This window comes from Aethalodelphis obliquidens, unplaced genomic scaffold (genome assembly GCF_003676395.1).
Source record: "Aethalodelphis obliquidens isolate GAN/ISIS:26980383/991018 unplaced genomic scaffold, ASM367639v1 scaffold1, whole genome shotgun sequence".
NCBI lineage: Eukaryota > Metazoa > Chordata > Mammalia > Artiodactyla > Delphinidae > Aethalodelphis > Aethalodelphis obliquidens.
In genome coordinates, this window is record NW_020837945.1 from 6,016,489 (window position 1) to 6,283,291 (window position 266,803).

At 41.5% G+C, this 266,803-nt stretch overlaps 4 protein-coding genes and 1 long non-coding RNA gene across 12 annotated transcripts in view; 3 read left to right on the forward strand and 2 right to left on the reverse strand.

Moving 5' to 3' along the window:
- Positions 1-10,586, reverse strand: part of GET1 (guided entry of tail-anchored proteins factor 1) — a 15,064-nt gene extending 4,478 nt beyond the window's left edge. The window contains exons 1-2 of one of the 5 annotated variants that reach the window (XM_027094865.1): positions 10,423-10,586; positions 874-1,039 (exon numbers count right to left, since the gene is read on the reverse strand). In XM_027094865.1, the coding sequence (XP_026950666.1) occupies positions 874-1,039; positions 10,423-10,524 (268 nt within the window). In that variant the 5' untranslated portion in view covers positions 10,525-10,586. The remainder of the gene's footprint in view (positions 1-873; positions 1,040-10,422) is intronic. The other 4 variants (XM_027094704.1, XM_027094619.1, XM_027094781.1 and 1 more) reach the window with 4 other exon arrangements.
- Positions 10,587-25,472: 14,886 nt separating this feature from the next.
- Positions 25,473-31,913, forward strand: HMGN1 (high mobility group nucleosome binding domain 1). Its single transcript, XM_027094982.1, has 6 exons — positions 25,473-25,623; positions 25,951-25,983; positions 26,075-26,104; positions 26,187-26,237; positions 29,286-29,414; positions 31,036-31,913. The coding sequence occupies exons 1-6, from the start codon at positions 25,609-25,611 to the stop codon at positions 31,081-31,083; spliced, it is 306 nt and encodes a 101-aa protein (XP_026950783.1). The 5' UTR covers positions 25,473-25,608; the 3' UTR covers positions 31,084-31,913.
- Positions 31,914-65,460: 33,547 nt separating this feature from the next.
- Positions 65,461-187,707, forward strand: BRWD1 (bromodomain and WD repeat domain containing 1). 2 transcript variants are annotated; one of them, XM_027095113.1, is made up of 41 exons: positions 65,461-65,616; positions 65,710-65,768; positions 65,906-65,935; positions 66,092-66,151; positions 90,937-91,087; positions 93,155-93,253; positions 93,597-93,757; positions 94,911-95,132; positions 104,893-104,993; positions 106,157-106,227; positions 107,846-107,946; positions 108,746-108,786; positions 110,011-110,109; positions 112,975-113,125; positions 113,362-113,496; positions 117,279-117,407; positions 117,585-117,810; positions 123,134-123,319; positions 127,947-128,130; positions 130,428-130,521; positions 135,089-135,220; positions 141,773-141,867; positions 144,068-144,257; positions 145,928-146,053; positions 146,148-146,255; positions 148,888-149,012; positions 149,677-149,759; positions 152,962-153,073; positions 154,110-154,171; positions 156,796-156,951; positions 157,179-157,299; positions 158,214-158,339; positions 159,816-159,888; positions 160,987-161,028; positions 162,818-162,964; positions 163,722-163,874; positions 170,247-170,413; positions 173,673-173,899; positions 175,432-175,590; positions 177,690-178,592; positions 179,960-187,707. In XM_027095113.1, exons 1-41 carry the CDS (start codon positions 65,568-65,570, stop codon positions 181,123-181,125), a joined length of 6,822 nt encoding a protein of 2,273 aa, XP_026950914.1. In that variant the 5' UTR covers positions 65,461-65,567; the 3' UTR covers positions 181,126-187,707. The 2 variants fall into 2 exon arrangements, with proteins under 2 accessions (XP_026950914.1, XP_026950984.1); XM_027095183.1 differs by lacking the exon at positions 163,722-163,874.
- A 6,880-nt stretch (positions 187,708-194,587) lies between these two features.
- On the forward strand, positions 194,588-206,602 carry PSMG1 (proteasome assembly chaperone 1). Of its 3 annotated transcripts, none has more exons than XM_027095307.1 (7): positions 194,588-194,812; positions 196,113-196,219; positions 197,181-197,332; positions 199,643-199,705; positions 202,341-202,539; positions 203,426-203,562; positions 206,394-206,602. In XM_027095307.1, the coding sequence occupies exons 1-7, from the start codon at positions 194,676-194,678 to the stop codon at positions 206,466-206,468; spliced, it is 870 nt and encodes a 289-aa protein (XP_026951108.1). In that variant the 5' UTR covers positions 194,588-194,675; the 3' UTR covers positions 206,469-206,602. The 3 variants fall into 3 exon arrangements, with proteins under 3 accessions (XP_026951108.1, XP_026951255.1, XP_026951186.1); XM_027095385.1 differs by lacking the exon at positions 194,588-194,812 and adding an exon at positions 194,851-195,097; XM_027095454.1 differs by lacking the exon at positions 196,113-196,219 and having other exon boundaries at positions 194,628-194,812.
- Positions 206,603-212,758: 6,156 nt separating this feature from the next.
- LOC113630367 (uncharacterized) lies at positions 212,759-230,907 on the reverse strand. Its single transcript, XR_003437004.1, has 4 exons — positions 230,897-230,907; positions 226,071-226,076; positions 221,694-221,699; positions 212,759-212,881 (listed from the first exon to the last, which is right to left on the reverse strand). It is a non-coding gene; the product is annotated as an uncharacterized LOC113630367 (long non-coding RNA).
- Between the last annotated feature and the right edge of the window lie 35,896 nt (positions 230,908-266,803).

A 266,803-nucleotide genomic window follows, 5' to 3' on the forward strand; every position in this document is an offset into this window, starting at 1 on the left:
TTAGAAGTCACCCACTGTGCCGTTACTTAAAACAGAATCACCCACAGATTATGAGATTTGAAGCTTTAATTTTAAAAACTCTTAAAGCTATTCATCTAAATCAGAGATTCTTTTACGAGGCACTTACCAACGGGACTACCTTTTTCTTCCTGGATTTCCCAGACCACACAGCACACTAATCCGTAAGTGGGAGTCAGGTCTGTCTCAGGCCTGGGCAGGCCCCTGTGCATGTTCTACTAGCCACGCACTCTCTCAGCACACAAGCTGACCTCCTCTCCATCAGAGGAGGCTGTTAGGAACGGTGGCAAACATAAAGCTGAGTGAGACCTGATCCCCAGCCTGAAGTCTACACTTGGATAAGGACACTGCTGGGCATTTTTTAGAGCATTCACAAAAGCTCCTGGGAATCCACCATGAGATTTTTCTAGGCTTCTCTCAGAAAAGTGTTGAATTTGAAAATGTCAACCTACAGAGAATGAAGAAAATCAAAGATGTTAGAGGTTTCTGTGTGGTTGCGTGTTTTGTTTTTTGTTCTTCCTTTTTTTTTTTTTTTTTGGCCATGACTCTTGGCTTGCGGGATCTTAGTTCCTGGACCAGGGATCGAACCCGGGACCACAGCAGTGAAAGTGCCGAGTCCTAACAACTAGACCACAAGGGAAGTCCCCAGGCTTCTGTGTTTAGAAAGCAAAGGTTCACCAGCAAATAAGGAGAAAGTAACAATTATTATTACTGGGTCTCTTCTAGACAACTCAAAAGTCTCTGTCAGCATCAGAACCTCAAAGATCAAAGCACATGTGCCGTGCCTCTTTCTATAAAGATTTCTCTGTTAATCAGCTCGTACGAAGCTTCCCACGCTACACACGAGAATAGTACCGTGAGTTTTGAGCTTATCAGTCATCTTGTTGATCTTCCTCTCCAGCCTGGCATATCTGGCAAACTCATCCATCATGCTGACGGTGGAGAGCTCCTGCTTCATGCCCTGGATCTCTGCTCGCATCTGTGACTCCTGCTTCACGTCCTTCTGCAGCACCCTGGACATCTGGTGGAGGTGGCAGCCGGGATCAGCCTTCTCCCCCACCCCCTCCCCCATCCGCTTGCTGCCTCCTGCAGCTGGGCACGCTGCCCTTTACCCCCATGGCCAGGCTCTGCTGCCCGGTCCCGGTCCTGCTGCCCCCGACCACAGAAACGAAAACTCCCCCCCCACCACACCCCGCCCCGTGAGTCTTTATTCAATTACGTTTTTCCTTCTGCAGATATGCCCACGGACTGCTACAGCACAAATGTATGTATCCCTCACTTTTACTGCAAAATTGTGATTACAGGGTGAAAACCGATTCCATCCCCAGAGCTCCATTCAGGTGACAAGGACCGTGCACGCCCCTCATTCCTGTACAATTCTGTGCTAAATTAGGTGGGCCGAGCAAGGGGGGTGCCGGCGGTCAGGGATGAAGCGGTGGCAGGTGAAGAGGGCATTCCCGCAGAGGGGCTGCCTGGCGTGAGAGTCGGGGTCCCACAGCAGGAGGGGCACACGTGACAAGAGGAGGTGGTGGTGGAGGCCGAGGGCGAGTTACAAAGGATTGCGCAAGTCACGGAGACCTACTGAGGATACTGTGAGCCAGTTTTCTCACTGTGAGAAAAGGGAGTGAGAAACATGCATCGGGAGAGAACCAGAATGAATCCCGTGGGACTGGAGGAGACCTGGAGGCACAGGTGTGACCTCGTGGTTTTCCATAGATACACAGACAGATGAAATAACAGACGTAAATGTTTGTGAAGAGGAGCCTCTGACCGCCAGGCCCCACGTGGGACACGACCGGCCCAGGAGCCCTCCTGGCCGCCTGGACAGTGGAGGGGACCCAAGTGTGACGGCACCTGCCCGCACCGTCCCCAGACGCCCCCCACAGACACACACAACGGCCAGGACACCGCCAGCGGCCCGGGTACACATGCAGTGGCTGCCAGGTAGCGCCCAACAACCCACCGGGACAGGTGAAGGTCCCAGGAGAGCGAGGGGAGAGCAAGGGGACCACACTCGCACCAGCGCGGGGAGGTCCACGGGCGACCTCGTAGGGGACTGAGAATTCCTCAGGGACTGACCCGGAGTGATGAGTGTACCTCCCCAAATCAACGCCCATGGTACCTGGTGAGATGCAAAGAGAACACAGCATCCTTTATGTGACATCCTCGCCAAACACTGGACAAAGATGTCCACAGGAGGCCATTGTGCAAAGTCACTGCCCTGCGACATTCGGAAATGTCATCCTCGCAATTCAAGGCAAGACCAAGACTCCTTCTAGACTGAAGAGACATGACAAGTATGTGCTATACATGGTGCTGACTGGGGTCCTTCTGCTACAAAGGACGTCACTGGGACAGGGAAACCCTGAACGAGACGGGAGGATTGTACCTGACAGCTGTACTGCGGCCAAGGCCACTGTTTATACACTAATGTACTGGGGAAAGAGGGCACTCGGGTTGACAACTTACTTTCAAATGGTTCACGAAACAAAACCAGTTCTTTCTAATGAACGTATAACTATTTTTGCACATTTGTGTTTGTTTCACCTTCTTAAAAATATATTAATAAAGATACATTAATAAACTATATTAATATATTTCCCTGTACTGGTACATAGCTGGTGCACAATAAATCAGTCTGCTCCTCTAGCCCCCGATCCCCCCTGCCTGGTGCACAGGAGGGTGACTCTTCAGTTCGAGCTGGCCAAGGACATACACTCTAGCCAGATCCACCCTAGAGCAGAAAACAGGAATGCACCAAATTATCTTTAAAAATCACAGAATCATCTTAAAGAGCAAGGAATTCATAGATGCTGCTTCAACTCTGTAAATCAAGAAACAGGGGCAGGGACTTCCCTGGCGATCCAGTGGTTAAGACTCTGTGCTTCCATTGCAGGGGGTGTGGGTTGGATCCCTGGTCCGGGAACTAAGATTCCCGAATGCCATGTGAAACAGTGAGGCACAGCCAAAAATTCAAATAAAGGTGTATTTTTTAAAAATTTGATTTAAAAAAAACAGGTGCAGGGTGGGGAAAGGACTTTCTGAGGTGATGGAGATATTCTCTACCTTGACTGTTTCAGTGGTTACCCTGATTAAGTGTGCCAAAACTCATCAAGCTGCCCATGTACAAGAAGAGAATTTCACTGAATGCAAATTACACATCAATAAACCTGACTTTTAAAACTAGGATTTAGGGCTTCCCTGGTGGCGCAGTGGTTGAGAGTCCGCCTGCCGATGCAGGGGACACAGGTTCGTGCCCCGGTCCGGGAAGATCCCACATGCCGCGGAGCGGCTGGGCCCATGAGCCATGGCCGCTGAGCCTGTGCGTCCAGAGCCTGTGCTCCGCAACAGAAGAGGCCACAACAGTGAGAGACCCGCGTACCGCAGGAAAAAAAAACAACTAGGATTTAAAAAGAAATAGAGGGGGGACTTCCCTGGTGGCGCAGTTAAGAATCTGCCTGCCAATGCAGGCAACACAGGTTCGAGCCCTGGTCCAGGAAGATGCCACATGCCGCACAGCAACTAAGCCCATGTGCCATAACTACTGAGCCTGCGCTCTAGAGCCCGCGAGCCACAACTACTGAGCCCGTGAACCACAACTACCAAAGCCCACGCGCCTAGAGCCCATGCTCTGCAAAAAGAGAAGCCACCACATGAGAAGCCCTCGCACAGCAACAAAGACCCAACGCAGCCAAAAATAAATTAAAAAAAAAAAAGAAATAGAGGGGCAAACACATTACGTACATAGCATTATAGAGAATACAGGCTGTGCTTCACAGATTTTTTTAATCGAAGGCTTGTAGCAACCCTGCATCAACCAAGTTTATTGGCACCATTTTTCCAACAGTATTTGCTCATTTCACGTCTCTGTGTTACATTCTGGTAGTTCTCATAATATTTCAAACTTTTTTATTATTGTTATATTTGTTATGGTATTCTTTGATTAGTGATTTTTTTTTTTTTAGGCCACACCACGGGGCTTGCGGGATCTTAGTTCCTGGACCAGGGATCGCATCCCAGCCCTCAGCGGTGAAACGGCAGAGTCCTAACCACTGGATCAGCAGGGTATTCCCTGATTAGTGATCTGTGATGTTACTACTACAACTCACTAAACGCTCAGATGATGGTTAGCATTTTTTAGCAATAAACAATTTTTTAATTAAGGCATGTACACTTTTTTTACACAATGCTATGCTACTGCACACTTAATAGACTCTAGTGTAAACGTAACTTTTTTATGCACTGGGAAGCCAGAAATTGTATGTGACTCACTTTACTTCAATATTCACTTTATTGCAGTAGCCTGGAACCAAACCCACAATATTTCCGAGGTACGCTGTACATAAAACAATTAAAAACTGGAAAGACCAAAAATGGTTACTCAGGAGTGGAAAGTGAGTGAGGACAGGAGACTAAACTTGAGGGGAACTGAAGAGATTTGTGGTTAAAATTAGGAAATGCAGCGCTTGAAGAAAAAATGAATATATTACATCTACAAGTACAAAAAAAGCAAATTTGGAAGTGTTTAAGTTTGCAAATAGGTACCAACATTAATCCAAGACCTCCTTACAAATAACTGTTAAAATATACTAGAATTATGAATTGCAATCTAAGATTTAAGGAGATTTGAATTTTTAAAATGTTCTTAATATTAACTTTTTTTAATATTTATTTATTTGGCTGCGCCAGGTCTTAGTTGCGGCATGTGGGATCCAGTTCCCCAACCAGGGATCGAACCTGGGACCCCTACACTGGGAACACGGAGCCCTAGCCACTGGACCACCAGGTGAGTCCCAATATTAATTTTTAAAACATAAACATCTGGGGCTTCCCTGGTGGCACAGTGGTTAAGAATCCACCTGCCAGTGCAGGGGACACGGGTTTGAGCCCTGGTCCGGGAAGATCCCACATGCCACGCAGCAACTAAGCCAGTGCGCCACAACTACTGAGCCTGCACTCAAGAGCCCGCGAGCCACAACTACTGAGCCAGCACACCACAACTACTGAGCCCACGCACTTAGACCCCGTGCTCCGCAACAAGAGGAGCCACCACAATGAGAAGCCCGCGCACGGCAACGAAGACCCAAAGCAGCCAAAAATAAATAAATAAAATAAATAAATTTTAAAAATATATATCTTAAGTCTTTTTTTTTTAATTTCTATCAGGTTTTTAATTTGTTTTTTTGGGCTGCGTTGGGTCTTCGTTGCTGTATGCGCACTTTCTCTAGTTGCGGCGAGCAGGGGCCACTCTTCTTGCAGGGTACGGGCTTCTCACTGCGGTGGCTTCTTCTGTTGTGGAGCACGGGCTCTAGGCGCGCAGGCTTCAGTAGTCTCTTAACCGCTGTGCCACCAGGGAAGTCCCCTGAAGTTTTTATGTACTCAAAGGTGTATTAAATCTCCCACTTGACAGAAGCTGATAAACTGTGTAGGGTATGGTTTTTCAAAGACCTGGAGATGGGTCCACAAGTAATTCTAAAGCAGAAAAGAAAATAAGTTTTTAAAGATCAGTGAGGGAATTCCCCAGCGGTCCAGTGGTTAGGGCTTGGCACTTTCACTGCCTGCTGCCCAGGATCAAATCCTGGTCAGGGAACTGAGATCCCGCAAGCCATCAATCAATAAACAAACAAACAAACAAAATTTGCTTATCATAAAAAAAAGTACGGCGGGAGAATCTGGAGAGAAAACAAGGGCAGAACCAATCCTTTGCTTCTCTTGTCTCCAGACGCTGGCCCTCTGCCTGTGTGAGATCACAGTGTCCTCCTCAGTCACCCTCTGATCCTGTCCAAGTTGGACACTCCCTCTGCCAACAAAATGCCAGGCCTTGCGGTGGCATTGGGGTTGTTCAAATCCTCACTCCCCCACTCAATGGCTGGCAACTCTCTGGACCAGTCCCACCTGAAAATCGTGCCCGACGACATTTACAGCCCAAAGGCTCCTCCCTCCCGGAACACAGCAGGCATCCCTGCGAATGGCGGCTCAGGCGTGTCCCTAACACCGCAGGGAGACCCCTCACCCCGGGAAGGGCCCAAGGCCCAGAACAACCCCACATGCCCCTCAGCCAGGACCGGCCAAGTCGGGCCCACTCCTCGCAGCCCTGGTCCCCGGCACGGGGGGTCCGCATCCGCCAGGCCGCACCTGCTCGTGCGCACTCAACCCCCCTCGCCGCCTCTGTCACCTCCTCAAACAGCACTTGGGGCTCATGCTGGTCCACAGCAAGAACTCTCTAGGCGACCGTGCTCCCTGGAAACGGGGAGGGTCTCAGCAAGGCCCGCAGCGGCAGGCCCTGCAGTGTCCACCCCTCACCTCAGTGGCCCAGGCCCCTAAAGAGAAAAGGGAAGCGGCCCCTTTTTAGAGCAGCAAGTTAAGTGATTTTGAAGTTGTCAAACACAAAAGTGGCGGCCAGTCCCACACACCAAGTCCCAGAGGACAGCCTGCGCTGCACCCATGCTCAAGGTCTGCAAAGCAGGGGGTCTGTGAGGAAGGGGCCCCTGGCGCCTGAGCACCGCACCCGGCTCTCGGGGACCCGCAGGCAGCCCTCCAGCGCGTAGGTCCTGGGGCGCCTGCGCAGGGCACGCGCCTCGCCCGGACCCTCACCCCTCCCTCCGCCACACCAGTCCTAGGGCGCCTGCGCAAGGGCACGCATCTCTCCACAACCCGCAGGCCGCCCTCCAGCGCATAGGCCCTGGCACGCCTGAGTAGGGCACATGGCTAACTAGGAGCTCCCCCCGCCCTCGGCCACGCCAGTCCCGGGGCCCGGGGCGCCTGCACAGCGCGCCTCCGGCCACGGAGGGGGGCGCTCCGCAGGGTGGTCTTTGTCCCCTCTGCCTCCGCCTTTGGTTGTGCTGGATCGCAAATGCATCCTGTGGCTGGAAAGGAAACATGAAAGAACTCGCAGGAAAATTCTAACCAAGTCAACGCCGAGGATTGGGCGTCCTTATCCAGGCACCCAGCCCCCACCCCAGTATTTGGCTGAGGTCCCATCCCAGGACCTTGCAGCACTCTGCTGGGAGAGGACTTCTTGAACTTGAGAGACTTCCTCAAGGGACTCTCCTGACTAATGGGAAGGTGCGCCCCTTCCCTGCTCTGGCTGAAGGGAAGAAGCTTCGGAAACCCTGGAAGGAAGGCTACAGTCTGAGGTGCAGGGGGCATGGCCCGTTCCCAGTCAAACTGATCCTCACTGGAGTCTTTCCCACGTGCATCCTCAGATCAGTGCCTGTGATGGGGCAGCCTGTAACGGTCGAGAAGCAGCAGCATTTTACCCTACACGGGACCAGCGCGTTCCTTACAGCTTTTCACTGACCCTCAACACAAACCATATCTCTTTATTACTTTTCCCTGTTTGAACACCAGCAACTGTATTCTGCTAGGATAATGTTATCCTTCCGAACCTGGCTAACAATTCTGACAGTGTTACAACCAAGGGAAAACGGGCCTAAGAAGGCTAACTGGTTGGAGGTTAGAGAGGTTACACAGCCGGTAGGATGCAGCAAAGGACGTGACACAGGTCCAAGGACAAACCCAGTGCTCATTCACCTGAACGACAAACAGCTACCCTGATAAGGCATAAACCTCATGCATGTGTAGACTGCAGCAGTAACTTCTTATGAGAGTGTGCTAGCTGCAGGGCACAGGTTTGGTGAAGGAGCCAGAGGTGATGACAGTTCTTATTTACAACCACTGCCATATCCCAAAGACTCTCCTCCTTCCCCCTCAGCTTATGAGAAACTAGGAACAATTCACAGAGGAATACAAAACCAACACAGCCTCTTTCAGCAATTGAGGTTAGTTTTGTATGTGTGGTTCCAATATAAGGTGAAATGAGATGGGGTACATAGGAAGAATCGAAGTGATACTGCAAGTAAGATGGGCAGGCAACCCACAGAATGGGAGAAGATGTTTGCAAATCATGTATCTGATAAGGAGCTAATATCCAGACTATATAAAGAACTCCTGGGCTTCCCTGGTGGCGCAGTGGTTGGGAGTCCGCCTGCAGATGCAGAGGACACGGGTTCGTGCCCCGGTCCGGGAGGATCGCACGTGCCGCTGAGCGGCTGGGCCTGTGAGCCATGGCCGCTGGGCCTGCGCGTCCGGAGCCTGTGCTCCACAACGGGAGAGGCCACAGCAGTGAGAGGCCCGCGTACCGCAAACAAAAAAACAAAAAAAACAAAAAAAAAAGAACTCCTAACTTAACCACAAAAACGCAGCCACTCACACTCGATGTGGGCCTCCAGAGAGTGCCCTTCCCCTAGGGAGAGCTCCTGCAGCCCCATTAGAAAAGGGGCCACAGACCTGAATAGACTGTTTTTCAAAGATATACAGATGGCCAATAAGCAAATGAAATGTTCAACATCACTAATCATTAGGAAAATGCAAATCAAAACCACAAAGAGAAGCCACTTTGCATCCATTAGGATGGCTATTATCCAAAAAGGAAAAATAATAACTAAAAATAACAAGTGTTGGAGAATGTGGAGAAACTGGAACACTTGTGCATTGCTGGTGAGAATGTACATGATGCAGCCACTGTGGAAAACAGTACAGCAGTTTCTCAAAAAGATTAAAAACAGAATTACCATATGATCCAGCAATTCCACTTCTGGGTATTTACCCAAAAGAACTGAAAGCAGAGATTTGAATAAACACTCGTACACGAACGTTCTAGCAGCATTATTCACAATGGCCAAAAGGCAGAAACAATCCAAATGTCCATCAAAAGATGAATGAACAAACAAAATGTGGTATATACATACCGTGGAATATTATTCAGCCTCATAAAGGACAGAAATCCTAACACAGGCTGCAACAGGGATGAACCCTAAGGACATGATGCTGAGTGAAGTAAGCCAGACATAAAAGGACAAATATTATACGATTTCACTTACATGAGGTGCCTAGAATAGTCAGATTCATAGAGACGGAAAGTAAAACGGTGGTTGCCAGGGACTGGGGGAAGGGGCATGCGGATAACGCCCCGTGTTTACTCGGGACAGAGTCTCAGTTTAGGAAGCTGCAGTTCTGGAGACGAAGGGTGATGAACAGTTGCACAACAATGTGAATGTACTCAATACCACTGAACTATACACCTAAAAATGGTTAAAATGGTAAATTTTATGTTATGTATATTTTACCACAATTTTTAAAAAGTAAGAAAAAAGAAAAGTGGGCTGGGGCCTACTCTTCAAGGGTCTTTTATGCAATGCTGAGTACTTCGGACACCATCTTAAAGACAAGGAAGCATCAGGAAAGATTCCCAACAGGGGATGGGATTAAGAGAGAATTGCCTCAGGACAACTTGGGTGATAAGGTCCTAGAATAGAGTTTTACACAAAACAGGCACCCGATGGATACCAGTAGAGTAGAACAAAAAGAAGTAGAAACCCTGTCTAGTCTCATATACCCCACCACCACCACCAATTTATACCAGGAGATAAAAGCAGAACTGAGTTCCCAGGACACTGGTATAGTGTGTGCACCCCATCTTTGAGTCTCGGCCTAAGTCAGACAGCCCCTCACTCCCACTGTCGGCCTACAGAGGGCGCCCTTCCGCGGAGAACAGCTCCTCACCTTCTCCACACGCACCTCCCATCAAATATGCCACCAAACCCCCTATTCACGCTCCAACAGGCAGAGGGGCAGACCTCGGAGAATCACACACCAAGGATCAAACCTCCACCCCAGCAATCACTAGCTGGATGTCTTAGGACAACTACTAGACTCTGAGTCAAACACACCTCCTCTGGGAGGTACAGGAAGATGGCATGACAGTCACGGCAACCGTGGCGACTGGACACGAGGAAATTACTCATGATGGACAAAACGCCCCGCAGAGAGTGCTCCCAAGTGCCCGTCGCTCCTCTGGGTATAGGAAACATCACAGAGCACTGGGATTCTAAGTCTACACTGTCTCCAACCCCTCCCGCCCCAAGAATGGGGGCCCCTGCATCCTGAGACCCGTCCCCAGGGACCCTGCACAGCTGCACTGCACGCGAGAAGGCGAGACTTCCCGGAGCCCCGGACGCCGTGCTGCAGGCACTGGCCCTCCCCACGCCCCCACCCCAGCAGCCTGAGGCTGCTCGACGCCCCCAGGAACCAGAGAATAATGGAAATGAGTGCGGCTGGCAGAAGGGCACTGAGAACTCCAGACCGCTGCCACGCGAAAACGTGGCCAAGCGTTATCAGGCATTTTTTTTTTCTCCCCAAGAATCCAGAAAACCGGATATGGGGGTAAAGCGTTGCGACTTGACATTAGCAACTCACTCAAAAACATCTTAAAACACAGAACGGCCCAACCAAGACGCCTCTGCAGGCCGAATCCGGCCGTCGGGCGGCCAGTTTGAGACCCGTGTCTACGGCACGCTGGGGCGGCAACCCCACCGGCCCCTGGAAGGCCAGATAGCCACTTACGAAGGAGGAGAAGGACGGGAGGAGGATCCTGAGTACATTGCACCCAAACACGAAGCTGAGCACCAGCAGCCAAGCCCAGCGGTCGGCCTCGGCCGCGCTCATCTCGGAGGCTCACGGCGGCGCCAGCTCGGCTAAATCAGCTCCACCTGGGACCAAGCCGGAGGCCGCGCGTGCGCAGTGAGCCCAGCGGCCCGCAGAGGGGCGCCGCCGCGCCTGCGCACTGCGCCGCACGCGGGGAGGCGGGGCCGTCTCTTGCTCCGCGCTCTGGTTAACGCCAGCCTTGCCCTTGGCCTTCCCGGCTTCCGTAGACTTCTCGCACCCGCCCCACCATCCCGTGGAACCTGTTTTCCAGATTCGGCCTCCACCATGTCTCTGGTTTTGTTGTATCTGCAAACCACTTGTGTGGTTATGTAATTAATACTTTCTTTAAACTGACTCACCTTTATTCCTAGATAAATGTATTTTTAAATAAACCTTTCCGTAAATAGAAGCCTACGGTAATGATAGTAGCAAGTAACCGTAAAAAGAAAAACGTTTTGTAAGTAGTTTTTAGTAAGTCGTGTTTACATTTCAAAGCTAAACATTGTAGTAAATCTAAGTAATTTACAAAACTGCATACCTGAGGTCCTGGTTACATTCAGCCTGTAATAAAGTAGCCTACATTTATGGGAAGATGAGGTTTTACAGCGAAAGAATCCTAACTCACAGTTATGTGTAGTAGGTAAAGCAAAAGATGATTAGCTGCCTCTTCTGCCCTGGTTGGAGTCTGAGAACTAATTCCCAATCAGAATGAATGGAGGAGCTGTGGTTCTACAAATTTCTGATTAAAGAAAACATGTGAAGCGAAACTATTCGATAGAGGTAGAGGGAATTATTTCCATGGAGAGGTTTCTTGGCCGGTAGGTGATGCTGAACTGACCAAAACAAAAGACAGGCTTGGAGCCTGCTTCTGCTCCATAGCCTTCCCCTCCAGCTGGACCATCCAAGGCAGCCTGGCTGCTAGCTCCTCTACCCACTAAAGGTTTGGAAGGATTGGAAGTAGAAACCACCTCGTGAAAAGTGACAGCAGATCCTCCGGCCTCCATCTCCCGGCCCCCAGTCTCTGCTTTTCAGGCGGAAGAGGAGAGCATCGCCTGCTCCCCACCCGTACCACACCCCATCCCAGTGCCACATCCCCGCAGGAGGAGGATCACCAATTCCTGGTGAGATGAGAATTTGACAGAAAACCCTGGAGAATGTCCTGGACTGTACAACAGTGGTAGGAGAGGACCAGCTGTACCTGGCCAGTGTGAACAACTCAGCTCTCTCCTATTGCTCCATCTGGGCAGCTCTTAAGAAGTGCGCTAACAAAGGCTGCCAACACCATCTGAGTACCACACTAGGCCGTCAAGTTAAAAAGAAAAAAGTATCCGTCCCATAGAAAATAAAGACTGTGATAATGTCACAAATGGATTTCAGTCCAGAGCAAGACTGGCAGAAAATACTAACACCATTGGGGGTTTTCATCAAACCATTTCTTGTTCAGAACAAACAAGTCTTGGAACCTCTACATAATACAACAATTCCTCTTCATAGGACTTCAGAGAATGTGTTTAGCAAGCCCTATATCAGTGACTTTTATGTTGATTTTAAACCAATCACGACTGAGATTGGAGAAATGAGTACTCTAATAGAGACCAACTCACCGTCAGAGACTCAGAGGAGTGTCAGCAGGGACCAGAGACGTGCCCAGAACTGAGCGATTTAGGGCCAGTGACTGAGGGTGGCCCACCTGAGGCAGAGTCTTCTCAAGACAGGCACACCCAGAAGGCAACACTGAAATGCAAAGTGAAAATGAGATTGCCTCAACTATTCCCAAAACAGGGAAAACAGAGGGGACAAAGAGAAGAAACAATTTAGCAGGAACTGAATTTACCTCTTCTTAGCTTTGCCCGCTTGGTTTTACTAAATGAAAATGATGATGATGATCACATACCAGGTTGAATCAAAGAACAGACTATCTTTCCACCGGGAACTAGGGGTACATCAATATTCAGAGTAACTTAGGTAAAAATCTGCAGTGTTTATTTCAGTAACTGGCTGTCACAAACTAAGCGCAGGCAGATACCTCATTTGCACAAATTTTATAGCCAGCATATTGCTCAGTGGCTGTCAGAGGACTGGACATGTCCATATGTTGGCAGCCAGTTTTAGGTCCAAGATAGCTAACGATGAATGAAGTATTAGGATCTCTTGGAAAACTGCATTTTAACGTAGTTGAATGTTCAAGCATTCGTGTGTGTGCGTGTGTGTGTGTGTGTGTGTGTGTGTGTGTGTGTGTGTGAGGAAGTAATCAGAGAGGAAAATATCATAGATTGTAATTCAAGCTATTTTGTTGTTTTTTAAACTTGTTAAACTTGTTTAACAAGTTTTAAAAAAGCATTTCTGCAAAATTTTTAAATGCAAATGTTAAATATCTTTAAAAGCAGCGAGGTTATTGCTAGATGGTGGTCGAACAACATTGTGAATGTACTAAATGCCACTGGACTGTATGCTTTAAAATGGTTAATTCATGTCATGTGGATTTCACCTCAATTTAAGAAAAATATTGCTACAGCCAAATAACCTTTAAAATGTTTTTATTTTTGTCTCTTTGTTATGCTAAGCCCTTCTGAATATGCAAAATTCAACAGGTTAAAAATTAATCTTCTTATTGTTATTAGTGCAATAAATTTCATTTAGACCTCAAATTTTCACAGGCTTTTACTATGTCCAGAAATTTATCCCTAAATAAAACTGTCATTAGCTTTTTCTTTTTAAAAAATTATTCTAAAATAATTTCAAACTGAGAAAAATTACAAAAAATATAAATGGTATCAAGAACACCCAGTACCCTTTTTTTATATTCACCTACTTTAACATTAACATTTTAGCCCATTTGCTTTATCTCTTTCAAAATACCACTAAGAATATTCCCTTATATAATCACAGTACATTCATCAACTTCAGTGAAGTTGACGTTGATACAATACTTTAATCTGCCATTTGTGTTCGTTCCAGTTTTGTCAGTTGACTGAATAATGTCCTTTGTAACATTTTCCCTCCATTACAAGATCTAGCCCAGGGTCAGGCATTGCATTTAATTAACATGTCTCTTTGGCCTCCTTTAATCTGGACCATTTCCATAGCCTTGCTTTGTCTCTTATTACATTAACATTTTGGAAGAATTTGAGTCCAGTTCCTCTACATTCTCACCAATACTCGCATGGTCAGTCTTTTAAATCTTAGTCATTCTAATAGGTGTGTAGTTGCATCTCACTATAGTTTTTTGCTATATTTGCATTTCCCTAGTGACTACTAATATTGAGCAGGTTTTTACATGCCTATTTGTCATTCTTATATCTTCCTTGATGAAGTATCTGTTCAAATCTTTTGCCCCCGTTTTTACTGAGTTGTTTATTTTCTTAGTATAGAGCTTTGAGTTCATTCTGGACACAAGTCCTCTCTTTCGTATATCCTTTACAAATATTTTCTCAGTCTGTGGTTTATCGTTTCATTCTTCTAGAGGTGTCCTTTGAGGAGTAGATTTTAAACTATAGTAACAGAAAATTAATCTGCCTGGGGCTGACGATGTGATCAAGATTGGCTGAGAAAGGACAGCAGGGATTTTTATCCAGGTGATTTGCATGTTCTAAAACTGGATAGTGGTGATGATTGCACAACTGTGTGGACTTACTAAGAATCATTGAATTTTACACTTAAGGCAGGTGAGTTTTATGCAGTGGGTTTTTACCACAATTAAAATTTTTTTTAATTTTAAAGATTAAAAAAATGTTTAATTTAAAGGGATTAAAGGCTTCTGTGTCTCAGACACTTTACTAACTGCAGGATATAATATTTTAAATAGAATATTGATTTATTTTTTTAAAATTAATTTATTTTTTTATTTTTGGCTGCGATGGGTCTTCATTGCTGCACGCAGGCTTTCTCTAGTTGTGGTGAGCGGGGGCTACCCTTCGGTGCGGTGCAGGGGCTTCTCATTGCGATGGCCTCTCTTGCTGTGGAGCACGGGCTCTAGACGCGTGGGCTCAGTAGTTGTGGCACACGGGCTTAGTTGCTCCACAGGCATGTGGGATCTTCGCGGACCAGGGCTTGAACCCGCGTCCCTTGCCTTATCAGGCGGATTCTTAACCACTGTGCTACCAGGGAAGCCCTGCAGGGTATAATATGTTGAGGAACCAAATGTCCTCAGTCCTTGTTCTCCTGGGGCTTAACTAAACAAATAACTGTAAGTACTGTCAGTAATTGCCAGCAGGGCTTCCCTGGTGGCGCACTGGTTGAGAGTCCGCCTGCCGATGCAGGGGACGCGGGTTCGTGCCCTGGTCCGCGAAGATCCCACGTGCCGCGGAGCGGCTGGGCCCGTGAGCCATGGCCACTGAGCCTGCGCGTCCGGAGCCTGTGCTCCGCAACGGGAGAGGCCCACGCAAAATACTGCAAAATAAAAATAAAATAAAATAATTGCAGCATACAAGTGTTTAGAAGGTGCACACAGATTCATCTAAGCAACTGCCGCTCTCCTAGTTCCCAGGCGGGATGACAGGTTTATGGGTGCTCATTAGATTGTTAGTAAATAACATAAAACAAAAGAGGGTGGGAATTCCCTGGCGGTCCAGTGGTTAGGACTCTGTCCTTTCCCTGCCGAGGGCGCAGGTTCGATCCCTGGTTGGGGAAATAGGATCCCCCAAGCCGCGCATGGCACGGCCAAAAAAATAAAAAATAAAAATAAATAAATAAAAGACCTCGAAACGGGTCTCCCTGCTTCTGCCCTTGAGCCTCTAAGACCCAGAGCAGTCAGAGTGGTCCTTTAAAAGAAATAAAATAAAATATAATAGGGTATGGATGAAATAATAACGTTATGTGCACCACTTAAAATTGTTTTTCAAAAATGTCGTACGAGGAGGGGGACTTCCCCAGTGGCGCGGTGGATAAGACTCTGCCCTCCCAACGAAGGGGGTCCCTGGTTCGATCCCTGGTCAGGGAACTAGATCCCACACACATGCCGAAACTAAGAGTTCGCATGCCACAAACTAAGGAGCCCACGTGCTGCAACTAAGGAGCCCACCAGCCACAGCTAAGGAGCCCGCCTGCCACAACTAAGACCCTGTGCAACCAAATAAATAAATATATATATATATATTTTTTTATGTAGTATGAGGAGGGAGGGATAAACTAGGAGTTTGGGATTAACATTTACACACTACTATATATAAAATAGGTAACTAACAGGACCTACTGTAGAGCACAGGGAACCGTACGCAATATTTTGTAACAACCTATAAGAGAAAAGAAGATATATATATATAAATAACTGAGTCACCTTGCTGTACACCTGAAACTAACAGAACCTTGTAAATCAACTATACTTCAACTTTAAAAATGTAGTACAGGATGCTATTAAATACAAAGGGGCCTGATCTAGTGTGCGGCTTGAGCCTGTAAGAACTAACGAAGGACTTCATATACTTCATTCTTTTCATCTCACACCCCCGGAAAAATACACTAGATTGATTAATGGGTCTCTGTTAGAAAGTTCCAAAAGAAAGAGAGAAAAATACAGCTTTCTGATGCCCTCCCACCAACCGTGAACTTACTCGCACTACACCGGAAGAGGCAATTCTCTTTTTCCTTAGGTGGGCTCAGAGATGAGAGAGGTGGAAGGTTCCACATCAAGTTTCACCATGTCTTGTATACAAGACAAGCACACAAGTGGATTCAGTGAATCTACAAGTCTGAGATCACTCATCCCACTTAGGGCTGTTAATGGCAAGAATAACTTTGCTGGTCCAGTTAACAGGACAGGTAACTTTTGGTAATAGGAAAGCTCTTTTTAGATCGAACCTAAATTTATGGTATTTCATACACAACGTGGTAGGCTGAGCTGATCACATAGGCTAGTATCACAGAAAGGAGCAAAGAGCATTGTATGACGTGCAAATATGATCAATACAAGCGACAGGAAAATTATGCCAAATGATGTGAAGTAAAGACCATAAGTCAGAGAATTAAACTGGATTACGCTTGGGCTCAAAAAGCAGGAAAAGATATCTAAGACTCATCTATTTTTGCTAATTATTCTCTGAATGGAAAGGAAAATGAGAGGTCATTCAGATGGGAATCACATTCTATATCATTTAACTGTAATGAAATGTCACATTCTGATCCCTTTCTTCCCATTTTTTCCTTAATGAAAATTACACCAAAGGGAGTTCTTCATCAATTACAATGTGTCAGTTACAAACTAAGAAAGGATTCAGAAAGAAATCTTTTTTATTATTATTATTATCTGAAAAATGTAAAAGTAGAATTAAGAAAACATTTTTTTTCTGCTTTTAATTGTTATTCTAGCCAACACTCCAAACCACAGATGTGGGGCAATATCTCACCAAATTTGGGACAGCTTCCTCCTGTAGGTTTATGAATGGGGCAACCCTCAAACCATGTCAGCTGAACACATCTACACCATTGCCTCTGCTTTTATTTTATTTAATTAATTAATTTTTTTTTTTTTTTTTTGCCTCTGTTTTTAGAGTTCACACAAGCCAGGGAAACCTTGAACACTTTCATGTGATTTCAAGAGTTGGGTAGAACAAGTGCCCCTTAATGATGGAGTAGACTCTTTCTGCTCAAGCCTCAAATATTACAAAGTGGCTGCCCATTTGAAGGGGTGATTCTTTTTTGAAGCCACAGAAGCTGAGCAATCTGGAAGAGATGCAGGGAGTGTTCCTGCTATAGACGGAATATTTGTGTTCCTCCAAAATTCAAAAGTTGAAACATAATCCTTCATGTGATGGTGTTAGGAGGTGGGGCCTTTGGGGTGATTAGGTCATGGGTGTGGAGCCTTCATGAATAGGATTAGTGCCCTTATAAAAGAGACCCCAGAGAGCTGCTTTCCCCCTCCTGCCACTTGAGGACACAGCTCAAGACAGCCATCTATGAACCAGGAAGTGGGTTCTCACCAGACAATGAATCTGCCAGCACCTTGATCTTGAGCTTTCTAGCCTCCAGAATGGTGAGAAATATATTTCTGTCTTTTATAAGCCATTCAGTCTATGGCATGTCTGTTACAGCAGCCCAAACAGATTAAGACATTTCCTTTTCATATTTGGAAAGCCAAACTCAACTAGGGAGCAGGAAAGAATAATGTGACAATTTTCCAGTTTCCAATTTTTTTCTTAGTGTTCTTTCTAAAATAACAATCGATACTGTGGACTGCTGGAAGGGAAAGCTTATAACAATAATTCCAATGATCTTATCTAATAACAAGTATTTATATAGTCATGTATCCGTAAAGTTTGCAAGCAGGCTAGAAATATATACTGCATGGTAAGTTCTATGTCTAGTAGTCATCTTTGGGCTCTTTGTTTGTGTTGGGGCATTTCTGGCCAACTCATTGAGCATAGTGGTCCTTGAGAGCTCCTGTATCAGGGCCTGTATCTTTGCTTTCATCTGCGTCCTTTGCATCTCATCTTTCTGCAGCAACTTGGATATCCAGCAGAGCAGTGAACAATAGGCATTCAAGTGCTCTGACCATCACCTCCCTTCGCACCTTTTGCTCACAGGCTCACACCTGCCCTAGTTTATCTTCCATCTTCACCACATGGACAAACTGGCCCAGAGACTGGGCTTCTTGGGATACAGTACAATTCAGCAGAGCGCAATAGGGTCTGGAACTCTTCCCACTTCTCCCTTTCTACTCTCTTTAACTTAAGTCTGGTTCCCTCCCTACCACTCACTGAAACTGCTCCATCAGGACAGTGGGTGACATCCTTAGTTGTCAGTGTAGTAGACACTTTCCAATCCCTATTTGACTATCCACATACCTGTGGTCTCAGCCCTCACAGCACATCACTTCTTTCAAGCTGTGTCCTTCCCCAGAGCTCCAGACCTGTAGATCCAACTGCCTGCTGAACACTGGATGTTCCCTAAGCACCTCAAACTCAAAGTGTCAACACCAAACCCACCTGCTTCCCCTCAAGCCCCTTGTGTCCCCAACCTGGTGAGTGGCTCCCCATCGACACAGCCTACAGGACACAGATGATGATCAGCCCATTCCCTTCTTTGTCCTTCCTCACAGGGCCTGTATTTTGTTCAGGCATCCATGCCCTCTACTCCTGGCCCTACCCCCGACTCGAGGGGTGGACTTGATTTGCTCTAAGAGTATCCCATCCCCCCTTGCATGTGACCCAGTTCTGACCAGTAAGTAAAGGCAATCAAGTGAGGGCTTGCTTTGCCTGGATGCTATAAATCTGGATGTGACATCTGGAATTGCACTTCCAGACTGAGGATGAAGCCAACTCAGAAGAAGGAGTCTATAGCAGCCAGGAGCACAGCAAAAGGCAGAAAAGAACCTGAGACTGTGATAATACACTAAGCCGCTGAATCCCCCAGTCTGGAACACTCTGTCATGGGAGGTAATCCACCTTCTTATTGTTTACGCTGATTTGGGTTTCTATTACTCCTAGCCGAAACTCTCCCTCCTCTCCCTCCCACCCAATCCACTGAAGAATCCTGCCAGTTACCTCCACCAAAACACATCCCAAATCCCTCCCTCCACTGATCTGCATCCCCACAGCCAACATCCTATTCACTCATTGCGTAGACAACATTAAAATGTCTCCTCTGGTCTCCCATGCCTCCTCCCAGCAACCAGACTTCACATCCCAACCTCTCAGCCTGACCTCTACTTGGAGTCCTGATCAGTGACATAAGTCCCCTTCATAGCTCCGCCACTGCCCTCACATCCTGGCCACTGCTTTCTTCTCTAACTACAACACGTAGTTAATTAATCTCTCCTTCCAACACGCCAAGGTCAATCCTACCTCAGGACCTTTGTAGGAGCTGTCTCCTCTGTCCAGAGGTTTCTCCCTCAGATCCCCCAGAGGCCAGGTCATCTTACCCTTCACTTCTCTCCCCAGAGACCCCTCCTGACTATCCCATCTACTAGCCCCATTCAGTGTGCCTCCAGCACATTCTATATTGTGACAGTTTTCTTCCTTCAAGGCACTGTCACCCTGTGAAGGAATCTCATTACCTTTTTTATTTGTACTCCCACTAGAATGGAAGCCCCATGAGGACAGGAAACTTGACTCTTGTGTTCACCACTATATCCCTAGGTCTAGGACAGCACCTGGCATTGGGTAGGCAAACTGTTTAACTTTGTCTATCACCACCAATTCTGCCCTACATTATGCTTGTAATTCTTTTTTCTGAAATCCCTTGGGAAAAAAAAAAAAAAGAGAGAGACTTCCCTGGTGGTCCAGTGGTTAGGACTCCACGCTTCCACTGCAGCAGGCACAGGTTCATTCCTGGTTAGGGAACTAAGATCCTGTATGCTGCACGGCGCAGCCAAAATAAATAAATGAATAAAATAAACTAAAATTCCTGCAATCACCTCCTCATCGACCAGGCTGAATCAACATGTGATTTTCCAAAGCGGGACACGTGGACCCCGGGGTGGAGTGGTGGTAAGCATACTTCTGTGAATGTATACAAAGGTCCTGAAGGTTCTTGAGGATTTCTTTTTTTTTTTTTTTTTCTGCGGTATGCAGGCCTCTCACTGTTGTGGCCTCTCCCGTTGCGGAGCACAGGCTCCGGACGCGCAGGCTCAGAGGCCATGGCTCACGGGCCCAGCCACTCCGCGGCATGTGGGATCTTCCCGGACCGGGTCACGAACCCGTGTCCCCTGCATCGGCAGGCGGACTCCCAACCACTGCGCCACCAGGGAAGCCCTCTTGGGGATTTTTTAAAAAATTTTGTGTGTTCAGGTGATCATCGACATTCAGGATCACCCATCATAGACTGCTACTTTTGACCAAGCATTGCCTATTTTTGTGCCTGTGTTGGGTGCGTGTTTAGGTTTGGCCCCAAGTGGGGCCAGCTTTCCACAGTTTTACAGGTAATTGTAAAAGCATCTATAAAATTATAGACGATTTTAATTCATAAATGGTGTTATCTATATCACACGAAACCTAAGTCACACCACAAAGGGCTGAATGAATGATCGCTTGTCAATTGTACACATAAGGTGCCAAAACAAACACCACAGAGATCATATGGGCCAAACACCATAGGCGTGCAGCAGTTTGCTTTTAGCAAAACTCATTCTTCATGTTAATGCTGTTGGTTTAAATTTTATTGGTTTTGTAGAGATTTGGGGGTTCAAAAGTTGGTTTCAGATTTATAGTTGTTTAAAACCTCTAAGCATTAAACATTCCAACCTTATCTTAAGTTTTCAAAGACGTAAGTGAACTCTATAATAGAAATAATTTAAGTCAGGACTTGCAAGAACATTTTGTTGTTTTATACAACGTGCCACGTGACGTGTACATACGTGGTTATTCACTGCAGCGTCCTTTGTGGGAACGAAAGCCTGGGCACAATTCGAAAAGTCCAGTCAATAGAGAATTGGTTTTAAAATGTTTGGCACATCTATACAGTGGACTACAATGCAGCAATAAAAAGAAGGAGGAATCTTATAAGTACTCGTAGGAAACAAACTCCATTAAGTGAAAAATGCAAGTTGTCAAACAGTGTGAAAAATGAGAAAAAGGAAGAAAAATATATATATACACACATATTTGCTTGTATGTGCATAAAATATGTCTGGAAGGATCCACAAGAAGCAGCAACATTGGCTCCTCCTTGAGAGAACCAGACATCTGGGGGGGACAGAAGTGGAATGGAGACTTCTCAGCAATCTTTTTTTTTTTTTTTTTTGCGGTACACAGGCCTCTCACTGCTGCGGCCCCTCTCATTGCGGAGCACAGGCTCCGGACGTGCCATGGCTCATGGGCCCAGCCACTCCGCGGCATGTGGGATCTTCCCGGACCACTGCGCCACCAGGGATGCCCTCAGCAATCATTTTGCACTTGGAATTTTGAGCCACATAAATATTTCTTCCAAAAATAAACAGAAATATAAAAGGTGGCATCTATAATCGTGCACGCTCACACACAGGCATCTCAAACTGCCTTTGGAGGCTCGGCAGGAGACACAGGTGAGAAAAATCAGCAGCACTGGGACCCTGGCACTCAGGAGAAAGGAAGCCTCCTTGCAAGTTATAAGGTCAATTGCAGCCTGTGGAATGCACACACAAGGGAGGCCAGGAGAAGCTGAAGAGCTCAATTTGTATGTGAAATCATCTGATTTTGACATGTTGCCGAAAAAGTCTTTAAAACTTTACTGCTGATATCTAGCCAGAAATGTATACATTAAGTGCACAGCTCGATGAATATTCACAGGGCGAACACAACAGTACAAGTAACATCCAGATCAAGAAATGGAAGATGGGGCTTCCCTGGTGGCGCAGTGGTTGAGAGTCCGCCTGCCGATGCAGGGGACATGGGTTCGTGCCCTGGTCTGTGAAGATCCCACATGCCGCGGAGCGGCTGGGCCTGTGAGCCATGGCCGCTGAGCCTGTGCGTCCGGAGCTTGTGCTCCACAACGGGAGAGGCCCGCGTACCGCAAAAAAAAAAAAAGAAAAAAAAAAGAAATGGAAGATGGCCAGCTCCCTAAAGCCCTCCGCTGCTCTGTTCCAGTCACTACCCCCACTACTATCCTGACTTCAGACAGACCAGATTCGTTGTGCCTGCCTCAGTACAGCATATGAACAGGATCACAAGTACTGTGGGCTGGCATCTTTCTCTCAACATTGTGCCTGTGAGATTCATCCACCTCTTGTGTGCAGTTGCAGACAGCTGTTTCTTATTGTTCATACTTTTCCACTTATTCATCCATTCTCCTGTTGGTGGGCATTCAAGTTGCTGCCAGTTTGGGCCTATAAAATAGCTCAGATATGAATATTCTATTTCGTGTCTTCTTGTGAACAGGCCTAAGCATTTTTGTTGGGTATGTTTCTAGGAGTGGCATTACTGAGTCATGGAGTATCTGTTTAGCTTTGAAAAGATACTAACAGTTTCCCTACTGTGTTCTCGGTTGCTCCACGTGCTTGTTTTGGCAACTTTAAAAAAATCCCGACCAAAGCAAACATCTGTAGGCCGCAAGTCTCTCACCTCTGGCCTAGTGCCTCTTCAGTTCTCATGGGAGAAAGATCTTCATGAGGTTGAGATCTCAGCACATCATCCCTTGATTAAGACCGTACGGGATTCCCTGGCGGTCCAGCGGTGAGGACTCCGAACTCTCACTGCTGAGGGCCCAGGTTCAGTCCCTGGTCAGGGAACTAAGATCCCACAAACCGCAGAGCAGAAAACAAAACAAAACAAACAAAACAAAAGAACCCAAACCTTACAATGTCTCCCACTCCTTGGATAATGGCCAAACTCCTTAGCCTGGCATCAAATGCTTTCTGCAGGCTGCACTTCTTTTTTCTGCCTCTTTTCTTTAATCTTCACTTTACACCATCGATGGGCCCATCCGTGCCATTCTGAGGGCTCTGGACGGCCGTCACATTGTTAAGTCTGCACGCCTTGAGATGTGCTGTCCCTCTTCCTCTGGCTTCCCCTTTCCCTTAGTAGGCCAGGCCAATTTGTGTACTTTATTCTCTCCACTAAACTACCACCCCAAGTCCTTGGGAACAGTGTCCTGCCTTCAGTCTCTCTACCCCAGGGCCTATCACAATGACTGGCACAGGGAAGGTGCTCACTACATGTTTGTGCCACAAACTTGGACTCTCTGATGCTATCATTTTTTAATGCAAATAGGAGAGGGGAAAAATAAAGAAAAGTAACCTATAAGGGAAAAGCATCTGAAAAAGAATATATGTATAAATGAATCACTGTGCTGTACACCTGAAACTAACACAACACTGTAAATCAACTATACTTCAATTAAAAAAAATTACTAATTCAACAAACATGTAATAGTTTCTGGGAACGAAGTGGTGTCAAGATTAACAGGGCTCCCACCCTCATGGAACTGATACTCCTGTGAGGGAGACAGGCAACAAATAACTAAACACATAAAGCAATTACAGAATGTGATCAGAGCCATAAAGGAAATATGCAAGGTGATGTGAAAGGAAGAAACAGAAAAAGGGGAGATTAGAGAGGGACAGGATTGCCAGAATGGATCTCAAGAAGAAGAAAAGAAAAAACTTAGTGTTCTCAGCAAAAAAAAAAAAAGAGAGAGAGAAAAGGATAAATTTCCATCTTACCCTACTCCCCCCAATTGTTCTTCCCAAAGGCAACCACTGGCACCACGTCCTTGTGCATCTTCCTGAAATATACAATGAACGTATAACTTTATACTCAATATAGCTATTTAGTCTCAATAGATGCTGTGCAGATAACTGGAGATGGGGAGTTGCAATCCTAAACTGAAAGGCCAAGAAAGGCCTCAATGAGATGGTGACATCTGTGCAAAGATCCAAAGGGGATGAGGAATAGAGCAGCACTGGTCTGACGCAGTGCATGAAGCATTCCAGGCAAAGGGAGCAGCAGGCGACAAGTCCTGAAGCAGGACTGCCCCGCCTACTTGAGGCTGGGAAGGTGAACCGAGGGAAGCAGTGGTGAAAACCGTTTGAAGTGGGCCAGATGGCAGAGGAGTATATGTCACTTTAAGGACTTGAGATTTTATTTTCTTTTCTTTTTGGCGGCGCAGCGCAGCATGCGGGATCGTAGACCCCCCACCAGAAACCCGCGACCCCTGCAGTGGAAGCGCAGAGTCTTAACCACTGGACCACTAGGGAAGTCCAATAATTTCTTGAATGAGAAGGGAAGGCACTAGAGTTACTGATCAGGAGTCAGAGTCTGACTAGTGGTTTTCAAAATTCACTTCTTCCGTGAAGAGCGGCCTCATTCTTTTTCGAATGACTAGAATACGTAGCTCATTAATCTACTACGTAAAGGTGAAGGTGTCATAGTTTCTCCGGGCCTTTCAAATGGTCGACATTTAGTTTCCAAATTTTCGGACTCAAAGTACTCCATGAATTTTCTCTTCTTCTTCTCCATGAATTCCAGCTGACAATTTTCCGATTAAAACCTTTTTCTGCATTAACCCAACTGAATCAGTCCTTCTAAACATAATTTTCTTATTCATTAAAGAAACTGGGTAACATGTGACCTCACAGGTTCCGGGGTTCCCAGCTTAGACCCCCCAGCCTGAAGCTCTTTCCACCTCAGAAAGGTGCTTAGGTGAGCCACGTGGTTAAAAAACAGGCAGGAGCCGGATGGGCGTGCTTCCTGTTCCACTTCTGCACAGGAGTAGATCAGCCGGCCAGGGGGTCTGAGAGTGGGTCCGCGTCCTAGGGCCGGTGGGGGCCGGGACTCAGACGCCCACTATGCTCCTGAGACAAACCGCCTGCACCCCCGGCCCCCCAAAGGACGGATGACTTAAAAGAAGCTACAGAAAGGCCGGACTGCGAGCAACCTTGTATGGTAGCCGGGCCGCAATTCCATGGCCTTCGCAAAGACCCGCGCCTGCGCACTGGAGACCCGCGCGTGCCCGCGCCGACTTTCCTTCCCACGGCCTCTCTTCCCGCTCCTGCGCACTAGGACCCATTTCCCGCAGGCCAGCAAGACGGGAGACCTATTAGATGGCCTTTCTTACTGACTGAGTTGGGAGAAATTGGTTCGTACTTGAACCTGTTGTCTCTCCCTTCCCAGTCTGTGAGATCCAATTGACCCTAGAGGGGAGAGACCCTATCCTGGGGCTTTCCGGGAGCTGACGGGCGCTCAGGTATCCAGCAGGGTGGTGAGCGGGCTCACCCGGCAACCACGTGGCGGGCCTTCGCCAATCGGCGCGCAGACCGCACTTTGCAGCTCAGCTTCAAACAAACTACCGTGAGGCGAGAGCTGCCTGTGGGGCCCCGCCCCCTCGCCTGGGTCTGGGGCCCTGCGAGACGGCGGGCGGGTAGGGGCGCCGAGAGCGGGGGCGGGGCGCAGTGGTCGAGTGACGGCCCGCCTCACCTATTCGGGGCCCGGGCCGCGGCGCGGTGGGCCCCGTAGCCAATGGGCGGGGGCGGGGGGCGGCCCGGCCGACGGGGAGGGGGAGCCCGCGGCTGGGGGACGCGGGGGGAGGAGGGGGCGGGCTCCCAATCCGGTTCCATCCGGTTCTCCCACCGCCCCCGCCGCGGGTCCCAGCAGCTCGGGCGGCGGGAGGAGCGGCAGCGGCCAGGCAGCCCAGGTTCGCGAAGGCTCTCGGCGCGCCGCGGCCCGCAGGCACCCGGCACGCGCCCGCCCTGCCGCGACGATGCCCAAGAGGAAGGTGAGCGGCGGCCGCGGCCCTCACACGCCCCCCTCCACCGCCCGGCCGGCCCCGGCGCCCCGCGAGGCCCAGGCCCGCCGCGCTCTCGGCAGCGCTGGGCCCGGGAGGCGTCCGGACCTGCGGCGGCGGGCGGGCGCACGGCGGCCCCGGGCGCGCCGTTCTGGAACGTTCGGCGGCCCGAGAAGCAGGGTGGGAGATTCGAACGCGGCGGCGGGAAGCCGCTGACGTCACGCGGCCGAGCATTGTTCTCGCGGGCGGGCGGGCGCTGGGCTCGCGGGCACTTTTGTTTGCGGGCTACGTCCATTCGTCGTCTGCCTTCTCCCGCAGGTCAGCTCCGCCGAGGGGGCGGCGAAGGAGGAGGTAAGAACCCGCTCTTCTTCTCTCCCGGGGGTGGTTTCGGTTTGCACCGCACCCCGCATTCCTTGCTCATTTTCCTTTTTTTCTCCCAAAGCCCAAGAGGAGATCGGCGAGGTTGTCAGCTGTAAGTAAAGCGAGCCCCCTGACCTCTCTTTTCCGTGGGATTGTACCCAGGGAAGAAACTCAGTGCTATCTTTGCCTTTCAGAAACCGGTTCCTGCAAAAGTGGAAACGAAGCCAAAAAAGGCGGCAGGAAAGGTAGGTTTCACACTCACCTTAAGAGATCGTGGTGTCTTCGAAATGCTGCAGTGCCACCTCACGCGCATTGCCAGCAGCTGAGATCTTGACTTTGAGAATCTCGAAATCAACTACAGTTTGATGTCATAGTCTCCTAAAAAGTCATAGTGTTACCTTATTTATCACTTTAATTCTGTGTTATAGTAACTTCAATAAACAATGCTTTTTCTGGTTTGGGTAAAATACAGTAGATGTAGTTATCATCCCGGTTTACAGGAACATAATGTATCACCTTAATGCTGCTGCAGAATTTGGGAAACTTAAGACGGCTAAAAATATTGAATAACTTTCGCTTACCAGGGAAATCCATTCTTTGTGTTGTGTATGTTTTGGTTAGGAGTCCTCTGTTGGTTGCGTGCTTGTACTTCCTCTTTTGACAATATCAGCAAGGCTAGGACTGAGGCCAGTAGATAGGGAATGTGTAAGTTTTTGCATATAAGGTGCTCGAGGCAAGGTAGGGGGACATATCTTATGTCCAGGGGTAGATCAAGAGCTGTGTTCTCTGAAAACATGATGAACAGTCTTCTAAAAGTATTTTATATACCATTATATGTGTAGGAGTTCACTAAGTTATTTTATCGTGAATAGTATCGTGGTTGCTGCTCTAGAATAGATCCATGATTGCTTTATTCACATTGCCGGTCTTTGGGTAGTTGTTGGATATATACACGTAGGTTTGAAAACTTTTAAGTTGGAAAAGCTAAATGTGTGCATGTTATTTGTAACTTTGTGTTTGGATTTAGCATTGATGCCACCCTCTGTAAAGCTCTTCCTTGTTCTTCAGGGGAAATTCATGGTGTGATTAATTTTTGTTTACTCAAAACTTAAGTGAGAGTTTGCTATTAGAAGTCTCTCCCCAAAATCCTTATCGTCATTACCCCTTTCCTAAAAGTGTAGGTGAAAGATAAACACTGCATAATCAAAGATTCCTTTCATTTCATTCTTTAAACATTGTACAGAGCTGAGTGTAAAAATCTTAACGTTTTTTCAATAGAAAGTTCTGTTTGTGATCCTTTTTAAGAGGGTTCAAGGAAGGTGTAGGCGTAGTATGTCAACTTGAAATTTCTTACACCAGAAAATAATGGGATAATTCTGTATGAGAAATAAGAGTAGGCGGGAAAAATAGTGGCTCTTGTTGCAAAAAGTCTGCTTGAACAGTGTACTGTTTTATTATTACACGTTTTATTATTTGCTTTTTTAAATAAACTGATTGGATGGAATACTATGCCTGTTTTCTCAAATTTTTCTTTTCTTTAATTTTTTTAAAAATTTATTTTTATTGGCAGTCTTGGGTCTTCGTTGCTGCGTGCAGGCTTTCTCTAGTTGTGAGTGGGGACTACTCTTCGTTGCAGCGTGCGGGCTTCTCATTGCAATGGCTTCTCTTGTTGCCGAGCACAGGCTCTAGGACCACGGGCTTCAGTAGTTGCAGCACGCGGGCTCAGTAGTTGCGACTCGCGGGCTCTAGTGCACAGGCTCAGTAGTTGTGGCATGTGGGCTTAGTTGCTCCGCGGCATGTGGGATCTTCCCGGACCGGGACTCGAACCCGTGTCCCCTGCATTGGCAGGCGGATTCTTAACCACTGTGCCACCAGGGAAGCCCAAAGTTTTCTTTCTTTATTTACCTGCGTCTGTATTTTGATTTGCCCTAAAATTTTTTTTTAATGAAAACAGTTCAAATTTTACCTCCAGTTGGGTTTGGGACATCAGTTATAATCAACAAGTAAGTTTTCACGTCAGTGTTTCTTGAGAAACAAACCTGTCAGTTCAGTTTTCCCAAAGGAAAAATGATGGGGAGAGGGGAGGAGCCTTTTTCCCCTTTTAGTTTCAATAATATATCTTTGTCTTCATAACCGAATCATTTTAAAGCCTTAAAAAGGAGGTAAAGCTTTTGATGTATTGATTACCATACTACGGACGTGTTGATTTATTTTGTTTTGTGTCACTTTCCGGCTGTTGATAGTTAAAATGGTATTATTTCAGTCCAGGCTATTGCATAGTTCTGTTTTCACATTTCAGGTTTTACATTTTTATGTTACTGTGATAATGGTTATTAAATTAATGAGAAATCTAAAGAAATCAGATTATAAAAGAATCATTTTTAAATACAGAAACGATTGTCACACTTCATGGTGGCAATGTATGTAGCAGTGTTGTCCCAAATATGTTTGTTTAGGTAATTTATTATTCTAAAGATACTGAATTACTAGTAGTTGTCATGCATTCATGTATGGAATGCCATTATAGAAGTATCGGTCACTATTGGTCTTAACTAAGTCGGCTGTTAACTACATTCTCTACTTACAGGAAATACTTAAGTGTCTCCTTCCCAGTTGATGGTGTCCAGAAATACTGTTTAATATTACTTTAAAGTGGCTTAACCTTTGAATCTCTTATCATCATACTAACACCTGTGCTTTTCAGGTTCTTCAAACACCTAAATGAAAACGATAAACTCAAAATTGATCCTTTTAGCTACTTCTTATATGATATCAAGGGACTAACTAGCAGAACTGTAGTAGAGTAGTCAGCCTGACCTTAACAACATGGTGCTTTTCTCAGGTGAAAGGTCTTAACTGTGAGGGTAACCATCTTGTCAAGACAGTGGTTTTGATTATTTTTCCTGCTTAAAGAGTTTGGGGGTAGGTAGGGTTATATTGGGGAAGCGATTCCTCCAGCATTTCTTCACTTCATTTGTTCACTCATGTGGAACTTTAGAGAATAGCGGGTAATTGAGAAAGTGGAGAAGGGTTGTAGCTGAGGCTTTAGGTTTAATTAGGTTTAATTGTTGTAAGTCTGATGACGCTTGGTGTGCAGGTGCTGTTAGGGGTCTCCTCAGTGTGCTGTGTGGTCCTCATTACTGGGGGTGGACCTTAAGGTGTGTCCTGTAACTCAAGAGTGACACACGACCACATTAACATTGCAACTGCGGTGGATGCAATCTCTCTAGCAAGTCAGAAAATGTTAGTAAGTGCAGAGTTGATACTTAAAATATATTCTTGTTCTGTCACAGGATAAATCTTCCGACAAAAAAGTGCAAACAAAAGGGAAAAGGGGAGCAAAGGGAAAGCAGGCTGAAGTGGCTAACCAAGAGACTAAAGAAGACTTACCTGCAGAAAATGGAGAAACTAAAAATGAGGAGGTCAGAAGTGTTTGTGTGTTGTTCATTTTGACTCTGAAGAGTAGATAATAAACTATTTTTATGTAGCAGATAAGGCAGTCTTTATCCTTTAGGATATTGAACAGAGTTTTGTACAGTAACTCCCAAGTGAATGGACAGATTATTTTTATGCATTAGATCCTATTTGAAAATATATGTGTAAATGGGTTTTTTTAAGTGAGTGAACAAGAAATTGTAATGTATTCAGAATTTCAAAGTCAGATTCATGATCTTTATTGTATATAGGGTTCATTAATTTAATTGCTTGTGTGAGTTTTAAAAAAGATTTAATTTACTAAATGGTATAACGTATTTTTCTTTCTTTAACATGACCTAGGGGTTTTCTTTAAACAAATATTCTAGTCTTTTTTTTTTTTCCCAAATTGCTATCTGTAGAACTGCTAATATAATCTTGTTTGGTTTTTATATTCTGGATATTGCTTTAAATTTTTTTAATTGATTCTCATTTGTCTTATTTTTCCCACTTTCTAATAAAGAAGGCTTATTTTTCTTAAAAGCCACTTGTCTAGGATTAAGTAGTAACTTAGATTAAGCAATTAAAAAGATTGATGTCGTTAATCTTTATCCTTTTAAGCTCTGAGAAAAAGAGGTTTTACCTTAAAAAAAAAAAGTGTGTTGCAAGGTTGTGGTAAATAACTTTTTAAGCCAAGCCTTTTTTTTTAACATTGGCTAAGCAGAAAATATAAATAGAATATTAATTTTTAGACTTTCATATTTATAGATCAGATTTTAACGTAATAACTACTTACTCCCCCGATTTGCAGTCACAAATTCCTAAATCTAACCCCAAGTCAAATATTATGTGATAGTAAGATGAAATTAATCCAGTTATAAGGGGAGAATGAGGCCTTCTGAGCCCTTTTATCAACTACAGTTGATTCTCGTTATTCATGATGGTTGTGTTCTATAAGGTTGCTCTGTATGCTGGACAGTTGCTCATAGTGGAAATTCTCAAAATGTTCTCATCACAACATTTCCATCAACAGATCAAACCATAACCTTATTTTATGTGTGTCTGTTTAATGTGTGTTTTGGGTAAGTTAATATTGAACTCAGGGCCAACAGAAACAGCACTATAACTCGTGCCTCAGTGAAGCTGTCTAACGTGTGTCTTCTCCACATGGCGCGTCACAACCTTCTTGCATAGCACATAGTACTGGACAGCACTATACTTGTCTAGTAAACATTGTTGACCAAAAGCACAAAAAAAATGTGAAATGTGTGGCACTAAACAGAGTGTGAAAAAGACACTTGTTTACAGTGTTACAGCTGAAACAAGGCAGAAGGGCCTCAGCTGGGAATGTCTGTGTCGGGTGACTCATATTTTTGCTGCTCTGTATCTGCACGTACATGACCATGGAACATGAAACATGAGTATTGATTTGGGGTTACAAATAAATTTTAGTGAGTCAGTAAATTTATAAATACAGAATCTACAAATAATGAGGATTGAATGTATTGTTAAGACTTAATAATAATAATGAGTAAAACTTACACTGTATTAAATGCTAAATATCTCTAACATTATAACACTGACACAGAAGTCAAATGTTCTATCACTGTTTTTCCTTTGATTTTGCAGAGCCCAGCTTCTGATGAAGCAGGAGAGAAAGAAGCCAAGTCTGATTAATATCACACACCTGGTCCTATCAGTGGTCCCTGTTTCCCTTCTTGTACAATCCAGAGGAATATTTTTATCAACTATTTTGTAAATGCAAGTTTTTTAGTAGCTCTAGAAACATTTTTAAAAAGGAAGGAATCCCACCTCATCCCATTTTTTAAGTGTAAATGCTTTTTTTTAAGAGGTGAAATCATTTGCTGGTTGTTTATTTTTTGGTACAACCAGAAAATAGTGGGATATTGAATATGGGAGGCTTTGATTGTCTTGGGTGTCAGCTTAACATTCCACAGATGGAAGGTAGCTTTTCTATCCTATAATACAAAGCACACTAAATGGCAGTTTGGAGTCAGTTGCGCATTTAATGTCTTAAACACTTTAAATTACTTCTCTTCCCACGTTGTTTTTGGTAGAATTGTTTCCTAAAGCAAACCACTCAGCCCTTGATCTTGGCTCTCCTGGGCAGAGTTTTGTGCACTCTGTAACATCTTTGGTCGTGGTAGTCCAGTTCTTCTAGTAACTGTTAATGTGCTGTGAACGATTGACAATTTGAGTGTGTAGTGTATGTGATATTAAATTGTGAATTAGTGGGAGTTACGATGTAACAGCATATCAATATTTGAAGATATTGGTACTTGATATCCTGTGAAGGAAAATTTGCCCCCAAATTTTAAGCTGGAAAGTCACTGGAATAACTGTTCAGAAAAGAATCACAACTACATGATTTTTTAGGTTTTTGGTACGTATGTTGAGAATTGTGTACAAATTGAAATGTCTGTGTACTGATCCTCAAAACAACAAATAAAATCTCAATTATGAAAGAATTTCTTGGAGCACATGGATTAAGTTGTGGTTTAAATTTCATTTTAAAGAATTTTCACATTTGTTTTTCCAAAGTCTTAATAAAATTTTGGAAGAGTGGAATACTTCATTTTTTCTGTAATACTTCAACAGTGTACTTTGAAGATGCTTTTGTGACTAAATTGGTTTAATGGGAAATCAGTCCCCTGTTAATTATTCACTCTTCCTATGAACTACGCTTATAAATACTGAATAAGCTAGCACGGGATCTTATAGGTTTGTATTTGTGTATTTTCGAGATTCGCTTTCATGCAAGTCCTTCCCTCTGTTTTGCCGTCTAAATAGTCTTTAGAGGTACTGGACACTGCTGCTTTGGCAAATGCAGAAGTGGAGCCAGAGATGGCATCTTGCCAAGGTCACCACTAAAGAGGGAGAAGCCTTGGAACGAAGTTTAGAACTCTACGTTTGATGTTATTTTGCCTGTGGACTTGATTAGTAGGAGGCAAGAATGCTTTAAAAATTAGTCCTTGGGGGGACTTCCCTGGCGGTCCAGTGGTTAAAACTGAGCTTCCAGTGCAGGGGCCGCAGGTTCAATCCCTAGTTGGGGAGCTAAGGTCCTACATGCTACGTTGCTGTGTGGCCTGGCCAAAGATTAACGACGAGTCCCGGGGGATCATAGAACTCTGCAAGGGCTGTGTGCCGCTGGAATGCCCAGTGTGAACAGAGCTCACAGTGGTGAGGTGTGGCATCGTAAAACATGAAACTACAGAAAGAAATGCAGAGGACATTGATTTGGGTTGAAATGACACCCAAAAGAGGGCTTTGGCAACTCTTGGGGAGTGGGAAAATTCTTGGTGGAGGACTTGAAACAGTGATGCAAGCAGATTTGCCTGTAGTTTCTAAGTTTTGTTAGACTGTTTGGATATGCAAATTTAAATGGAGTTGAAACATTTTCTCTTGCTGTGTGTATGGATACTTCATGCGATTTTTTGGTACCAGAATTTCTAGCAGCTACTTGTTGCAGTTAAAGGGTTATCTAAAAAAATAAGGGGAGTTCCCTGGTGGTCCAGTGATCTAAGACTCCATGTTCCCAATGCAGGGGGCCCAGGTTCGATCCCTGGTCAGGGAGCAAGATCCCATATGCCTTGACTGAGAACCCCCATGCTGCAACTAAGACCTGGTGCAGCCAAATAGATAAATATTTAAAAATTTAAAAATAAACCAATGGGGAAAAAAACTAGTGAATTTTAACCCTGTAGCCCATCTGGCAGTGTTCATTTCGTATTACCCAACCGTCCACCCCTAGGAATGTGATAAATGTTTACAGATGCAAAGATTTTCTTATTCTGAACTCATTGCTAGTAATATGTTTAAAGAGATTAATTAATTTTCTAAAAAGCACAACAGGTAAGGTTTTTTCACTTCTTGTATAGATTGATACCTAAAAGAAATTGCCTCTTTTATAGAAAATTGGAATGTAGTACTTCTAGATCCTTGCCTTAAGCATCCTTTTATGATTTTTTAATGATAAAATGAACCCTCAAGTGGGTGTTCTCTTCAGCTGTCAAAAGAAAACAATTACTTTAAAAAAAAAAACCAAAAAACACGTTGAGGCATCTTTTCTGGGATCAGTACTTAGAAAAAGTTAATTTCTTGCCCTTTCAACAACTGGTTGAATGAGAACTGAGTGATAGGAATGGTTGAGTGGAGGTCAGTTCAGATGTCCTAGAAGGACAAGGAAGATAACTGTTTAGTAATGATGCTAACAAATCAGACAATCTCGTTTGTTAACTAGAAGAGGCAGCAAGAACCCTGCATTCTCTTGGCTTGTTTGAGGTTGAATTTGACCTTTCAGATGTAGACTAATCAGGAATTAAGGCATGGAACCCGGTGCCTGATGCGGAGATGCATGATAACCACGGAGGCCCTGGGAAAGGAGTCTTGTCTGGGTGTTTGGTAAGTGTGTATACAAGTGTGAGGGCGGGGGCAGAGAGAAGTGTGTGTGTGTGTAATTTCAGTACAGGGGCAATCCGTGCTCACTGGGGGAAAAACTCAGGAAACAAACAAGCTAAAAACACCCGAAATTATAATTCACTCACTAGGCAACTATTTAAAGATGCATTTTTCTCAGATCCTTTTCTGTGTTTTTACAAGTTTACAAAATTGGTGTCATTATACATACGTGTTTTTTTTTGTTTGTTTTTTGGTTTGTTTTTTGTTATTGTTTTTTTGGCCGAGCCTCACAGCTTGCAAGTTCCCCGACCAAGGATTGAACCCATGCCCCCCTGCAGTGGCGACATGGAGTCCTAACCACTGGCCGGCCAGGGAATTCCTGCTACATCCTGGTTTGTAATCTTTCTCATACTGTGTGAACTTTCTCCTAGGTTAATGAGTATACTTACATAGCGTTTGTAAGCACTGCATACTATTTTATTTCAAGAATGTAATTTGTCAGACATTTAGACATTTTCCCCATTAAGACAAGCATTGTAAAACTAAAATATGGGTGATTTCTATTAATCCATACAGATACATCCTAAATATATGTTTGCCTATCACAGTCCACAGTTGTTCCATGAGTTTGCAGTAAAAATACATAATTGCAAGACAGTTGAGAGTTTCAAGACATTAAGCTTAAATAGGTGATGAAGAGTCTTAAATAGATAATGGGAAGCAGCTCAGTAACAAATTGATTTTCAGATCATAAATGTTTAGGGTTGTTAAAAAAACAAAAACAAAAATAAAGTAAAATCATTTAATCCCAGAAGCTGAAAGTAATTATTTTCAACGTGTTGAATTTTCTTCATATATGTTTGGGTTTTTCTTTATTTGTAAAATGTTTTAATGTTTGCTTGTTTGTTCATTGTATGGCTGTGCCATAATTTGGCCGTTACAGTTTTTCTTTTTAATTAAGGATAATTTTGCCCATACTCAGAAGCAGCACAGTATACTAAATCCCCATATTCTAGTTAACCAGTCCCCAGAGCCATCCAACCATTGCTAATCTAGACCATCCTTATTATTTTGAAGCAAATAAGGATGGATATTTTAAAAATAGTATCTATAAATAGGAACTTAAAAGTGAACAAAATGCACAGGAAGCAGATATTTACATAGGTAGTAAAAATGATTAATTTATCTTTGGTCTTTTACACATTTTGTCAGGGAGTTACATGCAGATTCAATTTAACGAGAAGCTGCTTTTTTCTTTTTGTTTTTAATCCAGTGTGGCTAGTTCCATTTTAGCATCAACATATTACCTTCGGATGCTGATTCCACATTGATTTCTTTTTTTTAAGTAAAACATTTGCTCAAGTTTATTGAGTAGCATTAGATTAGATAGGAAGCATTAAAGAATTGAATACCAGAGACCAAAATAAAAAGTCTGTGCAAAAGATGTGAGTAAAAAAAAAGTTCATCAAAGCCAAGGTATAAAAGAATACATCTAAGTATCACTCTTTAAATCCTTTTCCTGAATATTCTATGAATTTAAGTCTGGGGATCTTTGAATGTTACTAACTTTTATCTGTGACAGTGAATCTTATAAAGGAACTCTTTAAATGAAGTAGAAGAAGGACCTCGTTCCTCTCGATAGTGAGCTTTTAAACGAAGGATATCTATTATGTGAACCCTCTGTCTCTTGGAAGGCTGAAATTCCATGGGTTTCCCAGGCAGCTTTTAAAATCTTTTATGGGGGCTTCCCTGGTGGTGCAGTGGTTGAGAGTTTGCCTGCCGATGCAGGAGACACGGGTTCCTGCCCCGGTCCGGGAAGATCTCACATGCCGCGGAGTGGCTGGGCCCGTGAGCCATGGCCGCTGAGCCTGTGCTCCGCAACGGGAGAGGCCACAACAGTGAGAGGCCCTTTTTTTTTTTTTTTTGCGGTACACGGGCCTCTCACTGTTGTGGCCTCTCCCGTTGCGGAGCACAGGCTCTGGACGCCACGAGGGAAGCCCAGAAAATACTTTTGATTGAACTAACTTTAAGTTGAGCGCTGTAAATGAGAACTCTTGCTCATAAGATCTGGCTGTGGTACTTACTAGACTATGGCGTTGGTTAAGTCCCGCAATGTTTCCTTACATCTTTAACTGTGAAGATTACTGCTGTGTTTTAGGTTTAATTCATAACTGTAAATTCTGTTAATATTACATGTTATCTCTGAAAGCACTTTGTTACCTAGAGAAAATTCAAGTTGAAAAATGTACGAAAACTAATGATACATTCAGTTTATGTATGAAAAAATTTAAATACACTAATCTGTTACGCATGATTCATAGAGAGGAAAAGCTGAAAGTCTTGCATGCTTGGATGTGTCTGTATAAGAATGTGGCTGTGTATTAAAATATGCAAGATTATAATTTCCACCAATGCTGATTTGGGTTTTCACAAGAAATATATTTAAGGACAGTCTTAGCTGTTGTAGCATGATTTCTCACTTTTTGCTTCACTTCTTATTTATCTTATTTTTTTTTTAATTTTATTTTTGGCTGCGTTGTTGGGTCTTCATTGTGGTGCGCGGGCTTCTCATTGCAATGGCTTCTCTTGTTGCGGACCACGGGCTGTAGGTGCGGGGGCTTCGGTAGTTGTGGCACGTGGGCGCAGTAGTTGTGGCTCGTGGGCTCTAGAGCACAGGCTCAGTAGTTGTGGCACACGGACTTAGTTGCTCTGCGGCATGTGGGATCTTCCCGGACCAGGGCTCGAACCCGTGTCCCCTGCATTGGCAGGCAGAGTCTTAACCACTGCGCCACCAGGGAAGTCCCAGAGAAAAATGCCTGTTTTTGATGCTGGCCAAGACCCATTTTGAGTCCCGAAGTTCAGAAGAGCAATGTGCTCCTTTGCCAAGTATCCAGGCTCTGTTTATCTCAAAATCTAAAAAAAACATTTTATTCATATTAGCTCAGTTAAATTAGTTGAATTTAATATTTAGTTCATTTTGGCTTCAAAGATAAATAAGAGGGGCTTGGCGCAGTGGTTGAGAATCCGCCTGCCAGTGCAGGGAACACGGGTTCGAGCCCTGGTCCGGGAAGATCCCACATGCCGCGGAACAACTAAGCCCGTGCGCCACAACTACTGAGCCCACGTGCCACAACTACTGAAGTCCACGTGCCTAGAGCTCGCGCTCCGCAACAAGAGAAGCCACCGCAATGAGAAACCCGCACACCACAACGAAGAGTAGCCCCCGCTCGCTGCAACTAGAGAAAGCCCGCACGCAGCAACAAAGACCCAGTGCAGCCAAACATAAATAAATAAATAAATTTATTTTTTTAAATGGGCATTTTTCTTTACAAAGAAAAATATGACTTGACTGAAGGACGTGAAAGATCTGAATAGATGAGGAATACAATGTTCCTAAGAAGAGTCAATATTTAAGGGGGTCAGTTCTTTATATCTAAAAATGTAATGCAATTCCAATCAGAGTGCCAGTAGAATTTCCATCAGGAATTGGAAATCTGATTCTAAAGTTCATCAGAAAGAGAAAATTGTGAGACTAGTCAAGAAGTTCATGATAAAACAATATGAATAAGGGGTCCGTGCCCTACCAGATATCAAAATGTCCTATAAAACTACAGTAATAAAAGCAATGTGAGGGACTTCCCTGGTGGTCCAGTGGTTAAGACTCCACGCTCCCAATGCAGGGGGCCTGGGTTCGATCCCTGGTCGGGGAAACTAGGTCCCGCATGCCACAGCTAAAACAAAGATCCTGCATGCCGCAGCTAAAGATCCCACACACGGCAGCGAAGATCCCGCATGCCACAACTAAGACCTGGCGCAGCCAAATAAATAAATAAATAAATATTTTAAAAAATTAAAATAAAAGCAATGTGATTTTGGAGCAGAAATAAACAAAAAGATCAATGAAACAGAATAGGCCAAAACATTAATTTATGATAAATGTGGCATTTCAAATCACTGAGGAAGAGACCATTCAGAAAAAAGTTTCAGTCCAATTGGCCATCCATTTAGGAAACTATTAGTGAATTAGGTTCTCTACCTTGCACTACACACAAAGAAAAATTCCAATCGATTAAAAAATCTAAATATAGAAAAACTCTGAAAGTATAGAATAGTTTTATAATTATGAAATGGGGAAGGCCTACCTTTCTCCACAAAGTCATAAATCTGAAGCCATAAAGGAAAAGCTGCATATTTGATTTTGTCATATTTTAAACTTTTATTTGGTGTTATTTAAGCAAACATCTGAGAAATGTTAGAGAGGGAGAAAATATTTGCAATACGTATAACAAACTGTTAAATGTCCAAAGTAGAGAAAGAATTCCTTTGGTCAATATGAAAAAGAAAAAACTCAACAGAAATAAGAGCAAGTGATATGAAAAGACAATTCACAAAAGAAATATAAATTTTAAAAATAGTTATTTTTTAATTGGAAAATATGCATACCATAACATTACTGTTTCAACCATTTTTAAGTGTACAGTTCTCTGGCATTAAGTACATGTACATTGTTCTGCGACCATTCATCTCCAGAACTTTTTCATCTTCCCCATTGAAACTCTGTATCCATTAAACAATAATTTCCCATTCTCTCCTCCCTGCAGTCCCTGGCACCCACCATTCTACTTTCTGTCTGTATGGATTTGACTAAGTACTTCATGTAAGTGGAATCATGTAGTATTTGTCATTTTGGGCTTATTTCACTTAGCATAACTTCAAAGTTTCACCCATGTTGTGGCATGTGTCAGAATTTCCTTCCTTTTTAAGGCTGAATAATATTCCATTTTATGTATGTAACACATTTTTTTAATCCATTCTTCTGTTGATGGACACTTGGGTTGCCCCCATCTCTTGGCTACTGTAAATAACGCTGCTATAAACTTGAGTACAGATTGTCCTCGACTTACAATAGAGTTACATCCTGATAAACCCATCCTAAATTTAAAATATCATTAAGTTGAAAATGTATTTAATACACCTAACCTACCGAACATCCTAGCTTAGCTTAGCTGACCTTAAACATGCTCAAAACACTTACGTTAGCCTACAGTTGGGCAAAATTGTCTAATACAAAGACTATTTTGTAATAAAGTGTTGACTGTCTCCTGTAATTTATTGAATACTGTACTGAAAGTGGAAAACAATGGTTGTCTGGGTACAGAGTGGTTGTTGGTGTCCGGTTGTTTACTCTCGTGATTGCGGGGCTGGCTGGGACCTGTGGCTGCTGTTGCCCAGCATCACGAGAGAGTATCAGGCAGCATGTTGCTAGCTCAGGAAAAGATCTAAATTCACAATTCAAATTTGTGAACGTGTATCACTTTCACACCATTGTAAAGTCAAAAATCATAAGTAAAACATCATAAGTCAGGGACCGTCTGTATTCAAATATCTGTTTACATCTCTGCTTTCAGTTCTTTTGAGTATATTTCCAGCAGTGGAATTGCTGGATCATATGGTAATTCTAGGTTCAATTTTCTGAGAAATCATCATACGATTTTCCACAGTGGCTTCACCATTTTACATTCCCACCAGCAGTGCACCAGTGTTCCAATTTCTCCACATCCTAACAAATAACATTTGTTATTTTCTGTAAAAAATAGTTTTAACTGCACTAGAGATGAGAGCAAATAAAAACAACAGATACCATCTTCACCTATTGATTGGTTAAAAAATGAAAAAGAATGATATTTCATGTTGGTAAGGATGTGGGTTTAAGGGCATGCCTTTACACTTGCTGGGTCAAAGTATAAATTGGAATGACCTTTTTAGAGCACAGTTTGGTAATAACTTATCAAAATTTTAAATTAACATATCTTTTGTGATGGCTAATTTTATATGCCAATGTGGCTGGTCCATGATGCCCAGATAGCTGGTCAAACATTATTCTAGATGTTTCTCTGAAGGTGTTTTTGAATGAAATTTGCATTTTAAACGGTGAACTTAGAGGAAAGCAGCTTGCCTTCCATAATGTGGTGGGCCTCATCTAATCAGTTGAAGACCTGCATAGAACAGAAGACTGACTTCCCCTGAGCAAGAAGGCTTTCTGCAGCAGATGGTCTTGGGACTTGAACTGCAGACTTGGGACTTGCCAGCCTCCATAACTGCGTAAGCCAATTCCTTTAAATAAATCTCTATCTATATATTACACATTCTGTTTCTCTGAATGTGTTTAATACATCCTTTGACCTAACAATTCACTTTTGAAGAATCTACTCATATTACAATTGCACAAGGATATACATACAAGAACATTCAATGTAATAGAATTTGTAATAGTGTCCAAATATCCAACAATAGATTATAGTATATCATCATTGTTCTGTATTATGGAATAGCACTTGGCTAAAAAGAATATGATGCCATTCTCATGAATGTATTTGGATGAGCATGGAATAAGGGCACTTGTAAACAGTTAACCGTGGCTACTCCCCCCAGAGAGAGGGCTTCAAGGCAGAGGGGAGCAATGGTTAGAAAGGGAATTTAACTTTTGAATTGATTTATGTCTATATGATTTGAATTTATTGAAGCAAGTCCATAATACTTTTGTAAAAAACTTTTTGAAACCAAGGAGAGAAAAAGAAATCCAGGTCCAGATCAGTTTTTTTTAGAGGTGAGCTAGAGGGTCTCAAAAAAGGACCAAGAGGCTGGGGTTCCCACTTCAGGGTGAACTGAACAAACCCCTTGGTGGGTCTGGGGGTCCTGAACAAAGTCAGAGCTTTAGGTCTTCTCCGGGGTAATTTTAACCCCTCCCTTCCACCCCACCCCAAACTGGCCAAGAATCAGGGTCATGGAGGTTGAGGAGAGAAGGGTACCTGACTCAGAACAACTGAACGGAGTGGCAGCTAATGGGAGGTTACAGATTCCAGCAGCATCAGCAATTTATTGATAAGTTGAAGACGTTTCTGAAGAAGATCTTGCAGTCAACCCTTGGTGAGACATGCCTTGGCAGGAAAGAGGAACAGTATACTTCACAACGGTTTGCCATTAAACGGCAGTGTGCCCTCTGCATTTCACTATGGACATCTCCACCATCTGCTCTGTCACAGTTCCTTTTGGATGAAAGGCTCTGGAAAGAAATCTTCAAGTATCCATAAAAATATCGTAAAAGACGAGTAGGGGGCATTCAAGGAGAAGATGGTCACTTGAAAAGAAGCTATTCACATCTCTTATAGTCCTGTGCTCACCCTCCCTCCTTTACCCTTCCCTAAATCCCTCCAAGAAAAAAATCTCTTTCACAGAGGACTACAGTCTCCATGTAGACAGACCAAAAGCTGCGAAAGGGCTTAAGTGTCTGAGGATGAGGCAAGGCATCTGAATATCCAAAGATAAGGTTTTTTTGTTTGTTTTGGTTTGGTTTTTTTTTGCGATACGCGGGCCTCTCACCGCTGTGGCCTCTCCCGTTGCGGAGCACAGGCTCCGGACGCGCAGGCTCAGCGGCCATGGCTCACGGGCCCAGCCGCTCCGTGGCATGTGGGATCTTCCCGGACCGGGGCACGAACCCATGCAGGCATCGGCAGGCGGGCTCCCAACCACTGCGCCACCAGGGAAGCCCAAAGATAAGTTTTTTTAAAAGCCTTCAGCAGCATGATGTAGGGGAGGTTATTTGTTTGTTTGCTGCGCTGCATGGCTTCCGTTCCCAAACAGGAATCGAACCCGGGCCCCCTGCAGTGGAAGCGTGGAGTCCCAACCACTGGACTGCCAGGGAAGTCCCCTAGGGGGTATATTTTTGAATTAGGGTCCTTTTTTACTTACTTCATGACTGGTTTGGGGACTATATGCTGATTTATCCCCAGCTCTGGAAGGAAGCACTGGAAATAAAATAATCAGGGACCCGATATGCTTGACGATCTAGCTCTTTGCTCATGTTGCATGAAAAATGATTTATCAGTGGAAGGTGCACTGGTGAAACAACGGTGTGTGATCAGGAAGATAAGAGTCACGCACTCATTCAACATGTGGTTATTAGGATGGCCCCTGTGTCTGGGTAAGGTGAGAGAGACTTCAGTGAACAGGCAAGTTCCCTGCCCTGTTGGAGCTTATGTTCTGAGGAGGCCAGCAGGAGACAAATGAAAACTACATACATGTGATAATTTCAGGAAGTCAGGTTATAAAGAAAACAAAATGAGGGCAAGACTCTAGAAAATGGAGCCATGTTATTTTGCAGAGGGTGTTTAGCGAAAGCTGCCCTGGGGCAGCAGCATCTCTGAAGAGACATAGAGGAAAGGAGCCCCCCATGTGAGGGTCTGCGGAAGAGCATTCTGATCAGAAGAAACAGCAAGTGCAAAGGCCCTGAGGTTGACATGAGCTGGGTTTAGTCCGGGAATTAAAGGCAGGCTTAATCAGGGTTAGGGAGAGCAGTAGGGGCTGAGGAGAAATAGGTATGCAGGAGCCAGATCACAGAAAGAGTCTGGGTTTTGTTCCGAGTGTGATGGGAAAACACTGAAAAGGGGATCAATGTGCTCCAGTTTATACTTTTAAAAGCTAACTCTGGGGCTTCCCTTGTGGCGCAGTGGTTAAGAATCCGCTGGCCGATGCAGGGGACACGGGTTCGAGCCCTGGTCCGGGAAAATCCCACATGCCACAGAGCAACTAAGCCTGTGCGCCACAACTACTGAGCCTGCACTCTAGAGCCCATGAGTCACAACTACTGAGCCCATGAGCCACAACTACTGAGCCCACGCGCCACAACTACTGAAGCCCATTCACCTAGAGCCCGTGTTCCGCAACTAGAGAAGCCACTGCAATGAGAAGCCTGAGCACCACAACGAAGAGTAGCCCCCGCTCGCCGCAACTAGAGAAAGCCCGCGCACAGCAACAAAGACCCGACACAGCCAAAAATAAAAATAAATAAATTTATTTTTAAAAATAAAAATAAATAAAAGCTAGCTCTGGCTGCTGGAACAAATTGCCACAACATTGGTGGCTTAAAACCACACAAGTTTATCACCTTGAAGTTCTGGAGGTCAGAAATCTGAGATGCGTCTCATTGGGCTTAACACCAAGGTGTCAGCAGGACGGCGTTCATTCTGGAGATTCTAGGCGACATTCTGGTTCCTTGTCTTTTCCAGCTTCTGGAGGCCGCCTGTATTCTTTGGCTTGTGTGCCGCCCCTCAGCGATTGCATCACGTTGTCCACTGTTTCTGCCGTCACATCTTTCTCTGCCTCTGACCCTCCTGCCTCACTTCTCTTTACAAGGACGTTGGGCCCACCCAGATTATCCGGAAGAATCTCCCTGTGTCAAATCTGTAACTTCATCCCATCTGCAAAATCCATTTGCCATGTAAAGTAACAAAGTCACAGGTTCCAGGATTTGGACGTGGACACCTTTGGGGGCCATCGTTCTGCCTACTACACAGGACAAGAGTGGAAGTGAGACAGCAAAGGAGGCTGAGAGGGGAGACGGTTTGCACCTTGGAGGGCGTGTTTTTTTGTTTGTTTGTTTGTTTTCATTTTTGGCCACACCGCGTGGCATTTGGGATCTTCGTTCCCCAAACATTGGCAGGCGGATTCTCAACCACTGCGCCACCAGGGAAGCCCGAGAAAGGACTCTTGTTGGCAGCTTCAGTTCCTGCCAGGTCCCGCATCTCTTGGCAAAGAGGGTAAAGAGAATGAAATTTTGTTTCCAGGAAGTTGTAGAGCAGTAGACAGTAAAATTCTACTCTCAGACAACGGAATTGAAAATTGTCTTCACTTCACGTGTAAAGACCCTGCCCCTGAAAGTGTTCATGGGTGCCTAGTAAATTGTTCAAGTCTTCCTTTATCAGGAGAATGACATACGCAGATATTTTAATTTTATTTTGAAAAAGACAAAATGCAGGGTCTTCGCCTCTCACCAAACTTGCCCACGTGAACTCATTCTTGTTTCTAGGCCTTTCCTCAGGCTTTTTTTCCACCAGGAAAGCCCTTGATTTGCTCTGCCTGAATTCTACTCTTCTTTAAAATCACACCTCCTAGGAAGCCTCCTTAGATTTTTCTAATCCGCATCGAGGGCCATCTTCTTTGAACTCTTAGGTTATAGTCACAAAGAGGAATATAAAAGCACCCATTCATTGTTTACCCACTATGTTTTTAATATACTTTAAGTATATTACCTAATTTCATTCTCACAAAACCCTACAAAAGAAGAATCATGTCCACATAATATATGGGAAAACTGCAGCAGGCACAGATTAAGCAACTAGCTAGAAAGTTGCATGGCTAGAATTTGAGTTTTATTTCAGTTTTATATGGCTCAATTTTAACCTTCCAATAAAAGTTTAGTTTCCCCAATTTGTGGTACAGTTTTTGTCCCAACATTTTATTATGATAGTTTCAGATATACAGAAAAGTTGACAATTTTATAGAGAACACCCATGTACCCACCACCTAGATTCTACAATTGATGTTTTCACTATACTTGCTTTATTCCATATCTTTCTGTTCCTCTACCCGTTCCTCCCTGCAAACAACAATTCATCTTGTTTTCTTCATTTATTTCAAGGTCAGTTGCAGACATCAGGACACTTCCCCCTAATACTTCAGCATGCATATAATTAATTAGAGTTCAATATTTGTTTATGGTTCTATTTTTTTCTTTTGAGGTGAAATTTGCATCTGCTGAAATGTTCACATCTCAAGTGTACTGTTGATGAGACACACCTGTGTAACCCAAACCCCAGTCAAGATATAGAAAATCATCATCACCCCAGAAATCCCCTCACACCCCTTCCTGTTCCATCATTACTCCCACTCCAGTCTTACCTTATCCACCATAGATTAGCTGTGCCTATTCTAAAACTTCATGTAAATGGAATCACGTGATATGTACTCTTGTAACAGGTTTCTTTCACTCAGGAATGTTTTTGGGATTGAGATTCATCCATGTTATTGCATGTATCAGTTCATTCCTTTTTTTTTTACTGAAGTATAGTTGACTTACAATGTTGTCTTCATTTCAGGTGTAAAGCAAGGGGATTCAGTTATACATACACATATATTCTTTTTCAGATTCTTTTATGTTAATGGCAGAAATGTTTGTATTGATAGTAATGGCGGAAATTGATAGGAGCCCAGTGTCTCTCAGTAGGGGATTGGCTAAATTAACTTCATCACATCCTGCTTCATAAGCCTAAGACCTCCTTTACATTCACCACACCTTTCATGTTTGGGGGCCCCCTTAGGAAAAGAAAGGAAACATGAAAATAAGAACTTGCACTCTTAGTGGAGGAGAAAGGGATGAACAGGCAAAGTACAGAGGACTTCTAGGGCAGTGAAACTGGTCTGTGTGATACCATAATGATGGATAGCTGTCATTAGATATTTGTCTAAACCTATAGATTGTACAACACCGAGGGTGAACCCTAATGTAAACTATGGCCTTTGGATGGTAATGATTTGTCAGTGCAGCACCATCAGTTGTAACAAAAGTATCATCTGGTAGGGATGCTGACTGATATCAGGGGACGCTATTCATGTGTGGGGACACGAGGTAGAGGGAACTCTCCATAACTTGCAGTCAATTTTGCTGTGAACCTAAAACTGCTCAAAAAAAAAAAAATCTATTAAAAGAGATTTTTTTTTTGGCCGCACTTCACGGCTTGCAGGATCTTAGTTTCCTGACCAGAGATCGAACTTGTGACCCCTGCAGTGGAAGCACAGAGTTTTAGCCGCTGGGCCATCAGGTAATTCCCAAAAGAGATTTTTTTTTTTAAACCCAAACTTGTATTCTCTTCTCAGCTAAATTCTACCCAGAACTGTGTGTACCTTTCTCATAAATAAATCAAGATATCTGAAAATTTGTACATACTCTGTGTGTAAAATTTGTGGGAGAAACCTCGGCTTAACAATAATGCCAGCTAAAAAAAAAAAAAAAGGGCTTCCCTGGTGGCGCAGTGGTTGAGAGTCCGCCTGCCGATGCAGGGGACGCGGGTTCGTGCCCCGGTCCGGGAAGATCCCACATGCTGCCGAGAAGCTGGGCCCGTGAGCCATGGCCGCTGAGCCTGCGCGTCTGGAGGCTGTGCTCCGCAACGGGAGAGGCCACAACAGTGAGAGGCCCGTGTACCGCAAAAAAAAAAAAAACAATAATGCGAGCTACCTGTTCAATTTTACTACTTTAATAAACAGTTGCCCTGTGAACACACTTAATGCCACTGCATTGTACGCTGAAAATGGTTACAATGGTAAATTTTGTGTTATATGTATTTTAGCAAAATGAAAAACAGAAACTGTTGTCCTGCTAATGAATCCCCCCTGGAGTGATTGGGTCATCTCTGCTCCAGGAAAGGTTGTAAAACCCCAGGATTCTTCCCGGCTTCAACGAGACTCTTGGTTGCAGGCAAAGCCTTCCACCCACTATCCCAGAAATCTTCATAGCAGCATGCATTGTTCATAGCCATAAAACACTAGAAACAGTCCAGACGTCCGTCCACAAGAGAATGGGTTAATACATGGTGTACATCCATCCAACAGCATATTAAACAGTTCTTAAAAATGAATGGACCGCAGTCACATGCAACAAGGCTGAAACAGAAACACTACCATATGGAGTGAAAGAAAATCTCAACCAAGCATACACAGGTTTTCACTTATTTGCTTCCATCCACTTGATCTCTGTCCTCTTTTTTTTTTTGGCTGCTCTGCAAGGCCGCTCTGGTCTTGTCCTTCTTGGTTCCCACAACTTAGGCCCCAACTTGTACCTCCTTCAATACAATCTTTTCCTTTGAACCATGAGAGTGGATGTTTGTTTTGGGAAAGATCTCAGCTGATACAGCTACATATGATCTCATTTTTTCAAAGCTCAGAACCAAGGATGCTAAACAGTATGCTATGGAAGGAACCCTATATACCTAGTAAAACTATTTATAACTAAAAACCAAAGCAGTGTCTGATAAACATACAGTTCAGGCCAGTGGGTACCTCTGGGGGCCAAGCAGGGGATAAAATTGGGAGGTTAACTTCAACAATGTTGATCATGTTTTGTTTTGTCTTGGTTTTTGGCTGTGCCACTCAGCTTTGGGATCTTAGTTCCCTGACCAGGGATTGAACCTGGACCTTGGCAGTAAAAGTGAAACAGGAAGGAAGGGGGCAGGGCACAACCTTTGAAAGAATGACATAGCCTGAGGACATGACATAAAAGGATTAGAACCAAATGGGTCCAAGATGGTGGACAAATCGACTTCCACTAGACCTTGAGCCTCAGTATACATTCATTGTAACACATCAGCAAGCTAAGTGACACACCCACAGGCTCCATGACAGTTCTAAGGAGACCATAATGATCAAAAAGTGAGTGGTGGCCCAATTCCTGGAAATCCCTACCCCTTCCTAAAATAGCTGGAATACTCCCCCCACTCATTAGCCTATGAAATTACCCCCCACTATAAAAACTGACAACACCATACCCTGGTGCCTTTCTCACCTTCTGAGATGGCCCACACTCTGTCTATGGAGTGTGTTTCTCTCTAAATAAATCCACTTCTTACCTATCACTTTGTCTCTCACTGAATTCTTTCTGCGATGAGACATCAAGAATCTGAGCTTCATTAAGTCCTGAAACCAGGTGTGTGATCTCAGTCGGAAGACTGTGGGTTTGGGCCAGGTTCGAGTCCCAGACTCATGGGTTCAAGTCCCAATCTGAGATGCATGGTTTCAAAAGCACCAAGTCCTAACCACTGGACCACCAGGGAATTCCCATCATGGTCTAACTCTTTAATTGGATGGTGTGTTCAAGGGAGTTCATTTTAATACTAGCTTCATGACTTAATACATAAATTATTTTACATGAATCAACTTTGAAAGCTAAAATATGGGGGAGGGACAGATCTGCTAAAACATAAGAAAAGAAAAAATCTCATAGGAGGCTGAAGTAAATGTTATAACCTAACATTATGAAATAATCTAGTTGGTACAGCCCAGAGGCAGAAAAAAACCCTTGGACAAATCTCTAGGTTATTTACTGTTAAGTTTTAAGAGTTCTCTACATATTCTGCATAGCAATCCCTTATCAGATACATGATTTGCAAATGTTTTTCCCATCTTTCACTGGGATTTTGATTAAGAAAAATTTGGGCTAGTTGTCTTAATCCATTTGGGCTGCTATGACAAAATGCTATAGACCGGATGGCTTACACAACAAACATTTATTTAGTAGAGTTCTGGAGGCTGGAAGTCCAGATCAAAGTGCTAGCAGATTTGGTGTCTGTTGAGAGTCCACTTCCTGGTTCTTAGACAGCTATCTTTTAGCTGTTTTGTCAGGTGGTAGAAGGGGCAAGAGAGCTCTCAGGGTCTCTTTTATAAGGGCACTAATCCCATTCATGAGGGTTCCACCCTCATGACCTAATCACCCCCCAAAGCCCCACCTCCTAAGACCATCACACTTGGGGTAAAGTTTCAGTATAGGAATATTGGACAGGGGGGACTCAAATATTCAGTCTGTATGAGTAGACATCCCAGATCTTGTCAAGTGTTTAATACATCACCCTATGGAAGAGCAGGGCAGTTTAAAAAATGAAAAACACAGGGGAGCTACTAAAACAAAGATTTTCAAAATACTGTTAGAGAGAGAGAAGCAGATTAATTTAATAATTAAATTGTACTTAATCTCAAGCAAATTAATCATTGCATGATTTTATTTATGTTAAAAAAAAAAACAGGGACTTCCTGGTGGCACAGTAGATAAGAATCTGCCTGCCAATGCAGGGGACATGGCTTTGATCCCGGTCCGGGAAGATCCCACATGCCTCGGGGCAACTAAGCCTGTGCTCCACAATTACTGAAGCCCATGTGCCCAGATCCCGTGCTCCGCAACTAGAGAAGCCACCACAAGGCGAAGCCCGTGCACCACAACGAAGAGTAGCCCCCGCTCACCGCAACTAGAGAAAGCCCACGCTCAGCAACGAAGACCCAACACAGCCAAAAAAAATAAAAAATTAAATCTTAAAAAAAAAATGTAATCAAACTTGGCATCACCTCACAGTATCCAGAGTGATATTGTGCCCCTCCTAATATGAAGCAGTGAAAAATAAATGGTATCACCTATGAGACAATCTTGTCCAAAATGTTTGGCCTGAATCTAATCATGAAGAATAATTGCACAAATTCAGAATGTGAAACAGTTCAGAAGACAAATGGCCTGGACTCTTGCAAAAAAGTCAATTTCTAAACAAATGTGGGAGACAATAGATGAACAACAAGGACCTACTGTTTAGCACAGGGAGAACCTAGGGGTAAAACAGGAATAAAGACACAGACCTACTAGAGAATGGACTTGAGGATATGGGGAGGGGGAAGGGTAAGCTGGGACAAAGCGAGAGAGAAGCATGGACATATATACACTACCAAACGTAAAATAGATAGCTAGTGGGAAGCAGCCGCATAGCACAGGGAGATCAGCTCGCTGCTTTGTGACCGCCTGGAGGGGTGGGATGGGGAGGGTGGGAGGGAGGGAGAGGCAAGAAGGAAGAGATATGGGAACATATGTATATATATAACTGATTCATTTTGTTGTAAAGCAGAAACTAACACACCATTGTAAAGCAATTATACTCCAATAAAGATGTTTAAAAAATAAAAAATAAATAAAAAACTACAAAATAACAAAAAAAATCTTGTAATAACCTATGATGGAAAAGAATGGAAAAGGAATATGAATATATATAGAACTGAATCACTATGCTGTACACCTGAAACTTACCTTATATTGTAAATCAACTATACTTCAATTAAAAAAACAAAAACCACAGGTAGGGGAGAATGTTGGGGAAGGAACAATTCTAAAGGTCAAGGACCTTTTGTTCCTTCTTAAGGGCTACAGATAATATTCTGAGCCATGTCCTGTGAGCTGTCTTATAGATAATGAAACCCCTGCCAGGTGGAAGGAGTTAACCACATGATGATGAGACTGTAGCTATGACATAAACTGCCACAGTTCCAAGAATTGGCCTCAAGGAAGTGGGAACAAACCGACCCTGGAACTGAAGACAATCTCTACTTAAAACAATCAAGATGATGCTGATCAGATCACCGATGACCCATTTCAAGGTGACTGTCAGGGACTTCCCTGGTGGCGCAGTGGTTAAGAATCCGCCTACCAATGCAGGGGACACGGGTTCGAGCCCTGCTCTGGGAAGATCCCACATGCCGCACAGCAACTAAGCCCATACACCACAGCTACTGAGCCTGCGCTCTAGAGCCCTCGAGTCACAACTATTGAAGCCCGCGTGCCACAATTATTGAAGCCCGCGCACCTAGAGCCCATGCTTCTCAACAAGAGAAGCCACCGCAATGAGAAGCCCACACACCACAACAAAGAGTAGCCTCCGCTCGCCGCAACTAGAGAAAGCCTGTGTGCAGCAACGAAGACCCAATGCAACTAAAAATAAATTAAAAAAAAAGAAAAAAAAAGATGACCGTCAGAGCTACCTGTGCTGTTTCTGCATGTAGCCCCTCCCTCAGCCTATAAAAGCTCTTGCCCACTGATAGTCAGTGGGGGAAGTCGATCTTCGGACAGGCATCCGCCCTCCCCCGTCCCCCGTTGCCGGCATCCAAGATAAAGCAAGCTTTCCTTTCCACCACCTTTGCCTCTTTATTGGCTTTTGAGTGGCGAGCAGCCAGTTATAAGTACATATTCAATTATTTGAGATGAAAAGCCATGATGTATATGACTTGTTTCACATGGGTCAGGTGAAATAAATATAAGGCAGCGTGGCAAAAAGTTAACAATTGATGGACTACCTAAAGGATATACAAGGTTTCTTTAGTACCGTTCTCTCAACTTTTCTATAGGCTTGGTGAATGTCAAGATAAAAATTTGATGGGGAAGAATGCAAAAGAACAGTAAAAGAAGAGCATCACTTGGTTAATAAAACACGTGCTTTGACGTTGTTAAACTTGGCATTGCATTTCTTTGGAATCTTGAAATAAATATTTTTAAAATGTGGATATTTTTGCTGAAGCGTCTAAATTTAGATTACAGGGTAGCCATGGAGAAATATTTGCCCTTTGAATCAGATGCTGAAAAGGTAGAGTTGATTTTGGCAGGGTGTGCCCTGCCTACTGGCTAGAAGAAAACGTTCTCCCTATGCTAAGCATATTTGAATTTTACAGTACAACTATTCACAAGATACATTTACTGTTTACCATAACAGGAGTTAGGACAGAAATCGTCCCTCTTATGGAAAGGAGGAGCTAGAGGAATCTAACAGATGGGGTAACGATAAAAACTATATGGAGAGGGTGAGATGCATGCTTGGTCTTGGGAACACAGAAAGGATCTAATTCTAAGTATTTTTTTCATATGTGGAGGAGCAGAAGGCACCATGGAAACTATGTAAGTGGAGTCAAAGGAAAGGGCTTGTGAAAATAAGACAAGGGGTTTTATTAAGGGGGAACGTTGCTTCAAAAATAACACGTAAAGTTTATTGTAGATGATTTTAAAGACATAGAAAAGCACCAGGAAGAAAACAGAGCCACCAACATGCCACCACAGAGGATAGCATTTAGGTTGCTTCTAGGCTGTTTTCTACACATTAGTAAAAATGATGATGATGATGATGAGCAAATGTCTATTCTGGGAATCTAAAAAAGAAAACAAAGGAACAAACATAATACAGAAACAGACTCACAGATACAGAGAACAAACGGGTGGTTGCCACAGGGGAGGGGTTGGGGGGGGATGAGTGAAATAGGTGAGGGAGATTAAGAGGTACAAACTTCCATTTACAAAATATATGTACAACATAGGGAATATACTCAATAATATTGCAAAATCTTTGTATGGTGACAGATGGCAACTAGACTTATCATGGGACCATTTTGTAATGCATAAAAAGACCACATTGTTGTACACCTGAAACTAATATAATATTGTAAGGCAATTATACTTCAATTAAAAATGTAAAAAAACAGGGACTTCCCTGGTGGTGTAGTGGTTAAGAATCCACCTGCCTTGGGCTTCCCTGGTGGCGCAGTGGTTGAGAGTCCGCTTGTCGATGCAGGGGACATGGGTTCGGGCCCTGGTCCGGGAAGACCAGGAGCAGCTAAGACCGCGGAGCAGCTAAGCCCGTGTGCTACAACTACTGAGCCTGCGCTCTAAAGCCTGTGAGCCATAACTACTGAGCCCACGTGCCATAACTACTGAAGCCCGCGCGCCTAGAGCCTGTGCTCCACAACAAGAGAAACCACTGCAATGAGAAGCCCGTGCACCGCAAGAAGAGTAGCCCCCACTGGCTGCAACTAGAGAAAGCCCGTGTGCAGCATTGAAGACCCAACGCAGCCAAAAATAAATTAATTAATTTAGGGCTTCCCTGGTGGTGCAGTGGTTGAGAGTCCGCCTGCCGATGCAGGGGACACGGGTGAGTGCCCCGGTCTGGGAAGATCCCACATGCCGCGGAGCGGCTGGGCCCGTGAGCCATGGCTGCTGAGCCTGCGCGTCCGGAGCCTGTGCTCCGCAACGGGAGAGGCCACAAGAGTGAGAAGCCCGCGTACCGCAAAAACAAAAATAATAATAATTAATTAAAAAAATAATGTTTTCACATCATACTGCATTTGACCCCACAAAAATAGTCTTTCATTATTGAGGGGGAAAAAGAAGGGTTTTATTATACACTTTGCTACGTGCCAGGTACCCACATTTTCTAAGATAACACGACTCTGCGAAGTGAGAGCTATCCCTTTTGTCTTTCACTAACAGCACAGTCACCATGTTCATCTAACTTGCTCACGTGCCTAGTACGAGGTGGAGTCCAGAGTCAACTTCACGTCCTCTGACCTTTTTGTCCTCCAGAAATAGATAAAAGATGTATGATGTTATCACTAATCTTAAATTTGCATGTAAGAATTCTTGTACCATTTCTAAGAGCTAATTATCTTTATGAGCGACCAGAAGTACATTTAGACCAAAAGTATATTCTTTGAGCATCTAAGGATCAATGAACTCATTCAACAAAAATTTGAGTGTCTTATATTCTAGGCATGGTGCCTAGAACATATATTATTTCTTTTAAGTCTCAAGAAGATCCCTGCGAAATTATTACAGTTTCCATCTTTCAGATGAAGTGAAGGGATTTTCCCCAAGGGATGCCAGCTAGTAAGAACACAGCCACTGGTGGCTTTGTAATGAGCCGGCCGACCTGGTGAGCTGAACAGCATTTCCCAGAATTCTCCTCTCTGTGTGTTTTCATTGCGGTGGTGGGGGTGGGGCTACAAAAGACATTCTGCGTCCAATTGGGAAGGGAGGGGTGGAGCCAGAGCCCTGTGGTGGTTTACACTCAGCAGGACTATGCAAGGCACCCAGGTGCTGTTGGAGTTCACCTGCGCAGGTTACTTGCTGGCCCAGCCTCTCCGGAGCTACTCTTTTCTCGCCCCAGATGCTCCAGATGTGACTTAGCTCTTTGACAAAGAGTGCTTTACCTACTCTCGCAGGACACCACATCCTCAAATTTGGAGCCTGGCGGTGAGCTGACATCGGTTCCCCTCTGTCTCTGTGGATTTGTCTGTCCTCCTTCTACCCACTTTACGTACAGTTTTTTCTCTTTCCTACTGCCTGCCCTGTGGACGTCAGGCTCCAGCGTTAGAAAGCAAGAGGATAGCTTTACAGAGACCGTTTAACCAGCTTCCACAATTGCAGAAGGTCAGATCCTTGTTACGTACCCAGTGGTTTGCTTTCTGTGATCGAACCCCGATTATTGATAGAAGCCCAAACTTAAAAACCAAACAAACAAAGAAAAAACCAAAAAACAGAAAACAACTGTTTTCTGTGGCCAGATGGAAATAACTTGATCATTCATCTTTAAATACCTTGGAGTCACAGCTGAACCTACTTTTGAGAATTATCTAATTAAGCTGAGAGGGAAGAGAGGTATTTTTTCCAGAGTCTGGAATTTTTGAGTGATGAATTAAATAGTTTCATGTAACTTGGCAAATTATTAATTACGTTACTGGAGTTGATTATTAGGATCTTAAAAGTTGCTTCTGGCACCTATAGCTGCTGTAATAAATGATCACAAACAGTAGCTTAACACAGATTTATTATTTTATATAGTTGTGGAGGTCAGAAGTCAAAAATGAGTTTCAGGGACTTCCCTAGTGGCACAGTGGTTAAGAATCCTCCTGCCAATGCAGGGGACACGCGCCCTGGCCCGGGAAGATCCCGCATGCCGCGGAGCAATGAAGCCCGTGCACCACAACTACTGAGCCTGCTCTCTAGAGCCCACGAGCCACAACTACTGAGCCTGCGTGCTGCAACTACTGAAGCCCGTGCGCCTGGAGCCTGTGCTCCGCACCGAGAAGCCACCGCAGTGAGAAGCCCCGGGCGCCACAACTAGAGAAAGCCCGTGCACAGCAACGAAGACCCAACGCAGCCAAACATAAATAAATAAAATTTATAAGGAAAAAAAATGAGTTTCAATGGGTCAAAGCCCAGGTGCTGGGGGTAGCTGTGCTCCGTCTGGCCGCTCTGGGCGAGGGTGAGTTTCTGGGCCTTTTCCAGCCTCTAGCCGCCCACATTACTCGGCCTGCGGCTCCTGCCTCCAACTTCAAAGCACGTCTCTAACCTCTGCTTTCCTCCTCTTGGACTCTGACTCTTGCTTTCTTTGGATAAGGACCCTTGTGATTGCATCGGCCAAACTGGGTAATTGAGGATAGGCTCCCGATCTGGATCCTGGTCCTTAACTAGATCACATCTGCAAAATCCCTTTTGCTGTGTAACATAATATATTCACAAATTCTCAGGGTTAGGATGTGGGTATTTGGGGGGAGCCTTAAATCTGACTACCACAGGCACCATGGAAGTTTTTCCTTGTTTCTTTTCTTCTAATGTAAACTTTTAATCAACATGTAACATCTATTTAGAGAAGTGGATAAGTCATAAGCATACGGATGAATGAATTTTTCGCCAAGTGAATAATACATCCCAGATTAAGAAACAGAGCATACTCCAAAATCCAGAAGTGTCCTTCCCGTCACTCTCCCCACCCCCAAAGGCAACCACTGTCCTAACTTCTAATGCCACAGGCTCATTTTGCCTGGTTCTGAACTGCACATCAGTGGAATTATATAGTATGCACTCTTTTGTGTCAGATTTTTTTTTTGATGAGGACCATTTTTAAAGTCTTTATTGAATTTGTTACAATATTGCTTCTGTTTTTATGTTTTGTTTTTTTGGCCACAAGGCATGTGGGATCTTAGCTCCCCGACCAGGTATCGAGCCCATACTCCCTGCGCTGGAAGGCAAAGTCCCAACCACTGGACCGCCAGGGAATTCGCTTGTGTCCGTCTGATTTCTTTTGCTCAATCCTTATGAGTCATTTATGTTGAACATCCATTTTCACTTCTGTATAGTTTACCAGTATTATGAATAAATTTCAGTTTCTTTATCCATTCTACAGTTGTTGGGCATTTGGATGTTTTCCGGTTGGGAACTATGATAAGTAGTTCTGCCATGAACATACTTGCACGTGTCTTCTGATGAACACAAACATGCATCTCTGCTGTGTGTAATCTGAGAAATGGGACTGCCGGGTCACAGGGTTTGCATACACTCAGCTTCCCCAGGTACTTCAGAAACACAGTTCTGCTCCATCCGCATCCCTCCCATTCCTGAGGCTGCCCCTTACCCCTGTCCCTGACCTCCTTGTTATTCTGCAACCTCTGATCCCGCCTCCCAACACCCTATGCCCCAGGAACTGGTGACGGGGTAAAGTTCAGCTCTGGAATGAAGCTGAGGGATCAGATGAATGTAGGTACTTCATGCATGCGTTGGTTGATTCTTAAAATGATGCAAGTGTTAATTGTCTATTTATTTTAGGCTGTGACATAATGTCCCTTGGGTCAAATGAAGGTGCATGCCAATGGTGTGTTAAAATACATGCATTCAGAAGACGACTGGGGTGTTTTGTACTTGGTGGCAGGGCATTAAAGCTTCAAGTGTCAGGTGGGAAAGAGCATCAGAAAGGTTTTTAAAAAAAAAAAAAAAAAAAAAACAACCAGGAGAATGGCAAAAAATAAATAGCTTCTTCCACCTGATGGAATCTTTGCTGGTTCTAGGCTCTTGCGGGGAACTTAGGAAGCTCTAAAAGCTGTGCTTGGCTGGTAGCAAGCAGGTAGCTTGTGTGTCTCCTGCTTTATGTAGCTGGCAAAGTTTAGTTCTGTGTTCTTTGCCACTGGGGGAACTTTATACCTATAGGTCAATCCATCCCCATCTTAATGAGACAACCATGCAGTTAGAATCCTTGAAAGGCTGTAAGATTGTAGAGAATTCAGAGTATTGGGCTGGTCATTATTCTTTTTTTTATAAAGAAAAAAAGAGAAAGCTGAAGAACTTATATTCTAGTAATTCCAGTTACTAATTAGAAAGTGTTAGCCATGTCGGACCAAGATCTGTATCAAGGTAAACGTTTAATTTATAGTGTACCTTGTCATCATAAAATTGAGTTTTTGAATATTTTACTGCAAAGAGCAAGATGTTCTTTTGTCATATTCTGCTCTCTGCAAAGTCTTTATAATTAAATTCTGTGGGATGTGTAACCTTTGTGAGGTTAGATTTTGGCAAAGCTTGTCTAATCGGTTTGTTGTAGGAAATTCTATCTTTTAGTTGTTATTGTTATGGAAAATAAATCTACTCACAAAATTGTAATGAACATACCCACTTTGGGATAATTCTCACACTACCTATGACTGCATTAATTTTGTTTCTGTGTGAGTAGTACGAATCCATGGGCTGGTCAGTATTCTAGCCTCTGCTCTCTTAAAGGCCTGGAGAAAGAAACCAACCCCTGTCTAACCCCACACAAAGCCCAGTTCTTCTGGAGGTTAGGCTGGGTCCTATGGGGAGTAGGTTGATAAAGTCTTTCCCTCTCACGTAGCTAGAAAGATTCTGGGTTCTTAATTCAAACATTATCTTAACCTCATCATTGCCATCATTCATATCTTAAACCTTTGGTGGCTTTAATTTTTTTTTTAATTAACATTATTTTGTGTTAGACTGTGGGTTTCTTGACCTGCTCTAGGCCAGACTTGCCCGTAAGTGAAAATGAGGGACCAGGAAGTTTTCTCCAGGTTGTAAACAGGGAAGTTATTACTGCAATTAGGTGTCAAACATCATCACAGAAAACGGGAAGTCTTCCCTTAGGCACCCAGCTTACACTCCACCTGCACTACCCAGGAGGGCGGTATTCCCCAGCGAGGTGACCCGGGGTCCCTGGAGCGCTCCTTCAACCCCAGCCTCCACCCTTCGTCCTTTCCTCTTTACAGACTTCCTCCTGCCCAGGACTTCCGCTCCCTCCCAGCAGCTCCAGAGGCTCATCTGTCGGGCGGGCCCCGAAGCCAGTTTCCTTGGTCTCCTCATCTTTGCCTGAGGAAGCCCTGAGGAAACCCCAGAAGGCGGTGCCAGCTTGAGGGGAGAGGCTGGAGAATGGGGGAGGGGGGAGGGGGTGCTTTCTGTCTTGGGAAACAGGAGGGAAGGAGGCAGGGCACAACCTTTGAAAGAATGACACAGCCCGAGGACATGACGTAAACTCATTAGAAACAAATGGGTCCAAGATGGCAGACAAGTCATGTCCACTAGACCTTGAGCCTCAGTATACGCTCACATAAGCAAGCTAAATGACGCACCCACAGGCCCCATGACAGTTCCAAGACCGACCGTAAGGATCAAAAAGTGGGCAGGGGCTTCCCTGGTGGCGCAGTGGTTGGCAGTCCGCCTGCCAATGCAGGGGACACGGGTTCGTGTCCCGGTCCGGGAAGATCCCAAATGCCGCGGAGCGGCTGGGCCCGTGAGCCATGGCCGCTGAGCCTGCGCGTCCGGAGCCTGTGCTCCGCAACGGGAGAGGCCACAACAGTGAGAGGCCCGCGTACCGCAAAAAAAAAAAAGAAAAAAAAAAGTGGGCAGTGGCCCAATTCCTGGAAACCCCGCCCCTTCCTAAAATAGCTGGAATACTCCTCCCCCTCATTAGCCTATGAAATCACCCACCCCTATAAAAACTGACAACCCCCATACCCTGGTGCCTTTCTCACCTTCTGAGATGGCCCACGCTCTGTAGAGTGTGTTTCTCTCTAAATAAATCCACTTCTAACCGATCACTTTGTCTCCCGCTGAGTACTTTCTGCGATGAGCCATCAAGAACCTGAGCTTCATTAAGTCCTGAAACCAGGTATGTGACCTCAGTTGGAAGACTGTGGGTTTTGGCCGGGTTCAAGTCCAAATCTGGCTTTAGGCTGGGTTGAGTCCCGGCACGTGGGTCCAAGTCCCAATCTGAGGTGCACGGTTTCAGCTGGGGCTCAGGCCGGAGGCTGCTGGCGGTGAGCCAGCTGGTCCCGGGGGCACGGGGCGCCGTGTGGCCAGGGAAGCAGAGGCCACGCCATGCCCACGGGAAAGGCATGACAGAATGTTCCATCCCTGGAGTGCTCAGTCCTCTCCCCAAAGCAGCCTCCAATCCTGTTCCTGAAAATTCTCTTTCCACTCACCTTCATCTCTTGAAACTTTGTTTTCCTCCTGCCTTTGAGGGAAGCCAGGAGGCCCTTCCCTCACGGGGTCACTGTGGGCTGGGGCCTGGAGAGGGACAAGGCATTCCCGGCCTTCCAAGCTCTACTGGTGCTGGCCTTGTCTTCATGGCAACAGCCTGGGCTGGGGGCCAGGTCTCCAGGTATGTTATGAGCCAAGAGGACTTTGTGGGCTGTCCCCAGGTCTAACCACCACACCATCCAAAAGGTTTATGAGTGAATGTTGAGAGCATAACTATCTCATATTGAGGAACTGTCTGGTCAAAAGGAATTTTTCATTAAACATCCGACAACTATTTATTGTGTACTTACCATATGTTAGGCTTGGTTGTAGCTCTAGAGGGATTTCAGAGAGCAAGACACACAAATCTCTGCCTACTCTCATAGAGTGGGAGGAGACAGGCAATAAACAAAAGAGATGAGCAAATTTCACAGTAGGTTAGAAGGTCGAAAGTACTAAGGAAAAAAGAAAGCAGGAAGGAGAAAAGGGAAATGGGGGTGCAGAGTGAGGGTAAGTTTTACTTTTATTTAGGGTAGTCAGGGAAGGTCTCTCTGGAAAGGTAACATTTGAGCCAAGACTTAAAGGAAGAGAGGGACTGGGCCATGCAGTTTTCTAGGGGAAGAGGGTTCTGGCAGAAGGAACAGCAAGTACCAAGGCCCTGAGGCAGCAGCGTGCCTGGCACAACAAGGTGGCCGATGTAGGCAGAGCAGAGTCAAAGGAGGGGAGAACAGTGGGACAAGAGGTCAGAGAAGTACCAGGAAGGCCAGCTCCTTGGGGCCTCTGGGACTTGGGCTTCTCCTCTGAGTCAGATGGGAACCATCGGAGTGTTTTGAGAGAAGGGCAGACCTGACTGGTTTTAAGGATCCTTCAGCTGCCTGTTGAGAATGGGCGGTAACAGGATGAAGACAGAAGGAGGAAGACATTTAGGAGGTTGCTGTGCTCATCTGGGTGAGAAGTGGTTAGATTCAAGATCTCCTCTGAAGGTGGGCTCATCAGGGCTTACTGACGGATTGCACGTGTGATAGAAAAGACAGATGATTCTAAGATTTTTGAAAAGAGATTAACCAGGACCCAAATGATGTAAGAAAGGTTCTGTGAAGGAAGGAGTTTGGGGATCTAGAAGGATTCTTTCAGGCTAGAGGACAGATATATACAGACAAGGAAGAAATATGGGAGCAGAGGGGAGACCTGGAGAGCAGGTGTTCTGGACAGCCACAGGGGTTACAGTGGAGGGTAGGAATCATTTTGGAGAGAATTAGTACCTATAAGAGTTCTGGAAGAAAACAACGCATGATCTACTGGGATAGTTGAGGAGCATTAATGATGCTATTTACGAGGGTGTGGGCGGTTAAAATAAATCAGCAAAGGATGGCACAGCGCCCTGGGCTGCCTCCAATGGCCATCTGACTCAGAAGACAAGCCCAAGTCCTGGGGGGCCAGGGAAGGTAGGGGTATCAAAACCCCGAGATTGTTGCTGTGTGGAAAGAGGGCTGTCCCTCGTGAACTGTGGCCTCCAGGAGAGGAACAGTAGCCGCCACTAACCTACAGCTTGGCAGGAAGGGAGCTGGGAAAATAGAAACCCACCCCTGCCATCTCCCGCTGGGGCCTCCTACTGGATGAAGCCAGAGGGCAAGAGAGCCCTTAACTGTTAGTGCAGTCAGCTGGGGGTGCAGCAGGGGCAGTGTGGGGGAGGGTAGAGCCTGGATAGCCCCCCTTGAAAGCCCACCCAGCTTTCAAAACAAGCCAGGAGTTCAGCTTTAGGTGATAGGGACCAAGAACGGCTTGAGTAGAGAATATGCCAAGTTGTGCTTCGGGAAATGTAAAAGTTGTGATAGGATTAATTGGGCGGGGAGTCAAGGAGGAGGCTCTTTGGTGACCGAGGGAATGGAGAGAAAGATACTCATTTTTATGTGATAGCATCATGCTAAGAGAGAGGCATTGTTCAAAGAGTTTTACAGGCATCCTCTCTGGCAGAACTCCCAAACAACGCCAGCCATTGCATGAGCGTGAAAGAATACACGTCAGTGGTTTAGCACAGTGCCCAGGATATAGAAACATTCAACATGTGTTATCTGTTAGCTGTCATCCCCATTTTAAAGATGATTAAAAAACCAAAAACAAACGTTGTGCCACAGAAAAGTTGCTCAACTAGTAAGTGGTGTTCAAACACAGGGGCATTCTGATTCTGACTCCCACATTCCCAAGGTCATGTCCAACCTGTGTTTTCTGCAACGCCCTGAGAAACACTTCAAAGGAAGAACTGGTAAGTCTTGGAGACGGACACGGGCCAATGCCTGCAATGTGGGAACACTAGGGACCGAAGCCAACAACAAGGGAGAGGCAGAACTGGAGAGGCAAGAGATAAATGTGGAAACAATTTGCTGAGGGAGGCAGGGACAAGTTGCATTAAGGGGACAGCTGGCTGGGTTAGACTTAGAGGGAAGAAGAGGCCCTGAGAGAAAGGTGACACTGCCAGAAGGGGGAGGAAGGGCCTTGGGAATTAGATGCAAGGTCTGTGAGTGACTAGGGGCTGATCCCAAAGTCAGACACCTTCATTCATTTTTCCTTTTAAAATCCTCTGGAAGCCACGGAGCCACTAAGCCCATGCGCCACAACTACTGAGCCTGCGCTCTAGAGCCCGCGAGCCACAACTACTGAAGCCCGCGCGCCTAGAGCCTGTGCTCCACGAGAGAAGCCGCTGCAATGACAAGCCTGTGCACCGCAACGAAGAGTAGCCCCCGCTCGCCGCAACTTGAGAAAGCCTGCGCGCAGCAAAAAACACCCAAAACCGCCAAAAAAAAAAAAAAAAAAAAAATCCTCTGGAAGTCTCTCAAGATGTTAACTCTTCTATTTCTAGGGATTTATCTTACGGAAGCCCGGGAGCCAGTGTTTACCACATGGTGCCCGCCTTAGAGAAATTCAGTTTTTGTTGAATGAATGAAATGATGCAGGGCTTTGGGTGCACTTGAATTCACTTCCATGTACTGATTCAGTTTTGTGGTATCGTTGTTCTGTAGGTCCAACGTCATCTACTTTTTTACATCCCTCAGAACTATGCTGATACTGTGCCTGCATCATGGATGTCTGCTAGCTGAATCTAAATTCAGTTAATAATGGACATTTGCATTAACATATTGATATTAGAATCTGAATGATGTACATAATTTTCTTTGCATAATCTCCACTGCTCACAGACCGACCTCATTTTTTACTTTTAAAATTGACCCTAATCTACTCTTTAATCCTCATTTTGGACCACTCTCCTATGTGAACTGTTGGAAACAGTCTGGTTTGCTCACCATTTTCCAGATGTGCTTTTCACACTTAATACCTTTGTGACTCCTAAATGGTGACTTGGAAGGCCCCACTGAATTTTTTTTTTTATGATGATTCATCCTTAGGCAAATTCTTAAACTTTCTAAGCCTCAGTTTCCTCATTCTTAAAATGAGAATAATACAGTCTAGCTCAGACTTGCCTGTGGTGAGATAATGCACGTATTATGCATTTTCAAATTTCAGCTCTCTCATGTACTAGCTGTGTGATCTTGTCTAGGCCCCCTGGTCTTTGGGCTCTGATTTCCTCCTTTACGAAATGTGGCGAGGGCAGAAAGCATTCTGCAGTGCTTGTGCTCAGTTTAAGGTAGTACTGTCCCACCGGGCTTGCAGCTACATGTCCTTGAGCGCTTCTCAGTCTCTCTGGGCCTCAGCTTTCTCAGTTGTGAAGTTAGCGTATTAACAGCACCTGACTGTTGTGAAGATCAGTGATGTGTATCCAGGATGCTTGCCAAGGACTAAAACATCATAGTAGTTCCCTTTTAGTGGAGATGGGTGACAGCATTATAGCTGATGTCACCAGCCATTAAGATCTTCCAACCCTTGCTTACAAAGCACTTTTTTGATAATTTAGTTTTCCGTGTAGCTTTCCTGTGGTGAAATTCAAAAGCTATTTCCATTTACCCAAAAGCAAACCTTAGTGTGTGCATTTGGGATGGCTTGGATTCAATTGCGTGAGGGACCCAAACATGATTCTCGCCTTATTTGGAGACCACTTCAAATAAGGCAGGTCCCAACTATGGAGTTGCTGATGGACAGTTTTCTCCCCTTTCCTCCTCTTCATTGTCTGTAAGTGGGAGTCAAATCTGGGTTTCTGTCACTTGACAGCTGAAGGGGGAAGATATTCTGCCTCTTGTCAGAAATCCTTGCGTCTCTATTCCAAACCTAGGAACAGTGCTTGTCATGGACGTCAGGGTAAGTTGTAAAGGAACTAGTAGGGCTTGTACAAGGGAAAACTCCTGTCATCTTTTCTGACCTCTTGTAATGGTTACCATGCTGCCCACACCAAAATTGCAGTTTTGGACAATGACCAGTGCTTGGGATATAAATTCTTGTAACATGTTTTGGGGCTTTTACTTTTATGATTTTGCTACAAAATGAAATATGCAACTCCTTCGTCTATCTCTGAAAGGTTAAATTCTCTCCTCTTCATGTCTTTGTTATTTGCTAACTTTGGTAATCTTGTAGCATCAGATCATACTGTCCCACAGGAATATATGCGCTGTAACTTCAACTAATCAAGTTGTTCCAAGTAGTTATCCATCGTAACAATTTAACTAGCCTGGATGCCCTATCTCAGTTGGTGGCACAACCTTGACCTACTAAGCCCCAAACTTGAGACTTTTGTGACTTTTCCTCTCATTCCACTTCAACCTCATCTTACTGATTGAACTTCCTATTTCTGAGCTTCTTTTTAAAATTTATTTTACTTATATTTATTTTTGGCTGCATTGGGTCTTCGTTGCTGTGCACGGGTTTTCTCTAGTTGTGGCGAGCAGGGGCTACTCTTCGTTGCAGTGCACGGGCTTCTCATTGCGGTGGCTTCTTTTGTTGTGGAGCATGGGCTCTAGGCATGCGGGCTTCAGTAGTTGTGGCATGTGGGCTCAGAAGTTGTGGCTCGCGGGTTCCAGAGTGCAGGCTCAGTAGTTGTGGCACAAGGGCTTCGTTGCTCCGTGGCATGTGGGATCTTCCCAGACCAGGGTTCGAACCCGTGTCCCCTGCCTTGGCAGGTGGATTCTTAACCACTGCACCACCAGGGAAGCCCTGAACTTCCTATTTCTGAACCCGTCTCTCTCTCCATCTTTACAATGATTGCCCTAATGCATCTCATCTCTTGCCTATTTTCGGGGTCGACTAAGTGATTTTCCTGCCTCTTGGTCTTAACCCTTTCAAATCTATCCTACAATGAAAAGAATCCTTTCTGGCTTAGAACCCTTCAGTTGTTCCCAATTTTAACTCCCCCCCCCCAATTTAAACTTTGATTTAATGGGTCCCATTCATACTTCCAAAGTCACCCCAAGTAGTCATATTAAACTTGAATTCCTTAAACTTGGAATGTTATTCATGTCTTGGCCCTTTGTTGTTCATGTACCTGGAATCCCTTTCCACACACTGAAGACTCAAACTTCTACCATCTCCCCCTCCCACAGGTGAGTTAACCTTCCTTCTGGTCATTCTTTGCAACGATGTAAGCATCATTTCTCCTAAAAGACACTGAAATCTTGGATGGCAAAGCTGTAGCTCATTCCTTCATCTCAATCCCCATCAGTGTTTGCTGAACCAACAGATACAAGAAAAGACTGCTGATGCACTCGTTCAAACACGTTTGGATCGCTCCCTTACAAACATATATAAAAACTTCTGCTATGTGGTGTCTAAATAATTAAAAGCTGGCACGTACAGGGTGCTTGCTGTACGCTAAGAACACATATTAACCCATTACACCCTCACAACCCTATGAAGTAGGCACAAATATTATCTACAGTTTACAAGTGAGGAAAATTGAGGCTCACAGGTTGTGATTTGCTCAAAGTCACACACTGAACAGCCCGGCAAGGCCCAGGGTCAGTCCCACTCCAGGGTCTGCTCTAAACCACTACCTTTAACTTTTCTATGCTGTGGTTGTTATTCTACTGCGTAGGAATTGGGATTACAACGTCCCCTCCACGAGGACAGTATTTTGCTCGCTGTTGTACCTTAGGATTCCGAATAGGGCTCGTTGGCTATGCCGAGTGAATGAATCCGCAGCCTACCACGGCATTAAGGGAATTTTCTGGACCCTTGTGCACTGCTCCAGCCTCAAATCCTACTACTGTCTTCCAAGAGCATCCTAGTGACGCATGGTTTCCCGCCCGCCCCCCCGCCCCGCCCCGCCCCGGGTGTCCCTCAAGGGACTGGGCTGCTGCGTGTCTATTGCCCGCTTCCTCCCACCCGCCTTCCTATCCGGCTAAGTCATCGCCGGACTGGACTGCCTTCCCGGACTAGCGAAGTTGACATCCTCAGCGTTGTACTGCATTTTCTTTAACCCTTTCTACAAGACTGCTGGGCTCTCCTAGGACTGCGGCTCGGCCTCATGATTCTATCTTCTTCTACTGCACGCGGCAACGGGGACTCTTAGTAAACGTTTGCTGTGCTCTCCAAGCTACAGAGGCTCAGTGTCCGCGGCCCCCCGGTCCCCACCCCCATCCTGTGACTTCCCCACATTCCTCCTCCACTCTCGGGGGAAAGCTTCTCGGCCGGCTTTCTCTTTGCGGGCGACACGATTCTCAGTTGTAAGGGTGTCGCGTCCTCGAAGCAAGCGATCTTCCGTGGGGGGCAAACACACTGGCCCCAGATGACAGTCCGTGAGGTCCTTTCCGAGAACCCGAAGCTGGCGACGGCGCCGCACCCGCCGCGCGCCCTGGGACCCCCGCTTCCGCGTCGAGGGGGGTCCGCTCCGGCCTTTGAAGCGGAGACCTGTCCCTCTCCCGCCCCCGCCCCAGCACGACCCCCACCCGACCTCCGCCCCCGCCGCCCGCCCCTCAGCGCAGTCAGGCCGCCGCCTCACAATGGCCGGGCGCCTTCTCACCGCGCGCAGGGATCCCGGCCACGCGCGCTCCCCTCCCCCACGCGCCGCCTCCTCCGGGGCTCGGCCCCTGGCGCACATAGTCTCCGCCCTGCGCCCCCTGAAGCGGAGGAGAGGGAGGCGAGGCGCGCTCTTCCAGCCGCGGTCCGACCGCCGTTCGTCCGGTGGCGCCGGCGGCCCCCCACGGAGGAACTACTTTCTCTCCCTCAGGGGCACTACTTCGCGGAGGCGTCGGCGCTGGCGGCGCGCACGGCATGGCGGCGGCAGCGGCGGCGGCGGCGCGCCTGAGGTAGAGAGACGCCGGCCCGGTCAGGCCTCGGCGCGGCCTACACGCTTCGCTCACCCGCTCCCGCCCCGGCTCCGCGCCCGGCCATGGCGGAGTCCTCGCCCGCCCGACGCCCGGTGCCCCTCATCGAGTCGGGTAAGACGCGCCGGCCGCGGCGCCCCCGCCCCGGCCGCGGCCCCCTCCCCGCCGCCGCGCCTGCTCCTGACCCGACTCCCCGTCTCCCCGCAGAGCTGTACTTCCTTATCGCTCGGTACCTATCGGCCGGCCCGTGTCGGAGAGCCGCCCAGGTGAGTGCGGGCCCGCGGGCGGCGGCCGCGCTCCGGGGGTCGCGGCCCCGCCGCCGCCTGGGGTCGCGGGAGGAGGTCGCCTGGCGGACCCGGGGTGCGGCCCCCGCCCCCCTAACTGCGCGTATCTTCGGCTGCAGGTGCTGGTGCAGGAGCTGGAGCAGTACCAGGTTTGTGCTGCGCGGCGGCGCCCGGCCCGCCGCGTCCCCTGCGTCCCCTGCCGGCCCTGCCCGGGGGCCGCTCGCCCGGCTCCCCCGTCCCCCGCCCCCCCGCCCCCCGCCCGGCCCCGCGCGTTGGTCACTCGTGTGCGTCTCGGGTCTTTGCAGTTGCTGCCGAAGAGGTTGGATTGGGAGGGCAACGAGCACAACAGGAGCTACGAGGAATTGGTGAGAGTTTTGACATTTCCATCCCGGTGTTTCCGAGCGCCCGCCCCCCGCCCCCTTTTCTGGTCTCCTGCTGGAGGGGCGAAGTGACCGAGCGGCGCTCGGAGGGGGCGGGAGGGCGGCCCGGGCGTCACCGGGACGACGGGACTCCCCCCTGTAGGTAGTATTTTGCTTTGGGGTGGCCGGGTTTGTTTGGGTAGGAAACGGCTGCGGGGGGCGAGGTGGCGGGGTGGGTCCCCAGGTGCGGTGCTTCTGGTGAGAGCCGGGGGCGCGCCAGCCATTCAGCGAGCTGCTCTCATCCGTGTTTCTCCTGAACCCGACTTGTAACTCGACCTGTGATTGGTCTTCCTCCTTTTGCCCCGCCCATCTTCTCCAACCACTTGTTCCTAGGAATAGAAGCTTCGGTGTCTGAAAGGTGGAGAAATGTTCCTCTTTTTTCCCTCAGCAGAGTAATAAAAAATCTTGGCTGCTGTGAGACTGTGCCGCTCCTCCAATACTTGTGCCGCTGTAAACTGTGCTACACTTGTTGAATGCCTTAGGAAAGTTAATGTGATGAATTTTTACGTTGCTGTTTAGTGTATGTTACTTAATATAGGCTCTAAATACGCAGTTTCTTTCTGGAGCACCATTTAACATAGATTACAGTTCTCTTTCCATTGTATTTTGTCGTCTTTTTTAGTTGCTCTCACAGTATATATGATTTGGTTTGATTCATTCGTTTTGTCCTTAGTGAAATAAAACATTTTTCAGGAAAATATTTTTCCAATTTGTATATTAGGACAAAGGATTTCTTTAGTTGCCAGGTCATATTCAGCATCTTGTATGCACAAAACAACTGGGGGGGAAAAAAAAGAGTTCCTGAATGATTTTTTACCACAGTTTTAATACCTGCAAGCAGAAGTTGGTAGAATATGATCACCATTGTTGAATTATACAAAAGAACAGAAATAGGGGGATTTGTTATCTGTATGTGAACAGTTAAGTATTTTTTTAAAAACTTAATTGTAGTTGATTTACAATGTTGAGGTAATTTGTGCTATACAGCAAAGTGATTCAGTTATATATACATTCTTTTTCACGTTTCTTTCCATTATGGTTTGTCACAGGATATTGAATCTAGTTCCCTGTGCTCTACAGTAGTACTTTGTTGTGTATCCATCCTCTATATAATAGTTGGCATCTGCTGACCCCAAGCTCCCAGTCCTTCCCTCCACCACTCCCCCTCCCCCGTGGCAACCACAAGTCTGTTCTCTGTCTGTGAGTCTGTTTCTGTTTTCATAGATACTGAACACTTCAGTGTTAACAGTTAAAGTTGGTTGAATGTAACGAAAGATTCTATTTCAATTGTCAGTTTTAATATTTGCCTTCCTAGAGTTTTTTGAAGCAAACACTTAAAAGTGAATATTTTCAAGCAAGTGAGCTCTAAAGGTTCTGTATCATGGCAGTTTTTATGTTTTCTTGAGTTTGACATTTTGAGACTTAAGGAAATGTTTAAAGGAGTGCTCCGTTTTATTGTTTTACTCCTGTTGGTAGGTGAAAACAGTGTTGTCAGTGAAGCAGAAAAGCATTAATATTTTTTAAATTTATTTTTTATTGAAGTATAGTTGAATTACAATGTGTTAATTATTGCTGTACAGCAAAGTGACTCAGTTATACACATATATACATCCTTTTTCATATTTTGCATCATGGTTTATCATAGGATATTGACTGTAGTTCCTGTGCTGTACAGTAGGACCTTGTTGTTTATTCATTCTATATATACCAGTTTGCACTGCTAATTCCAAACTCCCAATCCAACCCTCTCCCACCTCCCTCCCCAGAAAAGCATCATTGACATGACAGTGCAGTCATGCTGCTGAAGAGAAAATTGCTTACATTTTGAAATAAGCATAATGCTGTAACTACTGGAAAAGTTTCTTTAAAAATAGATTTGTATATTTTTTGGCTTTTGCTGGTAGAATTGTTTAAAACTTAAAATTCTGCTTTAAATTATTCAGAATCTCTCTTTATGATATATCCCTATGATGTGGCTGCGACATATGTCTTCTCATTGTCTGGATGATTTGTCTGATGGGTATCCTCTTCCTCCTTTACCTTCCTGCCTCCTCCTCTCCCAGCACTAAATGGTAGAGGATGAGTTTCCTGTATAGAGAATTATTCTTTTGTCAAAGGTATGAGTAGCTTCTAGTTCTCCAACAAAGTCTCCTTTTTTAAAAAAAAAAAATTTTAAGAAGTGTTTAAATATACACAAATGAGAATAATGTAATGAATCTGCATATATCATAAACAAATTCATTAGCAATTTTTTTTTTTTTGTCTTTTGGCCTCACCCTGTGGCATGTGGAACTTCCCTGACCAGGAATTGAACCTGCGCCCCCTGCAGTGGAAGCACGGAGGCATCACCATTTGGACCCCTGGGGAAGTCCCCCAATTTGCTATACTTATTTATTTTTTTATATTTGGCTTGAATTGGGCTTCAGACAAGTTCCATGCATTGGGCCGAAATTAAATCTCTTTTTATCTTGCATAGTATTTTTTTCCCCGTGCTGTTGATTTACTGAAGAGACTGAGTTATTCTGTAGAGTGTTTCACATATTGGTTTTGTCTGATTGTTTCTTATAATGTTGTTTGTTTCTTTACTTTGTTTAATTTATTCCTTTTTCTCAGTAGTTCGCATTCTTGGATCAGAACCACCTGGGAGCTTTATAAAATCTGGATGCCCAGGCTATGCCCCAGACCAGTTAAATAAGAATCTTTGTGGTGGGGCTGGACATTACTATTTTTTTTTTTTTTTTTTTTTTTTTTTTGCGGTACGCGGGCCTCTCACTGTTGTGGCCTCTCCCGCCGCGGAGCACAGGCTCCGGCCGCGCAGGCTCAGCGGCCATGGCTCACGGGCCCAGCCGCTCCGCGGCATGTGGGATCTTCCCAAACTGGGGCACGAACCCGCATCCCCTGCATTGGCAGGCGGACTCTCAACCACTGCGCCACCAGGGAAGCCCCAACATTACTATTTTTTAAAGCCTTTCAGGTGATTCCCATATCACTGTTTATAAAGCTACAGTTTATCTTAGACTTGTGACCATGCTGTTATTCCAGCATGTACTTTGGAAGTAAGAATGTTTTTGATACTTCTCAGGAGAATTGAGACTGACTAATTCTCTCTCAATACCTAACCCTGCATTAGCAGTTGGGCCTGTGAATTTAATTGGAATTTTTATGATTTATAGGTGGTGAAGAAAGGGGAAGAGTGAAATAGAAGTATAGAACTGGGCATGGGAATTGGGAAGGACTAGGTTTGTAAAAGGAGGGGTGTATTTAAAAAGGGGAAAGTGATTTGATATACTTTGTGATTGAGTAACATGATAGATCAATTTTTGTAGGCAATCTCTTAACCAGAAAAAAAAAAAATCAGAAGATTCGTATAGTGTAGCCTATCATTAGGGGATTTATCGTCATTAAGTTGTCATTTATTTATTTTTGGCTGCGTCCAGTCTTCGTCGCTGTGCGTGGGCTTTCTCTGGTTGTGGCGAGCGTTGCAGTGACTTCTCTTGGTGCACAGCACGGGCTCCAGGCGCATGGGCTTCAGTAGTTGCAACACGCAGGCTCAGTAGTTGTGACTTACGGGCTCTAGAGCGCAGACTCAGTAGTGGTGGCGCACAGGCTTAGTTGCTCCACGGCATGTGGGATCTTCCCGGACCAGGGCTCGTGTCCCTTGCATTGGCAGGCAGATTTTTAACCACTGTGCCACCAGGGAAGTCCCTTGATATATATATTTTTTAAAATAATGTTTGAGTAGGCCTTTTGTGTGAGGGAAAGTCTTCAGAGTTATTTGTATTGAAATCAGTATCTGGTTTATTAGAATTGTAAGTGGTCATAGTTTTTAAACTTTTACGTTCATTTACAAATTTTAGAAGTCTAGTAACATATAGAAACAAGGATATTTGTTTTTACATTTTGATTAGTGTTTAATTTGTCACAAGAATTAAATCTTAAAATATTTAACACCAACTTAATATTGTTAATTAAATTTCCTTGGGGGTTTCCACACTATATATGCAAATAGATGATGATTTTAATCTATAGATGTCTCAAGATGGCAAACATAAGATCTAAGCATAATGTTTCTAAGAATTTAACTGTTGTAAGTATATTTTATTTATTTATTTATTTATATTTTTGCCCACTCCATGCAACACGCGGGATCTTAGTTCCCCAACCAGGGATCGCACCTGTGACCCCTGCAATGGAAGTGCAGAGTCCTAACTACTGGACCACCAGGGAATTCCCAGTATATTTTTATTTTATTTTATTTTATTTATTATAAATTCATTTTAATTTATTTATTTTTGGTTGCCTTGGGTCTTTGTTGCTGCGTGCGGGCTTTCTCTAGTTATGGCGAGCGGGGGCTACTATTCTTTGTGGTATGAGTGCTTCTCGTTGTGGTGGCTTCCCTTGTTGCGGAGCACGGACTCTAGGCATGTGGGCTTCAGTAGTTGTGGCATCTGGGCTCACTAGTTGTGAGCTTAGTTGCTCCGCGGCATGTGGGATATTCCCGGACCAGGGTTCGAACCCGTGTCCCCTGCATTGGCAGGTGGATTCTTAACCATTGTGCCGCCCGGGAAGTCCTATTTTATTTATTTTTATTTTTAAAAAAATTTATTTATTTGGCAGCATCGGGTCTTAGTTGCAGCATACGGGATCTCTCATTGTGGCGCGCGGGCTCCAGATCTTGCGGGCCCAGTAGTTGTGGTGCGTGGGCTTAGTTGGCCAGTCAGTGATCGAACCCGTGTCCCCTGCATTGGAAGGTGGATTCTTAAACACTGGACCACCAGGGAGTCCCGTAAATGTATTTTAAATTTATTGTAGCAAATTATTCTTTTTTACTCTTACAAACATTAAAAATAGTTCAGTTATTACAAAACTTATTACTATATCAGAATAACTATAACTTGCACAAGTGTATTCATACTTCTTTTCTTCATCTCTACTTGTCAACCTTCCTCGGTTTATGAATTCACTGTCCAAACCAAGGGGAGAGTGGTATTACCATCTTGAGCTCCCTACTGGATTAAGGACTCAGGTTATGATTGAAGATTATGACTCAGGTCTTGAAATTTGGGTGCACTGCCACATAGACTCTACTGTAGTCTCAAATTGAGCCTTTTTTTAAAAAATAGCAAGGCTACTTATTTACCCATTTCAAACAAAACAACTCCTGGGACTTCCCTGGTGGTCCAGTGGTTAAGAATTCCCTCTTCCACTGCAGGGGGCATGGGGTTGATCCCTGGTTGGGGAACTAAAATCCCATATGCTGTACTGCACGGCCAAAAATAAATAAATAAAACTCTGTTTTCCCTACCTGTATTGCAATTAGTCACATTACCATTTTATTTTCATTGTGGGATTCTAAAGACCCTTCATCCTGAGTGCAGCTTATTTCTTTCCTCTCTGCATTTTCTTTGTACTTGACTATAGAGATCTATCATTCTACAGGCATTTCATTGACAACACTTGGGAACACTTAATGATCATGGTAGTGTGATGATAAGTTACAGTCTAGCAATAGAGCAGTATTAAATCAGAAATTTGGGTTTTGGTGCCAGGTGGCTAGGCTGTAATCTTGACTTTTTAGCATTACTTACTAGATGTTCTAAGGCAGATTATTTAATCTCTACCTCAGTTCCTCGATCTGCAAGACAAGGGTAATGATAATTATATCAAAGTGTTGTGAACCTTATATGGAAATAAATGATTTTGCAGTGTTTATTAGTAACAATGTTGATAGGACAGTAAGTCATAATATTGTTAGACTTCCCCTTCACCTAATTTATATTTGTAGGGTCTTATGAAATAACAAAATACAGTCTTTATGAGCTCTAACACTTGTATGAATGATACCTGGTATTCACCCTTATGATGACCACAGAGTAGGAAGGGGAACGGCAGTCTCTATACCTTAGTGCTGAATAACGGTAGTGGTGTCACTATCTAAGTCACTTAGCCTTGACTCTGCTACTTTATTATTTATTTATTTATTTACTTAATTTTTTGGCTGTGTCAGGTCTTAGTTGTGGCGCACAAACTCTCTCTAGTTGTGGCGCACAGGCTCAGCAGTTCTCACGGCCTTAGTTGCCCCGTGGCTTGTGGGATCTTTGTTCCCCAACCAAGGATGGAACCCGCATCCCCTGCATTGGAAGGTGGATTCTTAACCACTGGACCACCAGGGAAGTCCCTTGACTATGCTACTTTAAAAGAGAATAGTTATTAGTTACTTTGTTTTCATAGGCTCATCTAATCATAACAGTTACTTTCCTCTAAAGCAGGGGTCTCTAACCCCTGTGCTGCAGACTGGTACCTGTCTGAGGCCGGTTAGGAACTGGGCCGCACAGCAGGAGGTGAGTGGCAGGCAAGCGAGAGAAGCTTCATCTGCTGCTCCCCATTGCTCCCCCCCATCACTTACATTATGCTTGAACCATCCCCCCCCCCCCCCCCCCCCCCCCCCCATGGTCTGTGGAAAAATTGTCTTCCACGAAACTGGTCCCTGGTGCAACAAAGGTTGGGGACCGCTGCTTTAAAGGACAAAGGTCATGTGACGTTTTTCCTTTCAAATTGTCTAAATCCTTACAGATTTTAAAAAATCTTCCTATGTGGAGTTATCTGTCTCTCTTTTTTTTTCCTTAGTTCTTTACTTTGAAGCTATGTTATCAGGTGCATACAAATTCCAAACTTATCTTCCTGTTTAGTTGATCCCCCTCCTTCTTTCAAATGGACTTAATTTTTTAGAGCAGTTTTGGGTTCATAGCAGAATTGAGTGGAAGATACAGATTTCCCATATACTCCTGCTCCCATAGTCTCCCTCATTATCAACATCTCCCACCAGAGTGGTACATTTATTGCAGTTGATGACTATTTTGACATACCATGCTCATCCAAAGTCTATAGTTTATGTTAGTGTTCTCTTACATTTACATTCAGTGCTCTTGGTATTGTACAGTCTGGGTTTGGACAAATGTACAGTGACATGTATCCACCAATAGAGTATCATAGAGTAATTTTACAGCCCTAAAAATCCTTTGTGCTCTGCCTAAATATCCCTCCCTTCCTCCCTTCTACTAATGTTTTTGCTGTGTCCATAGTTTCACCTTTTCCAGAATTTGACCCTTATTTTATTTTTATTATTTTAAAATTTATTTATTTTAAAATTTATTTATATTATTTTTATTTATTTTTGGATGCATTGGGTCTTTGTTGCTGCACACGGGTGTTCTCTAGTTGTGGTGAGTGGGGGCTACTCTTCGTTGCGGTGTGTGGGCTTCTCATTGCGGTGGCTTCTCTTGTGGAGCACAGGCTCTAGGCATGCGGGCTTCAGTAGTTATGGCTTGCGGGCTCTAGAGCGCAGGCTCAGTAGTTGTGATGCATGGGCTTAGTTGCTCCGCGGCATGTGGGATCTTCCTGGACCAGGGCTCGAATCCATGTCCCCTTCACTGGTAGGCGGATTCTTAACTGCTGCGCCACCAGGGAAGCCCTGACCCTTTTTTTAAAAATTAGGAAATACTCTCTCTTCATACTTCTTGCCTTAAAGTCTAACATTGCCTCGTGTTATTGTAGCCAGCCCAGCTTTCTTTTGGTTAGTGATGGCATGGTATATATATATTTTTTATCCTTTTACTTTTGGTATTCCTGGGGTCTCATTTTTAAAGTGTGTCTCCTGAAACAGCATGTAGTTTTATTCAGTCTTTTAGTTGGAGTGTTTAAACCATTTGTATTTAATATAATTACTTAAACATGATTGTGTTAGACCTACCAAGTATCTGTTTTATATATGTCCCATTTATTTTTCCTCTCTTACTTCCTTTTGGATTAAGCAGCTGTTATTCTATTTATTTTTTTTATTGCTTTTCCATAATATATCTTTTTATTGTTTTAGTGGTTACCCTAGAGATTATAATATGCATTACCATTTACTTTAGGTACTTTAACCACTTGTCATATAAATGGAGTTAAAACTATTAGTTGTCACCCTCTTGTCCTTTGGGCTATTAGCATATTTTACTTTTACATATGTTATAAATTTTTCCAGATGTTATTGTAGTTGTTTTATTTTATTTTATTTTTTTTGGCCACACTGCACAGCATGCAGGATCTTAATTCCCCAACCAGGGATCATACCCGCATACCCTGCATTGGGAGTGCGGAGTCTTAACCACTGGACCACCAGGGAAGTCCCTGTAGTTGTTTTAAAGTCAATTTTCATTTGCTTATCCACTTGTATATCTTTCCTGGTATTTTTAATTCCTTCCTGTCTTTCCATGCCTCTTATATGTGATTATTTTTTCTTCAGTCTCCACAACTTATTTTGATATTTCTTTTAATGAAAGTTTGTTGGCAGTGACTTCAGTTTTCCTTTTTCTTTTTTTCTTTTTTTTTTGGTTTGAAAACTTCTTTGTTTTGACTTTATTTTTAAAAAAATATTTATGTTTTTGATTTATTTATTTTCTTAATTTTTGGCCGTGTCTGGTCCTAGTTGGCGGCACGTGAGATCTTTCATTGTGACGTGCGGTCTCTTTGTTGCGGTGCTCAGGCTTCTTTGTAGTTGTGGCGTGCGGGTTTTCTCTCTCTAGTTGTGGCTCATGGGCTCCAGGGCACGTGGGCTCTATAGTTTGCGGCATTTGGCCTCTCTCATTGAGGTGCGTGAGCTCAATAGTTGCGGCGCGTGGGCTTAGTTGCCTTGCAGCGTGTGGGATCTTAGTTCCCTGACCAGGGATTGAACCCGCCTCCCCTGCATTGGAAGGCAGGTTCTTTACCACTGGACCATCAGGGAAGTCCCTTGACTTTATTTTTAAGGTATTTTTTTTAATTTTTAAATAATTTTTATTCATTATTATTAAAAAAATATTTTTAAAAAATTCTTTTCATTTATTTTTGGCTGTGTTGGGTCTTTGTTGCTGCGCGCTGGCTTTCTCTAGTTGTGGCGAGTGGGGGCCACTCTCGGTTGTGGTGTGCAGGCTTCTCATTGTGGTGGCTTCTCATTGCAGAGCATGGGCTCTAGGTGCACGGGCTTCAGTAGTTGTGCGCAGGCTCAGTAGTTGTGGTGCACGGGCTTAGTTGCTCTGCGGCATGTGGGATCCTCCTGGACCAGGGCTCGAACCTGTGTCCCCTGCATTGGCAGGCAGATTCTTAACCACTGCGCCACCATAGAAGCCCAGATTTTTTTTTTTAATTAATTAATTTGTTTGCTTTTTTTGGCTGTGTTGGTTCTTCGTTGTTGCGCGCGGGCTTTCTCTAGTTGCGGTGAGCAGGGGCTACTCTTCCTTGCAGTGTGTGGACTTCTCATTGTGGTGGCTTCTCTTGTTGCGGAGCACGGGCTCTAGGCACGCAGGCTTCAGTAGTCGTGGCATGTGGGCTCAGTCGTTGTGGTTCGTGGGCTCTAGAGCGCAGGCTCAGTAGTTGTGGTGCATGGGCTTAGTTGCTCCATGGCATGTGGGATCCTCCCGGGCCAAGGCTCGAACCGGTGTCTCCTGCATTGGCAGGCGGATTCTTAACCACTGTGCCACCAGGGAAGCCCCCCAGATTTTTTTTGTTTTTAAGCTGTGAAATTCTGGTTGGTTGGTTGGTTCTGGTGTTTTTTTTCTTTCAGCACATTAATAGTGTAAAGCCAGCAGTCTTACTATTCCTTCTTTCAAGATAATGTTTTTTCCTCTGGCTGCTTTTTAAGATTTTCATTTTGTCTTTAATTTTCAGAAGTTTTACTATGATATACTGTAGTCGTTATCGATTACTACATAAAAAATTATCCTAAACTTAGTGACTTAAGACAACACAGATTAATTAAGTAATTATTTTTACTTGGTTGCGCCACACAGCATGTGAGATCTTAGTTCCCCAACCAGGGATCGAACCCTTGCCCCCTGCACTGTAAGAGCAGAGTCTTAACCACTGGACTGCCAGGGAAGTCTCACAGGTTTATTATTGTCTCTGTTTAAGTCAGGAGTCCAGGCACAGCTGAGCTGAATCCTCTGTCTCAGTCTCTCTCAAGGCTGCAATCAAAGTGTTGGCCAGAGCTGGGGTTTCAACTGAAAGCTTGACTGTGGAAGGATCTGCTTCCAAGTTCACATCGTTTTTGGCTGGCTTCAGTTCCTGGAATGGATTGTTAGACTGAGAGCCTCAGTTCCTAGTTGGCTCTTGGCTGCACTCAGCTCCTTGCCACATTGATCTCTCCAACATAACAGCATGCCTCATGGAAAGATGAAGGCAGAGAGGGCAGTAGTCTGCAGGCAAGACAGAAGTCACAGTCTTCTGTAACCTAATAATGGATGTGTTACTCAATGTTAGTGTGTTCTGTTGGTTAGAAGTAACTTACTCAAGGGGAGGGGATTTCACAGGTCTGAGTACCAGAAGGTGGGAATGTTGGGGTCCATGTCAGAAGCTGCCTACCACATGTGCCTAGGTAGATTTCTTGGCACTTACTTTGCTTGGGGTTCTCTGAGCTTCTTGAATCTGTAGAATATCAAGTAGTTCACTGTATAATTAAAGTCTCATATGGAAAGCATAGAAGAATAGGGCAGAATAAGTATTTTGAAGAGATAATGGCTGAGCATTTTCCAGCATCTGGGCCATCTCTGGGTCTGCTGCTTTTCGCCACTCCCTCTCTTGACCCTGGGTCTCATATTTTGCTTTGTTGTATGTCTCATCATCTTTTTTTTTTTTTTTTTTTTTTGCGGTACGCGGGCCTCTCACTGTTGTGGCCTCTTCCGTTGCGGAGCACAGGCTCCGGATGCGCAGGCTCAGCGGCCATGGCTCATGGGCCCAGCTGCTCCGCAGCATGTGGGATCTTCCCGGACCGGGGCACGAACCCATGTCCCCTGCATCAGCAGGCGGACTGTCAACCACCGCGCCACCAGGGAAGCCCTGTCTCATCATCTTTTGAAGTATACTGGGCCTTTTTGCGTTAAAAGAGTAGTGTAGTTAGTCTCAGTAAAGGATGTGCTTTTTTTCCTCTCTCATAGCTGTTAGTTTGTGGGGTTGGGTCAATCTGATTTGTAGCTGATCATCTCTGGCCTTTGGTGCAGCTTTAGTTGCATTCACTTCATAGCTGGCTTCACGTGTTTTGAGGGTGGGATTGAGACTCTTGCAGCAGAGTTTGGAATTTGGGCACCAGTGAGATTCTTTTTTTTAAAATTAATTAATTATATTTACTTTGGCTGCGTTGGATCTTAGTTGATGGCATGCGGGATATTCGTTGAGGCATGTGGGATCTTTCTTTGCGGTGCACGGGCTTCTCTAGCTGTGGCATGTGGGTTTTCTCTTCTCTAGTTGTGGCACGTGGGCTCTGTAGTTGTGGTGTGCGTGCTCTCTAGTTGAGGCGCGTGAGTTCAGTAGTTGTGGTGTGTGGACTTAATTGCCCTGCGGCATGTGGGATCTTAGTTCCCTAACCAGGGATCGAACCTGTGTCCCCTGCATTGTAAGGTGGATTCTTTACCACTGGACCACCAGGGAGGTCCCACCAGTGAGATTCTTGAGAGGTCTATACTTTATAGCTGAGTTGCCTGCTTTCCAAATTTGTAAGATCTTGCGCTATTTTATAGTCCAGTTGCCTACATTTTGGTTCACGAAGTGTTCTCTTTGCTCTCCAGTTCTACCTTGTTGTCCTATCCCTAGCCAGCTGCTCTGCATCCAGTTTTTGGCCCTGTGCAGTTGGTGAAGGCCTGTGGAAGGGAATTGGCATGGGTGCAACTCACTCTGAGGAGGGTCCTTAGTGTTCTAATCAGTCGTCAGCCCACAGGTGGCTGTTTAAAAATTTGACAGATTTTTCCTTTTTCCTTATGTCTGCGTCAGTTCTTCCTGCCTGTCTGCTATGGATGAAAACAGCTGTGAGTGTTTTTTCTGTTCACAGAAGGGCTCATCAGTTCCTGGGGTACAGTTAATTTAGATTTGTTTCCTTAGCCCTGTGAAGGGGGTAGATAATCTAGCTTGTTCTCATTTTTAAGGTGAGAGCAATGGTTTTTCTTGCATTATTTCCTTTGAAATAGTTGGAATAGGTAAATGATTACTTTTGACTTTTAAAAATTATGTGGCACAGGAATTCCCTGGTGGCGCAGTGGTTAAGAATCCACCTGCCAATGCAGGGGACACAGGTTTGAGCCCTCGTCCGGGAAGATCCCACATGTTGTGGAGCAACTAAGCCCATGCACCGCAACTACTGAGCCCGCGAGCCACAACTGCTGAGCCCCCCATGCCTAGAGCCCATGCTCCGCAACAAGAGAAGCCACTGCAATGAGAAGCCCACACACCGCAACATAGAGTAGCCCCCGCTCGCCCCAATTAGAGAAAGCCCGCACGCAACGAAGACCCAACGCAGCCAAACATAATTTTTTTTTTTTAAATTTATGTGGGACATACAACCACCTGTAGTTATTTGTAGGTACAGCTAATTATATTTCTTGGCACATAGTAGGCGCTCAGTATTTATCGAAATAATTAATGTTTAATGCTTAGTATATTTTTTTACTGAGAACCAGTCATTAACAGTTTGGTTATTAAATAGTGTTTTGTCTGATCTTTGAGTTCTTAAAATTTCTCTAAGAAGTGTACTTCATTTGTAGGGCAGGTAGGGCAGTGTTTAGCACCGAATGGTCACGAGATACATGGAAGTTATACATCCCTTTTTTTTTTAAAGCTCCTTAATCCATTTCATTAGGAACCTACAAAACAGAATTTTTCAATGATTGTTTATTATCTTTCCTTTTTTATATGGAAATGGGGAAATGGCATTTTTTAAAAATTATGTATATTCAAATGATGGTGTTTTAAATCACACGGAACAACAACAACAAAATCTTGATAAAACAAGAAATGGGAGAAATAAAAACTGATTTCTGAACCAAATGTGTCCTTACACAATAGTGAATCACTGGGAAATGTAGTCATGGACTAGGTAAGCTCCATGTGAAGAAAACATATAGGAATTCAAAAGCGTTATAGCACATAACTCTTTGTTTTTTAAATAGATAGGCCTCAAAGTTTTTTTTTTATAGCACATCACATCTTTTTAAAATAAATTCTCACTTTTCTTTTTTGGCTACATTGGGTCTTTGTTGCTGCGCGCGGGCTTTCTCTCGTTGTGGCGAGTGGGGGCTACTCTTGGTTGTGGTGTGCAGGCTTCTCATTGCAGTGGTTCTCTTGTCACGGAGCATGGGCTCTAACCTTGTGGGCTTCAGTAGTTGTGGCACGTGGGCTCTAGAGTGTGTGGGCTTCAGTAGTTGTGGCTCGTGGGCTCAATAGTTGTGGTGCATGGGCTTAGCTGCTGTGGGATCTTCCCAGACTAGAGATCAAACCCATGCCCCCTGCATTGGCAGGTGGACTTAACCACTGCGTCACCAGGGAAGCACCAGGACTATTTTTTTAAGGAAGTACGTTTATTGGCGGTTAATAATTCATCTTTTCTGAACTGCCTTTTTATATCTTTTACCTGCTTTTCTCCTGCTGTCTTATTGTTTTGCAAGAATTCTCTGTATGTTAGGTTATTCTTTAGTCTGTCACATATTCTAAATTCCTTTTTCCAGTTTGCAAGTTGCTTTTTAGTTTTCTTTGGAGGTTTTGTTTTTAGAGGTTTAAGATTTTTAACTTTTTACATGTCTTAATCTTTATTTTGCTTTTATGGTTGTTCTTAAACCATACTTTCTGTACTAGAAAATTATAAAGGCAATATTATGTATTTACTCATTTATATTTTTCCTAGGTCATTTATAATTTCTTTTAAAAAATTTTTATCATTTTATTTTTTTAAAATAAATTTATTTTATTTATCTTTGGCTATGTTGGGTCTTTGTCGCTGCACGCGGGCTTTCTCTAGTTGTGGCGAGCGGGGGCTACTGTTCGTTGCAGTGCACGGGCTTCTCATTGTGGTGGCTTCTCTTGTTGCGGAGCATGGGCTCTAGGCTCATAGGCTTCAGTAGTTGTAGCTCACAGGCTCAGTACTAGTGGCTTGCAGGCTCAGTAGTTGTGGCTCGTGGGCTCTAGAGCACAGGCTCAGTAGTTGTGGTGCACGTGCTTAGTTGCTCCACGGCATGTGGGATCTTTCCGGACCAGGGCTTGAACCTGTGTCCCCTGCATTGGCAGGCGTATTCTTAACTGCTGCACTACCAGGGAAGCCCATAATTTCTTTTTAAATGTTTTTATGTAGAGTTTATTTTAGCATTTGGTTGGTATGATATATGGATCTAGCCTTTTCCAGATTGTCAGTCAGTTTGCAGGTAACATCTGAGTCATCTTCTTTCTCTGCAGAGAATGCAGTCATTATCATTTTCTAAGTTCTTTCTGACTTTCCTCTATGGACTTTTTCTGTTCTTGTGACATTCTGTACTATTTTTATGATTGAACTTTTTTTTTTTTTGACGTCATTATTGGAGTGTAATTGCTTTACAGTGATGTGTTAGTTTCTGCTTTATAACAAAGTGAATCAGCTATACATATATATATATCCCCATATCCCCTCCCTCTTGCGTGTCCCTCCTACCCTCCCTATTCCACCCCTCTAGGTGGTCACAGAGCACCGAGCTGATCTCCCTGTGCTGTGTGGCTGTTTCCCACTAGCTATCTATTTTACATTTGGTAGTGTATATATGTCCATGCCACTCTCTCACTTCGTCCCAGCTTACCCTTCCCCTTCCCTGTGTCCTCAAGTCCATTCTCTGTGTCTGCGTCTTTGTTCCTGTCCTGCCCCCACGTTCTTCAGACCAATTTTTTTTTTTTTAGATTCCATATATATGTGTTAGCATACGGTATTTGTTTTTCTCTTTCTGACTTCACTCTGTATGACAGACTCTAGGTCCATCCACCTCACTACAAATAACTCAATTTCATTTCTTTTTATGGCTGAGTAATATTCCATTGTATATATGTGCCACATCTTCTTTAAACATTCATCTGTTGATGGACACTTAGGTTGCTTCCATGTCCTGGCTATTGTAAATAGAGGTGCAAGGAACATTGTGCTACATGACTGTTTTTGAATTATGGTTTTCTTAGGGTATATGCCCAGTAGTGGGATTGCTGGGTCATATGGTGGTTCTATTTTTAGTGTTTTTTTTTTTTTTTTTTTTTTGCGGTACGCGGGCCTCTCACTGTTGTGGCCTCTCCCGTTGAGGAGCAACAGGCTCTGGCTGTGCAGGCGCAGCGGCCATGGCTCACGGGCGCAGCTGCTCCACGACATGTGGGATCTTCCCGGACCGGGGCATGAACCCGTGTCCCCTGCGTCGGCAGGCGGACTCTCAACCACTGCGCCACCAGGGAAGGCCTATTTTTAGTTTTTTAAGGAAACTCCATACTGTTCTCCATAGTGGCTGTATCAATTTATATTCCCACCAACAGTGCAAGAGGGTTCCCTTTTCTCCACACTCTCTCCAGCATTTACTGTTTGTAGATTTCGTGATGATGGCCATTCTGACTGGTGTGAGATGTTAACCTCATTGTAGTTTTGATTTGCATTTCTCTAATGATTAATGATGTTGAGCATCCTTTCATGTGTTTGTTGGTAATCTGTATATCTTCTTTGGAGAAATGTCTATTTAGGTCTTCTGTCCATTTTTGAATTGGATTGTTTGTTTTCTTGATATTGAACTGCATGAGCTGCTTGTAAATTTTGGAGATTAATCCTTTGTCAGTTGCTTCATTTGCAAATATTTTCTCCCATTCTGAGGGTTGTCTTTTTGTCTTGTTTATGTTTTTCTTTGCTGTGCAAAAGCTTTTAAGTTTCATTAGATCCCATTTGTTTATTTTTGTTTTTATTTCCATTTCTCTAGGAGGTGGGTCAAAAAGGATCTTGCCGTGATTTATGTCATAGAGTGTTCTGCCTATGTTTTCCTCTAAGAGTTTTATAGTGTCTGGTTTTACATTTAGGTCTTTAATCCATTTTGAGTTTATTTTTGTGTATGGTGTTAGGGAGTGTTCTAATTTCATTCTTTTACATGTAGCTGTCCAGTTTTCCCAGCACTACTTGTTGAAGAGGCTGTCTTTTCTCCATTGTATATTCTTGCCTCCTTTATCAAAAATAAGGTGACCATATGTGCGTGGGTTTATCTCTGGGCTTTCTATCCTGTTCCATTGACCTATATTTCTGTTTTTGTGCCAGTACCATACTGTCTTGATTACTGTAGCTTTGTAGTATGGTCTGAAGTCAGGGAGCCTGATTCCTCCAGCTCCATTTTTCTTTCTCAAGATTGCTTTGGCTGTTCGGGGTCTTTTGTGTTTCCATACAAATTGTGAAATTTTTTGTTCTAGTTCTGTGAAAAATGCCAGTGGTAGTTTGATAGGGATTGCATTGAATCTGTAGATTGCTTTGGGTAGTAGAGTCATTTTCACAGTGTTGATTCTTAAATCCAAGAACATGGTGTATCTCTCCATCTGTTTGTATCATCTTTAATTTCTTTCATCAGTTTCTTATAGTTTTCAGCATACAGGTTTTTTTGTCTCCTTAGGTAGGTTTATTCCTAGGTATTTTATTCTTTTTGTTGCAGTGGTAAATGGGAGTGTTTCCTTAATTTCTCTTTCAGATTTTTCGTCATTAGTGTATTAGGATGCAAGAGATTTCTGTGCATTAATTTTGTATCCTTCTACTTTACCAAATTCGTTGTTTAGCTCTTAGTTTTCTGGTAACATCTTTAGGATTCTCTATGTATAGTATCATGTTATCTGCAAACAGTGACAGCTTTACTTCTTCTTTCCGATTTGGATTCCTTTAATTTCTATTTCTTCTCTGATTGCTGTGGCTAAAACTTCCAAAACTATGTTGAATAATAGTGGTGAGAGTGGGCAACCTTGTCTTGTTCCTGATCTTAGAGGAAATGGTTTCAGTTTTTCACCATTGAGAACCATGTTGGCTGTGGGTTTGTCATATATAGCCTTTATTATGTTGAGGTAAGTTGATTGAACTTTTATAATATATAGTCAGCATTGTAGGTCAAAAAGAAGGTGGTCATTAAATACATTGTGTTGTGCTTTAAGGTGCTAGGGAATTAGGAAGGAATTGGTTTTGAACTATACCTTAACCAATAGCTGTGTAGCCATGTACGCTTTCTGGCCTTGTATTTGGGAAATAATATTTCTGTTCTAAATTATTTAATTGCATTTACTTAAGTATTTTAGACATTTCAGGGCTCAGCACCTGAACCTTTGACTCTCCACCAAGTACATTTATTTGATTCTTTGTAAACTCTTGATTTATGTTTGTATTGCACTTTATGAATTTGTTTTAAAGACATAGCTAAAATGAATAGATTTTATTTCTTTTGGCCATTTGGAATAGGACAGACTTCTGGGTGAAATAACTGAGTCTGGCTAGGAGATGTTTTACATTGATGTTGAAATCTATGGTCTTTACTATGTACATGTGGCTGAAATTGTTATTTGACCAAGAACATTTATTATTTCATATCTTCTGTAGGCTATACATGTGTAAAATTCATGCATTTTAAAGTGCCTATTTCGGGAATTCCCTGGCGGTCCAGTGGTTAGGACTCTGTGCTTCCACTGCAGGGGGTATAGGTTCTATCCCTGGTCAGGAAACTAAGATCCAACAAGATGCGTGGCACCAAAAAAAAAAGTGTGCCTGTCTCTTCTGTTTTAATACATCTTGTTAAACAGTATTTTTAAAAAATGAAGTTTAACTTCTTTGGGAATATTTGTGTCTTCATTAAGTTCCATATGCAGCAGTCCCCAACCTTTTGGCACCAGGGACCAGTTTCATGCAAGACAGTTTTTCCACGGGGTAGGGGGAGATGGTTCAGGCAGTAATGCGAGTGATGTGGAGCGGCAGATGAAGCTTTGGTCACTCGTCCGCTGCTCACCTCCTGCTCTGTGGCCCTCTGACGGTCCTCGGCCTGGGGTTTGGGGACCCCTGCCATATAGGATCCATACTTTAATTAGTCTTTGCACATTTTGATCATTCTGCTAAGAAAATTCTGTCATTTTGATTTGGTACAACAAAAATCTCAAGATGAATGTTTTCTTTTCAGAAGTCAGGTGATTTATGTCTAAAGTCCCTGAGAATTTTGCATTCTGTGTTTTATTCTTTTCAGGTGATCTGATGGTAGTTCAAGAAACAGCAGGAGAACTCCCTGTCAAGTGTATCAGAAACCTTATGGGAATTACCTGGTGGTCCAGTGGTTAGGACTCGGTGATTTCACTGCTGGGGCCCGGGTTTGATCCCTGGTCAGGGAACTAAGATTTCACAAGCTGCGTGTTGACCAAACAAACAAAAAAGAATATCAGAAGTTTTAGGGTTTTTTTCTCCTGAATAGTTTGTAAGTTGGAAAAGCTTATATGGTCTAGAAACAGGGGTCATTGTTTTGCTAAGGGAGGAAGAAAATATTAATAGATTGCACAGAAATGCTAACTAAGGATGTGTCCGGGCAATGAAACTGAGAAGAAATCTCCTGAGGCAGGGGACCGTTCCCGTAAAAATTCTCCTCCCTAATAAAATAGTCACAGGAAGAAAGAATCCTTCCCTTCCAGCATTTCCAGGGTATGATGGCAAGAGCTGCAAAAACCATCCAGCAACGTAAAAACTAAGAGTCTGAGGGGAAAAAAGCCAAAATGTCAAGGCTGCCGAAGCAGAAAGACACGCTCTTTAATGACACCATTAGATCACTGCATCGATTCCATCTACAGACTTGTAAGACACCATTACATATCTTTATTATTACTTAAGCCACTGCTTTGCAGCAAATGGAGTATTCAACAGCCTATTTTCATGTGCTGCGCAATCTTACAAATCATAAAAGCATGTCCACCAATCTGAATACCTGTAACAAAGTCACCCACCAACCATCTCAGTAAAGTGAGGCTTGTCTGGAAAATGCTATTAATGCTGACTTCAGTGTTGGCTAAGCAGGCAGTCACTGCTCTGGGAAGCTAAAACTGGTTAAGTTTTTTGAATTAAAATACATTGAAATGCTTTTAAATGAAGGATCTTCATGCCAGCACTAGAACATTTCTCTGCCTAGGTCCTTTTGTAAATACTGTTAAGCTCCTTTTTCCTCTTATTTATATAGGAATATTCTGCCATTGACTACTAAACTTGCACTTTTTATTTATTTATTTATTAAAATTTTTTTTATTTTTATTTTTTTTTTGGTGGTACGCGGGCCTCTCACTGTTGTGGCCTCTCCCGTTGTGGAGCACAGGCTCCGGACGCGCAGGCCCAGTGGCCATGGCTCACAGGCCCAGCCGCTCCACAGCATGTGGGATCTTCCTGGACCGGGGCACGAACCCGTGTCCCCTGCATCGGCAGGCGGACTCTCAACCACTGCGCCACCAGGGAAGTCCCTATTTATTAAAATTTTTTAAAAAATTATTTTGGCTGCGCCATGACTGAGTTGCGACACGCAGGATCTTTAGTTGGGGCATGTGGACTCTTAGTCGTGGCATGCGTGTGGGATCTAATTCCCCAACCAGGGATCGAACCTGGGCCCCCTGCCTTGGGAGCATGGAGTCTTACCCACTGGACCACCAGGGAAGTCCCTAAACTTGTACTTTTTAAATAAAGAAGAATGTCTGTTTCATCAGAAGCTGGGGGGAATTTCTTAAGCAAGGAAGACACCAAATTTTTTTTTTTTTTTATAAAAGGCAGTGCTTTCTGTCACTTATGTTTCATTGTTATACTGTACTTTTCATTGTTATAGGAATTATGATATGGTAGTTTACATGTTTTCTGTTGTAGGATTTCTAGGTGTAGCTTAAAATAATTTGAGGAAAGCTAAACATTAGACAGGTACATATTAAAGATATTAAATATTAATTCTAGATCCTGATTAGATTACAGCATCCCAAACTTTACAGAAAAAGCTACTTTTCCCCGTAACGTTCCAATTATTTATTTATTTGTTTATTTCATTTTTGAATTTTATTTATTTTTTTATACAGCAGGTTCTTATTAGCCATCCATTTTATACACATCAGTGTATACATGTCAATCCCAATTGCCCAATTCATCCCACCACTCCCACCCCCTGCCGCTTTCACCCCTTGGTGTCCATATGTTTGTTCCCTACTTCTGTGTCTTACTTTCTGCCCTGCAAACCAGTTCATCTCTACCATTTTTCTAGGTTCCACATATATGTGTTAATGTACGATATTTGTTTTTCTCTTTCTGACTTACTTCACTCTGTATGACAGTCTCTAGATTCATCCACGTCTCTACAAATGACCCAATTTCATTCCTTTTTATGGCTGAGTAATATTCTGTTGTATATATGTACCACATCTTCTTTATCCATTTGTCTGTTGATGGCCATTTAGGTTGCTTCCATGACCTGGCTATTGTAAATAGTGCTGCAGTGAACATTGGGGTACATGTGTCTTTTTGAATTATGGTTTTCTCAGGGTATATGCCCAGTAGTGGGATTGCTGGGTCATATGGTAATTCTATTTTTAGTTTTTAAGGAACCTCCGTACTGTTCTCCATAGTGGCTGTGTTAATTTACATTCCCACCAACAGTGCAAGAGGATTCCCTTTTCTCCACACCCTCTCCAGCATTTGTTGTTTGTAGATTTTCTGATGATGCCCATTCTTACTGGTGTGAGGTGATACCTCATTGTAGTTTTGATTTGCATTTCTCTAATAATTAGTGGTGTTGAGCAGCTTTTCATGTGCTTCTTGGCCATCTGTATGTCCTCTTTGGAGAAATGTCTATTTAGGTCTTCTGCCCATTTTTGAATTGGGTTGTTTGTTTTTTTGATATTGAGCTGCATGAGCTGTTCGTATATTTTGGAGATTACTCCTTTGTCTGTTGATTCATTTGCAAATATTTTCTCCCATTCTGAGAGTTGTCTTTTCGTCTTGTTTGTAGTTTTCTTTGCTTTGCAAAAGCTTTTAAGTTTCATTAGGTCCCATTTGTTTATTTTTGTTTTTATTTCCATTACTCTAGGAGGTGGATCAAAAAAGATCTTGCTGTGATTTATGTCAAAGAGTGTTCTTCCTATGTTTTCCTCTAAGAGTTTTATAGTGTCTGGTTTTACATTTAGGTATCTCATTCATTTTGAGTTTATTTTTGTGTATGGTGTTAGGGAGTGTTCTAATTTCATTCTTTTACATGTAGCTGTCCAGTTTTCCCAGCACCACTTATTGAAGAGACTGTCTTTTCTCCATTATATATCCTTTCCTCCTTTGTCATAGATTAGTTGACCATAGGTGCGTGGGTTTATCTCTGGGCTTTCTATCCTGTTCCATTGACCTATATTTCTGTTTTTGTGCCAGTACCATACTGTCTTGATTACTGTAGCTTTGTAGTATGGTCTGAAGTCAGGGAGTCTGATTCCTCCAGCCCCATTTTTTTCCCTTAAGACTGCTTTGGCTCTTTGGGGTCTTTTGTGTCTCCATACAAATTTTAAGATTTTTTGTTCTAGTTCTGTAAAGAATGCCATTAGTAATTTGATGGGTATTGCATTGAATCTGTAGATTGCTTTGAGTAGTATAGTCATTTGCACAATATTGATTCTTCCAATCCAAGGACATGGTATATCTCTCCATCTGTTTGTATCATCTTCAGTTTCCTTCAACAGTGTCTTATGGTTTGCTGCATACAGGTCTTTTGTCTCCCTAGGTAGGTTTATTCCTAGGTATTTTATTCTTTTTGTTGCAATGGTAAATGGGAGTGTTTCCTTAATTTCTCTTTCAGATTTTTCATCATTAGTGTATAGGAATGCAAGAGATTTCTGTGCATTAATTCTGTATCCTGCAACTTTACCAAATTCATTGATTAGCTCTAGTAGTTTTCTGGTGGCACCTTTAGGATTCTCTACGTATAGTATCATGTCATCTGCAAACAGTGACAGTTTTACTTCTTTTCCAATATGTATTCCTTTTATTTCTGTTTCTTCTCTGATTGTCTTGGCTAGGACTTCCAAAACTATGTTGAATAATAGTGGTGAGAGTCGGCATCCTTGTCGTGTTCCTGATCTTAGAGGAAATGCTTTCAGTTTTTCACTATTGAGAATGATGTTTGCTGTGGGTTTGTCATATATGGCCTTTATTATGTTGAGGTAGGTTCCCTCTATGCCCACTTTCTGGAGAGTTTTATCATATATGGGTGTTGAATTTTGTCCAAAGCATTTTCTGCATCTATTGAGATGATCATATGGGTTTTCTCCTTAAATTTGTTAATATGACTTTTTTTTCTTCAGTTTGTTAATTAGTCAGGTTATCTAGACCCTACTACCACTTTCTGTAACTGCTACCCAGGGCTTGAAGGGGCTTATGCTCACAGCAGTATTTGGTGATAATGATAGTAATACAGTGATTCTAGGATTGTTGCTGATAAACTTTCTGAGACTGAATATGCCTGTGAAAAACAAGATGGTAGAGAGATGGGCTGTTTGACCATTGAAGGGACTTTGTTTCTGGCTTTACTTCTGAGGACCTTGTGTAACTGTGGCTTACTCATTGAAGTTGCTGTTAGAAACTGTTACTAACGTTCATATCTAGGACTTGAAAATATTAAAGGAAAATTAGCTATTTATTATATTGATTTTTGTCTATGATATTCTTAAAAATTCAGGACCATTTTTTCTTTTTTTTTTTTTTTTTTGGTCTGTATTGGGACTAGAACCATATTAGTTTTCAGATACACCTTATTTTGTACAAAAATAGGATAACCTCCCCCCCCCCCGATCTTTGATTTGATTTTGTTAGAATCCTCAGAAAAGCAGAGAATCTGTAATTCTCTTTATGGGAGTTAATAGCTGCCGGATGGAGTCCGTGTTTCTATAGTATTTGGACTTTGTCTTTATCTACTTGCCTATGTTGAAGTCTTCTTTTTTTTTTTTTTGCGGTACGCGGGCCTCTCACTGCTGTCGCCTCTCCCGTTGCAGAGCACGGGCTCCCAGCGGCCATGGCTCACGGGCCCAGCTGCTCCGCGGCACATGGGATCCTCCCGGACTGGGGCACGAACCCATGTCCCCAGCATCGGCAGGCGGACTCTCAACCACTGTGCCACCAGGGAAGCCCTGTTTATTTTTTTGAGGTATAATTGACATAATAAACTGAACATAAAGTGTTCAAGTTGATAAATTTAGATGTGTTACGTGTACCGTGACCCAACACCTCAGTGAAGATAGTGAACATACCTATTACACCCAAAAGTTTCCTCTTCTTTTTTTTTTGCGGTACGCGGGCCTCTCACGGCCGCGGCCTCCGGACACGCAGGCTCAGCGGCCATGGCTCACAGGCCCAGCTGCTCCGTGGCATGTGGGATCCTCCTGGACCGGGGCACAAACCCGTGTCCCCTGCATCGGCAGGCGGACTCTCAACCACTGCGCCACCAGGGAAGCCCAGTTTCCTCTTCTTTATAATTCTTCCTGCTTATCTACCAGCCCCCAGTTACCTGTGACCTGCTTTCTGTAACTATATATTAATTTGCATTTTCTGGAGTTTTATATAAATGAAATCATATAGCATGCGCTCTTTTTTCTGGCTTCTTTCAGCATAATTATTCTGATATTCATCCACATCGTTGTGTGTTATTAAATTTTTTTATTGCTGAATAGTATTCCATTGTACAGACATACGGTAATGTGTGTAGGCATTCACCTGTTAATAGACATTTGGATTGTGTTCACTTTGGGGCTCTTAAAAAGTAAGCTGTTCAAGAACATTCACATACAAACCTTTATGTGGATGTGTGCTTTCACTTTTCTTGGGTAAACACCTAGGAGTATTATAGCTAGATAATATGGTAATGTATGTGTTACTATTAAAAACGCTACCCCATTGTTTTCCACAGTGATTGTTCTGTTTTACATTTTCACCAGCAGTTTCTCTGCATTCTTGCTGATCTTGGTCTGGTCAGTCTTTAATTTTAGTTATTCTCGTAGGTGTGTAGTGATAGCTTATTATGATTTTAATTTGTGTTTCATCAGTTACTGGTGATGTTGAGCATCTTTTCATGTGTCTGGTTGCCATCTATATGTCTTCTTTGGTGAAGTGTCTAGTCAAATCATTCTTAAAAATTAGGTTTTTTAAAATAGTGTTGATAGTTCTTTATATATTCTGGATACAAGTCCTTTATCAGATATATGCTTTGCCAATATTTTCTTTCAGTTTGTGGTTGTTTTTTCATTCCCTTAACAATACCTTTTGAAAAAACAGAAGTTGTTAGCTTTGCTGAAGTCCATTTTATCGATTTGTTCTTTTGTGGATTATGCTTTTGGTGTCATTTTAGAAATCTTTGCCTAATATCAGGTCATAAAGAGTTTCTCCAATGTTTTCTTTTACAAATTTTACGGTTTTAGATGATACATTTAGATCTATGATCTGTCTTGAGATAATTTTAATTTATTGTGTGGTGTATACATTAAAGTTAATATTATAATTATTTTTTGGCAAATGGGTATTCATTTGTTCTGGCACCATTTGTTGAAAAGATTATCTTTTTTTTGTACCTTTGTCAAAAATCAGTTGTTCTTATATAACAAGTCCTGAAATCAGGTATTGTTCGCCCTCAACTTTGTTCTTTTTCAAAGCTGCTTTGACTTTTCTAAGCCATTTGCATATACATTTTAGAATAAAATTGTCAATTTCTACAAAAAAAGCCTACTGGGATTTTGATTGGGATGGCTTTGAATCTGTAGATTAATTTACTGCTTATTTCATTCTTTAATTTCTCTCAGCAGTGTTTTGTAGTTTTCCTTGTACATGTTTTTCACATGTTTTATCAGACTTATCCCTAAGTATTTATATTTTTTGAAACTCTTGTAAAAAATGTTGTTTTTGAAACTTGCTCTCCAATCAGGTGTTGTCCAATAAGCATGTGGCTCCTGATCATCTGTTGCAAATCTGCCAGCGCATCGGTCCCATGTTGGATAAAGAAATTCCACCCAGTATTTCAAGAGTCACTTCTTTACTTGGTGCAGGAAGGCAGTCTTTGCTACGTACAGCAAAAGGTACCTTAATTTGAAGAAGTGTTCTGCTTTGTATTACTAGCTTAATAATTATTATAATTGTGAAGTAATGTAAGCATTGTGGAAGAAAGGTGATATGTAACTAAAAACCATGCTGTGGACTATAAAATTCTCTGCATTTAGCATAGATGTTGAATTTTATTACATCAGTGTTTAATGGGTCCTTCTGCATTTAAAAAAATGATAAAGGTATAGATGTTAAGCTTAAAAGCTTGAATTTATTCTGAGATGTGTTTGAGGTTTTATCAATGTGAGTTCTTATTTTTCCATTTTGTAGCTCACTTATAACTTCATTGAATGTAATTGTATGTGTCTAATAAACTCTTTAAATGCTAGAAGTATTTCACTTGATATTTAGATTCTGAAGCCCTTTTATAAGGGGAAGTGATTTTCTAAATTTGGTAGCAGTTTGAAAATGAGCACCAAAAATGTACAAATGCATGGTTCTTTTTCACCAGTTTAATTTTTTTGCGAAATTATGTGGTAGCAAAATGTTTGGAATTGCTGTTCTTTTTCTGTTAGCTTGGTATAAATTACTTAGACTCAGTATATGTATGTGATATGATCTATGTATACAACGTGGCTTAACTGCTAATGGGCAAGAATGTTGGCTCTTCTGATCCTGAGTATACGTCAAGTTCATCCCTCATGATTATTTTTAAGATCTGTTGCTGACGTGATGCTGCCTCTTAGATGCTCCACCAGTGTAAAGTTTGACTGAGAAAGAACAACCCTTCCTCTTGGTTCCATGCCAGACTGGTTTGTCAGCTTTAGTTGTTTCTCAGTGCTCTTATGGTCATGCCACACTGTGGCTTGAATCAGGAAACTGTTCATATTCTTCCTTTTTCTGTGTCCCTATTCACCTTGTAATTATTCTGTTTTAGGTTGTTATATAGTAGTTGCCTGGGTAGCCTGTTTTCCTGTTTTCTTTACTTGTGTCAAGCTCAATGTCGTTTTGTGATGAGCACTGCTTTAGAACTGGCAGACCTTAGAAGAAACTTCAGCAAGCTGTCCTAGGGTAGGGACCATATTTCTCTGTTTTGTACTAGTGACGCAAGAGGATGCCTTGTAACTGCTCTTTGATAATGATAGTGGTAATGAATTCATTCATGTAACACATGATATGCCTGTTAGTTTGGGGCACCCGAGGCTCAGTAGAGGGTTTATATAATGCCTTTCTTACCTTCCTCTTTCAGTTGTGAAGAAGCACATTTCTAGCACAGCATGATCTGTATTCTGCTGCTATCTCCTACAGAGGGGGTAGACAGTTTTTCTTAGTATATTTGCTAAGAGGGATAGGATTTGAGAATTGGTGTTCAGACTCAAAGATCCTACATATGCTCTTTTGTAAAGGATTATCTATGATCCTAAAACAAGAGGAAAGTCATTTAATTTTGTCAGTACTTTCTAAGGAGATTAAAATCATGGTAATATTGGCCATCATTATTTTTAAAACTCAGTAACATTTCAATAAGTTAATTAAGTCAGGATTTTCTTATAAACCAAAAAAATTGAAATTTTCCTTACAAAAATTTCTGGTTTTGGAGAGTTGGATCGGTTGTGATTAAGACCTTTATCATTAATAATTGTATGGTATAATTCTGCAATGAAAAATAAAAACCTGTTTGGCATTGAGTGGGACTTGGAGTCAAAAGATCTGGTTTTATGGTCCATCTTGACTAATCATTTACAGTGGATCTCTTTAAAGGTCCTGGAACCTTTGAGCCTCAGTTACCTCACTTGTAAATTGGCAATGATACCTACCTCACAGGGTTGTTGTGAGGATTCAATGAGATAATGTATGTGGAAAGCACTTTGTAAATTGTAAAGTGCTACACAAATGTTAGTTGTTGCTGTTGTATCTGAGATGTCTTAAATTTTTTTTTCCTTCAGAAATAGTCTAATAAACCTCTAGGGCTTTTCTGTTAAAGTATATTAGTTGGTAAACCTTTGAATAAACAGTTTATTACAATATACGTAAGTATTCTATAAAATCTTTCTTGGGGTTAACTTTCAAGATTTTATGTGTATCTAAAATTCATTTTAAAGACTGCAGGCACACAGTTTGGAAGGGCTCTGCCTTTGCTGCTCTTCATAGAGGAAGACCTCCTGAAATGCCGGTGAATTATGGTTCCCCACCAAATCTTGGTAAGTGAGGTTGACTTTTTAGAGGCCCAAAACCATTTTTAAATTTCTTGACCAACTTTGTAACTTCTATATTAAAACTTAAAAGGTAGTACTGGTAATGTTGTTTCAGATTTGTGGTTTTCCTAAAATTATTACTAAAAGTAATAAAAGTCAATGAAAACAATCTTATTTTAATAAGAAGTCTGTACTAGTGCTTATAGTAGAAGAGAATTGGGAAGAAACTTCGTCTTTAGGATTTCTCGAGCATTGATTTTTGTGACCCTCTAGAAATTGTTTTGGAGGTTTTCTTAGCTTTTTACATATTGGCTCCCCCTTAACCACTTTCATTGTTTTTATTTCCTAGTGGAGATACATCGAGGAAAACAACTCACAGGGTGTTCCACTTTTAGCACAGCATTTCCAGGAACTATGTATCAGCATATAAAAATGCACAGAAGGATTCTCGGACATCTATCTGCTGTTTACTGTGTAGCATTTGATAGGACAGGACATAGAATCTTTACAGTGAGTTAACATTTTAAACTCAATTTGGTATCATCTGGAGCACTTTAGTGTGCCTCAGAATTATCTAGAAAATCTTATAAAACATGTAGATTCTATCTTTCCTCTTTGTCAGGAATTTTGACTCAGTAGGTCTGGTGTGGGGCCCATGAATTTACATTTTTATTCAGTATCGCAAGTGATTCAGATGCAGATAATCAGGCCTTGTGTGTTTTTTGTGATACACTGATTTAGAGCAGTGGTTCTTGAGCATGATCATCAAGGATGCTTAAAAATATGCATTCCTAGTACTTCCCCTCCAGCCCATTCTAGACCTACTGAATTAGGTTATAGTATGTATTAACCAAAAACAATCCCCCCAAAACCCCTCTACATTAATCAAAAAGACCCCCTTCCCCAAATCCAAATCTCTACAGGTGATTCATATTCACATTGATTAATCATGATCTAGGGGAATTGATTAACACTGAAAGATTATTTTATAATTGTTGTAAAACTATATGTAAATATTTGGAATTTAATTTACCATTTTAATGTTTTAAGGGAAAATTAAGGTGGGTAAGAAGTTTAAATTTCATTTTTCAGTTGTTGAGACTCAGTAGATACTCAAATATTTGCTGAATGGATGGATGCTTGCTGGTACTATAAATTTGAGACTCTGTTGCTTAGTTATTTAAAATGAGTGTTCTAGTCCCATTATTTTTTGTTTTTGGAATTGCCACTTAATCAACTTGTGAAACATAGATCAGTCTTAACTAACATTTGTCAAATTATTTAGCTTGATGTGAGCTAAACGAACGTTTAACCATTGTTAATTGAAATGGGTGAGCCATGAACTTTTAGTTGGACTTATTCCATGGCAGAGAATTTGGGGAAAATAGTATTTATAATAAGTCTAAGCCATAGAAATGAAAACTTCAAGGTATCTTTATTATTTGATTTGAAGAAAAAACTATTATAAGTGTTCTTGGCTGTCAGAAAAAACTATTGTAAGTGTTGTTGGCTGTAAGATTCATAATTTGCAGAATGTTCTACAGTTGGAAAGAGAGGAGGAGTTATAGACACTTAATTTGAGTGACATGTAAATGGTATTTTTTTAAATGATAAAAAAGCCTTGCTGTATTAACATTTTATTTTTGGGTGTATTTTTTCTCAGGGTTCAGACGATTGTTTGGTGAAGATTTGGTCAACACACAATGGCCGCCTATTATCCACATTAAGAGGTCATTCTGCAGAAATTTCAGATATGGCAGTAAACTATGAGAATACAATGATTGCTGCAGGGAGCTGTGATAAAATAATTAGAGTGTGGTGCTTGAGAACTTGTGCTCCAGTTGCTGTGCTCCAAGGACACACGGGGTCAATTACATCTTTACAGGTAAACCAGCTTTAGTGTTCACATTTGTGTATTATCTCCTTTTCCTTTAAAACTCTTTTTCTTTGGAGATGAGAAATAGTAAGATGCTTAGTAGTTATATGCTCTATTTTAAATTTAGTAATGAAGAGAAATATAATTAATCATAGTTCCATGAATCTTAGAAGGGTGATGTAACAAATATGTAATGCAGTTAAGAGCTGTATATGAAGGCTTGATGGATGACTTATTGTTTCCCTAAGGTTTATAGTTGAACTGAATGAGTGTCATTACACACTCATGGTGTTAAAGGAGAAAAATCATCAATTTAAGACTTGTGGATTTTGATGAGTGGATTAAATTTGCTGAAATATATTAATTTTTTTCCTTCATGGGGGATGTTAATTTTGAACCACATACACAGTAGACAGAATAGTATGATGAACCCCTATGTGCCCATCACCTCAGGCCAATTCTTCTTCAGCCATTTCACCTTGTACCCAAAGCAAATCCTAGATTTCATATCATTTCTTCTGTAAAAAACTTCAGTATGTCTTCCTAAAAGACATACTGTGTTTTATTAGAAACATTATCATCACACTTGTTTGTTGATGTTCAAATTTCCAGTTGTTTCGTAAATAACATTATTTTGTTTAGTTTGTTTGAATTAGGAATCAGACAAAGCCTGTACCTTACAATTGCTATAGATTAAAAGAATTTTAAAACAATTGCACAGTGTTGTCCAATTTTTTTTTTATAACCACTTGCAGTTTCTTTGTTGAGGAAGTTGGGTTTATCTATAGAGTTCCCACAGTTTGGGTACCATTTGCTTCCTTGTGGAGTAGATAACATGTTTCTTTGTATTTCTTGTAAGTTGGTTGTTGGATCCAGAGCAGTAGTTTTATTTGATGTGCATGAGAATCACTTGGAGGCCTTGTTTAAAACACAGATTGCGGGGCTTTCCTGGTGGCACAGTGGTTAAGAATCCGCCTGCCAATGCAGGGGACATGGTTTGATCCCTGGTCCGGGAAGATCCCACATGCCGCGGAGCAACTAAGCCCGTGCACCACAACTACTGAGCCTGCGCTCTGGAGCCCGTGCTCTGCAACAAGAGAAGCCACGACAATGAAAAGCCACAACAATGAGAAGCCTGCGCACCGCAACGAAGAGTAGCCCCCTGCTCACGGCAACTAGAGAAAGCCCGCATGCAGCAATGAAGACCCAACGCAGCCAAAAATAAAAACAAATATAGATAAATAAATTTATATAAAAACAAAAAAGACAAAAAAACACAGATCGCTAGGCCCCAGTGCCAGAAATTTTGTTTGATTCAGAATGTTGGAGGCGGGGCCTGAGAATTTGCCTTCATAACAAGTTCTCGAGTGCTGCTTCTGCTTCTCCTTTATATATTACTATTATTTTAAAAATTTTATTTCATTGTATCTTTTATTTTATTATTTATTTATTCATTTATTTAATTTTAGCTGCGTTGGGTCTTTGTTGTTGTGTGCAGGCTTTCTCTAGTTGCGGCGAGCGGGGTCTGCTCTTTGTTGCGGTGCGTGGGCTTCTCATTGCGGTGGTTTCTCTTGTTGCAGAGCACGGGCTCTAGGTGCACGGGTTTCAGTAGTTGTGGCATGCAGGCTCTAGAGCGCAGGCTCAGTAGTTGTGGTGCACAGGCTTAGTTGCTCTGTGGCATGTGGGATCTTCCCAGGCCAGGGCTCGACCCCGTGTCCCCTGCATTGGCAGGCGGATTCTTAACCACTGCGCCACCAGGGAAGCCCTGCTCCCCCTTAGGGACTACACTTTCAGGATCATTGATCGAGAGGCTTGGTTACCTTGAGGTATGTTCTTCCAGGCATCGAACGTCTGGTGGACTCTGCAGTCGTCTTAGATCCATTAGTACTGAGAATGGTGCTACTCAGTCATTTTTTTTTTTTTGAAAATTACGTTTTGTTAGTAGATAATGATTTGTAAGGCCTTTTAAGACATGTTGGTGCTTCTGATTTGAGTTTGAGTAAGACAAGCAGAGTGGTTTCATTTTCATATGTGAATTTACCTAGGGTATATGTTAAGTGGTCTATAAGTAGATTTGGTGTGAAGTTCTGTGATAAAAGTGACTTTTCTCAACTCCTGTGGCCAATATTCTTGAAGAATAAAGACTGCAGACTTATTTTTGAAGGATGACAACTCTAATTGGGGTTGTGTTTTACTTTGAAAATGTAAGCAAAATTTTTGATTTGCCTGTTTATTTTTTGGCAAGGAGTATATTGTTCTCTAGAGGATTTCATAGGTTAAAAATTAATTCAAATCCTAGCTATGTTCTAGAGGTTAAAAAAATTTTTTTCATTTTGTTATTTGGTATGAACTTATAGGCAACATAACAGCAAATAAGAACATTTATAATACTTTTTGAGGGTGTCTGTCTTAAAACCATTAGGGAATTCTTCAGTGTGAAAGTGGAGCTCTGGACTTCACTGAAAGCCCCATTCTTTTGGTAATGGGGGCCCACATGTGTTTACTACCTACTGAATATATCAAAAAACTCTACTTGGGTGGTGATAGGTTTTTATACTTCAGAAGGCTTATCTGTGCTTGCTAGTGGTTACTCTGAAGTTCAAAGTCAAGCAAATGCATGATTTTAGTTATTAATCTTTTTCATGTTCTTTGCCTTGTTGTTACTGGCATGTATAAACCATTTTAAATTTTAGTAAAGGTTTTCTTTTTATTTATTAAAAAATGGTATGTAAGTAATATGGTTTGCAAAAAAATTAGACAGTAGTTAATAGCAAATAAAATTAAAGACTTCCATAATCTTACCATCTAGAAATAATCACTTTCAGTATTTTAGCACACACCTTTCTCATGGGTAGCAGTATACAGTGTCACTTAATATAATTTACATTCTCAAAAATGTTAATATTAGACTTAACTGGGTTAGAGGTAGAACCTTTTGTCTATCTAAGAGGATCAAGTGAACATTCTTCAGGAGTAAAAGACATAATGCCGAGCTGGCAACTATAGAAAAGCTGGATGAGGGTGACAAAAGTATCTGAAGTACTAATAGAATGAGAAATTATGGGACCAAGATACAGGAAATAAGGAAAGCCCAGGGAGAGGAACTTGAGTTTGAAGGCATATGCCAGTTTCACAGGAGGTGGCTGAGAAGCTTAGCTGAAATTTTGACAGACTTGTAGGGTTGGGGAGGATATATCTTGGAAGTATGTATGCATAATAAATTCATAATAAATATGCAAATTTCATCAGAGAACTAGAAGTTAGTAAAAAGGAAATTCTAGAATTGAAATATATAACTGAATTTAATAATTCAGTGGATGGTTTTAACAGTGTATTAGATGCAACTGAAGAAATCAAAGAGAGAATTAATGAGCTGGAAATGAGGTTAGAAGAAAATAAATAGATGGAAGCACAGAGGGAAGAGTTTGGAATGTACTGAAAGAGATTAAGAAATAGACAGGAAATGCTGAAAAGATTCCACATGTGTATACATACATATATACCATATGTGTAATTGGAATTCCTGAAGAAGAGGAGAGAATGAAGCAAAAGCTTTGTTTGTAGTGATAATAGCTGAGAATTTTGCAAAATACGCTAAAGAAATAAAGCCACAGATTGAAGAAACACTAAGGATCCTGGGCAGAATAAATATACAGACATACTAAACATTACAGTAAAAGCTTTAAAACCGAAGACAAAGTGAAATCTTAAGTAACCAGAGGGGAAAATAAAGAAGGAATAAAACTGATGGCTAGCTTCTCAGTAGAAGCAGTGGAAGTTGATAGACAAAGGAGTACTCTTCTTAAAGTGTTAATAGGAAATGACTGCCAGTCTTGAATTCTGAACCTACTGAAAATAACCATTGAACTACAATAAACACATTTTCAGACAAATGGAGAGTTTCTTAGTGATGGAACAGCACTAAAGGGAATTCGAAATAGTATCTATTAGGCAGAGAAGGAATGTGATCCCAGGCTTGGAATAAGAAAGAATGAAGAATTAAAAAAACAATGTGTGTGAGCAAATGGAAGTAAACATTGACTCCATGCAACACATGTAATGTCTTAGGGTTTTAAATTATGTATGGAATTAAACTAACAGTAGTAATAGCTTGTATATAGGGAGGAGGTAACTTTAGTATTTGTTAGATCTTTGCATTTCATAATCTCTAAAATAATTAAAAGACTAGCAAGAGAATATATAACTACTAAGCTTAATAGAGGGGGAAATATGGAATAATAAAAAAGCAAGAAAGGAAAGAAAAAGAAGTGTAGGAAAAGTACTGAGATGAAACTAGGATATCATTAAATGGCATTGTAATCATAGATTACTTGTAAATGCATTAAATGGTCCGGATAAGAGAGAAAGATTTCAGACATAATTGAAAAACAAACCTCACCTTCAATATAAGGGTATAGGGAGTCTGGATGTAAAAAAAAGTAAAGGATGGAAACAATTATCCAAAAATTAACCATAAGAAGGCTGGTATAACATACTAATATTATTAGATAAAAAGACATTAAGGCAAATACCAATTTTAGAGATAAAGAGGGACAATTTATAATGATTAAATGTTTCATTAGGCAGGAAGAAGAGTTCTGAATTTGTATGTGTTCAGTAACACAGCCTCAAAATACATTAAGCAAAAATAGAACATATGGGGAAAAATAGACCTCCATAATATTAATGGGCAATAAGCACATCTCTGGCTCTCTCAGTAGTTGGAAGAACAATCTGTGTCATTAAGAATATAGATTTGAACAGTGTAAATAATAAGCTTGATCTGTATGATACATTAGAACACTGCGTATTATATTCACATCATTTCTTTTCAGTCTTAAGTGGATTATTATATAAATATTGTCCACATTCCAACCCTTAAACTAAGTTCTCAATAAATTTGAAAATACTGAAAATAATCTTAAGTATATTCTCCAGCAGTGCTATTAAGCTGGAAATTAACTAGCAGCCAGAATTAATAGAATAATCCTCACTTTTATAAATTAAGCAATACACTTTTATGTAACCCATGCATCAAAGATGAAATCACAATAAAAATTTGAGAATATTTTGAACTGATTAATAATGAAAATATTATAACTTGTGGGATATAGAGTTTGGTAGCCAGCCACCAAGATGGTGCCCAGTGATTCTTCCCTCCTCATGCTGTTACCCATTGGTAGTCTCCTTGTTGAATAGGGTTGACCTGTGTAACCTATAGGATACTGGGAAAGTGATGTAGGGTGACTTCCATTGCTTGATTGTGAAAGGTTATAAGACAGTGGGAGGCACTGTCTTATTCTCTTGACGTGAATGGAAACATCTGTCTTATTCTCTTGACTCACTTGTCTTGAGGGATGCCTGCTGTGTCATGTCGACAGGGCACTCAGACAGCCCTATGGAAAGGTCTTCATGGTGAATAATTGGAGTCTCCTACCTTAGCCATGTGAGTTGGCCTTTCTGGAAGCATGTCCTCCATCCTCATTTAAGCCTGGGCTGACATCTTGACTTCAACCTCAGGAGACCCTGAGCCAGAACCACCCTGCTAAGCTGTTCTGAATTCTTGACCCTTAGAGACTGTGAAATAATGAATATTTACTGTTGTTTCCAGTAGCTAAGTTTTGGGATAGTTTGTTATACAACAGTAGATAATTAATACCCAGCTGAAGCAGTGCTGAAAGGGAAGTTTATAGCCCTCAGTGCATATATTAAAGAAAAGGCTGAAATTCAGTGATTAGATGTATTTCTCAGAAAGTTAGAAAAAGAACAGGAAACAATTAAGGATGGAAAAAATAATCATAACAGTAAAGAGTATCAACAAAGCCAGAAGTTCTTTGAATGAAATACTAAAAATGGTGTAAGACTGAGATTAATCTAGGATCAAAATAGAAATATCATAAATATCATATTTGAAAAAGGGAATCACTATAGACCCTTCAGACACTAAAAAGTATATTTTAAAAGTTTTATATGGAAAATTTGAAAAAGTGAATTATTCTAAGACTGGCACAGAAAGAAATAAAATCTGAATAGACCTGTAACTATAAAATGCATTGAATCTGTAGTTAAAATTCTTTCTCTACCTGTTAGTATTTCTGTCAGAAATGTTTAACCTGAATCACATGAGGAAGCAGTCAGACAAATGCAAATTAACAGTTTATGAAAGCAATCTATATCCTTCAAAAGCTTAGTTTCAAAAAGACAAAAGGTGGGAGAACTATTTTATAAGGGAAGTAAAAACTGTGACAAATATAAATATGTGATTTGGATCCTGTCTTTAAGAGAGGAAAAAAAAAAGAAAACCTATAATGGACATCTGAGAAATTGGGGGAAATTTCAATATTAATTGTATATTAAATGTCTTGAGTCTAATAAATGTATTATGTAGGAGAATATCATTGTTCTTAGGAGATACATGCTGAGGATTTTAGGGTTGAAGTGTCATGATGTCTGCAACTTAGATTCAGATGGTTCAAGTCCATCCAGTAGCCAGGGGCAGGTGTGGCAAAATATTAACGATTGGTGAATCTTGGTGACTGGTATGTGAGTGTTCATTGTACTATTCTTGCAGCTTTTATGCAGATTTGAAAGATTGCAAAGCGACATTTGGGGAAAATGAACAAACGCTATACTATCACTGCAACTGTTCAACATTAGCAAGTACTACTAAGCAAGAAAAAACAAAAATGTATAAATATTGGAAAGAAAGAGAAAAAAATTCTCATTTTCTTTTTTTTGGCCGTGCCGTGTGGCATGTGGGATCTTAATTCCCTGACCAGGGATCTAACCCCTGCCCCCTGCAGTGAAAGCATGGAGTCCTAACCCCTGGACTGCCAGGGAAGTCCCCCAAATTCTCATTTTTCAAACAGTTTGATTACCTACTTGAAAAAGCCAAGAGAATCAATGGAAAATGCCTTGACAGATTTCAGTTTAATCTTACAGTAGTTGTGGGACTAGACAGTGATAATGGCTGCAGAGTATTGTGAATGTACCAAATGCCACTTAATTATACATTTTAAAAAGGTTAAAGTGGTGAATTTAACGTTTTGTGAATTTTACCCCCTCCTCCACTCCCCCATGCTAATAGCTCTGTCTAGAATGCACATGTGAGCACACAGGAAAGATTTGCATTTTAACAGTTAGTAGGACGGCTTACTACCTTTAAATAATGCATTCTTTAATAGCAAAATAGAGGATCAACATATATTAAAGACTGCTTATTTTGTCACTGAATAAGTTGTAAAAGTAGAAGTTATTATGCTCTCAGGCACATGTTATATACTAGACAGTTACTCAGGATGTGTGATTTCAGGAAAACTGTTTTGACTTTGGAAGTAGACATGTGAGATTGCAGTACAGAATCACAAAGCCAAAAGGGACTTTGAGAAATTGCAGTTCTTACTGTTTCCTTTATTTAGAGATGCATGTTACAGTCATCGATGAGTAGCTTTGAGGTTGGTTAATAAAACATGGCTATATGTCAGCGATACTGCATTTGAGGAAATGTTGTTACTTAGAAACAGTAAAAGGAAGGCTTCAAAAGTTAAAAATGCCTGTTGGGTACTAAAAAAAAAAATCTCTTAAAATGCAAACTTAAGAGGATTTACCTGGTGAATTCTATAAAACCTATTAGAACTGCTGAGAGCTTAGTAAAACATTTAGATATAGGACCCATGTCCTAAAACCAAAACTTTCTTATAAACCATCAATAATCAGTTTGCAAATATAATGAAAAAAGTACATAATTCATAATAGCAACAAAAGCTTCACATAGGAGTAAACTTACCAGGAGACGGGGAAAGGTCTTAAAAATAATGGCAGAACCTTGGGTGGTGGGGAGGGAATAGTCTAAATAAGTGAAAATTTCTACCATGCTCCTGAATCAGGAGATTCAATGTTGTAAAGCTGTCACATCTCCACATCATGGTGTAAAGTCAGTGTATTTACATTTGAAATCCCAGTTGCTTTGTTTTAATAGAACTTGGCATGTTATCAAGTTCATTTAGAAAGAGAAAGATAAGCACAAATAGCCAACCACCCACCCAATCCCTCAAAAAAGACCCTCAACTTTTTGCGATACTAGATATTTAAAAATGCTTTAAAAGATGTTATAAACAGTATAGTGTCAACCCAGGGCTAGACAAAGACATCAGTGAGACACAATAGAGAGCAACAAACGTCTTGTGTATCTGTCATATTAAGTCACCTGTGTTCTAACTAACTTTAATTAAAATTCTTTACTCTGTGTTTGCAAGGTTACAAATTTTACCTTGTTTTAATTAACAAGAATTATCCAATTGTTAATATAATTTCAGTTATTACTTTTAATGGGATATTCTCTAAAACTCATTGTTAGTCCATATTCTGAAACATATCTACTTAGATGTAAATAATCACTTAAAAAACCCTTGATTTCATATATTCGAAGAGAAGGAGCTTAGAAGAAGCTTCACTGAAGAAGTCATAGGTTCAAATCTTATCTCTCTTACAAAATGTATATAACTTTGGGAAAAAGCATGAAACAGAGATAATAAACTATATCTCTCTGGCATGTTGTAATGATAAGTAAGTATGTAACTCATACGGAAAAACAAAACCAACCCATTTCTTCCCAACACTTCCTTTCCTCTTAATGGCAATACTGGTCTTCCTTTTGCATAAGTTCCTTTATCTTGAATGTCTCATGAGTCAGCAAGTTGTGTTGCTTCTTTCATGAAGGTAGGGGGTACTGCCATCCAGTTAAGGTTCTTGGATCAATTGGATTGATTCTTGGTTCTTTATCTTATCTGTTCCTTTTCAATCAATATTATATACTGCTGTCAGACAGATCTTTGGGTTGCCTTCAGTGTTTTACTTGAGAACTACAGTTAACCTCTTAACTTGGTGTTATTGGGTCCAGATTTTCTATCCATTTAACCCATTTCCATACCACTTCCAAAATGAACACTTAGTCTTATAGATCTTTCTGTTAACTATCACATATCACATTCCCTCTCACTTTTGTATTTTTGTTCATCTTATTCCTTTGCCTAGTGCGTTTTTCTTGTTTTCCTTATATTTTTCTGTCTTTTAAGCTGCCTTAAAAGCTGCCTTTGGTCCAGGATGTCTCTGGACCAAATTGATCTTGCTTTCTCTAGCTTGTTTGTGTAGCACAAATGTTAGACCTGTTCCAAAGTTACGATATAATTTTTGTGTTTTCTTATAATACTTTTATGGTTTTGTTATTTAAATATTTAAAATGTTGATCACTTGGAATTTATCCTGCTTTACAGTCTGAAGAATGGATCCATTTTTTCCCAGATTGTTGCACAGTTGTCCCTTTACCATTTATGCATTTACGATCCATTGTTTCCTCAACTGATTGAGATGGCTCCTTTATCTTAAGTCTTGTGTATTAGCGTCCAGTTTGGACTTCACATTTTTCCATTGGTCATTCTGTCATTGTGTACCTACTGTGCCCCATAGTTTTAATTAATTGGCTTTGTGGTCGGTTTCACATTGATAGGACTAGATCTTTACTTTCTCTTTGTAAAAGTTTTCTGACTGTTCTTGTTAGTTTTGAAAATAATCATTTATTGAGATCACATTACATTTACAAATTAGAGATAGACTTCATTTTTTACAGGTTATGAGTTTTCACTGCAATAATATTACCTATGTTTTGGATTTCTTGTGTTTTACTTAAAGTGTTAGTTGAAGTTAACTTTGAAAAACTGTTAACTTCAGTAGCAGCTCAGGAAACTGAATTGCAAATGTTATTCCTTTTTAGTTTAGCCCAATGGCCAAAGGCTCTCAAAGATACATGGTCTCTACTGGTGCTGATGGGACAGTTTGTTTTTGGCAGTGGGATTTAGAATCCCTGAAATTCAGGTAAGTGACTTTAATTGTGTAATAAGTTTTCTTTTTTAATGTTGTTACAGTTTAGTCTAGTGAAATGAAATCTGATTATAAAGAGAAATTGTGTATTGTGGTTCCCTTTTTACTTTTGAATTTAATTTTTGTTATATACAGCATATGTGCCATATTGACTACTGTTTACACTGTACGATTTAGATAGTTGGATATGTAAAAGGAGCATAGCCATGCTGTCTTAGTGGGCACATTTTTTTGAAAAAGAAAAAGTGATAGTATATATGTGAACATTTTGAAAAATGTTAGAAAAGTATAATTACATGGGCAGAAATTTAGGAAGGATCCTTTAAGTATCAGACCTGGATCATAGCCCTGCACTGCCCAGTGTGTTACCCGCTAGCCACATGTCTCTATTGAGCACTTCGGGTGTGGCTAGTGCAATTGAGGAATCGAATTATTAATTTAAATTTAACTGATACGATTCAGTTATTACAAAACTTTTAAACGTATTTCAAACAACTTGAATATGTGAATTTAGTTTTTCATCTATAAGTTTTATGAAATCTGAGTACAGATCAAGTATTTTTGATGAAAACTGTTCAAATTGAGATGTATTATTAGTGTCTAGTATGATCTGGAAGATTTAAAAGATTTAATATGAAAGAACCTAAAGTTCTCAATAAAATTTTATTAACATTGATGTGATATTTTGGATATATTGGTTTAAATGAAGTAAAACTAATTTTATCTTTTTACTTATAATGTGGCTACTAAAAAACCCTAGTTTTATCTTTATACTTAATGATGTGGCTACTAAAAATTTAAAGTTACACGTGTGGCTCGCATGCCCTTTCTGTTGGACCATGCTATCATGCTATCACCCGGTGGTTCTACATCCTACTCTGCGGCCTCGATAATGGATTCTCTCACACTGTCTGAGCTTTAGTCACCTAAGTCACAGAACGGGGGTTAGTAGACTTGCTCTTTCTGTATACTATGTTCTGTATAAGTTTGGGGATTGGACAGTTCTCTGAAATCCATCCAGCTATAACAGCATATGTGGAAATATTTGGTATACTGTGAGGTACTAGAAATAAGATTATAACATTTAAATATGCTAGATTAAAACCAATATTTTAAACCATGTTAATGTGCTAAACTAATGTATTTTTCTTTTCAAGTCCACGTCCCCTGAAGTTCACTGAAAAGCCTAGACCAGGCGTTCAAATGCTTTGTTCTTCTTTTAGTGTTGGTAAGATAACTTTAGTGTTTTTTTCTTAGTTTTATTTTAGCATTTTGAATGACCACATTATGAGAGAGAGCTGGCAGAAAGGAGGCTTAAAGTGTCCATATGAGCAGTTCTTGTGCCATGTGCCCTGTGTGTATGATAAACCAAGAATGTGGTTCTTTTAACTGAACTGCATGTTTTTGGTAGTTTAAATTTGTTTTCCACACATCTTGTGAAATTATTCTCCATTTTCTTGTACAGTGGACTTGTGTGAAACCTTTCTTTTTGGGAGAGGTCAAAGATCTTTCCCCATAGAAGTCTGAAAATTTGAACAAGTGAACTTTATATTCCAAAGCTAGGTTTAGGTGTGTAAAGCTGTTCGGAAAGCAGAGCCCCTTTTCATGCATTTTCAGAGCCGCAGCATCTTAAAGTCATTGTCACAACTAATACAGCAGAAGGAGACAGTGAACATTTCCAGTCTGAATTAACTTTTAAAAATTAAGCCTCATTTGATGTGTGCTTCCTGCCCTCCCCCCCCACCCCAGCACCACCAAACAATTCTCCGACACTAGTTAGGTGTCCTATAATTCAACTCAATTCTGACACTACCTACCTAGAGAATAGTGTGAGATCCCACAGGTTAAGGGCTCAGTCCTACAAGATGCCCCACCTACCCCCAGCCTCAGACCAGGTTGTCACCTGTGCTTCTGACTGATGGGCTATATAGAGCAGAGATTCCCACAACTTCCTCCTTGGGTTTGATTAATTTGCTAGAGCGGCTGACAAAACTCAAAACATTTTACTCACTAGATTTTCGTTTTATTATAAAAGGATATAATTCAGGAATAGCCAGATGGAAGAGATGCATAGGATAAAGTACATGGGAAGGGGCACTCTCTGGGTGTGCTATTCTTCTCTGATCTCCACCTGTCCATCAACCTGGAATCTCTCTGAACCTTGCCCTTTTTTTTGCGGTACGCGGGCCTCTCACTGTTGTGGCCTCTCCCGTCGCAGAGCACAGTCTCCGGACGTGCAGGCTCAGCGGCCATGGCTCACGGGCCCAGCCGCTCCACGGCATGTGGGATCTTCCCAGACCAGGGCACGAACCTGTGTCCCCTGCATCGGCAGGCGGACTCTCAACCACTGCGCCACCAGGGAAGCCCTGAACCTTGCCCTTTTGAGTTTTTTATGGAGGCTTCATCACATAGGCACAGTTGGTTAAAGCATTGGTCGTCACTGTTGATTTAGCTCTCTCCCAGCTCTCTTATCACATGCTTGGTTCCCCTAGCAGTTAGCTCCCATCCATAGATGCTTTCCAAAAGTCACCTCATTAACATAAACTCTGTTGTGTTTGAAATGGGTTTGATGAAATCAAGACACCAGTATCACTTCACTTAGGACATTCTAAGGGTTTGAGGAGTTCTGCCAGAAAAAGGGATGAAGACCAAATATATATTTCTTCCTAAAAGTCACAGCATTACACTGCATTAATTTTAAAAGTTCTTTATGTAATGAATTAGAAAACAGATTTATTGAGAGAAATTTAGTTTTGGCATAGAGAGCTTGCTTAATTTAATATAGAAATTTGGTTAAGATATTTGTTACAAACTGGATTTTTTAAACCTTAAAATTTTTATTTCAGGTGGTATGTTTTTAGCCACAGGTAGTACTGATCATGTAATCAGAATGTATTTTTTGGGTTTTGAAGCACCTGAAAAAATCGCAGAACTTGAAAGTCACACTGTAAGTATTCACGTTTTAAAATTCTGTAGATTGTTAATATTCCTGTTGGTACATAGCCTCATATTGCTAAGGGAAATTGTTACTGATTTTAATTTTAACTTAAATTTAGGGGGAATTGGAGGTGAAACATGATATTGACAAACTCAGCACCTTATGGTGCCAAATACTTTGCAGTGGTTATTTCAGCTTTAAGTCCAAACTCTTGATTATGATAATTAATCTGGGTGATTAGGTTTGAATTGGGTCTATTTATCTAAACCAAAGTCATGAAATTAGAATGCTGTTTTATCAATGTGTACTAAGATAGATAACTCTCAGTATTCTGGAGTGCTGGTTAGCGGTCAGGTCATCTTTTCTCCTGTAGGAAGTTCTGTGAAGTTATTTGATAAAAAAAATCACTTTAAAAGAAATTATTATTATTATTTTTTGCACATAATCATCGAAGTGAATATGCCTTGTTTTCAGCTATTTAAACCTTTTATTTTGATCACTATCTACACGTCAATTTTTATACAGATGTAATTAATTGCAAATACTGCTTTAATTTTAGAAGTAGGCTTCTTTTTACCACATGTGTCTGTCTTTGAGACAAGAGCTGTATCTTAGTCTTATTAGGTTCGTAGTTAGATTCTTTGCACTTAAACGTACAATATATGTTTGAATGGCAGGGTTAAGCAGCGTAAGTGCATATCTCTAGCTTTAAACCAAATATGCTTCTGGCTGTAAAACTGAGTGGGTTTTCTTTGTGTACAGACTATGTAGATGATTACTTTTGTGTTTGGTTTTTTCCCCTCTTTAGGATAAAGTTGATAGTATCCAATTTTGTAACAATGGTGATCGGTAAGTAAGTGTGTGTGTGTGTTTGTTTTTTTAAATTTTTTAATTTAATTTTTTTTATACAGCAGGTTCTTATTAGCCATCCATTTTATACACATCAGTGTATACATGTCAATCCCAATCTCTCAATTCATCCCACCCCACCCCCACCCCCCACCGTGTTTGTATTTGTGAGTGTGTTTTTAGGTAAGTATACTATGCTTCCTATTAGTATAACTAATATATCACTTTGTAGGTATATATCATATTGCAGGTACTTGTTAGTAAATGTAATAATTGAAGGAAAAGTGTCTGGGGCAGGGAGGAAACAATTAAATGTAAGTTTTTAGAATTGTAGTTTCTGCAGCCTCCTATGACCAAAAAGTAGTTTTTCTTTATCTCACTGCTGGCTAAATGTTTGATTTATAGGAAAATTAGGTGTAAGGATAAAGAAATTTGTTATATTTGAGTAGTTAAAAGAAAATCTTTTCTAATCAATCACTGTGATGTAGTGCAACAGAATTATCACTTAAATTATATCCTTTATGGTCCCCAGTGTCTTTTCAGGTACCTTTCCTAAACTGTGATTTTTTAACACTTAACTTTATTAAATGATTGATTTATTTTTACACATGGCTAGCATGAATTAATTTGAGTTTAGAGTTAAAATGCTTATAATGGTGCTTTTGGTCTTACTGTTTCTTCCATACATTTTTTTTGTGTGTGTGTGGTACGCGGGCCTCTCGCTGTTGTGGCCTCTCCCGTTGTGGAGCACAGGCTCCGGATTCACAGGCTCAGCGGCCATGGCTCACAGGCCTAGCCGCTCCACAGCATGTGGGATCTTCCCAGACCGGGGCACGAACCCGTGTCCCCTGCATCAGCAGGCAGACTCTCAACCACTGCGCCACCAGGGAAGCCCATCTTCCATACATCTTTAATGTCCTTTAATGTCCTTCTCCCCCCCGACCCCCCCTCCAAATACTTATTGTACATTGTCTTTTCAAAACTCAATCTATTCGAGAAGCTAGTGATTGAGTTTGAAATGTGCTTTACTTAATAGGGCTAGGCAAATCATAGCAAACCAGATTTTCTCTGTTTAGATACGCGCTAAATTCCGTGTCTTTTGGAATAAACACCTATAGATTTACCTGCAGTCAAGATAGCTACAATAAAAATTTTTTCACTTGAAATATTAACTGTAGCCCTTGGTAGCACGTATGTGAGTAGAAGATCTTCTTTTCTTTTAAGGTTTTTAAGTGGTAGCAGAGATGGAACAGCACGGATTTGGAGATTTGAGCAGTTAGAATGGAGAAGCATCTTACTGGATATGGCTACAAGAATCTCAGGGTAAGTTGAGATGGTTTGTTTCTAAGTAGGTGCATCCTAAGTACTTGGTCTCTCTCTCTCTCTCTCTCTCTCTCTCTCTCTCTCTCTCTCTGGTTGGTTGATCGCTTTGTTCAGGGGACTGGAGCCACCTCCTATTAGAAGAGCTACGATCTAAGTGAATGGCTCCCTCCTGCACATCTGACAGTTAAATACTTAAACCTCGTATATTCTTTTTTTTTTAAGAATTAATTAATTAATTTTTGGCTGCGTTGGGTCTTCGTTGCTGCGCGCGGGCTTTCTCTAGTTGCGGCGAGCAGGGGCTACTCTGTTGCGGTGCACGGGCTTCTCATTGCAGTGGCTTCTCTTGTTGTGGAGCACGGGCTCTAGGCACATGGGCTTCAGTAGTTGTGGCTCGCAGGCTCTAGAGCACAGGCTCAGTAGTTGTGGTGTATGGGCTTAGTTGCTCCGCGGCATGTGGGATCTTCCTGGACCAGGGCTCAAACTCGTGTCCCCTGTGTTGGCAGGCGGATTCTTAACCACTGTGCCACCAGGGAAATCCCCGCCTACTATTTCAAAAAATATATAAAAATAACTCAAGTATATCAAATGTGAAAATTTTCAGAAAATTCTACTTTTTGAAGGTAGGATTTTTGGAATTTTTAAGAAGACACAGCTACGTCTGGTGAAAAAAGCAAACAAACACACTTTATTTAGGTTTAAAAAAATTGGGCTCCAGTGGGAGTGAAAATTTTTCTTTTTGTATGCTGAAATTTTTGTTTGTAAAATGGCATTGAAGGCAAGTTTGTCTAACTGTCCCCCTCCCTCAACCTCCAAAGTCTCAAAAACGTATCTTTAGCATCTTTGAGATAAGTTTAGTACTTTGCAAGATAAATATTACAAATTTCAAATACATTGCTTTTTTGGTTTGTATATTTTGGGAGGCAGTACAGGTGGTAGAAAGAATATGTGTTTTGGAGTCAGACCTTTGCTCAAATACCATTTACACTGTTTATAGCTATATAATTTTGACAACATCATTTAATCTTTATTAATCTGTTTCATCATCTGGGAAGTGAGACTACCTGCCTTTAAGTATTGTTGGCAATTTTAAATCATATGAAAATTTCCAGCACTGCTTGGTCTAGAGTAGGCATATCAATATTCTTAGGAGTTTTTCTGAGAAATGTTACACATTTTAGATCTTCATGTCTGCTTTATTTTTAGTAATAGTAGGAGAAATTAACCCATTCTCTGCTGTGGCTCAAACAGTTGTATTGGATTTCAAAATAAATTTGATATTAATATTTTTGTGGAATGATCTGTGGTAGAGAATGGAAAGAATACATACTAGAAATCTGATAATCCTTGTTCACAAACAAATCTTTACAGTTATTTAAAAATGTTACATCTGGATATTTAGAAGCATCTTAGTGTGAAAGTAAATAATAATGAAAGAATGGCAGTGAAGAACATTTGAAATGGTATTCGCCCATGAATAATTATTTTATTAGGCAAAATAGGAATACCATTGTAAAAACTTGAATAAAAATTTTTAAGTGAGACTGAGAACTATTTATTTTTCTTGTTGTCACCCTCTCTTCATGGAGAGAACTTTTCTTGTATTTTCCCTCATGGTGGAAATATTCTTTTCTCATTTAAAGTTTTACTTATTTCAAATCTTGAAAGGCAGTGTTTTCTGTGTGTAAAAATTGATGGATATATTTGTTTTAGTGTTCTAATCTTGGCTAATCAACTTGATGAAATGCAACATGTCTGTTAGTAAATTCAAATGAAGTGTGGAGGGTCTTAGCCTGTATTCCATTTTGTCATTTATTTATTTTATTTATTTGGCTGCGTTGGGTCTTAGTTGTGGCATGTGGGATCTTCATTGCGGCATGCAGGCTTCTCTCTAGTGGTGGCGCACGGGCTCCGTAGTTGTGGCACATGGCCCAGTTGCCCCGTGGCATGTGGGATCCTGGTTCCCCAACGAGGGCTCAAACCCGTGTCCCCTGCATTGGAAGGTAGATTCTTAACCACTACGCCACCAGGGAAGTCCCCTTTTGTCTTTTATGTTACACTTCCTCTGACCAATCTAGTTAGATTTATTCTCTCATTTGTGTTCCATGGTGCTTACATAGATAGGTGTTACATAGCACTCATTCCATATTCTTGTAGCCGTTTTCTTTAAAATACATGTTTATTATATGCTTAATCATTTCTTAGAATGTGCTCTATGATTTCAGAAGCAGCTAGGTCCCCCCAGTCCCCCCAACCCCATACTACTGACTGCTGTATTTTATACAGAAGCTTTGCATATTGCTTTCATAAAGGCAGCAAAACACTGCAGACGTGTATCCAAGACCGTTCTTGGCAAGGACCTGTAGGAACAGTTTATAGGGAAGTAGAAAGAGATGAATGCAGCTCATTTACAGTTCAGCAAATTGAGAGTCTGTGTCAGGCACTTTGCTAGACATTGGGGTCATGAAGATGAATTACCTTCTTTCTGTCTTCCTGAAGTTTTTTGTCATCTATAGAGAGTGAAGCAGTTGAAAGTATTACTTATAGGGCTTGGGGTCAGGAGAAGGGAATAATTAGAAAAGAGGTAGAGAGAAAAAGCTTTGCTTTTATGAGCAGCGGCGGTATTCTGAAATCTGCCTGTATTCAGTCTCCGAACTGTTTGTAAATCATCCCTTACCCCTCGGGATTTTGCCCTTATCTGTTTATAGATAATCTTTTGCGGGTCAGATGTGATGAACTCTCTATCGAGTTGGTAAGGTATGGACATGAGCTGGATTACTTCAATTATTTTTGTATTGATGAGGGATTGTGTACATTGTACAGCCTCCTACACATATAGCATTGCACATTTCATATTTTTTTTCTTAGAGATTTATCTTTAGAAGAGGAAAGGTTTATGAAACCCAAAGTAACAATGATAGCTTGGAATCAGAATGATAGCATTGTTGTCACAGCTGTGAATGATCATGTCCTCAAAGTGTGGAATTCTTATACTGGACAACTGCTTCATAACTTATTGGTAGGTAGTTTTTATAACATACAACAAATCAAACATTTTTGAACTATAATTTTATTTTTAATAAACATGTTTCATTTATATTATCAAATGAATAGAAATTTATATATATACTAATGTATAAATTACTGTCATTAATACATATTTAAAAACTGTTATACACTGTGACAATATGGGCTTTTAATTTTAAACTTGTAACTTGCAAACCCTCCTTAACTGTATGACTTTGTTGAATAAAGGGACATGCTGATGAAGTATTTGTTTTGGAGACACATCCCTTTGATTCCAGAATTATGTTATCTGCAGGACATGATGGCAGCATATTTATATGGGATATTACAAAAGGCACCAAGATGAAACATTATTTTAATATGGTAAGTGGAGTGAGAGGTATCTTTATGCATGTTTGCATTTGTTCCAAGTATTTGGATAATGAAGTGCAGCCAGAAACCTATCTGCATATTTTGGCAGTTTATATTTCTAGAAATCAGGGTACTACCTAGTCTGATAAATATCTGATAGCCATATATACGTACATACATACAAATGTGAAATTAATCTGTATAATTCACATGAGGGGAAGATTTTCAAAATTTATTTATTTAGCTTTGTGTGTGTGAATTTTCCCTGTCTGTGTTTAAATTGGCAAAATTATGGTAATTCACACAACTTTTTCACTATTTAAATTTATTAAAACATTTGATAATAGGGACTTCCTGGCCATCCAGTGGTTAAGATGCAGCACTTCCAATGCAGGGGAACTAAGATCCCACATGGCACGTGGTGCAGCCAAAAAAAAAATTTGATAATAAAAAATAATACTCAGAGTCATCTAGGGAATCGAACATCATTGTTTGTTTTTCAGTGTTTCTGCTTTTTGCACATGAATATTTGAAAACCAGATTACGATCTTATTGCATGTTTTTAGAATTTCTTATACATAACTACAATACAGTTACCAAAATAGGCAAATTTAACATTGATAAAGTAGCGTTATCTAATCCACGTTTATATTCAAATTTTGTCAGTTGTCCTAATAATGCCTTTATAGTTATATTTTATCCCTTGGACCAGGATCTGATTCAGGATCATGCATTGTATTAAGTAGTTATGTATCCCTAGTTTTGTAAGATCAATAATTCTGCCTTTTTTTTCCCCTATATCTTGCCCTTTTACAGGCAAATAATGTTACAGGATATCTCTGTTTTGTCTGATACTTCTTCATGATACAATACTGTTTCACATTTTTTTGATGTAATAAAACATAAATGATAGTGTGCCGTCCATGCATTATATTAGACGGCATATGATATTTATATGTTCCACTGTTATATGGTGGTAATTATTAATATTTGGTTAAGGTGGCATCTGCCAAGTTTCCCCACTGATTTTTAAAATAGTTGTTTTTTCTTTGTAAATTTTAAACTGATTTGTTCAGAGACTATGTAAATGTCTGGTTCCTCATGAAACTTTCACAAATATCAGTATCCATCGAAGGCTTTCTAATGGCATCGTTCTTTACATATTTAGTAGTTGGCATTGTTGCACATAGTTTTGTAATCCTTTCTCATTTTATGTAAAGAATGTTTTTCAAACCCTTAAATATTTTTTAAGAATTTGCAAATGTATTTTTGACGGTAAATTCAGCCTATCTTAGAAGTATGTTACCTATATGTTTAATTTACTGTTGTCGAGTATTTAAGTGGTTTCTAAAATATGCACAGTAACAATACTTTGAATGTTTTTATACTTGGCTGTTTAGGTAGATCCCTGATTATTTCCTTGGGATAAATTCTGAGGGAAATGTGTAAAAGGGCTTGTACATTGTTAAGACTTTTGATTTATATATATATATATGATATATATATATATATATCATATATATGAGATAGGTTTTATAAAATTACTCTTCAGTTTATATTGAGATCCAATTCAAACTATAATTAATTTTTGAGGCAATATAGTAGCATCCTATAGGTGAATGATTCTTAGATATTTGATTGAAGACCATCTTAGTTCATGTGTTCCATGTTTTTGTTGGGTTTTTTTGACCTTAAAATTTTCATTTCAATGTGCTTACACTGGACAGTTTCTTCAACAAACAGTTTAAAATACAGTTTTTTATTTATTAACATTAAGTGCACTAAAACAACTCAAATAGCCTGACCCAAGTACATCATTGGGCATCTCTGAAACTTGCATCTCTGTTCAAATTACTGGAAAAAGAACTAAGCCTTCTTCAGTTTTTCTATGGCCTTAAAATTCATAGGTACATCCATCTTTTAATTAGCCTTTAAAACTCAATAGGAACATTACATATTAAATTTAATCTATTAAAACAGAAAACTACATTAATTCAGGCTTTAAACAGAATATAAGCTAAAATAACCTCTAAGCCAAAGAGTAATCTGAAAAAAGTCTCAAATGGGCAACGATGATCTTATTTCCAGTCAGACACCAAAAATTGGCCTTGTATACTGAATTCTTGTTACCTTTACTGCTCAGCTGAGAGTCTCCTAATTCTTTAATGCTAGACAAATTACGTAGGGTTGTAAACTACTAACAAAAACAGTATTTCATTAAGTAAATAGTTAACATAATGTGACACTGAAGTGTTCTCCAGGCACAGTTGAAGGTCGGATTTTGTCAGGAATCATTGTGTAGGACTCTTCAGACTGCAGGTAAAAACCGGAGTCTGTCTTGCTCTGCCTAGGTAGGTTTGCCCACTTGGGAAAACTTCCTTCTCAGCAGGTACCCTGAGCAAAGCTTTTGGTGCAGTAAGTTCCACATGTATGATAGGAGAGTAGCTGCCACCATCTTTGCTTTACCAGCCAAGGGCTCTCCCCTCCCCACCCTCCTCTGCTTTACTTGGACTGAAGGTCTCAGGCCAGAGGTGTGAAGTGGTGCCAGGGTGCAGGTTGGGCTGTGGTGGAGGTGGCTCTTCAAAGGACCCTGGGGGTGAATCTGTGTAATAGGAGGGAAAATATTTACACATTTTTTTCCTTTTTATGTTATGAGAGAATGCAAATTTGTATACATGGATTATCTTATTCAGCAAGTCCCTAAATATCCCAATACCTTAATTCCTCCCCCCCCACCCCATTTTGTTAATTGGCACTCAGTCATGTGTGGTATAGCACTAGTGAATTATTGCTTTTCCAGCAATAATTAGGTATGTATGTGAGTTTGTTTTGGCAGTTAGCTGGGTGGATGAATCCTTTTTCCAACGCTGATTTAACTTGTCCTAAAGTTTAATTATTGGAACGTTATAGGCTGAGACAACAGATAAGCATAGCTCTACACTATTGAGTTAATGAAACAACTCATTTAACTATAAATTGATAATACTAAACTACTATAATTTACAGTTAAAAAAACAAGAATAAAACAGAAAACAGTTTAAAAGTTATCTCTTTAAGGCAACATTCATGATGCACTTAGAGTATTCTTTCTGAAATTTGTGGCAGTTTGAAATAAGGTAGTTGCAGGTGCAGGCATTTACATATGCACCCTTGAGACTTTGCAGCATTACAAATTTTGCGTTGCCACTTAGTCATCTAAGTGGAAAGCTTAAACTCCATAAAAGTATTGATTTTAGTTCATGAATTCCAAACTTTATTAATCTTTAATCATTTCTCTTGTAGTTTTTTTTTTTTTGCGGTACGCGGGCCTCTCACTGTTGTGGCCTGTCCCGTTGCGGAGCGCAGGCTCAGCGGCCATGGCTCACGGGCCCAGCCGCTCTGCGGCATGTGGGATCTTCCCGGACCGGGGCACGAACCCGTGTCCCCTGCATAGGCAGGCGGACTCTCAACCACTGCGCCACCAGGGAAGCCCCTCCCTTGTAGGTTATTAATCAAAAGATTTTTGTTATATATTGAAAGAAAAGTTTGTGAAATTGTCATTCACATGTAAGAAGTAAAGAAAGCCATTTTGGATTGGTTTATGATCCTTCATTTGATCAATTTGAGAGCTAATTCTTAGAAGATCTTTTGAGATTTTTTTCTAGGCTAGTGGTATCTAAAATGAATTTTATTTTCTGAAAATATTAACATGTGCTTAACGAAAACTTTGTTTAAAAATTTGGTGTTTCAGAAGTTGATATAGCAAAAGCTCTTACACAGAAATGGTCATACATTTTTCCCTCTGTGTTTCCTAGATTGAAGGACAAGGACATGGAGCTGTATTTGACTGTAAGTTTTCACAGGATGGACAGCATTTTGCCTGTACAGATTCTCACGGTCACCTTCTGATATTTGGTTTTGGATGCAGCAAGCCATATGAAAAGGTCATTTCATATACTTTCTCACAGCATGTAAAATAGTTATAAAGGATGTTTTGAAAATAGGTTAGATGTATTGATTTATTTTTTTTGTCTTTTCAAACAAAGTTAACTGGTTAATAATTTATTTTCTTTAACATGTGTAAACCTCAAAATATCAATTTGTAAACTTGCCTTTTCTAGATTCCCGATCAGATGTTCTTCCATACTGACTATCGGCCACTGATTAGGGATTCTAATAATTATGTCTTAGATGAGCAAACTCAGCAGGCGCCTCATCTTATGCCTCCACCATTCTTGGTAGATGTAGATGGAAATCCTCATCCAACTAAGTATCAGAGATTAGTACCAGGCCGAGAAAATTCTGCAGATGAACATTTGGTTCCACAGCTAGGTTATGTGGCAACAAGTAAGTTCTAAGTCTTTTTTTTTGTTTTGTTTAATTTTTAATTTGAAAAATGTAAGTAATAATACAAAGAACTTCTGTACTTTCAGATTCACCAGTCCTTAATATTTTGTTTTATTATTGTATCGCTGGATACATATTATTGTTTTGAACCATTTGACACTTACGTTCTGGCCCTCATGTCCATTTACCCCTAAATACTTCAGTATGTATTTTCTAAGAACAAAGATATTTTCTTATGTAATCATAAACTGTTATCAAAATTAGGACATTTAACAATTATATAATACTGTTATCAAATCTGTAGTCTGTAATCAAATATTATTGTTCTAATAATGCCTGTTATAGCTTTTTTTTCCTCCCTTGATGTAGATTTTAATTTGAGACTGCACATTAAATTCAGTTGTCATTGATTAAGTTCAGGTTATGCATTTTGGAAAGAAGACAGCATAAATGGTGTTGTAGCCTTCCTGGAGTATCATGTAAGGATGCTTATGATTGTGTTTTGTGCACTTATTGGTGGCGCTGACTTTGAACACTTGGTATCCGCCAAGGTTTTCCACTATGAATTTTTTTTTCTCTTTGTAATTATTAAGTAGCTTGTGGTTTAAATAACCTGTTCTATTTCAGACCTTTAGGATCCATTGATAATATTTGCCTGAATCAGTTGTTACTCTGAACGTTGCAAAACGGTTTTCTAACTCTGTTATCATTGCATCTGCATTTTATCATTAGCTGGCCATCTACTACTCTCCCATTTATTTATTTATTTCGTTTATTAAGTTTTAGTATGGACTTCCGGGTTGTTATATAGTGGGTTACAATCTAGTACTATCATTGTTTAGTTGCTCATATTATCCTTGGATTTGGCTGGGAGAGTCCATTCAAGCTGAGTTTTGTGCATTTTCCCAAGTCCCCATCATTCCTTGAGCACTTCATTACTTTCTGGCAAAAGATGTTCCAGTCCCGTCTTGTACTTTGCCTGTCCTAGCCAAGTACAGAGTTTTTTGTTTTGTTTGCTTTTGTATTTGTTCATGGCAGTGTAATGTTTTTCCCTAATATTATTAAATGCTATTTTTTATTTATTTTTATTTTTTAAAATTTTTTGTGGTACGCGGGCCTCTCACCGTTGTGGCCTCTCCCGTTGCGGAGCACAGGCTCTGGACACGCAGGCTCAGCGGCCATGACTCACGGGCCTAGCTGCTCCGTGGCATGTGGGATCTTCCCGGACTCGGGCACGAACCTGTGTCCCCTGCATCAGCAGGTGGACTCTCAACCACTGTGCCACCAGGGAAGCCCTAATATTATTAAATGAAGAAAAAAGATGCTTCTGTTTTGTTTGGATGAGGATTAATTTACTGAAACTAAATCACCTTAAGGTTAAAGATTAATGTAAATCACTATATGTTTACTCTTTCAAATTTTTTTATTAGTTTGATTGAAGTGTACTTTATATACAACAGAATTTACCACTTTTAAGTGTACAATTCATATGAGTTGAGAAATGTTAAACAGTCATGTAAACCACCACCACAATCAAGATACAGAACATTTCCATTGCCCCCAAAAGTTCTCTTGGGCCTGTTTGGAATTAGTCCTCTCCCTTCTCCTGGCCCCTTGTAATGACTGTTTTATTTTGTCACTTTGATTTTTCCTTTTTAAGGAATTTTGTATAAATGAAATCATACAATATGTAGTCTTTTGTGTCTGGCTTCTTTAACTTAACATGGTTCTTTTGAGATTCCTGTTGCAGGTATCAGTTGTTTTTTTTCTGTTTATTGATAGTGCAGCATTGTATGGATATACCATCATTTATCTGTTCACTAGTAGCTGAAAACCATTTGTCTTTTTTCCATTTTGTAGCTGTTTTAAGGAGTGCTGAAATATCCAACTATCCTGTGAATTTGTCTTATTTTTTCCTTCAGTTCTCTCAATTTTCTCTGTATGTATTTTAAAATTCTGTTATTATATACCTACACATTTCAGATTGTGCTCCTGGTGAATTCTTTTTTTTACAATTTTATTTATTTTTGGCTGCGTTGGGTCCTCGCTGTGCATGGGCTTCCTCTAGTTCTGGTGCGCGGGCTTCTCATTGCGGTAGCTTCTCTTGTTGCGGAGCATGGGCTCTAGGTGCGCGGGCTTTAGTAGTTGTGGCACACGGGCTTCAGTAGTTGTGGCATGTGGGCTTCAGTAGTTGTGGCTCGCGGGCTCTAGAGCACAGGCTCAGTAGTTGTGGCCCGCGGGCTTAGCTGCTCTGCGGTATATGGGATCTTCGCGGACCAGGGCTCGAACCCATGTCCCCTGCATTGGCAGGTGGATTCCCAACTACTGTGCCCCCAGGGAAGCCCTGAATTAATTCTTTCATCATTATGAAATGTCCCTCTTTATCCTCAGGAGTATTTCTTGTTTTGAAGACTATTAACTTTGTTTCATATTAAAGTAAATAATCCAACTTTTTAAAATTAGTGTTATCATGTTGTATCTTTTCAATTCTTCTAACCAATATGTCTTTATATTAAAACAGATTTCTTGCAGGCAGCAATCTAGTCTGACAACCTGTCCTTTAATTGGACTGTGTAGACCATTTACATTTAATATAATTATTAGTGTAGTCAGGCTTAAAGCTCTACATAATGCTACTTGTTTTGTCTATCCTTTCTGTTCTTTGTGCCGTTTCTCCTTTTTTTCCAAACTTTTTTGAAGTTGCTTATTTTTTAGTGTTTTACCATTATTGCCACTAATGTTTTATTAGCAATACCTGTTAGTCTTACTTATTTTTAATGGTTGTTCTAGGGCCTAAATTGTCACTGTGTAGTTTGCAGACCCATGGTTTTATCCATGACCTTTTATGGGGTCTTCGAGGTTATGACTACCTTCATAATAATATGAAACTATTATTTACCTTTGACATTTGCACTGATGAAACAGAAGCAGTGGTGGGTGAAACATTTGGTACCTGAGCACAAATCAAGGCCGTGGCACCAAACTGCTAGCGGTCATTGTATTCTCCACTGATTTGAACACACATTTTAAAATATTCTGAGTGTTAAAATTGGAAATATGCTTAAAACAGTTCTTGTTTGTGTCTGAAGTCTCTGTACTGGCTAGTGGGAACGTGTACTATTGCCAGCCCTGTGAGAGTTCTGGCAATTTTTTGGCATTAAAAAATGGCTTGGCTTTTTCATGTTTTATTCCCCAGCATGGTGGAGTTTTAACCAATGTGTGCACATATTATTTAGCCAAAGAATCGATTCCTCATTGTGTACCTCTGAGCTTTCTGTGCAATCCAGTCCTCTCTGATATTCAGCCTTGCATATTTTAGTCTTTCCCCTGCTCTCAAACTCTGACCTCTGTCTCTCAACTCATTGTGACCTCTGGATGGTACTTGGGTTCCCTCTCCTTGTTCTGTAGTTTGGAGATTGCCTCCAGGCTGTTACCTGGAGCAATCAAAAGATTGGGCTCCATTGTCTTTTCTCAGGGATCACAGTCCTGTGCTGTTATCCAATATCTGAAAGCCCTTCTTTCATATATATTTTTTCCAGTGTTGTAGTAGTTTATAGTGGAAGGGCACTGTAGTACTTAAGCCTTCATGTGTAGAACCCTTCTTTAGTATTTGAATGGTGACTGCATATGCCAAGTAGAAACAGGTATCATTCTTGATATTTCCCAAGTTACGTTTAAATTCAGTGCTGCGAAAGAAAAGTTACATAGGGTTTTTTGGGGAGGGGAGAGGATTAGAAGTCTCCTTTTCTGCTGTTTTCCCTTTGGTTCTATGTTGTGATCTTAGGGATGTTATTCCTAGTCCTAATTAAAGTCTTTTTATCCTTTTACGAAATTTTAAAAAATATACATTTATTTATTTTTATTTATGTTTGGCTGTGTTGGGTCTTCGCTGCTGTGTGCAGGCTTTCTCTAGTTGTAGCAGGTGGGGGCTACTCTTTGTTGTTGTGCAAGGGCTTCTCATTGCGATGGCTTCTCTTGTTGCAGAGCATGGGCTCTAGGCACATGGGCTTCAGTAGTTCTGGCACGTGGGCTCAGGAGTTGTGGCTCGTGGGCTGTAGAGCACAGGCTCAGTAGTTGTGGTGCACAGCCTTAGTTGCTCCATGGCATGTGGGATCTTCCCAGACCAGGGCTTGACCCTGTGTCCCCTGCATTGGCAGGCGGATTCTAAACCACTGTGCCACCAGGGAAGTCCCTTGTTATCCTTTTAGATTAGGGCTCCACTTCTTGCTGTCTTAGTTCATTTTTTGACAGTGGTCAAAAAATTTCCGTGGATTTTGTTTAGCTCTTCTAAATTCTTCATTGATTTCCACAGTAAAATGGAGATGTCATCAATAAGATTTAAGGGATCTAAAAGTAGATTAGTAGAATAGAAGTATTTTTCCCCCTGAAATAGTATGTGACATTTTTCAGTTTCTGACGTGTTACTATGGATGGAAGTATATCTTTGCATTCTTTTTGCCTAATACCCTATTAATTTCAATTTGTTAAGGTTCTGCTTATAAACTGGTGGGGGGGTGGTCCATGTTATTTATTATGTTCAAAGAAGATGCGTTTTATGGTGGGAGGATATGTAACAAGTTGATTGCATGAAAATGTCAATGTTTAGGTAAATTTCAAGACCCCACAACCATCTAACACTTTTTATCCATGAACACTAACTGAACCTATTAAATATCTCTGAAAATGATTATTTGAAAAATAAAGAAGCAAAGACACTTAAAAATATCTGATTTTGTACGTGGAGGATTATGGCTATGCTTAAAGCTTATTTGAAAGAGTGACTTAAGCTTGGTGGGAGAGGCATGTGGAAACTGCCTCCCTCAACTGTGCATGCTTGGGGTGGGAGAGAGCTGGAGTTGGGAGTGGTCATTTGTTGAAGGCCTAAAAGGTGTTACTTTTTTTTATTTCATAAGACAGAGAAATGCCACTGCTTTTCTCTACATCAGAAATCGCACATTATTGGTTGTTATAGTCAGAGAGACCTTGAGAGATAAGATTTTAATGAAATACTTGTATAAATGAGGGGCATTAATGTGAAACAGAAAAACAAGACTTTCACTTTCACTCAAGTGTGTTTCCAGGTGCTCACTGCTAAGGATTTCAGAACCTCTGTTGAGGTTTTTGTGGTACTTAGTACCCTAAAGTTTGTTTTGAATTTTTTTCTGTGACTTAATTAGTTATGAATATAAAGGATATCTTTAATTGATTATTTTTGGAAAACAAGAATTCTGACAATTGCTAATGTAATTTTAATTGTAGCCTATTGAAAGTTTTTTCCTCTTCATATGTATTATGATTTCATATTCATTCATTGAATTTGCAGGTGATGGAGAGGTAATTGAACAAATTATAAGCCTACAAACCAATGACAATGGTGAACGAAGCCCAGAGTCCAGTGTTCTTGATGGAATGATAAGACAGTTGCAGCAGCAGCAAGATCAGAGAATGGGAGCAGGTCAAGATGCTGTTCCAAGTGGACTTTCAAATGGGGAAGAAACACCCCGAAGAGGTAATAAATATATGAGAGGTATTTTGCCTTAATATGGCTGGATTGAAATTGAAGAATAAATGAAGTCATTGTCCCCTACATGCAGTGTAAAAAGCCTTAAGCAATGTACGCTTACAACTTGAGTAGTAGTCTGGAGGTAGCTTTATTAGGTGTAAGGTTGATGGACTAACAAATGTACATTTGAATTTCAAGTACTATGAAAGGCTATTGAAATCTTTTTGCTCTAAAATAAGAGTATTTACAAAATTACATTAAATAAATAAGAGTAAAGAACAAAGTGTTTTCTAAAGGAAACACTAGATTTCCTTTCCTTTATAATCCTTAAAAAACTGAATTGAGTAGAGCCCTAACGTTTCTTACTGAATCAGAAAGCTTGAAGTGAGTTTTCAGGGCAAAGTACTTGATATTGGAATGTGGTAATAATTATGTTAGTGGAAATAATCTAGAAGAGATGGGCGATTGTTATGCAACTGAAAACTTACTCTAGAAAAGCTAAAACCTTGTGGAAGATAAGAGAAGATTTGAGAGGCTGTAAAATGCTATAAAATTTCCTGTCTCTTTATCGCTCAGTGCTGTGTTCTGAACAGTTTCTTCAGCTCTTTCTGCCCTTTCACTCTTTTTTTTTTTTTGCGGTACGCGGGCCTCTCACTGTTGTGGCCTCTCCCGTTGCGGAGCACAGGCTCCGGACGTGCAGGCTCAGCGGCCATGGCTCACAGGCCTAGCCGCTCCGCGGCATGTGGGATCTTCCTGGACCGGGGCACGAACCCATGTCCCCTGCATTGGCAGGCGTACTCAACCACTGCGCCACCAGTGAAGCCCTGCCCTTTCACTCTTGATCTTCCTTTCATCTAATCTGCCTCATAACTGGGCTTTAGATTTTTTTTATTATTATTTGTTTTTTATTTTGGCTGCATGGCTTCTGGGATCTTTTTTGTTTGTTTTTAATTTCTTTTTGGCTGCGTTGGGTATTCATTGCTGTGCGCAGGCTTTCTCTAGTTGCGGTGAGTGGGGGCTACTCTTTGTTGTGGTGCGCAGGCTTCTCATTGTGGTGACTTCTCTTGTGGAGCATGGGCTCTGGGCGCGTGGGCTTCAGTAGTTGTGGCACGTGGGCTCAGTAGTTGTGGCTCACGGGCTCGAGAGCGCAGGCTCAGTAGTTGTGGCACACAGGCCTAGTTGCTCTGTGGCATGTGGGATCTTCCCGGACCAGGCATTGAACCCATGTCCTCTGCATTAGCAGGTGGATTCTTAACCATTGTGCCACCAGGAAATCCCGGCTTGTGTAGTTCCCCAACCAGGGATCGAACCCAGGCCCTTGGCAATGAAAGTAGGGAGTCGTAATCACTGGTCCGCCAGGGAACTCGCAGTGCTTTAGATTTTTATTTGCAGCGACTGTTAGGTCTACAAGTTTCATTTTTTTCTTTTTAAAATATGACTTTAAAATTAGTGCCTTGTACTTTAAGTCTTACTTCTTTTATACATTTAACTGTTTTGGATTCTAGCAGCACAGAATTGGGTCTATCAAAACTTTGTTCTTCACATACTCTTTTTTTTTTTTTTTGATGTACGCGGGCCTCTCACTGTCGTGGCCTCTCCTGTTGTGGAGCACAGGCTCTGGACGCGCAGGCTCAGCGGCCATGGCTCACGGGCCCAGCCGCTCCACGGCATGTGGGATCTTCCCAGACCGGGGCACGAACCCGCGTCCCCTGCATCGGCAGGCGGACTCTCAGCCACTGCGCCACCAGGGAAGCCCATTGACATACTCTTATTTTTCATTTACACATGCTCCTCTTTTATTTGTTTTAAATCATGATAATAATCTACATCTTTTTATGTGGTCCTGTCCTGTTTCCCTATCCCAAGATAACAACTATTCTGAATCTCATGTTGATTCTTTGCCTTTTAAAAAATAGATTTGACACTCTTAAATGTATGAATAAAAAGCATTTGTTTTTAAACTTTATCCAAAGGTTTATAAAAGGTTTATAAAGCGACTTAATTTTTTTCACATAGTGCTGTATTTTTAAGATTGCTCAGTTGTCACATTGGATTAATTTTGACTATTGTGTACTCTGTTGTATATCTGATTTTATTAATTCATTCTCTTGATGGGCTTTTGGGTAGTTTTGAGATTTTGCTAATCTCAAACAGAAATGCCATTAACAGTCTTGTATGGGTCTCATATACACTTGAAAGAATTTCTCTCTCTCAGGTATGTTTTTTTCCTAAATTCTAGAGTAAGATGTGAACTTTATCCCTTAGGCTTCATTCTATATCTTCCAAGAACTGGAACATTCTTTTATATGATCATAATACAATGGTCACAGTCAACAGACTTTACAGTACTACACAATGTACAGTACTGCTCTCTGATGTACAATCTTTACATTTCCCCACTTGTCCCAAAATTGTCCTTCATGGCTTTTTAAAATTTTAGGGTTTAATCAAGCCTTGGTCCATGTGCTTAATTATTGAGTCTCTTTTAATTTAGAACAGTTCCCTCATGGCACTGGTACTTTTGAAGAGTTCAGGCCTGTTGTTTCACAGAATTTCCCTCAATTTGAATTTGTCTGATTATCTCAAAATTGGATTCAGGTTAAACATTTTAGGTAAGAATACTGCATAGTTGCTGTGTTCTTCTCAGCGCATCAGAGCAAGAGGCACAAGATATGTATGCGTTTTTCTGCACCTTGCTTTTTTCCCTTAACAGCATATTCTAGAAATCACTCTCTTTCCATTCACAGAGCTTGTCTTCATTACTTTTTATAGCTTCATAGGACTCCACTGTGTGGAATAACCAGTCTTTGTAATTAATCTGTTTATGGCCACTTAAGTTATTTTTCATGCTTGCTATTACAAGTAATGTTGTGATACATAACATATATTTTCTTCAAACTGTTGGAGAATAATACTATGACTTGGGCAGTCAAATTTAGAATTTAGGGCTTCCCTGGTGGCACAGTGGTTAAGAATCTGCCTGCCAACATAGGGGACATGGGTTCGAGCCCTGGTCCGGGAAGATCACACATGCCACAAAGCAACTAAGCCCGTGCGCCACAACTACTGAGCCTGCGCTCTATAGCCCACCAGCCACAACTACGGCGCCCACATGCCACAACTACTGAAGCCCATGTGCCTAGAGCCCGAGCTCCGCAACAAGAGAAGCCACGGCAATGTGAAGTCTGCCCACCGCAATGAAGAGTAGCCCCCACTTGCTGCAACTAGAGAAAGCCCATGCACTGCGACGAAGACCCATTGCAGACACACACACACACACAAAATTTAGAATTTATTTTTAGTTCTCAATTCAAAAAGTGTTTCTTAAACATCAATATATTTTAATACAAATTTTGGATTAATAGCAGGGGCATTTAATGTCATTTTTAATAGATGGAGTATAATATGTTGTGCAGGGCAAATTGGTTCACATTTGATTGGTGAACAGAATATTGTACATAGAAGAATACAGAGGTTTGTTCATTCATATTTGAGTTTCACCCTAAGCAAGGAGAGCTGGTGTATTTGGAGTAAAATTTAATAGCCTCCCGTAGGAAAGGATATAGCCCCCAGTTTTTTTTGTTGCCTTAGTAGCAGGATCCCCTTCACCCTGTGGTTCAAGAAAACAAGTACTTTGCCTGGGATTCCCTCCACATCCCCCCAGGGTGGTCTCCATCCTTTGTGACTTCCAGCTCTTGGGAGGTTGCCCTGCCTCCTGTGTCTACCTGATCAGCTCTGCATAGGCTTAGGGCTTGATGTGGTCTGCATTGCCCTGTTACCCACTCTTCTAGCTCCAATTCAGGTGCTGCCAGCATTTCCCCACTTTGCATTTTTGTGAATTTTTACTAATGGGCTCTGGCAACTTGCTTGCTTGAGTGGCTTAGATTATCTCTTTAGGTCACAAATAATGTTTTTTGTTAGAGCTTTTATTATAAAGCCACCACAGTTTGAGGCATCTATTTGCTGTGCTAATTTTTCCAGAAAGATGTGTTTTTAGTTTGCAGTTTTGAGGAAGGCGAGGTTTTTAGGACTGCAAATATAACATTATTATAGAAAATGCTTGTACATTAAATTTCAGAAAGTCTAATAAAAATGGAAATTGAGCTTAATAGTTATGTTAGTGTTTGTTCTGTAGTCTACATTTTTTAAAGAGATCTGTTTAAATTTATTTTGGCTGCGTTGGGTCTTCGTTGCTGTGCGCGGGCTTTCTCTAGTTGTGGTGAGCAGGGGCTACTCTTCATTGCGGTGCATGGGCCTCTCATTGCGATGGCTTCTCTTGTTGTAGAGCACAGGCTCTAGGTGTGCGGGCTTCAGTAGTTGTGGCTCATGGGCTCTAGAGCTCAGGCTCAGTCGTTGTGGCTCACGGGCTCAGTTGCTCCGCGGCATGTGGGATCTTCCCGCGCCAGGGCTTGAACCTGTGTCCCCTGCACTGGCAGGCGGATTCTTAACCGCTGCGCTACCAGGGAAGTCCCCATGTAGCCTACATTTTGATCTCAGTCACATTAAGATTCTTTTTTCCAAAGTTTTTTCAGTAGATCTTTTTTTTTTTTTGGTTTGTGTCTTAGTAGGAGGAATGTATATGCATATTAGATTGAAGTTTGTTTTGTAATCATTCTTGACAATTTTTCCCTAGGTTTTAGAAGACTAAGCTTAGACATCCAGTCCCCTCCAAATATTGGTCTGCGTCGTAGTGGTCAAGTGGAAGGTGTTCGTCAGATGCACCAGAATGCTCCACGTAGTCAGATGGCTACAGAGCGTGACCTGCAGGCCTGGAAACGAAGAGTGGTTGTACCAGAGGTACCACTAGGCATATTTAGGTTTGTTTTAGGATATCTATTAATATTGTTTATATCTGTGAAAATATATCTATATGGTTATTTACACATTTTAATCATTAGTGGTATAAATAATCATATACATATATTTTAGTAATGGGTTGGGATGTATTTTAATTGTGGTAGGAAAATGTCAAAATTGTTCTCTAACTCCATAACCAATCTTGTTTCATCTATACAGACACCCCCTGTTCTCCCTTCAGTATTATTTTGAAAGATATTCCAGACATTAATATCATTTTGTCTAAAAGTATGTCCGTATGTAATTTCTAAGGATAAGGAATTGTCTTAAAATATAACCATAATGCCATTGTCATATCTTAAAAAACAAACAATTCCTCAGTAGAACCAAATAGCCAGTGTTTAAATTTCCAGTTGTTCCAAATGTCATATTTTTAGTTTTTTGCAAGAGTATTTCGTAAGTGGTAACATTCCATCAGAAGGCACATAATATCTTTTTCTTTATTTCTTTTCTTTTTTTTGTGATGCTAGCAGGAACTGATACTCACTGCCCAGGTTCATTAATTCATTAGGGATTATAAATAGTGATATTTCAGCTCTGAAGTCTTTATTATCTTGGCTACTTCCAAATAAAAATTTACCCACATCTACTATTTGATTATCCAGTAGTAAAGTTTGTATATAATAAACAAGTTTCTGTATAAAAAACAGGATAGCTGCCTGCTCATTTTGCTTTATTTACCTTCAAAATAAAGATTTATTCCTTTATATTCTCCCGCAGTGGCCAATTTGTGTGTTTGTGTTGTTCACTGTATTAATTACACTGCTGTGATTTAGCTTATTTCTAATGTCCTTGTTAATGTTTAAATTTTTTTTATCTGTGGCCAGGAGGAGCTTCTTCAGGTTGGCTCCTGAGTCCTTTTGAAATGATGTAGTAGCCTTGTGTAGCATCTTTGCTGTCAGGCATGGCAGGGTGTTATAGGTTCTTCTTGTAAATTTCTTGACCTAGACTTAGGATTAGTCTTTTCTCTTAAGCAGCCCTATTTTCTTTTAGTGAGAAATGATATTTAATAAGTATAGTGTGGATCGTAGGGTTTTCCTTGTACTGAATTGTGATGTACTGATTTTCAAGTTATCAGAATGGAGGCAGCAAATACTGTTTTTCATTGATATCTAAAATGTTTCAGTATTCTGTCATGTTTGTGTCTCATAATAACTAATACCTTGAAGATAATTTTGTAAAAGTTTTCATGTGTTTAGCCAGAAGAGTCAGTTGATTGGTGGAGTAATATTGGATAATACTTATATTTCATACAGTGAACTTAAGGATATTTATAAGTATACGATAAACTAATGAAAAGCAAAATCTGGAATTGGGATGAGAAATACAGAAAATCACTGTCGTGTATGCAGCATTCTATAATTAAGCCTTAAAATTATGTCTGAGTTGCATGCTCATCAGAACTGAAAGTGTCATTTTAGGAGACTTTTTGTTGTCAAAATCAAGGGAAGCAAATAGGTATCAGGAGTGAAAGTCCTGAAGAATAGTTCCTTAAACGAGCATTTATTTTGTTAACATAAAGGAAGACTGGAAGTAGTTTAAGGCTAGAATCATGGTTCCCCAGCATTTTCCCCGGCAGCAAAAAGGACATTTCTAGTTAAAGGGATTTCATTTAAGCAGACTTAATGGTCCCACATGACATGTCTCCTCATAACTCATTGACCAGAATGTCCTCATATGGCCACACTTAGCTACAGAGGAGGCAAGGTAATACAGTCTCTATTTAGAGCAGCAAAGAGCCTAGATGAAAATTGAGATTTTGTTTCTAAGGAAGAAAGAAGAATGGATTTTGTGAGTCAGCTAGCCGCTGCAGTATAATTTTCCCAAAGAAGAGCATAGCTCTTTCTAGAACTCTATTCTAAAATACATTTGAGTTTTTATGAAGGAGATGCTGAGTGATACAGTAGAATCCTTTAGAGAATGGATTTGCAGTCTTGGAAAATCATAGGTACATTCTGAGTAGCTAACACGAGAGATTCTGTTTGAGTTGGTCCTCATAGGGCCAATCAAAATACAAATGAATGAATATTTCTGTGTTAAATATGAAAAATAGGACCTACTAGCTGCCTCTGAGATTTTGGTTATAAATTTCTAGAAAAGTGTAGTTTGCCTTAAGTTTTGTTATAAGTTTAGGAATTTTCTGTATTAATTAAAAAAATACTTAAGTTATGATTCCCAGAATCATAATGATTAGTTTTTTTCTCTATATATCCTTTATTTATCAGCAATTAATATAACTGGGTACTTAAATTTGTAGGAAGTTGGAAGACTTCAGAATAGAGAAAGGTGAAGAAGAAAGAAATCTTTATATAATTGGAAGAAAGAGGAAGACTCTCCATCTTTCACAAAAGGTAACCTAAATTCCATTTCCTTAGGAATAAACAAATTAGAAATTAAACTGAAATTTATAGTTTTCTTTTTGATCACTGAGAATATTAGTAATATTAGTCTTCTGTTTGGGATTTAAAGTAGTAGACGTAAAGTTGTACAGGTGTTAGGAAAAGTGGCTTGAAACTTACGGGAAGTAGCCTGATGCCTAACAGTGATGAAGGATTCTAGAAAATTATTGTTGGGATTTCCCTGGCGGTCCAGTGGTTAAGACCTTGAGCTCCCAATGCAGGTGGCACGGGTTTGATCCCTGGCCGGGGAACTAAGATCCCACATGCCTCACGGCACGGCCTAAAAACAAAATGTTATTGTCTAATAACCCCTAGAACATTGCCAGCCCATCAAAAGCATTTTGTATCCATTCCCAATCACTACTCTCTCCTTTCTCCTGCAGGTAACCAACTGTTTGACTTCTAAAGATGCTGGTTAGCTTTGTCTGTTTCTGATGTTTTCCAAATCATGCATTTATAAAAAATCTTAGATGTCACAATGGTTTGCGACAAAGCCCAACCCTACCTGAGAAAATCTTATTCCTTAGTGTTTAATTTCTTGACCATCATATGTGAAGTATTAACAAGTTAATGGAATTTATACAAAATGTATGCACGATCAGTGCTACAAAACTATGGTGAAAATGGTTGTGTTTGCAAGATATTCTCTCAATTGGTCATTCAATTTTGTAGCCATATTGTGAGAAATGGCCTGTGCATGTCTGTCTGCCACATTAACTGCCTTGATGCATGGTGTTTTTGCTTATGACTTGGGCTTTGAGAATTAAATAAAAATAGTTTCTATCTTATTTAATTTAAAAATAATTCAAATCTATTATGTCAAGTACTGAAAAGAAAAAAATGTTGACTATCTTCAGCTATAGTTAGAATATTTTCTCATGATAAAAAGCCTTCAAAGTTAAATTTACTAAAATTTTTAAGAAATTTTTTCATTTGTTTTATTTTTGCTGGAAAAATTTTGAAAAATTTTTAAACATTTGATTGCTGTTATGTATTCAGAAATTTCTAATTTGGATATGTAATTTGATACAATCTGTAATTAAATACATCAAAAGTTATTCAAGAAAGTTATAAAGTTAAATGCAGAGAGCTTTAAAAATTTCAATTTAGCTTTTGTCTTAAAAATGTTATCTATTTTAAACCCTGTATTGGATAAGAAGGCTAAGCCTTATACTTAATCTGTTGATGTACAAAGTACAGATATACTACATAAGTGTTTACATACTGTATGTATTGTCTGTGGTATTACAATTCGAGGGAGCAAATTAGGAGAAAGTCAAGTTTCCTATAGGGTAGTGGTAATGTTAAAAAAAGGGTAAGAAGGGCTTCCCTGGTGGCACAGTGGTTGGGAGTCCGCCTGCCGATGCAGGGGACACGGGTTCGTGCCCCGGTCCGGGAAGATCCCACATTGCCGCGGAGCAACTAGGCCCGTGAGCCATGGCCGCTGAGCCTGCGCGTCCGGAGCCTGTGCTCTGCAATGGGAGAGGCCACAACAGTGAGAGGCCCGCGTACCGCAAAAAAAAAAGAAAAAAAAAGAAAAAAAGGATAAGAAACACTGATCTAAATGTCGTACAGTATGTATATGTAATCTTTTGTATCTGGCTTGCATTTGCCCTTGTGAGATCTATCTTTGTTGTGAGTAGTTGAAGTTCATTTGTTTTCACTGTTGGATGGTATTCCTTAATGAGAATGTTGCTGTTTAATCTATTCTTAAAGGACATTTGGGTTGTTTTCATATTAGGAATATGAATTAGGAATAGTATGTTAGGAACAATATTGCTTTCAACATTTTGTACATATTTCTTGGTATCCGTTTGTATTTCTTTTTTTTATTACTTTTTTTTTTTTTTTTTGCGGTACGCGGGCCTCTCACTGTTGTGGCCTCTCCCATTGTGGAGCACAGGCTCCAGACGCACAGGCTCAGCGGCCATGGTTCACGGGCCCAGCCGCTCCGCGGCATGTGGGATCTTCCCGGACCAGGGCACGAACCCGTGTCCCCTGCATTGGCAGGTGGACTCTCAATCACTGCGCCACCAGGGAAGCCCCGTCTGTATTTCTTTTGAGTATATGAGTATATGTACTGGAGTGAAATTATTGGAGCATAGGATATGCGTATATTCAACTTTAGTAGTTAATGCCACATGTGGTTTCAAAACGATTGCACTCTTGCTTATAGTGAGATAAGTATTAAAGTCTCACTATGTTTGTAGATTTCTTTGTTTCTACTTTGCTTTGTGTAGTTTGAAGCTATGTTATTTGGTGTGTACAAATTTAGAATTTCCCTTTTTCCTACTGAATTGAACCTTTTACCATTATGAACTTAATCTCTAGTAATGCTTTATTCTTCAAATTCTTGTATATGAATGTAGCTATGCTAGCTTTCTTTTGGCTAGCATTTGCATAGTACATGTTTTTATACTTTACTTCCTGTCTTTCCCTTTTGCCTTTTTTTTAAAAAAAATAAATTTATTTTATTTATTTTTGGCTGCTTTGGTTCTTCGTTGCTGTGCGCTGCTTTCTGTAGTTGCGGTGAGCGGGGGCTACTCTTTGTTGCGGTGCACGGACCTCTCATTGCAATGGCTTCTCTTGTTGCGGAGCACAGGCTCTAGGTGTGCAGGCTTCAGTAGTTGTGGCACACAGGCTCAGTAGTTGTGGCTTCCGGGCTCTAGAGCACAGTCTCAGTAGTTGTGGCTCATGGGCTTAGTTGCTCCGTGGCATGTGGGATCTTCCTGGACCAGGGCTCGAAGCCGTGTCCCCTGAATTGGCAGGCAGATTCTTAACCACGGCGCCGCCAGGGAAGCCCTATTTTCTGTCTTTTTTGTTTTTAGGCTGTTTCTTGCTGTTCTGAATTTTTTTCTGACCGAATATATTCCACTCAGTTAGTTCTCTTCAGCTGTGTGTATCCTGCTAATAACCTTGTGTTCTTAGTTTTAGTTATTTTTCTATTCAGAATTTTCCAGAGTTTTTAGTTTTCTGCTGAAGTTCTCTTTATTTTAATTCCTTGAAAATCAGCCCTGGTATTTAAAAAACCCATTTCTGGTTATTTCATTATCTTGTTCCCCTGTTAATCTCTTTGCATTCTGTGTTGATTTTTTTCTCATTTTATTACAATCACATTTTCTTTGTTGCCTGTATTTTTGATTGAATGTTAGATGTTAGAGATGGTTTGAAGCCTAGGATGGCATTTCTTCTCCAGAGAAGGTTTTAATTTGCTTCTGGTAGGCTACTAAGGCCACTCTCAAGCCTGTATCACCTTCACCCAGACAAGGATGGGCTTTTAGTTCCTTGGGATTACTGTTTATCTGTAGTTTACCTATAGGTCTAGATTATAGCTCTTTGGGCTAACAGCTGAAGCTTGAGGTGTTTGCCTATACATAGGAGACTCTGAATTGTAATTTTTGTTAGCATAACTCAAGAGTTTAGTCTGTCAGTTTTTTGCTTACCTGCTAAACCTTTCAGCTTCCTCTTCCAGAGTGAAATTCTAGGGTTCTTTTTTATTGCTTGTATCCTTTTTCGTGTATTGGTCCTGTAAATCTTCATAGCCTTGTTAGGTATATAGGGCCCTCAAACCGTTTTTTAAAAAAATATATATTTTGACAGATTTTCTTGTTCTTCTTAGTGGTAGTTTTGGTCCATCTGAATTTACATATTATTAGTCATGAAATTCATTAATAGGAGTTTTTGCCCTAACAAAAAAAGTACTGACAAATTAAGGAAAGAAGAGTTGTATTAAAATCAGCCAGGATATATTGTTCAGGATATGTTGAAATGATAAAACATCTCAATGATTATCAAACAGATGGCACTAACGTGAAAATTGATTTGTGTATCAGTTCTGGGAATATGTACTTTCACTGAGTGATCTCGCATATGTGACTTTGGTGTTGGAGGAATAGCATGTGCCCTCCCCCGCCCCCCCCCCCCCGCCGTTTCAATCTAGCTATTTTATTTGGCTGATTTTAAAAGATTATTTAATTATTTTGTTTTAATTAAAAAAAAGATATTTAAAAAATTCAAGCACAACTGAAAGTACTGACAACAAATCATCCAAAAAGTTAAAACCTGGAAATAACTAGGATTGATATTTGAGGATCATTTCAGATATTTCTCTATACCTGTGTATTCACACAGTGATATATTCCTTAAGGTTGGTTACTGCATCATAATATATGAATATATATTTTCACTTCTAAGATATATATTTTAAAGTGATTTCTTTTTTGGATTATGGTTATTATTATCTAATTTATGGTAAGCCAATTAACTTACGGTTTAGTTTGGGAAAGGATGATCTAAGGTGCCTAAATTTAGCCATGTTTTCTAAATATCTTAAAAGTAACAAAAACCAATCTTGGTTAACAGTATGTGGCAAAAATACCCATTCAAGAATATTTTATTTTTTGAACTATTATTATTATTTTTGCCTTAAATCCTTTTGGGATTGGATAGAGTGCGAAATACTTTATTGAAGATTGTACTTATTTAAGAGTTGATTTTCACCTGCATGTTTGTGTTTCAGTCTGATTCCGTGGCTTTGATGTCACAGTCTAGGCAGAGGACATGTAGGCGTAAATATCCAAATTATGGTAGAAGAAATCTTGGACGGCTTGAGTTGTCTTCTGGAAATGAATCTTCAAGCTCCGTAAGACATGTGAGTTTCATAACTTTAAAATATATAAAATAATCTTGAATAATTTGTCTTAATTCTTTACTTTGAATCTACCTTGAAATTTTGTGGAAGTATAGTATCCTCTAGAGATTAAGATGAAATTTCACATTTGAATTTCTCTAACAGTTTTGAACAGCTTTGTTATACCATGTAAGTGTACAATCTGGTGGTTTTAGTATATTAACAAAATTGTACCATCACCACCACTATTTAATTTCAAAATATTTTAATCACCTAAAAAGAAACCCTGTACCCATTTGCAAGTACTTCCCATTCCCACTCCACCCAAGCCCCTGGCAACCACTAATCTTTCTATCCCCATGGATTTTTGTATTCTGGACATTTCATTTAATTGGAAGCATACAGTATGATCTTGTGACTGGCTTTTTTCACTTACTATGTAATGTTTAAGGCTGATTCCATGTATAGCATGGATGAATACTTCATTCTTTTTCATTGCCCAATATTCCATTATATGAATAGACCACAATTTGCTTACCCACTCATCAGCTGGTGGATATTTGTATTATTTCTACTTTTTGACTGTTACGGATGTTGCTCCTTATCAGCATTAATGTACAGGGTTTTGTTTGGCCATAAGTTTTCAATTCATTTGGGTTTATATCTGTGAGTCAGTTTGCTGGGTCATATGGTAACTCTGTATTTTAACCTTTTGAGGAATTGCCAGACTGTTTTCCAAAGTGGCTGTATTATTTTATGTTCCCAGTCAGTAATGTATGAAGTTTCCAGTTTCTCCACATCCTTGTCCACACTTGTTATGTTCTGTCCTTTTGATTTCAGTTGTCCTGGTGGATGTGAAATGGTATCTCACTGTGGTTTTGATACATTCCCCTAATAACTAATGATGTTGAACATGTTTTCGTGTGCTGTTTTCCACTTGTATGTCTTTGGAGAAATAGCTATGCAAATCTCTGGCCCATTTTTCAATTTGGTTGTCTTTTTTATTGCTATAAGGGTTCTTTATACATTCTGGATACAAATCCTTTATATCAGATGTATGACTTTGAAATATGTTCTCCCATTTATTGGATTGTCTTTTCACTTCTTTGCTTGTTTCCACTGAAGCACAAAAGTTGTACATTTTGATGAAGTCTAGTTTGTTTTTTCCTTAGTTGCTTGTGCTTTTGCCATCATATCTAAGAAGTCTTTGTCTTAACCCTTTTCTTGACTTACAGTAATCATATGTAAGTTACTGTTCTTTTTGATTTTTTGGGGGGAAACCAGTATTTCTGTAAAGAGTTTTTAAAGGTTAATATTAGAATGTTAGTATTCTCTAATCAGTAATGTTTTGAGGATTGAAATGTTACATAAGGATGAACAATTTGAATTCCTCTATAAAGCATTAAGGTAGTAGTCAAACATAGGGTTTGAATTTAAATCCAAATTCTTCTACTTCGACAAGTTGGTTAAACTTTTGTGCCTCTGCCTATATCTGTAAAAGTAATTAATAGTATGTCCCTCAGAGGTGTTGTGAGAATTCGTTTAGTTAACCATGTAAAGTGTTTAAAACACTGCCTAATATCCAATAATGTTAGCTACTAACCGTTCACTTAAATGATTTTGTGTTAACACCTTTCTTATTTATTTTCTTCTTCTTTATATGTATTGAGCATGTTTTAACCTTTAATGATTCAGGATAATTACGATAAATGTTCCCATCCATCCTCACTAGTTTCTGGCATATCTTTCCTGTGTTTTCTTTTCTTCTTTCCCCTATATACTCAATTAGATACATGTATATTTTTTCTCCTTTTGTACACAAAATGTCACATACCACAGATACTCTTTTGCACTTGGGTTTTTTCACTTAAAATATTCTTAAAATCACTTCATATCAGTTCATAAGTGCCTTCCTTATTTATTTATTTATTTTTAAAGAGTTGCATCATATTTAAGTTATCTGATTGTAACAGTTTATTTAACCACTCTCCTGGTTATGGGCATGTAGGATGTTTACAGCGTTTTCATTTTAAATAATGCTACAATGAATAATCTTGTAGATGTATGTATTTGTCTAATGATGGAGATGTTATTGGGGGGGGTACATTCCTTGAAATGGGATTGCTGGGCCCAAAGATAAACACGTTTGCATCTTATGAGATGCTGATAAAAATTCCTCATAAAGGAGAATTCCAACTTGCTTTCCTCCCTGTGGCGTAGGAGAGTGTCCGTTTTCTTACTGTTTACTAACAGTGTGTTACAATTTCTAATTTTTGCCAATTAATTGGCGAGAGATGGTATCTTAGTTTTATTTTTTATATGTTTTGGCTATTCTTTTATGTGATAGAATATTATATGTAACATGAAATTTACAATTAGCTGTTTTTAAGTGTACAGTTCAGTGGCATTAACTGCATTTACAGATGTATGCAACCATCACTACTCTTCATTTCTAGCACTTTTTCATCATCCCAGACAGCAGCTCTGTACTCATTAAACAAGAACTCTCCCTATTTCCTTCTCTTCCCAGCCCCTGGTAACCTCTCTTATACTTTGTCTCTATGAATTTGCCTGTTTTAGGTACCTCATGTAAGTGGAATCACAATATTTGTACTTTTGTCTTTGGTTTATTTACAGTGTAGTTTACATTTCTCTTATGTGTGAAGTTGTACATATTTTTATATATTTAGAGGCTTTTTCATCTTTGTGCATTGTGTGTCATGTCTTTTGGCCATTTTTCTATCGTGTTTTTGGCCTTTTTCCCCCTTCAAGTTTTAATTTTTTCCACCCTGCTACATTACTGTATTTTTGAGTTAATTTTATCATTGGATTCTGTGAAGTTTTCCAGGTACACTCTCATTTATACAGTATTCAGTTTTACTACTTCTCTTCTAATTTTTATACTTTTAATTGATTTTTCTTGTCTAATTGCAGTGTTTAATACTTCCAGTACATTGTTGAATACTAGTGAGATAGTGGACCATATTCCTGTTGTCAGTGGAAATGTGTCTGCTATTTTCACAATAAGTAAGATGCTTTGTTTTAGGTTTCTACAGTATACATATATATTATGCTAGGGAAATAGCAACTAATTCTTATTTTCTTAAGTGTTTCTGAAAAATCAGGAATGATTATAGATTGAGTTTTAATTTTTAGATCAGTAGTATTAATCTTACGATTTTATGTCTTAATTTGGTTTATTTGCAATTAATGGGGTACTTTTAAATTAACACAAGTATAATGTAGAATGTTAAATCCACTTGATCTTTTAAGATAAGTCATAATTTTGTGTTATGGTAGTTTACCTCCTACAGTGGTATGAATTCATTCTCCTGAGTGTTGCAGATGGGTGGAGACGGTTGTGTATATGTGTATGTTGGTTCCATTACACTTTAGTTTGGAAAGCACTGATAGTAGAAAAAGTATGGGTTTTAGAGTTGGCCTGGTTTCTGATTCCATTTCTTATACTTACTCTTCTGTGACCCCAGGCGTATTTCTTTACATTTCTTAGCCTTGGGTTTCTCTATATATGAAAAGGTAGTAGTGGGCAGGTAGTGACTTGAGATAATACAAAACTCATTGGCAAGACGGATCCAAGATTTGTGGGGTTTGAATCTTGTATAATTTTAGGGACGTTCTTTAGAAAAAGAATTCAAAGTTACAGATAGACACAGGGCCTTGGTAGGCAAGTTAAATTGAAAACCTCTGAAACTTAAGTTTCATTAGCTTTTTCTTAACCCTGCCTCTGTTTACAGAAGTATTTTGAGAGTTAATGCAGATAAAACATTTAAAACTTTTTCCCAGAATGCATGGTTTCCAGGTAGTAGATTTTAAGAGTTTATTTTATTACTGTGATTTTTTAGAAGTCTATTTTGAGCATAAAAAGCAGACTCGTGTTGAGTAGATCTAGTGTGGTTGGCCTAGGAATCTGTACTCCTTGAATAGCATTGGGCTCACATTTTGAGGAACATTTTTTAAGAATATGTTTACTTTGCATTTTGCCTACTCAAATGAAGTAAACAAAATAGCTATTTCCTTGCAGTTCCATCTTTTTAGTTTTGTTTCTCCATGGCATTTTCATCATCCGTTTATGATTCACTTAATGTAAGTAGCTGTTACAGGAAAAGGTTGTATCTCAATTTAAAAGTACCTGCTTAGTATCCAAGACCAGAATTTAAAGTAGATGGCAGCTATTAGGGTTGTGGGAATTAGCTGCTTGTTCCCCTCTCTTCCTTTAAAGACTTCCGTGTTTCAGGTTTAAAAAAAATTACACAGTAAGTACAGCGAGTTCCCATATACTGTTTCCCTAAGTGTTTCCTATTAATAACATCTTGATTTAGTGTGGTACATTTGCTACAACTGATGAACCAATTTTATACATTATCATTAACTAAATTCTGTAGTTTACATTAGGGATCACTCTGTGTTGTATGGGTTTAGACAAATGCATAATGTTATGTATCTACCATAATAGTATCATACAGAATAGTTCCACTGTCCTAAACGCCCCCCCTCTGCTGTACTTAATCATCACTCCCTCCCTCTTCCTGAGCTACGGGCAACCACTGATCTTTTTACTGTTTCCATAGTTTTGACTTCTCTAGAATGTCATATAGTTGGATCAAACAGTAGGTGGCCTTTTCACATTGACTACTTTCTAGTAATATGAGTTTAATTTTCCTCTATGATAAGTCTATATTTAGCTCTGTAAGAAACTGCCCAACTATTATCCATAGTGGTTGTGTTACATTTTGTATTCTGATGAAAAGTGAATGAGAGTTCCTGTGCTTCACATCTTTTTAAGATGATATTTCTTCCCAACTTCATCTATAGATTCGACACAGTTCCAGTCAAAATCCCAGCAAGTTTATTTTGTGGATATTGGCAAAGAGATTCTGAAGTTTATTTGGAGAAAAATATGACCCAGAATAGCTAACGATACTGAAGAACAACAAAGGTGCAGGACTGATAGATACATTAAGACTTAGTATAAATCTCCAGTTTTCAAGACAGTGTCGTACTGGTGAAAAAATAGACAAATAGATCAATGGAATAGAATAAGGAACCCAGAAGTAGACCAATACAAATATACTCAACTAGTGTTTGATGGAGGAACAAAGACAACTCAATGGACAAAGCGTTGTCTTTTCAACAAGTGGTGTGGAACAACTGGACATCCACATGCAAAAAAAAAATCTAGACACAGTCTTTTCACAAAAATTAACTCAAAATATCTCATAAACTTAATGTAAATGTAAAACACAAAATTATAAAATTTCTAAAAGATAACATATAATAAAAATCTAGGTGACCTTGGGTGTGATGATCACTTTTTAGATACAATTCCAATAGCATGATCCATGAAAGAAAAACTTGACAAATAGAAAAGCCTGAAAGATACTGTTAAGAGAATGAAAAGACAAGCCATGGACTGGGAGAAAATACATGTAAAACTCATGTCTGATAAAGGACTTGTATTCTTTTTTTTTTTATTAAAAATTTTTTTTAACATCTTTATTGGAGTATAATTGCTTTACAATGGTGTGTTAGTTTCTGCTTTACAACAAAGTGAATCAGTTATACATACACATATATTCCCATATCTCCTCTCTCTTGCGTCTTCCCCGCACCCTCCCTATCCCACCTCTCTAGGTGGTAGGACTTGTATTCTTTCTTTTTTTTAATTTTTTTGAGAAAAGGACTGGGAAGGTCTTCTTTAAAAAAAAAATAAATTTATTTATTTACTTATTTTTGGCTGTGTTGGTTCTTTGTCGCTGTGTGCGGGCTTTCTCTAGTTGCGGTGAGCAGGGGCTACTCTTCGTTGCGGTGCGCGGGCTTCTCATTGTCGTGGCTTCTCTTATTGCGGAGCACGGGCTCTAGGCTTGCAGGCTTCAGTAGTTGTGGCACATGGGCTCAGTAGTTGTGGCTTGCGGTCTCTAGAGCTCAGGCCCAGTAGTTGTGGCGCATGGGCTTAGTTGCTCTGCGGCATGTGGGATCTTCCTGGGCCAGGGCTCGAACCTGTGTCCGTTGCATTGGCAGGCAGATTCTTAACCACTGCGCCACCAGGGAAGCCCAGGACTTGTATTCTTAAAACTCAATAAGAACACAACCCAATTTAAAAATCGACAAAAGATCTAACGGGGACTTCATTAAAGAAGATATACAGATGGCAGATAAGCACATGAAAAGGTGCTCAACATCATATGTGATTAGAGAATTGAAAGTAAAATGAGATACCACTGCCCACCTATTACAGTGGCTTGAGTCCAAAACACTGAGAACATTTACATTGACTTATTAACTTTGCTCAGAGAATGGCCTCTTGTATCAGTTTCTTTTGTTAATAGTAGTAGTGTTAAGTCTCACAAATATTTTCTATTGTCTAATTTTTTGATAAGAAAAAGGATGTAGTAAAGACACTTACTTTTTGTTTTAAGTTTACCTATTTTATTACCCGGTTACCATACTTACTCCTGAGATGATTAGAATGACTGTGTGGTTTCTCTTGCCTTGTGTTATTTAATCTCAGAGATCAAGATTTTTATTTTATTTTTCTCCCCCTCACAAAATTAGGAGACTTCCTGTGATCAAAGTGAAGGTTCTTGTTCTTCTGAAGAAGAAGAATGGAAAAGTGATAGAAGAAGTGAAAGTGACAGTGAAAGTTCAAGGTACCTGTTTTTACTCGTTTTAATCTTCTAAGCATTTTAGTCATGACGTTGAATGGAATCATACTTGAATGGCATTCAAGGTGTAAGAGCTTCCAGCTGTGGAACAACTAACATTGAGTTTTTAATACAGTTAAAAGGAGAAGAAAGCTGGATTAACTGCTATTTCTATAGAAAATATTTTGGGTATTTTTTTTTGGACTATAAAACATTTGAGCCAACAGTGTAAGTGTGTGTGCTCAAAACATCAATTTAGTCTTGGGCTACATTTATAAAGAGGAGTATACAACGTCTGTTTGGTAAAATCACCGTTAAATTTATTACTAGTTACTGCATACGTTGATGTAAGTTCAATTAACTATCAAGAAGAAAAAAAAAAAGGGACTTTTATTCAAGCCAAACTGAGGATTATAACCGGGAAGCAGATTCTCAGGAAGCTCTGAGAACTGTTCCACCTGTTAGAAGCTGAAGGCACAGTCATGTACATTTTCAATGATGGTACATCAGGATGACATACTGCTATTTTATATAAAGTTCACGAAGGATACATAGTCCAGGTAAACTTTTGCAAAGTGAGCACCAAGCACTATGACCCCCTACAGAGCTGGGAAAGAATGTTATTCTTTTAAGAAGTTAAATTGCTAACATCAGAAGAAAGAAAAAATTTGATCTTTACTGTTGAGCAGGCACTCCCATCTTTGAGCAACTCTGGTTAATGTGTAATGCCGATGCCCGCTGCACATTAGGGAGGGTGGAGGCCCAAATGGACACAGAGAGAGAATTTTATGTTTAATTTTTCTTGTCCTGCCTTAAAATATAAATTTTATTTTATCATACGTATTACCTTCTGTTTAGTTTTGGTATCCAAATTTCATGGGACTAAGATGTTAACATCTGTTCCTTGTCTTGGTAAATGTCAACTTTGTCCTGGCAGATGCTTCAGCCAGAAACCTGGATATCATTCTCTTTTCATAACATTTCCATCACCAAGTCTAGAAAATTCTCCCTTCTAAATATGACTCAGATTATTTTAATTTCCATTGATACTGTGCTTTACAGAACACCATCCCATACTCCTGGCTTCCTTTCTTGTCTTCTTTTATTCCATTTTGCTTAGGAGCTGGAGTGATTTCTAGAGCACTTGTCTACCCTTATTTTTGTTTGTTAACTTAATTTTAATTGTGGTGAAATATACAGAACATAAAATTCACCATCTTAATTGTTTTTAATTGTACAGTTCAATAGTGTTAAGTACATTCACAGTGTTGTGCACCCAATCTCCAGAACTTACTTCGTCTTGCAAAACCGAGACTGTGTACCTACTAAACAGCAGTTCGCCACTCCACCCCACCCACCCCTGGCATCCACCACTGTCCTTCCTGTCTCTATATTCACTATCTTTTAATTCAATTTTTCTTGAATTTTATTGTACAAAGCAGATGCTCTTAAGATTTTTAAAACAGCTCTTTTTATAACATAAAATATAATACAAAAATAATATTTGTAATAAATAGCTTTTGGAACTGTGTGTTATCAAGCCTGAGAGGTATGTGGTTGGACAATGATGGCCCCAGTAGAGGATTTTTATCCTTTTCTGTGTTTGCTAAAGCTGGGAGTGGGCCAGGGGCTAGTTTCCTAGTTTCCTGTTTGACTCTGCTTTTGCTCCAGGGTAGGTTAGGACTAGGCCCTCTCTGGGATCTTTTCTCATATCAGGGAGAGTCCCCCTGTTGGCAAGAAGCTTTGTCCACTTAGAGCTTTCTGTTCTGTGCTTTCCTTGTGGCTCTCAGTGTAGTCACTGACAGTTTGTCATTCTACTTACAAATTCTAGTCCCATTTTGGAGCCTCCTGCGGTTTAGGGGTGTGCTGCCCTTCTGCACAGTCTCTCCTGCTTTCGTAGCTACACTTCACTTTTGGAAAGGGTATTATTAGTTGGCTCTAGATGTTGTCTTCTATGAGGTCTCATCCAAATTATACTTCAAAAAATTTCTCAGGCTTATATCCTTAATTTCCAGTGTCAGTGAAGATTTTTCTCCTTCTCATGGTCTTTGGTCATTTCAGTATGCACTGATAGGGAGGGCAGTCGAATCTTCCCAGGATCTTTTCTTTCCTCCTTGTTATCTCTCCTCTCTTAAGGTTGTAGGATGAATTTACTCTTAGGGCTTAGATTCTGGTTCTGTATGACTGAAACTGTTTTCCTCCCTAGTGGCTCTTCATCTAGATATTCTGATTGGACGGCTGACGCAGGCATCAATCTGCAGCCTCCTTTACGAACGTCATCCCGTCGACGAATTACTCGGTTTCGTAGTAGTTCAGAGGACGAAATGTCTACTGAGAATTTATCTCCTCCAAAAAGGAGACGAAAGAGAAAGAAAGAAAATAAGCCTAAAAAAGAGGTAAGAAAAGTATATCTTTAAAAATATCATGTATCTACACTTTTATAGTTTCTGTCCATATTTAGAAATAGAAATCTTTGGGAATTTGGAGGCTTTATTATTATTATTTTTTTGATCGATATACATCATCAGGAGTCAAATGTACAATGCAAACAAACTTATTTTTGGAAAATTTCCTTTGTTATTAAAACTTCTCTAATCTGCTCTGAGTTGGACTTGGCACTTATACCTTTCTGAATCTGTAACTTAGAGGGAAAGCTCTATTTTGCTCAGATCCCCACCATAACTCTTATTTTGTCCTCCAGTTCCAACACCAAAAATATACTTCAAGGCATTTTAAGATCCTTTCTTCTTGTTTTGTCTGCTGTTGTCCTGTTTCCCATTTTCATTTGACATGTTTTGTCTTCATACTTTTCTCCTAATTGTAATATTGCTATACCTTGTTCCATGTACAGTGCTACATGTGCTCCTGTCATATAGGTAGCTGTTGTTATTTAAAGATGCTATGTCTTTGTATTAGGTATCTATTGCTGTGTAACAGATCATCTTGGAACTTAGCTTAAAAACAAGAAACATGTATTATTTCATGTTTTGATGAATCAGGAATTCGGGAACTGATTAGCTGATTTTTGGCTCATGAGGTTGCAGTCATCATGTTAGCTTGGGTCACAGTTGTCTAAAGGCTTGACTGGGGGTGGATCTTTGAAGTTTGTTAATGGGACAGTTGGCTGCTGGCCTCAGTTCCTCACCATATGGGCCTCTCCATAGGGCTGCTTGAGTGTCTTCTTGACATGGTAGCTGATTGTCCCCAGAGCAAGTGATCCAAAAATTAAGCAGGGGCTAAGCCTTTTATGACCTAGTCTTAGGAGTCGCACATCGTTACTTCTGCTTTTTTCTATTTGTTAGAAGTAGTTGGAGCCCACATTGAGTGGAGGGTACTTAGGCTCCACCTCTTAGAGAGGAAAGGAGGAGTATCAAATAATTTGTGGTTGTATTTTAAAATTACCAGTCTTTTCTTTTTAATGGTTTTTCCATTATGGTTTATCACAGAATATTAAATATAGTTCCCTGTGCTATACAGTAGGACCTTGTTGTTTATCCATCCTAAATATAATAGTTTGCATTTGCTAACCCCAAACTCCCATTCCATCCCTGTACCACCTCCCTCCCCCTTGGCAACCACTAGTTGTTCTCGATGTCTGTGAGTCTGTTTCTATTTCATAAAAGTTCATTTGTATCATATTTTAGATTCCACATGTGATATCATATGTAAGATTACCAGTCTTAAAACCTCAAATCAAGAGGAGACTCCCTGAGATGATTAGTCTGTGGTGAAATTCACTGTGGAGTCTTGGCAAAGCAGCCTTAGTGTGTTGAAGAGGATCCAGCTGGAAATTAGACCCACTTCATAGGATGTAAAGTGCTATGCAGAATCTGTTAGAAATTCAGGAGATGCTAGGAAAGTGCTAGGTAGATCTACAGTGCTTGCACAGCTGATAATGTTCCTATGTATGTTAAAGAACCAAATATGTATGCTGTTTAAAAATTAATCATTAGGTGACATGCTAATAAAACAGCCATTCTGAATGGTGAAGTCTTTTGTTTTTCAATTAAACAGTGCATGCAGCCCCTTTCTATTCTACTAAACTTTGTTTTCTTCCCCTTGGCAGAATCTGCGGAGGATGACGCAGGCAGAGCTTGCAAACATGGAACGTTTATATGAATTTCATCCTCCGGTTTGGATAACTGACACCACACTTCGGAAGTCTCCTTTTGTTCCTCAAATGGGTGATGAGGTGAGAGTAATAAAGTTTAAAAATGTGAATATGGAACGTAAAATTAATATTACTCTTAGGTTTTTATTTTTAAACGTGTACTTCCCTTTTGTAGGTAATATATTTTCGACAGGGTCATGAAGCTTATATTGAGGCTGTCAGAAGAAATAACATTTATGAACTGAACCCTAACAAGGAGCCATGGAGGAAAATGGATCTTAGGGTAAGATGATGGTATTATTAAATCATTAAACATTTAGCACATACATGTATAGTTAAATTATTTATAAATCCATTAAAAATAACCTACTGGAGGCATACTTCATTACTACCTTTCTGTTAATTTCCAACTTAAAAACATTTCTGCTGTTACCTGCTAAGCATTAAGGTCTAGTCAGAAGACATGCTTGTCACTGGGCACTCTGTACATTATTGGAAGTCAGCTTGGCTGTATATATCATTAATCTTAAAATGATTGTACCCAGGACAGATTTTCAAAAGAAGTGCAAGTTTTCAAAGAAACCAATACAAATTGGAGAAAAAGGTTCGACCTCACATGTAATAAAATACAGAAAAAACTTTAGCTTCTCTGTACTTAACCAATTTTATGTATGTACATATTTTTAACACTTAAAGAAAATACCATGTTTTAACAAGTAGCAAAGGTTTAGGTTTGTTAATAGTTGTTCAACTTGGTGATAAGGGTGCATGAAACAGGTGCAGGCTCCCTACAGGGTATCTTGGCAGTTGGAATTGAAACTGAAAATATTTAGACCTTTTAAATCAGCAGTTCTACTTTTGGTAATTTAGGAAACAACCAGGAGTGCATACAAATTTAAATTCTACATCACTGTTTATAAAAACAAAAAATTAGGAAAAAATCCAAATATCCCACAGTACTGAACGAACCAAACCATGATATATTCACACATTTGGCTACTATGTAGAGCCCACCACGTAACCGAGGCTTTTAAAATGTTTGTAGAATGAATGTTACGTATTCACAGTGTGTTACTAAGAGGAAAAACGGAATGTGAAATTCTGGTTTTGGTTATGATAAAAATTTAAAGACATATGTGGTCAACCAAAATAAATACATTAAAATGTTAGTGGTGATTACATGTAGAGTAGTATTACAGGTGATTTTTAATCTTTATACTTCATATTTTTGATACTTTCATTAACTGTTAGAAGATGAAAAAACTCAATGGCTCTACTTCTTTGAATTTGGCTTTAGATACATTCAAATTTGTGTCTCTTTCACTTATTACTGTGTACCTGAGGATAGCTGATCCTCATATTTGTTTTCTGTATTTACAAATTTGCCTTTCTCACTGTTTGCTATTTGTAACACCAAAATCACTACTCAAGGTGCTTTCTAGTCATTTGCAGACATGCAGTGTGGCAAAAGATTTGAGTTGTCTGCCCAGCATGTTCTCAGCTGAGGTTGAACAAGGTGATACTTCCTTCTTTTGAGCTCTCATATTGTACATAAATGTTCTTTTTGCAGTCTGTTCAGTGCCACATTAAACATTTTTCAGATTTTTGTGCTTTTTTTTTCAGATTTTTGTGTTGGTGACTTGCTGTTTAAGATGGCCGCCTAGCGTAGTGCTAAAGTGCTGTCTTGTGTTACTATGTACAAGAAGGTGATGATGTACCTTATGGAGAAAATCTGTGTGTTAGATAAGCTTCTTTTAGGCATGAGTCATAGTGCTGTTGGTTGTGAGTTCAATGTTAATGACTCAACAACGTAGGTTAAATGACGTGTCTCGGGCTTCCCTGGTGGCGCAGTGGTTGAGAGTCCGCCTGCCGATGCAGGGGACACGGGTTCGTTCCCCAGTCCGGGAGGATCCCATATGCCGCGGAGCGGCTGGGCCCGTGAGCCATGGCTGCTGAGCCTGCACGTCCGGAGCCTGTGCTCCGCAACGGGAGAGGCCACAACAGTGAGAGGCCCGCGTACCGCAAAAAAAGAAAAAAGACGTGTCTTTACATAGAAATTCACATTACACAAGATACTGTCTTAATTAGGTGACTGAAATATTACGACTGGGGGCCTGTAGCCACCTAGCCTTGTATTCCCTCCAGGAGCAGTGGTTAAGTGTTCACTGGGAACTCACTAATTCATCATTTTGGGTGGCACTATAGAATAGTAAGAATGCTGCAGATAATGAGAACCAACTGTATTTTTAGCACTTTGTTTGGCACATTATAACAATAATATTTTGTGCAGTGAATAAATGGATGAATCATCTCATATTTTTAGTATTAAGGAAACAGGTATTGGGGGAAGGCTAATTACAGTATAATGAGTAGGAGGCTCTATCATGGTAGGAAGTTTCTCCCATTCCCTGTCTTACCCCTACTGCTTGGAATAGGTCACGGCACATAGATCTTCAACAAATATTTATTGAAATGTATTAGGTAGAAATTTATTGTCAAGTTTTTGAAGAATAATACGCCAAACGCTTACATATTTTGATTTGCATAATACAAAGTTACATAAATGAAAATGTTTCTTTAGGAAGAGAAGAAAGCCAGAAGGAAATTCTGATTGTGCACAGTGGTTATGTTTAGATACTGAGCTGATGGGTGACTTGTGTGTTCCTTCTTATACATTTGTTGTGTTTTTTTCTAAAGTTGGTATATTCTTTATGTTAAAAACAGTGTTAAATACCGGTCTTCAAAAAGATGTGAAAATTTAGCAAAAACAATTGTAATTAATGGTAAATTAAACCCCTCTTCTGGTTTGGAATCCTAAATTGTGAGCTGACTTAATTTGGCAATATGTGGAGAATTATAATCTTGAGGAATTGCTTTATTTTAACCATTTATTCTTTTAAAAATATCTGTTAAAGGATCAAGAGTTGGTCAAAATAGTTGGAATACGATATGAGGTTGGGCCCCCTACACTTTGTTGCCTCAAACTAGCATTTATAGATCCTGCGACTGGAAAACTTATGGACAAATCTTTCTCTATTAGGTATGTGTTACTTTTTAAAAAATGGAATTATTTAAATTTAGATTTTCCCTCTCGCTGATCAGCATGTCCTTTGCATTCAGCTGCAGGGTAAATAGTAGAGCACTGTGGACAGCCCAAGATGTAAGTTGAAGTTCTGATAGATGGGACCCACTGGAAGTAAAAATACTGGTACTGCAGCAGCAATTAGGCGGGAGCGTGTTTTATACATTTTTCATGCCACTTAAATGTGTAGAGAATTCTGGCCTGTAGTGGAAATTGCTTCCGCATTTGTTTTTGAGAAAATGTTAGAATAATTTGCTAAACCTGCGCTGTCCAATATGGTAGCCGTTAGCCACGTGTGGCTGCCAAGTACTTGAACTGTCGCTAATTTGAATTGAGTGTGATGTAAGTGTACACATTGGATTTGAAGGCTTGGTATGAAGGCAAAGAATGTAAAATATCTCATTGTTTTGTATTGATTATGTGGTGAAACAATATTTAGGATATATTGGGTTAAATAAAATACACTATTAAGATTAATTTCACTGGTTTCTTTTTACTTTAATAAGGCTAGTCAAAAATTAAAAATTACATATGTGGCTCCCATTGTATTTCTTTTGGACATTGCTGCTCTAGACTATAACCTGCTGTGCAGGAAATTTAACAGTCTTTTATTTTTGTTTAGATATCATGATATGCCAGATGTTATTGACTTTCTTGTATTGCGTCAATTTTACGATGAAGCAAGACAGAGGAACTGGCAGTCTTGTAAGTCTGTCCTTACTGAATTTTATATACCCTGAGAAATGAATCTCTCATTTTATTGCTTTAAATATTTTGGTTGTGGTGCTGCTTATTATGGTGGATGCAAACATGTAAATTCTGGAAAGAAATATAAGACTGCTAAGTATATTTTGCTTAGGGCTTGGTATGGTATGTGACATTTTGGAAGCATGATTTCTTACTCCTGGAATATAGGCCAGAGTAGACCTTCTATTTCCTTTCAGACTTGTCCACACTGCATTACTTCCATCTTTAATGTGACACTGGTATAATTAACAAAATTACCTGTAATGTAAAACAATAAGAAATTTGAAAAATAACACAATAATGTTCTGGTATGCCAGAATATCTTACCTTTGATAATCATATCAACCCAGACTTAAATAGGTTGACTTGAGGTAACCATTCCTTTAAAACATAAAAAATTTGTGTAAAACTTACGCTTTATAACCATGCATTGTATGGGTCGACAGAAAAAATAAAATCACCTAAAGGTGGGCACTAACTTTTGAATGTGGCTTTTTGAATGTGGTTTCAGTGTGGTTTTCATGGTGACTATTTAAGGCAGGCTGGTAGGCTCACTTGCTTAGACTTGTGTAGGTTATTAATCTCCTCAGGATATAATTGATGACTGTAATTAGGCCAGCAACTGTAATAGTTATTTCACAGGTGTATATGTATTACTTTCCAGTATGTAATGCTGTCCGGGGAGCTCATGTATTGAGTTTGACTTTAGTCACCTAGGAGAATGAAAAGTCATTCTCCTTTTATCAATTTTAGTGAAATACTGAGTTCTACCTAGGCTGTGTCAGCTGGTGTACACATTCATAAATGATGTTCAGACCTCATTAATTTTCGTAATTCCTGCAGCCTTTTTCTGCAGGCAGTAGGAACAGGTAAATAAATTCCCTGAGTTGTCCCTATTTGAAACGAAATCTTATCGGAGAGTGTGGCTGCTCTTAGTAGACTTTTTTTTTTAGTACACTATTTTTAATGGTAATGTCCACACAAGTAATCAGGGTTATTTTGGGGACTGGAGGTGTAAAGGAAAGTTTTCTTGAAGAGAAGCATTTAGCCACCAAAGACAAAACAGAACAAAATAAAAAACAAACCAGACAGCTGGAGTATGTAGAAGTTAATGTTGTACAGCCAAGTTCCAAAGAACTTTATAGTTTCCTAGCCAGTCTGGTTTTCAACCCCCATGATGTGTAAATTAGAAGCTCTCATTTTGTTCTACCAACATACCCATTCAAAAAGATTTCTTAACCTCGATTCTCTACAAGTAAATGCTAGAGATTGATTCCTGACTACCCCTTGTAATTTGGTGGGTTTTGTTTTATTTTTGAGGTTGTGAAATTATTGTATCATATCTTCTATGCTAATTAATTTGTTTTTGCTCCCCCATAAAAATCTTACCTCTTCTGCTGAAGTTTGAGCAGTTATTATAGGAAGTTGCTTGTGAGAACTTTTTACTGAGCAGATGTTTATCCTGCTTTTGACTAGCCAAAATAGGTTTATTTGAAAAATCTTAATGGAATAGAAATGCCCATTTTTACCATGAGAAAATGAATTTTTTAAGCCTCCTTTTAAGTTAAAGTTTTTAGTCTTATACCAAAGAACTATTTTTATCTCAACTGAAAGTATTCTAATGATAGATAAATAGGGAAGAAAAATATTACCTAACTAATTCTTGGTGTCAAAGACTGGCTCACTTAGTAACCATATATTTTTGTATTAGGTTTCTCAAAATGAAGCCCCTGGATTTGTTATTATTACAGTAATACTTATTGTAACAAATATTATAATTGATATTTGTTAAATTAGGTTATTTACATTATAGAATTGGACAGCAATCCTGGTGTTACATCAAAATTTTGGTATATTCCTTCTATTAAAAAGGTTTGTTGTTAAAATTTATTAAGACTTCTTTTTAAAGTTAAAGTGTTTTGGAATATCTGTATTAATGAAATACTGTCAAAAGTTGAATTTTATTAATGGTAGAAGGGTGGTGGGATGAGGGGCTTATGGGTTTCTAATGATTTTGAAGTAAAATATACTTAAAGATCATGTTTATATAAATTTGAAAATATATTAACCTCAAAACATGTAGCTCCAATAGTTGTGATATTGCTATTTTTTTCAGTTTTACAGAATTTATTGAAAGCATACTTTCTTTAGTCAAGACCATTTGTGGGGAATATTCTCTTTCTTGGGAGTGATATGTAGCTTTAATTTTGATTGATACTATTTCTGTAAAACTTTTCTTGAAGAAGGAATTGTTAATCTACCAAAGAATTATTAATGAAGGATAAGTAACTTTTTTCATATTGATTTTGTTTTGAAAATGATGGGATGGATGGGAAGGAGGAGATAGGGTTATTACAGCAGTCTGTGTTTCTTTTGTAATATATGTAAAACAAAGATCGAATACAGTTTCTTTCTCTAGAAGTTGTTAACAGTTATAGAATATATTTAGAAATGTATATGTATAATCTAAAATCACTGAAGTCAGTTGAAGTATTCTTTCCAGTTACTTTGGTTTGTATAGGGAGCTCTCCTAAGCTCTGCTTGTCTGCTTTTATATTATGCTGAGATAATGGGGTATGTGGATGTTTAAATCTTTTAAATAATAAATACGTATTTTTAAGGGTACATTTAGGCCTGATTTTTATTATGAGATCTTAAGAATTAGAACACCGTTTTATGTGGAGATATTTATATAGCAGCAACTTTAGAAGAATCATGGATTAACTTCTGATCATACGTTTATAACTTGTTTTATTCAGGAAAAGTTACATATTTCATAAGTATATTTAATATGCTTATTAAATATTTATTGATTTGTATACATCGTTGTAAAAGATTTTTGAGTTTTGTTAAATTTTGTTCTTTGTAATAGAACTTATTTTGGAGTGGGCATTTGGATCCATTAAATAATGGAACCTAGTCATAAACCGTTTTCATCAATTATATTATATGGTTTTATACCTTTGGTAAATTGCCGAGTGTAGTACTATGTCTTTTTCACGTATGTTTTATCACTAAAGATTGCAGGTAAGTGGTGAAGAATGGCTAAGTTTAAGATAAAAATATTATTTGATTTGTTTTATCTGTCATAGGTATTTTGTAAGTTAAAAATGTTAATGTTAGCAAATTGATGTCTCAGACTTGGTCGTCTCTCTTATAGGTGACAGGTTTCGTTCTATCATTGACGATGCTTGGTGGTTTGGAACGGTGCTGAGTCAAGAGCCGTATCAGCCACAGTACCCTGATAGTCATTTCCAGTGTTACATTGTTAGGTATGTATGCAGATGAAAACCAGTCATCTATAAACATTTGTTCGCTGCGGCAGGTTGTGGTATGAATGACGTGTTTCAGGTTAAAAAAAACACCATTGAGTTCGTTGTTAAGTCACGTCAGTCTCACCTTTGCAGCATCTCTCTAGAATGCCTCTGTTACTAGTACCCGCCTTGGTACAGGTTCTGCTTGCTTCCCTGGGACCTTTTTTGTAGCCTCCTAATATTTCCTCAACCCAATATTGCAGGATCATTGTTCAGGAGCACATGTTACTTCATTTCCCTTGTTCAAAAAAAGTCTTTGCTGCCTTTCCATTGGCTGTGGAAACAAAGTCCACATTCTGAAGTGTGGCATTCAAGGCCTTCACACTATCTTTCTTCACTTACCCTGGGTACAGGCCACACAGCATTTCTGGTTTTGTCCTTGAATCCACCATACATTTTTATACTTGTTTGTTATAATCTATTCGGAAAAAACCACACTATTTAAACTTACTGCTACAGTGAGGTTAATTTTTGCATTTTCTATCTTTTTGTTTACTCTTGTAGTGGGTACCTAGTTATTAGCCACAGGTTTATTTTTTATTTATTTATTTTTTTTGTGATACGCGGGCCTCTCACTGCTGTGGCCTCTCCCGTTGCGGAGCACAGGCTCCGGACGCGCAGGCCCAGCGGCCATGGCTCACAGGCCCAGCCACTCCGCGGTACGTGGGATCCTCCCGGACTGGGGCACGAACCCGCGTCCCCTGCATCGGCAGGCGGTCTCTCAACCACTGCGCCACCAGGGAAGCCCCTATTTTTTATTTTTTATTGGAGTATAGTTGCTTTACAATGTTGTGTTAGTTTCTGCTGTACAGCAAAGTGAATCAACTATACATATATCTCCTCTTTTTTGGATTTCCTTCCCATGTAGGTCACCACAGAGCATTGAGTAGAGCTCCTTGTGCTGTACACAGTGTTCTCATTAGTTATCTATTTTATACGTGCTATCAATTGTCTTTATGAAGGGCTAACCAGGCTTTTTTTTTGGTTTTAACAGGTGGGACAATACTGAAATTGAAAAACTTAGCCCATGGGACATGGAACCAATACCTGATAATGGTATGTAATTTTTAAACAATGAAAATACATTTTCAAGTTTTTATGTTACTAATGCACATAGAGCACATTTGTGGTCTTTGAGAAACATTTTTAAATTTATGGTAACTGAGCTTTACTAAAACAAGTGAACAGAATTATGTGTATCTGGCTCCTTAATTCTTATCCTGTTTCCAGCTTGTTGCTCACTGTATCTTAGTCACCAACTGTCATTTCTCATGTAATTGTGCTTTAGTCTCTTCTTGATCTCCTTCACTTAGCCTCCATTTCTCTTTCCTCATCCTTATACTTTTACCCTTGTTCTTTCTTCAGAGAAGAGCTCTAACCTGACTTCTGTCTTTTGCATTACCTCAACTTGTCTGAGAAGTAGAGTTCTTTGTTCCAAAGGCCGTATCTTCTCCAGTGCTTGCTGTCCCACTCCTTTGAACTTCTCTTGGACCTGGTATTTACACTTAGTTCATTCCCTCCAACAATTTTAGTTTCCTCCTTCCTATCTCCATTCAAGTTTGGATTTGTGTCTTATACCTTAAAACAGCTTTCATTTCATTTCCTTGAACATTTTGCTACTGAATTACTTCACTCTTGTTGAACTTTTTGAAGGGGTACCCTGTATATCTGTTGGCTCCCATCTCTCCACCATCAAGCTTTCTTTTATATTAGTGTTGATTCAGCATAAAAACATGCAAGAACTTGTGTCCTTCCACATCCACCATTTTTGACACATGAAATCTTTGCCCTGTGTTTTTTGCTTGTGTCTGCCTTAAGGGTCAAGCCCTTTTTCCTTTGTGTTTTTTTTTTTTTGGTACGCAGGCCTCTCACTGTTGTGGCCTCTCCCATTGCGGAGCACAGTCTCCGGACGCGCAGGCTCAGCGGCCATGGCTCACGGGCCCAGCCGCTCCGCGGCACGTGGGATCCTCCCGGACCGGGGCACGAACCCCTGTCCCCTGCATCGGCAGGCGGACTCTCAACCACTGCACCACCAGGGAAGCCCCCTTTGTGTTTTATTCTCTGACATATCTCCATCAACTGTTGCCTTGCTTTACTTTGGAAATGAGTTTTTCCTTTTTTTTTCCTCTTTTTGTTTTTTTTTTAACATCTTTATTGGAGTATAATTGCTTTACAATGGTGTGTTAGTTTCTGCTGTATAACAAAGTGAATCAGCTATACAGATACATATATCCCCATATCTCCTCTCTCTTGCGTCTCCCTCCCACCCTCCCTTTGCCACCCCTCTAGGTGATCACAAAGCACTGAGCTGATCTCCCTGTGCTATGCGGCTGCTTCCCACTAAGGAGTGTTTTTCAAAAAAATGTTTTCTAAATAACTACACTTAGCAATATGAAATGACATTTTGCGTTGTATAAAACATATATAGATAAGTGAAAACCAACATTTTTTTGAGGCCTTACTCTGCTGCTAAGAACTTCATATGTATCGATTCATTTAATCTTACTCTGAGGTGATGCTCTATTATTAATTTTACAGATGAAGGAACTCAGGCTCAGAGCGTTTTCAGTAACTTAGCTAAGTCACACACCTCTAAAAAGGATAGGAGTTTGGATTCTAGCCTAAGCCATCTGGCACCAACCAGTGCTTTTAACTGCTAGTTATAGCTGCCGCTTTGTAAACGATACCAAATCAATAAAAGCACTTTCATAAAGAGATTTTACGTGTTAATGAGGCCAATAAGTCTTTAGAAGAGTTGTCAAAAGACATGAACAGGCAGAAAAATAAATTTGGAGGCATATGAAGAAAAGCTCATTTGCATTATCAGTCTCGGAAAGGTATATTAAAATAATAATATTTTAAATAATTTAAAATATTAAAACATCATTTTACCTATCAGATTGTTAGATTGATACGTTTGTCTTCTTTCTGTTGACATTTTTCTTTTTTAAAAAAATAGTTTTCAAGAAACTATTCTCTGAATATTTACATTGCCTCTTTTTCTTTTTAAAAATGTGCATACTCTTCCATTATCAATTTTTACTGCACTTTTTAAACATTTCATTTTGAAATAATTTCAAACTTAAGAATATTACAAAAAGAGTACGAAGAATTTCTGAACACCCAATTTTCTCAAATGTTAACATCTTAACACAAGTATAGTGCATTTATCAAAATCAGGAAATACCATTGATACAATTCTAATCTTATAGACCTTTTTCAAATTTTGACCATGGTCCTAATGTTCTTTCACACATTGGATTTCATTGCCATGTCTTCTTCGTCTCCTTTAGTCTGGAATCCCTGAATCTTTCCATTATCTTTCATGACCATGACACTTCTGAAGAGCACTGGCCACTTTGTAGAATTTCCCTCAGTTTGTCTGATATATTTCATGATTAAGTCCAGAGTTTGCATATTTGGCAAGAGTGTCAGAGAAGTGAAGTTGTGTCTTTCTCAGTGCATCATATCAGGAGGCACGTGATAGCAGTTTGTCCTGTTACTGGGAATATTAACTTTAATCATTTAATTCAGGTGGTGTCTGCCAGGTTTTTCTGCTATAAAGTAACTTCTTTTTCCTTTGATTAGTATCTTGTATGTGAACTTGGACAACTGAATTTAAATATAGTGTATATTTAGTTTGGTTTGATTTTTTTTTTTCTTTTTTGATGGACTCATAGTTGATCCACCTGAAGAATTAGGAGCCAGTATTTCTGTCACTTCAGATGAGCTAGAGAAATTGCTCTACAAACCCCAAGATGGTGAATGGGGTCAGAAATCGAGAGATGAAGAATGTGAACGAATTATTAGTGGTATAGATCAACTTTTGAATCTTGGTAAGTTTTTTTACGGTGACAAGTTTATGTTCAAGATTTCTTTTCCACAAAAGTATTTTAAAACAGTAGCATAATTGTGGTTGTGTTCTTTATTACAATTTGTATTTATTACTTTTTGGGTAAGCCTGTAGTGCTAATTGTAGCTCTGTTTTATGAATGATTTGTAGAGAAATATCACTTAGAGGTAATGAATTTCTTGATGAAAATTCTTCCTTCTGCCATTACAGATATAGCAGCAGCTTTTGCAGGTCCAGTTGATCTGTGTACATATCCAAAGTACTGTACTGTAGTGGCCTATCCAACTGATCTGTACACAATTCGAATGAGACTTGTTAATCGATTTTACAGGTCAGTAGAAACCTACTTTAAAAAAAAATTGAAAAGATATTTGGCCAGTTAACCAGGTAGAGTTAACAGAGGTAATGGTGGCTGATAGTGACAGTGGTGGAGTGGGGGCTGATTGACATTATTTTCTGTTTCATTCTCTTCTTTTGTTATAGTCATTTCTTGGTCCTGTGTAAGACAGTGTGTTAGATGCCTGTGGGTAGGTATGGATAGAACCTGGATAAGGAGAAGTACCACGTTTCATTCCTCAGTCTTTAGTAGTCTGTTTTTCTTGCAAAAGCTGCTCCATTTAAATATAAAATTTAGTTAATAATGACTTTGGCCTTTGAAAGATTAAATCCCCAGAGTCATCAGCTTTTTATCTCTGGCTTCTAGAGCTTTGAAAACTATAAAATTTCCCATTCTCAGTGATTTTTTTTTTTTAAAGCAGGTGATGGTATTCTGTATGATTCAGCTGCTTTGAGAAATTATCTTTACAAAAAACTGACTTCTTGAGTTCACATTGTTGATGTTAATTTACCTCTGTAGTGCATTCGTTCAGAAACCAGTTTGTGAGTTTATAGTCAGATTGACTTTCTTAGGATTGATGGTATTTAACACATTTTCTTCACTGAGTCTCATTAGCTTCAAATATACCTATAGGCAGTGTGAAAAGGGAGGGTTGCCCTTTTGGTTTTCTGGATGTGATTAAGTGATCTGTTACGACTTTCAGTCCTTAAATGTATTCTCTGCAGTTCAGCTTCCAGTATAATTGCTTATGACTGTGATCAAGTTGACAGTATTAGAAAGTTATTCATTATAACTTTACACTTATGGTTTAATTAATATATCATGCTGGCTTAACATGCTGGATTTTTTTACTTGGTTTCTGTCTTTTCATTTTTTAAGCCCTAAATTGCCTGTTTTTTACTTTGAAGGAGGCTATCTGCGTTAGTTTGGGAAGTCAGATATATAGAACATAATGCCAGAACATTTAATGAACCTGAGAGTGTAATTGCAAGATCAGCTAAGAAGATAACTGACCAGCTTTTGAAATTTATCAAGTAAGTGGCCTCATATTATAGATGTTGTGGAAAAGTGCCTTTGCATATTGTGCTCTTAAAACTATCCAGTTCTTAATTTGTGCTCTCTGAATTATACCCTTTTAATGTGTTACATTAAATGACATTTCTTTACATTTCTTCTTTTGTGATTGTAATTTAGGTAAAGGAATGAGAAATTGAATAGTCCAATTTTTTCTATTTTTAAAAATTTTGAAATAATTTTATACTACAGAGAGTTGCCCTATGTATACATATACCCTTCACCTGTTTTCCCCTTAGGTTAACATTTTACACAACTGTGGTGTCCTTATGAAGTGTTAAGAAATTATCCTTGATACAGTACTATTGACTAAAGTGTAGAATTTATCTGGATTTCATCAGCTTTTACATCAATGTTTTTTTCTGTTTCAGGATCCAATCCAGAATTCCCACTGCATTCACTGTTTTGTTTTCTTAGTCTCTTTTAATCTGTTCTCTAGTCTTTCCTTTCTTTTATCACTTCATCATTTTTTAATGAGTGCTGGACACTTATTTTGTAGTGTGTAATTAATTTGGCTCGTCTGATATTTTCTCATGATTAGATTGAGTTTTAATCTGTTTTGGATTGTATCCTGTGAATATTCCACACTTTTCTTGCATTTGGAAATCGATTTGGACTAGTAGGATGAAAACTGACCTGCAGATTGAGATCCAGGTTCTAACCTAATCTGTTCTGGTGAAATTTTCTGGGTGACTTTGCACACATTACTCAGCCTCTTTCCTTTAAAATGAATGATTTTGCTATATGACCTTGTATGCCTTTCCCCCAGTTATAAAAATTCTTTGAAAGAATTATATACTGGAGAAGATAATTTATAAACTCTGACATCATTTTCAGTATCTGGCTACAAACTGGGGAATAACTGATTGCAGCTGTTTCACTCTCCTGGGCTGAATCTGTCTGATGTCTGGAGGACTCAAACTTATTGCCTCTCCTCCCAAAGTTTCTTCTTTCTACTTCAGGAAGGTCACATACCCATTTTCATCTCCGTTGTGTCTAGATACCCCTATTTTATGATTCTTTCTTCTGCTGTGTTTACAGTGAGGTTAAGATATAATTTATTTTAGTTTTTACTTCCTTTTTTGCTTCTATTCTTTTTTATCTCAAATCAACCATTTTCCTGGTACTCACTGTACAAATATTACTAGTGGTGATAACTTTGAAAAACTCATCCGTGTATTCATCCAGTTGAGGCTATACATATAGTATTTCTGTACACACTTAAATTGAAAAAAAAATTAACTTTCAGTGTTCTAGTATGGTCAGTTGTTTCCACAGAGGATAGAGTAAAAACCTGATATTCTACTGCTTGAAATTAGGTGTGCATAGGAACTGTTTGCATAGTTGGGGAACTGTTTGTATCTTAACCTGTAGTTTGAATATTTGGAGACAGGGACTACATTTGCATACTGTTAAATTAAAAAATTGTCTTTTAGGAGTCAAGACTGTACAAATATCTCAGAACTTTCTAACACTTCTGAAAATGATGAGCAAAATGCCGGGGATTTGGTATGAAGTTTGTCAATTTTATAATGATTTTTGTTAATTTCAAATGATAACTTAGAATGAAGAGTGAAGTAGAAAACGTTGGTTACCTAAATCAATTCTTGCTATATTCCAATGAACTATGAAAATAGGGCACTTGATAAAACTACATTTTAAAATTATCTAGATCATCAATGAGGTAATAGCCAATAATTGATATTAAATAAACAAGTTATGTCTAAGTGAATTAACTTAGGTGTGGAATATATTCTCTTTCCAAATTTGAGATAGAGAAAGGTGTATTATAAGAAGTACCTTGGATATGTTTTTGGTAAAATCAGCATCTGAGGGAATTCCCTGGCAGTCCAGTGGTTAGGACTCGGTGCTTTCACTGCCGTGGCCTGGGTTCAATCCCTGTTTGGAGAACTGGAATTCCACAAGCCATGTGGCACAGCCAAAAAAAAAAAAATCAGTATCTGAGAGTTGGATTTAATTGTAATTAAAAACTAATGAACTTTACCATACTGTAAGTACCCTAAAATCCTTCACTCAATATGGTGTTGAAGCGTAAGTAAAGGCAGATACCATTGATGTTGTGTAATTTCACTTCAGAGAAAATCAGGTTGTTGTATGGAGTTGCAGGAAGGATATTTTTTTAAAAACAGTATGGTGTCCGTTTCTACACAAACTATTATTGTAGTTCACTGATTTTCATTGGAATAAAAATGGGGATGCTAATATGTGATTTAGGGAATAAGAAAATGTGTAGCGTACAAAATGTAGGAATCTGTGGGAGACTCTTCTGAGTTTTATGGAAGAGGTAAAAACACAAATTTAAAGCTCCTTGGGCATGTCTTCTGTGGACATGCACAAGGCAACTTTTTATAGCTATATTTTGGATTTAGTGCATGTTTACGTTAGGGAATGTAAATGGTTATTAAGAATAAGAATAAGGGTTGGTTTCTTGGAGGGTGAGTGCCACAAAGACCATCTGATAGTCTGTATTTTGAGATTTTGTTAACAAGTTATAACCCTCGTAAACCTAATGTCTTTGATATGCTAAGATTATTGCATATCTAATGAAAATATTAACAGTTAAAATGCTCTGATTTTTATTCCTAGGATGATAGTGATCTTCCTAAAACATCTTCTGGAAGAAGGAGAGTAAGTTAATTTGTGTGATTAACCTTAGTTGTTTATTTACTCTGTGTTTTAAAATCAACATAAGATTTTAGGTGTTGTCTTTGAAAAGTTACATTGATATTGATATTGAATATTTTATAAGAGAAATGGGAGAAATCACTGTAAGGTGGATGGCTAGGTAAGGTTTAGTGGAAGGGTTGGGATTTGGACTGTGTCCTCAGAATGAGATAGAGTAAGAAGAGGACACTTGAAAAGTAAGGGTTATTATGATTCAAGCTAAAAAAGTAGGAAAGTGTGGCATGTCAGTGGGCTACTGAGAGCATTGGCCTGACTGGCGTAGGGGTTGAATTTTGGAGTGAGCAAAGTGGTTGCGTCTGGCTGTTACGTTGGGAGCAGATTATGGTGATATTGTAAACCAAAGGTTTCTTTTAAATTTACAGTAGAGAGTCAATTCCATAGCCAAAACAGATTTTGATTAAAGTTAGATTTGTATTAAAGTTAGGAGTTCATTGCAAGAATCTCAGAGAAAAGGTGCGAAACTTAGTCAAGAATAGTGCTGGCTGGGAATTCCCTTGCGGTCCAGTTAGGACTCCGCACTTTCACTGCCGAGGGCTCGGGTTCAGTCCCTGGTCAGGGAACTAAGATCCCACAAGCGCACAGTGGCGTGGCCATTAAAAAAGAAAAACAAAAGAATAGTGTTGGCCTGCAATAGAGAGGAAGGAAAGAAGATGAGACCTTTTAATGGGAAAATTAACTAGGATTTGGTGACTGAACCTTTTTTAAAAATGAGGATTTGTTGGGAGGATAGGGGAGAACAAAGTGGGAAATAAGCTTTGGATATTGGGTAGTTAAAATTGTGGTGTCATCAGCAGTTCTTGAAGCTCTTATGTAAATGTTAATTAAAAGTAAAGCTAATTAATTGGAAAATGCTTAATAGTGTTATCTTATATTTCATTCAAATGCTTAAATTTAAGCTGTTTATCACATCAATTTTCATAATATGCTGCCTCAAATAACAATGAAAAGTTAAGATTTGAATTATTACCATTTTCATATAATTTCATTTGTAAACAGACTTCTAAGTATTTAGTATCTGTTTAGTATTTGTCGTGATTGCTGTAGCAAATTATAAATCTAGTGCCTTAAGCAATAAAAATACCTTGTAGTTCTGTGGATTAGAAGTTTGGCATGGGTCTCACTGGACTAAAGTCAAGGTGTCAGCATAGCTGTGTTCCTTTCTGGAAACTCTAGGGTAGAATTCATTTCCTTCCATTTTCCAGCTTCTGGAGCCTCATGGTCCCCTTGCATCTTCAAGTCAGCAGCATAGCATCTTCCAGTCTGCCTCTGACTCTTCTGCCTCCCTTGTATGAGGACCCTTGTGATTACATTGGGCCCACCCTGATAATCCAGGACTGTCTCCCCATCTCAAGTCTGTCTACTCTTCTAGTCATATCTGCAGAATCCCTTTTGCCATAGTCACAGGTTCTTGGGACTAAGATGTACACGTGTTCGGGAGCATTATTCTGCCTACTGCATTATCCATTGTAATACTTCATGTTCTGTGAGAACATTTTCTAAACTTAGGAGATAAGTGGTGGAATGAAAATGTTTTTAGAGTAACAGATGTGACACTGGGTTTTTTAAAAAAGTGGATTTTTTCCCCAAGTAGATAGAAAATCATGTAATGACATATTATGACATAATACAGAAGACAACAGCTCAGTTGCATTCTTACCATTATACTATATCATACCATAGTGGGGCTTTTCCAAGATTGAAAAAACTTTTAATATTATGAATGTATTTTTAGGTTCATGATTGGAAAACAAGGAGCATCAAAGCAACCAATTATGTTGAAAGCAACTGGAAGAAACAGTGTAAGGAACTAGTGAACTTAATATTTCAATGTGAAGATTCTGAACCATTTAGACAACCTGTTGATTTGGTTGAATATCCAGTAAGTTGTCATTATTTGAATGTTTGGGGCTTTTCTTGTTGGTGTAGAGGAGATTGGGATAGAGGTATTCAAATTAAAAAGTAAGATGTCTAGAATTCCCTGGTGGCCTAGTGGTTAAGATTCTGGGTTTTTCACTACCGTGACCCGGCTTCAATCCCTGGTCGGGGAACTGAGATCCTGCAAGCCACGTGGCGTGGCCCAAAAAAAAAAGAAAGAAAAAACCCCCAGCAACCAAAAAGTAAGATGACTAGGCTTCCTGTTAACTTTGTCTCTGACCACTAATTCAGCTGTGGAAGAGTTGTTTTACACAGTTTTCTTGAATTAATAGACGCCCTTGTAACTTGGGTTAAGACGTAGTTAACCAGTGTTACGTAATATAATTGGAGGATTAGTAGGCCCAGCCCCAGGAAAACTATGAATTGGTTAAAAGTGTCTGTCTTTACTTTCTAATAGGGAAATGGAAAATGACCTAAAAAAAAAAGATTAGAAAGCACAAATTTACTGTAGGAAGCTTAGAAATTATAGAAGGGTATAAAGAAGGAAATAAAAACAATTTCATATCTTGCTGCCAAGTATATAATTTTGTTATATTTCTTGTCCATATGTTTGGATGTCTTCTTTAAAATTATTGTTGATTCTTAAGATCCTTGTACCCTTTTTTTCTTCTGTCATTTTGAATATTTTAGAGATTTGATGCACTTACATTTCTAAAAACAGGAATCGAATCTTTGAACTAATTATTGTTTTTAAAACCTAGGATTACCGAGATATTATAGATACTCCAATGGATTTTGGAACAGTAAGGGAAACTTTAGAAGCGGGAAATTATGACAGCCCTTTGGAATTTTGCAAAGACATCCGGTTGATATTTAGCAATGCAAAAGCATATACACCAAATAAAAGATCAAAGGTAATTTTAAAAGTGGTTTATAAAAAAGAAAAAAAGTACGTGTGACCTGTGTAGATGGTAATTTTCTAGTGTTTGGTAGAGGTGGGAGCATAAAAGATCAGTGAGTAGAGTAAGACCACTGTTAAGCATAGAGTGCCACTGCCCAGGCATTTGCTTAGGAAACATCATTTCCTTGTGACACTGTTCCGCTTTCCTCAAGTTTTATAAACAAAAGAGGATTGGTGCGAGTGAGGACACCAGTGAAAAATGAACAAATTTGTATTTGATGTATAGAGTGAGAAAAATGTGTTTTCTTACATATGGGAATCTTGAAAAGTGGATTGGGAACTTAGTGATAGAGGCTGGAAGAATATTAAAAGTAAGAAAAGGAAAATCTGAAGTGAGCGTGGACTACTGATGGCATACTAACATTTTTTATCTGAAGAAGAAACACATCGGCCATCTGATTAGTTAAGAACACAAGTAGAGTAGACATTCCTAAATTTTTGTTCAAATGTTCTATGTTGGATAACTTTTCAAAACTTGTTGAAACATAATAAATACACAAAAGGATACACGTACTCTCAGTGAATATTCATAAACCTTTGTAGCCAGTGTGCTGGGTAATTAAAAAAAAAAGCAATAATTTGAGAGTAAGACTTTAAAATAAAGCCCTGGCTTGATGTGACAGCACTTTCTCTATCATCAGTGACTATCACTGCTAATTAACCATTTTGTCTTAATTTCACTTCTCCCTCATTACGTATTATCAGACTGCCTGCATTAATTCTTCTCTTAATCTGAGAACCTTTTCATTGCATTCAGTATCCAAATTGCTTATTGGATCAGTTTAACATACAAGTCTAACATTTTTCCAAGCTTGTGTTGTCAGTATTCACCATTTGCGAGACTTTCTTTCCAGACAGAAAATAAATTTCATTCATGTCTTTTTCCCTTTTGTTTAAAATATGTTTGAGGATACATCATACAACTCATGCATTTGAAGTGCACAATTTAGTGGGCTTTAGTATATTACCAAATTTTCAAAATTGTGGTTACATATATATATAAAACAAAATTTATCATTTTAACCATTTTTAAATGTATAGTTCACTGGCATTAATTACATTCACAGTGTTGCTCAGCCATCACTGCTATTTCCAGAACTCTTTCATCATCCCAAACAGCAACTCTGTCACCAGTAAGCAAGTAATTCCACATTCTCCCTTTCCCTCAGCCCTTGGTAACCTCTAATTTACTTTGTATCCCTCTGAATTTGCCTATTGTAGATATTTCGTACAAATTGAATCACACAATATTTGGCTTTTGTGTCTGGCATATTTCACTTAAAATAGTATCTTAAAGGTTCATCCATGTTGTTGCCTGTATTGGAACTTCATTCCTTTTTTTGGCTGAATAATATTTCATTGTATGGGTATATGACATTTTGCTCATTCATCTTTTGATGGACACTTGAGTTTCTACTTTTTGGTTATTGTGATTAATGGGAATACAAGTATTTGTAAGAGTTCTTTTCCTCAGTTTTCTTGGGTATATATCTAAGAGTGGAATTTCTGGTTCATAGAGTAATTCTATGTTTAGCTTTTTCAGGAACCACCAAACTATATTCCATAATGGCTGCACCATTTTGTATTCCCACTGGCAATGTACGAGGATTCTAGTTTCTCCGCATACTTGCCAAAATTTGTTATTTTCTGTGTTTTTTAAAAAAATTATAGCCATTGTAGTAACTGTGAAGTGTTATCTCCTTGTAGTTTTGATTTGTATTTATGTTATGACTTATTAAAAATTATATCTAGAATTTATTTAAATCAGATATAGTAAGACATGCAGACATGAATTGTCACGAAGGAAGAAGTTTATACTCACAGATCCCTAGAAACAGAAATGTGTGATACAAGGTTGATGAGTAGGCAGAGGGGAGAGAAGGGAAGGGAAGAGTATGGCGCAGAGCTTAGATTGGGGTTTTCACAGGACGGCAAGGCAGGGCAGAGTAAACAGTCTGGGATTGGCTAGTTTGTAGTAATTGGAGCTTTGATCTGTAGGGGTGGTCTCTAGATGTCTGATTCCTGGCCCTGGGGTGATTTGGGTAGGGGGAATATTGGCTTGGTGTATGAGAGTTTGATAAAGAAGACTTGTTAGGTGTTTGATCTCTGGATTGATTGTTTTCTGTATCAGAGGTACACCTGCAAAAAAAAGCCACTTGCTATCTCTGGGAACTAGCCCTGGGATGGGGTAGTCTCTCCAGGATCAAGGCTCCAAATGCCAGAGCATCAATGATACAGAAAATAAGAAAATATAGTCAGTACACTAATGATGTTGAGTATCTTTTCACGTGGTTATTGACCACTTGTATATTTTCTTTGGGAAAATATCTATTCAAGTGGTTTGCCCAATTTTTAATTGGATTTTTGTCCTTTTGTTGTTGAGTTGTAAGAATTTTTAAATATATTCTGGATATTAAGTCCTAATCAGATGAATGTTTTCCAGTTATTTTGTCTGTAGGTTGTCTTTTCACTTTTGATAATGTCCTTTGATGCAGAAAAGTTTTTAATTTTGATGAAGTCCAATTAATCTATTTTTTTTCTTTGGTTTCTTGTGCTTTTGGTTTCATGTTTAAGAACCCATTGCTACTTAGCGTCACACAGCCTGTAAGATGCCCAACACTATTATGGAGCAATTTGAAAAATATGTGTCAGAAACTTAAGTGCCATTTGACCCATTAATTCTAATTTTTTTTTTTTTTTGTACGCGGGCCTCTCACTGTTGTGGCCTCTCCCATTGCACAGCACAGGCTCCGGATGCGCAGGCTTAGCGGCCATGGCTCACGGGCCCAGCCGCTCCACGGCATGTGGGATCCTCCCGGACCGGGGCATGAACCCGTGTCCCCTGCATCGACAGGCGGACTCTCAACCATTGCGCCACCAGGGAAGCCCCATTAATTCTAATTTTAATAATTATTTTTTATAGACAGTGTTAACTGTGGAAAAGACTACTTGCACAAAACATATATATTAAGGAGTAATTTATAGAGGCAAATGTTTGGAAATAGTGTTCAAAATAGTTTAAAAAAAATCCACTGCCAAATTCAGTGTCATGAAGATTCACCTCGTGTGTTCTTCTAAGAGTTTTATGGTTTAGTTTATGTAAGCTATTGATCCATTTTGAGTTAATATTTGTGTATGGTGTAAGATAGAGGTCCAGTTTATTCTTTTGCATGTAGAAATCCAGTTGTCCCAGCAACATCTGTTGAAGTGACTATTCTTTCCCTATTAAATGGCCTGGCACCCATTTTGAAAATCAGTTGGCCATAGATATATGGGTTTATTTCTGAACTCAGTTCTGTTCCATTGGTTTATACATATGAGTGTCTGTCTCTGTGTCAGTACTATAATGTTTTGTTTGCTGTAGCTTTAGTAGTAAGTTTGGCAGTAAAGGAAATTTGAGTCCTCTTACATTGTTCTCTTTCAGGATTGTTTTGGCAGTTCAGGGGGTGCAATTCATTATGAATTTGAGGATTGACTTTTTCCATGTCTGTTTTCATAGGGATTGAATTGAATGTGTAGATTGCTTTGGGCAGTATTGACATCCTGACTACTGTTTTTCTATCCTTTAACGCCAGATGTCTTTCCATTTATTTAGGTCTAATTTCTTCCAGCAATGTTTTGTAATTTTCAGTGGAGAGTCTTACAGCTCCTTGGTTAAATTTATTCCCATATATTTTATTGTTTCAGATGCTATTTGAGATGCAGTTGCTTTCTTTTTTTCTTTTTTTTTTTTTTTTTGTGGTACGCGAGCCTCTCACTGTCCACTGTGCCACCTGGGAAGCCCTGCAGTTGCTTTCTTAATTTCCTTTTTTGCTTGTTCATTGTTGGTGTATAGAAACAGAGCAGATTCTTGTGTGTTAATCTCATACTCTGTAATTTAGTTGGATTAATTTGTTAGCACTAATAGCTTTCTTGTAGAATCTTTGATTGCTTCTATATATAGGATCATTTCATCTGCAAATAGAGATAGTTCTACTTCTACCTTTCCAATTTGAATTATTTTTATTTCTTGTTTAATTACTCTGGTAGAATTTAAGGTACAGTGTTGAATAACAGTGGTGAAACCAGGCATTCTTGTATCATTCCTGATCTAAGGGGGAAAGATTTTTAGTCATTTACCATTGTGTATAATGATAACTGTGGGTTTTTCACACATGCCCTTTTTCATGTTGAGGAACCAATAATTTTAGCACTCATTTTTGTTAAACAATTTTATTTTTAATTCAAATGTATTATTGAATTTTTCAGATGAAAGTGGTGGTACTCAGGAGTATCAGAGCTTTCAAACTTAATACGATTGAGGAAAAAAAATCACTCTTGTTAAAATTGGTGACTTATGCTAGAGTTCAGGTTTGAGGGAAAAGAATAATATATATACAAAATACTGGAAATAACTGTTAAAGACTACTTCAAAGATAAAGAGGGATTACAGATTTCACATATACTTATTATATGTATGTGTATATAGGTTTCCTTCTGTATTTGAACATACCCCATTTCTAGGTGAAGAACCAGCTACCTTAGGACACATCTTGATAACAGATACACGGAATAGATCAAGATAAAGCACAGATGCTCACAGATACAGTTCAAAACTGTGGTGACCTGCCTAAACAAAATGAGTCACAAAGAGGTGTACACCAAGACACATCATAATTAAAATGGTAAAAGCTAAGCATAAAGAGAGAATTCTAAAGACAGCAAGAGAAAAACAAAGAGTCATAACGTAATAGATACCCCTTAAAGCTGTCAGCTGATTTCTCTGCCAGAACTTTGCTGACCAGAAGAAGGCTGTCGAATTACATATTCAAAGTGCCGAAAGGGAATATCTGTTGTCATTATACTTTTGTCAAAGCCCATAGAATATTCAACACCAAGAATGAACCCTAATGGTTCTGATGGACTTTGGGTGATAACGTGTCAATGCAAGCTCAGCAACCATAATAAATATATCTCTCTGGTTTGGGACGTTGCTAAAAAAACAAAAACAAACAAACAAAAAACTGAGGTGACCTGATGCTGAGATGCTGAGTGTAGTTGCTGGGGAAGGAGCTTGGCGGTGCTACTCTTGCTGTTTGGGGTACGCACTACCTCTATAACAGCTTGCTGCAAACAAATGCTGAACTCTGTTTTCACCTTTTTTCATAGAAGTGAAAATCTCCTTTGAATTTTTTTTTCAGTTAGCGAAAACAAGTACTAATAAAGTAGGTCTTTTGTAAAAGTGAAGTGGCAGAAAGTAGCGTTTTTGAAAGTGGGGATACCTGTATATGTATGTGTGTATATATGTATGTGTGTGTGTGTGTATATATATATATATATATATGAATATGGCAAATTCATACATTTTACATACTTTTTAAAGGTTCCCCAGTGTTAGTCTCTTCACCCTCCTCTACCATGCACCAGAATGATTGATATTTAGCTTTTGAATATTAGATTTTTACTTTACAGGAATGATTGTGGATGAGTAAAGAGTACTTCCTGTGAATACAGAGCTGTGCCAAAAAGTTATTTATAGTGGCACTCAACATTACATTGCTGTTCTTTTGAAGATTTGATGTTATTTAATTATAAAAGTTATTAGAACACAATCTTATATAAAGTTATAGGGCGTAATGTCTCCTTTTGGATGTAAGCAATCGTTTTTTTCCCAATAATAATCTAAGTGGCATCAGAGGCAGTCAGATTTCAAGTAGAGAGTAGTGTAGAAGTGCTTTTGTTCCCTTGCCCCAAGGAGACACTGCTTTTCTGCTGCCTAAATAGCAGCCTTAAAACCAACCAGGGGGCTTCCCTGGTGGTGCAGTGGTTGCGAGTAAGCCTGCCGATGCAGGGGACATGGGTTCGTGCCCCGGTCCGGGAAGATCCCACATGCCGCGCAGCGGCTGGGCCCGTGAGCCATGGCTGCTGAGCCTGCGCGTCTGGAGCCTGTGATCCGCAACGCGAGAGGCGACAACAGTGAGAGGCCCGCGTACCGCAAAAAAAAAACCAACCAACTTCCTATCTAAGTTTGGGAGAAGGAGGCATTTTGGGGATTTGTACAGGTGGATGTGGAAGAAACCAGTTGAGAACCATTGACATACAGACATAAATCCTAGATACAACCCTAGGGTGGGTTGATTTAAAATTACTTTCTTTTCATCGGAGAAGTGTGTATTTGATACTTCCACTGTCCTTGCAGGGAAGCGATGGGAAATGAAGTAAGGAACAGTCATTTATCTATAAGTGATATAATAGATTACAAGTAGCCTCAATGACTATAATTTTACTTGTAAAAATATTTTAAAAGATATTTTATAGTACTAGTTTTGCTTTCATGTCCTTGCAGATTTACAGTATGACGTTGAGATTGTCTGCCTTATTTGAAGAAAAAATGAAGAAAATCTCTTCTGATTTTAAGATTGGTCAAAAATTCAGTGAAAAACTTCGAAGAAGCCAGAGGTTCAAGAGACGGCAAAATTGTAACCGTGTCAATCAGTCTAACAAAAGTATCAGGTAAATTGGTTATTGCAGTCTTTGTGTGCAGTTTTTAAAAATTTCAGGTTGTGATACTTCTTTGATTTTATTAAGCTAAAAATTCTTAATCATTTTACAGTATATTCACTAAAGAATAGTCATTGTTTTTTATGGCTTGAAAGCATTCTCTGCATATAGAGCTGTTGCATTAATTTTTAATTATATACATATGTAAGCATTTAATGAAAAGCATCAACTAAATCTTACTAAGGATTATTCAAAATATTTCTTGTCTTTTGCATAAGAATTTTTGTTTTTAATGCAGAGGATAAAATGATTACTGTGTATGGCTATTGAGCATTTGATCATGTAAGGGAAAATGCCAGTTAGATGTAATGCACTCTATTTTCACTGGGGATTAGTTGTAGAGAAGAAATATAAAATGAAGGATTTATTCTCTTTATAGTAAATTAATATTAATTTATATTTTGCCATTTATGACTATGTAGCTTACATTACTATCAAATTTATAGATATTTTGACATGTAGAAATATGGAAATTGAGTTTTTCAGTGTTTAGTTTGTTTTCATGTACTTTTTTTTAAATAAATTTATTTTATTTATTTATTTTTGGCTGCATTGGGTCTTTGTTGCTGCACGTGGGCTTCCTCTAGTGTGGCGATCGGGGGCTACTCTTGGTTGTGGTGCGCAGGCTTCTCACTGTGGTGGCTTCTCTTGTTGCGGAGCACGGGCTCTAGGCGCGCGGGCTTCAGTAGTTGCAGCACACAGGCTCAGTAGTTGTGGTTCGTGGGCTCTAGAGCGCAGGCTCAGTAGTTGTGGTGCACGGGCCTAGTTGCTTCATGGTATGTGGGATCTTCCCGGACCAGCGATCAAACCCACGTCCCCTGCATTGGCAGGCAGATTCTCAACCACTGCTCCACCAGGGAAACCCATCATGTACATTTTGAATGTGCACTATACCCTTGATGGATTTCCTCATGGTTGTTCTTGGGATTACACCATGCATCTCAATTGAAAACAATCTACTTCAGGTTAATACTATTTAATTCCCATAGATATAGGAATTCTGTTCTAGTTTAGCTCCCTTCCCCTTCTTATTTGTGCTGTTACTGTCATACAGTTTATATCTTTATAGGTTGTTTTATGAAGTTGTCTTTTAAATCAGATAAGAATAAACAAATTACTTATACTGTTATTTATATTTACTTATGTAATTATCTTTCCCAGTGGTCTTTATTTCTTTTTATAGATTTGAGTTACCCTCTGGTGTCCTTTCTTTTCAACCTGAAGTCCTTTAATATTTCTTGTAAGGCAGACATGCGAGCAGTGAATTCCCTTAATCTTTGTTTATCTGGGAATGTCTTAATTTCACTTTTATTATTTAAGACTAGTTTAGTTGGCAGTGTTTTTCTTTTAGCACTTTGAATATGTCATCTTACTGCCTGCTGACCTCCAGTGTTTCTGATGAGAAGTCAGCTATTAATCTTACTGAGGTTCCCTTCCTTGTGCATATGGAGTTTTCTCTTGGTGCTTTCAAGATTTTCTTTTTGTCTTCATCTTGCAAATGACTGTAGGTGTGGATTTCTTTCCGTTTATCCTTATTGAAATTTGTCCAGCTTTGTGGATGTATAATGTTTTTCATCAGATTTGGGTGGTTTTCAGCCATTATTTCTTCAGATACTTTGTTCTGCTCCTTTTGTCTCCTTTGGGGCTCCCATATGTTGGTATGTTTAATGGTCTCCCAAAGGTCTCTGAGGCCTTCTGCATTTTTTTTCTTCATAAAGGATAGGATAAAAAGGAAAAGTTTTCACTCTTGAGCTACTATCACCTTGTCTACTGTTAAAAATCAAGTTTATGGGCTTCCCTGGTTGCGCTGTGGTTGAGAGTCCGCCTGCCAATGCAGGGGACACGGGTTCGTGCCCCGGTCTGGGAAGATCCCACATGCCGCGGAGCGGCTGGGCCTGTGGGCCATAGCCACTGAGCCTGCGCGTCCAGAGCCTATGCTCTGCAACGGGAGAGACCACAACAGTGAGAGGCCCGCGTACCGCAAAAAAAATAAATAAATAAATAAATATGTATATACTTATGATAAGTATATAAGCATATAATTATTTCTTTTTGTATTACCCTCCAGCTGATATTAATGGAAGTTAAAATTTTGACATAAAAAGTTTGAGTTTTCCTTTTTTTATTTTTATTTTTTAATAAAAGGAGGAAACCAAGATGTTACGTTTTACAGTCATTTGTCCCCCTCCCATTTGTAGCTGACAGATTGGATTTAACACATGGAAACTGAAAGACTACTTGTCTTTAAACATGGTCTGTTTACATTTGGAAACTTGAATTTTCTTGATTATGATAAACAATAACTGCTTAAAAGAACTGTGTTTTTTAAAAATTGAAGTATAGTTGATTAATTGTGGTTATCTTTAAGCTCCTAAAAGCTCCTTTGTCTTTTTGTTTTAAAGGAAAACAAAACCAAATCCTTTTGTTTTAAAGGATTATCTTTAAAAAACATGAATATTACTCAGATCTGTAATTTAAACCCAAAGATTGTCTTATCTTAAACTTCCACTGTTTTTCACCATAATCCATGGCTCAGGGGCCAATTTTGGTGAATTGGCCCTTAGATGTAAACAGATTGGTCTCAGAAAAAAACTAGCTTGTTCTCTTTTTTGCCTCTCTGTTCTTTCTCTTCAGGTTTTGTCAATTTCTCCTAATTTTATACTGTCTTTAGGAATATATAAATAGGAGCCTAGAGGGAATGTTGTCATATTGAGACTCAAATTTGTAATATGGGCAGTTCCTTGGTGGCCAAGTGGTTAGGATTCCAGGCTTTCACTTGTGTGGCCTGGGTTCAGTCCCTGGTCAGGGAACTGAGAATCCCGCAAGCCGTGGTGCAGCCAAAAATCAATCAATCAGTCAAAATCACATCACATCACAAGCTCTATTGCAGATATAACTTTAAAAAAATTTGTAATATGAATGAATGCCTGTATTACATAAATGTTGGCTCCTCTTAGCATTTAATCCAAAGAATCTAAGGTATTCAGCATGATTTTCTGTAATTCTGTTACTTGGATCATTTGTTCATTACTCAAATTTGGAATAAAATGATGTCAGGTTTAAAGAGAACAGTAATCCATGCTAGAATAAGATGTTAATAATGAATATTTTAATGTCTTGATCATAAAGTTATTCTCAGGTTAAGTAATAATACACTTTATTTAGGCATCCTCTGTTTTGTTAAATATTGTTTTATTTTTTCTTTGACCAGAAATATCAAGCAGAAGCGCTTAAAATCTCAGGCAAAAGTAATTCCTGAGTTGGTAGGTTCTCCTGTCCAGTCTACCTCAAGTAGGGCAGCTTATTCTACAAGCCACAAGACAAGTGCTAGTGTCTCTTCGGGTGTTACTTCTGGTGATTCTTCAGATTCAGCGGCATCATCAGAAAGAATGAGGAGAAATACACCTGTCACTCTAACAAATGGTTCTACATTATCTGGTGAGAAATGGAATGTTATATATTCACCTGTTGAGCACTCACGTTTGTAACATTGGTAGTTAACTGTGGGTTTAGAGGAGAGAATAAAGAAGTAAGACATGACCTTGACATTCAAGGAACTTAAATTTAACAGAAGAGATTTAAGTAATACATGGAATAATTAGATTATATTTGATAAATACTGTTTTTGCAAGTGGTGCAGCCACATTTTAAGCAAATTTGAATCATTCAGGTTTTAAATAATGTGATATAAGTACCACTGTTTGTGCAAAATTTGACATTTAAAAATTTCTTTAAATTAAAAAAAGGACTTGGTAATCATGTAAGTTTAAAGCTGATGACCTAGTAAATTCTAAACTGTTTATTTTATTACTATTTGGTGGTATAACTGTAGCTGACGCTGACCCTTTGTTAGCATTGTGCGAATGAGGCCATGGTGTGTACATACTTGCATATTGCTCTGAGTGATTTTGGTGACTTGTGATGATGGTATAATGATTACTGTTGTGATTTAAAATAGTAGGATCAAACAGGTAAAATGCAGCCAAATTTTAGAGACTGGCAAGTCTTGCAGAAAAGTTTGGATTACTTAATAGGGTCCCTTGTTGTGAAGGAATCACATGACGAATTCTGTTTCAGGAAGATTAATCAGTTTGACAGTGATATGTGGGGAAGGAGAAGAATCTGGAAACATAGTCAACATGATGGGAAGTGGGATACAGTAGGAGCAGGCAGAGTGGGCAAACTGCAGAGCAATTTCAAAGGAAGGAACACGATTTGGTGACTGATACCCCTCTAACAGCCACTCTGTTCTTTGACGTAGAGTTGGGTTGTAATATGGAGCAGAATTTTGTCTTTCAACAGTATGTTCCCACTCATTTTGATGCAATATTTATTTTGTGATAGGCATGCAAGAACTGAGCCTGGATGAAGGAGCAGGAAATTTGGTTTCCTATCTTGTGCCTACACTTGTGCATATACTCATTAAGTATTATGGTGGGGGGAAATGACCTGTACTATTTAAATTATTCATCTCACACCTTTTCTACCTTTTTTGTGTGTGTGTGTGTTGAAATGCTCTTTCTTGAGCTTGGAAGCCTGTATGGTACAACTATGCTGTTAGGAAGGGCTACTAGAAAGAGACCTGAAAGCCTACTGAAATACTGGACTTGAAATGATTGTCTTTTCTATAGGAAATACCTGTCTCATAACAGAAGGAAGAAGATAGTGGAGCTAATTAAATTTTTAATGAAAGCTTGTTTATAAAATATATAAATTGTATTTTCTGAATCCAAACCAGTATTCACATGTTACTTTCAGAAATAAGAGAACAAACTTGATTTCAGATGCTGATTATGTACCTTTTAATACCAAAATGTTATCAGCTATTCTTTGGAACGGTTTTTAAAAATATACTCTCCTCTTCAGAGTATTTTAAGAATCTGCTTTTAGTCTATTGTTACAAAATAACTGCTTGTGTGTAAAGATAGGAGAATATATGTAATGAACTGTTGATGCTTCATTTTTCTTAGAAAGTGAAGTGGAAGATTCCTTAGGTACCTCTTCATCATCTTCAGCTTCAAATAGTTCAGAGGAAAGCAAAGAGAGTTCAAGAGCTCGTGAATCCTCCTTACGTAGTGGGCTGGCCAGGAGCAGGATGACCAGAACCAGAGCCGCTAAAAGAAAAACTGGTGAGAAGAGGCTCAGTGGTACTTTGGAGAAATGTATATCAAGAGAATTCAAAAGCTAAATATTGGATGGTTTATTTATTTATTTACTTAAAAAAATTTTTTTTTTAATTTAAATTTTTATTTATTTTTTGACTGCATTGGGTCTTTGTTGCTGCACGTGGGCTTTCTCTAGTTTTGGCGAGTGGGGGCTACTCTTCGTTGCGGTGCATGGGCTTCTCATTGCGGTGGCTTCTCGTTGCAGGGAGCATGGGCTCTAGGCGTGCAGGCTTCAGTATATGCGGCGCTTGGGCTCAGCAGTTGCGGCACGCGGGCTCTAGAGCGCAGGCTTGGTAGTTGTGGCGCATGGGCTTAGTTGCTCTGCGGCATGTGGGATCTTCCTGGACCAGGGATCGAACCCGTGTCGCCTGCATTGGCCGGTGGATTCTTAACCACTGCACCACCAGGCAAGTCCTGGATGGTTTACTGACTTAACGTATCTGCACATGATTACATGTCCTTTAGGCTTTTTTTTTCTTGAGGTATAATCGACATATAACATTATATTAATTTCAGGTGTACAATGTAATGATTTGACATTTGTGTACTTTACAGAATGGTTACTTTGCGTCACCATACATAGTCACAAAATTTTCTTTTTTCTTGTGATGAGGACTTTTAAGATTTAGTCTTAGCAACTTTCAAATATGCAATACAGTATTATTAACGATACTTGCCATGCTGTACATTATATCTTCATAACTTATTTATTTTATAACTGGAAGTTTGTACCTTTTGACTCCATTCACCCATTTCACTCACTCCCTATGCACCCTACCCTCAGGCAACCACCAGTCTGTTCTCTGTATCTATGAGCTTGTTTTTTGTTTTGTTTTTGTAGATTCCACATATAAGTGAGATCATAGGGTATTTGTCTTTCTCTGTCTGACTTACTTCACTTAGCATAATACCCTCAAGGTCCATCTGTGTTGTCGCACATGGCAAGAGTCCATTCTTTTTTATGGCTGGGAAGTATTCGTGTGGGTGTGTACCTTTTTTATCCATTCATCCATTATCGAACACTTAGGTTGTTTCCGTATCTTGGCTATTGTGAATAATGCTGCAGTGAGCATGGGGGTGCACATATATTTTCACATTCATGTTTTTGTTTTCTTTGGATAAATAGCCAGAAGTGGAATTGTTGGATCATATAATATTTCTATTTGTAATTTTTTGAGGAACCTCGATACTGTTTTCTATAGTGGCTGCACCAATTTACTTTCCCACCAGCCGTGCACAGGGGCTCCCTCTCCTTCACATCCTCACCAACACTTGTTATTTCTTGTCTTTCTGATGACAGCTATTCTAAAAGGTGTGAAATGATATCTCACTGTGGTTTTGATTTGCATTTCCCTAATGATCAGTGATGTTGAGCATCTTTTCATGTGCTTGTTGGACATCTGTATGCCTCTTATGGAAAAATGCCTCTTCAGATTCTCTGCTCATTTTTAAATTGGATTGTTTGTTTTTTTGCTATTGAGTTGTATGAGTTCTGGATATTAACCCCTGATTAGGTATATGATTTGCAAATATCTTCTCCCATTCAGTATGTTGCCGTTTCATTTTGTTGATGATTTCCTTTGCTTTTTAGTTTGATGTAGTCTTGTTTATTTTTGCTTTTGTTGCTTTTGCTTTTGGAGTCAGATCTAAAAAATCATTGCCAAGAATGATGTCAAGGATTTTTCTACCCATGTTTTCTTCTAGTAGTATGATTTCAGGTCTTACATTCTTTAATCCACTTTGAGTTAATTTTTGTGTATGGTATAAGATAGTAGTCTAGTTTCATTCTTTTGCATGTGGCTGTCTAGTTTCCCAACACCATTTATTGAAAAGACTGTCCCTTACCATTTTTATATTCTTGGCTCCTTTGTCGTAAATTATCTGACCATATATGCATGGGTTTATTTCTGGACTCTCTGTTCTGTCCTTTAAACTTTTTAAATTTAGAAAGGTAAACTTGTTTTGGCATTAAAAAAATAAGGAACATCAGTACTAAAATGAAGTCATTTAAAAATGTTGAAATAAGGAAGACCTCTCTAATTTTACTGTTACTTTATTTTTAGGTCCAGTTTCTTTAGAAAATGGATGTGGTAGAAGAGCCACTAGAAAGAGAGTCTATTTAAGTGACTCTGATAACAATTTTTTGGAGACTGGTGAAAGTCTAAAAGCCAGAGCTGGAAGTAACCGAAAAGTGCTACGAAAGTGTGCTGCTGTGGCTGCCAATAAGATAAAGTTAATGAGTGACGTAGAGGAGAATTCTAGCTCTGAAAGTGTCTGTTCTGGCCGTAAGCTGCCTCACCGCAATGCTTCTGCTGTAGCTAGAAAAAAGTTATTACATAATTCTGAGGATGACCAGAGCTTAAAGTCAGAACTTGAAGAAGAGGAGCTAAAAGATCAAAATCAACCCTCACCATTGTCCAGTTCTCATGCTGCCCAGAATACTGAAAATGGAGATTCAGAGTCAGAAAGTGATTTGCGGGTAGCCCGGAAAAATTGGCATGCTAATGGTTACAAGTCCCAAACTGCAGCAACTTCTAAAACAAAATTTCTTAAGATAGAGTCTTCTGAGGAAGACTCTCAAAGTCATGATTCAGATAATGGACGTAACAGAACTGCTGGCCCATCAACATCTTCGCAGAAACCTAAGGCAGAAAGCATCTCAGAGGAAGAGGAGGAAGCAAATTCTGAACCAAGAAAATATGGTGGTAGGAGGTACAACACAGGTCGCAAGAATGCTGCTTTCCTTAAAAAAGCAAAAATCTTCAGTGATTCAGAGGACTCTGAATCTGAAGCAGAAGATGGAGAAGACGGTAGATGTCATAAAATGGAAATTAACCCGAGTTCAGGGAATGTGAAGTGTGAACCTATTGCTGGGTCCCAGTGTTTTTCAGATCATGTATCTGAAACTGATCTGGATTCAGATGATGACAAGAAAACAAAAGAAAAACCAAACAATTTTACGAAAGGTAATTCAAAACATTTAACCTTGGTTCACTGATTTTTCTCACTGTCTTTTTTTTTTTATAGCATACATGTCTTTTCCCCCCATAAAACTTTTCTTTGCCACCTGTTTAGTTTTGCTTATGTAACAGGAAGCCTTGGCCATAGCTGTTTTTTTTCTCTTTTTGTCTTTTTTTTTTTTGCGGTACGCGGGCCTCTCACTGTTGCGGCCTCTTCCGTTGCGGAGCACAGGCTCCGGACGCGCAGGCTTAGCGGCCATGGCCCACAGGCCCAGCCGCTCTGCAGCATACGGGATCTTCCCGGACCAGGGCACGAACCCATGTCCCCTGCATCAGCAGGCGGACTTTCAACCACTGCGCCACCAGGGAAGCCTCATAGCTGTTTTTAATAGAGATTTCAGTTCTTATAATGGAATGGGGATATTGTATTGGCTATGGGCTTAAGAAAAGCAGAGGCCGGCACATTTATAAGCTGTTGGTGATAATAGTTTGAGGAGAGGAAAGAAAAGGGTTGAAAGGAATGTGATAAGTAATAATAATAATAGCAGGGGCTTCCCTGGTGGCACAGTGGTTGAGAGTCTGCCTGCTGATGCGGGGGACACGGGTTTGTGCCCCGGTCTGGGAGGACCCCACATGCCGCGGAGCGGCTGGGCCCGTGAGCCCTGGCCGCTGAGCCTGCGCGTCCGGAGACTGTGCTCCACAACGGAAGAGGCCGCAACAGTGAGAGGCCGACAAAAATAATAATAGCAGCTAAGAACAGTTACCAAGTTACCAAGCTATTTCTTATCAGGAAGTTTTTCTAAGTGCTTTACATTTATTTATGAACGAGTTTAGTCTTCATATCTTTTATGAGATAAGTACTATTATTATTATTATGTCCATTATACTGATAATAACTCTGGAGCATGGAGAATTTAGATAACTTTCTGAATTAAGATTGTCCTGGTAAATGGAGATTGAAAAGTATTAAAGAGCAAGAGGCATCTAAAGCTAAGACTAACTGTAGTGTGTGATGGAACCTGTGAAGTTAAGAAGTTTCAGGGAGGCTGAGAGTGATGAGTTTGCATACTTTAGTGCAGTGATGAAGAGAGTGCAGTTTGTATTCATGTAAATAAAACACTCTAGTGTCAGGTGCTTTGTGTATATAGACAGAAAGGCATGGGATGTTATTGATGGGAGTATGTTATACTTGTGGCTGGTGCTGAGGCTGAAAAAGTCACTGTTCTAAAGTAGTAAAAGCCCAACCCATTCACCGCCACCCTCTTTCCAAGTTAGAAAGAATCTCGGACTTCAGTTGTTTAAAATGTTGAACATTTAATTCCTTTAGACTTAATCTTCTATTAAAGATTAAAAGAGTACTCTTTAATTTTTAGACTCTGCATCACAAGACCATGGACAAAGCAGAAAAGTTGCCAGGAAAAGGGTCTGTTCCAGTGACTCAGACAGCAATTCGAAGGTGGTTAAGAAAGCATCAAAAGCCAAAACGGGTCTCCTAAGAGTTCCTCGAAGATGTGCCACTACCGCTGCTACTAGGATCAAGCTAATGAGTGATGTGGAAGACGTCGGTTTAGAAAATGTGTGTACTAGAAGCAAAAAGGGAAGGAAAAAGTCCCTCCATTTTGCATGTACCACAGCTAAGAAGGTAGTGAGTGATTCTGAGGGAGATGTAAACTGTGACGTGCCAAACGAACAATATGGCTGTGAAGGGAAGCCACCTGAAGCCAACTCAGATGGTAGTACAAAGAGTATTAATCAGTCTTTAAATGAAGACTCAGACTCTGAAGGTATGTTGAATTCAAGACACAAGAACAGGCATACCAGTAGTCACAAAACAAATGTTGCACCTTCTAAAACAAAGAATTCCTTGATTGGGTCTTCGGAGGAAGATTCAAAAAGCCATATTCCAGGGAACGAGACTGGTAGAAAATGTTCTTCTGAGTCAACTCCGGTGCAAAAGGCTACTGCAGAGAATAACTTTGAAGAGGAACTGAATTATGGGCTACGCAGGTGGAATGGCAGAAGACTCAGGACCTATGGGAAGGCTCCTTTCAGTAAGACGAAAGTGATGCGGGATTCGCAGGAAGCAGCCGAGATGGCAGAAATGAAAAGGAAGAGACTGCATCCTGAATTGGAAAATGTGAAAGCTTCTGAAACAACAGGGAGCTCAAAGTGTGGACCTGACACTAGTCCCAAATCTGATTCAGATTTGGGGTCTGCCACTGAATCAGATGCTGACTTTACTGATGATACAAAAACCAAAAAGAGGAAAATGAAAGGAAAAGCAAAAGTAGTTAGAAAAGGTAAAACTTTTACAGCTAACGTATCTAAAACCGTGAGACGACAAAGACAAAGCAAACGTCCTAGGTTAAACGTGGATGATAATGACTGGGAGGATGTGGACTATGCAAAATCTAAAAGAGTTCTTCGGCGTTCAAAAATAAAGACGAGAAATCAGGGTAGGAGGACCGTGAGATACCATGATGGGGATGACGATAGAAGCTTAGAAAATGTGTTAGATTTTGATGATTGCACCTTATGACCTTGAGGGAAAACCAGTTCATTTAAAGAGGGAATGGACTGGAATTTATAGTGAAAGCTGGCTGTTGAAATTATTTTTTGTCCTACAATTCAGGGAATATATTTATATTTTTCTATGAAAAGTTATGAATGTGACTAAATCATGACTGTTATTTTTATTTGCACTTGCTTGCCTTTGTAGCAGCATTCAGCACAGGTGCCAAAATATGCTTCATTTTGGGGGCAGATCTACTTTGACAGTATTTACATATAGCAAGAGTTTGAAATACGTTAAACACTAGACATTCTGGTTATCAAAACCAATGAGCATTACTTTCATGGTAGCAATTGTCATATAGTTATTTTCAGAATTCGTCAAGAGGTGGTAGTTTCTAATCCCAGTCCTATTGTAGTATGAATTTCATGTGACCTTTGTTTACAGATTCTTCATAAATATTCTGTGCATACTGACATAACAATTGTGGGAGGGGTAACCATGATTAGTAGGCAAGGTACCTACCACTTTTTTCTTTCCCTGGCTACTTGAGTAGAATGCATTATACCAGATTGGTCATTTTCATTGAAATGGTTTCCAGTTTTTGTTTCAAAGCCCTGTTGGGTCTTTCTCTTTTTCTTTATTTTTAAGGAAAATATCATCCATTATATTTTATAAACTTGAATTTATAAAGTGCTGGTAAATTATTATTTTTTTTAACGTTTGTGCATTATAAACCTCTAAGGCCAGACCATAGTACTAGCATTTTCTTTTAAATTGTGCACTAACAAAATGCTATATAATTTGTCTTTCCAAGATCTCCTGGTTTCCATGTATGGAATTTAACCAAAATCTTGGTCTTCCATAGTCTTACTCTGTGAAATAGAGGAGTTTGTGTGCCTTAGATTTAGATAAAGTGTGTTCTTTAATAGAGTGTACAGGGCTAAAAGAGTAAATTATGTGTAATTTCCCCCCATCTCTTGAAATTGTAGAGTTGATTTTTGTTAAGAGTGCAATCACAAATCTCATTTATATAGGAAAATAGTTAAATGTCATTCTCCATCTCTTTTAGTCTACTGCTGCCATGTGCAATCCCAAGCATTCTTTGCTGGTGCAACTAAGTATCTTTATTAGTGACCTCTAGTTTAAATCTAAGAAACTGTCATGTGTTGTTGGAAAATAATTTTGAAATCCACTTAAAGCGTAACTTTTACATCATCAAATACCATAGTACACTTATTTTCGAGCCAAATATTTTTACTTGATAGGTTGTGCTACTCCAAACAGTATAGGTGGCCATTCCTAGCTTGTTTGTGCCTGAAGATGGACTTGATTCAAGTGGTTTACATATTTCGTAGCTAAAGGGGTATGTTACAGTACTCCCACCCTTTGTTATTTATTGGCCCTAACTGTGTTTGGTTTCAGACAAAATTAACCCTTTTCTCCTGTGTATCCTTAAGGTGGCAGATAAGGAAAAGCATCAGACTCTGGTATCAGTGTTAGAGTGTTCTTAAGTGTTGCTACTTTTTAGTTATCTTTTCCAGTTGACATGGTAGAAGGTACTTTCTCTTTCTACTCTGGTATAAGGGGAAGGATGTTCTTAGACATTACCAACTGAGGTAGGTGGTATACCTACCTCTCCTTTGGTTGTTGAGAGAGCTATCACCACTTCAAAACTATGATGCTTTTCTTCTCAAAGCTCGTGTTAACTGTATTGTTAACAGATTGAGTCAGGGTAATTGTCCTTGACTACTGACCTGAAAAAAATTAATGGCATGCTCTTCCTTAATTTTAAGAAATGGTGATAGATGTCGTATCCATTAATTTATTTTAACTCTTCTTAAGCTTCTCTGTTTTATATCTATTCTCAGGGTTATAACTCCATGTTTACCATCACCTGGAAAAAGGTACCAAAAAAATCCATAAATAAATATGGAATATATTCATAAATACATCAGTTCTTTTGGTAAAATGATACTTTGACCATTTAGGCTTCATCAATAGAACTAGTCTTATCTTTTGGACTGAATTAACTGAATTGATTGGCTGGTCAACCGTTCATAATTGTTCATTTTGTCCAAAATGGTTAGGCCTTTGTGTGTAGAAGCAGTATTTTGGTTTCATCTGAAAAACAAACAAACAAACCCCCCCAAAAATTGGCCTGGTGACTTTGAAAGCATGGTTGACAATGGTAGCTTCTCAAGTTCTGAAGTAAAACTAAGGGATTATAGAAAGAATCATTTTTATGGGTTTTTTTGGTCACGGTGCTATTCCTAAGGTTAACTTTGAATATGTGACACACACTGCTAAGTACCTTTAAGGAAAATTAATAAATAATTAATAGTTCAAAATGTTTACATTGAGCACTAGAACATGTTTGACTTTTTTTCTACTTTATGTGAAATGAGCAGGGATTTAATGCACAGATGTACTTTAATATGTTTGGGATCAGTTTGTATTTTTCTTGTGAAAAAAGACAAAAGGTTACAAAGTGAATGTGAACTGATCCAGAAGTAAGTGCTATAGCTTTCAGTTGCACTTGAAGTAACTTAATGATGTATATGAAAAAAAGACTACTGTGGTTGTTTATGTCCAAAGTCCTATGATTTTATTCATTTATGGTTAAAAAAAAAGGTTTGAGGTGTATTTAGATTTGATTTTTGATTCCTTTGAAAGACTAATTTTACCAAGCATATTAAGACAAAAAGATTTCAGACGTTAAAAAAAAAAGGTGAGGTTTAAAAAAGCTTTTTTTCCCCCACTCCTGCTTATTTAAAAAGGGTATACTGACAATGTGTAGTAACTTCTGAATAAAAGGAAAAGTTTATCCCATTTTCAGATAATTCCTAGGGTAATCATTCTCCCTTTATTTTAGGGATTAAACCCTTTGTCAATTTAGTAATCCTTGAAAGAATGATAAAGCATTTATTTACTCACAGCTTCTAAGTTACAACAAAAAAGTTTCTTCTAGATAGTTAAGAGTTGTACCTAAAAAATAAATTAGTTTTATAATAAGAGAATGGGGGGAAATAACTTACGTTTTAGGAAAAGGCTCTTCAAAACCTAGAAGTGCAAATGGGAAAAGGAGACGTAAACCAATAAACATGCCATCTGAAGGTAACTACTGTCCAAAAATAAGACACGTCACTGAATCCTTCACACTCCATTGCTTGATGACTTCTTAAGTAAAAATTGTTATTTAGAGTAATGTTGGGTCCATACTGTGTTCCCTGTCCCTCTTCCAGCCTTTTTTTCTTTAGAATAATCAGAACACAGAATTTATTAACTTCACTGTATGGTATTAAAAACTAAAATGAAAGGATTTTATTAATCTCTCCTGTCAGTACAAATTGAATTTGTGTTACCTGAAAAAAATGAGAGGTTTGTATATCAGTAGATTGCAAGAACACTGTTAAAGGTGCATACAATATTTTTGGTTTTCCTTTCTACTCAGTTGTACTCGTTTTTTGAGTAATATTTAAATGGCTAGAAAAGGTTTTTTTGCCTGCCTTTTTAGAGCTGAAATGCCATCTCCACTCTTTTCATTGATACTAAGTCAATATATTTACTTTATCAGGTATCTTGTGGTTGTCGTCAAATCCTTTAGTACGTACATTGTATAGAAATTATAGTTCACTTATTCTAGTATGATGGAGTTTAACAAAGCACCTTCATTGTAGAAGAACTTTCCGCCTGTTAATTATTTAAGTTATATCTCTCAACTTCTGCTGTGGGTATCAGGGAATAATAAAGCAGAAACCCTAAGAAATTTGCAACCTAACAGAATAAGACTGTCTCTTATTCTAGTATTCGGGAACACACATACCAGCTCAAATATATTTGTCAAAGCTAGGGAGAAAATGGAGCATTGTGGAAGAATCTAGTCCAACTTGATTTGTAAATGCTAATCCTACTTATAGCTCAAATTGTGAATTTAATGGAAAGAACTGAAGTGTGAAAAGTATAATGGTGAGGGCTGTGTTGTGTTTTCTCACATTTTAAGAAAAGTTTTTATAGCTGTTTCTTAAAATTATATATGTTGCCTAAGGATACATGAGAATTCTCAAAGTTAAGAGAAATTTTTACCAATCACTCATAATCTGCCAGACTGGTTCCTAATATGTTGTTAATTTGGTAGAAGAATATCAAGACTCTTACTTGGTATCTCTTCAAAGATTGCCTTTATGGATTTGATGGAGGGAGGAGGGGCGGGGGCACTCACAGCATTTGAGTCCTACAGATTTGCAGGCTCTATCTTTGGCAGCATGCAAGTCGCTACAGACTATTTGTCAAGACCGATCATTTCATTGAATTTAATTATCAGTGCTACAGCATATTGTCTGGTCACACTTTAGTTTTTACATTAATTTTAAGGTAAGTTTTATCATTTATTAAAATCTTTAATGGGAATTAGGACTGTAAAGAGAAAGAGGCATTCTGAAAATTGAAATGAGATCGCACAGACTATGTGGACTGCAGCAGCCAGCCCTACTTACTGTTGGTTCCACAGGAAAATTACATAGAAATCATTACCTTTTTCGATCAGTGGTTAAATGTTAAAGGAATCTTTAATTTTTAATAGGTTGAAGTTGATTTCCTAAGTTTTGATCCACCCTTAGTCCTTGGACTGTATGGACATATTCAGTTCATCTGTAAAATTCTACCATTTTAGTGGAGCTTGTCAGAAAGGCACATCTTTAATTTTTCACTCCCACATGAGAGCTCTACTTTAACTTTTTCTAAATTAGCTCGTTACCACGACTGAGTCAGCATTGTCACCTAGGAACCAATTTTTTAGACAACTGAAGTAGTAGAGTATAATAAATTTAAGTCATCATAATTATAAGCAAAGGCTTTTTTTTTAAACTACTACGAGCCTTCTAGCTGGTTAAGTCTGTGAGGTCTGCAACATCCAGTCAATTTCCATTGCAGCTCATCTTTACCTCTTGTCTTAAGCAACTCTCCAACCTTTATTCATTTGTGATTTCTTCTCATGCAGGCAGAATGCAGGGCTACAGTTCGTTGTGAGCCAGGGGAAACTGGAGGGAGTCAGATGTTCTTGCAAAGGGGCTGCCGTTGGACTGTGTGGCCCTGCTGCTTTTCATTCGTAACTAATAAAGTAGATGGAAAAGCCAGTATTTACTTCTGATATCTTCTTATCCTGCCTATGTTAGTCTGAAATGATGTTAAGATCTCTCTGAAAAAATTCATTAAGCAGATAAATGTGAGATCCCTGAATTCATACTTCATATAGTCTTTATCAGATTTTTAGAAAAAAAGTTGCAGTAGCCATCACAACTCTTGTGAGAATCATTATATGACTGTTACCAATTAATTGCTCCTAGAGATGAAAGAAAACTAGAGTCAGATTAGCTGTAGATGCAAAACAAAATAAGGTTCTATGTACCCATCATTGAATGAATTAAAGACTTAAGTTCATGTGTTCAACCACAGAAGTGACCAAACTAGCAGAGAACAGCTCTTGGTTACAGAATTATTTCTGACAATCCCTTGACCTGACACTGCCATACTACAGACATTGACTTCTCAGTGTTACCAACTCCCCCTAGAAAAATGTTAAACCCAGCGAGTTACAGAAAACACTATTCTGTAGCCCTTCTCTAAAGAGACTTTCAGTTTATGGGATCTTCTGGAAATTTACGCTGTAAGGAATATCAGTAGTAAATGCTATTTGCTTCCTGAGTTTTGGTCATTTCACTGCCTATCAATGAAGGAGAGAATGAAGAAAGGACATCTCATATCTGCTCTGATAAGAGGCTTGCAGGACAGAGGTTATGACTTGCAACTAAAATGTTTCCCCTTTATAGGGATTTGATTTATCCACCAATCACAGTGACCAATAATGTCTGTACTTAAAGTATATGAAATAGGCTAGCATATTTTCATTTTGATTCAGACATTCTTTTATATTTTTCCAGTATCAAATTTGTTTCTAATACTCCCAATTGAAATGCTGATAAGATTAAAATTGTTTATGCTTCTGTAGCAGTGATATGAAGTTTATTTTGGATTTAGGAATACAATTTTGTATCATGAAGTATCATAATTGGAATATGAATGATCCTTAAAATACAGAAACTAGAGATTGCTGCTCTGAATCAGAACTGTAATGTCTATATCTAGGTTTCTATTCACTACAGACTATATTAGAATACATAGTGATCTCTGAGTTATAATTTAAAGTGGTCATCTAGGTAAACTGTGATGGAGCACTATTAAAGATGTAAATTTTCACTCTACTAGTGAAGTTTTTACCATACCCAAATAGGGAATCATTTACAGAAAAGCAACAATGCCTCTAGCACTCAGTGACTGTTCCAACACCTGTGGCTGACCCAAGACCATCTAGGACAGTAGGACTTTGGGGATTATACTGATTTGTTAGTAGTAAATGACACGATCACAGATGTATTTTTAGAGCAGTATCCTCCAAAAATTTTAAGCTTGTACCCTAATACATAAATTGGACTTCTCTCTAACCCTGAATTATCCTGTATATATTTCTAAAGACTGTTTGTGATTTTCTCAAGGACAATAAAACACTTTATAATTTACTAAGTTCTCAGTAATAAAATTAACACTGACTTACATGTATCTATTATTATATTTTAAAAAGTTCACCACTGTCATTCTTCTGTCTTCCTCAGATTGTTTTTATGAAATTCCCATTTTACGGTCTAAGTCTTCAGAGATAACAGCTTTATCAAGTTGAAGTTGTTTATACAGTATAACTTATTCCTGTATTCTCTCCCCTCTGGACATAGTTCATATTTCCTTAAAGCATTTTTAAAAGGCTAATTATAGTTTCTTCTGTAGAATCTTAACTTTTCCCTTATTTTGGATTACAAATGTCTTAAGAGTTGGTATTACTAGGTTCCTAAGTTGTCAGTATAAGTACTTTCATCACTACATTAAAAAGGAATTTAAAAAAAATAAAAAGGAATTAGTTAATGCAATTTAAATCATTTTGTCCCACAGAAAATTTTAGTGTAATAGGATTTTATCTATACCATTCAACTGGATATGTTGTTGGGAATGAACCAATTGCCTTTTGTTTTTTTTTTTGGGGTACGCGAGCTGCTCACTGTTGTGGCCTCTCCCGTTGCGGAGCACAGGCTCCGGACGCACAGGCTCAGCGGCCATGGCTCCTGGGCCCAGCCGCTCCGCGGCATGTGGGATCCTCCCGGAAGGGGCACGAACCCGTGTCCCCTGCATCGGCAGGCGGACTCCCAACCACTGCGCCACTAGGGACGCCCCAATTGTCTATTTTTAATATTTTTTTCAACATGCAAATGGATGCAGTTTGTTGACTGGTAATAGCATATCCTTATCTTACCATAAAGTACAAATTTCACCTTAATTTTCCCATATATTTTTAAAAACTTCATCTGTTGTAGCACATTTATATTCTAGCATTTGCTTAACATTGATTTAATGTGCTAAAGATTCACTTTGAATCCAGGGTTGGTTTGCTGAGACAGTAGTTTATAATTTAAAAACATTGTTTGAAGTGGTAAAGATACCACTTTAAGCCAGTCCTCCTTTCACTCCCCAATTTCATGTGCAGGGGACTCCACAGAGCCCAACGAAGGGTGTGGAGCGGGGGCGGGGGCGGGGCGGGGGCGGACCTGCTGCATGGAGCCCCGCCCTGCTGAGTAGCTCAGCCTGCTAAAATGCCATTTTTGCAATGCCGTGGGACTTATACTGAGCACATCATGTCTTTAGAAATAGAGTTTCACTGGAAAAACAAATAGAAGACTGAGGCATTTGTGGGGGGTTGCTTTTAGCAGAGTAGTTCCTAATCTACTTTGGGAGAACTTTCATGGGTCTTGGAGAAAGCACAAAGCACATCTTTGAAACGAGTTTCATAGACTTAAGGTAAAATCTGAAGGGTTTTTCTTTTGAGTGTGGAAGACCTTCCTCATAATCCTTGCTCTGTTGTTAATGAACATGTCAATCCACAGAAGCCATTTTCACCTGTACTCATTTGCCCTTGGTGACAGAAAGATACACATCTCCCCTCACAAAAGGAAAAACTAAGAAGGCTGGTAATTTGTAGTTTCACCGCTACAGAGTAACCGTGTTGATAGCTGAGAAAACCCTTACTTTCTCTCCTTAGCAGTGAAGAGGATATAGTGGAAGTGAGTCCTCCAGACGTGTGGTGATTTCAGTATCTGCAGCCTTTCCTTATCAACTGCTGAATGTCTGGAAACATGAGGCAGGGTCCTACAACCTCACCCCCCAGCAAGACTTGTGAACCTTTAAGACAGTTTTAGATAGTTTGACTCAGTGGCAGCAAGACTAGATTGCCAACAGATAAGGCCCAATATTCAGGGGCTGATGAACTTCAGATGCATTTTTATCAAGAGATATTTTTGCCCCAGATACTTTTGCTCATTAATCTTGTATTTGAAACTTGAAAATACAGCATTCAGATGTTGGCAAAAATAAAAATGATATGAGCCCATCTAAGCTGGTAGATGTGCAGTGGTAGCCCAGCACCATGGGGCAGCTCAGCACAGCCCCACTAAGATCCATCTGAGCTACCATGGAGGCTGCCTCAGGCCACATGAAGGACCTGCTTCTCTAGTGTGCCTTTTGTCCTGCCTTTTGGCTGGCGGATCCCGTCACGGTTTCTAGCTCACAGCTACAATAACACTTCCTCAAAGGAAGCTTTCCTTGTCCCTTATGAAGTTAGGTTTCTAGAGTATTTCTCACAGCACCCTGTGCTTCCTTAGAGCAACTATACTTGTGTGTGTAGAGTTCATTTCTTTTAGAATATTTAGCCTGATCCTCTGTGCGCCCAGCATATACCAGCTCAGAAAGTATCTGAATAATAGTGAAACTAGGATTTAATCATTTCAGTTATATAAAATGGTGAAATAGTTTGAAAAAAAATGAATCTAGGATGAAAACCACATTTCAGTTATGTAAAACTAATATACAGTTCCTTTTTATCTACTAGTTACCCATGTAATTTTTTTTGACTGAAGGAAATATTGGTGTTGGAACTAAAACCTTAACGATCTTGAAGTAGGGCTGATGCTGTATCATCAGTCATGATGGCATTTCCTTGTTTAGGTTCTAGGAAAATTATTTCAGAAATCATATTGAGTATTTTAAAGTAATTCAACATAGAGTATTAGAAATGATACCAAAAATTTTAAACCTACAAAGTTCTATTGAAAAAATTCAGATTTTTAAAAAGTGCTTTTAGGTTAGTAGCTTTAGGTTAGTGACTGAACGTACTTAACTCCATTCTTACAAGTCTGCTACTGCTTTGAGTGACAGTTACCCTTCCAGATTGCAAAGCATGCCAGGTGCAAGGGATCGTAGCTTCTACCCAAGACTTCCTTTTGTAGATAAGGAAATGGAAGGTTGTATCAATGTCGAAAACGTATCATTGACGATGATCATTTATGTTTTTTAATTTAGCAATGTGAGTAGTTTTAACATTTATTGTTGAGGAATGTAAGTAGTAGTAAAATCTTGTGTTACAAGATTTTTCCATTTATATGAACTTTCACTCATTTTTCAGAATCTGTTCTAGAGACAGAGACCCCAATACAAAAATGAGAACATGTATGCATAATCAGAAGGATGCAGTGCAAATGCCTAGTGAAACTCTGAAAGCAAAAATGGTGCCTGAGAAAGTTCCCCACAGATGTGCCACTGTTGGTGCAAATAAAATAAAGCTAATGAGTAATCTAAAGGAAACGATTTCAGGACCAGAAAAGGGGTGGATTAGGGAGAGTAGCACAAGACTGCCCCGTCGAAATGCTGCTGCTGCAGCTAAGAAAAATTCCTGAATGTTTATAAAGAGGATGACACAACCATAAATTCTGAAAGTGAAAAGGAGCTAGAAGATATTAATAGAAAAATGCCTTTTTTAAGGCGGTTCAGGTCCTGGAAAGAAAAAGCACAGTAGTGACTATGAAAATGTAGAGTAGAATTGAAAACCAGGGGCCACAAGTAAACTGGCAGTTGCATTCTGCTCCTAGCTCTAAACGTTAATCCCTTGTTGGCACCTTCGGAGGAATTTCTAAAAGCCATAATCCAGTGGGTCAACGTGGGAGGACGGCTTCCTCCTAGTCAGCCCTCGTACAGACACACGTTACAGAGAATTCTGAAGGGGAAATAGATTGTGGAGCCTGTAGCTGGAGAGGCGGAAAGAAAAGACAAATGGCCTGTCATGAGATTATTCCTTTCCAGAAAGGGAGGGCCTTGAAGAAATCTCTTGATTCTTCAGAGGAAGAAAATAATGGGAATTGTACAGGGTTGAGATTTCAAAATCTCAACCTGATGCTAATTTTCAGCGTTCTGCATTACAGTATAAAATTTCAGACCACCATGACTATAGTGTCATTAATGAAATAAGAGGAAAAAAGGCACATTTCAAGAGGAAGTGCCATTGAGCCTATTTGACTTTTTTTTCCTTTTTTTTTTTTTGCGGTACGCGGGCCTCTCACTGTTGTGGCCTCTCCCGTTGCGGAGCACAGGCTCCGGACGCGCAGGCTCAGCGGCCACGGCTCACGGGCCCAGCCGCTCCGCGGCATGTGGGATCCTCCGGGACCGGGGCATGAACCCGCGTCTCCTGCATCGACTCTCAACTACTGCGCCACCAGGGACGCCCAAGCCTATTTGACTTTTGATTGAAGCAAATACTTTAACAAGATCCAGTCCCCATAATTCGCAGCCCCCAAAGTTATAAACAACTTAAACTATAGAAGGACCTGGGGATTCAATGATGGGGATGTTGATAAATGAGTTCTGAAGTAGAGCGTTGGAAATAGACAATTAGAGAAAATCCATTAGTATTCTTCTTTTGTTTATAATACTGGAATTCATACTGAATGGTGACCACTTGATATGACTAATTCAGGGAATATATATTTTTCTATGAAAGCTATGAATGTGACTATCACAACTTTTTCTCATTTTTACTTTCATGTAGCAGCATTTACAGAGATGGCCAAAATGTGCCTCACTATGAGGCAGATCTTAGTTTTAATGACATAGAAAATAAAAAGTGTAGATCAAAACAGTCATATTTTTAGATGATACAGTCACATCCTCTTATGTTTCTCCATAGCACCTTAAAAGAACTTTATGAACTTATTACAAATTTATTACAGTCTCATCACAATGGCAGCACGTCTGGGCTATTTCAGTCCTTCACTAGGATTGGAAAATCTGGTCTTGATACTATAAAGAACTTATTTGCAATGAGGTTTAATTTGTTAATAGTTGAAATTAAAATCACCAGATTAAATGAACGCACTGTCAAATCTTTTTAACATGGTAACATGCTATTGGAAAACTGAATTGTTAGAAGCAAGCTGTTCTCCCATTTAAAAATATCTGTGAATATTAATATAAGATTTGCATGTGTAAATCTGAGAAAGTAAAATATAGAAACTTAAGGGTTTCTATTCCTTTTTCATTAGACTAATGTAGTGCATATTTTTTGGTTATACAGATCAACTGAGTGTCTTGATTACTTGAGAAATTTGTGGTTGCATGTCTGCTTAAAAAAAGGCTTTTTGTTGTCATTTTCTTTTTCTTAGCATAAGCCAGAGTATTTCTAACCTACGGAGTCTGTGTTCTTTGCTCTGTTTATAGTATATTTTCATCTGAAATACTGATACCAGTAACTTGTACTAGTACAGGTGAGAAAGGGAAGAATTCCTAATAAACTGCTAATATTTTTAGGTGCATGAGGTTTGATTTTTGATCTTTAATGAAATGTTTAAACCCATTTTCAGTCCCATATTTACACTTAATTTCATAGAAACTTCTTATTGGGTATGCTGTGTCCTCAACAAATGCCATAAAATGAAAATGTTAAAATCTCAGTTTAAGACTATTTTATTCAAAGTTTTTTGACAGGTTCAGTGTCATGAAAATTTCATTTTGAAATTATAACTTACTGTGGTGGGGTTAATTTCTGTCAGTACTTGAGATTGTATCATCAGCCTTCTTTCATAGTGGAATCCCTTTTCTGGTTGACTTTTTAATTTGAACATATACGTGCCTTTTTTTAAGTGTTTGGCCTAAATTTATTGTAACTGCATGAAGTAAGCATTTGTTTAAAATTTAACATTCTTGTAAAACTCTCTCTCTCTGAAATGTATGCAGAATTTTAATCATGGCTAAATGTACTATCATTACCCTATTTATAATTTTAATCAGCTTTCCACAAGTGATTTTTTTCATAATGTAATTGAAATCAAATTTAGGATCTTACTGGTAAAAATGAAGCTATTTTATTGAACAGAAGGACTAAGTGATGCCCAAACTTTTATTCTGCAATTCAGTCATTCTATAAAACCAAGTAACCCAGGAGTGTTAATGCAGTTTTAAAATATTACACTGGTAATCTTGTATATTCTAGCTTGCTAGTTATACCCAAAGTTTCCTAAGCTCTAACTGGATAGCAATTTGGTCTTATTGTTTATACTTAAATGTTCAAATTTCTTCAAAACTCAATATATTATTTTGCAGTAATGTGTAAAATTGCTAAATACTGATTTTATGGAAAGGCTTGTTCCACTTCTTTAAACAAGATGTTTCTAGCAACAGATTTCTGAGATTTTTTTTTAATCTCAAGAGGCTCCCCCGACCCCAAATTAGCACTTAACTTTGTTACTATTTATTGATAGGGTTTCAGAATGTAAGCAATGCCCTCTAGTTTCAGCACAACTAAATCTAGGTGAATGGACTTTTTTTCCGTTGCAATACTGGGTATTTTCATTTACACTAAGGTCTAGTGTCCCTTTTCTCTCCTGCTTGGATTAGTGCTCCGTTAACTTTGTCTCGATTAAATTTGAAAGATGAGAACCAATTCAAAAATTACGTACTTTGCTTATTAATGAAAGGCTATTTAAAACGAAAACAAACTTTGTATTAGAAATGGCCAAGTCTTAAAAAAGAAGCAACTATTTTTGCGTTAAGTCTTTTAGATCAGCTTGACAAGCATCAGCTTTTGAAATGTGACTTCCTATTGCCAGAGTAAAGGCTCATTTTTACAACACCGCGAAGCACTGTATTTCTTCCTGCCCTCCTCTGTCCACTGTCCCTAGGACGCGCCGGGCTGGCACCTACCTGGGGCGGTCGCGGTTTGAAGCCGGGTGCTTAATAAACCAAAGCTCACCCAGTCACTCCTAACGGAGAAGAAAACAGAAACGGATTTGAAGAAGGAAAGGTAACGGGGCTGCCCTCTTCCCGGAGCGCAGCAAACTGGGGCTGGGGCGACCGAGCCCCTCCTCTGCCCGTTACCTACTGGACGGGAGGCCCCGCCCCCTGGCTCGCCTCTCGTTTCTCGCCTCTCTAGCCCGCAGTCATCCGATCTCTCGGTGGCCCCGCCGAGCTCAGGCGGCTGAAGAATAAACGCTCCGGGCTTGCGCCGCCGCAAGGACCGGGGCGCATGCGCGGGGGTGGTGCCCCCCCCCCCGGGGGGGCGGGGGCGGTGTGTGGTGGTGATCAGGGGCGCTTGCGCGGGGCGCCTGCGTCGTGCTGTGGAGCCGCAGTTCGGCCGGGAGGGTGTGAGGGCGGTTATGGCAGCCACGTTCTTCGGGGAGGTGGTGAGGGCGCCGTGCCGAGCCGGGACGGAGGACGAGGAGGAGGAGGAAGAGGAGGGGAGGAGGGAGACGCCCGAAGACGGGGAGGTCCGGCAGCAACTGGCGCGGAAGAGGTGAGGTCTTGGGCGCGACGTCGCAGACCCGGCCTGGCGGGCGCAGGAGCAGACGCGCAGGCCCGGGGTCGCGGCTGCTCCGCGCTCGGCACCGATCCTCGAGGGGCACAGGGGGTCCAGACAGCTCCGGGGGCGCCGGGTGGAGGCGGCTTGCGGGGCTTGCTGCAGGCTCCGTGCAGCCGTCAGATCCTCGCGTCTTTAAAGGCATCCTTTAGCTTTGATGCAGGTGGTTTCCTGCGGGCTTGTTAGGTTTTCCAGCGCTGCAGGGCTGTCTTCCCGCTCCAGGTTTGTCGTGTCTTTGGTTTATGGACATAAGACAGGTCTTTTAGAACTTTCTTCTCCGCCGCACACCTCAGTTAGTATTACGTATCAGTAGCAGATGGATATGTCTTTTTAAAAACTGGATTATTTCCAAACACACAGACACTGGAGAAAATAGTAAAATGACACTTTAAGCCCATCCAGTCACGTAAGTTCAACAGTTATGAAGATTTTGCCACATTTATTTTATCTCCCTCCACCCCCTAGGTGGGTCCCAGTCACCGTGGCCTTTCACCGCTACAGTTTTCCGAATGCGTCTCAACGATATAGGCATTGTCTTACGTATGCTGTCATCCTCCTTAACAATTAATAATACTTTTTGGATACTGTTTAATAGCCAGTCCGTGGTCAGATTTATGCAGTTGTCTCAGACGTGACATTTTACAGTGGGCTTCTGGAAATCAGAATCCTGGCCAGGCTCGCACCTTACATTTAGATGTTTCTTCTTTTGTGCTTCCTTTCGTTTGGAGCAGTCCCCCTCCTTTTTCACCCTGGCTGAGAGACTGATTGTCCTGCAGGCTGTCCCATGCTCTGGATTTGCCTGATTGCTTCCTCTTGGTGTCGTTTATGCAGATGTGTGTCCATCACCTGCATCTCCTGTAAAGGGAAGCTCCTTCTAAGAGGCTTGGTCAGTATTTTGCTGGCACGGATGCCTCGGAGGTGGTATTTGCAGTTTCTCACTGCACACTGTGCCCAGTTGTCCCACTTTTAGGGGTTCTAAGATGGATTGATCAGTGGGTCAGCTGGACAGCTTGATCCCTCTTGTACAGTTCTCCAGGAACTTTGCAGCAAAGGGTTTTACCTGTTAGTTATCGTCGCCTGAATCCATTGTTTCCTTAGGATTATAATTATGTTCTTTATAGAATTAAAGTTTGCATTTTACTTAATACAAAATCATACTTATAGTAGCCTTTTTGTCATAGTATAGTACTGATTACATTTAAATTGCTTTCGTTTCGTCTTTCGTTTCTTGTGTTAGGGAGGTGCGGCTCCTTCGAAGACAAACAAAAACAACTTTGGAAGTTTCTCTGCTAGAAAAATATCCTTGCTCCAAGTTTATAATTGCTATAGGAAATAACGCAGTAGGTAAGTGCAAGTGCATTAGACTACACATTTTGTTGAAAGAGCAAAAGCTGAAGTTACTTATTTATTTCCACCATAAAAGATTTCTAACGTCTGTTACTTTTTTAGAAAAAGTCGTAGCAGGGTAACTTTGTATCTGAGTGAATTCTATCCCTGCTCATGCGGCACTGTCTTTTTGATAAGCTTGAAAAATGAGATTTAGAGGAAATGTTCTTGGCTTTGGGAACTTACGAAGTCAAGGAAACACGGTTTCTAGTATACAGGTTTTCTTAGGCTTCTGGGCCTGTCGTGGCCAGACTGGGAGGGCAGCGGTGGCATGTGCAACACGGCCCCCTTGTCACAGTGGTCCTTGCATGTTTTTGAGTTAACCAGCTCCTTTAAAAACATATGGAGCACTCTAAAAATGACAATAATAATTGCTACATTTTTCAGTACTTGGTTTCTAAGATCTTCACATATGTGAATTCATTTGATAGGTTAAAGCCAGAACGGTGCAGAGTGCAGCTAGAACAACGCACACACACACGTACACAAACCTGTATCGTTTTAGGGGGTTCACAGATGTGGAGGAGCGCCTTGGGGAACCCCAGTGAAGATTCCTTGCCCTGTAAGGTACCCCTAGTGCTTGTAGAGGAGTACATGGTAAATAACTGCTGACTCATTTACATGAAGTTCTCCTGGCCTGAAATTTTCCACAAGGGTGTTACAGTGTGTGTCTGGTAAAGTCTGTCAGCAAACCTGTCTTCTCGATTCCTGGCTCCAGTACCACCTGTGCTCAGGGTGTGGCCTTTAACTTCTTGAGGCCTCAGCGTGTTTTCCTGCAAGATGATGGTGTGCATAAGGTTGATGGTCTCAATGGCTCTTTCAGCTCTAAGATTCTCAAGTAACCTGAATATCTTTTTTATTGAATAGAAAATGCAACTTGCGGATCCAAACACTAACTTATGCGAATTGTTTTTCACAGCATTTTTGTCATCATTCATCATGAATTCAGGAGTCTGGGAAGAAGTTGGTTGTGCTAAACTCTGGAATGAATGGTGTAGGACAGTGGACACTACACACCTGTCCCCCACAGAGGCTTTTTGTGTGTTTTATCACCTAAAATCGAATCCCTCGGTATGTGGGGCCTGACTTGTATGTTTAAGTGGGGTTCCTTAGGCATTATTTATGTAGTGTTCCTTTGAATTTCATGTTCCTTTATGTCTCCTTTTGGGCTGAGGACTTCTGCCTGTAGGCAGTGTTAGTAACCACTTTTTTGTCTGGTTCTTGTTTTTTTATTTTTATTTTTTAAAATTAAAAACAAATTTAAAAAAAATTTTAATTAAAAAACCTTTTTTTATTGAAGCATACTCGGTCAACAACGTCACTTTTTTGTTTATATAAATGTTACCGTGGTGTGTTGGTAAACTTCTGAGGAAATTCTGAAATAACTTTTTTAGAAACAAACCAGAAACATTAGATATTTACACTTTGCCCACATTCAAAGAATGATTTAAGCTGGCAAAGGTAAACATGGGAAAATGCGTACCCGCTGTGGAAGCAGGGAGTTCTGCTTTGTCGCTGTATACCCACCCGGTATTCAGCCAATGCTGAGCACAGCCTAGGGACTCAGTTAACATTGAGCAAATGGATGCTTCGTGCATTCTAAATACAATTCTGTTGACCTTAAGCTTTCATCCTCACCTGATTCATCCTGATTTTTTTTTTTTTTCTTTTGGCCGCTCCCCTCGGCTTTCGGAATCTTAGTTCCCCAACCAGGGAGCAAACCCGTGCACCCTGCAGTGGAAGTGCAGAGTCTTAACCACTGGACCGTCAGCGAATTCCTAATTCATCCCGATTTTTTAAGTTATGAAAGATAACTCTGTAGCTGATGCCTAGTGGTTTCATTGGAACCGTTTGTCCTAATCCTATCCTTGGGTTCATTGAGAGAAAGGAGTGTCCTGGGCGGTTTGGGAGACAGGTCAGGCAGGTGAGGTGGCCGGGCAGGTGATGTCTGTCTCGCCACCTGCTTGTCTGACAGAGTGCCGTTCCACAGCTGCTGAGTGCTTGAACAGAGGCCAGGGGCAGGGATTCAGACAATGCAAGAAGTCAGTAATTCCATAATACTTTAATGTTAGCCTTGAAAACTATAAAATTTGATTTTGTAATACTTACAGTTTGTTTTTGTAATATGTTATCCAAAGTTATTAAAGTTTACATAAGGATTTTTGTAAACATCCAGTATTTATAGGAAATAAGTAATAAGGAAACTAAGCATTTTTTTTTTAAGATTTTTTGATGTGGACCATTTTTAAAGTCTTTGTTGAATTTGTTACAACATTGCTTCTGGTTTATGTTTCTTGGTCCCGAGGCATGTGGGATCTTAGCTCCCTGACCAGGGATCGAACCTGTACTCTCTGCGTTGGAAGGCGAAGTCTTAACCACTGGACTGCCAGGGAAGTCCCAAAGCATGTTCTTTATCTGATCCTTAGTAGGAAGTTTTCACTCTAGAATACATCATGGAGGTCAAGCAGTAGAAATTTCTGTTACTGCATTTAGTTATACCATTGATTGGTTGGGTGTCTCTTGACTATCCAGAATCTTTGTGTGTAGCTAATTCCATATCTAGTCTTTCTCTTCCCCCTGTCCCTTTTCCCTCTTGTGCTGCTGCTTCATTTTTTTTTTTTTTTGGCCACACCACACTGCATGCGAGATCTTAGTTCCACCCAACCAGGGATCGAACCCGTGCCCCCGAAGTGGAAGTGCAGAGTCTTAACTGCCGGATCACCAGGGAAGTCCTTGTGTTTCATTTTTTCCCACTTGTGTCATTAAGTGTTAGTGTTTCTGGCGATATTTCAATAGAAGACAAAGTTGACTTTTATGGATGCTATCATTCCACAAGCATTAATAATCCGGAATGTCATCCTTTTACAGCATTGTGCATTGCATGTTTTCACTTCAAGCACATGGTCTGGACATGGTGTCTAGAATAATATTGCCTTCCAGGCATCAGCAGTGTCCTAGGGTGCCGCTGGGCTGAGATGCTGCTGGGCTGCTGTCCTGATAGCACTTAATGTTTTTGTAACGCTTTCTGAGTTTGATCTTCACAGTGTGCGGCACCACCCACCCCCGGATGGGCAGCAGGCCTGGTGTCGTCTCTGTTTTATAAAGAGGACTCCGGTAGTACTTACTGATAGTATCTTTAGAATCTCCTGTGCCGGCCATCACAGTTGCTCTGTCAATGTGCACTTTTCTCTGATACTAATTGCCAGTAGTGGCTTGATTCTTAAATTTTAAAAAGAAAAATAAGGAAGGCAGTAGCAGATTAAGCAAAACAAGTGTTATCCAGAGGTTATGTTGGGATTCACATGATATGTATATGATGACAGTGTGGGGTGTGTGTAACATTTATTTGACCTGACAGAAAACTCGGGGTTTGATTTTCAGGTTGTGCTCTGTCAATGTAGTTGCTACGTTGCTGAAGATCAGCAGTATCAGTGGCTGGAAAAGGTAAGAGAGATTCTGGGGTTGCTACTTCATCAAGGTTCCGTTTCTTTACACGTAAACCTATGTAGTCAGATGTTGAAGCGGGGTAAGTATTTGCTTTTTCCCTTAGAAATATAGTAGGAGTTTGTTACAGAATATAAAGAATAAAAGAACTCATTTGGCAAATGTGATCAGCAATGTGCTAAAGATCGTTGGTCATAAAAACATAAGACATAGTTGGAACAAGTTACCCCCATGAAACAGAGCAGGATTGCAGCCACGGGTGAAAATGGGCCGTGCTGACAATGCTGCCCGGAAGCACAGGGACGGGAGGTGAGAAACTGGGTTCCTGGGGTTGGTGCTCAGCTGACACTCACACCGGGGTTTCATCCATTTTTCGTCGCATTAGAATGGATCAATTGAGGCTTCATTTTGTGGGAAAATTGAGCACATGGTTATGTGTCCACCAAAACAAATTTTTCAGTGAAGAACTTAGCTAGAAATTTTAGAGAATAATCATTAATTTTGGTAGTTGCAGGTTATTATTTTTTAATTATTTGTTTACTTATTTTTGGCTGCGTTGGGTCTTTGTTGCTGTGCACACTTTCTCTAGTTGCGGCAAGCGGGGGCTACTCTTCGTTGCGGTGCGTGGGCTTCTCATTGCGGCGGCTCCTCCTGTTGCGGAACATGGGCTCTAGGCGCACGGACTTCAGTAGTTATGGCTCGTGGGCTCTAGAACGCAGGCTCAGTAGTTGTGGCACGTGGGCTTCAGTAGTTGTGGCTCACGGGCTCTAGAGCACAGGCTCAGTAGTTGTGGCGCACGGGCTTAGTTGCTCCGCGGCAGGTGGGATCTTCCTGGACCAGGGCTCAAACCTGTGCCTCCTGCACTGACAGGCGGATTCTTAACCACTGCGCCACCAGGGAAGTCCAGTTGGTAGTTGCAGGTTATTTTTAAATGAAATAGCCCTTTTATATACGTCTTTTCAACATTGCAACTTAAATCTTAGGCATATTTTTATGTAGGTATTACAATTAAGTTCATTAGAAATAAAAAATTTGATGTACACCTGCTTTAAACCAGATTGGCATACTTAGAAACATTTATTAAAAGTTATTCAATGCATTTTATTAAATGAGGAATTTTCTAATAAGATCTGTGAATCTTATGGTTGTATATATGATTTTATGCTGTGTACCTACGTGTATTTTCTAGAGAGAGGGTCCATAGCTTTCAGCAGATCTCAGAAGGGTGGGAAGCTGCCATATTGATTGTATTGTCAGTTTATGTAGGACGTTTTATTATTTTTGTACTATGGAACAGCTGTTCTCTCTCAGACTTGAAAAAATGTAGAATTATGCATTTCCAAAACAGAATTTTTTAATCAGTATTTTCCCCGCCCCGGGGATACTCTTCGGGTCCCTCTGCTGTTGGGTTCACGTCAGCTGCATAATCCTGATAATCACACACAGTCCAACAGGTGTCAAGTATTGTGGCTTCAGATGATAAGTATTTTAGGGAGGATGATAAATCAGGCCTTGTGAGTAACGTTATAGCCCTTAAATGGGACGTATCTGCTGACAAATGTATGTGGTGTTAAGTTTTGTGTTTATTTATAAAGCTACACTACAATTAAAGTCGCCTTATAAATCACTTACGGCACATAATGTAAAATCTTCAGTTCCCTTGCTATTTGAAATAGCCATTTTGCTCTCTTCATAAAATATTTTCAAACAAGGTGCAATGACCTAAAATCTACTCTTTTTTTCCTTAAAAGATAGCTGCTTTTTTTTTTTTTTCTTCCATCACCAAAGATTTTAAAAGCTGGAAGGGTCCCTGGAAATCCATGAAATACCAACTTAGGTGGACATTGAGGTCTTGAGCGATTGAAACTTAGTCTACGATTGAAATAAATTTAAAAGCGAATTTAAGAATCATTTGCACTGATAAAACACTTATGAGTGCAACTTGCAAGTGATGTTCTTAGAAACATCCTTAATACAGTGTTCTTGAACCTATTATATTAGTGAAAGGATCACTTCCTGTTGCTGATACAACACTAGTCTAAGTGGAGCGTTCTTAGAGATACCTGTGTTAGAAGAGATCTTGATCACGTCACTTTATCCAGTAAAGAATGGGTGTCATTCCCATTCACTTCTATTCAGTGTAACACTGTTCTCAACACTGATTGCAAGTAGTGATCTTAGAAACAGAACAAACTGGAACAAACCAAAAAGAATAATTTGCAGGCATCTGTGGCGGGCGGGAGAGGGCGTAAACGAACAGGTGCTCATAGTTGAGTGACTGCCTTACCTGCCATGGCATCCCTGGCTGTTAGCTGCTCTGCCTCCTTTGTTCCTGACTTCATTTAATCCAGATCACACCTCCCTCAGGTAAGTAGCCCTTAGTTCACAGGTGAGGAAGGTAACTTGGAGAAGGTTACCCAACTAGAAAGTGACAGAATTAAGATGAGACCCAGGTGAGGGCACAGCAAAGCATGGGTTTTGTTTTTCCATGGACAGTTCCACCCCTGCAAGGTGTGTGTGTGTGTATGTGTGTATATATATATGAATGGTGTAGATAAACAACTAGAGGGATGTTTCTATTCTGTCACAAAATTATATATATATATTTTTTAATTTGAAATCAATTTTGTGCTAGGTTTTTGGCTCTTGTCCAAGGAAGAATATGCAAGTAACTATTCTTACATGTCGACATGTTACTGACTATAAAACTTCAGAATCTACCAGCAGTCTTCATACTCCTTTCCTGAAAGCCCTAAAAACACAGAATTTCAGAGAGCCTCCTTGCTGTTCACTGCTAGAACAACCAAATATCGTGCATGACCTTCCTGCAGCAGGTGGTATTACAGTGCATAGCATTCACATTTTATCTTGTTATTACTTTATTCATAGTTATGAGTTGGACCAGTAGGGATCTTTTTGAGGCCGTTTGTTAATGATGATTGATGCCATTGTATTGCTGTTTCTCCTCACTAATTGCTCTAGTTGCTGGTGTATTCTGTTTGGTTTGTGTCTTGAAACTTTCCAGACACACAGTTGTATGAGAGCAGCTCAGAGTTCTTAACTGTTAGCTTCCGAGTTGCCGTTTCTTTTTGGTCTTTGATAACTCATCATGCAAGCCAGTGTTAGATGTAAGTTGTTGGTGTATGAGAAGTTGGTAAAGTACGTTTTAATTGTCAGAATAGAAGCTTCAGATATTGAATTTTGGTAGTTGCTTCAATAGTTTATTTTTTATTCCTGTTACCAATTATACCCTAACATCATATCAAATTATGATTGTCACTTTTTAGTGGCTAATATGTTATAATAGATAATTCAGTGTTATTTGTTAATAAATAAAATGTTTTTAACTTTAAATGTTAAATTTACTAGAATAAATGGCTAAATATTTTACATTGTGCATTGTATATTTATTATTTAATTTACTTTAGTGTAGTCAGCAAAATTTTAATCTTGTGTCTTAGCTAACCCAGCTGTGTCTCAGTAGTATGTTCAGAAAATGCAAAATAAACATAATTGTAAAAGCAAGAGATAACTTAGGAAAATAAATTGGCTTTGAAAGAAAATGTGCATTATAATTGGTTCAGAATGTCAGTAAATGCTTTGATTAAAAGAGGCAACAGAGATGACTTTTTAAAAGCAGCCTTTATGAGTTAGAGGTATTTAATTTCAAAATCATATAACAGAAAACTTAAGTGATTTTTTTTTCTTGTATATTCATAGTTCTGAGTTATTGTCAAGTATGGAAAATCTCTGCAATTCTGTACTTATGTTATACTGATGTGATGAAATTAGACCTAATCACAGTTGAAGCTTTTAAGCCTGTACTTTCTTCCAGAAGCTTGAAAAGTTTGGTTAAGGTAAGGTTTTATCTCATTGACTTAATAGCTGAGTTATTATAATGAACTTAGTAACAAACAGAAATGTATGGTATCAGTGTGAAACCTAAGCAGCACGTAGAGATCCTTTTTTCTCCACGTAAAGAGAAAACTGCTGGTCTGGCAGTTTGAATTTGATTGTCACATATTCTTCTACATATACTTCTGTAACTTGGAGAATATTTTGATCATGTTTTGTCAGGATAGATCAGTGCTTTAAACCCCAGATGTTTGTGTGGAAAGATGTTTTCACTGTTCAAGAAGTTTCTGTAACTAATTAATTTGGAAGGTGTAATTTTTGAGAAGGCATTTTTGAGCACAGTATGGATCAAATTATCGTCATGTTTATTCACTTAATTTTACATGGGACTAGATGAGATAAATCTGTTCCCTGTTCTCAGTCTGGATATATCTGTGGGCTCCTTTCCCAGAAAAATACATATGGGAACATGTATAGAAAAGTTTTGCCAGTAATTTCAGGTAGTTTAGGAACTCCAATCCTCTCCCTAAGAGATTAGCTGAAAGTCCGTGGACTCCTGGTTTAAGAACTTCTTCCTTAAAGGGAAGAGATTATAACAACATTGTTCCAAGTTGGAAGCCTTGTTTTATTCTAGAATGGCCATTGGTATTAGGGCAGCTTTTCTTGTAAGTTCTGTTGGCGTCATCTCATTTCATAGCTCTCATAAATTAGATTGTCAACTCCGTGGGAACGTTTTCCCTTTTGGTGTCCCCAGATCATCCTGAATATGATGTGTAGAAGGCCCTCAACCATCTGTTGAATTAGTAAGAGTGAAACTGTAGCTTAGTATAATTCAAGTATATCTTTCAGATGAGCTAGAGTCATGGATAATCTTTCAGACAAATTGAGTTATTTTGTATTTAGCATCTCCTTCCGAGGATATAGTAACTAATAGTGCTGCTTGCATCTGTAGTTAACCGATTGGCTCTTCCCACTTCGTTGAGAGCAGGGGCCATGGCCGTTGTGTCTCTTCTGGGCACTTTCACTGGAGCATCTTTGCCACAGACATTGTGGCTGCAAGCATGTTCACTGCAGAAATTTTCATCACATAACTAATTGTCTGAAAGGCAGTTTGCCATAAAAGATAAAATAACGAAAAATAAAAGAGGGACATTAAAAAGGACATAGTGAAACATGAGAAATGAATAACAAATTTAGAAAGATTTTATTGCAAAATACAAAATATTTGAATACATTTAAAATGTATGTAAATTTACGGCGGTACTGTGCAAATAACAGATTCTGTGGGTTGTACGTAAGCTCTTGTCTTCCAGGTTGTACATACATGTGAGCATACGTGTGTGTATGTGTATATACGTATACATATATGTGTGCGTGCGCATGTACGTGTGTGTGCACACACACACACACACACACACACACAGGCTTGTGGATTTGTCTCTTCTTTCAGCATTGCACCTATTCTTTTTCGCCAAAATTTCTTCCTTCCTTAAGAGAGATATCAGTTTCCAAGCCTGGGATGCATATGTGTGACCTGAGCCTCCTTATTGCCTTGTGAAACCTTTTCTGCACTGTTTGTTCTTGGCCTGTTGTCACATGTCCACTGGTGGACGTTCCACTCTGCACCTTCAGATCACCGAAGGATTTGTGAACTGGTGTGTTACCGTTTTCTGGTGTAGTACACGATCTGGCTTTATCCTCTCCTGTTTCACACTTCCCCTAAGTTTTGTCACCGTATTTTGTGTCAAGTCGATGTGCATAGTTGTCACGATCCCCTGTTTTAAGACGCCAGGTCTGCTTGTCACCCTGCGCACCATCATGAGGGCCAAGGCTTAAGTGACTTAGAGAGTCCTGTGTCAACAGAGAGACCCAGACTGTCGGCCAGTTGTTTCGTCTTCTGTAGCTGAACTGCCGTGCGGCCAGTTAGCCCCGCGGTGCGCACAGTAGAGAGGAGCTGGGGCTGCAGCAGGAGGGCCGGGTGGGTTCTGCTCGTGGTGCAGTTGGTGCTCAGGGCACAGACGCTCCAGGAGCATCTGCACTCATTCTCAGACTTGCAAATCATCTGCCATGTGGGGTTTAAGTCAACTTCCAGTGTCTAAAAATATTCTTTGGAGAGGAAATTTAATTAACTTTTTTACAGTGGCTCTTTGAACGGTGCTGTTTTCTTAATGACCAGATACAGTCATCCTGGCTTAGGTCATCTCTTCTGTCCTTCTCAAAGTGGTATTTGGTCAACAAAATGGAATTCTCTTGCACGCCTGCCGCGTGGACCCCACGGTGCTGGGTGGTCCACAGCCTGGAGGTGGCGCAGGCGGCCGCTGTGCCAGGTGCCAGCCAGGGCGGGGGGATGGGGGCGAGGCTGACCCGAGGAGAGGCCCCACGGGGAGGGTGGCCCTCCAGCTGGACTGGAAGGGTGGGTGAGTCCTAGGGGGAGGAACGTGCAGAGGGAGGCGGCGTGAGCACGAAGTTGGCAAGTTCAGGGTGCGTTTGAGGAGAGCGGTGGGGAGCGTGGTATTGGGGTGCAGACGGGCTTGAGCTCAGGTGGGCCAAGCAGAGTGTTGTGTCTGTCTGAGGGCTTTAGGCTCCCGGGAGACCTGAGGTCCCGGTAGAGCTTCGGGCCGGGGGGGGGGGGGCACGCGCAATGTGGGGTCTGCGGGGGGGGGGGGGGGGGGGGGGGGGGGGACACGCTCAATGTCGTGTCTGCCGAGCGAGGAGGTGAGGGGCAGGGCCTGTCACGTTTGGTGCCCTTCTCTGCTTCTGCCTCGAGAGTGTGCCTTGCTCCTGACTGAATGCTCAGCCTCACTATATGAACGCCTTTTTTCTCTCCTTCCAGAATATTCCCCAGAGCACAGAGATACTGAAGAAATTGATGACAACAAATGAGATTCAGAGTAACATTTACACATGATTCCAAAGATTCTTTTGTAGAGTATATTACCCATCCATTCCTAGAAGGGGAGCGGCGTGCACTGTTTTGTAGGTTACTTCTTTTTCAGGGAGGTATTTTGAGGATGTTAACAGAATAAACTTATTTTAAATTCATTGTAGTTTTTGTTCCTTTTTTATGGTGGTACTGTTCACACTTGAAATAAGTCAGACGTTTTTCTTTATCCACTAGGTGGGAGTATTGTTTTATTTGAATATTTTAAGGTAATAGAGTTAAATTGTTTAAAAGCTACAGATAACGACAGGTTTTATAATATGGAAAAATATATACTTTGGTGCAAAACTTCTGTATGAAACCTGAAAGTTGATGATCTATTGGTGATTCTTATTATTTGGAAAGGTTCTATTTTATGAGTTCTTCAGTTTTTTTTTTTTTTGTGAATAAAAATCAATTTACTCAAAGTGAAACCAAAAAATTTGTGTTTCCTCATTTTCAGTAATATCTCACAGAAGCCTCTTTACGCAGACTTTCTGGGCTCTTTGGCAGGGTTAATGTGTCGATGTCCCCAGCTCTACTGCGGTAGAGTATTACACTAGACTGTGACTAGATCGTGAGCTCCAAGGAGCCACACTGCTTCACAGACCCACAAACTAAACTGGAACCTGCATCAGTGAAGATAAATTTTAAGATGGTGGAGTGGAGAAGTGCTTCTTATGTCTTCTTCCTTTCCTCCTATTTCGTTATTGAGTCATTGATATGTTATAGATTGAGACAGCTTACCCATTTCTGTCTTCTAGATTCAGTGTGTTTGTTGCTACTGGTTGGAGGTGGGCAGGGGAGACTGTTGGCTCCCCAAGTAAGCTCGGTTTCTCTCGTAGTCAAGTGCTGTGAGGCTTGTGCGTAGCACACGTCAACGTGCCCGAGTGATAGAAACTGAAATATTTTACTTCTTGCAAGAATGTATGTATCCATCCGGCACTGCGTTTGTAGAGCCCTGAGGTAACACTGGGTTCTGGTCCCAGCTGGACCTGGAGTCTTTTCCTGCCCTGAGAGTTAGTGTGGAAAGTAAGGAAGATCCATCCTGGAGTGAACCTATATTCAGATCTCAGGGCAACCCTTACAGGCTGGTGACCTCAGGCAGATGCCTTCAAGCAGGGCAGATGCCCAGTTTCCTCATCTGTAAACTGCAGATAAAACTAGAAATCAGGGACTTCCCTGGTGGCGCAGTGGTTAGGACTCCGTGCTCCCAATGCAGGGAGCCTGGGTTCGATCCCTGGTCAGGCAACTAGATCCCACATGCATGCCGCAACTAAGAACTGGCACAACCAAATAAAAAAAAAACAAAAACAAAACTAGAAATCAAAGTTTAATGAATTAATGTAAATGTGCAGTCATTGTTACTTCCCTCGAGTCTCAGGTTTTCACCTGCCTGATGAGGATTCTCTGCTTACATTGTTGGGTGGTTGTAAGAATAAAAATATAAAAATGCTTTTGGTGAACAGTAGAGTGGTATTTACACACACACACACACACACACACACACACACACACGTGTACACACATGCCGAAGATGCCGACCTCGTGGTGCAGCCAGGAGGAGGCCATTTCCTTCTCAGCACTCCTCCCACCAATCTGAGAACCACAATTCTTGGCGATGTAGAGCGGCCAGGAGTGGAGTAGTTGGAAAAGTTTCATCAGGCGTGATCCTGGGAAAACCATAAAAACAGATACCCTGGGATGGTGGTTTCTCATTAATTCTGGTAAAGAAAGAATCACAGGCGGCCTCAGCTATCCAGGAATAAGCCTCTGCGAGAAGCAGCAGGTGGCACCTGCGGGAGATGGGTCATCCGTGCAGCAGAGGGGGCCGCAGTGAAAAGCGAGATACCAGAGACTTGGTGTAGGGTGTGCGGGTCCACAGCCCTGTGCGGGGGGCGCGGGAGGTGTCGGGGGAGACTCAGAGCTCACGGACTTGGGAGGTCGCCTTTTCCGGGTAAACGTCGGGCTTGGGTAGGGTTCCCATTCAAAGGGGAGTAGCCGAAACAACATACGTGGGCCCCACGAAGAGAACTGGTGATGTAAAGGATAGGAAATGGCCTTAAAAATACAGAAGCGCATTCTATTGAAAACTATAGAAAACGGCTATTTTTTAGAATTCAGGGACTTTGGATTTTTCTGAAAGAATGAGAATGTATGAGATGAAGCTAGATGAAAGGAAAATTTGAGAACTGCATAGAAGATTTTGAAAGAGACAAAATTTTAACTTTAGAACTAAAATCGGTATCGTATAGAAGTGAAGGGCAGAACGAGTGCAGTATGTCATCTGAAGTGTATATACTGTTACATGTAAATTACAGTATATCATACAGCGCCATTATGTTGCAGACTAAGCTGAAGTGGTGTCCTTAGTTGCCGAAGGACAGAAATGGAAAGATGACCCAAGGTGGCACAAGATAGCTTGCCTCCAACATGTAGGTAGTGTCCTGGTGAAGGGATCAGATCAAGACAGTAATGAACGACAACAGAGATTTTTCTGAAGTGAAGAAAGACTTTGAGTCTGTAAATTAAAAGAGCCCCATCAGTGGTAAGAACGAAGACATAAAAAGCTAGATGTACCGAACCTAAAGGCCAAAGTGCCAGGCACATAAGAGCAAAATGATAACTTGTCCACTAGCTATTACTGCCTAATACTCACACTTGAACTTGGAGACTAAATGCAGCCATGATCCATTTCTTGAGTCTGCAGGTTGGATGAGTGATCCTGGTCAGCTGGTCTTGGCTCCTGTATCTGTGGTCAGGCGTCTGATGTGAGTTGACGGGGTCCTGGCTGCTCTGGGATGGCCTCAGCTGGTGTGGTTTGGCTCTCTTCCATGTGTCACTCCTGTCCCCCCAGCAGACAAGCCTGGGTCAGGGCTGTCTAGGCATTTCTCATGGTGATTACAGAGCTGCAAGAGAGGGAACAGAAACTAGCAAGTGCTTCTTCAAGTTTCTGTATCAAGTTTGCTGTAATCGCCATGGTCACATCCAGACAGTATGGGGGAGGGGGGCACTACCAAAAGGTGTGGATGGGGCGGGGACGAGGGGGCCGTTAATTTTGCCTGGTCTGCCCTCTGACCACAGTTACTCATGCCCCTTGCACATGCAAAATATGTGCGTCCCAGTCCTAGGACACCCAGCGTCTCGTCCAGTATCCGGCTTGAAGTCTAGAATCTTGTAACCTAGATCAGGTCTAGGTGCATCTTCTACAGAAACCAACAAACTAAGAAGACAAGGTGTCTGTTCTCTACACACCCAGTGCACAGCGGTGAGACAGGGACAGGCCATCTGCAGGAAGTGCTTCCACTTGAAACGGCTAGGAAAGACTAGGACATAGACCGTAGGCGTTGGTCTGTACCGACTCTGAAATTCCGCTGGGCAAATAGTGCCCAGCTCCCCTCCCCTGGGAGTGAGAAGTGTTCCTTGACGAGGCCCAGTTTCTGTCCTCTGGCAGAGCCTCTTCAGTCTCATTCTCAGCCTTTATCTAAGGTGTCCTTTTTCATCTCATGCCTTGTCTACTCTCAAAGAAATGGGCTTTGTTAGCAGCTCTGTAGCTTTCTGATTCATAGAAAGATGAGTGCCCGAAATACAACACCCTTAAAACACTGTGGGTTTTCTAGGTATCTTTTTTTTTTTTGGCTGTGCTGCACAGTTTGCGGGATCTTAGTTCCCTGACCAGGGATCGAACCCATGTCCCCTGCAGTGGAAGCGTGGAGCCCTAACCACGAATTCCCTCTATGTATATAATCATAGTTTGCTCCATGCTCCAAACATCACACTGTCAACAACTGTGAAGGGTCAGGGATTTTGCTGACTTGCAAACTTACAGGGAAGCCTGCCACAATGTCCTGGATCCTGGTATAGACTTGAGACCCTGGGATAGGGACAAAGGACTGTATTACAGCATAGCATGAAGCCTGTGCTTCTTGTTTGTATCAGTTTCACCTGCCCCCGTCAAGTCCTACAAGGATGATGCAGAACCATCCAGGTGGATACTGTGATCGCAGTGGGTCTGCGTCACCACTGAGGACCCTCAGGCTTAGGGAATCCAGATCTTTTATGATGGACGGCAAGCAAACCTGTCTTTTCTCTGTAGGAAACATTATTTCACTGGACGTTAAGCAGATTTGCCCTTTGCTCCAGGAGACACCACCTCTGTCTTCCAAGACCGTCTGCTCTACAAACAGCCTTGAAAAGATAGCATCTCTGCTCTTAACAAGTGCAGATGTGTGAGACTTCTCTCCCAATCGTATTCTCCTCGCATCTACACTGCCCCTCCAGCCACTGAGCAATCTGACCAGTAGGATTTGCTAACAGCTTGGATGGATGGAGGAGCCAGGGTGAACCCCAGGTCTGTGTTCTGAGCACCTAGTAGAGTGGGATTACATCAGCCGAGGCGGGGCTGCTTGCAGGTTAAGGAGAGAAGCTCAGTGTGGTTCTGGGTATAAGTTTGAGGTGTCAGCTGGGTGTTCAGGTGGAGATGTTGAGTTGGACACCGGCTGGGGTTTGGGAGACAGGTCCCGGCTGGCGGCTAAAGATGGGAGTCATCGGCAAAGGGACCATTTAGTGCCTTGGGGCTGGGTGAGATCACCGGGCAATGTGTACAAGGGACTGAGGTTTGAGCCGCGGGGCCCTGCAGTGTCAGTGGTCAGGGAGATCCCAGGAGACCGAGAAGGGCCGCCGGTAAAGGAGGATGGAGCTGGGAGACCATGGTTTCCTGGAAGCCTGTGAAGAAGGTGCTTGAAGCAGGAAGGACTGTTACCTGGGCTTCATGCTGAAGACACATCAAGGAAACTGAGGTTGGATTTCTCTGTGTGGTGGTTGGTTGAATGAGTTACATAGTCCTTACTTTGCACGGAGATTCATAAAGGGTAACAGATCAATAATTGTTCTGAGGTTTAGGATTTGTGGATCACGAATGTGAATGGTGGTGGTTTCTGAAGAAAAGTAAACAGCAGAACGTACACAAACGATTACTTCTAATTCTGATTTCTGTCTTTTCAATGCAATGGAGACTCATTTCTGAGTTGTAAAGTTTCGCGATCTTCATTTGGGCAGAGGAGAGGGCAGAGAGAAGGGGAAGGTGTGAGAAAGATGAAAAGAGAAAGAGCGGCCTGGAATTCTGGGTGCTTAGGGAAGTGGGACGAGTGATGCAGCTTGGATTCCCCTTTGGGACTTTCCAGATAAATCAGGGCTCAAGAACAACTCAGATTCGGCTTGGTCGAGAGCCTCCAATAACAGGAGGAACTCAGTTTGCATGCCATGCCGCCCACGTCTGTGCAGCTCTGAGCTAATCATCCAACTTTAGAATGTCTCGGTGCTGGTAATCCAGTCTGTGGTCCACCCCCTCCCATTAAATACGGCCGCCACAACCATTTTGCAATATGAACACTGTCCCCAGCTCCCCATCTCATGACCTGTTTAACAAAGCACTGCCTGACGCTGCTTAAATACACTCCATTATGGCCACAAAGAGGAGCCCTGTCTCGGCATAATCTGCAAATTATATTTTATAATTTGTGAAACCCCACGGCAGTGTCGCTCTTCATTAGTGCCTCGGAAACGCAAAGAAGGGGAGCTGAAAGTCAAATCATGTTGATGACTGTTAATATGTCTGGCAAAGGCGATCCTGAGTTCCCTGCAGAGTTATCTGGGCTGTCCTGGCTTTTCCTCCAGCAGAGCCGAGACGGGGGTGGGAGGGGACGGTTTCCAACGAAGCCAGGTCAGTGTTGTTCCTTGTGGGAAATGATAACTTCCAGCCAGGAACATCAGACTTGCTTATTTAGAAAAACGATGAACAGAATGAACTAAACCCCCCTCTCCTTTCTCCATCCTCGGTGCCATTTGGAGATGCGTCTACTCCCCTTCCACCTGAATTCCCTCCTAAAAAGAAGCTACTGCGATTAACCAGAGCACAGGGGACTAATGCTTGTTAAATCCTCACACTGTATGTGACGTTGCCTAGGCAGGGTTATGTTTGCCATTTCACATCATTCTTTTTGTTGCTGTTGTTGTTTTGTATGTGTGTGTGTGTCTCTTTTTTTTTTCCCACACTGTGCGGCATGTTCCCTGACCGGGGATCGAACCTGCACCCCCTGCACTGGAAGCACAGAGTCTTAACCACTGGGCTGCCAGGGAAGTCCCTTGTTTCTTTTTTTAAAAAAATTTTATTGGACTATATTGATAGTTGATTTACAATGTTGTGTTAGTTTCAGGTGTACAGTAAAGTGATTCATATCTATATATATCTATATATCTTCTTTTTTAGATCCTTTCCATTATAGGTTATTACAAAATATTGAGTATAGTTCCCTGTGCTATACAGTAGGTCCTTGTTGGTTATCTATTTTGTATATAGTAGTGTGTATGTGTTTATCCCAACCTCCTAAGTTATCCCTCCCCTGATATCATATCACTCTTGAAACAGGCCTAGGAAGAGCCTAGTTGACAATACAAATGAGTTGAGTAGAACAGCCTTGGGCCCTGGTAAGGAGTGGATTCAATCCTGCCAACCTGCCCTGCCCGGGGCTGGGGAGGCGAAGCCCTGGGGGCCTCGCGGCTGGAACCACCCAGCAGACCGGAAACCCTGCTGCCACCGGAGCCTGCGCTCCACCTTGCTGGGAGGGAAAGCGTCCAGAAGCGCCAGGTTCCCAGCCTCGGCAGCTCCATCTCAGCCACAGCTGGGGCGCTTGGACGTCGGCTGGCGGCCTCTGGCCAGGCCAGGGTGACACACGGCAAGGCTGCCCAGTGCTGGCCTCTCCAAGCTCTGCCCGAGGGTTCCCATCACAGGTGCCTGCCTGCGGGCCACGTGCTCGGAGCTCCGGGCCTGGCTCTGCTGATGTCCCTCCCTGGTGTGAACACGGCAGTCTCTGTAGGAACCCGTTTCCTGCTGCAACAGTTTGAAAAGCGTGGGCAGTTGGCTGGGCAGACAGAGCAAGGGTCCAAGTCTCAGGTCCTAGTGGAAAGGGAATTAGAGGCCGCGTAGGCTGTGGCTCACACACTGCCAGGCTGAGGATGTCTGCAGGCGTTTAGTGAAGGGTAAGATATACCGCCGATCAGAGACCTGGCAGCAAAACTGGGCTCTCGACGGCAAAAGGGTATTTGGAAGTCCGTCTGGTGGGCACGTCAACTCCTGAGACGAGACCGGTGGGGCCCAGCCAGGAGCGGCCGAAGTGCCAGGGTGGCCGTCCCAGGGCTTGCCTACCCTCCACCTCGAGTCTGAATCCAGACAGCATCACCCACTAGGCCTGGCAGTAGACCTGACGGCCAGTGCCGAGTGCCAGCCGGCCTGCCAAGACCAAGCCTCTCTGCAGGCCTGACCGGCCAGGCTGGCTTCTGGGCTTGCCCATGGAGAGGTGGGGTTTCTCTCTCTGCTCCCAGGATGCCTCCAGCTTTGAGAGGCCCCAGGAGGAGCAGATACCCCGGCTGCCCTGTCCTCGAGGTGCAGGCAAGGCCTAGGCCTCTGACCCCTGGACTCCGAGCTCCCCATGGAGGTCTTGCTCCAGTGAATGCTCTGGGTGGTGCCTGTCTCCACCGGGTCAAGCCTGGGCCTTTGACGTTTATAACAAAACAACACGCTTTTCGGGTTGCCATGTGGCTGCCAGACTGCTGAGCATGGCCGGTGATTACTCAGAAATCCCGCGCACGTTTTCCAAAGGCTGGAGTGCTGGATTTAAACACATATTAATAACTCAGCCATCTGCTCTGTCTCTTAATATTAAAATGTGAGATGGTTCATAGATTCACATCTATACAGTGTGAAACCGATATTAAACATGACTGATACCAAAATAGCTCAAAGCATATTTATTTCAAGGGAAGCGGGGAATTTACATCTGAATCCTCACATGTGCAGTGCACTTTAAAGGCATCCTGAGAAAAGGCTAAAAAGCCCTGCAGTTACGGCTGCAAGTTCACAGAAACGGTTGGACTTTAAACGGATGCAGTCTTTTTAATTTAAAAAATTGGAAATGTTATTTACAATCACAAAAGGATTTCTGCTTTTGGACTCATGATCTGGTTAGATTTTTGACTAAATCCTTTTTCTGTTTCTCTCCCCGGGATGCTGTCCTTCCATCAGCAAACGTGGTTACTTCTGCCCTGCTTTAGAACTCTCCAGGCTTCTTCCAGCCTTGCTGTTCCCTGAAGCTCCCACCCCCTCTCTTGTCCTCTGCCCTCTCGCGCTTCTGGAGCAATAGTCTGTTGAGATGCACGCCGCAGTCAGACCACTAGCTGACCAGGTTCAGCGCCTCCTAAATATCCAGTCGCCTCTTCTTAGACGAGCCTCGTCGGAGAGAATCGGGTCTCAGGTGAGCGGAAGGCTCACCGTGTCACCACGTTGGTCTCCTTCTCAGCCTGGGCACCTCCATTTCCCCTCCCCCACCCACATCCGCATGGACGTGGGAGCCCAGTTCTTCTTTTTTTTTGAAGTTGGCTTTTATTTTTTAAATTAATTTTTATTGGAGTATAGTTGCTTTACAATGTTGTGTTAGTTTCTGCCATACAGTAAAGTGACTCAGCTTTACGTATACATATGTCCCCTTTTTTGGATTTCCTTCCCATTTAAGTCACTGCAGAGCACTGAGTAATCTACTCTATACATAGTATCAATAGTGTATATATGTCAACCCCAGTCTCCCAATTCATCCCACCCCTGCCCCTTTCCCCCTTGGTATCCAATGTTTGTTCGTCACACCTGTGCCTCTGTTTCTGCTTTGCAAATGAGATCATCTATACCATTTTTCTAGATTCCACATATATGATTAATATACGATATTTGTTTTTCCTCTTTCTGACTTACTTCACTCTGTATGACAGTCTCTAGGTCCTTCCACGTCTCTGCAAATGACACAAATTCATTCCTTTTTATGGCTGAGTAATATTCCGTTGTATTTATGTACCACGTCTTCTTTATCCCTTCATCTTTTGATGGACATTTAGGTTGCTTCCATGTCCTGGCTATTGTAAATAGTGCTGCAATGAATACTGGGGTGGATGTATCGTTTCGAATTAGAGTTTTCTCCAGATATACGCCCAGGAGTGGGATTGCAGGATCATATGGTAGCCCTATATTTAGTTTTTTTTTTTTTTTTTTTGTGGTACGCGGGCCTCTCACCGCTGCGGCCTCTCCCGCTGCGGAGCACAGGCTCCGGACGTGCAGGCTCAGCGGCCATGGCTCACAGGCCCAGCCGCTCCACGGCATGTGGGATCCTCCCAGACCGGGGCACGAACCCGTGTCCCCTGCATCGGCAGGCAGACTCCCAACCACTGCGCCACCAGGGAAGCCCCCTATATTTAGTTTTTAAAGGAACCTCCATGCTGTTCTCCATAGTGGCTGCACTGGTTTACATTCCCACCAACAGTGTATGAAGGTTCTTTTTTCTGTGGGAGCCCTTTGTTTATAAGATACACTCCAAATATCTGGTCCCCTTTCAGGCTCCTGAACAGTCTAGATCTACCTTATCTTTCTCACCTTATCACCCCCTTTCTTCAAAACTCAACTACATGCTGCCTTTTCCAAAAGCCGCCCCCAGCTGCTCAGCTGAAAGCCGTCTGTTCTGCTCTTGGATGTTTGCAGAGCCCTACGACATGTATGACTGTCTACCTAGAAACGGGGCTGTCTGTGTGGACCTCACTGCGAGGGAAGACCTCGGAGGGTGAGGGCAGGGTGCTCTGGGAGGATTTTGGAGAACTCATGGGCGGGAGCAGAGATGTCTGTGAAAGTGCAAGCGTGAGAATAGAAATATCAGAACACACTTGGTAAGTGCAGGGCAGCTTTGAAAAGGAAGAAGGTCACATGCATGTGTGTGTACTGCATGGGTCCACTTATACACAGATATTTTCAATAAATATATTTTAAATTAAAATGTATTTTAATTTACAGATCTTTAAGTGTGGGGAAAAATCTGTTCATTAGAGATCACAAGGTGTGGAATAAAAAGAACTAGGGTTTTTATTGAAATATAGTTACTATACAATATTTTGTTAGTTTCAGGTGTACTACATAGTGATTTGACATTTGCATACACTGTGAAATGATCACGATAAGTCTAGTAACCTTCTGTCCCCACAGAAAATTATTACAGTATTATTCACAATATTCCTTAGACTGTGTATAACATCCTCATGGCTTATTTATTTTATGTGTTTTTTCTTTTAATTTTTAATTGAAGTATAGTTGATTTACAATATTATATTAGTTTCAGGTACACAACATAGTGATTCAAAATGTATATAGATTATACTACATTTAAAGTCATTATAAAATATTGGCTATATTCCCTGTGCTGTACCATATACCCTTGTAGCTGATTTATTTTATACATAGTAGTTTGTACCTCTTACTCCCCTGCCCCTCTCTTGCCCCCCACTTCCCTCTCCCCACTGGTAACCACTAGTTTGTTCTCTATATCTGTGAGTCTGTTTCTATTTTGTTATATTCATTTGTTTGCTTTATTTTTTAGATTCCACATATAAATGATAACATACAGTATTTATCTTTCTCTATCTGACTTATTTCACTAAGCATAATACCTTCCAGGTCCATCCATGTTGTTGCAAATGGCAGAATTTCATTCTTTTTTATGGCTGAGTAATATTCCATTGTATATGGTGTGTGTGTGTGTGTGTGTGTATAAGAGTTTCCTCCAGATGTATGCCCAGGAGTGGGATTGCATATATATATATATATATATATATATATACACATATCTATCTATCACATCTTCTATATCCACTCGTCTGTTGATGGACACTTAGATTGCTTCCATATCTTGGCTGTTGTAAATAATGCTGCTATGAACATTGCGGTGCATGTGTCTTTTTGAAAAAATAATTAAAAATCTGGGCACTAAAAATATGATCCTCAGCCTTTTTTTTTTTTTTGCGGCACGCGGGCCTCTCACTGTTGTGGCCTCTCCCGTCGCGGAGCGCAGGCTCCGGACGCGTAGGCTCAGCGTCCATGGCTCACGGGCCCAGCCACTCCGCGGCATGTGGGATCTTCCCGGACCGGGGCACGATCCCGTGTCCCCTGCATCGGCAGGCGGACTCTCAACCACTGCACCACCAGGGAAGCCCGACTTCACATTTTAGAACTCAAGATGCCACAGCCTGACTCCTGTTCTCTGAGCTCTGGCATGTCATCCATTCTCTGAGGCACGAAGCAGGGAGTGCTGGAGGGAGGCCGGGGTGCAGGGATCTACGAGGAAAACACACCTGAGTCAAACTGCAAGAAACTGTGGGCAGAAAGGAGAATATTTACTTAAATTTTAGAACTGTTTTTGGGTGGTGGAGATTTGGTAGTTTTTTGTTTTCTACTTAAATTTTTTTCAACATTGAACATGAATTACTTTTATAACTAGGGGGAAAAAAACCCAAACCAATGACCTATAAAAAAAGACCCACTCTGTTTCATTCTTAAACATGTCTGGTTTGGATCTCATTTCAGTGTGTGTGTTCAGGATGCCCAGCAAATCTTTTTTTTTTCCTAATATTATTCTTTTTTTTTTTTTTTAATTTTGTTTGCGTTGGGTCTATGTTGCTGCGCACGGGCTTTCTCTAGTTGCGGTGAGCGGGGGCTACTCTTTGTTGCAGTGCTCAGCCTTCTCATTGCAGTGGCTTCTCTCGCTGTGGAGCACAGGTTCTAGGCACGTGGGCTTCAGCAGTTGTGGCACATGGGTTTAGTTCCTCCGCGGCATGTGGGATCTTCCCAGACCAGGGCTCAAACCCGTGTCCCCCTGCATTGGCAGGCGGATTCTTAACCACTGCGCCACCAGGGAAGCCCATGCCCAGCAAATCTTGTTTAATCTTCGTAAAGACCCAAGTTAAAGCACTAATTCCAAACCTTGTCATTCATCTCCCTCTGTCCACCATTCAGCATGTTCTTACTTCCAGGTGCTCGGGATGCAGCAACGGGCAAGGTAGACAGTTTCTGTCTTCACAGAGTTTGTGGCCCTTAAGGGACTGACCTGATGGATGCATGGATCTGACCCCCAGATTCCCAGTTCTGAACAAGCAAACACAGGAACAGCCCCACATGCAGACGTTTTCCTCACAAAGCTAACTTTTGTCTAGGCTATTACATGTTAACAGTAGCAGAAAAGTACAGCCAATCCTCATTATTTGCCTATTCACTAAAATTTATTTGTAAGCCCCAAATACTCCCAATACTTTTTTGGTCCTTTGTGTGGCCATGCGCAGAGCAACAAAAAATTTGAGTTGCCTGATGCACATGTTTCCAGCTGAGGTTGAACCAAGTGATGCTCTGCCTCCTTGCCTCGGCATCATACAGAGATGACCAGAGGGTGGAGCCGGGAGCAGACAGTGCAGTGCAGAGTAAGAAGCTCTGGCTCTGGGGCCAGCTGGATGGGGTTGAATCCCAACTCTGGAACCCATTAGTGGGATGGCCTCAGGCAACTCACTCAACACTTCTGAGCCTCCTTTGTTTTCTCTTTTGTAAAATAAAGAAAATAGGATCTGCCTGGATGAGTTGTTTTTAAGATTACAGATTGTGATCTGTGTGAGATTGGTATATACATACCATCCATGGGTTTACATCTCCCCTAGGGCAATGGCTCAGCACTCACTGATCCAGTGTTTATGGCAAGTTTACTACTAACACGAATAATGAGAACGGACTCCACTGGGTTTAGAGGTGTCCAGCCAAAGAGGCTCCTGTTAGGTGGACGGCTGGCAGGGTGACAGTCCTGTGCCCTGAGGACTGGGGCTGTGTGGGACAGGAGGAACTGTGTTGAGTGTCTTAGCTCAGGCTGCACGACAGATGACCACAGACTGACTGATTTAAAAATCAGAAATGTACCTAAAGTTCTGGAGGCTGGGAAATCCGAGATCAAGATGCTAGTTGGCTTGGTTAATGATGAGACTCTTTTTCTGGCTTGCAGATAGCTGTCTTCTCCTTGGATATTCATACGGCAGAGAGAGAGGGAGAGAGAGAGAGGGGGAGGAAGCAAGCTCTTGTGTATCTTCTTATAAGTGCACTAATCCTATCACGAGGGTTCCACTCTCATGACCTAATTACCTCTTTTTTAAACAATAAATTTATTTATTTATTTATTTTTGGCTGCATTGGGTCTTTGTTGCTGCGCGCAAGCTTGCTGTAGTTGCAGCGAGCGGGGGCTACTCTTCGTTGTGGTGCGCGGGCTTCTCATTGCAGTGGCTTCCCTTGTTGCGGAGCGCGGGCTCTAGGCGCATGGGCTTCAGTAGTTGTGGCACGTGGGCTCAGTAGTTGCGGCTCTCAGGCTCTAGAGCGCAGGCTCAGTAGTTATGGCACATGGGCTTAGTTGCTCCATGGCATGTGGGGTCTTCCTGGACCAGGGCTGAAACCCGTGTCCCCTGCATTGGCAGGAAGACTCCTAACAACTGCACCACCAGGGAAGTCCCCTAATTACCTCTTAAAGGCCCCATTTTCAGACACCATCACACTGGGGACTAGGGCTTCAATATGTGAATTTGGGGGAGGGGGACACAAAAATTAGCCCATAGCAATGAGGGAGAACAATTGCCCTGCAGGGCAGGCCTGCAAAAGGAGTTATAGGTAGTCAGGGAAGGATAATTCTGTACTCAGCCCTTGGGGAGGAATGGAAAGAAAGTGCAGAGAGGGAGACTGGAGGCTGCTGAGGATACACATTTCCATGGTGTGGAGAGCAGTCCTCAGGCTGCCACTCCAGTGACGCATTGCAAGTGAGTAAATCCAATTATATTTATAACTTCTTACGTGGGTTAAAAAATGAGTTATTTTTTAAGATAAGGTTTTGTTTTTCATTTTCATTTACCATTTCTCCCCGTGACTTACGGATGGTTTGGAGCTTGAACGTACAGTTCTTGGGATACGGCCACTGCATTTGCGTCACAGCCGGCAACTACTATCTTAATCCCTTCATTACCAAAGAAAGATTTATTTTCCCAAGTCTTCAGTCTTAACTGAGTGGAATATTTACTAGAATCGCTGGGTTTTGTGACTCTCCCTTCCTCCTTTCCCTACCAGGCTGGCCTGGGAGTCCACTGCAAAGCCTCTGGGCTAGAGTGTGGTCTCATTGCTGATCTTCTGCAGCTGTGTTGGCCAGGATGGAGGAGAGCAGTGGTGGTCCAAAGCCTTGCTTCTTGTCTGATGTTAGAGTGAACTGTGTCCCCCCCACTCACCCCCTAATTCATACATTGAAGCCCTAACCCCCAATGTGACTGTATCTGAAGACTGGGCTTCTAAGGATAGTTAAGGTAAGTGAGGTCATAAGGGTGGGCTCTAATCCACAAAGACTGGGGTCCTCTTAAGAAGAGGAAGAGACACCAGAGCTCTCTCCTTCTCTATGCACGTGCACAGAGAAAGGCCGTGTAAGGACACAGGGAGAAGGTGGCCGTCTACAAGCCAAGGAGAGAGGCTTCACCAGAAACTCACCCTGCTGATGCCTTGGTCTTGGACTTCCAGCTTCCAGAAGTGTGAGAAAATATTTTTTTTTATTGTTTAAGCCCCCAGTCTGTGGTATTTTGTTATGGCCGCCCAAGCTGACTAATACCTCTGGTAATGAAGAATGGAATCAGGGCTTCTCCACTCTGGTACCCTGGAGCTTCCTCAGCCTCCACTTAGCCCTCCACCCTTACTAATGGGATCCAGAAATTCCCAGCTATGTGGGAACTGGGTGGGATTGATTCTGATCAATCAAAGCCATCTGCACGTTGAATTCTTTGGTTATGGCGATTAGTCTAAGACTGAGCATATTGACCCAACCAGAGAGAAGCCCAGGGTTCTTGCTCAATGGTTGAAGAAAGAGAAGATCCCTCTGCTTGGAAATAAATGACGATACATGAGCCTGTAGGCTTCTGACACACACCTCACTACCATGAGGGCTTGAGACAGACCCAGGGGCATCCCAGAGAAACAACTGCTTCTGAAGACATCATGAATATTTGGCCCCAGCTGCACTGTCGTACCTCTGGACTTTTTAGTTATGTGACAACAAATCGCTTTCATTGTTTTAGCTAAATGCGTTGTGTTTCTTGTGACCTGTCCCTGGAACTCATCCTGACTGGAACTCTCTCCCACCAATTGATTTTCCACACAGCAGTCAGAGTGCGCACTTAAGAATACAAAGCTGACTCATGTCACTTTGTAGATTGAGTCCTTTCAGTAACTTCCTGTTCCATTTAAGATAAAATCTAGGGGCTATCTCTGGTAATCGTGGTGAAAGAAAATCAAGTGACTTCCCTCTGCAGAAAATAAGTACAAAACTGACAAAATTATTAAAGACAATCATTTCAGGTCACTGGAAATTGACAAAAGATAGGCAACAACTTGAGAAGAATTGACCCATGAAAATTGTTACAACATTGGGTAAGAGTGGTGAGTCTGTGGCCTTCTAGTCTGGAGGCATTTCCATCTCACCCAACTTGGGTGAGGAAAACTTACAACTTTACCAGCTGGACTTGACAGATTTGATTCAGGGAGTTGACAGAGCAGCTAGAAATTTAAGGGTGGGATTTTGGAAGTGAGAGAGCCAAGGAAGAGCACAGACGGAAGTCTCTCCACACATTGCTGGTTGACTGCTAGACAGTGCAGGCACATGGGAACCGCAGGAGGTCTAGCAAAAATCGAAAGCCTGGGAGATGTGTGACTTTACTGCACTTTTGAGAACACGCCTCAGTCCACACATAGCTTAGGCAGCGGAGAGCGGAAGACTTACTGGCTTGAAGTGTCTGAGCATAATCTCTGCCTAAATCATTGCGTGACTATAAAATCATGCAGGTGAAGGGGAAACCCCTAAGAATCAGACCCCACCCCCTTAAAAAAAATGAGCAGAGATTTCAGTGGCTGTCCATTGAAAGTGAGATAGATTTTCAGGTTGAATCCAGGCAAGTTACTTGTCTGCTAAAGATAAGAGCCCTCAGAAGAGCAAAACAGAATCCAGAATTGCTGCAACATATTGCCTACAATGTCTGGTTTTAAATAAAGAATTATTAGACAGGCAAAGAAAACGTAAAGTATTTTCCATACCCAGGGAGGGAAGGAAGGAGGGAAATCATTCAATAGAAACTGACTCTGAGTCAGCTCAGACTTACACCTAGCAGACGAAGTCTTCAAAGCAGTAAACTAGATAGATAGCTAGTGGGAAGCAGCCGCATAGCACAGGGAGATCAGCTCGGTGCTTTCTGACCACCTAGGGGGTGGGATAGGGAGGGTGGGAGGAAGACACAAGAAGGAGGAGATATGGGGATATATGTATATGTATAGCTGATTCACTTTGTTATACAGCAGAAACTAACATACCATTGTAAAGCAATTATACTCCAATAAAGATGTTAAAAAATATATATATTCAAAATATTCGAGGAAACTATGCCAACAACAAATAAACAAATAAAGAATCTCAACAGAGAAATGGAAAAAAGAAGCAAGTGGAAATTCTAGAGCTTAAAACTGTACTAACTGAAATGAAAAATTCATGGCATGAGTTTATTTGGGATGTGAGAAGAAAGAATTGCTGAATTTCATAGAATGATAGAAATAATTTAATCCAAAGAACAAAAAGAAAATACCTCATGATCAAACTGCCAAAAGCTAGAAGTAAAGAAATCATTTTTTTTTCTATTTTTTGGCCATGCCCTGTGGCATGTGGGATCTTAGTTCCCCGACCAGGGATCAAAACCCTGCAGTGGAAGCATGGTGTCTTAACCACTGGACTTCCAGGGAAGTCCCAAGAAATCATTTTTAAGAGAGCAAAAAAAAAAAAAATGTTACATTCTACACAGGGAACAACAATATAATTTACTGCTGACTTTTCATAGAAATAACAGAAGCCAAAGGACATTGAAAGCCTAAAATACTTTATGAATTTGCTGCATTTTCTGTGAAAGAACAGTGGCTTCCTATTCTTTTTTAGTGATTGCCTATTCTGTTTAGTGACATGATAAAAGAAAATAAAAAGCTATAACCAATAAAACCGTCTCTCAAAACTGAAGACAAAACATAAAACCATTTCTAGGTTAAAAAGAGAGAGAGAAAATAAAACTGAGAGAATTCGTTGCTGGCAAACCTGTGCTAAAAGAACTGCTAAAGAGAGGTGACATTGGATGGTAACTTGTATAGTAACTTAGATTCAAGAAGGACTAAAGAATACCCCAAATGGAAATAATACATTTTTTTCTTCTATTACTTTTTTAAAAAAGACATATGACTATTGGAAGCAAAAATTATAATACTACATTGTTGGGCTTTAACATATAAAGATTATATATATGACCACAATAGCACAAAAAATAGCACAAAAGGGAATGGAGTTATATAAATGCAAAGTTCCTACATTTTATTTGAAGTTAGTCAGTATTAACTTGAAATAGATGGTGATAAATAAAAGATGTATATTGTAATACTTAGGTAAAGCACTAAAATTAATGCAAAGAAATATAGCTAAGAAGTCAATACAGGGACTTCTCTGGTGGTGCAGTCGTTGGGAATCTGCCTGCCAATGCAGGGGACATGGGTTCGATCCCTGGTCTGGGAAGATCCCACATGCCGTGGAGCAGCTAAGCCCTTGCACCACAACTACTTAGCCTGCGCTCTAGAGCCCGCGAGCCACAGCTACTGAGCCCGTACGCCTAGATCCTATGCTCCGCAACAAGAGAAGCCAGCACAATGAGAAACCTGTGCACCGCAATGAAGAGTAGCCCCCGCTCGTTGCAACTAGAGAAAGCCTGCACAACAATGAAGACGCAATGCAGCTAAAACAAAATAAAATTTTTTAAAAAATTTGAAAATTAATACAAGAATTAAAATGAAATACAAAAACATATTTGTTTAATATAAAAATGCAGGAGTAACAGGGATTAAAAAGAGAGAAAGATGAGACAAATAAGAAAAAAATAGCTAAAGGCAGACTTATAACCATGGGAATGAACTAAAAATTCCAATCAAAAGACAGAAACTGTCAGACTGGAAAAAAGAGAGAGCTGTTGCCTATAAGAGATCACTTTAAGTTCAAAGACATAAAGAGGTTAAAGTAAATGGATGAATAATATATAGGAGGCAAATACATAAACAATAATCAGAAGGGAGATGAATGATTTTTTATTAATGTCAGACAAAATAGACTTTAAAAAAATGAATATTACTAGAGACAGAGTATTTTATAATGATAAAAGTGTCAATACAAGAGAAAGAAATGAAATATTATTAATTTATTTGTACCTAAAAGAAAGCTCCAAAATTCATAAAGTAAAAACTGACAGAATTGAAAGACAAAATAGAAATACCAATAATTATAGCTGAAGATATCAATACTGTTCTCTCAGTAAGTGATAGAACAAGTAGAACAGTAAGAACAGAAAACTTGAACAGCACTATCAAACAAATTGACCAAACTGACATCTATAGAACACTTCACCCAACAACAGCAGAATACCTTTTGTTTTCAAATGTACATGGAATGTTTACAAAATAAACTCTATGCTGGATGATAAAACATTTCAAATGTCTGTACATTTAAAAAGATTATTATCATATATAGCATGCTCTTTGATGACAATGGAAATAACTTTAGGAATCTACAACAGACAAAATTTGAGAAATCCTAATATACGGGGAAACTAAACACACTTCTAACTAACTTATGAGTCAAAGAAGAGATCACAAGGAAAATTAGAAAATGCATCAAACAATGAAACAGAGAACACAACATATTCAAATTTGTGGGATGTAGCCAAAGCAGTGGTTATATGGAAAATCTATAGCTTTAAAAGCTTATGTTATAAAAGAAGACAGTTCTAAAATCAGTGAACTATGCTTCCAACTTAGGAAGCTAAAAATGAAGAGAAAATTAAATACTGAGTAAGTAGAAGGAAGGCAATAATAAAGATCAGTAGGGAAATCAATAAAATACAACATGAAAAAACAATAGAAAAAAACAAAAAAACCAAATGCGGTTTCTTTGAAAAGATCAATAAAATTGACAAACCTTTATCTGGATTGAGAGTAGACACAAATTACCAATTAGGAATGAAAGAGGGAACATCACTACAGATCATAAAAACATTAAGTGGGTAACAAGAAAATATTACAAACAACCTGCTCTGAAATTTAAAACACATTAATGAAAGAAATTAAAGAAGACCTAAATAAAATGGAGGGATATACCATGTTCATGGTCTGAAAGATCCTGGGTACTCTTTTGCCATCTTACCTGGGGGCCTTGACAGAAGACATGTTCATTTCACTTTTTTCTTTTTTAATTAATTAATTAAGTTTTGGCTGTGTTGGGTCTTCGTTTCTGTGCGAGCGCTTTCTCTAGTTGTGGCAAATGGGGGCCACTCTTCATCACAGTGCGCCGGCCTCTCACTGTGGCGGCCTCTCTTGTTGCAGAGCACAGGCTCCAGACCCGCAGGCTCAGTAGTTGTGGCTCACGGGCCTAGTTGCTCTGCAGCATGTGGGATATTCCTGGACCAGGGCTCGAACCCGTGTCCCCTGCATTGGCAGGCGGACTCTCAACCACTGCGCCACCAGGGAAGCCCTCATTTCTTGCTCATGTTAGTCCTGTGTGGGTTGGGGGAGGGGAGGGAAGACTCTGCTTCACCTGGTGACTCAGGGACCAGCTTCTTCCTTCTTGTATCTCCTCCTTCCTCTAGACCTTCAGAGTCCTCTCCTTTCAGCTGGAAGCTGCATGAAGAGCAAACTTGGAGGACTGTACAGGGATTTTTCTATGACTGCATTAGATTTTGCTCTACAAATCACCCTGAACTTAGTACTGCTGTTAACCACTGCAGGCGGTGATTCTGAACAGCGCTGTGGTTCCCGCCACACCCCGCAGTGGGGATGTGGGGATGGTATTTCAGCTTTAGGTGCCCCCAGGGCTTGGGAAGCCCCACTCTGATTGCTTGTCATCCTCTCCAACCAGCAAAATGAACATATACCTCTTCCCCAAATGGCAAAACCACTGGGAGTGATTCTCCCTTTTCTCTTGGTTGGGGGAATTCCCTCTGGGCTGCAGTTCTGAGGGGGCCCAGTGGGCACCGTTGGGCTCCACGCTGTGGTGTCCGTTCAGCACGTGGTTCTGGCACCTCGGAGACCCTCTCTCCCTGCACCCCCTCAGTGCTCCCCTGATGCTTGCAGCAACATTTGAGGTCTTTCTCTGGTGTGTCTGGAAGTTCCCTTCCTTCAGCTTTTAGTGAAGGGTACTAAAATGCATGCATTTCCTAGTGAAACTTAACCAAAGCCAAGCACTGCTGGGGGCCAGTTTTTTTTCTTTAGACTTTAAGCAACAAAGAAGCGGGATGGTTTCCAAGACCTCAGCCCAGGGCAATTTGGTATGTGTGCCTTTTCTGTGACATCCTCCCTCCAGCCCTTTCTCTGCAGGCAGCCTCTGGCCTCCACAGTGGGAGACGTGGTTCACCATCTCCCTCCGGAGACAGGGATGATGGAGGAAATTGACCTCAGGGACCAGGCTGATCACCACAGCTCTGTTCATCTGTTACCGCCAAGAGGTGAAGTTCAGAAGTCAGCCTGACCTCGTCTACCCCTAGGTCCACGGCAAACTGATTCCCTCTTCGCCTCCCATACTGCCTCAAATAACATCTATCTAAAACTCTGCTGTAGGCTGAAACTCTGGGCCCCCTACACCTCGCCAAATTCATGTGTACCTACAAATGGAACTCTATTTGGAGACACGGGTCTGTAAAGAGATGATGAAGTTAAAATGAGATCCTGTGGATGGGCCCTAATCCAACTTGGCTGGTGTCCTTACGAGAAGAGGAGATTAGGACACAGACACGTGCAGAGGAAAGATCACGTGAGGACACAGGGAGAAGACAGCCATCTACAGGCCAAGGAGAAACCAACCCTGCTGACATCTTGACCTTGGGCTTCCAGCCTGCAGAACTGTGAGAAGACAAACGCCTGTCCTTTAAGCCCCCCCAGCCCGAGGCATTGCGTTATGGCGGCTGGAAGAGCCTGAGAGCCCTCCCTACCCAGTCGTTCTCTATCACACCACCCCTCTTTATTTTTCACGATGACTCCAATCACTGCCTGGAATTTATTACTTGTTTGTTGCCCCCTGGCCCTCCTGAGGGTTCATGAAGGTAGAGACCCTGTCTGCGCTGCCCGCCTCCAGACCCCACGACCCAGGACAGCGCCAGCACGTGCTCAGCTCACAGAGTTGCCAGATGATAGACCACTCACTCACAGTGGAGGCTTCGCTTTGCGGCTGGCAACCAGTTTACTTTAAAGCAAACGAAATCTTGTAATTACTCTGGTTGCGGAGAAGTACATCCCGGCCCAGGCCAGTCCTGGAAGGCCCTGCAGGTCCTGGGGTTGAGAAAGGAAGCAGGACAAAGGCACTCTCCCCAGCTTTTAATGGCGAGCGGGGTTCGAGCTCTCAGAACCCCAGCTCCCGCCTGCTTAGCAGCCCTGGCCACCAGCTGAAGAGCAGACGGAAGATGCTGGGACATCCAAGCGCTAAGCATGTGAGGTTCCAAGTGCCTGTGTGTGCCTGTGTGTGCCTGTGTGTGTGTGTGTGTTGGACACGTGGGATATGAAACAATGCAGATAGAAACAAAAATGTCTTAGACGTAATTACGCAACGAATCAAGATTGGGCTCTGCTAGGGTTTGGCTTCATGTCCAATCAGGATGGCTTGCTTTATGAAAGTGTAAAAATAAATATTTATCCGAAGTCTGTACTCGCAGCCACGGAATCCAGCACTTCGTGCAGACGTCACCCTGGACGAGCTGCTTAATTAACGCGGGGCTACCCTTGCCTGGAATTCGTCTGACCCTTCCAGCTACCACGTGGGGCTAGCGGAGCTCGTGAAGATTCAGCGGTCCCGAACAGAAGCCACTGGTCACATGTGGCTCTTTCCAGTGACATGAAGGAAAGGAGAAGTTCAGTTCCTCAGTTGCTCTGGTCACATTGCCCATGTTCAGTGGCCTCATGGGGTTACTGCGTGGTGGAAATATAGAACATTTCCGGGATTACAGAAAGTTCTATTACCTTTAGGGTAGAGAGCAGCCAGGCTGGCAGGGATCGCTCTGGGGATGTGGAATGGGTTTGGAGGGCAGTGGTCTTCAGTCTGGAGAGATCCCCAAAGGGGTGTTGGGACCCTCAGGAAAGCTGGTTGGTTGTCTGTCTGCTGGCCCTTTGTCATCAGCCAATAGCAGAGAGACCTGCTTTAGCTGAGAGTCTACGATGAGCCCAGCTCCTGGTATCCCGGATGTATTTAACGCTTGTAACAATTCTCTAAGGTAAGTGTTCCCCCATTTTTATGATTGAGAAAACTGCAGATCAGAGAAGTAACTTGTCCATCACCAACTAGCAAGTGACACAGTCAGGATGTAAACTTGGGTTTAGTTAGTCCTGCGCAAAGGCTTTTTCTGTGGTATCTTTCTGCTTTCTTGGAAACCTGGGCTCTGGTAGAACACAGGGGAGGAAGAGAATGATTGCACTCACCCTGGGCTCCCCTTCCCTCCATCAGGGTATCCCAAAGACCCCTGGTCTCCCTCCTAGCTGGTTGAAACCAGCCGGTTCTGAAGTGTGCATGTTGCTTTCCCGAGGGTCCTTGTCGTGATGTCTGAGCATCTTCCTGCATCTACAGGCAGGTACCTAGAGACAGCCACCTATAGCACAATTGATAATGGTGTTGATTAAGCATATTGGTATTGCAGTTCCTACAGAGGGAGGACCGTGCCTGCTGGGGCACTTGCAGCGCTGCTTATGGATGGTGGGGCTTGGTAGAGGGGGCTCACCCATGAGGCCCTGATGTCCTCAAGGGGGAAGGAGGACTTGCAAGGAGAGCTCAGGTCCTGGATTTTCTGACCTCACTTTTCTGCTCATGAAACGAGAAGAGAACCAAGGCATGCGGCCCTCCAATCCACAAATTATGTACCTTTCAATCACCTTATAAATTCAGTGGGTTAGAATGTTTTCTGCATGTATATCTCTTTAAAAAGATTTTTATATAAATAGGGGCTTAAAATCTAACTTTAGAAGCCTATTTTTCACTTTTAGTGCTTTTTTTGGGGGGGGCGGTTTATGCCCTTAATTATCATATGCAGTTGGCACACAAATGCAGTCTTAATTAGGCAAAGCCGAATAAGCGGTAATACAAGGCATTTCAGGGACACCTGGGGGAGATTCTAGGATCCCAAACCTTAGACACAGAACAGATGCTGTCTTTTCACGAAGTGCAAGTCTGACTTGTGAAAGTCCTCTTTTAGCCACACTGGGGAGGGAACGAGACTTGAGGCCGGAGTGGCCAGAGCAGCACCCGCTTCCCCTGTACAGAAAGTGCACAGATCATAAACCTACGGCCACAAGTGGACACATTCTTGTGAACACCCAGGTCAAATACAGGGACGTTGCCCCAAAATGGCATTCCACTAGCAATCTTATCTGTCTCTAAAAATGCCTTTGACTAAAATTATATTTTATCTGATACATATTTTTTAACTTTCACCTACTACCTTTATTTATTTATTTATTTATTTATTTAAATTTTGGCTGCATTGGGTCTTCATTGCTTCCCGCGGGCTTTCTCTAGTTGTGGCGAGTGGGGGCTACTCTTCACTGTGGTGCACGGGCTTCTCATTGCGGTGGCTTCTCTTTTTGTGGGGCATGGGCTCTAGGCGCACGGGCTTCAGTAGTTGTGGCATGCAGGCTCAGTAGTTGTGGCACACGGACTCAGTAGTTGTGGCTTGTGGGCTCTAGAGCGCAGACTCAGTAGTTGTTGCGCATGGGCTTAGTTGCTCTGCGGCATGTGGCATCTTCCCAGACCAGGGCTCGAACCCGTGTCCCCTGCACTGGCAGGCACATTCTTAACCACTGCGCCACCAGGGAAGTGCCTCACCCACTACTTTTATTTATTTATATTTTTATTTTCCTCCAGCTGTACCGAGATACCGTTGACATACAACACATGTAAGTTCAAGGTGTACAATGTGATGATTTCTGCATGTATATATTGCAAATAATTACCACAAAAATGGTTAGTCAACCCATCTATCCCCTCACTTGTTACACTTTTAGTGTGTGTGTGTGTGTGTGTGTAGTGAGACTATTTACAATCTGCTCTCTTAGCAACTTTCAAGTATATCATGCAGTATTGTTCATTAGAGTCCCCGTGTGTAAATTTGATCCCAGAATGTATGCATCTTAAAGCTGGGAGTTTGTACTCTTTGACCAACGTTTCCTATTTCTCCCAACCTCAGCCCCTGGTGATCACTGTTTTACTCACTATTTCTCTGAGTTTGGCTTTTTTGATACCACATAAAAGTGAGAACATTCAGCATTTGTCTTTTTCTTTCTGACTTATTTCGCTTAGCATAATGCCCTCAAGGTCCATTCATACTTTTGCAAAAGGCAAAATTCCCTTCTATTTCAAGATTGAATTATATTACTTCATCTGATATTAATTAGTGGCATTCACTCTCTTTTGGTTAGTATTTGCTTAGTGTTTGTATATAAATATATATTTTCGCTGCATCTCTTGTAAATTGGATTAAAAAAAATGGACGGCCTTTTAAGTGAGACATTTACTGCATTTACCCTTAATGTAATTGTTATATTTGGATTATTTCTGCCATCTTATTTTGTGCTGTCTGTGTTCTCTCTCTCTTTTTTTTTTTTGTTGCATTTTTTGGCATCTAATGAGTTCTTCTTATATTGTTCCATTTTTTCCCCATTCACTGGTTTGTAAATTATACTGTCTGTTATTATTCTTTTAGTGGTTACTTTAGAAATTACAACGTAAAAAATTAAGTTATTGTTTAAAATGTATGAAGACCTTTACTCTTCTCCTAGATAATACACAGATCTTAGGAAACATTCAGCCTATTCATGCTCCTGACTTATGTGACTATCAAATGGGGTTTTATATCTACCTGTACAAAATTTAAAAACCCAGTGGTTATTATTACTACCAATTTATATAACTGATGGTCCCTGAAATCTCCCCACTCATTTAACACTTTCTTTGTCCTCCGTTCCTGTTGCATTCTTTAGACCTCTTATCTGAAATCACACGCCTTCTACGTGAACTATATTCCTATAAATTCCCTTTCACGAGGATTTACTGGGAGGGAAACCCATTCGTCTGCTTCATTTCTACCACGAGAGGTCTCAACTTAATGCTTTTATGGGCTTATTGCTTTTAAATATCCTTTGCTTTCATTTGAATGGGTTCTTGGAAGGAGGAAAATAACTGTATCTTGTTTTACACAGAACTTTCTGTATGTATTTCCCCATCAATAGTTTGAATGTTATTGTCATAAAGATATTTACAAAGAATAAAGGACACATCACTTCACTTGGCACACAGATGCCATTCAATAAAATCTTGTTGAATGAAGAAATTAATGAAGCAAACTATCCTGGAAAACCTTCTGGAAACTCATTGCCATTGAACAATTTCCCCCAAAGACCTTCTAAACTGTAAGGGAAAAGTGATTCTTAAGGGAATATGCAGTATATAATTTCCTACTATTTTTAGTTAAAATGTATGCAACAGCTATGTTTCATGTGCTGTGTGTTTATTTTAACTTAGTTGCCTCTGTGTAGTCAGAAAACACTTTATTGATGCTCTCTCAATTATGAAGTGTTTCCATAGATGTTTTCCACGTGCTTTCTGCATCAGCCTAAGGAGCTAGGCGACAGTTCTTAACACTATTTTATGAGTAATTAAATAGAAGTTTGGGGAGACCAAGGGGCTTGGTCTACATTGCCCAAGAGCTCACAGAGCCAGGCCCTCTGATTTCTAGCTCAAAGCCTTTCCACGCTGTTCTGTCCTCAGCCCAGTAGCCTTATGCCCACCCATCAGCCCTGCAGACTATTGTGCTACTTTAAGTGATGTTGGACAGTTACTCTTCCTGCACCTCTTCTTCTGTGACGTAGGGTTGGTCATATCTATTTCTTTGTTGCAGGGTTCTCAGTCAGGAGGACAAACCTTGCCCATCATTCCATGGTTCCAGAAAAGAGGCTGCATTGATCTAGGTGATGATCCAGGGACACACCAGTAAAACCTTCTGCCTGTCCTTCACCTGCCACCTTAAAAAGGTGAGGACCGCGGCATGCAGTGCATGAAACATAGCAGTTCACACACATTGTAACTGAGAATAGTGGGAAATTATGGTGAGCATTGCACACAGCCCTTTATTGCTAACACTGTGTTTTGTCCCGTGTTATCGCTCAAAGAGGTACATATAGGTTCCTGGAGGGCCCTTACCAAAGCCATCGAAATATTTTCATCAAAAAATCATGGAGCATAGTGAAACTTGGTGATAAAGGATTTCTAATTTCTCCCTTTTATCCCTGAGGACAGTGGTTCCCCATGGCAGCCCTATTCACAGTAGCCAAGACATGGAAGCAACCTAAATGTCCATTGACAGATGAATGGATAGAGTAGATGTGGTACAGATACACAATGGAATACTTCTCAGCCATAAAAAAGAACGAAATAATGCCATTGACAGCAACATGGATGGACCTAGAGATTATCATACTAAGGGAAGTAAGTCAGAAAGAGAAAGACAAATATCATATGATATCACTTATATGTGGAATCTAAAAAAATGATACAAATGAACTTACTTACAGAACAGAAATAGAGTCACAGACACAGAAAACAAACTGATGGTTCCCAAAGGGGAAAGGGGGTGGGGGAGATAAGTTAGGAGTTTCGGATTAACAAATACACATTACTATATATAAAATAAACAACCAGTACCTACTCTATAGCACAGGGAACTACATTCAATATCTTGTAATAACCTGTAAGGGAAAAGAATCTGAAAAAATACATATATACAGTACATGTATACACATACATGTACATGTAACTGAATCTCTTTGCTGTACACCTGAAAGGAACACAACATTGTACATTAACTGTACTTCAGTAAGAAAATGGTTAAGAGACAACAAAACAAAGAACAGGGGTTCCCAAACTTTGCTGCCTTTAGAATCACCCAGGGAGCTTTTCAAATGCTTGATGCCCAAGCCACACACCACACTATTTACATTCGTTTCTGTAGGTGAGACCCAGGTATCGTTATTTTTTACAACTCCCAGAAGATGCCAACAGGCAGCCGGGTTGGAGGACCAACGTGGTCTTCAGGCCACCATCACCAGCGTCACCCAGGAACTTGTTAGACCTGGAAATTCTCAGGCTCGCCTCAGACCCACTGAGTCAGGCACCCGGGGTCGGGTCCAGCAGCCTGTGTTTTAACACGCCTTCCGGATGATTCTGAAGCTTGTTCACACCTGGGAACACCCCACCCCCCTCCGCAGAGCATCCCAAACGCTCAACTTCAACCATGTGGGGATCTTGTCGAAATGCAGATTCAGACTCTGGGTTCAGGGGTCGGGGGCTGGTGAGGGGCGGGGCTGTGATCCTGCCTCTCTCATAAGCTCCCAGTGCTGAAGCTTCTGCTGGTGGGCGGACTCAGCTGAGCATGGCGTCCCCGCGACACTGGCATAGAGTAGATGCTCAGTTAAGTCCCTGGTGAATAGGGTAAATATTTGGTGAAGATGAGGATTAAGTGCCATAGGGATGACTACCCATTATTCACAGGGTAAAAATGACCACAGTTAGGGAGTTTGGGGTTGACATGTACACGCTGCTATATTTAAAATGGATAACCCAAAAGGACCTACTGTGTAGCACAGGGAACTCTGCTTAATAGTATGTAATAACCTAAATGGGAAAAGAATTTGAAAAAGAATAGATACATGTATATGTATAACTGAATCACTTTGCTGTACACCTGAAATTAACGCAGCATTGTTAATCAACGATACTCCAATATAAAATAAAAAGTTAAAAACATACAAACAACAACAGACAAACAAGCAAAATGACCACAGTGAATGCTCTTTACACAGTCTTAAAAATCGCTGGAAATGTTTTGAACAGCAGTCTCTCCTTACAGCAAACAATCCAGCAGGTGAGTTATGTGGGCTGGAAGGAATTTACACTTTAAATCCCTCAGGCATTTGCAGCTCCCTTATTTGTGGGGAATGTTAAAAAACAAACAAACAAACAAAAAAAAAACAGCTGGGATGGAGGTGAGGCCTTCTTCACCATGTCAACAGTCCACATTTTCTAAAGTTGTCCTGGGAACGCCATTGTGACTCTTTGCTGACATTGTTGAATCAAATTTCTCCTCACTTAGAGGTGGTGCTGTATCTGCCCACCTCCTTCAGGAGTACAGGAGCGTTAGCCGGGGGTGAAAATATATTCCTGCAGATTGTACAAATCAGGCACCTGTGTCGGTTTCCGGAGGTTAACGTCCTGAAATAGTTAAGTAAAAGTTGGTCACGAGGGGGCAGTATTGCCCCACAAAGATTCTTCATTTCGGCTGCTGAACCTGGAGCTGGTCACCTGCTCTTTTTAAATACGTCTATGTATCAGTAATACTCTTTGTTCTTCTTTCTTCGAAGACCCGGAAGCAATCAAAAACATGCCCCCCAAATCTGTAGGCATTGGACCTTTATAAAAATGTCTATTGACTGTTTTTAAAAATATTTTTAGGGACTTTTTTTCTCTTGAAATTTTTGTGAGACTCTAGCTCGTTATTACCAAAGATGAAGAAGTGATCCTTTCCTGGAAGACGCTGTTCTTTATCAGCAGTGCTGGAACATCCAGCCCCGGAGACATTAATATTCTTAAGATTCAGGAATTTTTGTTCCCGAGGAGATATTGATCTGTGGGGAAGCCTGTTGGCTGAGAAACTCAAGAATGAGTTATTTTGGATGTTTCAGTTGCTGCCTCAGTTTCTTCTGAGGGGCAACGGTCACTAATGAATGGGACAGCCGAGGGGTCTCCCAGAACACAATGTCCTGGTCCACCATCGCCTGTTCCAAACTGAGCCCCGTCACATCCCCCTCGATGCTGGTCTGCATGGGTCTCAGATGGTGACGTTTATCAAAACAAAGTGCGTGGATTCCTGCACTGTTCCTTTTTGAGACGTCTGACCTAGGAGTTGCTGGAACACCAGGCGTTTTCTTCCTTCCTGGACCCCGGGGCTGCGTGTGCTGTTTTGCAGGCCCGTTAACGAGGCTTCTTCTTGGGTTAATTGCGCGCCCCAGCCCGGCCACATCTCCAGAGGCCAGCTTCACCCCCCCACGCCGAGATTGTTTCCATATGTGACCCCACATGCTCCTGCAGCCACCTCTGAAGAGGCTGGCTTCCAGCTGCCCCCTCGGGAACCATAAATTGTCTGTGTCTGCTGGGCTTCCTTCCAGGTAGCTCTGCACCCCACACAGGGCCCTGCTTTCGAGCCATCAATGTGGGTTTTCTTTGGAGCGGCTGCAGACTCAAGAGGCCGGATCCACGGTGACATGGAAGGTGACAGTTTCCGTGTTCTCTCTGGTGGCTTCCATTTGGCCTGCTGGGAGCTCTCTTCTTTTTTTTTTTTTTTTTCAAGGTTGGTAGCAATCTTTTATCAAATGAATATTATATTATTTATAACATTAATATGTAAAATGAATGAAAATAAGAAATAAGGTCCTCAAAATATTTAGATATTCACTTTGTGTAGGAAGTGCTTTTTTTTTTTTTTCCCTACATCTTTATTGGAGTATAATTGCCTCACGACTGTGTGGGACTCTCTTCTTTGTCTGAGGCCACGGCAGAATTTCAACAGGGGCTTGATATGGTTTAACGGACACTGATGTGATGCCCGGCCCAGTCCTGGGCCCGCCCTTTGGGAGCCTGCGGCCCAGCGAGCTAACCCATCCATCACAGAAGTAAGGCCAGCATGGAGCACCCCAAGAGTTCAGATCTCCCTGCGAAGGGAGTCCTGGGTCACCTTGGACTCACGTGGTCACGAGACCCGAGGCTGTGGTCTGGGAGCTGTCTGGTCTCTTGGGTCTGCTCCGACCTGGGTCCCAGCTCTTGTCCACAAAACCCAGGGCCATCCCCGGCCACCGAGATGAGGGGGTTGGCCAAGGGAGATGGGGTGCCAGTGGACTCAGGTGGGTTGTTTCCCAGCCCTTCTGCCTGGGGAGGGGATTGGTGGGTTCCGTGAATTCACACCAGGGTGGAGAGAAGGCAGGTTGCAGCTCGTGTCACATCTGGCTGCTCGTATCAGAACACCTGATGGCAGAGGTGGAAGCAAACAGGGGTGAATAGTCATAAACATTTATTTTCAATAAATAGAGTTTATTTTTTTGAGCAAATTTAGGTTCACAGTAAAATTGAGCAGAAGGTACAGAGGTCTTCCATCTACCCCCTGCTCCCACACATGCAGCCTCCTTCACTATCACCATCCACCAGCAGAGGGGGACGTTTTACAATTGTTGAACCTGCATTGACATGGCATCATCGCCCAGACTCCATAGTTTACATTAGGGTTCACTCTGGGTGCTGTACATTCTGTGGGTTCGGACCAATGTACAGTGACATGTATCCACCACTGTAGAATCATATAGGGGGGCAGAGTCAAGATGGGGCATGGGAGGATGCGGAATTTGTGTCTCCCCACACCTAAGGCACCTGCCGGATGCTGGTGGGGGACCTCAATGCCCAAGGAGATGGGAGGAACCCCCGAGCAACTGGGTAGGACATGGGGGGGAGGGAGGGGGGACAAGAAGTGGAGGCCGGACAGGACCAGCACCCCTGAGGGGTGGCTGGGAGAAGGGAGGGGTTCCCACTCCTGGAGGGATGCTCGGGGGCTTGAAGGATCAGGGGGGAGTGCACCTAGCATTTTCCCTGCCCAGTCGGGCTCCGGGAAGGCTGCTGGGCTCCCGGGCCGGGTCCTCCGCCCTCTGAAGCCCCCTCTGGGCCATGTGGGTCCTAGAACCGTGGGAGGGAGGGAGGAAAAATCAGAAAGAGAAATTAAGGAAAAAATCCCATTTACCATCGCAACAAAAAGATAAATAAAATACCCAGGAATAAATCCTAAGGAGGCAAAAGACTTGTACTCAGAAAACTATAAAACACTGATGAAAGAAATCAAAGATGACATAAACAGATGGAGAAATATACCATGTTCGTGGATTGGAAGAATCAATATTGTGAAAATGATTATACTACCCAAAGCAATCTACAGATTCAATGCAATCCCTATCAAACTACCAAAGGCATTCTTCACAAAATTAGAACAAAAAATTTCATAATTTGTATGGAAACACAAAAGACTGTGAATAGCAAAAGCAATCTTGAGAAAGAAAAACAGAGCTGGAGGAATCAGACTCCCTGACTTCAGACTATACTACAGAGCTACAGTAATCAAGACAGTATGGTACTGGCACAAAAACAGAAATATAGATCAATGGAACAGGATAGAAAGCCCAGAGATAAACCCATGCACTTATGGTCACCTAACTTACGACAAAGGAGGCAAGAATATACAATGATGAAAAGATAGCCTCTTCAATAAGTGGTGCTGGGAAAACTGGACAGCTGCATTTTACATCTTTCAGTAAAAGAATGAAAGTAGAACACTCCCTAACACCATACACAAAAATAAACTCAAAATGGATTAAAGACCTAAATGTAAGGCTGGACACTATAAAACTCTTAGAGGAAAACATAGGAAAAACACTCTTTGACATAAACCACAGCAAGATCTTTTTTGACCCACCTCCTAGAGAAATGGAAATAAAACCAAAAATAAACAAATGGGACCTAATGAAACTTAAAAGCTTTTGCACAGCAAAGGAAACCATACACAACACTAAAAGACAACCCTCAGAATGGGAGAAAATATTTGCAAACAAAACAATGGACAAAGAATTAATCTCCAAATATATAAACAGCTCATGGAGGTCAATATCAAAAAAACAAACAACCCAATTAAAAAACTGACAGAAGACCTAAATAGACATTTCACCAAAGAGGACATACAGATGGCCAAGAGGCACAGGAAAAGATGCTCAATATCACTAATTATTAGAGAAATGCAAATCAAAACTACAATGAAGTAACACCTCACACCAGTCAGAATGGCCATCATCAAAAAATCTACAAACAGTAAATGCTGGAGAGGGTGTGGAGAAAAGGGAACCCTCTTGCACTGTTGGTGGGAATGTAAATTGATACAGGCACTATGGAAAACAGTATGGAGGAGGTTCCTTAAAAAACTAAAAACAGAACTACCATACAACCCAGCAATCCCACTACTGGGCATATACCCTGAGAAAACCATAATTCAAAATGACACATTTACCCCAATGTTCACTGTGGCACTATTTATAATAGCCAGGACATGGAGAAAACCTAAATGTCCAATGACAGATGAATGGATAAAGAAGATGTGGTACACATATACAATGGAATATTACTCAGCCATAAAAAGGAATGAAATTGGGTCATTTGTAGTGATGTGGATGGACTTAGAGTCTGTCAGACAGAGTGAAGTAAGTCAGAAAGAAAAAATCAAATGTCGTATATTAATGCATGTATGTGGAATGTAGAAAAATGAACAGTTGAACTTATTTGCAGAGCAGGAATAGAGACATAGACGTAGAGAACAGACATGTGGAGGGCGGGGAAGGGGAGGGTGGGACGAATTGGGAGACTAGGTTTGACATAAATACACTACCATGTGTGAAATAGCTAGCTAGTGGGAACCTGCTATATAGCACGGGGAGCTCAGCTCGGTGCTCTGTGATGACCTAGATGGGTAGGATGAGGGGGGTGGGAGGGAGGTCCATCCAAGAGGGAGGGGATATAGATATATATATATAGCTGATTCACTTCAATGTACAGCAGAAAGTAACACAACATTGTAAGGCAATTATGCTCTGATAAGAAAAAGAGGATCATATAGAATAGAATTTTCAGTACCTAAGAATCCTGTGTGCTCCGCCTCTTCATGCCTCCCTCCCCCTAGACCCTGGAGACTAATCTCTTTACTGTCTTCATAGTTTGGCCTTTTCCAGCACGTCATGAGTTGGAATGGTGCAGTGTGCAGACTTCTCAGATTGACTTCTTTCACTCAGTAGTAAGCAACACGCATGTCTTTTTGTGGCGTGCTAGTGCATTTCTTCTTAGCCTGATGAATGGAATAGTCCTGTTTATCAAGAGGTCCGAGTGGGTTGGTCATGGGCTGCTGCAGGGGCTCAGAGACCCATGTTACTCTTTTGGCTCTGTGCTTGCAGCCTGTTGCCTTGGCCACTCGTGGTTGCAGAGGCAGTTGCGTCTCCAGAAAGTGCCTCTAGGACAGAGGCCAGAGGAAAAGGGAAAGGAAAGGGGGAGGGTGTTGGCAGCCAAGGCTGCACCCTTTTTGGTGGAGCCCCTGGAGAGGATGTCCCCTTACATCTCACTGGCCAGAACCAGGTCACGTGGCCACATCTGGACATCAGAGTGGAAAGAAATTGCCAAGATGGGTCTAGACCCATCGTGGCCCCCCCAGCGCTGGGCAGGGCCTTGCTGAAGACATGGGGGGTTGTTAGCAGAGAAGTGTGTGAGTGTGAGTGTGCGAGTGTGTGTGTGTTGAATGGATGCTGGCGGGTAATAGAAGGGGTCTGTTGCCACAAACTCAATAAACAGGCCCTTTACGTGATTGGGAAAGGCGACCCTTCCTCCCCTGGTGGGTGCTGTCAGAGGTGGATGCTGCCATATAGGGACATAGAGGAGGTTCAGGGGTCAGCTTGTGGGGAGCTCTGGGCTGTTTGAGGGTAATTGTCACATGAATGGTGTGGGTATAGTAATTGTCACATGAATGGTGTGGGTATAGTTTGGAGGGGGAAGGAATCACTTAGTTCAGAGAACTGATGAGGGAGGAGGTGTCTGATCTAGGCTTTGAAGGATGGATAGCATTTTTACAAAGTAGCTGTTTTATTATAGAAGAGCATCACCGATTGCTAATTGTCCTTTACTAGCCACTGTCCCATCTTCTGCAGTAATGACACTCCCAGTTTTGGGGCTCCCTAAGGACTACCTTTCCCAGCTTTCCTTGAAGCTGGGTGTGGCCAAGGGGAGGAAGCATTAGATGCAACTCCCAGGAGTGACACCCTTCCCTTTTTTCTCTTCTACCTGCAGGCAGGTGGCCATGGTGGTACTTAGCCAGTTTGGATGCCATGGCTGAAGCCACCCCCAGGACTGATGGAGCGATGAGACAGAGTGACCCTACACCCAGACCGGATGTGACAGAAAAGTCTTTCTTGTTTAAACCAGTATTAATGTGGCTACAGCTCTGGTAAAGCTATGAGCCTATGTCGTAATGTAAAATAATAAGTTTTAGGGTCTCTTGAAAGCTAAATTTTTTTTTTTTTTTTTTTCGGTACACGGGCCTCTCACTGTTGTGGCCTCTCCCGTTGCGGAGCACAGGCTCCGGACGCGCAGGCTCAGTGGCCACGGCTCACCGGCCCAGCCGCTCCGCGGCATCTGGGATCCTCCCGGACCGGGACACGAACCCGCGTCCGCTGCATCGGCAGGCGGACTCTCAACCACTGCGCCACCAGGGAAGCCCGAAAGCTAACTTCAATCACACTTAACCAAATCAATGCTTACCTAGCCTTGCATTGTTAAGCAACAGTGTATAGCCTCCTTTTTAAAAAAAGGAGTTTTCTGCATTACGGTAGGTTGACGGTCCAGTTTGCTCTTGGGTCTGAATCTCCCTGTGGTGTGTCAGCCTATCTGGCAAGTGTGGCAGCATATGATTTGGAAATATCAGTTGATGTTTTCCTTTTTTCCCTCTGATCCTTCACTCAGGTGGGTTTTTTTTTTTTGTCTCAGGGAAGGGAGGGGACCACAGAGAGAAAAAACTGGAGTCTGGTCTGGGCCAACCCTGGGGGGCATCAGAAAGGACTCCTCTGTGCAGACCACTGAGTGGGAGCAGGTGGGAGAGACCCAGACAAAAAACCGGGCCCTGGGGGCCTTGGGCCGGGGAGAGGGGCCTGACTCAGCAGGATGGGTGGGCCTGAGGCCACCTCAGCAGGGGCAAGCATGGACAGATGACCCCCCCTGAGCCCCTCTGCAACACCAGGGAACCATGAACTTCTCCTTGAACTCAGCTGCAACTCAGGAAAGTCCGGGGACCCGGATTCGATTGGTGGAAATTATGCTGAGCTACAGAGAAATGAACAGAGTTACACCTGCTTTTATCAACCGATATTTGTATCTACTACACATGGCTTTATGGACATCAGTTCTGGGCCTGGCGAAATAATGAGTATTGCAGATGCAAAAACTGTCACAGACACAGAGATGCAGGAGACATTGGTCTCTTCTTTCTATCCTTTTATTCTCCACTCCAGCCACCAGGGCCTAAGGTGGCCAAGCTTGAAGGTCTCATGCTACATGGATGTCTGAAGAATGCTGGGCTATTATACTATTAACACGAGTGTAGAATCTGTGGAACTAAATTATGGGGTTCCTTTGCCGGTGGTAAGTTCTCAAAGTACTTTTTTTGCTAGCAGCTACCCACTTTGGATAGTTTGCTTTGCCCAGAGTCGGGGGTGCACTAAATATTTGCTGAGGGAAAAGAAGGAAACTCTGTTTCTTCATGATTTCCCAAACGATTTAGCCTCTGTTTGAGAGGCAGGTGACTTTATTTGAGTGAATACTATGGGCACAATCATTAGTTTCTGTTGGAAGTAAACACTCAGCAAAAGAGTGACCTGTGAGGGTAAACAGCCCAGAGCACATAAAGTCATGCCCTGTTCAAGAAAGGCTGAGAACTCAGAACTGGAATAAACAGTCTCAGTGACTACATGTGAATAATGCTGATTTTGCACCAAAAAAGAGCTTCCCATCAAATTTTAGTGCTTATCTGAGAACCGCACTAAGAATTGTATATTAAAGGGTGAAAATAATTTGCTGAAATCCTACTTCTTCCCCTTAAAAAGTCACTGATTAGCAAAATTGCGAACAAATAGCTTTTCAAGCAAGTCAGCAGCAAAACAGTCTACATAAATTACATTAGTAGTGAAGAAAAATTCCCCCAAATGGGATGCTTGGCCATAATAATGAGTTATTTTAGGAGAAAATGTGAATGGGATTTTATATAATCTTGGAAGGGGGGAGGTCTTACATGACATGACACAAATCATGACAAAATTCAGAAGCTGTAAAGGAAAATATTGATACATTTGACTTCACGCAATTTGAAAGATTTTATGTCAAGGGTACCACAAATGAATTTAAAATATCAACCAAAAAGTAACCATCAAATAAAATATGAATTTTATATTAAAATATAAAATTGCTAAAATACCTAGCAATTTTCCATTGCTAAGAAAAATATTTGCAACCTAATGTGGTGGGGGCTGATAGCCAGTGCCCTCTGAAATCTGTATTCTTTCTTCCATTGCTGTGGAATACTAGGGAGGCCTCAGTAGGACTCCAGAATTGTGCCCACAATCCCTGATGTTCATGCCCTGGCATAGTCTCCTCCCCTTGAGTGTGGGCAGGACATGCAACTTGTCTCTAGCCATAGAATATGGCAAAGGTAGCAGGACACACATGCTTGTGTGCAAGTGATGATGTATGTAAGATTGCACCACCTATCTTGCTGGAGTCTCTCTCTCTTTTGTTGGCTTCGAGGAAATCCCATATGACAAAGAATTGAACATGGCTCCTAGGAGCTGAAGGAAGCTTCAGATGGGGCTGTTAGCAAGAAACTGAAGCCTTCAGTTCTACAGCTGCCAACAACCAGAAGCAGATCTTTCCCTAGTCCAGACTCAGATGAGACTGCAGCCGTAGCCAACACCTTAACTGCAACCTTGCAAAGGACCCAGTTGAGCTGTGCCCAAGCTCCTGACCCACAGGAACTGCAAGCTAAGAAATGTTTAGTTTTAAGATACTAAATTAATGGCAACATTATTAGGCATAATAGATAGCTAATGCAAACCCAACTATACTGCATCTCCCAGGCTCCCTTGCAACTGCTAGATGTTGCCATGTGACTAAGCTCTAATCTACAGAATGTGAACAGAGGACATACAAATGGCCAGTAAGCACACGAAAAGATGCTCAACATCACTAATCTTTAGGTCATTAGGGAAATGCAAACTGAAATCACAATGAGATTCCACCTTGTACCCGTTAAGATGGCTACTATAAAAAAATAACCAGTGTTGGCAAGGATATGGAGAAACTGGAGCCCTTGTACGCTGTTGGTGGGAACGTAAAATTGTATGGCCTCCGAGGAAAACAGTTTGACAGCTCCTCCAAGAATTAAACATAGCATTACTATATGATCCAGCAATTCCATTTCTGAGATATACCTGAAAGAATTCAAGACAGGGTCTTGAAGAGATATTTGTACACTCATGTTCACAGCAGCATTATTTATTCACAGTAGCTAAAGTGTACAATCAACCCGCGTATCCACAGACAGAAGAATGGATAAGCAAACTGTGGTCTATACACACGATGGAATGTTATTCAGCTTTAAAAAGGAAGGAAGGAAGTTCTGACACATCCTACAACCTTGATGAACCTTGATGACATAATGCTAAGGGAAATAAGGCAGTCCCCAAAGAGACAAATACTGTATGATTCCACTTATATGAGGCATCTACAGTAGTCAGATTTATATTGACAGAAAGCAGAATGGTGGGTGCCAGGGGAGGAGTGAGAAGTTGTTGTTTAATGGGGACAGAGTTTCAGTTTTGCAGGACGAGAAGAGTTCTGGAGATGGATGGTGGTGACGTTTGCACAGCAATGTGAATGCACTTAATGCCACTGAACCGTATACTTAAAAATGGTTAATATGGTAAATTTTATATGTATCAAAAGTTGCAAAAAAGCAAGTTGCAAAAATAATATGTAGCACAACCCCAATTTATAAAAACATGTATGCTTGTTTGTTGTATGCATAAAGAATTTCTGAAAGAATACACAAAAAAACCCACAGTAGGGAGGCTGGGAAATCAGATGAGGGGGAGACCAACGTTTGTATGTTTTCTGGTGCTGTTTGGAATTTTAGTTTATGACGTACATGTCTTACTTCTAAAATGTAAAACAAATTATTAATGAGGAGATTGGATTTTCTCCTACATTGATTCCTTAGATTACTCTGGGGCCAGCCCTTGAGGATTATACTGATTCCTTATGTTGGTTTCTGCTGAGATGTTTGGAGCTGTTGGGTTTTGGTTTCTTCTACAAAACTGTTTTCCAGAGGGTAATACTTAATTCTTCAACAGCAAAACAGCCAGAATAAATTTTGAAACTTTGTTGGATTGTATCTGAATGATGTGAATCAACAAATAAAGGTCACTGAAAGAGGCTTCAGTGTTTCTAAGACACCAAATAGAGCCACAATCGAGACAGCATTTGGCAAAAAATGAACACACACAATTCCTCACATGTAGACACCATGTCTTCTACTTTTTTTGTGTCTTCCATGGCATTCAGTAAATTCTATGTAGTACTAAGTTAAATGCTTAATAACTCCATGGTGGGTGGAAACAATTTTCATGGCTAATGTCGACGAGAATAGATCATATGACTAGTTCATCTTGACTATGTTGATCTTTCAATCATCAGTCTCAGAGTTAAAATAATTAAATCACTCAAATTACCCAAATAGGCAAAAGGAATGTCGAGCAAGACACTATCTTTAGGGGAGGGAAGAATACACAGAAATGTATTTCTTGAATGGCTCCATATAGAAGCATTTGGATGTGGACACCCTCACAAGCCCAAAGAGATACAGCCTTTAGGTGAAGGAGAGAAGTATTAGCTGGAGACCAGAGTGGCCCCACCGCTGATAAAGGAAGCATTAAAAGTTGCACATAGGGCTTTCCTGGTGGCGCAGTGGTTGGGAGTCTGCCTGCTAATGCAGGGGACACGGGTTCGAGCCCCGGTCTGGGAGGATCCCACATGCCGCGGAGCAACTAGGCCCGTGAGCCACAACTACTGAAACTGCGCGTCTGGAGCCTGTGCTCCGCAACAAGAGAGGCCGCGATAGTGAGAGGCCCGCGCACCGCGATGAAGAGTGGCCCCCGCTCGCCGCAACTGGAGAAAGCCCTCGCACAGAAACGAAGACCCAACACAGCCAAAAATAAATGAACAAATTAATAAACTCCTACCCCCAACATCTTAAAAAAAAACAAATCCCTCTTAAAAAAAAAAAAAAAGTTGCACATAAGCCCCAGAAAACACGTGCTCTCATTCCCTGACTTTGTCGTTCTGCAGCTTTGTCCTTTTCGATACAGACTGAATGTATTTATATTATAACCGTGTCCTGCTTAATTCTACTTAGAAGTTTTTTATTCTAAACTTTTAGCAAAAACGTTCATTTATGTAAAAGCAGTAATAATTTACACCACTGCTCCACAGTTGGGCGTTTCAGGCAGCATTTTTCAACCTCACGCTATTGGTATTTTGGCCAGATGGGCCTTCGATGGTGAGGGCCTGCCTGTGCACTGGAAGATGTCGGGCAGCATCCCTGGCCTCCACCTACTAGATGCCAGAGGCACGTCCTCCCCCGTGCTGCCAACCGGAAACGTCTCCAGACGCCCTGGGCGCCAAACCGTCCCTGGTGGAGGACTGCTGCCTCGAAAGTGGATGGAGAGATCGCAGGTGGAGGGGGCCAGCCACACCCGTGATGCCACTGCACCTGGGGGGACCTTCCCCAGCAGGGGTGAAGGGCCCAGTGAGGGGGCTGAAGTCCCCCAGATCCTCGTTTTATCCACCTGGGAGGGGGCAGCGGGTCTGAGTGCCCACTTGAGTGTTAGGAGTACAGCAGGAGAGGGACTGCAGTGCCAAGGGCTGCCCGGGCTCGACTTCCACAGGTAAGCACTACATAGTTTCTGCCGGTGACTGGGTTTATGCCCTGATGTGTGTGGTGTGAGTCTAGCTGCTTCACGGTCTCACCAATACTTAGTGTTCCTCCTATGAGCGTTCGGGTGGGAGTGTATGATTTTAGGTTGCATTTTTCGGTGACTAATGACATTTGGCCTCTTTTCAAATGCTTTACTTTTATAATGCGAAAAAAATGTAAATATGTGTGTGCATGTGTGTAAAGGAGGAGTTATAAATATATAAAAGGTGGAGCCACAAAATTGCAGGAGTGTGGAGCACATCCGGCTGCCTTGGTGGCCAGGCCAGCACGTCGAAGGGGCAGCCCCAGCTCCCGAGTCCTCCTAGGAAACGTGGCGCCTTCCTCTGGATCCCAGCCCCGCCCCCCCCGCTTCATGACGCCAAGCGCTGGCGTTCCCTTTCCGCCGGAGCTGGGAAATAGCGCCACAGAGATTTGCACCCTGGAGATTTGTTCGGCAGGGCCCTTCCTGTCCCATCCGAGGGTGCATCCTGACCTGGCTTGACCTGTTTTGCAAGCTGAGCCCTGCCAGCACCTGGGTTCAGAAACTCTGCGGGAGGTGTCCTCCGGGCCAGGGGTGTGTGCACATGCACGTGGGGTGCGGGTGGTGTGTGTGCTGTATGTGGTGTGTGTGTCAGAGTGGGTGGGGAGGGGAGGGCATGCTGTGTTCCAGAAGGAGAGTGGGTCCTTGCTGGAGATTAGGAAGTAGAGCCAGAATCTCTTAGAAGACAACAGTTCATCCGAAGGACACACACACACACACACACACACACACACACACACACACAAAAGGCACAAAGAGATAGACAGTGTAAAGCAAGTGTCCCTTACACTGTGCCCCCAGCCTCTGCTTGTCCCTTTCCTGCAGTGGAAAGAAACACAGTGAAACAAGTGTATGTAATGTGTGTGTGTGTGTGTGTGTGTGTGTGTGTGTGTGCGCGCGCGTGCCTGCAAGCTCGTGGTGGTGGGACAGGGTCTTACCTGGACCCCAGGAGCAGCTCCTCATGCCTGGGCTCCTGTCAGGTCTGCAGCCTTCCAGCTGTAGATGGTTTCCCTCCGCCACAAGGGGTGGGGACGTTCTGGAAGGTGAGGATCCCCGCCCCCCACTCACACATAGGCACGCATGTTGGTTTCCCTTGTGGTCGTTCCAAGGTTGGCTATTTACAGATTTGGGCACAGCCCCTCCGAAAGGAATTCCCACCCCCCCTTGAAAACGGAAATAGTGTTTCTTAGCATTGTTTCCTTTTCCTTTGTTAATGCTTTATCAAATGGAAAAATACCATAAATATACTCAGACAAAAAATCATATCTTGCCCTCAAATTATCTGAGGAGGAAAAGGCCAGCTTTCTTTAACGAGAGTCTCCATTTCAGCCTGTTTTCAGCTTTCGTCATTTCCCAGCAGGGCAGGTGCTGCGACCCGAGTGTGCAGCCCCCGTCAGCCTGTGTCTGGACTCACAGCTGCACGTGCATGGCCACCTCCAGTGGGACATGCTCTCCTGGGACACAGATCCGGTGTGTGTGCATGTGCACGTGCACGCGTGTGTTTGAGAAGTCTTGATACCATTTTGGGGGGACAATTTGGAGGAAAGCAGTTGTTACCAGAGTGGGAAAGAAGCCCGCCTTTTTCTTGACCATGAGGCTGAGCAATGCTGGTTGAACCCTTCCTGCGTTTCTTGGATGTTCATGACATCTTTGGCTGTGAGTGTGGGTGAGTTTTCTGTTTCCTCTGACGTCTTTAACTTTGGCAGATCAGCCGACTGGGGTGCATGAAGAAATGTTCCACGTGTGCTCAATTCGACAGAAACAAGTTGGTTCCAGTTTCTTGAAATGAAATATGTGAGCATCTTTGAAGATGGTTGCGTCTTTGCATCCACAGTGAGACCCCCTGCTCGGGAGGGCTGCACCCCAGACCTCCTCCCCCAAGACTGGCGGACCCTGATGACCTTCTGAGTGTGGTATTGATTGTAAGGGATCTGGGGATCTCACAAGCCCCTCAAACACAGTGCTGGTATCAAAGCAATGGGTGAACTGCTTCCGGGGGAGGGTGGTCTTCTCAGGCCCGCAGAGCTGGGAGAGGGCTTGGGGCTGAGCTTCTCGGCTCCAGAGTGAAAAGAAAATGTTGTCAAAAATCATCAAGTGTTACCGAGTCCAGGCTCGTACTGCTCGCCACACGACAGGCCAATAAATCAGGAGACGAGGTGTCGGGGCAAAGAATAGTGACTTTATTAGAAAAGCCAGCAGACCGAGAGGATGGCAGACTGATGTCCCAGTTAGAATTCAGGCTTCTTTTATACTAAAAGGAGAGGGAGGGTGGCTGGTTGTTGGAAACTTCTTGGTGCAGGAATCCTTTGTTTTTTCATCTGCCCAAGTAGGTCAGGTCACAAACCTCCAACGAGACAAATGTTATTGTCTGTTATGCAACTTTTTATCTCTATATGAATGGAAAAGTATTATACTCTTAAAGGTCAGAGCCTTGAGGATGGGCTATCCCGTATATTTCAGGCTACAGGCAACATTCTTAACTGAAAGCAAAAGCAACAGAATACAAAGGTTAAAGTAAAAGAAACAGATCCAATATGGAGTCAGATTTGTTCTTCCCTATTACACGAGTCCAAAATATGAGGTTCCTGGGCTTCCCTGGTGGCGCAGCGGTTAAGAATCCGCCTGCCGATACAGGGGACATGGGTTCGAGCCCTGCTCCAGGAAGATCCCACATGCCGTGGAGCAGCTAAGCCACAACTACTGAGCCCGTGCTCTAGAGCCCACAACTACTGAGCCCGTGCTCTAGAGCCCGCGAGCCACAGCTACGGAGCCTGCGTGCCACAACTACTGAAGCCACGCACCTAGAGCCCGTGCTCCACAACAAGAGAAGTCCCATTTGCCGCAACCAGAGAAAGCCTGCGCACAGCAATGAAAACCCAACACAGCCAAAAATAAATAAATAAAATAAATAAATTTTTTAAAATGTTAAAAAATAAAATTAGGTTCCTCGTGTCTCAGGCCAAGTTCCTGGAAGCAGAGCCTTGGAGAGGGGGTTTTGGGAAGGGGTATATGAGGGGCTCGGGAGGAGTGGGGGGAGGGTACGTGGCAGGAAAGGCTGTGAGTGGCCGGAATCCAGCTCTAATCAGCTCACCGGTGGTCATCACTGGCCAAAGTCAGCCCTGGGATGGGGCAAATGCCATCTTCTTGGTCTGCTGGCTTTTCTAATAAAGCCACTATTCTTTGCCCCAACACCTCGTCTCCTGATTTATTGGCCTGCCATGTAGTGAGCAGTACGAGCTTGGACTTGGTAGCAGTTGATGATTTTTGACAACATTTTTTTTTCTTTTGCTAAATTTTATCCTGATCCCTACTTGTTGTATCTTTCTGCTTTCTTCCGGATTCCTTTTTTTTCTTCTTCTTCTTCTTACCAGAGTCAACAACTCAAGGATTTTCTCAAAGAGGATTTTGTGGGATAAATTCTTTGAAATCACGTACGTATGAGAATAATGTTACTTATTATGTTAAGTAATAATTTAGTTTTCGTCACAAACCTGGATATACCGTTTTAGGCGAAAATGCTTTTCCTTCCAAATATTTAAGTGATTCTCTGCTGTTCTCTTGTATCTGTCACCATTGACAGCTCTGTGAAAATTTGGTTTTGACCTTTTGTAGGAGTTGTGGGTTGCATTGGGTACCCTAAAAAGATATGTTGAAGTCCTAGCCCCTGGTACCTTGTGAATGTGACCTTATTTAGAAATAGGGTTGTTGCAGATGTAATTAGTTAAGATGAGGTCAGACTGAAGTGGGGGGGCCCTAATCCAATACGACTGGAAGAGTAGAAGAGACACAGACACACAGGGAGATGCCATGTGACGATGGAGGCAGAGATGGGAGTCATGTGCTTTCAAACCAAGGAGCGCCAAGGAGCGCCAGCAAACACCAGAAGCTGGGGGAGGGGCCTGGAAAAGGTTCTCCCCTAGACCCTTCAGAGGGAAGCTGGTCCTACTCACACCTTCATCTTGGACTTCTAGAACTATGAAAGAAGACATTTCAGTTGTTCTGAGACACCCAGTTTGTGGTACCTCCTTAGGGCAGCCCAGGTAAACTAACACAGTAGGTAATCTACTTTTTCCTTTTGGGGGATTTGAAATTTCACCTTCTCTTTAATCCTTATCTTCTTATTACTATCAGCAGGTTGATATTGTCTCCCTAGAGGCTGGATAAAAGGCCTACTTGAGGTCGTTGGGGTTCTAGGAAGATAGAAGCTTCTAGTATGAAAAGGGCTCATCAGCCTCATCCCTCACCCCCAGACGCCCTCCCACCTCCTTCCAAGCATTTCCCTTTATGTTGTGGTGGGGGGAAGCCAGCCTGCAAATAATTGCCCTGGGGAGGCCTGGGGAAGGCAACTTTTGCTGGGGCTCCCTTGGCCTGGCTCCAGGGCTGCAGGGATAGCCAGGCTGGCTCAAAGCCCCCTCCCCGAGCTGGGGATAGACTGGGATGGACAAGGACGCTGGGGCCCCAGGCTCCAAGCTTGCGAGCGCATAGCGGTGGTTTCTCTCTGTGCCCTCTGTCTCTCGGGGCCCTGAGCACCCTGAAACCCTGCGGCCCTCAGCTGAGCAGTGCAAGTCTGGTGGGGGAGCTGGGAGGGGTCGGCCCTGATTGCTCCGAGGAGAGAGAGCGAGCCCCAAGTCGAGGTGCCTTTCCAGCCCCCATGTGGGAGCCGTGGCCTTGACGGCTTTCCTACCTGCCCGTCACCTCACCCCACCCTCAATGCCCACCTGGCCGAACCAGCTGTTTTGTCAGCGTTGAAGGGGCTCTTAGACCCGCCAAGTTTTTTTTATCAGCTGTTTGATCTCAGGGCGTGGTCCCCAGGAGGCGCCTGGCAGCCCCCAGAGTTCTCCACTTTGCGTGGACGGCCCAAAACAAACAAATCGATGAACAGATCAAGAATTTCATTCATGGCCTCTTGTGATGTGAGATGTCCTCAGATCCCTGAGTCACTCCTGTGCCGACACCGCAAAGTAAGAAGGCGTGTGTACTCCTGCTTACTCTGTGGTGGTGACGGGAGCGGGCAGGGGGAAGAAAGGGGACACCCGGGGTCTGCCGGGGGCGGGGCCAGGGGGGGCCTCGGTGGCTTCTGACTCCCTGGCTCCATCCCCAAAGGGCTGCGGATTCAAGGAGAACCAGCGTTCCAGGCCCCAGGAAGGATGTGGGTCCACTGTCGGGATTCCGGACAGGAAAAGCCACGAGCAGCGGTGACAAGACAGGAGGCACCTTCCAGGGCGCCCTGGGGGTGTGAGCTGTGCGTGGAGCTGCGAGGCCCTGGGGCACGACGCCGGGGTTTTGTAGCAGCACCCGTTTCCTCCCAGATTAGCGGGAAACAGTGAGCACTGCCGGCATGGGCATGGAGGGAACCCGAGGCCACATCCTTCGTGGAGGAGAAGCTTCAGCGCTGGGGCGGCCAGGCCAGGGTCCCCGTTCCCCGTGCTGAGGGCCGCGCCTGCTGCGGGCCGCCCTGGGCTGTCGGAAAGGGGCACCGCTCGGCCTTTGGGCAGAACTGCGCGCGGTCTGGAAGGTTCTGACTCCCCGGGACACTGTGGTCAGCTGAAATTTGCAGACCATCCCTGGCCCTCGTTCATGCCCAGCGGGTACCGCAAGCGTTTAGGGCAATGCCAGCCAGGCTCTTGGCCCTGTGGACTGGGGAGGAGGGGAGGGGCGCCGTCCGTGCACGTGGCCCAGCGACTCCTCCCCGCAGACCCCACGGGAGGCGCCCGGGCTCTCGGGGCGTCAACCTGCCCTGCCCGGCCTCCTGCCCTTCACCCCGCCTGGCCTAGGCTGGGGGCCGGTCCCGTCCAATATGTGTTTATTGAGGGTCTGTTCTGTGGAAGGTGGGGGCTGGGCACCTGCTGGGGGTCACAGAGGTCAAAGACACTCAGCTTGTGCGTCTTCGTGACTTACTATCCGGATAGCATTTTGGGGAGGCCCATATGTCTATCAATGTGTGTCAGGGTTCCCTAGAGAAACCGAACAAATAGGATGTGAATACTTGTCTCTCCGTGTCGCTCTCTCTCTCTCCATATATATACACACACACATATATATGGAGAGAGAGAACATATATATAAAGGATTTTTGTAATTAATGAATAATATCTATATTTACCATTTAGCTAGCTAGTTAACTAGCGATTATCTATCCAACCATCTAATCTTTCTAAACATCTAAAATCCGCAGGGCAGGCTGGCAGGCTGGAGACTCCCAGAGGAGTTGATGCTGCAGCCTGAGTCCAAAGGAAGTCTGGTGGCAGCCGCCTCTTCCCCCGGGGACCGTACGTAGTCTTATTTCTTAAGGCCTTCGACTGCTTGGACGAGGCCTGCCCCATTGCAGAGGGAAACCCGCTTTACTCAGAGTGCACTGATTTAAGTGTTAATCACATCTAAAAGTAAGTCAGACAGAGAAAGACAAATACCATATGCTATCACTTATATGTGGAATCTAAAATATGACACAAGTGAATTTATTTACAAAAACAGAAACAGACTCAGAGACTTAGAGAACAAACTTACGGTCACCAAAGGGGAAAGGGAGAGGGAGGGATAAACTGGGAGTTTGGGATTAACAGATACACACTATATATAAAATAGATAAACAACAAGGGTCTACTGTATAGCACAGGGGACTATATTCATTATCTTATAATAATGTATAACAGAAAAGAATATGAAAAAGAATATATATGTGTACATATATAATGGAATCGCTTTGCTGTACTCCTGAAGCTGACACAACACTGTACGTCAACTATACTTCAATAAAAACAAAAAATACCTTCACAGCCACATCTGTGTTTGACCAAACAACTGGGCGCTGTGGCCCAGCCAACCTGACACATGAAATTAACCATCGCAACCAGTAACCATTAAACAATTTTAAAAATTAAAAAATCAAATGTAACCAAGGCATGATTGGGCTGGGAGTGCGTGGGAGCCTGAGGACTCAGTTCCCCTGGGGCCTGGGGAGAACCACTTGGAAGAGGGTCTCATTAGGCTTGACATGTGGTGGGTGGCAGGAAGGCTCGTGGCATTTGCCTTGGGCCTGGGCCGCCAAGGAGGTGGGGTGGGAAAGACCCCGAGGCTTGCTGTGGTGGGCAGGTCCGTGTGCAGCTGTGCTGTGCACAGGGACACCATAGCGGCCCCAGTGCTGGGCTCTTGAGACTGCAGGGCTGAGGTTCCAGAATCCTGAGCAAGGCGATGATTGCAGGAGAAGCATCATCACCCTCTGTAGGGGGGACACGCATAGCGCACCTCAGCTGGAGACAAAGGGCAAGGCTGGTGGAAAGCTGCCCTCTCCCCCAGAGCCTGGAAATTTTCGACAGCTTTTCTGCCTTCCCAGGGGCAGGAGGCGGGGGAGGGGGGGTGTAACATTGGGATGGATGGATAGCACGTCAGCCTGAGCGGAGGCCTCATTCCTGCTCCATCATCCTCCCCGGCAAGTCACCAGGGGGAACCATCTCCAGACGCCCAAATCCAGAGAGATGAGAGACCTTGTTTAGGGGCAAAGTGTGGTGCAGACTTGTTTTCCCCCAGGAGCTGGTGTGGGTTTGCCCATGTGTGCATAGAAAACATTCTGGTTTTCTGTGTCAGTTCCCACTGTGTTATCTGGAAACCGTTCAATGCCTTCCCAGCGAGGTTTCATTTTCCACTCACCACTCCCCTATTGTCCGAAAGGGCCCAGAGCTCCCCAAGCTGTAGGGTAATGCATTTGTTGTCTTTGAGATGATAAGACACTCACTGAACACTTAGCCCTTGAGTGGCAACACTACCTCACAGCACGAGTGCCAGCAGGGACGAGCCCTGCCAGGGGGCCCTGAAGCCTTGCTGGGGGCTGGCTGTGTCGCCAGAGGCAAGCTTGGCCACCAGCGCTCACTGGCCGGGGTCAGCTCCCCTGAGGGATGGCTGTGTGGGGAGGTGAGGGGGGACCGCAGGGCTAAGCTGGCCTTGTACGTCCTGAGTTCACGGTCAGCTCAAAGGAGCATCCAACATCTGCACGATTATCCCAACTAGGGGTGCCTTTGGCAGCTTAAAAACACCACCTGAAAGATCTCCAGGTTTTATTCTGAGGTCTGCAGATCCGTTTGTGCGTTGCAATTTCTATCTACAAAGTGATAGTTATTCGCGAGAGAGACCCCAATGTCGGGAGCCTGTGGTCTTACCGTCTGGGCCCTGGGTTAAGTGCAGGGCTTGGGATGCAGGCGGCTGGGTGGGCAGTGGCTGGACCAATGCGGAGAGAGGAATGTCTACCTTGTTCTGGAAACTTCTTGAATCTGTGACAACCCTTAACAACCCCCAGAGAAGAAACCACTGTTCTCCTCAGAATTATGTTCTGTGCTCTTTGAATGAGCAATGTTTTCATTTGTGGTGGACTGTGGCTCCAAGTGTGGAATATGTACCTTGACGTGTCCCCAGGAGTGGGATAAAGTTGTTCCGAGCCATCCCTGGTGGACGCATCCCTGCACCTGCAGGACTATGTCCACGGGGGCCTTGGCCCTTCAGCAGCACCTCTTATCATTGACTCGTTGTTTCTCACTCAGGTTGTCTAAATCGCTAAGTTAGGACCATTTCCAGGAGAACACTCTTTCACTCACACTGTGCCTGTATGTAGACTGGATTCCGTTCACACCCCCAATCCAGTGCCTGGGAGGGGGGTGCCTGGCCTGGGACTCCAGGCACTGCACTCACTTCAGGCTCTTTAAGCAGTGGTCACCTTTCAATGTGGCACATTCTAGTATTATTCTGAGAAGAAACTCTCAAATTACAGTCTGTTTCTGTTTTGTAAATAAATTCACTTGTATCATTTTTTAAAAACATTTATTTATTTTTGGCTGCGCTGGGTCTTTGACTCTGTGCGAGGGCTTTCTCCAGTTGCGGTGAGCAGGGGCCACTCTTCATTGTGGTACGCGGGCCTCTCACTATTGTGGCCTCTCCTGTTGTGGAGCACAGGCTCCGGACGTGCAGGTTCAGCGGCCATGGCTCACGGGCCCAGTTGCCCCGCGGCATGTGGGATCCTCCCAGACCAGGGCTCGAACCCGTGTCCTCTGCACCAGCAGGCAGATTCTCAACCACTGTGCCACCAGGGAAGCCCTGTATCATTTTTTAATTAGGTGCCACATTAAGTGCTATCATGTGATATTTGTCTTTGCCTGACGTACTGAAGTGCATCCTGTGGGTTCGTACCTCCTCCATCCCATGCTAGACACACTTAGCTCTCCTCCATCATCCCCAAACCATATGGTTTCAATGCCTGGCACCATCTTAATTGCCTGGACACTCTTGGATACTATGACTGTCTTTAAATGTTGCGTCCGGAAGGGGAGAGAACATTCCAAACTGACGTAGCATAAAAAGAGGACGCTACCCAGCTGTGCTTTTCAAGCCTTCTATTGTATGTCTTTTCTCTCTCGTTAAATTGTAAGGTTCTTAACAGCAGAGACCTTTCCTATATTCTATCTTTCCTATTAGGATTTTACCGATGCCTGGTAAAGTTAGCTACATAGATGAATAATACATGTTGTGGACAATAATAGTAATTCTCTTCAAGACAGCGGTGAGCTGAAGCTGGCTTATACCCCCTTCCGAGAAGCAGTTATTAAATATTCAGGAATTTGAGGGATCTGATTGTTAAACTGTTGACGCCTTGACATTGGCCATGGTAGGAATAGTTACATCATGGAAACTGGCAAAGGCAGCAAATTTTCCTCTCAGAGAGATGGTTTACCTACACACCACTGCTTGAAGATGAGAAAAATCTCCTGTCATTTATTCCCGGAGGAGAATGAGGAAGACGCTTGGATTCCCGTACCCCGTCCCCGTTTGTTCAGAGGATAAAATCGACTATGCTTTTTTGCTTTCTGGAATATTTTCTTTCTCCATAAAGAATAAACTTTTTATTCTCAATAAATAAAAAAATAAAAAGAAATAAATCACTCTGGGTTAAAGACGGGCAACTGAAAATAATCATAATATTCCCAGGCACATGTGCTATTGCAATGTAAACCACTCCTCCCCCCTCCCTTTCTCATGAAAGCTTTTGTTCAGCCGCGGGATTTTGCTGAGAGAATATAAGATTTTGCGGACACTGAGAATGTTAAACCACAGGTCTTACTGTCATCGTTTTAGACACTTATTTACTTTAAAGAGACCGTGGGGTGGGAATATGAGATTCAGCTACCATTCGAGTCTGGTTTTTTTCTGAAAATAACTTGCCGTTTGGGAAGATGATAAAGAGTGTTGATCTCAACTGCTTGGCCGAATTTCCTAGAGACGTTGTAACTTTGCCAATCCCAAGACTAGGTGAAGTGTTTCTTAAGGAATACTTCATTTTTCAGAGTGTTCCTTGTGCTCTGAAATGTCAACGTGCCAACACTAAACTATCCCTTTAGAGAGAACGACCCTCTCTTGAGAATCCCGAGGCCTCACGCAGCTGGGCTTGACTGATACTCAAAACACTGACAGACTTACTTTTTTTTTCTTTTCAAAATATATTTTACTTCAGGAAACCTTAAGCCAGGCCTCTTGCAGATGGCAGACAGCTTAACTGCTGTGGTAAACTCGCCTGACGTTTTTGGGAAAACGTTGGGTGCTATAACCATCCTTGGAACCCAGAGAAAATAGATTTCAACCCACACAAAGACATGCATGTGGACCAGCCTCTCGACTTGGTGGCCAAAGTTTTATCCAAGGCTGTTCCTTTTCCCCCTTTCCTTTTCAGCCTCTCTTGAAAGGCTTGCAAGTCAAGAATGTATTATTGGGACAGCAAAGCAACAGAGGCCCAAGACGAAACGAATCAGCGTTGCTGTTTCCCCACCCTATCTGTCTTCCTGGTGTGTCTGAGATGGTGGGTGACAAGATCAGTTGACTGTATTCATGTATTAGCTTCTTCTTCTTCTTCTTTTTTTTTTTTTTTGCGGTACGCGGGCCTCTCACTGCTGTGGCCTCTCCCGTTGCGGAGCACGGGCTCCGGATGCGCAGGCTCAGCGGCCATGGCTCACGGGCCCAGCCGCTCCACGGCATGTGGGATCCTCCCGGACTGGGGCACGAACCCGCGTCCCCTGCATCGACAGGCGGACTCTCTACCACTGCGCCACCAGGGAAGCCCTAGCTTCTTTTATTTATTTACTTATTTTTAAATTTCGCAGGCACTGTGTGCCTCTAGGTAGCTCACATCATTGGTCCTTGGTGGCATTAGTTGTAAATTGCAGGAGACACCACATCTTTTTTTTTTTTTTTTTAAATCTGTTGGCTGGGCCACACGGCGTGTGGGATCTTTGTTCCCTGACCAGGGATCGAACCTGTGCCCCCTACATTGGCAGCGAGAAGTCTTAACTACTGGACCAGCCGGGAAGTTCCCACCACAACTTTCTTGTGTGCCGTCCGTATGCTGGGCACTGCCCAGGCTTGGACAATGCATTTTCTGTCTCAATCAGGGATATTTTCTAAATGAGTGACTTCTGATTCAACACGGAATTTATAATTTGGGGATTATAAGAAAAATAGTCAGCGTGAAAGCTGCTGTTCCTCACTGCGCCTGAGATCCCTGCTGTCTTCGTGGCAAAGTTAAAAACAAAACCCAGTGGAGAGTGACTTGGTTTACTTCAATAACCAGGGACTATGAAGTTTGTTTACTTGTTTATAAACACTTGCAAACACCCCGTAGCTCGAATAGCCAACCCATGTTTGTACTTTACACGGATTTGTTTTCACGGCTTCCTTTTACGTGTGTTACCGTGTGTGTCGGTGAGAGAGTCCTTGGCTTTGACCCGTGCTCTCAGCGTCCAGTGTGTACAGTCACGGGGCAGCTGCAGGCATCCTGCGCTACCTGGTACACATGGCGGGAAGGAAATCCGGGGGCAGGTGGCACCTGGTGGGCATGGTAGGGCCTGGACCTGGGCCCCCAGGAGGAGCTGAGAAGGAAACAGCTGATGTAGGTGGTGGTGATTGGACATCTGACAAGATTTGTTCACAGAATGTGCAAGACACCCCGAGAACCCCCCCACCCACCAAGTCCTTGGGTGGGCAGCAGAGGCAGGGGTGGGCTCTCCTTAGAGGGGGCATGGGCTCCAGGAAAGCGCGTGGCCCAGGCTGGCGCTGGGGAGGAGTGATGAACGGCTGCGTTGTCCTCATCAGAGCAGGCTGGAAGGTGAACGCCCGTGCCCTTCAGTGGCTAGATGGGGTTGTCGCGTGGACCACAGTCGTTCCACATCCAAGGACTCTGAGGAAAACTCATCTTCACCATGTGACACCCACTCACCTGCCGTAGGTAGGGCTGGTTTTGTCATTAGCCCCAATTTGGAGATGACGACATTGAAGCTCAGAGAGCTCACTGGACCTGCACAGCCTCCCTTGGCATCTCAGTGCCAGGGATCCGAGGGAAGCTGACATCTTCCGTATCTGTCAGCTCAGGAGGCGGGCTGCTCTGGGCTTCCTCACTTTATCCTCCTCTTTTCTTTACCACTCGTCCCGGGCTGCCTCCTTCAAAGCTGCTGTTCAACCAGATGTCCTCTTTTTCATTAAATACTTTCAAGTGTTTTTCTCTCTCACAAGGATCATCCTGCTTAGACAATTGTTTTCTCACAAAATACGCTAGTGGTTGCTGGTGATCTGTTTATTTTCCCTTTCCTTTCTCCAGAAAAATCAAAGATGTTAAGTCCCTTTGCAGGAAAGAAGCTTTCCACGTATGACCAGGAAAGGGTTCATTGTCCTTAGGGAGCTTTGGGCTATGAGCCATTGAGAATCCTAGTGACAAAGGCTTAAATATGAAAACAAAACAAAACAAAACACCACTTCTCTAAAGCCCAGAGGCAGCACTTCTGGGGCTCAGTGGCCCACAGACGTCATCAAAGACCAGAATCCTTTTCCCCTTTGGATTTGCTGCTCCGTAGTCTTTGTCCTCTTCTGGTCAAAAGATGGCTGCTGCTGCTCCAGCAATCACTGCAACATACAGATTGTTTAGAGGCAGACACATTTCTCCTCACATGACTTTATCAAGGAGGAAAAGATACCTCTGCTGCTCCCCAGTTTCCTTCCAGCTCACCTACACGCCCAGCCAGTCCACACCCCTCACTGGGGCACTTGGTCCCCTGCACGCTGTACACAGGTCGTGGGGGCCATTTCTCAGTCTCATCTAGGTTTCCATCTATGGTCCCCTCCTCTTCCATCTTCTCTTCTGAGCTGAGGGTTGGAGTTCTCCATGGGGCTTGAAGAAATCCTTCCTCTGTGCCTGGGATATTCTAAGCCTTCCAGGTATCTTTCTGGGTTTTTCTAACGGCTCTGTGTCCCAGCCACTGAGGTGTGGGCCAGAAGGGGTCAGGTTTTCACTTCCTCCTCTCTCTGACCCCCTGATCACATGATGCAGGACTGGGTTTCTGACCTCTTCTTTATTTTTATTATTTTAAACTTATTTTTTTTTTGGCCGTGCCACATGGCTTTTGGGATCTTAGTTCTCTGATCAGGGATCAAACCTGGGCCCATGGCAGTGAAAGCCCGGAGTCTTAACCACCAGGGAATTCCCTTGTCATTTTCAATGTCACAATCTTCTCTTACTCGCGGCTTGGTCGCCACAAGGAAAGGGGGATCCTCCCTTCCCCAGGGAAGCATCGTGATGATCTGACCCCCCCCCCCCTCCGTTTAGAACTCAGAAAATCCTTCTTCTCAATGAGAACAGCCTTCCAAGGGACAGTCTTGCTGAGATGGAAACAGATAAGTCACTTGACAGTCAGAGTTGTTATGGAGTAAGGTAATTTGTGTGAAGCACACACACGGGTTCCTGGCATATAGAGCCCTCCACAGGAAGTAGCTGCTGACATTATGATTTTTTTTTTTTTTTTTTTTTTGCGTTACGCGGGCCCCTCACTGCTGTGGCCTCTCCCGTTGCGGAGCACAGGCTCCGGACGCGCAAGCTCAGCGGCCATGGCTCACGAGCCCAGCCGCTCCGCGGCATGTGGGATCTTCCCGGACTGGGGCCTGAACCCGTGTCCCCTGCATCGGCAGGTGGACTCCCAACCACTGCGCCACCAGGGAAGCCCCATTATGATTTTTATGAGCGACGATCACTGAGCTTCATGTCATGATCAGTCCTGCCCTGAGGTCTGGACAAGAAGGGCTCCACCTTGGCTTCCCCGTGGGGTCAGAAATCTGTGGGGCTGAACCCATGCCCCCCTTCTAGGCCCTGTTCCAGGTGCCGGGGACTCTGGAGTTCCCACCCCCGTGGTCCCAAGACTGCATCTCCCTGGGGTCTGCCCCCCTCCCCAGGGTGAACCTGCGGCAGGTTGTGCCCCCTTAGGCCCAGGGAGGAGGCTGTGGGATGGCTGTTTGTGAGATGAATGCTGGACAGCTAAGTGAGATGGACCGCTACAGTGGCTGGGAGGTTTCGCAGGGGATGGAGGGAGCCGGGTGGGGGTATAGAGATGACAGAGTGAGGGAGGGGCCCTGGACTGGTGGATGGAGGCCGTCTGCTCCCCCGCCACCGATTCCGGAACCCCTGGGAGAGGGAGTGGTCTACATTCAACCTGAGTTTTCCAGGTTGTTATAAGATCTATTTACCGGGGTGGAAGGCTAGGACTCAACTGAACACTTTGTCCACTGGATTTATCCCTTTAAAATATTTAAATGTGTGGTCTGTATGCCTGTACTTTCGTTCTCGGCCTGGGTCCCCTCAGTGTTAAGGGTGGGCCCAATCAGAATGGTGCTCCTGAGTTGCCGTTATGGTGCCTCAACCATCGACCGAGTGATTTTAATTTATATTATCTCGTTTGACTGCTCTCATTAACTATCAAAGCAACCGCAGACCGGGGTATTACTGTGACTCCCCACTTGACAGTATTGAATGCTCTGAAGCTTACACGTCACGTAATTCCATCACGTAGTTTAAATTTCTTTCCTGGAAGAAAAATGTCACGGCACTGCACACACGGGGCCAATGTACACCCAGCGCTGGGAATTCTTCTGTGCAGCAGACCTGAGTCCTGAGGAACAGAGTGGCTTTGATTCCCTAATAGATCTACTCTGGCAGGTGCCATGCTTCACGTGCCTCCTCACGGCCTTTGGAAATGCTGCCTCCTAACAAATACTGGACACTTGGCAAGAAAATCACGACAGGGATGTTTGTGCTCAGGGCTGTGCCAGGTTCTGCCAAAGATGGAAGATTATAGGACATGGTTCCTGCTCTCTGAGTAGTGAGTAGAACTGAGGAAGAAATATAGTATGAGAGAGCACATGCTTTTAAAAAATTTACTTCTCAACAATTTTAATTAAAAGAAAAAATTGAATAGGTAATGTGATCACATGACTCAAAATTAATAAGCCAGGGCTTCCCTGGTGGCGCAGTGGTTGAGAGTCCGCCTGCCGATGCAGGGGACACGGGTTCGTGCCCCGGTCCGGGAAGATCCCACATGCCACGGAGCGGCTGGGCCCGTGAGCCATGGCCGCTGAGCCTGCGTGTCCGGAGCCTGTGCTCCGCAACAGGAGAGGCCACAGCAGTGAGAGGCCCGCGTACCGCAAAAAAAAAAAAAAAAAAAAAATTAATAAGCCACAGAAGGCTCTTCCTTCAACACGAATCCTCCAGCCACCCAGGTCTCTTCTCCATAAGCAATCAATCTTACTAATTTCTTCCAGTGATGTTTTATGTATTTTATACATATTATATATATATATATACATGTTAATATATGTATATATTAATACATATACATGTGCATTATATATATATAAAATAAACACATACACGCATTTCTCTCTCTTACACAAATGGTAATACATTATGCACTTAAAAACATAGACTACTTTTTTTTTTTTTTTTTGCGGTACGCAGGCCTCTCAGTGTTGTGGCCTCTCCCATTGCGGAGCACAGGCTCCGGACGCGCAGGCCCGGCAGCCATGGCCCATGGGCCCAGCCGCTCCGTGGCATGTGGGACCCTCCCGGACCGGGGCACAAACCCGTGTCCCCTGCATCGGCAGGCGGACTCTCAATCACTACCCCACCAGGGAAGCCCCTAGACTATCTTTTAAAATTGAGGTATAGTTGATTTACAATGTTGTGTTTGCTTCAGGTGTACAGCAAAGTGATTCTGTTATACATATACATATATATGTATACATATATATTCTTTTTCAGATTATTTTCCATTATAGATTATTACAAGATGTTGAATATAGTTCCCTGTGCTCTACAGTAGGCCCTTGTTGTTTATTTTATATACAGTAGTTTGTATCTGTTAATCCCAGTCTCCTAATTATCCCTCCCCTTCCCCTTTCCCCCTTGGCAACCACAAGTCTGTTCTCTGTGTCTGTGAATATGTTTTTGTTTTGTAGATAAGTTCATTTGTGTCATTTTTTAGATTCCACATATAAGTGATATCATATGCTATTTATCTTTCTGTGCCTGACTTACTTCACTTAGTATGATAATCTCTATGTCCATCCATGTTGCTGCCAATGGCATTATTTCATTATTTTTTATGGCTGAGTAATATTCCACTGTATATCTGTACCACATCTTTATCCACTCATCTGTTGATGGACACTTAGGTTGCTTCCATGTCTTGGTTATTGCAGATAGCGCTGCTATGAATATTAGGGTGCATTTTTCTTTTTGAATTAGAGTTTTCATCAAAAGTACACTATTTTAAAGGTAGTTTCAGGTCCACAGCAAAACTGAACACAAGTACAGAGGCTTCCCATATACCCCCTGGTCCCACACACCTACAATCTGTCCCGTTATCAACATCCCCCACCAGATGGTACGTTTTTTACAATTGATGAACCTACACTGACTCATCATCATCACCCAGAGTCCATAGTTTACATTGGGGTTCACTCTTGGTGCAGTACATTCTATGGGTTCGGACAAATGTTTGACATATATCCACCATGAGAGCATCATACCAAACAGTCTTGTTGTCCTAAAAATCCTCTGAGAGCACATATTTTAATACTCTATTGTGTTGGGAGTCTAGAGCAGGGGTTGGCAAACTTCTTTTATAAAGTTAGTAAATATTTTAGGGTTAATGGGCCATACCGTCCCTGTCTCAGCTACTCAACTGCTATTGTTGCAAGAAAGCAGCCCTAGGACTTCCCTGGTGGTGAAGTGATGCAGTGGTTAAGAATCTGCCTGCCAATGCAGGGGACATGGGTTTGAACCCTGGTCCAGGAAGATCCCACATGCCACGGAGCAACTAAGCCCGGACACCACAACTACTGAGCCTGTGCTCTAGAGTCCAGGAGCCACAACTACTGAGACCATGTGCTGCAACTACTGAAGCTTGTGCACCTAGAGCCCATGGTCCGCAATAAGAGAAGCCACCACAGTGAGAAGCCCGTGCACCGCAACGAAGAGTAACCCCGGCTTGTGGCAACTAGAGAAAGCCTGTGTGCAGCAGCAAAGACCCAATGCAGCCAAAAATAAATAAATAAAATAAATAAATAAATAAATATATAAAAAGAAAGCAGCCTTAGATGATATATAACCAAATGAGCATGGGCGTGTTTCAGCATAACGTTATTACAGATGCTAAATTTGAATTTCATATGCTTTTAACCTGTAACGAAATACTGTTTTTCTTTGGATTTCTTCCAACCATTAAAAAATGTAACAGCTAAGTTTGCTGGCCATACAAAGAAAAGTGGTGGGCTGGATATGACCTGTGGGCTGTAGTTGCTGATCCCTGGTCTAAAGATGTGTCTCCTGAATTGGTTAGTAGGACAAAATTACTTCATGGGCTATTAATAGGCATGCAGAAAAATAAGTTTGGGAACTACTACAGACTCTGTATCCTTCTTAGAGAGTCGTGGTACACATTAGCATAATAAAGATTCTGAGAAGTCCTGCAATTGAATAACCTATGCAGCATTTCCCACTGTTTACTTAGTGCAGCATTTCCCACACTTGGTCCTGAGAATCTTCCTCCTCCTCCTTCTTCACCATAGGATACATATTAACTCCTTGTAGAACTGGTATTCTGAAGAACCCAGATTGGGAAATGTTGGCCTAGAGGTCCTAAACCTGTTGAGCACAGTTTGGAAGTGGTGGGAAGAGTCCAAGGAGGGTTTTTGGAAAAGCTGGAATTTAAGTCTAAACAACTTTTTTTGATAGGTAAGAAGTGGATTTATTTAGAGAGATACACATTCCATAGACAGAACGAGGTCCATCTTAAAAGGCGAGAGCAGCCTGGGAGAAACACATTCCATGGTGTGGGCCATCTCAGAAGGTGAGGGGCCTAAACAACTTTCTTGAGTTCAACTTCAGATAGAGGGATTCTTTGGGGGAAAGCTAATATTCACTGTGCACAATACACTCTTCATCCTCCCCTTCCCACCCACTGCCCGCCCCGAGCCTTGTCCTCCCCATCTCATTCAGTAGCACCTGCATCCAGCTGCTGGGACCAAAACCAGGATTTGTCCTCTTTCCTTTACACTCCACATCCAATTCATCAGCAAGTCTTTTCAACTCAACCTTCAAAACACATGATGAATCCAACAACTTCTCACCACCTCCACCCTCACCACCTGACCTATAATAGTTAGCATCCCATCCCTCAAATATTCCTAGACCAGTGATCTCCAGAGTAGGGAGGAAAGGAAGCCATTAAATCTTTTATTTACATTTTCTCATTTCCCATCCTTCCATCTATTTAAAAATGTACACATTGTACATTTGCTAATGTACATAATCTATTACTAAAACAGAGCATGCTGATAATTTATAAACAATATGTTTGTGTGTGTCTATGTTTATAGAGGGAGGAGTGGAGAATTTGGGTTATTTTTGCAAGCAATCCGTCACACACGCAGAATGAAATCCAACTCTCCTCCTGAGAACAGCTGGAAATGAGGACAATAGGAAAAGTATTTGAAGGCACTGGAGAGTTAACAGAGCAGTGAAGAATTTTAGGGCCAGGATCTGGGAGAAGAATAAAGTACAGCAATGTGAGCCAGCATTTGTGACTCCTTTCCCCCAGGTGTTCTTTTTCCAGAAGAAGAAAGAAGCTGAGAAGAAGAAGCTAACAGAGCTGTTGATAGACAAATGGGGATAAAAGAACAAACATTGGCATTTTGGGCCCACAAGGAACTGGAGACCCTTGACACCCCCATTTCCCCCAGAGCGTTTGGTTTGGGAAAATGGCACAGGGCGTCGGTCTAGGAGTGAGGCGGTGACAAGAAATTCATTTGAAGAAATGAAGACCAGCTTTGAATTTTTTCAATCCCGGATTGGATTAAGGAGATTAGGCATTGCTAGTGCCCACAGCTGCCTCCCATAAGTAGATGCAATTTCTCGCTGGACCAAGGAAACACCTTCCCAGATCTCGTTTTTCATACACAATGTCTGGCATTCAATCAAAATAACCTGTGCATGGGGAGACAAAACAATGATATTCAAAAAAGAGAGAATTAAGAGGTAAAGGAAACATACCAACAGGGAAAATAACTATGCTTAATATATTCAAGGAAATGAATACAAAATGAGGATTTTGGTAGAAAAATAGAAACTATAAAGGAGAATCAAAAGAAAATCTTGCAAATGAAACATAAAGTAACAAATTAAGACACTAAGTTTTCATTCACAGATTAGACACAGCTAAAGAGAAAATTAGTGAATTAAAATAACAGAAATATCTAGAAGGAAGCTCAGAAAAGAAACCAGAAGAGAGCCAGAGACATGCAATGTAGAGAAAGCTCTAACATGTATATATCTGAAGGTTCAGAAGGAGAGAAGGGAGAAAATGAGGCAGAAGTAATGTTTGAAGAGATAATGACAGAAAAAATTCCAAAATAGATATCAAATGACATATTCCAGAAGGACTCTGAGCCCTAAGCAAGATAAATAGGAAGAAAACCACATCTAAGTGCATTACAGTAAAATGGCTGGCCACCAAAGACAAAGGGAAACCTCAAAAGAATCAAATCCAAGTTCCCTACAATGGCTGACAAAGACTGCACGACCTGGTCCCCCCGTTCAATTTCATCTCCTGCAACCCTCCACCTTGTTTATGTCACTCTAGCCTTTTATCCCTCAGTTTTATTGAGACATAATTGACATATAACCTTGTATTAGTCCACGATGTACAACATAATAATTTGATGAATGTATATATTGCTAAGTAATCACCACAATAAGTTTAGTTAACATCTATACCTCACATAGTTACAAATTTCTTTTTCTTGGGATAATAACTTTTAAGATTTAGAAGCTTTCAAATATATAGTACAGTATTGGTTAGGGTTAGGGTCACCAAGGTGTACATTACATCCCTAGGACTTATTTATCTTATAACTGGAAATGTGTACCTTTTGACCCCCTTCACCCATCTCACCCACACTGTGCCTCTGGCAATCACCCATCTGTTCTTTGTATCTATGAGTTTTTTTGATTCTACATGTAAGTGAGGTCATACAGTATTTGTCTCTCTGACTTACTTCACTTAGCATAATGCCCTCAAGGCCCGCCCATCCATGATGTCACAAATGGCAAGATTTCCTTCTCTGTTTTTTAATGGCTGAATAATATTCCATTGTACATATATATATATATATATATATATGTGTGTGTGTGTGTGTGTGTGTGTGTGTGTGTGTGTGTGTGTGTGTGT

What these genes read in the sequence shown, in the direction of transcription:
- HMGN1 (XM_027094982.1), top strand. An exon ending in AGGGGGCGGCGAAGGAGGAG is followed by an intron (nt 25,984 to 26,074) that starts GTAAGAACCCGC and finishes TTTCTCCCAAAG; the next exon opens with CCCAAGAGGAGATCGGCGAG. An exon ending in CAAAAAAGGCGGCAGGAAAG is followed by an intron (nt 26,238 to 29,285) that starts GTAGGTTTCACA and finishes GTTCTGTCACAG; the next exon opens with GATAAATCTTCCGACAAAAA.
- BRWD1 (XM_027095113.1), top strand. Translation starts at nt 65,568, where the DNA reads ATGGCGGAGTCCTCGCCCGCCCGACGCCCGGTGCCCCTCATCGAGTCG. An exon ending in TGAAACATTATTTTAATATG is followed by an intron (nt 113,497 to 117,278) that starts GTAAGTGGAGTG and finishes TGTGTTTCCTAG; the next exon opens with ATTGAAGGACAAGGACATGG. An exon ending in GTACCACTAGGCATATTTAG is followed by an intron (nt 128,131 to 130,427) that starts GTTTGTTTTAGG and finishes TTAAATTTGTAG; the next exon opens with GAAGTTGGAAGACTTCAGAA.
- PSMG1 (XM_027095307.1), top strand. Translation starts at nt 194,676, where the DNA reads ATGGCAGCCACGTTCTTCGGGGAGGTGGTGAGGGCGCCGTGCCGAGCC. An exon ending in AGTATCAGTGGCTGGAAAAG is followed by an intron (nt 199,706 to 202,340) that starts GTAAGAGAGATT and finishes ATTTTGTGCTAG; the next exon opens with GTTTTTGGCTCTTGTCCAAG. An exon ending in GCATGACCTTCCTGCAGCAG is followed by an intron (nt 202,540 to 203,425) that starts GTGGTATTACAG and finishes GTATATTCATAG; the next exon opens with TTCTGAGTTATTGTCAAGTA.